This window comes from Orbicella franksi, chromosome 12, assembly GCF_964199315.1.
Source record: "Orbicella franksi chromosome 12, jaOrbFran1.1, whole genome shotgun sequence".
In the NCBI taxonomy this organism is placed as follows: Eukaryota; Metazoa; Cnidaria; class Anthozoa; order Scleractinia; family Merulinidae; genus Orbicella; species Orbicella franksi.
The window spans coordinates 6,688,762-6,892,366 of record NC_138156.1 but is presented as its reverse complement, the minus strand read 5'-3'; the positions used below and the strand labels follow the sequence as shown (position 1 = coordinate 6,892,366).

General features: G+C 39.7%; 16 protein-coding genes, 3 long non-coding RNA genes, 1 other non-coding gene and 1 pseudogene across 24 annotated transcripts in view; 6 read left to right on the top strand and 15 right to left on the bottom strand.

The window, feature by feature from the left end:
- Nucleotides 1–232: 232 nt before the first annotated feature.
- LOC145464092 (ATPase MORC2A-like) lies at nucleotides 233–31,298 on the bottom strand. Its single transcript, XM_081447907.1, has 40 exons — nucleotides 30,999–31,298; nucleotides 30,466–30,519; nucleotides 29,882–29,916; nucleotides 22,706–22,774; nucleotides 20,120–20,210; nucleotides 19,456–19,500; nucleotides 18,884–18,947; nucleotides 18,610–18,684; nucleotides 18,422–18,512; nucleotides 18,251–18,309; nucleotides 17,471–17,541; nucleotides 16,502–16,580; nucleotides 16,358–16,407; nucleotides 15,390–15,469; nucleotides 15,214–15,250; nucleotides 15,016–15,058; nucleotides 14,337–14,422; nucleotides 13,763–13,855; nucleotides 13,423–13,470; nucleotides 13,159–13,178; nucleotides 12,979–13,046; nucleotides 12,527–12,596; nucleotides 11,715–11,736; nucleotides 11,499–11,602; nucleotides 11,051–11,156; nucleotides 10,526–10,667; nucleotides 9,896–9,970; nucleotides 9,512–9,568; nucleotides 9,351–9,422; nucleotides 9,001–9,042; nucleotides 8,870–8,914; nucleotides 7,477–7,717; nucleotides 6,938–6,983; nucleotides 6,321–6,419; nucleotides 4,558–4,594; nucleotides 3,967–4,214; nucleotides 3,788–3,881; nucleotides 3,104–3,142; nucleotides 2,407–2,565; nucleotides 233–1,993 (listed from the first exon to the last, which is right to left on the bottom strand). The coding sequence occupies exons 1-40, from the start codon at nucleotides 31,064–31,066 to the stop codon at nucleotides 1,898–1,900; spliced, it is 3,120 nt and encodes a 1,039-aa protein (XP_081304033.1). The 5' UTR covers nucleotides 31,067–31,298; the 3' UTR covers nucleotides 233–1,897.
- A 293-nt stretch (nucleotides 31,299–31,591) lies between these two features.
- On the top strand, nucleotides 31,592–36,160 carry LOC145464093 (uncharacterized). Its single transcript, XR_014041389.1, has 2 exons — nucleotides 31,592–31,682; nucleotides 34,627–36,160. It is a non-coding gene; the product is annotated as an uncharacterized LOC145464093 (long non-coding RNA).
- A 3,043-nt stretch (nucleotides 36,161–39,203) lies between these two features.
- Nucleotides 39,204–39,276, bottom strand: Trnas-uga (transfer RNA serine (anticodon UGA)). Its single transcript has one exon. It is a non-coding gene; the product is annotated as a tRNA-Ser (tRNA).
- Nucleotides 39,277–44,293: 5,017 nt separating this feature from the next.
- Nucleotides 44,294–44,785, bottom strand: LOC145463826 (uncharacterized). Its single transcript, XM_081447620.1, has one exon. It carries the CDS (start codon nucleotides 44,783–44,785, stop codon nucleotides 44,294–44,296), a length of 492 nt encoding a protein of 163 aa, XP_081303746.1.
- A 71-nt stretch (nucleotides 44,786–44,856) lies between these two features.
- LOC145463822 (uncharacterized) lies at nucleotides 44,857–45,401 on the bottom strand. The gene is made up of 2 exons (XM_081447617.1): nucleotides 45,219–45,401; nucleotides 44,857–45,144 (listed from the first exon to the last, which is right to left on the bottom strand). The coding sequence occupies exons 1-2, from the start codon at nucleotides 45,399–45,401 to the stop codon at nucleotides 44,857–44,859; spliced, it is 471 nt and encodes a 156-aa protein (XP_081303743.1).
- Nucleotides 45,402–48,056: 2,655 nt separating this feature from the next.
- On the bottom strand, nucleotides 48,057–69,960 carry LOC145462532 (uncharacterized). The gene is made up of 5 exons (XM_081446066.1): nucleotides 69,759–69,960; nucleotides 69,548–69,632; nucleotides 69,415–69,456; nucleotides 68,968–69,079; nucleotides 48,057–54,060 (listed from the first exon to the last, which is right to left on the bottom strand). The coding sequence occupies exons 1-5, from the start codon at nucleotides 69,844–69,846 to the stop codon at nucleotides 53,437–53,439; spliced, it is 951 nt and encodes a 316-aa protein (XP_081302192.1). The 5' UTR covers nucleotides 69,847–69,960; the 3' UTR covers nucleotides 48,057–53,436.
- A 442-nt stretch (nucleotides 69,961–70,402) lies between these two features.
- LOC145463846 (transmembrane protein 248-like) lies at nucleotides 70,403–84,561 on the top strand. Its single transcript, XM_081447639.1, has 8 exons — nucleotides 70,403–70,777; nucleotides 70,901–71,108; nucleotides 73,091–73,337; nucleotides 74,265–74,324; nucleotides 75,788–75,872; nucleotides 76,565–76,742; nucleotides 78,013–78,138; nucleotides 83,080–84,561. Exons 2-8 carry the CDS (start codon nucleotides 70,944–70,946, stop codon nucleotides 83,095–83,097), a joined length of 879 nt encoding a protein of 292 aa, XP_081303765.1. The 5' UTR covers nucleotides 70,403–70,777; nucleotides 70,901–70,943; the 3' UTR covers nucleotides 83,098–84,561.
- Nucleotides 84,562–85,090: 529 nt separating this feature from the next.
- LOC145462932 (uncharacterized) lies at nucleotides 85,091–89,819 on the bottom strand (annotated as a pseudogene). Its single transcript, XR_014041271.1, has 3 exons — nucleotides 89,510–89,819; nucleotides 86,930–88,363; nucleotides 85,091–86,845 (listed from the first exon to the last, which is right to left on the bottom strand). The product of XR_014041271.1 is annotated as an uncharacterized LOC145462932 (transcript).
- On the bottom strand, nucleotides 89,820–94,822 carry LOC145462945 (uncharacterized). Of its 2 annotated transcripts, none has more exons than XM_081446624.1 (2): nucleotides 93,742–94,822; nucleotides 89,820–90,920 (listed from the first exon to the last, which is right to left on the bottom strand). In XM_081446624.1, the coding sequence occupies exon 1, from the start codon at nucleotides 94,820–94,822 to the stop codon at nucleotides 94,019–94,021; it is 804 nt and encodes a 267-aa protein (XP_081302750.1). In that variant the 3' UTR covers nucleotides 89,820–90,920; nucleotides 93,742–94,018. The 2 variants fall into 2 exon arrangements, with proteins under 2 accessions (XP_081302750.1, XP_081302749.1); XM_081446623.1 differs by lacking the exon at nucleotides 89,820–90,920 and adding an exon at nucleotides 92,207–93,702 and having other exon boundaries at nucleotides 93,738–94,822.
- Nucleotides 94,816–136,671, top strand: LOC145462937 (vacuolar protein sorting-associated protein 33A-like). 2 transcript variants are annotated; one of them, XM_081446611.1, is made up of 17 exons: nucleotides 94,816–95,025; nucleotides 95,366–95,431; nucleotides 97,352–97,479; nucleotides 100,623–100,707; nucleotides 101,599–101,697; nucleotides 103,220–103,336; nucleotides 104,057–104,231; nucleotides 105,095–105,300; nucleotides 106,998–107,088; nucleotides 107,887–107,961; nucleotides 126,256–126,335; nucleotides 130,132–130,218; nucleotides 131,008–131,142; nucleotides 131,746–131,847; nucleotides 132,171–132,237; nucleotides 133,104–133,226; nucleotides 134,694–136,671. In XM_081446611.1, exons 1-17 carry the CDS (start codon nucleotides 94,816–94,818, stop codon nucleotides 134,798–134,800), a joined length of 1,953 nt encoding a protein of 650 aa, XP_081302737.1. In that variant the 3' UTR covers nucleotides 134,801–136,671. The 2 variants fall into 2 exon arrangements, 1 of the variants encoding a protein (XP_081302737.1); XR_014041272.1 differs by lacking the exons at nucleotides 133,104–133,226; nucleotides 134,694–136,671 and having other exon boundaries at nucleotides 131,746–132,044; nucleotides 132,171–132,184.
- LOC145462933 (uncharacterized) lies at nucleotides 108,013–111,207 on the bottom strand. Its single transcript, XM_081446607.1, has one exon. It carries the CDS (start codon nucleotides 110,888–110,890, stop codon nucleotides 108,773–108,775), a length of 2,118 nt encoding a protein of 705 aa, XP_081302733.1. The 5' UTR covers nucleotides 110,891–111,207; the 3' UTR covers nucleotides 108,013–108,772.
- LOC145462936 (uncharacterized) lies at nucleotides 114,846–118,154 on the bottom strand. Its single transcript, XM_081446610.1, has one exon. It carries the CDS (start codon nucleotides 117,852–117,854, stop codon nucleotides 115,827–115,829), a length of 2,028 nt encoding a protein of 675 aa, XP_081302736.1. The 5' UTR covers nucleotides 117,855–118,154; the 3' UTR covers nucleotides 114,846–115,826.
- Nucleotides 119,679–124,042, bottom strand: LOC145462934 (uncharacterized). The gene has a single exon (XM_081446608.1). It carries the CDS (start codon nucleotides 123,529–123,531, stop codon nucleotides 121,465–121,467), a length of 2,067 nt encoding a protein of 688 aa, XP_081302734.1. The 5' UTR covers nucleotides 123,532–124,042; the 3' UTR covers nucleotides 119,679–121,464.
- A 4,191-nt stretch (nucleotides 136,672–140,862) lies between the features above and the next one.
- Nucleotides 140,863–144,736, bottom strand: LOC145464083 (uncharacterized). The gene has a single exon (XM_081447899.1). It carries the CDS (start codon nucleotides 144,556–144,558, stop codon nucleotides 142,492–142,494), a length of 2,067 nt encoding a protein of 688 aa, XP_081304025.1. The 5' UTR covers nucleotides 144,559–144,736; the 3' UTR covers nucleotides 140,863–142,491.
- A 2,292-nt stretch (nucleotides 144,737–147,028) lies between these two features.
- On the top strand, nucleotides 147,029–153,423 carry LOC145463940 (vacuolar protein sorting-associated protein 33A-like). The gene is made up of 7 exons (XM_081447733.1): nucleotides 147,029–147,160; nucleotides 147,879–147,965; nucleotides 148,758–148,892; nucleotides 149,495–149,596; nucleotides 149,920–149,986; nucleotides 150,798–150,920; nucleotides 152,387–153,423. Exons 2-7 carry the CDS (start codon nucleotides 147,933–147,935, stop codon nucleotides 152,491–152,493), a joined length of 567 nt encoding a protein of 188 aa, XP_081303859.1. The 5' UTR covers nucleotides 147,029–147,160; nucleotides 147,879–147,932; the 3' UTR covers nucleotides 152,494–153,423.
- Nucleotides 153,424–153,528: 105 nt separating this feature from the next.
- LOC145463346 (uncharacterized) lies at nucleotides 153,529–157,336 on the top strand. The gene is made up of 3 exons (XR_014041321.1): nucleotides 153,529–154,211; nucleotides 154,576–154,653; nucleotides 156,247–157,336. It is a non-coding gene; the product is annotated as an uncharacterized LOC145463346 (long non-coding RNA).
- Nucleotides 157,337–157,452: 116 nt separating this feature from the next.
- Nucleotides 157,453–160,116, bottom strand: LOC145463345 (uncharacterized). Of its 2 annotated transcripts, XR_014041320.1 has the most exons (4): nucleotides 160,101–160,116; nucleotides 159,870–160,009; nucleotides 158,428–158,504; nucleotides 157,453–157,995 (listed from the first exon to the last, which is right to left on the bottom strand). It is a non-coding gene; the product is annotated as an uncharacterized LOC145463345 (long non-coding RNA). The 2 variants fall into 2 exon arrangements; XR_014041319.1 differs by having other exon boundaries at nucleotides 159,870–160,108.
- Nucleotides 160,117–161,978: 1,862 nt separating this feature from the next.
- LOC145462939 (transcobalamin-1-like) lies at nucleotides 161,979–168,124 on the top strand. The gene is made up of 5 exons (XM_081446613.1): nucleotides 161,979–162,138; nucleotides 164,625–165,283; nucleotides 165,702–165,882; nucleotides 166,431–166,450; nucleotides 167,418–168,124. The coding sequence occupies exons 1-5, from the start codon at nucleotides 162,072–162,074 to the stop codon at nucleotides 167,754–167,756; spliced, it is 1,266 nt and encodes a 421-aa protein (XP_081302739.1). The 5' UTR covers nucleotides 161,979–162,071; the 3' UTR covers nucleotides 167,757–168,124.
- Nucleotides 168,125–168,214: 90 nt separating this feature from the next.
- LOC145462938 (trichoplein keratin filament-binding protein-like) lies at nucleotides 168,215–183,428 on the bottom strand. The gene is made up of 20 exons (XM_081446612.1): nucleotides 183,212–183,428; nucleotides 180,567–180,684; nucleotides 179,469–179,527; nucleotides 178,890–178,932; nucleotides 177,555–177,611; nucleotides 176,745–176,813; nucleotides 176,023–176,054; nucleotides 175,541–175,615; nucleotides 175,000–175,066; nucleotides 173,636–173,698; nucleotides 173,108–173,157; nucleotides 172,198–172,264; nucleotides 171,635–171,673; nucleotides 171,106–171,177; nucleotides 170,950–171,011; nucleotides 170,653–170,734; nucleotides 170,131–170,316; nucleotides 169,646–169,713; nucleotides 169,253–169,328; nucleotides 168,215–168,656 (listed from the first exon to the last, which is right to left on the bottom strand). The coding sequence occupies exons 1-20, from the start codon at nucleotides 183,403–183,405 to the stop codon at nucleotides 168,627–168,629; spliced, it is 1,509 nt and encodes a 502-aa protein (XP_081302738.1). The 5' UTR covers nucleotides 183,406–183,428; the 3' UTR covers nucleotides 168,215–168,626.
- A 900-nt stretch (nucleotides 183,429–184,328) lies between these two features.
- On the bottom strand, nucleotides 184,329–187,609 carry LOC145463404 (CD151 antigen-like). The gene is made up of 2 exons (XM_081447158.1): nucleotides 186,004–187,609; nucleotides 184,329–185,772 (listed from the first exon to the last, which is right to left on the bottom strand). The coding sequence occupies exons 1-2, from the start codon at nucleotides 186,487–186,489 to the stop codon at nucleotides 185,281–185,283; spliced, it is 978 nt and encodes a 325-aa protein (XP_081303284.1). The 5' UTR covers nucleotides 186,490–187,609; the 3' UTR covers nucleotides 184,329–185,280.
- Nucleotides 187,610–187,907: 298 nt separating this feature from the next.
- LOC145462935 (LIM domain kinase 1-like) overlaps nucleotides 187,908–203,605 on the bottom strand; it is a 22,241-nt gene continuing 6,543 nt past the window's right edge. The window contains exons 6-20 of the mRNA XM_081446609.1: nucleotides 202,761–202,872; nucleotides 201,116–201,417; nucleotides 200,374–200,454; nucleotides 198,871–198,940; nucleotides 198,339–198,425; nucleotides 197,616–197,703; nucleotides 197,293–197,336; nucleotides 196,418–196,477; nucleotides 195,497–195,568; nucleotides 194,741–194,904; nucleotides 193,824–193,873; nucleotides 193,191–193,246; nucleotides 191,981–192,028; nucleotides 191,328–191,434; nucleotides 187,908–190,417 (exon numbers count right to left, since the gene is read on the bottom strand). Coding sequence (XP_081302735.1) covers nucleotides 190,276–190,417; nucleotides 191,328–191,434; nucleotides 191,981–192,028; nucleotides 193,191–193,246; nucleotides 193,824–193,873; nucleotides 194,741–194,904; nucleotides 195,497–195,568; nucleotides 196,418–196,477; nucleotides 197,293–197,336; nucleotides 197,616–197,703; nucleotides 198,339–198,425; nucleotides 198,871–198,940; nucleotides 200,374–200,454; nucleotides 201,116–201,417; nucleotides 202,761–202,872 — 1,483 coding nt within the window. The 3' untranslated portion in view covers nucleotides 187,908–190,275. The remainder of the gene's footprint in view (nucleotides 190,418–191,327; nucleotides 191,435–191,980; nucleotides 192,029–193,190; nucleotides 193,247–193,823; nucleotides 193,874–194,740; nucleotides 194,905–195,496; nucleotides 195,569–196,417; nucleotides 196,478–197,292; nucleotides 197,337–197,615; nucleotides 197,704–198,338; nucleotides 198,426–198,870; nucleotides 198,941–200,373; nucleotides 200,455–201,115; nucleotides 201,418–202,760; nucleotides 202,873–203,605) is intronic.

The following is a 203,605-nucleotide window of genomic DNA, read 5'->3' as shown; positions in this document are numbered from 1 at the left end:
CATAAATAAACTTGAAGAGTATATTTCTTTATGTAGAAAAAATGACGACATTGAACCAATTTGACAAATTAAATTGTAAAGTTAATGAAGACTTCACCTGAAACAGGAAGTACTCCAGGTTGTTATTATTTCCAGAGCAATATTAACTAGAATTCATGCTGGATGTAAATGCAACCAGATAAAAAAAAAAATCGAAAGAAAAGATATCTTTTCATTTCTAAAGAATATTTGCATTGCATTCCGCTAGTGAAGAGAACTAATTTAATTACAAAATCGTCGGGAAATAGCATCTCTATATATGCATGTTGCCACCATTGATCGAATTTCTTTGGTTTTGACAATGAAAACCGCTTGTACCATTTGTATCGATTCCAATAAAACGTTTCAGCAAGAAGACAGTTAAACGTTAAGAACACTACTTGATCCTGCATTGGTGCTGAAATTAATTACAGCGTTTGCAGCAAGTTGAGAGTTTTTCTTCTCACAACCTCTCAAAAATGTTGGTTTGATCCTTTTTCAGTTTTCCATGAACTAACTATACGCACGAAAATCTCGTCAAATCCCAATAGTGCATTTCGCACACAAAACCCACCTGGATGACAGACTCATTTCATTCGGAGGTTCATGTAATGCTAAAAGCAAAGGCTAACACATGCTAGTACATGCCAAACACTGATTCCTTGGTAGATAATTGTAATCCACCCACAAAGTTGTCGTCCAAACTCTCAGAAGACGCAGAATTAGAAATGTCGAATTAAGACCAATACATAAGCAACTACTCCTGTATAAAGAAAAGAACAAAGATGGCTGTTTGATAATCAGAACGAAATGTTCTCACCGATTTACCTTTACAAGCGGCAATTTGATTGGTTGTTCATAGCAGCCCCGGTCTGATCGGTGTGGCATACATAGATGACTCACTCACTCTCACTCATCCACTCATCACATAGTCCAGACCCGACGAGTTCGAGCCATGGATTTTTTGTTTTTTTGTTTTCACACTCACAAAAAATAATACTCAACACAATCGCGCCACTTTGTCAACCAATCAGACGTGAAAACAGAACAAATCGTGACTCACTCACACTCGTTTTCCCGCGCTTTGCGTCGGCTACATGTATTGTGATTGGCCAGAGTGACTGTCTGCTTGGGTTTTGGTTTTGCGACTGGCTCAATAAGGCGTTTGACTCAACATTTGAAGCGTTAAAATGAGGCACAGTTCTAAATGAGATTTTCTGTAAAAATTATTTTTATAACTGCTGTCAAGACCGGGCAATAATATTGACGTAACTGAGAAAGTTACCTCTTGTTTGCGATAAATATCGTTTAACAATAACATAAACTCATATTTATATATAGATCTGTCTGAAGTTCAAAATGACTGAAATACTGTCATATACCCTTGAGGTATCTGCGTGAAACACTGAACTTGCACATTTGTATTGTCAATATCGGGCGAATGGAATTCGATTTCCGTCCACTTGCAACAGCCTTCTCACTTGCAACGGTCGAAACATTGCGTGACATTGACCGTTGCGTGACCGCTTCAAACATCACGGCCATTTGGGATCTACAGTTTATCTTCTAATAGCATGATTATCGAAAATTGTTTTAAAAAAGCAGCATTTAGCCATATAACGCTGTACAATCACAATTCACAGCCGATTGCTGCGTTAGTCTTAAATAGCTCAAGTAGAAAAGCATCACTGGTACTTTCACGCACAGCGCTAATAGCACATTTGTATAAAACTGTCATGGACGTCATAGTACAAGATCGAGCGTACGAAATCTTGGGTCTTCTGTAGCTTGTAAAAAGACGGTGCATGATGAAATAAAACAAATGAATGACACGTAAGGAATTCAAGAAACAAGCTTGGGGGAAAAAAATTCGTTGTGGCTATAATCGCTCAGCAGCCTGATGCGCGATGGTTTCCATCATTTCATCCACTGTATCCGAAACGTCATCTTCGCTTAGTAAGCACTCGTTAGGATCCTAAAAGAATAATAATAGTAATAAAAAAAACAATAAATGAGGATAACGCGATGACAACTGTAACAACAACAATAGCTAGTGCAGCAGCAGCACCAAAAGTAACAACAATAACGGTAAAACCACAATAACAGCAGCATTTATTTTACTTCTTACTATTATAAGAAACATTGTGAAGATTTTAACTAATTTATTTTTTCTTATATAGTAATGTAAGCGCATTGAGTTTTCTAAATGCGCCCAAAAAACTATTAAATAAAGTATTATTATCATTATTATTATTATTATTATTATTATTATTATTATGTAATTACATCAAGAACAACAAAGGCAACAATTTCATTACAGCAACATGAAGCAAAACAGTAAAGAGCATGTTGCTACGTGGTCCGAGTACATTGCGGTAATCAACTAACCTCTTGAATGACACGAAGCAGTTTTCCTGCATTCTTCCTTAGATTTAATAGTTTCGTTGTGGACTTTTCTTTTTCGTTTTCCGTTTCCTTCAAACGCCCCTCGACTTCCGCTACTTTTTGCAGGGCTTCCTCCTTCTCATCACGAAAACCATTGACCAACTGAAATCGCAGAATTGCCACAGGTCAGCTAACAAACTAAAACTTTATATTACTACATTTCTTCTGTTTCTAAGTTTGACACTTTCGCAGCACTGTCTGATCTTTCACTGATGGTATTCTGAAATCACAATGACTGTAGACGTTATCTCTTTATATATCGTTTTAACTACTCGTTCGAATGTCCCGTACATGCAGAGAAACGTTTTCAGACGCAAACTCCCACCTATATTTTAAGCCCAACCAGATGTAAAACGCAAAACCCATTATGGATGGATGTGTGTTCGGTGGTCCCGAACTCAATCCTTCACTCTTTGTAAAAAGCCAACTGGTCAGCCTGCAACTAGCTTTTCACAAAGTTCTGTTCAATTTACAATATTTGTTTCCTTATTTCAGTGTCACCATTAAGAACAATTTTAGACACTGATACAAATAAAGTGTTTATTTACTTATTAATCTCTAAACAAATTTATTTATCAATTTGTTTATTTATTTTAGTATTTGGAACAAATATATAAACACTTCAAGTATGAATATATACCTCCGTCAGGCCTTTCTCGTAGTAATCAAAGAAGGATTCCTGTAAAGAGGGAGAAATCAAAGCGTGATCACTTTTTACACAAGACATTCATGAACGACTAACACATACGTTTTTTTAAACAACAAAACAAGCTTGCCTAACAATGATCCTCGCAGACCTTTTACAATTGAACGAGGTAACAACAACATGGCGTTAGCTACTATTGCTTGAAGACCAGTTGTGTCACTGTACATCTGTATATATGCTTGTCTGTCTGTCTTTGCATATGTCTTGGTGTCAACTGCCTTAAAAAGCACTGATCTACTGTTTTCAAGGTTTGAAATGTGATCGCACTAGGACTAAAGGAGCTAAGTCACGTTATTTTGAGTTGTTTATTACCGTTAAATTGAAGAAAACTCTGAAAATAAAAGTTCACTTAGAAAAAAAAAAAGAGTTATATAATAATAAGCCTTAAAGGAACAAGGATGGTTAGGGAAGGAGAAGATAAACACGGATTGCAAACGACTAACTTCAAAAATTTAGGCTAAACTTTTCAAGATGCACAAACTGTGACGCAGCTTCTTTAAGGGCCGCTCGCACTACCGTCCAACGCTGTAACCTATCAACATGGGCTCACTTGAGCAACTAGACCAAGCACTCTACACTAATTAACTTAAGTTCATACTGAGTTGAAGTAACTCTTACCAGTGGGAATTCTCTCAATTCGGCAGTGCTCATCTCCTTTATTTCATCCTTTTTTATTCGAAACGATGGAGGTGCAAAATAGCAAAGACACCGTCTACAAGGAAAACAATTTGTTAAAATACATGTATAGTATAACAAATTACTCACATGATCTGTTATTTCTAGAGAGATTGCCAAACCTTAGCATGTCAGCGAATTCCTGAACAGCAGGCGGTTCTTGTTCTACCATAGAAGTTTCGTCTGACATGGACGACACTCGGTTGTCTTCCGGAGACTGCACCGCTTCTGTTGGCGGTTGCTGCGGTCGCTGCTTCTTCTGAGGCTGCTCCTCCTGTTGCTGCTGCTGATTAGGCGGCGTTTCAACAAACGTCGAGGTGGGAACCTCACGACTTGGGCTCGGTGATTTTGGAGCTGTTTCTTCGACGGGCTGAAAATAACGTGCAATAGCGTTAACATACCAACAAGGGGATATGATCGAGAGTTCTCTAACACTGTAGCAATAGTCTAGTCTAATTACAAATATTTTGCCAGTTCTTTTTTTAATTAAAGCGTACTTCTGTCAAAAGGTATCTGATGTAAAGGTATCTGCAAGTTTGTCCGCGCTTTTTGATGGCACATATTTAGTGTCCGGAGAATAAGCAAGACGGAAAGCTTAGAGAGGACTTCAGTATCAAGTGATTGTTGTCGCCAACACTACGAGATTGAGCCAAGCTTAACACTACATGACTGGCAAGAAAGGTTTGTTCAATTTTTATTATAACGAGACTTACTTGTAGAACTCTCAAGTCATCACTTGGATGGTCGAACCTGAAGACCAAAACGAGATTACATGAACGCCATGACTGCAGCTTATTATTTTAAACCATCGGACAGTCGCTTGTAAGTTTAATTTCTTTCGTTCTCTTTGTTTGTTGGTTTGTTCACTGCCAATATGCTTTAACGAATTCTTCGTCGGATGATGCGTGTCAACTGGTGTCGTGCTTTACACAGTCATTGTCTAGTTAAGGTTACAGTATACCTTCAGATCGGCAATTTTCTTCAAATTTGGATTTTTGGTTCAAAGTAATGGTCGAAGAGTAATCTCTAATTTCTGAAAACAAAATTGAAAAAAACTCAATATTGGCGGAGAAATGGAGGTTTTACGTTACGGCCGGAAGTAAAAGTTCCCTCTTGATTGACAGCCCTATAACGTGTACGCAATCAACCGAGACTACTTTCGCGGGAATATATGGATACCACGAATTGGCTGGCTACTCAGATCCAAGCATTTTTCGTATTAGATGTAATTCTATTAAGTTATAAGTAAACATGGACCACGGAAAACTCTGTTTACCAGTTCGAAAAAGCGAAGAACGAATGAAAACACATCAATGAGTGAAGAAGCGAAAGTTGGCCTCGCGGATGAAGCTGTAGCTATCGTATCAAGCGGGCAAAAAGATCGAGTCAAGAGTAGAGAAAGATTCTGTAAAAGTTTCGGAACTCGACAGCTATAACAGCGACGTGTACATTGACTCTTTTGTTGAGTCCGATACCGATGAATCGCCCAACTCATTGAGATCCATTGGAATATTATCCATGCACATTTGCTCCGCCACGCTTTCTTTTGTTCAGTTTGTTCTCGTCGCCCAGCCACTCTAGCGTTCGTATCCTTTTTCGTCTTCCCCATTTTGCCAGACCAGCTTCAAGAAAAACTGAGCTACAGAAAAATTATCTCTCCGCCTTGAGCGCATTGCGAAACACAAGGGTTTTTTCGAGATTCACGCGTAAATTTCCAGGCGAGTTAATGGTAGTAAATTTTCCAAGCGCTGATTGGCTCAGTGATCTGAGAACCCAGTTGAAGGCGTTTGTGGGCGGAGTTTGTTTGCGCAGCAAGAGATTTTTCTTAGCGCTGTTTTCTCGAATAAATTTTTTCGCTTGAAGCAGACACTTTAAAGAGTTACAACTCAAAGGGGATTTGTTTGATTGCCCTCAAATTTGAACAGTAGCTAGATTAACATATAAAAACCAAAAACGTGTCTGCGAATTGTTTATTTCGAAATATTTTTTCTCCGAGAGCAATTTTTGTACGATCACTTCACATTTTTTAAATCCTATTTTGAAAATGTTCTGTAACTTTTTACTGCAATTGAATATGGCAAAACGCAGACACGCTTTTTTAGCGTTTTTTGTCCTGAAACCGAGGAAAAAAATAAATTGGCGAAAAACAAAATTCGCTTTGACTTGTAGCTTCCAAAAGGTGATTAGGACGCTCGCATTTAGTGGCCGTGAAAAAATCGGCACTTCATTTTATTTCAAAATTTTTGGCATGGTTTGATAGCCAGCTCTATAAGCTTTAATTTGATATAGGGGTTTAGGTATCTACAGCTTAAACCGGACGCGCTACATCGCTTGGACGTGAGACACCCCTGAAGGTATACGGTAACCTTAAGGTGCTGTTATTCTCAAGTTCGTTAGTCAACAATTTAATCTAAATTACCAACAAATCACTTTTTTCTGATTTATAATTTACTCTTCAAACTTTCTGTACTCTTACCATTTATCGTATTTGTCCTTCGGATACATATCGAACTTAACTCGAACCCTACAAGTCGCTCCTTTTTTGGGCTTCACAGCCAAAACTGTTCCAATATACCTAGACACCACAAAACAAGTACAGTTAACATCGACAGGAAGTTCCCTCCACGTCCCAAAGAAACCCCAAATTTGACACCCCCACCACGTCCCCCCCGACCGTATGATATCCTCTTTCAATAACGTCGATGTGTTTATATTAAGATTTAGCTTTTAAATAACAACAATAACTATATATCATGTTTTGCACTTTCTCGTATGTTCAGAGACTACTGGTATTTATCTGAGGACAACAGAAGTTATTTGCGTTTGACATCGTTATGCTTAACAGTGTCTTTAGACGGTCGGTTAAATTACAGAATTCTTGTATGCACCTCAAACATTCAGCTTTTACTGTTAACCAACCATTCTTACAATAAACCTGGGCTTGAACAAAAACAACGCAAGTGTTTGTTATCTGACGTTTTACCGTATTTTACCACTTACATTACACCACGACTGCAGAAGACCCGCAGGCTTATAGCTGATCTTTTGATATTTTGTCGAACTTATTGTCGATCTCGATGAAAGAAAACTTACCATTTAGAGTTATCAACCCGCGCTTCCACTTTGGTTCCCTTTGGAACTAACAACAGAAAGAGAAAATTGTAAGCAGGCGTCCTAACAACACACTCGCAGTCACATGCTCGAGCTGTCATTTTCCCTCACAGAAAGCTTAACAGAAATTTCACTTCATGGAAGTTTGATGAACCGAACAAAGGTTCTGTACTTGCATTGTACATCTTGGTACATTTCGTAACTATACTCGGCGTAATCATAAATTGCAATTACCAACTGAGTTTTGTGACAACCACGACAGAATCTATATTGGTCTTTAAAAATGAATTCTATCGTTACACATTCAGCTTGGGAAAATTCTTACACCCACAGATAAACTAAATAGACATTGAGATTCATGAAGAATATGAGAATACGAGTTTATTTATCGATCTACGTAGTCGCGTAAACTCCCTTATATCTTATAGTTGATCATTTGAATTTATTCTCGTCAGTTGTCCACAGACAAAACACTACCATAGTAAAGTTTAATAAATAATTTCCAGAAATGCTGTCCTTACGCGTTGCTGTATCATTTTCTCCTTCACTGCTCCATTCCATTAGCTGTTCCAGTTCCAGTTGTTCTTGTTCCGTTCTGTCTTTTTTACTTTGTTCTTCTTGTCGTTGCACCTCAGGTGTCGGTTCCTCTCTGCTTGGTTTTTCCTGTCTTGGTTCTGCTGGTCTTGATTCTTCTGGCCTTGGTTTTTCTCGACTCTTTGTCGTCTTTTCTCGTTGTTCTTGACTTTCTTTCCTTTCGACAGTCTGTTGAAGTTCACAAGAGGATTCCATATCACAAGCCGAGACTATTCTATTAAGCAGTTATATATTAAATGAGCTAGAGATTTCTGTCGCGTGATACTTGTCATGGGCGCAGCCTCGTCAACTATCACCCTTAGAAATCGAGACTGAATAAGTATAAATCTACCAGTGAGTCGTTCAAAACTTTATCTAGATCCTCTTCACACAAACTTCGAAAACGCAAAGAAGCGGCCGTCATTTTGTTAACAACCGCACATTTCTAGGCTACCCACTATCTACAACAAAATAGAGAGTGAGGTGCGTACCCAATAAGAGTATGGCATTCGCGACAGAACGCTAGTAGATTAATACTTGTTACTCCGGAGAGACTACGGGTTGTAGCTTCCGCAGTTTACATAAACAAGCGGACCTAGCTCATACTCATATAAACAGAAACATTACACATAAAACACTACATGTGACGCCGGGAGAAGACAAAAAGTAAAACGTGATTTTCAGTTGATCTTGTGTTAAATTATAAATACTTATGTTATTAATATTGGGAGGCGCGGTGGCCTCATGGCTAGTGCGCTCGTCTCCGGATCGAGCGGTCCGGGTTCGAGCCCTGGCCGGGGACATTGTGTTGTGTTCTCGGGCAAGACACTTTACTCTCACAGTGCCTCTCTCCACCCAGGTGTATAAATGGGTACCGGCGAACTTAATGCTGGGGGTAACCCTGCGATGGACTAGCATCCCATCCAGGGGGGAGTAGAAATACTCCTAGTCGCTTCATGCTACAGAAACCGGGATAAGCTCCGGCCTGATGGGCCACTTGGCTCGCATGCAGACTTTACCTTACCTTTATGTTATTAATATATATTAATTAATTTATTAATAAAACTATTGTTAATAAATTAATAATAATTTACTTTGGTTTTGTGATGAAAACCCTCGCCCAATGTGATCTGTCCTATCAATGCAAGCATGCTCTTTTCAATAACCCTGGAGCAAAACGTAACCAACCACGAATACTCCATGCATTTTTTCACATGCATACTGCATGCTGTCCATTTTTTGTCGGATTTTGATTGGTTCATCGTTGTTGGCCACGTGATTGTTTCAGTCAAAGTTTCACAAGGTACAGAATGTCAAAAACCACTCTATTGGCAATCGTACCTTCGCTGGTTGTACGTCACTTTTCTTCCGTTTGGCCTGTACAGCCTGAAAGGAAAAAAGACATACTTATACCTAACAGAGTCCAATCATTAACGCCCGACACATTATCAGCAAAATTCATGAAAACTAACCTCAACAGCAGGCCGAGATTCTTCATTTCGTCGTTTCACTGGCTGAGAAGGAAAGATAATCATTCGTTTAACTTAAAAATCAACTGGATCCCTTTACAGATCACATATTTTTCTTTTGCTACTAGAGAGGTTTTCAATCGAGTGTCCAAAGTAATCAAGCAATTACTTTGGTTTTTTTCTCTCTTGGTTTTGGTTTTGCTACGGTTTGAGATTGGCAGAGTGGTCTAACTCGTACGTAACTGGTTTGATTTTGGTTTTACAACACTCAACTAAGAACCGCTCTATCTCAGAATACCAAGAACAATCAGGTCAAATCTTTCTAATATCTCCCAGTCTTTACTCAGACTGACCTCGTGAGAAGGTTTCGTCCTTCTACTTTCTCCTTCAGTGCTATCCGCCTCTGGTCTCTTGGGCAACCGCCTCTGTAAAAATAAATACAAAAGAAGATGTTGACCACAAACGTACGTTTTTCAGAATCCAAAGTGGAGTTCAGTCAGTAATTGTTTCCTACCTCTGCGCTATCGCTCTTGGAAGAGTTCGAGCTCTCAGCGGACGAGGTCCTTTCAATCTAAATAAGAAACAAATACCCCTAAAATAAGTAAAGGGAGACACTGCATTTAAGAATCGCAAAAGGGAGGTACAACATCGTTTCATCCAGTTTGCTATGAACAGCTTAACTAACCGACAAACAATCAACAACATGCTGTGGGTGTTAGGTCTACTTCACAGCGGTTACTGGGTTCGTCAAGAAACACTTTGCTGTTTGGTTGTCACGCGTCGCGTGAGGATCAAACAACAACTTCGAAGGAGATCATCGTTTGGCTTGCTTGGTTAATAATTAATCAAAAAAGTACAAAACTTGTAAATAGCTTGGCGAAAACTCCGAGGAAGGTACCTTCTTGTGTGCAGCAGCTTGTGGCTGAATTCTAACCCTGTCTTCTCTCTGTGCGCCCTGTGGTGTTCGTTGACGCTATAAAGGAACAAAGACAGGTGTAACATTCAATAAAACGTTAGAGGTCAAGTCTGTAATCGAGGCAACGTGGCCCACACCATTGAAGCTTATCCCTGCATTCATAGCACAAAGCCGAGACGAGTTTAGTTTGGAGAAAATGAATACCTCAGTCCTGCATGTTCCCCTGACATGATTGATGAAGCAGCTTCAGTTACACTTTCACGAGCCTCATTTTTTGTGGCTACTGTTGCTAGGCAACACTAGCCACTATGTTATTTGTAAACTGATTACATCACAATTATTATCTAACACAAAGAATGAGGTTCCCGAGCAGACAAAGTTGGGCATCATTATCATCATTTAGCTCCAGCGGAGGACCATGCGGGAAATCTTCTTAAACGATCTTCCCGTCCCTACCTAATCCTTGGATCAGCCACAACCGAGCTCCCCTCCCCCTCCAACCAACACTCGGCCACTCAATTAACCTCCAGTACAAATGGGACACACTAATAATTCCTAGCATAATAATTCCTAGCATATTCCTAGCATATAAAGGGTGTGGAAAACAACTACCTGCCGTTCCATTGACTTCTTGAGCGCTTCTTGTCTCTTTCGGATGTCCTCCTGCATCTCCATGTGCCTTTCTTCTGAAGTTTTGACTTGTTTCTGCAGAGTTCCAACAGCAATCGTAACTTTCTGCTCGGGCCGTTCGCAACTGTTTAAGAAAAACAACTTGCACTGAGTGTTGAATGGCACACGCATTTACCTTGCCCTAAAACACATCAACTTTATTTGAACACTGTAGCATACAACAATCTTACGAAATATAGACCCGTGGCCTCCGGATTTCCCATTCAGTTGGAATAGGCCATTTCCGAAATGCCTCTTACCTCTGTATCAAAGCGAGTCTACAGGTTCATTTTGAGGTAAATCAAATTCATTTTCATAATGAAACAGAGAAACAGAGGCACAAGGTAACTCGGGAATGGCCCATTTAGACATGTTTTTTTTGTGTGTGAAGGAAGGAAACATAAAGAACCCGGAGGAAAACGCCCGAAACACATGACGCTGGGTTAGGGCCATGACGGTGAAACAAACCTGTTGCATTTCGGGTCAGGATGCATGGCGCAGCACCAATCGTCAGGTAATTCACGACCGATGTTTTTCTGTGCAAACGGTAACTCTCGCCACTTAAGGCACACGTCTGAAGAAACAAGAAACAGTGTCAGCTTAAGCACCAGATGTTAAGAACTATCATTGTACCACACTTTGCTTACAAATTCTATATTCTCATCGATTGAAGGGATACGGCTAATTCACGCTGGCATGGAATTGTGATATCAAGAAAAACAAGAACAACCTAAAGCTGTATTTTTACCCTTCTATAAGCGGACCCCTATTTTACGGGGACACTTTATTTTTCTTTACGAGAGGTTCCACTGTGTTTAGCAATCAGTAAGTGAAGTACAGTTGATCTTTCGAGCTTGGGAAAGGAAATGATTGAATCTCCTTATATGCCAAGTTTAATCTGGTATCACGTACGTACCGCACTGTACTTTTACTGATATCTGCATTGCTCTTTTCCTAGCAAACTTCTGATCCATGGATGGCCCGTCTGTCCATTTACTACCTATGTAGCCGAACGTCTCCCTGAGGAAGAACAATCATTGTGAAACAGTCTCTCAGTAATAACTCCGTGATTCAAATGGTACAATGACATAACAGAGGTTCATATCGGTTGAATATTAAAGAGACAGCTTACCAGAACCTTGTCACACCTTGACCTGGTGAAGGAAATAAAACACATTAGAATGAATGAGCTTTTCTCAGTTTCAGAGCTTTATTGTCTTCTTTCCTTTACTAGGCAAAAGACGAAACTAAGAGATTCTCGACCAAGTGACCAACTATATATAAAAGACCTTTAGCCGGAGTACCAGATGTAAAACGCACGTTCATTTGGCGAGAAGAGCGTCATAGCCTTCGCCATTCGATGATTCACTTTAACTACAGTTGGACTTCCGCTGACGAACAACCCAGGTAGACTGTAACCTCCCGTGAGCGAGCACTTAGTGACGGTCCCAGCCACGTTTTAACCTCCCTTAGGTGGACCCTTTTCCTTTGTCCACCCCTCGACAAAGGAATTCGTTTCTAAAGAAACTGTCTGGTTGCGTCGGCGGACAAGTGAAACACTAAGCAATGTATGAACTAGAAGTTGATTAAAATAAATCTACCGCCGTAACAACTTTGTGAAGCTGACCTACGGAGCGTAACCCTTCGTCAGAGAACTTTGCTCGAACCAATTATGCTTGAGGCGACAGCTCCAGAAACTCGCTACGACGGTAAATTACTTGATTCAACTTCACGTTGATACATAGCTAGGTGCTTCCCGTAAGTGTTTGCAAGGGTGTCCACATACGGAAAGTTCCACTGTACCAGTCTCCTTCGTAGCCGTTATATGGAGAGTCACTAAACACTCCGCCCCTTCATCGTGACAACCTAAACAGCGACTGCAAAAAGACTACGGAGAACAAATTAAATGAAAGAATGAAGAAGAGAGTGAAACGACGATCTTACTTTCAATTTGAGAGTCTTTCCAGTACTGTTCTAAGTGCTCTCCTAGCGCCCTGTGTAAGTGCCGAAATTCCTATGGAAGGGAGGAGAGGGTAGTGTTAGCTAACAGGAAAAAAGAATAGCCGAGGAAAGATTGTTACTGTTTTTGTGTGAAAATCGAAGCGTTTCTTTTTAAAAAGAAAAAAGTCTTCATATCTGGAAGAAAACCAACGCAAAGGTATGGACAGGACCTAAGATGAACACTTTATAAAATGTGCCGTAATTTAACTCTAATAAGATACCTTATACCGGATGAACAACGTAGCACGTAACCGGTTAGGACAACGCTTTCAGTAAAATAGCCAGAGAAATCAAAGATCGGACATAAAAAATCTTCCGTTCAACCCGTCATTGTAAGTGGTATCGATTTTCAAGCACAGAAAGCAAGAAAGGGTGATCTTTGAAGAATTTTATACCTTTCCGTCTGCAAAATCTTGCTTGTTGTGAGTTGGTTCCAGTACGAGATAAGGTACATCTACGACACCTAAAGTAAATTAAAACAAAAGGGGATAACTGATACATGCGGAAGACACAGGCTTTGACAGAAGACATATGCTTTGTTGGTAGATCAGAACGATTTCATAAGAAAAGCTCACCTATGATTCCGTAACATTTCCTGCAATAGGGAAAGAAAAGTAAAAGTCAGAACGTGTTCTCAAGATAAAGAACGTCCAGAGATTACCGTCGAGAGTGGGTAAATTGGCACGTTTCCATTTAGAGAGATGCCTAAACAAATTTAACATAATTCAAGAAGTAAAAATATATAAAAGTATAATAGAAGTGCTGTAAGTAGTGTAAGTGTTAGTCCTGTAAATAAAATTGGAAACAAAGGAAACAAAGCTTATATCAGTCACACTTACACTCCTCCATCTTTCTGCGGTCCAACTTTTTCGTACATCCTTATTAACCTGTGGAATAAAAGCGATATCTGACGAATTTGTTGCAAGCAACGTCAAGAACATTTCAATAGTAGGTATTTGTAATCGTTCCTTGGGGCCGAAATGAGGGTTTATCACTTGGAAGGTTAGATACGGCCTGAAACTAGCTAACCAGAAAGGATTCGTTACAATTGAATTGACAAAATAATGTCTCATTGCCCCAGCACACCTTCATTTTAATTAATAAATGTCACTAAATACAACTTAAATTTACACACACGATCTAAAAGGCCAAACAAGAGAAATATTTCTGGTCACGTACCGACTGCAATTGTAGATGAACACGCCGTAACACTGACGATTTTCAATATTGAATCCAAACGTAAAGTTAAGTGTTTTAGGTTCCTTCATTGACCTACAGAAAAAAAACGCACAGTATGTGTGATACAACAGTATTTATAATAACAAATGCGAAACGTTATATTGGATCAGAAAGAACGCAAAATTAAGGCTTACGTTCAAGTACTTTAATGATTTCATCTCCCCGTCTTAATACTTATTCAAAGGATTTCACTCATGGTTTATATTCGAAAGTAAGGGGATGGGGGCGGTGGGGTGCGGGGTTGATCATTGAGTGATTTATGCGTCTGAGACTTTGGGAGTTAAGTTGTCTGTTTATTTACTTATTTGTTTGGTTATTTCTTTGTTATTATCATTGTTGCACATTTGCTATTGTTGCTGTTGTAATCGTTATCGTTTTAAGCCTGCCCTTCCCGTCGCCCCCGGTCGGTTTGCGTCAGCGGTGTGAGGCAGGCTATATCATTTTAGGAAGAGATTTTTTCTAACATAAAAAACAATTTAGAAAGAGATAGTTTCGGATGACAAGTGATACGTACTTCTTTTTAGCATCTGCAATCTTGGTCTTCATTTGTGCCTCTGCCCTGGCTTCTGACGCAAGCGCTTGTACCTTCCTCAGCTCCACCTTGTCCAGAAACGAATTGCAGTTAAAAGCAGGAAAAAACACCATGCTATCTACTCCTTCATTAAGACGGAGAAACCGGGACGCTGCCGATGGCTTTAGAACTTTGAAGTCGTTAAATATTTACCTGGTTTTAATTCAAGGGTTTGTTTCTGTTATGTTTCGCTTTGAAATTTCCAGCGCGCAGCCATGTTTGTTTTTGCAAAGTCTGCTAGGGGATTATCGCATCACTGCGCATTTGCTTTGGTCAAAAAGCGGTACTTATGCATGTAAGTCGCGCTAACCGTTTCTAATGCGTATACTGGCATAATAATATGTAGGATTCTTCGCAAAAGACTGTACTCAGATTTCCCACAGCGCAGTGACGTTACAAACTGCCACTAAGTCAACATGGCGGCAAGCAAGTATCAGAACCAGTGACGAAGAAATTGACTTCTCGGAAATCATTCAGTCAAAAGTTGCAAAGTTCTGTACTCTTGATAACTTCCAAATGAACCATTCCTGTCGCTGGGCCACAGGTGTTAATACACGTGCTTGTGTAATTTCAAGTATTCTTGTGATTCATGCGAAAAATACAAACGAAAGCAGTCTGATACCCTTTTATCTTTAGAAGTTTGTTCTGCCTGCTTCTGAAGTTCTCTGAAAAATAACATCGAAGAGTGATATTATTAAAACGCACTGAACATGAAATTAAAGGTTACATTGTGCAAACCCCCTGTTAGATCGTTTTGACACTCGGCAATTGACTTCCGCTCAAAGAAACTGGAAAAAGAAAACTCATTTGACTACATTACCTCGCTTGTGTTTCAAGCTCTCTTGCTTTCTCCTCAGCTGTAAAAGAAAATCGTAAATAAATACCAGGTAGCCAAAGATGCTACACAAACCAGTTTTAAACGTATGCTGCACAAGGCAATTTTCAAAACGAAACTACTTTCCGGTTACAAGGTAGGTTAGAACGCCCTGTGTCTACCTATTTTAGCCTCACGATCTGCCTTCTCACTCTCCTGCTCCGATCTTGTCTTGAACCGTTTAGACGTGAAGTGGTAACACCTTTAAAAATAATCATTCAAAAGTCCCCTTTAGCGTTTTGAGTCAGGTCAAGTTTACTACCTTTCAATACTACAATGGAATATAAAACCCTTCAATACTACTACGAAATAGTGATTGCAGTCAAAAAAGGGTCGCCAAAATCTTGGCGTTCTCGAGGAGACCACAGTATGGAGCTTCTAGCTTGTGGTGGAGAGGTTTCGCACAAAATGGCAGCTGTCAACCTCGCACCCTCTTGTTTCCCTTGACCGGCGGTCGGAAAACGATCGACCCGGGAAAGTTTGGACTGGAGGTCGGCAAATATCGGACTTCTGGTTGAATTGTGCACGCCTAGTTGACAACGGAACGTAACGGGAACGAACTCTCGAGAGTCGCTCGTTTCGTCAAGCTTCCCAATAAGAAACGAAGACTCGAGGAACGAGACAGGGTAGCTGTGCGATAGCAGGGAGTATTTACTATTAAAGAACTGGTCATGAGGGACTGGGAGTCGGCTGTACTTATCAAGGTTGAAACATAGAGCAGAGGAGATCTTTAGGAGTCACCGTGAGAATTCTACGTGAGACTAATTAAGCAATAGAGCACTTTGTCCGTGTCATCTAACCACGAGGAGGGTTGGGAGAATTCGAGGCAGTTATGCAAACCCGAGACTACGTCTCGGGTTTGCAAAACTTTCGAGAATTCTAACCCTCCGAGTGTTTAGATGAGGCTATGTTAACACGGAAAAAATGCTCTATTGCTTTTACAAAATAACTCTCAAAAATGTGCACGAATCTAAAACGTCACGACCGTGTTCACATGCTCTCATCTAAACACACCTATCGACCAATGAGCGCGCGCGTAGCAGCTCAGTTATTTCATAAAATGATAGCTATCGAATATAACGCTACTTACTTGGGTTTGTATAGGCAGCCCGTTAGTCTTTTGGTTCTGACCTTTTTGTTCTGAGTAAATAATAATAATGATGATGATAAAATAGCATTACTGTTACGAGGGAGGTAATTACATCTGACAAAAAAGAAACGTAATCATTTGTACCTGGATGTAAATTTTCATTCGCGGGTCCAGGTATAAAATGGCGGTGTATGCCCTGAAAGAATTGTGCTCAGGGAGATCCCTAACAAGAAACAATTGAAAAGTAAAGACTTATCAACAGTAATGTTGTTCACTTAAAAAACTAGTTCAGTTCTGAATTGCTACAAAACAAGACTACCTTTCGTGCGACACGAGTTGCAAGTTGTAACACACGAAGACTACTCGAAGACTTGTGAAGAGAGTCAGTGAATATGCAGAATACAGTTTACACTTGTAAACTTGAGTCGCTTTTTTGGTAGATGGTAAACTCTTAGACCCTCACCAGTTAAAAAAACGCTTGATGTTGTTACGCGTGGTTTGAATTAAGAAACCGTTGCACGACGTTTATGTGCGATTCCAAAGAGTTCCTTTAAGTTTTCTTAAAACCTAAACAAACGCTAAGAATTTGTACACCTCTGGGATGACTAAGTTGTCATTCACGGTGTTTGGATCTTTAAGAAACACTCAAGAGCTGGTGGCAACGAGGCTCAGAGATACCCTGAACATACGGAAGTACTACAAAGCCATTCGATATGGGTTTGGTAGTCAACGCAGTTTCGCAGCTATTAATATACAGTGGAATCGCGATTTCTCAGTCGAAAACTCAATTTTTCAAACATCCTGACAACTCCGGCGAATTAAAGGTCGTCCTCCCCCATCAGTCGAACACTGTAATTTAACCCCCGATTTTTGGAGCTATCCGATTTTACAAACTAAATTTCGTTTACCTTGGAGGTTCGAATAATCAGGATTCCACTGTATGACAAGGTGTAATCGTTTCCACCGCTTTGACTCGTCGAGGTTTCTCTCACTTTCCTTCATAATTAATTGTTGATGGCAGGTTGGGACGCATATTATGCGAAATCAGTTGGAAACAGTACAATAGAAAGAAAGAAGTTAAACGAGAGCCCGAGCTGTCAGGTAAACACATACTTGTCGTAATCTGCCACGCTCTCTCCGGCGCGAGGATCCCCCATCTTGATATCGTATGGGTCACTGATAACCTGTATATTCAATCGCATTGATAATATAAGTATACGAGCTGCAAGACCGCTATTACGCACGATGCTTGGGCCGCCTATGCTTGAACCAGTTTCCGTCACCATTTTGGTTGCACGATTGTTCACTTCAGAACTAAATTGCTATAGACTAACAACATTGATACCCTAATATATCATTTTTCTTGGTTGGGCTTTTCGATAATTGAATTAAGAAGAAAAAGATACTTACAGTATGCATAACTCATGTATCGCATATCGTCATTTATTTTTTTTAATTTTTTTTTTTCACAGCGACAGTTTAATGAGGCCATTTTGCAAACGTTTACCCTCGTTAAGACTCCGGAAAAAAATGTACTAGGGTTTGACTGTAAGCTTACTTTTGGTAAAATGTTTGCTGTTGTTAGGAAGACCACGCCCTGTACATCTCAACGTTTGGTTGTTTGGGATTTTGTTCTTTGTCGAATCTGAAGCTGATTCTGGTATATTCTTCAGTGAAAGGTTCTTCTCTTTCTCTTCCCAGATAGGCAGCGAAAAGTCTGGGGAAAGCTTGCTTTCACTAACACAATTATCACAAGTAACAATTAAGGGTAGACGCATCTTTATTAATTAAAATACATTAGGATTTAATCTTACTGTAAGACTTTATTGAATTATGTGTTGACCATAATTGAGTTCTCAACAAACGTCATTTAAACATTTCGATTCAACTTACATCAAGTTCTGGTTCGCCGTTGTCCATGAGCTTTAAATTATACACGACAACCAGTGTTCCTGAAAAAGAAAAGAAATCAAAACTCGCGCGAGTTAATATTAAGACTTGAAACCGAAAACATTGAAAACTGAAAGTTTAACAGGAAAAGCACGTTGTACTTCCCGTCTTTACCTTTGGGTCCAATTTTATTAAACTGCTCAAACAGCTGAGATTCTGTCTTGAAAGGCGAGTATTTTAAGATCAAGTTTGTTTCAATCTGGTGCTGTAAAAAGGAAAAAAACAGACGTTAAAAATTATCGGACTATTCATGGGACTGTGAAACTTCCCTGCAGATATGAAATAGGGAAAAAGAGGCTTACTTTATCCACTTCACGCTTTGATTTCGCAAGAGGTTTGTTGGTGGAAGCCTCCCAGGAAGGCATTGGAACTACAACCTTTTTAAAAAGATAAAACAGGTAAATTGGCTATGAACATAAGCAAGACTTGGATCAAAAGACAACATAATGTTTCGTAACTTAATCGCTCTTTTGAAACTAACAGTAGCTGCATTTTACAGTCAAGAAACTAAATGTTTTGAAAACATTGTAACAGAATAAACAAATCACAACTGGTTTCCTTTTCATGAAGACTTACTTCTTCAATCTTCTCGCGTTCGTGAAAAGTCCTTGAAAGGAAAAGGCAGCTCATGGTGTTACCCCTGGAATGAAAAACAAAATAAGAATTTCTGTGAATAACTGGCCTCTATTATTTAAGATTCCATGCAGAGGCGAAACATAACATTTGGAACATGTGCATCCGTTAATACGGTCACCAACGGGCCATCACGATTTGGCCGTAGTAGCGTCAAATTTCATGACTGATCTGTTTCGAGTGACGTCTTAACAGATATATCACAACATTGCATTTCTAATCAACTGCTCTTTAATAAGCACCCGGAATGCAAGTGTTTTCCTTTCAAAAAAATGTAATTATGGAACGATGAAAATAACTGGTTTTGAGTGACCGTCTCCACGGGGTAAACTTATGAAGGGTTATACAGGTTGGGAATTCAGAATGTGACCGTTGGCCGTATCAACGGAGTGGCCACATTAAGGGGGTTTTCTTGTAAGAACGTATGGGCGTTTCGCCGCGACAAAAAAGGGGCCGTAATAACGAGGTGACCGTAAGGCGGCATTAGACTGTACAATAATTTAAACCGCACTTACTTTTTCGTGAACAGTATCATGTCTTTCCCTATTCGCATCGTGCCTCTGAAACGCAGGAAAATGATTACATAAACAATAAAACTAAATACCTAACAAATTAAATAACCAAGTGACCAGTCGTGAAAGTGCATTCATGATTCTCAAACTCATTAATAATTCATCAAGCTTAAACAATGGTAAACATAACCGTGACGGTGTTTGGACATAATTCGTCTGGTGTGATCGTCTGGGTGAGTATGGTTCCGAGTTAAACTGTTGTTGGAGACTGAAGTTTCCACAACGCGAGGGGAAATCATCAAAACATATTTCATTTTGTCAGTCGAGGGTGATAGCCCTGATGAGTTGACATTGCCTGTAAAAGACTCGTGCAAAGTTTGTCAACAGCCTTTGGTTGTAGTTGTAGCAAGTTTCGATCCGTCATTCAATGCAAGTCAATTCAAGTCGTCCTGCTTGAGGTTTCGTCTATGTCGTGAAGGAGTTGTTTGTAAGGTGCAAGTGGTTATTGTTCTTAGCTGGTGTCCAGCGTTTTTAAAGACAGTCGTTGAGTGTTGGAAATCTGATATTAATTCGCACAGATTTTAACGATTTTATTTATCCGTTTTGTCCTTGGCTTTATTTTCGATTGAGAAGATATATAAATTTTAGCCCATTCTAAAACACTTACGATTTCAGCCCGTTGCCATATTGTCCTATCATTCTCGAGTCCACGGTACGTTTTACTGAGCGACCAAACTGCACGACATTTGCAACTTCCGCTGGAAAATGAGACAAAGTGACCCAGTTGTTAGTTACTGTGGCTGCATCTTGCCTCTGATTGACAGCTACAAAAGTTCCAAATTGCTTCTAGCGTTCCGGTGAAGCGGATTCCGCTGAAATTGTCTAAATACTACTGAAAAGTATCACTGAAAGTACCGTTTCTTGTTCCGGTCTATTCTATAGGCCTTTTAGGGCGCCCAAGGAAGTAGTCTAAGATAATCTTCAAATATAGATTTTGCTTTTTGACAGAAGTGAGTAACATGTGCACTGCCTCAAAACATCATAATATTTTCCAATTTCTTTTGTGGAGCAGAGAATCTCACCCTTAAGGATGGTCTCCATACGATTGATGCGATCGCCACAGAAAATGATCCTTACGACTACCGGTTTCCATTAGACTACTTCGATTGCCGAGATAGAACTAACGTCTATCTCAGCGGCTATTATCGCAGCGATCGCTACAAGCGCCGGAGAGTGGCTTCCATATGATCACAACGATCACTGAGCCTATTTTTGCAGTGATCTGAGCAATCATTTAGAAACCAGACTCTAAGCGTGTTTACATCAGCCAAATAACACAAAAGCGTGTATTATTTCAAATATTACGGAACTTAAGTAACAACCTCGTTCCCAGGCTCTCTCTGCTCTGCCTCCCTTGGTCGTTGGAAGAAAGTCCCTGGTTGCGGCTGGTCACGTGACCACCTGGGACACACACTTTTCAACGGGAGAGTCAACGGGAGTCAATGAATAATTTTTGGCCGATCTCAACTTAAGCGAAAGAAAGGCGATCGCTGGTCATCGCTATGACACGGCCTTCACACAGGTCAAACGAAATATATTTACATATATCCAGCGTATTGTAGTATCACTCTGATTTCAATTCCAGCCGGTCGAATTACTAAAAAGTAAAACTGTTTCGCTGTTTCATGTTGCCAGAATTAACCTCACGGCACATTGCTCGCTATATAAAGCGGAGGTTTTGGTTACCATTTTGCAAAATATAATTCTTGACTATGCCAAGGAACCGTGTTTAAACATCTGTCTAAATATATTTTGGAGACGGCAGAAATAATGTAGCATCCTTCATTGGCAAAATTCCACATCAAACCCCGGCAAAGCGGGTAGTTTCTAGTGACTGCTCGAGGTTTTGAAATCCACAAAGTTTGCCACAGCAACAATCAAAACACTCTGCCACCTCTCCCGCCCAACAGATTTTTTTACCATCCAGATTCTGGGAGGTGATGTGACCAGCCGCAACCAGGGTCTTTCTTCCAACGACCACGGGAGGCAGAGGAGAGAGAGCCTGGGAACGAGGTTGCTTAAGCAAACCACGACAACAACGGCAACGAAAACGTCACCAATCAATAGGTTCAATAGGCAGAACAATGGATATGTGTGACTAAGTCTTTGTATATTTGATTTAGTAGCCGTCCTCTGCACAACAACGTAAAATGACTACGTTCTACGTATTTTGGAGAACGTGAACCACGACGGCTAATTTTTTGTAATTCCTTTTGGAACTGAGAGCTGTCGTTGCATATTTAGACTATTTAGCTCTCAGAGACCAAGGCCCGTTCCAAACGCCGCTCCATTCACGCGCCGAACCTAGCTGATGAGTTAAGTACGGCAGAAGAGCGGCGTTTGAATCAGTTTGGTTCGGCAGGTTAGGTTTGGTGCGGCAAACAACATTAAATTCAGCAGAGTCTGTCGCACTATGCGACGGTGGAGCGGCCGCTGATTCATACGGCGTTCTCCTCATGTGTCGAACCTTATGCATATATAACTGTGATGTATTTTTCATATAACGGGACTCGTGATTAGCTAAAAATTGAGTGGCGTGACCAGTTATGCATGAAGCTCGAAGTCGTTGCTAAAAATAAAGACAACAAAATATGCCTTCGATTTATGAGAAATTGGACTGTATAAGAGAGTTTCTTTAGCGCAAAATTCATTTTTTGCTTTTTCTTCGTGATAAGAGCCCAGCATATGAGATTTCCCTTTAACAAGTCGAATTAACCGGCAAAAAATTTGCTCCCCTAAATATCGCTATAACAGCGAAATGTTAGTCACAGCTTGTCTATTTGGACAGAGTTCTTGAATTCAGAACGCATATTTTCTCGTCGAAAATTGTTACCACCGGCTTCCCGAATTAAGTTCGACACAAGTACGCCGTCTGAACCAGCCGTCGCTCCAAAGTCGCTCTAAACTTGAACTTAATCAAGTTGGTTTGGCACATGAGTGGAGCGGCGTTTGGACCGGGCCTAAAAGTGATAGATGTACTGGATAGATCTTGATAATAACGATATTCGAAAGTAAAACATCAATTAATTTTTTGCTAGGCGTCGTCCTCGGCGTTGCCATCGTCATCGCTCAAACTACCTATTGAAAACACTGCACACACAAGCGACATCTCGTTGAGAGTGCTATTTCACATGCGGCACTCGCAGACCGCGCTGTATAATTAAGTTTGCTCTATTTCTAAATAACCACTTACATGGCTCCATGCCATCTCCGTCATCGCGAAAGCATAAAAGAAACTTGCCTCGGCAGGATTCGCAAGGTTCTGTAAACATTATAAGAAATGATAAAACAAAGTTACTCCATACAATACACTCTACGTCCTGTTTCTTTGCGCTGCCGTTAGGTACAGTATTTAAGAGCTACTCGTGTTTCAAAATTGGTGTTATCTTATTTAAGCTCTAATCGCAGGCGGTGGTCGAGGCCCATTGATCGCGTTCAGCGGCAGTATTTTGTTCACAGTAGCGGAGTTCTCGGTCAAGTGTACTTGTTTTTCGTCTTCGTTTGGAGAGGGAAGGGGAAGGGCTGGCCTCCATTCACGTGGTTGTCGCGTGGTAATCTTCTCGCGCGGTCTCTTTATATAGTGGCAACCTACACAGCTTCATTGCCACGTCTTATTTTAAGAGAGTTGGCTCTATCTTCCAGCCGTTGAACAGCTCTTTCGCGCTTGGCATCTTTTCATATGGACCTCTTCAGTTTCGTATGTAAATTTCCCATTTCGGACCCTGTGATATCTTCTGTAGGATTTTCTTCTTTGTGTATGTGAAAATTTTTCATTCCTTTTCACATAGAATGATAGATAAGTTTGAATGAGGAAGAAATATTTCTCGCCTGTTACATCACATAGTCCGACATGGGACAAGTAAACGAAGCAGGAGATCTTTTGGCAGCATCTGTGTGGCCACATCACCTCGTTAGCACGATAAAGAGTGGTGGGAAGGAAAGTTGGATTTACTTCTCATACCGAAATCTTCAACCATACGAATACAGCAGCATAAATCAAGTGGGCTACGTTCTGAGAATGGATCAGGCTTGTATTCCTAAGGTTGTCCAGCGTCTAACACTTGACAAAAGGAAATCTGGCAGGTTAAAAACCACCTGGAGCCGAACTGTCATGGCTGAGCTCAGTGAGGTGGCACTCGCACGGAGCGAGGCACAACATGCTGCCAAAAATGAGGCTAAATGGAGAGAGATTGTTATTACTTTATGTCCCACAAGGGACGAAAACGAACGAGTAAGTAAATGGATAATTCGCCGAGATTTGGTCATTTCCAGTACACAATGTGTGGGGACTGGTTTACCAACTACAGTATGTTAGCAATACTAAGTTGACTTCAAGACGGCTTGTTCCTCGTATTGGAAGAACTCCCTGAGAAGTTAATTACACTTAACGGTAATTCAAAGTTCGTCTTGCCAACTGTACTTGTACCCTAACAAGTTGCGTGATTCAGTGACGCAGTGTGTTTTGCTCAGGCGTTTCAGAGATTATGAGTTAGAATTCTGTCTAAGCGTTACTTTCTTCCAGGCGTCCTTTATACCTTTCTTTGCTTGGCGTCTACGAAGGAGACTTTGTCTTCATTCCTTCGTCCAGTGTACACTTCTGATCCATTTCCTAAGTCAAAACTACGAAGTCTCATGCTCATCGTTTCAAGGATATAAATAAAACTCGGAATTGGCCTTTTCTTCGTGTCTTCACAGCATAGTCTGAGTGGTTAGGTAGAGGGTTTCATATATCCGAAGGCTGTAGGCTTGGTTTAACTCCTTGCACTTCATTGATTCCAAGTCATACAATGGTGTCAATACACTTTGCCAACGAGGATACTTGTAGGTCTTCACAGCTATATATGCTTGGACCAGGTTCAAGCATAAACAGTTTTGAGGTGGAACACTCTTTCATTACTGGTCAGATAATGCTCATTATTTTTTTCAAGCTTTGCCTTTATTATGTGCTGTCTTTTTACGTATCTTCACCAGTTTCAAATTCAGTATCGCTTCTTCCTTCGTGACGTTGCAGTGTCCCACTTTCTGGTGGCTACCTCTTCAATCCATCTCCGCACGTACGGGCTAATATTAAAAGTAACTCGAACAGGCACCGCTTACCTGCTACGAATGGTGCGTTAGCTTTGCCTTTTGTGTATATTTTGCCTTTTCTCATGCCCGTTTTTGATACCATTCTCCACCCATTTCATTGTTCGTTGTTATGAGCTAACTACAAACGTCATTTCGCACAGGTTCGACTTGGCTGCTAGCCTGCCACGATGGTGCGCTTATCTTGCTTTTGCGCCAGTTTTACGTATTACTGTGATGCCGCGTTCTTTTGCGCCAATTGTCTAACCTTCTTAGTCAACTTTGCTTTCTTCTGCGTCATATTGCCTTGTCCTGCATTACACGTTATTTCCCTTCTTCTGCTTCACTTTTTTCTTCATTCATACAGTGGCGGAAAATTCGTTGAAGGACCTCTGAAACTGGGTCATTGCTTGATAAGGTGGAAAGCAAAGCTTCGTTTCTTAGAAGGTGACCGTCTCTCGCTCCCGTGCCCACGTCACCAGGCCACAACAGTTATACATTGAGTCACGCAATTCTCTTGAAACGTGACAGCAAAAGCGGTTGGGATATTTTGCGTTACATTGCTTCGGTTGTTTACTCTGTAAAATACACCTACATTCGGCAAGTCTCTTTACGAGAGGTGTCTTGCAACAAAGGAGGTTTAGCATTCTGATCTTCTTTTTGTCGTCTGGCATTGTTCTATGGAGGCACCTTCAAGTATCCTTACTTTGACCGTTAACTCTGTAAAGTACGCCTACACATAGCGAGACTCTTCAGTGCGTCATCTTGTTTGGAATGTCACCTTGTTAGACAGGGTTTTGCATTCTAATCGTCTTTTTGTCGTTTGGCATTGTTTTATGGAGAAGCCGTAAAATAGATAGACATGGCCGTCGATTAAATCGATCTTGTTTTGCCATGAAACCAAGCTCTTGCGCTAAATATTTGTTTAACATTACGGTGCACGAACCACTCAATACAATCAGTCGACAAGATGGGTAAAGCACAGACTGAAAACATAAGCACAAACAACAGGACTTCTTTCTATCGTCATTTTCTGCCTGACCATCGCTTCGCGTCTCTGATTATTGTAACTCACTGGTATGTGACTAAACGAACTTTGGGTGGTAACGTCGTCCTTTGCGGTGACCAATGTTGTTAGAGAGAACTGTGGCTGCTCAGAAGGAAAATATTTCTTAACGGAAAGTCTTCTAAGGTTTGAGGTTTATACGTTCTCAATTAAACGTTGATTAGTGTTACCATCGCGTTAACCGGTGGTCCTAGATGGCGCTGGGACACTAGCTACAGCATCAGAGAACGTACATGAGGAGGAAGACACAAATCACAAATATTTGTTTTTCAACAGAGCCCACAGGAGAGGTAAAATAATAATCAAAATTGCTGAAAACACAATAAGGAAGACCAAAGCCAAATTCAACCGTTCTGGTCACGAATACACAATTGTCTTTTTAATACCAAATCAATGCCAAATCTTGACATGACAAGATTAATGAAAAAGAAAGAAAAGAAGCTCAAATTAAGGGTCATGCCTCATTGATAAGCTCTCCTAGCAACCACAAGGACAAGACGCCTGTAATTTATGTTAGGACTAAAGATCACACACTATTACAACGAGGAATAAAGTAGTACTAGAAGAACAAAACCACCTTGATCCCAGTCTACATTTTCACCTCCTCAGTTTCAACAACAAAAAGGTAACACTACCTGTCCAAAAACTACAATGGTCACAAAACGATACCATCTTGATTCAAGAATGAAAATTCTAATTCTCTACTTTCCAATTGCCCATACTTCACTGTGTTTGCCCTCCAACTTTTGCAAAAACTATTGACGTGGAATGCTCTTGGGAATATGCAGACCTTCCAAGAGCATTTCACAACAACAGTTTATGCAAAATTTTGGGGGAAAAGGTAGTAAATTATGGGCAATTGGAACATAGAGAAAGCAAATTTTATAAGTAGTGATGTGGCAAAATTGATTTCCCTGAGAAATCATCTACTGGTACAACTTCAGGTTGTAAACACAGTCAGGACACATTCACAGGGGGTCTGGGTACTTACTACCCAAAATGTGACATACACAAACAATGTCTGATGGGGGAGGGGAGTGAAGACCCCTGAAGCCCCCCCCCCCCCCCCCTTTGGATTAACTTATGGGTGTATGATAAATTGTACAAGGCAACATGAACTCAATAAATAGGCTGCTTAACCCTCAAGCATGATCAAGCTCCAAATTCTCTTTACTTTCTTGTATCAGAATCAAGAAGGCAGATTATGATAATTCAGAGCCTGATCACAGCAGGAAAATACTCATATCTGATGTTGACTGATAAACTAAAATCAAAAGGAGAAGTGGCCTCATTATCATTGTAAACTTAACTGAATCAAACAGCCTTACATAGGGGGCTCATTAGCACAGTAATGAAAAGTTAACATGGTCTCCCATTGAAGAGGATTTGCACCCCATACTGCGCAGTCCCAGTGCAGTCCCAGCCCCCAATGTTTTTGAGTCTGTACTTTATTTTTGAGGCACTTTGAATTCTTTTTCCAGCAGTTTCTTTGATTTTTACAACTATGAATTTGTTTCATCAAGTGCTGTCAGAAGGAATGAAGCATGAAGCTTCACATCCATAATGGCAGCTGACACTCTCAAGAGTGTGCAGTACAGACTGGAAATCATCTTTACGATAGCTGGGGCAGTTGTAGCCTGCACTGCAGATATCCATTTTGGTTTGTCAAGCAGTCCTCCCCAACGAACTGACAAGCCAAAAGAATGCCTGGATGAGAGGCTATGGCAGTTAGACAACTTCTAGCATGTTCTAAAGTATTTTCAGTAAAGATTAATTACATGGTGGGACAACACTAGAGGTTATGTGGCAAGGACATGTTACAACAACATTTAGTGGTATTAAAAGTTTGTTCTAAACCAAAATTTCCACACGCAATAAGCATTAAACAGTGAAAACACAATGTGAGTACACAAAAAAAGTAGTGCAGCATATCATAGTGTTTTGCTCAAAAAAAAAAAAACAAATGGTATAAAGGGTGATGCAGCAAAGTTATTCACATGAAGATACATTAGCATTTCTGTACATTTGTGCATGATATGCCTCATGTGACATGAGGGCTACAAAACCTGCTCTATAAAATGATTTAAATGTGTTAGTTCAAGCAATGGGAAGGGTACTTGTACATCAAGTCATGACATAAACATCATTATTGTAACATTGTCCTTGGAATTGTCTTTGAGATTATGCTGCCAAAGACATTCAAAATACATGTAGATCTTAAGATGGTTATTAACAGAGGGAAACTCTCTCCCTTACAAAAATTGACAATTTCATGATAGATATCACCACAAGAAAATAATTATTCATAAATTGAATAACAAAATATTAACATAATTATATGCTAGCTTATGTCAATAACAATCTAAAAATAACAATCAAAAAAAGACCCAGGCTCACAAACCATACTTATTTTCAACCCAAGACCAAAAAAAAGTTGAAAACCTTATGAACAAGCTGATCAACTTGTAGTAAGATACACCTCAAATATAATGACAGAAATAAAAACAGTACCTGGTCTATAAATAATTACCCAATAACGTTCTGTTAAATGCATAGACAAATAAGTGCAATGGCTAATTTCAATAACAATATTGTTTATATCCAGCAAGTGTAAGAGTGAAAGGATGAAACTAAGCAAATTCACTTTTTAAAGATCTGCTGAAACTAACTTACTGCAGTCGCGACTAAGACAAAGAATTACTGCAAAAATTGGATGGATGGTTTTATAGGAATACAAGTGAAAGACTCAAAGTCACATGATTAATTTACACAACAAAAAAACTTTACTGACAAAAGAAATAGGTTATAGATGTGCTTGTGACCAGCAGTTAGTTAATATTCAAACTATACATTCAAAGCCACTGAAAGAAAAACATCAACAGAAGCACACTTTCAAATGACTATGGTATATAAACCTTGAGCAAACTCTTGAGCATGCCAAAAATACTGTCTATATTATCATACAACATAAAACAAAGACACAGCTTGGGAACAAGGATGGTTAAATGATGTGAAATAAAATATTTCAACATAAATACACATCCTGCAGATAAGTGTATATAGTGGTCATCATTTAAAAGTAGTGTTATTAGTTGGATATTTTTAAATACAGTCGAATCTGGATTATCCGTACCTCAATTATCCGGATTTTTTCTCTAGTCCCAACTTTGTCATGAATATTTATTAGTCACAATCAAGATGCGAGCCTTAGTGTGGTTCCTAACGTGATAAAGTTTCTTGGCACAGAAGGCGACCTTGGTGATGACCAAGGAGTGGTCAGAATCACAGTCAGCACTGTGAAATACATGGGTTGTACAAATGGTGTGTAGATTGTCCGATAATGCCAATACATTTTTAAATACAGTCTAATCTGGATTATCCGTACCACAATTATCCGGATTTTTTCTCTAGTCCCAACTTTGTCATGAATATTTATTAGTCACAATCAAGATCCATAGCAACATATTTTTTTAAAACTATAGCATTGAAAGCTGCAGTCAAAAGCGAGTTTGTTTTGCTTTTAAAGAGCAAAAGCATCGTAACCGATGAAGAACACTCGAATGAGTTCTGATTGGCTCAGAGTTGAGTGGTTCAAGATGTGCAGTAGACCATATTGTTTTCCAAACGATTTGTAAAAGTGTTATTTTACGATTAAATGTTGCTTTATTTAAACAGTTTTGTTCTTCATTAATATTCACATTTTCGATTATCCGGACCCTGGATTATCCAGACTATTTAGTCTAGTCCCAATGAGTCCGAATAATTGAGGTTTGACTGTAAAACAAAAGTGAAACTTACATGTTGACACTTATGCGAGTCAAAGATCATTTACCACATAATAATAGGAAATGTTTTGTTTATGCTAAAATTATATTTGTAAAGTTTTGAGGTGGGGAGCAAACCACATAGTCAATGACTGGAAAGCTAATGATGAGGTTTCTTCAATCAGTAAAATTCCATGGCAACCACTACTTAGCTTCACCACTTGTAATAATTTATTAATTTATTCAGCTTTAAAAACCATTACAGGAAAGTTATCACCTTTCACACTGTTCAATAAAACTAAAATACAATCTGAATTTTATTGCTCTCTTTCATAAGGAAAGCAATCTACTGCCATGAAAGATACAAGCAATTATAACACTCAGGAAATTTAACATAACTATTCACATACGTTTACCTTTAGCTACTTACAGTGTTATTGTTTATGTTTACAACTCACGAAGCTTGTTTACCAACCTGTATAGATGTCTATTTTCTGTGAGGAAGCATCTCTAGAAAGAAAAAATAATTAAACAACAAAAATAAACTCTGAATAAACTGATGACACAGTCAATGAGCAAGCCTACTAAATTTGCAATAACAATGAAGTCAATACTATCATAAGGCAGGTGATATGTCCACTCTATTTATTTTGAGTCCTAGTCAATCATTTTACAATTCTTATCAACAGCCAGATACAGGATAATGGAACAGAAGTGGGCCAAATCACTGTTATAAGTTTGAACACTATCATCATAATATGAATCTAAACAACAAGGATTGTAATTTCCGTTCGTTTAGGACTCTCAACTCTATGCTTAATCATTCCGTCCTCCGTTTTAACGAAAATAGAACCGACATGACGTCGGTCAAAAAATGGCAAACCGCTAAAAGTAGGGGAAGTGTCAAGATATCAAATGTCAGTAAAGAAGCGCTTATAATCCTAGCCGATGAATATCTAGCAGTCTTAGCTCTCACATGTAAATACTCAATTCACCGTAAAGTGCTCTTACGATAAACTTGCTTGACTAAGCATTTTCAGATTTCATTCAATGGTTTACCTTGCGTTGTCGACCAACTCCGCCAAAGCGCCAAAGAGGAATTCATGAGTAGTACTGCAGTTGATAGAAGTAAAGAACGAGTTATAAATTCATACAATTAACACTTTATATACTCAAAACAAGTCTGGGTTACACGCTTCTAGCTAGAGGGCAAAAAATTTGCAAGTCCTACGCACCATTTTCATGCGTCGATGAAAGTTGCTGACTTGCGAGTTTAGTAACTTGATAGTCGTGTTGAACACATTCATCTGCTATCTACAACACCACAAAGCTTATTCCTTGCACGCGTCTGCTAACGTAGAAACGATTCGGAAACTCCATAGACGAATTGTCCACGTTTTGTGTATGTAAATATTAATCAATTCTCCCTTGGTGCGCATTAAATGGTCAAACATGTGCGTGCGTATGGGCTTACGAGCGATCCAAATACCCGTACACATGGTTTCAAAAACCTAGTCAAGGTGAATATTTCGCTCAACATTAAAGCGGCGGCAAATAGCGGGAAAGCGGCGGTAAACTTTTGTCGTGGCTACCTGTTGGTGTGCAGATAATCGTAGGTCAGCTGGGCCCTACGAAGAGAAGAATATACACCGCTTGTCATTTCGTCGTTGGACTTCACCTCGCGCCAGTCGACTGCTTCTGTCTCCTGATCCTTCACTTGAGAAATGGTGTCCCGTCCTAATTTGAGATTACCCCCAACCTCTCTAAAATGCAAAACAAACTCGTTGGTTTAGAGATAGGGGCGTCACTAACAGCATAAGCCGAGCTGGCAAGTTGCAGCCCTGAAGCACTCTCTAACAACAAGGAGGTCGCTCTGCAAAATATACATGAACATCGACATACGGGTGTCAAAACTATTACAATGTGACTCTCATGCGCGCGAAGGCAAAGAGTTGTCGCCATTTAATTGGCTAATATGCTCAGAATTGACAGGGCTATAGTCTTTTCTGAAATCTCATTGGCCTCTTTTAAATATGACGCAATCGCGTTGGGATACCGCGCCCGCCATTGTGACAAATATTTCGGTTTGAAGCCATTTCGTGGTCGCTCAAAGAGTGAATTGTGCGTGAAGATCGTCTCATTTTAACCTAATTTTTCTCTTCTGTACTAGTGTCAAGGAGTGTCCACATGAAACGCCCTTTGGTAAGTCGAAATTTTGGCTCGATAAGCAGAGGTAAAGGATTGTGTTTGTCCGGATTGAAATTCGAGATGAAACGGTAAGATTGTATTGTTCATGGATTCTTGTTTGCTTGACATGTCATGAGTGTGCTAGCTGCGTTTGAGATTGTTGTGTCGATATTTCTTTGCTAGACAATGCGAAAAATATCCCGAGTTTAGTTGTCTTTAGTGTGAGAAAGGGTTGGCAGTAAGGATGTGATGAACAGGACCGAATGGAAAATTTCCTTTGTTGTGTCTTTCTTAAGATATTGATTAAGCATATTAATGATCAGGAAAAGGTTGACAGAACACCTGGTACATGTAGTGAATGTCTTCATTATGTCCAATATCTCACAACATTTCGCTGATCCAACTCTAGCAAGTGTCTACTTTAGTGTCGACATTGCGGCAATCGACACTGTTTACTTTACTGCCACTAATTTCTCTCGAGAGAGTACGGTAATCTTTGAACCTTGATCATTCAATGGACCTAAGACATATTTTTCCACATATCATCTGCTAGAATGTTCGTTAGGCTTTACATAGTGTTGCTAAAGATCCAGCGTAGTTTTAAATATAACGAATTCATCACCAACCTTGTCATCACGATATGGTTGGCGGTGTTTATCAGACATATTGACTATATTTTAGTCGCAAAGTCGGGAGAATTTATAGCAGAGCTTTAAAACGCTTGCTTTTAGTTTTGGCGAGGTTTGCAAAGTTTTTGTAAAATATCTTGATCAAAGTAATCCAAACCACGACGCGTCTGCTCATTCAACCGTGTGTCAGTCACGCGCTATGAAAGATATGACGCATGAAAGTGAAAGGGGAGCTTGGTCTTTGTCTCTGCACAGAATCTATTCATAAACACTGAAAGATCCTTGGACGAAAGTGAAAGCACGAGACTTGACAGAAAGTGATGACAGATGCTTTTGCTTTCGACCAGGGGGCATACCACATGTCAAAGTATTTCCTGTCGGCACGACAAAGTAAGCGCAAAGTTCGCCTTTTGATAGTTAAAAATAGACATAGAACAAATGAAACATAAACAGCAAGCCCCTGTCATTCCACAGTCGACTGCCTATGGATAATGATAAGCTGTTATGATCTTTCTGAGAAGGAAATGTAACTTAGAATTCGTAGTTTGTCTTTTCTTTCCTATTATCTTTCTGATTTTGCCATTTTCATTTTCTTCTCTGTCACCTAAAGGCTGGTTTTTACTTGGGTATGTGAATAAGCATAAGCTGACATATTTTGTGCTCAACTTGTGAAAAACAGCCTTGATGCCACCGACAGTATGGTGCTGTTTTGAATTAAAGGTCCTAATGATTCGACTGCCGATTCCTTTAAAGAATCCAATTTGTATGTTGAATGGTTTAAGGTTTCTCAAATGAAAAGGAGAGAAACTCGACCTTTTTTACCATTTCGTCTTGGAATGAGTGTGAAAATGTGTATAACTGTAGCATTTTCCCGCGGTGCTGTGTGAGCTCATGGGCAGGCCACGTTCCACTTAGACCATTTTTCTTTCTCTCCTCTGATTCTTGTTTTGAATTTCCTTGCTGTGATGTTTTGTAGCTTTACTTGAGGTGGGAGGTCTTACCCTCGTGCAATGTTGTAAAATTCCCTTACATATTCTTTTATTCGGACAACTCTTCTGGTTGTTGTCTGTCGAAATGGAAAATAAATGAGATGGTGTTGTTTTCTTTCACCCGAAGAGAAACTCTGTCTGCCTGCTGTTACCTTTGCTCCCTGGGTGGCTTGAAAGAGTATTTTTTTGCAGATGATTGATACTCTACGTCAATGTGTTGTACTGTCATATGATGCCCACGAAACAAAAATACGTTATCCTTTTTTTCTAGGAGAATGAACAGGAACATTCTCATTTCCTAGCGCCGTGCAACGCAGTTACGTAATATGAAAAAAGTTTGCTGCAACAAGCAGATATTTTTCTTGGAAATGAAATAGCCATTCTGTGTTTTTTTTTTCTTTTTGTTTTTCAATAATAACCCTCCAACTCATAAAGACTGCAACCTTAGGGTGAGTGATGGCTTTATGATAGATATTATCCTCAAAGGTGCGTGCGATCGATAGTATTTCTTAAGCGGAAATTTTCAACGGTCTTCAAGGCTTCAGAAGTAGCTTAAAGTCAGTTTTGCGCATATGATTCAAAATCGAGACAAAATAGTCGGCCCCTTGAATTCACTCCCGACAAATTCAGTGTTATGTCTAGCTGAAGCCGGACTGCAGCGAATAATTTAGGAGCTTTAATCAAAGATAGTGAGCGCCTGTGTTGCCTCATTTACATACCAGATATGACATCTGGCAACACCTACTTTCAACTGAAACCTCTGTGTAGTGGCAAGCCGAAAATTTAAAGATGGTTCCTTGTTAAGTATTCTGATATATATATCTGATATGGCTGTTTAGGCCGCTTAAAAGTTGCCTTTTTATAAACGGACATGATTTTGAGGCGACTAATAACGTCTTTTTTGTTTGTTTATTTTTTCAATGGAAATTCATGCAACAGCGAATTATTTGTCATGGAAACTCGATTCTTCAGCTGTCTTGTCAGAAACTATTTCCTTTCGCCGTCTTCAAACCATTCTGTGTTGCGTTGCGTTTCTACCACGGTCTATATGTACTAAAGGGCTTTCACTGTGGCCGACTAATCGACTGGGGTCCCGGCAGACGAAAGAGCTTCATGGACGTTAGTCCTATAGAGACTGTTGAAGTAAATAAATTTTGATAATTTAAGTCATTAAACGCTTCCAGCAACCAGCTTCTAACGTGTAGTTCGTTGAAATTCAACCAAGGAGTAACTTATACATGATGCGTATGTTTGCATTTGATAGAAACGTTTTTGTCCTATAGTTGATTGATACTGCTGTGCTAATAGAAATGGTAATAAAAGGAATGAGTCGAGTTTCCAAGGTAATATGGAGTCATCATTATAAGAATGTGGTTCTAGCATCTTCCAACCGGAGTCTTTCTTTTTTGTCACAGCCGACTCCCGTGAGACAAACTTGAAAAGCATTAAAAGATGCTTTTTGTGAAAAGTTTTCACCCGAGACGATATTCAGGGCGCAAAGAAAAGAAGCGAAAAGTGTGAAAGCAGCTGAGCGGACAGAGTTGTAGCAAACACTAGGTTGCCAATTGTCAAGTGTGAAAGGGTTGAATTGGTAAGAACGATGCTGTTCTTCAATCAAACGGAGACAACCTGAGCCGCGTGGCAAGCAAGATTCTCGGGGCTGAGCCCTCGATGAACAAGGATTAGGCGATTAACGCAGACCAAGCAATTAACTATGCTATCAAGTTCAGGTTGTGCATCGGTGAACGAACGTCTTAAGACGTCAAACGTCACGTGTCAAGCAAGATTCGCCGGCTGAACCCTCGATGAGCAAGGATTAGGCGATTAACACAGACCAAAAAATTAACTATGCTATCAATTTGAGGTTGTGCATCGGTGAGCGAACGTCTTAAGACGTCAAAAGTCACGTGTCAAGCAAGATTCGCGCCGTTGAACCCTCAATGAGCAAGGATTAGGTAATTAACACAGACCAAGCAATTAACTATGCTATCGATTTTAGTTTGAGCATCGGTGCTTAACGGTGATCCTCAGGACAACGCGGGAAAAAATACGTTCACGTTGAATACGCTCGTTTCGGCTCTTTATTCCCATCAAATGATTTCCTCGTCTCGTTTTCTGTTTTCTCTGAATTTAGTTCTTTGTGATTAGACTTTGCTGGGTTTCCTGCAAGCGCTTTGCCAAACTTCTTCTTTACCTGTGTTCACCTTTCTTGAACTTTTGGCTGGACCAAGAAGGGACGGTCGTCGCAACCACAAGGCAGCTGCATCAGCTTTCCTACTTTCGAAACGTTGGTCACTAATTTGCACTAACTATGAGTAAAGTGTTTTACAGTTGATAAAGTAATGCTAACGAATTAATGCTCCCCTTACCAACATATTTCGACTGTGTGTTTAGATAATTATTCAAGATTACCTTACATCGACATTATAGTTACTATTGAAGCAATTCACTCCCTTGATGTGACCAGCCGGGCGATTTCTTTCTTCTAGTTTGTAGATATGCTAGTAGTTACTTTGTATGTAATAAGAAGCTGACTTACTTTTATGTCCCTTTCCACCTTATGTAGCAGAACACACTGGCTAAAAAGGTAGGCAGCGTTGCCGAAAGACTAGCACCAAACGACTGCTTATAACAAAAGTGGGATGCCGCGAGATCACGCGTCAGTGGGATATATCGCGTCTGTCATTGGGATATGTCATTCATACTAGTTAAAACAATGTCCCGGATGTGGCTGGATCTCCGTAAATGCTGTTAGTTATTTATCCACAAGATGGCTGATGTTCCCCTGCGAAAGGGCAACAGAGAGAGAGAGAGAAGATGGAATCTTCTCGTGTGTCCTACTGCATGTGAGATAAATGAAATAGAAGTTTATTTTTATTTTAATGTGTTATCTTATTGTGGGTGTCTCATTTTGTTTATTAAATGGAAAATAAAATCTTTTTTCTGGCATGCTGGTCGTCTGTTCTGTATGCTAATTACCTTTGTCAAAAAAGAGCTGTAAGTTTCGATTGCACTTCAGTTTTATTTTGCTGTTTTCTTTCTTTGGAATAAAACATTTCGATTTTCCTTTTACACCGTAAATATAGCGTTTTTCCAAGTTACAGTTTATGATTAATAATTTACCAGGCCCAAGTTGTTCGAAAGGTGGATCACGCTATCCACCGGATACTTATCCACTGGGTAGCGATTTATCCGGTGAATCGCGTTATCGAGCCTACGAACAACTGGGACCTGTAGTTTACACGATGTTCAGTTTGGAGCAAAGGTAGGTTGATAATGGTTTTCATACGTGCAATTTAAAGTTAATAATAACTTGAAGATGAACTGTAGAATATGGCGCTGTTAATTTGAGGTGACAGATATTGAGAAACAGCGCGCAATTAATTTCTTAATCAATCTCCGATCAAGAGAAAAAAATAAAGGCCGTTTAAAGTAGATTATAATCGTACACGAAAATAGCAAAGAGGGGAACCAAATTGCAAGGGGTTGAGATTTGGTGGTGATACGGACTTGTTTTGTAAATTTTTGTCACCGAAGTTTCTCAGAGCTTAAGGCGTATTAGTAACGTATTTGTCCACTAACAGATCACGTGTTACTGGCATGAAACAAAGCCATCTTCGTTTTCTGTTAAGGCAGGTGTCGTTCTAGCTTTCCTCCTCCCTTATAAGGACCAATTGCGTCATCACGTCAACTTGTCGAATCCTGATTGGTTCAAACTGGCGTCGTTTATGTTGGGTTGTGTGCGAAAGTAGACAACAATTCAACAGACGTTTCCCGCGTTAATTGCTTTTAAACACTGTGACGCAAGTCGAGCAACTCAAGACTTATGCACCTGTTTAGCTTTGTCATAACGGAGCTAATGGTCCGTGTTTTCATTCTTTTATAATAGTGATAATATCGGCCTGGGGAAAGATATGGTGTTGTAGTTAACTTATTAAATTCTTATTAAAAACAACTCCCGCAGCAAAACTTGTAATCGTTGTGTTGTTTTTCGTTCTCTTTCTCTGGGTATTTTTTTGGTTTTTTTGGAATAAATTCTACACTATTTTGTGAAATTTATACCACTGTTGTGTTGCAGATGTTCAGTGACTGATCAGCAATATTCTACTTTTTTTTAAATGATTGATTCGTGCACATAATGGGTTTTATTCGTGAACACTAAATTCACAATGAAAGCTCGCCCTAAAGGTTGTCTTTTGTTCCATTATACTTTACTTCAAACTCGGAAAATTGAGTCCGTTTAAATAAGTTAATGCTAGCCAATTGAACTCTTTAACCAACAAGAGTTCTACACATGACAGAAAGAGCTTAATTTGAAACATTTAGTCGAAACGATATCGACAATTGGAATTATTCTTGTGACGCACAAGTAAAATCGAGTAATACCTCGTTACTATACCTATAACCCTGTAATTACGTTTTGTAGCATCACATTTGAAGCGATTACTCGGTGGAATATGCATAAACATATTTATGCACGTAAATGTGTGTGGGTTTTTTCTTTGTAGTACAGAATCGCCTAAAGCTTGTAGTGCTTAAGCGAAAGATGGAACGAAACAAAGAGACCTGTGGATAGAGACGGACAAACAAATGAGGTGGATTTTCAGAAACGTACTTTTTCTATGTCCTTGTTGGCGCGGTGAATGTTAACTAGCTTTTCTATGCTTAATTAATACGTGCGCAAAATAAACGAGAAAATTAATATAGTCAGGTTAGACACAGACATCTTTACAGCTTGCGTCTGCGACATACAGCTCGGTTCCTCGTATGTCATAGTTAAGGTTGATCTCCAACGTTTGCCTTGATCACTCTTTTAACCTGATATACTTTCATCTTGTGAATGACAACTAAGCTTAAAGTATGGCAGTACAACGCCGATTAGAGAACCTAACATTCGTTATCATCTCGACATTAACAATTCGTTTATTTCGTGATAAATCGTCAGTTCTAGGAATCTGTTTCTTGGTTCCTTTTCCGTCGGTGAGAATTAGAGCCATATCATATACTTACTATTTTCAGGTCTAGTCTCAATCATAGCATTTTTTACGCTTGGTCGTTCGTTAAAATTACGTACTCATAATACCCTTAAGTGCCGTATAAATATAGGTAATCATACTGTTTTTCTCGTTCAATTTGGAATTAATTTGCACGAGTGAGTTTTTCAAAAAAATCTGAAATAGCACGAGCCGCTTCGGTTTTGAAAAACTCACAAGTGCAAATCAATTCCAAATTGAACGAGAAAAACCGTATGATTACTTATTAATAATATAAACATGAAAAAATTCTCGTGGAGGAAGTGCCTCTCATTCGAGAAAACTTTTTTCAAAGTTTCCGCGCTAAATACTCGTCATCATTTTACGTGATATCATTTTCTCTCATTCCTATTTTCTTTCAGCTAATCATAGTCTAGAATTACGATGTGTAATTTGCACTGGTGTTACACTTTTTGCACTGGTGTTACAGTTGAACTCCACTGCTCCACAGCCAATCAGAATCGAGTAATTTTTTCATGTATATTATTATGCGTTTAACAAGGTTTAGACTGGGGACATTAGGACATTTATGATTGAAGACTACACTGAATTCAACGTCTTGGCTGACTAGGTCTGTGGCACAATGTATATTGGATCTGGTTCGAGTACGAACGTTTTGGCCTGAACAGCGCAGCGACCTTAAAACGAAGAGCAAAACTTTAGCAGACAAAGCAAGCCTCCTGTGGCTAAAATGACATACAAGTCTAGGATACTGACCTACTGTTGTGTGGGATAAGGGATCTATAAGAAGAGAAAGTGAATGTTGTTGTTGTTTATAGTGGTCAATGCGCTTAGCTACACCTAGCTAGTTCACAGGCATGCCACTTAAACTAAAAGAAACAAATATATTAACTTAATAGACTTAAAACTTCCAACTGGCGCGAGACAGACCAGTTGGCTATTTACAAGCATGACTGAGGAGTTGAACTAGGGTCTACCGAGAAACAACTCCAGCTTAGTGGTCAGAGCGGGACTTGAACCCGCGACCTCCGGATTTCAAGTCCAGCGCCCTAACCACTCGGCCACGCTGCCTCCTAAAAGTACATAAACTAAGCCAGCCTAGTTACTTACCGTAAAATTTTGAAGGCGTGGCTTGAAATTTTTTTCTCCCCTTAGAGGAACTAATGCTTACATAACACATAATCTCCTTGTCATATTTTTTTCTGCTCAATACCCTAAAAGGTACCGCAAAGGCTCTCGCTGTGGACCTTTGGAGGCTAAACACCCTAAGAGGGAGCAAAACCGTGTTTTTAACCCCTGAGAGGTACGACGAGTACCCCCGTCATTTTTGTACGGGAGTCCCCCCGGGTCTGAGGGAGTTGTCTTGGGTTATTGATTCTGATGTGGTTCATCTCAAAAGAAAGTATCCTCTAGTGATACTTAACTTTAAGTCGTTTTGAAGGTATAAGCATGGGCGTGGAAAACAGAACCTTAATTTATGATTAAAACAAGCCAAACTACTAATAGAATTAAGGGAAACACTTGCTTGGAAGATCACAAATTAGCTTATATCATACGTTCAGCAATAATTAGTTGATCAATTCTTAGTCATTGGAACCTTTATCCATTATTATGAGCTAAATATTCGGTCAATTTGTATGAAATTTGGACACCAAAAAGATCTTTGAGAGATCTTCATATTGCATACCTTCCTTCCTACATCAGCCTTGATTAACCCCTTCCCTCCCCCCCCCCCCCAAGTTTTGCAACTTTTGCCTGTTTCACTTTTCATTTATGGTCATGTGAATATCTGATTCGAGCTGCAAATTAAGTTATTGTTTAGTGCTGTTCCCAATACAGACAAGGAATAGTCAAAAATAGGGTATTATTGAATGTTTTTATTAACTGTGTCCAGTTTGGACGTTCTTCAATTCAATCTGTGACATCCTGCATGTGATAATTTATGACATAACCCAAACAATACTTTTAAGTTGTTATATTGCTTGTGGTCTCTGGATCTCCATTTATCATTTTAAAAAAATTCAGTATCCCCACTGTGGGTTGAAGTTAACTGGCATGGGCTTCTGGTTTACGGGTACTCCCAATACATACATACATGGAATAAGGTATTTTTGAACGTTTTGGACGTTTTCTAATTTAATCCATGACATCCTGTTTGTATATTGTGGTAATTTATGTTAGTTCTGGTCACTGGGTATACAGTTACCATTTTAGAAGAATGCAGTATTCCTACCGGGGGCACAGTTAACTAGAACCGTAAAATCCATACAAAGTACGTCTCCAAAATATATACAAGTACTATCCAAACAGAATCATATCGACGACTTTTTTTATTGGCGAGGATACATTTCAACTTCCCCAATCCAAGACGTATTCTTGTTTTGCATGATTAAAGAAAAGACCCCTCTGTGTCTTTAGAGGCTTTTACATGTCTGGTTTCCCAGGCCAGGGGCCTTTTTCTTCGAAGAATCCGGTAAACAGCCACCTAAATTTTGGACAAGGGGACACTGAGCACGGAAGACGTCCCAGAATGTTATGTAACCACAAGTTTTTCGGCAAAAAAATTCGTCAGCGAGTGACCATTTCAAAGCAAAATTATCAGCAGTCTTTTTTTTTTTTTTTTCATCTGAGTTGAAACTCCCAGTGATGCAGCAGAATATGCCGTGCGGATCTTTTACATATCGGTTCTGTTGAGGGCTCTTGACGAACAAGTTAAATTGCACTTAAACGAATGAGTTCGAATCATCTCATTGCAGTTAAGAAGCTGGCTCGGGATCATGTCCAAATAAAAGAGAGCTTACGGCCGATTTACACGGTACAACTTTGTCGCATGCGACAAGCCTACGACAGGCCTACGACATCACTTAGGACCATTTACACGCGCACAACATTTTCACTTACAAAATTAAATATGCAAAACTGTTTGCACCGGGATTCTAGCAAGCGATAAACAAATATTTTAGCTGTCCTGCGCTTTGAAAACCTTCCTAACGAGATGTTTTTCGCTTTAATCCGTTCAGTACTTTACGAGAAACGACTTCATGTGAATCAGTCAACAACAACTTCGTCCGCCATTTTGAGGCAAGAAAACTTCACCCTCGTCCCCTACTCAGTAGAAATTTGTCACAAAATACGCCATTTTCTATCGATTTCGGCTACGATTGTAGCAGCGTTTTAAAGCATGTTTTAAAATCCTACGACATTTTTTTGACGTACACAACAGTCGCAAGCGAGTTGTAGGTTTGATTTACACGGAACAATTCACGTCGGAGGCCTGTCGTAAGCTTGACGCGTGCGACAAAGTCGTACCGTGTAAATCGCCCCTAAGCAAACCACAACGACGACGGCAACGAGACCACCACCTGTCAAAAGGTTTAATGAGGAGAACAATAGCTGCGCACGTGCGTTATAAATCTTTGTACATTTCTTTAATTGCCGTCCTCTACAAACCAAGATCGCGAAATGACGGAGTTCTGCGTAGTCTGACGAACGCCAACGACGACGGCTTATCTTTCGTATTTCCATTTGGAATTGAACGCTGGCATTGCATATTTAGCTTGAGCACGTTTTTAGAGCCATTGGCATATCGAACAGATCAAGACAATTGCGAATTTCGCTGGTAAAAAATTAATTCAGAGATCTAATATTTTCGGTGGGAGACGGGGCGGTTTCTCCTTATACGGTACAAAGGGGATGTTCCAATGCCCTTGTAAAAAGTGGTTTTCATTAGTGAAACAGGATAAACACAAGTGAAAGCAAGGCCGCCTAGGAGGTAAGAACAACAGTGATTGAAGTATGAGAGAAGTACAACTATACAAGAAACAAACAAAATAATTCATTCGTCTCCTGTTGTCCTCACTAGGAAACACAAACGTAAAGAAACATTATGAGAGCGCCCAGTTCTTTTTTTTTCTCTACTAGGACAACACAAAAGAGAATATATGTTTGTTCATGCTTGGGCTGGTGTTTATTAGGGGAAACGGGCGTTTGAGAGGCCTAACTGGCTGGACTACTGTACTTGACTCGGGAATTAGCTCTGAGCAACTCGCTTGCTGCGGGAAAGGAACTTGTGACGGGTTCTAAAGTACCGTCGGCGGATCTGCTACTGAAACCAGGACACTCAGAGAACTTGGATTTCACACGTTTATTCTTCTTACTTCGCTACACGTCTTCGATTTACAACTCTTTGATGTAAAAATCGTAAATCGTGAGATGTAAATCGTAAATCGTCGAGATGTAAATCGTGAATCGCCGAGATGTAAATTGTAAATCGTTGAGATGTAAATCGTAAATTGTCGAGGTGTACATCGTAAATCTTCGAGATGAAAATCGTAAGTCGTCGAGATGTAAATCGTCTTGCACTGAACAGAGTACTTTACTTATACTAACGCAATACACGATTGCATCATGTTAGGAACAAAATAAAGACGGCTAAATAAAGTCAGCTTGAAACTAATGACAACCTAAAAGGCATGAATAGACATCTGAATAGAGTCGGCTTCATTGAAATCGTCAACTAACTAAACTCAGTTTGCAAGATAAATGTGTCAACAAGACTTAACAAAAGTTATATGCGTAGGCTGTATATTCAGCGTAGAAAGCTGCATAAAGACACATTATTTTTCGGCTAAAGTAAAAGGAAACTTGAAACTAAAAGAAATTTACTTATATCATGTTTTTCTCATTTCACAATATTTTAACATGAACAGCAACGACCATTACGCGAGTGTATTGAAACTTATTTTCTTAAAACATAATATAGAGTGCCTATCGCAAGTCACTGTTTACGGCGGCAAATGCATATGCGATGTTCATTTCATCGTGTAACTTCAATATTATTTTGATGGGTTGATATTAGATCGACTTGTTAATCAAGTGACAATCGCTCATAGAAACTATATGAGTTTTTTTATAACTTAGTTTGTGCTAAGAAAGAAGCGCAAAATTGCCTTTTTCATTCGTTGATAGTACAGAGTCCCAAGTGAAATCAAATCATCACCACCACTGAACTTTTAATCAAATGGGAGCTTCACCCCTCGCCAAACTATCTAACAATAGGCCATATTCGTATTCTCGGTATTGGACTGGGACTAGCTTGCAACTGAGGTCAATGCGGGAAGTCTTTTCAAATGCAAATGATATTATTCTATGTTTAATGATTTTTCCCCGCATGAGCCTCTATTGCAAGCTAGTTCCAGTCCAGTACCGAGAATACGAATATGGCCTATTAGACTACAAGCCCGAGTTTTCTAAGAGCAGATAGTCAACGATCGAGGCGTAGTCGAGTTGACTATCGCTCGTAGAAAACTCAAGCTCCTAGTCTAATTGTTTTAGTATAAATTTACCTTGGTCTTACTGCAAAAAAGGTCAAGTAACGTGTAGAAAAGAACTATGTCATTGTGTTACATCAGGCAATTCAGAGGGTTTCGAGCGTTGCGCACGATGTGCACTGCTACGTGTAGAAAACAATTACGTGTACAAGAGAAAAATCACGTGTGCAACTGTTTTCCCTCAGCGGGGATAGTAAACGGTAATAGCGCCAACCAAATTCACGGATTCACAATAGACTAGGGTAAATTTATGCTGAATACCGAAAAAAATGAAAAATAAAACAAGATCGCACGCGCGAGGCTCTTCAAAGAGAACACTGTTCTTAACATTTGGCTTGAAAGGAGGAGGCGAAGCCTTATGGTTAGCGCGACTACTATTGCTCTGGACAGAGCGCGCCTCTCTCCGCCTAGGTGCATAAATGGATACCATAAGGCTGGTCGTGGTTATTACTTCATGTACGTCTTCAAGCTCAACAAAGTTATTGGAATCTGTCCATGGGGCTACCCGACGCGATAGATTTGCATATACCATTCGTGGAAGGAGGCTTACGGAGATAGATTCCAGATCATTTCAGTCTATCCGTTCTCGCGCGTTTATCATTTCTACCTGGAGCGGAGAAAGCAAGGGATGTTGCTCTCAAATCCCACATGCCTTTTCTTGTTAGTAAAAGAAACACCGGCTCTTTTAGGAGCCACCACATTTAATAAATGTTTTAAATAACCAACATATTTTCCCTGAGAGCTTTTAATTTTGTAACTCATCCCTCATCGTGACCCGCAGGACACCGAAAGCCATTCAGAACAGCCCTCCAACCATCTCGGTCTCTCGCAGACCCTGTTGCGGTCCCCCATGACTGCCATCCCATCTCCTTCCACTCCTCTACACTCCTCCTCCGGGTCGCTCGTGGCCTGCCCGGTCTTCTTTTGCCTTCTGGTGCCCAGGTCAGTGCAGTTCTGGGGATGTTATTGCCGTATCTTCGCACGATGTGTTCAACCCATCTACATCTCCGTATCCCTATCTTTACAGAGAGAGGCAGCGTATTGGTCCGTCTGTACAGTTCCTCATTTGAGATTTGGTTTGGCCAGAACACTCTCTGTATCTTTCTCGTGCATTTCCTGTGAAAAGAATCCAGTTTGTTCACGACTGCAGCTGTGATTCTCCACGTCATTGCCCCATACAGTAAGATGGCCACTACATTAGTGTTGAAAATGCGCAGCTTAGTCTTAGAGCTGTACTTAATGATCTCCATAGGGACCGTAATGTGGCAAAAGCACTCCTTGCGAGGGCCACTCCTTGTTTGATGTCCACCTCTGTGCCGTCTTACTTATCTAACACTGCATCGAGGTATGTGAATGCTTCGATGACTTCTAGGTCATTGCCGCCAACAGTGATCGGATCGTTCTTTTTGCAGTTCAGGCGCATGGTCTTGGTTTTGCCGGGGTTGGTGTTAAGACGTACTGCTTTAGCTATGTCGTGAAGGCGGGATGTCTTCTCCTGGATGTCACTGTGCCTGCTTGCTAAGAGTGCGATGTCATCCACATAGTCCAGGTCTTCTACTGAGGACAGTGGTGAGATTCCAACGCAGTCCTTTTCTTTTGTCGTGTGTTTCTCATGAGCCAGTCAATCAAGATGACGAAGATGTAGCCAAACATAACGCAATCCTGCTTCACGCCGCTTCTCACTTCGAACCAGTCTGACGTTCTTCTACCCTCAAGGATGTTGCTTAAGCTCTGATCATACAGGTCTCTGATGATGTTGACGTACTTACTAGGGATGCCGTAACCTTGTATGACGGCCCGTAACTTTTCGCTGATGACACTATCGAATACTTGTCTGAAGTCAACGAAGCCTGTCATTCCATACATTGCTCATGTGAATATCTGTTCCAAAGTTCCCCTCCCTCGTCTGAAGCCAGCCTGTTCCTGGCGCAGCCTCTCATCTATACCCTTATTCATTCCGTCAATCAGAATTCTACAGAGGATCTTCGATGACACTGATAGGAGAGATATACCACGGTAGTTGTGACACATGGTCAGATTCCCCCTCTTAGGGATTTTCGCGATGAGCGATCTTCTCCAGTCTGATGGAACTTTCTGCTTGGCCACAATCTTATTAAAGAGCTTCTTCACTGCGTCGTCTTGCCTACAACTGAGCATTTCAACGCTGATGAAATCCATTCATAAGCTTTTTCCATTCTTTAGTCTTGTAATGGTACCTTTTATCTCGGCCTCTGAGGTTTCTGATGTTGTTATCTTTTGTAGCTGCTGCGCAGCAACAGCACTAGTGCCATCTGGTAACTCAGTTCCTGCAGAACCTTCATCGAGCACTTCTTCAAAGTGCTCCTTCCATCTTTCAAGGATTTCCTCTTCATTCATTAACAGCTTCCCACACTTGTCTCTGACGGCTGTCACTGTTTGTCTTTTCCTTCGTTAATCAGTAGAGATAACCGATGTTATTGTCCCTTGCTGTGCTTTCCGCTTCTTCTGCAATGCTGTCTATCATTTTTCTCTTGCCTGCTCGTGCACTCGCTTCCACCTCCTCGTCCTTTTTCTGTACTCCTCTCTCTTCAGCTCTTTCAGTCGCTCAGATCTGACTCACCCAAGCTGATGTTTGATCTGCCTTCTCCCATCCATTCTCCTGTATGTTTGGGCTCTAATCCAGTTTGAACTGATCATTCTCCTTTCTCCGAGAACAGCATCTGCACTCTCACAGTATACCTTCTCCAATTGTAGCCAGTCTTCTTCGATGCTATCATCCTCATTGCTGGCCAATGCTTCAAATCTGTTTTTCTTCCAACTCCTTGCCATCCCATCACTCTCTCTCACCGAAGGTTGTCTTGGCCCACTTTGGCGTTCGCGTACCCCATAATAATCAGCACGTAATGCCTGGTTGCTCTTTCCACTTCTCTTTGCAGCTGTTCGTAAAATTCGTCCTTAACTCTCTCTTCTGGGTTGGTACGTAGAGCACTATTATTGTGAGCTTCGCATATCGAGAATTGAATCTGGCACTCGTAATCCTGTCGCTCACTGGGTTCCATCTGAACAATGCCATTCTTGCCTTTTTCTACAGGATGTATTCACCTGTGCTGGTCCTCAACTCCCTAAACCTAGTGCATCTCATTTCACTCAGTCCGAGTATGTCCAGTCTATATTTCCTGAACTCTTTCATCACATTGGCTGTTTTGGCCACCTGTAACAACGTTCTGATGTTCCAGCAGCCAACGCTGAGAGCTGACTCCGGAATTATCAGAGATGAAGATGACAAGGTGATCGGGCTCCTGGATTCTTCTTTCATGGCTTTCTCCACAAACCGTCATAAAAAATAATTGCAGCTCCGAGATTCCAACATAGGAAGTGTGCTGCACGTTGCCCGCTTGCATCCGTAGATGGATCTTGCATTTAATGTTCACAAAATCGATTATCGATACCATCCAGTTCGACAGCGTCAGTCAGGTTTGACAGCGTCCTCAAAATTTGACAGAGTCGTTTTTTACCTATAAATTTAGCAACTTGGTAGTTAGAAAGCGTCACTAGCAATCACAAAATAAGAAACACGATGACTTTCTCAGAAGGTAGTTGTTGACGTAAATGGATTTGACTGATGAACTTTTTTTGGCGGCTGTGCGTTCTGTATTGAGAACGCGAACCGAGACGGCGATTCTCAAGAGGTAATAAGTATAATTTTGAATGGAAGTATGTGCGAGTGATGATAATAAAGTAAGTGGATAGCGTGTCGGGCGGTCACCAATCCGTACAGATTTAATTTAGAAATCTCAACTTTTTTCTCAGTGTGATTTAGTATATTTTTTTGAAAACTTTTAAAAACGATTCTAAAACCAAACAAATGTTTAATTACGGTGGCTTTATTTAGCGTAGTACTACCCGAGCGGCACAAATAGTGTGCTATTAATGTGTTGTGGGTGGTAGCTCAGTAACGATGTTCTCATTATTTTTAGATATCTTGAGGACGATTCACTTTTGGCGGATGTCGCCGACATTAATTATTGAAAGGTCTTGAAAGACAACTCGAGCATCAACAAGAAATAGGTGGACGTTTGAGCGCTACAGAGCCTGGACGCTTCGAATTCACACTCAACCCGCACGTGGATCGTCCAAGTGAGAGAATGGGGGTCAGAGAACGCCATTATACCCCTGGTCTGCGTCAAGTTGGACAGTAATTTATTAGTAGCTCTGACCGATGGATTACACCGTACTGTCCGAAATTTGATTCTTCAGGACGGGATACCTGAGCAAGATCAACATGGCCAGCAACGGTTTAAACAACAGCTATGCTTATTGAGGGTTACCTGCCGGTGAATGGTTGAAGATGATTTCCAGTCCCTACTGCGCACTCTCGAGTGTTTGTTTACGTTTTTTGTTTTGTTCAATGTGAAACATCACAAAATGTAAACATTTCGCAACCACTTACATGAAGTACATTCCATGCTTCGTTCTTTCTCATATCACTTGATAAAACAACTTCGCAGCTGTAAAAATCAATGAAGCTGTTGGAAAAAAAAAAAATTGAAAGGCCTCAAGGGGCGGATGCAGGAGTTTTTAAGGGGAAGTGAGTGGCTAATACTTTGGGGTTGCAATTTGTAGAATTGAAACCTAATTTAACACTGTTACAACAGAAACACTAGTAATGCCACAAACTAGAAATTACGATGGAGTATCTCTCCAGAGTTTTTGCCTTTATTTCTGCCAAGATATCATATTCACAATCTTTCCTTTATGCGTAACCAACAAGGGGGTAACTAGCCACCCAGTCCACACCCCCCTAAATCCGCCCCTTGAATGACTTGTTTCAACTATCTTTCATCCACGTTTCGGTTCACGTCCTCGTGGTAGCAGTACCGAGTACTTACTTACTGCCCTTATGCCTGCTGGCATGTAGGGCAGCAACAAAGGTCCTCCACGGCTGTTTGCTATGGGCTGGCGGCCGGATGGTACCCCAGTTGTGCTTAAGGGTCTTGAACTCTCTTCCACCACTGACATTCATATGAGTATCGTCTTATGTCTCTGGAGGCCCGTCACACCCAGTAGTTATAGTTTCCTTTGCTGCTGTTTCCGTAACAAAAACCTTTTCATGGGACTGGGTTGTTAGTCCTGTGCCTAACCCCCAAACGTGGAGGGCCAATGGATCACTTTTTGTCAGGCCTCTACCCTTTGACCTTTCCGGCTTTTGATGTCCCTCTCAGGAGACGAAATCTCCCGTCGGCATAGCTCTCAGGGTCATTGAGACACACAAGCCCCTCGACCACGACAAGGTTGTGATCCCACGGGGTGTCGTGGTAGCAGTATAAAGAGAAAACTGAAACTTGGACAATCTGAATCAAACTGAATCAAACTAACTGCGATCATCATCAAGAACGAGGCTGAACAGTGCTGTGCTTGTGCCATTGCCACGGCTAAAGCTAACGTGGATGAAGCGATCAGGTTACATGAAGAGAGTAGAATATCATCAGCTCCGAGCGGCTATAAGCTCCATTGGCGCCATCGTTGTACCTAACTGTTTACAAAATTCGTTGTTGTTTCTCCCATCAATACAGTGTCACTCTTCAATTCAGGTAAACGAGCCATCGAGTGGAGCACTAGTATCTACTTCGGCGGGCGAATAATCGTCGTTTATAGTGTTATCTCAGGGTATCAAAATGAAGGGAGGAGAGAGCCGCCTTGTTGGGTAACCCAACTCGTAACAACTTAAGACTATTTTACTTCTTGTCAAAAATCTGTAGCTCGAATCAGCCTGCGAGCAGACTCACTTTTAAGTCACGCGCGCGAGCGGCGAACAGCAAAGCAATCCGGCATTTCGCGCTCGCGGGTACGCCACGCCCGCTTGTGCTCCAACGTGAGCCTGCTCGCAAGCCAAGCTCGAATATGCTGTCTAATTTTTTTGGTATTCATCTTATCACCGACACGTTTTTATTAAGGCTGGTTTTCACTAGAACATAAGCACAAGCACAAGCATAAGCATAAGCACAAGTGAAAACATCCGCGACATAAACATAAGCATAAGTAGAAACATAAGAAGAACGAACCCACTTATTTGTCTTGTGTAGTTTTCACTAGTAACGCGCTCGACATAAGCATAAGCATAAGCACAAGAAAAACGAACAGTTCCGTTTTTCTTGTGCTTATGCTTATGCTTATGTCGAGCGCGTTACTAGTGAAAACTACACAAGACAAATAAGTGGGTTCGTTCTTCTTATGTTTCTGCTTCTGCTTATGTTTATGTCGCGGATGTTTTCACTTGTGCTTATGCTTATGCTTGTGCTTATGCTCTAGTGAAAACCAGCCTTTATGCGTCTTCCTGGAAATATACGGCCAACTGAAAGACTGGTCCACGTTGAAAGAGAGACTTCTGATGGTTTGCAGAGCGGTCTGAATTTTGCGATACTTGTAGCTAACACGGAGTTAGTTTCGATTTGCTCTTTCAACACATTGCACAAAAAGTATAGGTCTACCTTTGGCTTGAACGCTTACGGAGAATGGATGCACTTACTTCTTAGCAGTGTGAAAGAGCCATAACTAAACATTGTTAACAGAGGGAAATAGTTAAGAAACCTGCAAAGTTCTTTGTTGTATGTTTTTGTTGGCTATTTTGAGGGTTGACCCTGCACAAACCCTAGCAAAATTAATGGTTATGTGTCTTCATACAACTAACCAATAGATGCATTGCGATTATGTAATTCATGCATAGTCTATGAGCCTGTTTGTTTGCCTCCTTGATGTTTTCCGGGTTTCTTAACCATTTCCCTCTAGAACTATGAACTAAACTAGTTCGGTCCGTTTTGGGGAATGCTGGCCTTTGGCCAAGTCCATAATCTGTCCAAAAAAAGAACTCGACAAATAACTCTCTACTGCAGACCTCACACTTGTTAACATCTAGTTACTCAAGTTTCCTAAGGAGAGTTACCCCTCTTCTCATTCGGAGTAATGAGACGAGATCGGCGCTCTCCCAACCCGGTTCCCACTATGTCCTCTTCGCACAAGAGAGATCCTGGGAACAAGAGAAGGTTGGGTTTGCACTTTGAGAAAGAGAGTAACGACACAAGATACAAGCGTAAGTATAATACACTGTCCTAAAATGGACAGATACGGCCTGTTTATTCACAACAATCAATCTGCTTTGTACAGACCCCGCTAAAGCTACACAGTAGCTACTACCACACGCTACTTCCTCCAGCAACCGTACACAGAAGTATACTATCGCATAAATACATCATTTCAGCTATCTAACGTCACTTAGAGCAATTTGCACTTGAGTGTCAAAAGTAATTCAAATAGGCTATTTTCTAGTTACTCTTTGCCTCTGTGTCAAAAGAGTCTCCGTGCAGGGCCATTCATACGAAGGTGTGTTTCGCCCGCATGTTCATTTTCATGAAAATCAAACTTATTTTCGTATGAAAGATCTTGCACGAAGACTAACTTTGAGAAAGAGGATAAAGGTAATTCGGAAATGGCCTGTTCTAATTTGCTTCGCTTTTTCCTTACGAATTTAACCGATTGGTTTGGAAAATTCACGCCACTTCGCTATCCAATCAAAAGTCACACCAAAACTAATCGCGACTCGCTCGAACTCGTTTTTCCGCGCGTCGCGCCAGCTACATGTATTTTGCTCCTAGTTTTAACTGGCCCATTGGTTTTACCTTCACGACACTCAACTGTAAACGCTCTTATCTATTCTAAAACCAACAGTCGGGATTAACCCCTCACTACTGGTAGTGCCCAAGGTTTTAGACACATAGATATAAGTTAGAACACCTTGTATAACAGTAACAAACAATAAACAATCTGAATGGTCACACACTAGGGTTCATGCATATAGAGAAAAGTTAGAACCTTGTTCAGCGCGATGAACAGTATTATAGGAATGCACTGCTCGATAGCTTTCGTTATGATGGTCACACACTAGGATTTCATCCACATACCCACTAGTTAGAACCAACTTTCACAACACAACAGACAATACCACTTTACTATGGATTAGATCCAGACCCAAAATTTAGAACACTTTTTATAGCGTAAAACACTGTAGTACATTTAACAAACTGACGGCAGTTTTTCATGCGTCTGTCCTGTTATGGATCATGAATTTCGTCATAACATTGTCAAAGATCCGCAGACTACTCTGACTATGTTATAACGAAATTCATTGTCAATAACAGGACAGACGCATGAAAAACTGACGTAATTTGTTTTTTACGATAACAAATTGTCAAATTGTCCGCCCTCGCTCGCTGACGCATCGCATAAATTAAAAATTTATGTGTCTGTCCGCATAATGACAATCAAAATTAGCCAGTGAGCGCGCGAGAATTTCTGCAGTTATCGTAAAAAAAAGGAATTGCTCAGAAGCGTTCATTCAAAAGTTCACACAGAGAGTGAAAAGAATATATATTTTACCACGCCATATGTAAAGACTTTTTTTTTTCATAGATTCTCTCTGAATTAAAATAGCCTAGTTATTATTTTTTTGTTTTGGATGGATGGATGGCAAACAAAATAAGCTGACAAGTCCAGTGATGTTTTTCACACCCTCGGAAAATGGAGTCAAAGGTTGGCATGACGACCGAATCTTAACCAACGAACTTTTTTCAGCAAGTATTACCAGCTATTTTGATATTTTCACTAAGAGTGTTCAATATGCTGTCAATACCCCTTAAGGCAATCGCATTGAAACGGCCAGATTTTCAAGGACGTAATCGCATGTTATCCCTCACAAGAGAGACGTACAGGAGTCCGAAATGATGCACCCTGATGACGTAATTCGAAATACTGGCTGTGATTGGTTAACACGAATTTCGGACATTCGTAATTCGTCAATACGTACACCGAGAAAACAGAAAATAAAATACAGGTCTGCTATCTGTAATCTCAACACTAACTCAGATCTCAGATAAGAGAACAATTGGGAAGTGCTTTGATTTCCACACTTGAGAAAGATCTAGAAAAAGACTACCCACGCTAGGGTGATCTGGAGGACGAATCAAAATCCTGTAAACCTGGGCGAAGAAAAAAAGGAATAGAAAATAGAATCACTCCGTTCCTGTCAATTTTCAAGTTAAAGCCTTTTTTGGTGACGTTTTGTGGTCGCTTTACCAATCATAAATGTTTACGAAAAGTTGTTTATATTCTAAAACAGAGGCAGTCACTTGTACATTGAAATGAATAAAAAACAAACCTTAACATACCCCGCAACTGTCTAACAGCGCACGGAAAAAATTATGTTTTTCAACGGCCAGGTCGGACGGGAATACAGAGACTAGTTTTGCCAGAAATATTTTCGTGTATTGTTGTTATCTTCGTAAAACGAACTCAGCACTTACCAAATATCGGACCGTCGTTTACGGCAAAGTGACGTCCACTGACTATGTTACGATACCTGGGAACTTCCCTGGTCTGAGCGCTGGCTAAGTAAATTGGTCTCGATTTTAAAGGTGCTTAGCCATATCCGCCAATGTTTCTCGAGTGCCTCACACTGGAACTTTAAACCTAGTGCACGGCGTTCTGCCAAGATGGTCAAGTAGACTAAACTAAAACCACATTTTTTTTCTCTAAGTTATTTGAAACAAACGACACGCAGTAATTCTTTTACCTATCATAGAGATAGCTCCTTCCTAGCCGTTGTTTGGCTTGTCTGTGTTGTGACAAGCGAAATGAACAGCGGAAAAGGAGCGAGGCTACAATAGAGCTAACACCGCTAGAAAGCGTATCCACACAGGTAGAGTTACCATGGTCACAGATAAAGCTTTATATTACACCCTTGCGACCTGCACTGCAGATCTAACCCATCACCGCGCAACCCCCTTACAGCCATACATGGTATGAAATACTTTATCACTGGCTAACAGTGAGATTGACCTTGAGCCCATCACAAGCCTAACACGTGTCACGCTTAACAGCTGACACGTGCACAGCACTGGATGTTAGACTTCTTGGCTTCTAATTTATTACCATCATCACCATTAGCTGCCTTCCTCTTGTTTGCGGAGGGCTTACCAGACGAGGCAACAGGCTCTGGGCTCTTCACCACTCTGGCCTTCATTGTTTTGTCATCCCTTATCAAAGAATCCACATCCTCCGTGTTATCATCGGTGATTTCGCCCTCCACGTCCACATCTTCGTCTTCATCATCGATGCATGCTTCCTCCTTCCCGTCATCACTGTGCTCCACTTCGCCGTTGCTCTCAACCTTGACTTGAACACTTTCCAATTTGGCAGTGGAGCCATCTGCGTCAAACTCCTCGCCTGAGGTGAATGACGTCTGCGTTGCCACAGAAACAGGCGAGGCTTGACTTTCAACGCTTCTCGACTTCTCAGCAGACTCGACGGAAGATGAATCACCTGGGGGTTGTGCAGTCCTGGTGGTGCCCGACTCTCGCGGTGATGACGCTTTGTACAGATCCTGTTGAATGTTTATCTCTTTCTTCAGTACCAACAGCCGCTGTTTGATAGAGTTGTTGCTGATCGTCAACAGGTCTCTTTCAGCTTCAAAATCGCGTTCACGCTTTTTCAGGGCCTTGAAAGTGATCACAAGAAGACAAACATCAATCTCCACTCAAACTACTTCTTAAATTTTCAGGCATCGAAGGATCTGTTACCCCGTTAGTATCTACAGTCGAACCCCTATTTAGTGGCCACCCTCACCATCGGGTTAACATGTATTCACGTCAAGACAATCGTAATACACGTGTGTTTGAGTTTTTTATCACTCAGTCGTCAAACTCTATTTCAGACTCTTATCTTCCACCGTCTTTTCTAAAACAAAGCCAATCTTAGTGTATTCAATTTTGATAGGCTGCTTAATAGGGGTAAAGATGATAGAAAGACCTTCATCAGAACGACCACCTACATCAGACTTGTTTTTAGCAAAAGCTAACAACAACACCAATGACAACATTTATTTGTACAGCACAAAGAAAGAAAAACATACAAAATTCAGTAGACACTATGAAATTGGGTACTACTTGCCTAAAAAAACATGTGGGGTTAGACAAATTGGGCAGCTAATTATTGCATACAGTAAGAGATGTAAGGAGTATTAGAGTACATCAATAAAATATCGTCTACCATATAGATAAGCTAGATGTTTAAGTTTGCAGTCAGTGCTTTGGAGGCGATTTTATAAAAATGTTAAAGTAACAACTCAAGACCTCTGCTAAACCTCATAACAGTTATTTGCAAGATGCTGTTGTCACGAAGGACATTGGGATGTTTTCAGAAATCACTAAATTCGTAACAATCCATAAGTTTAAAAATAAACTCCACCCATCACAAAGAAGTTTGGTCTTACTATACTACTAACATCAAATGAAAGCATATTAGAGTAAATTTTGACAAGTGACGTATATTTGTTGTGGCGTTGAAATGGAGAAGTGAAATGATGACAAAGAGAAATAATGAGCGCATAAAAGAAATACATTGTATGAAACCACACCTTATCTTGACTGTTGTTATATGCACAACACACAAATAAATAAGGTGTATTCACAAATACCCCACATCACCAAGAGAAGAGAACCACAAATATATCGGACAAATATAGAACTATCTCTAGAGTATGCACAGCTTTTTGTATGATTCTATAGGTTTCATAGCTGTAAGGCTTTCGTGTCAAAAAGAGGAAAAATACAAGCAGTCAACAACATTCATTGCTTAGTTCTTCTCCTTACCATTTTGTTATGTTAAGTTACAAAACTGTAGATCTTCATTTGTTAAGAAAGGAAATGTTTATTATGGCTGATTAACATTAAATCCAAAATAGTTAAAAGGAATCAGCTTGCATATGTCCTTTATTTAGGTCTTTTGAGGAATCTGCCAAGGACCTGAGGAGATATTCACTTTTATTAAATACCACTTCATTGGATAATGTTATTCAAGAGGTTTCACTGGCTTAGCCATAACGGCATATGAACAAACAATACCATGCTCTACAAATATGGGAGCAGTTTTATTTTTATTTCATTTTAGTTTTCTGTACATTGGGGAAGTTTTGAATAATAAAAACAATTATCCCACACATGCTTGTTGGATATGAGAAGGTTATAGCCAGTGAGCAAGTGTGCATTTCCGATGCACACTTGTGGAATAAAACTGTGAAATTTTTCCCGTTACAGGGATGTGATGGCCAAATAAGGTATGACTTTTGGCTTTGCCGCTACTTCACAGGGCAAGTCTGTCTTAAACATGGTCTGAACTTCTGAATGTGAAGTGCAATGAAGACAGGTCACAGGTAAAATGTAAATTGACTCGAGGACCAGGACATCAGAGCTGAGTACCAGCGTTTCCTCTGAAATAGATACATGTACCAACTGGAGACAAACTAACGTGCACCAGGAGAAAGTAGAACCCTAAAAGACCCACAAAGATAAAATGAACTCAAACAGTGGTTAACACATGGTAACAAATCAGGCACACCTAGGAAGTAAGGAAGAGACATGTATGGAAACACTAACCAAGAGAACATGGCACAAATAAACAAAAACAGAGAAGCATAGAGAAAGTGTTACACAAAAGCAAAACCCACTTGGTGTAGACAAAAGCATAATCTAGCTAGACGATGAAGCAGAAAAGCCTTTTTGAGGTGGAAAAAAGCATTGGACAGGACAAAGAAGAGACACTGATGACCTTGCCAAACAGGACGAGGAAGCAGCAGAAACATGAAAGAAAACCAAAGATGTCTGACAGACCAATAAAGGACAAGAATGGAACAATGCTCATAAATCAAGCTGACCAAATGAAACAATGGGCTCAGGAGCATTTCAGAGAGATGCTCCATCATCCACCACCAGTGACTCAGCTGAAGTCAAAATCCCACTTGATATGGATACAAGGAAACAAACAAGACTAGAGATCAAAAATGCCATCAAGCAGCTGAAAGCAAGAAAAGCTTCTGGACCTCCAGAATTCTTTGAAACAACAACAGAAATGTCAAATACTCTCTTTGGAAAATCTTCAAGACTGATGATAAACTCTTCACAGTCCTCTATTTTCTTAAATTTTTATTTGATCGTTGAATGCGCGGATAGAATCGTGAGAGAACTGGATGCCAGCACAAAACGGGAGACTTGACAGGGTAGGGGGTGGGGACCGAGAAAAATAGTGGGGCATAGACATCTTTGGAATAAAGAGAATTCCCGGAAAATTCTCATTGGTTAAAAGGCAACAAGTGTCATTGCCTTGACAATGGCTGCACATGACCGTGTCCAGGCGCATTGTGTGGTTTGCAGCGGTTGTCATCTTTGACACATGCCGTGATTAGAAATGCAATGGTTGTAAGAATTCTCTTAAGACAAATTTCCACATGTTTCTTCACTCAAACTAAGATGAACAGAAAGAGGTGGTTGTTCATCTTCTTTGGTTGAAGGACGTTGTTACAATTTTGCCGACCGGTTTTGGGAAATTAGTCTGATATATCAATAAACTCTACACAACGGCCAAAGATCTGCGAATGGTTGTGATTGTTGTTGTTCTTTTGTTTCGCCACTCAAAAGCATCATGTAAGAACAAATAATAGAGATGGAAGAGCATGGGATTCCTTCCATTGTTTTGTCAACAAAGGATGACACGCTTCTACTGATTGGAGAAGTGAAATACAAGCTTGTTTTTGGCGCAGCAGAGGACTCTTGGATGCAAAATTTCAAAACATGTTGAAGAACAAACATTCTGCGCAACACAGTTGTGTCACACTTAGTGTAACACCTTCACTTCTAGGCTCAACAAATACATTTTCCGTTGATATATGAGACGTCTTACCAAAATTCCTCAAGCAAATAGCAAAGAAACAAGCACATAGTCTCTTGATTTCAGCTTTCTCTCCCTTTCTGCAGTTTTTTAGGAACGGTTGTCTGAGATCACATCCTCAAACCTTCTCACATGCTCTGCTCGCTTTTTCTTTCGCATGCGTTGAAAAACAGAGAGGCTGTGAACAGTCTAGACTGATAACCAAGGCCATCATGATGGAAGCAAGGCCACCTAATGAAGTTACCAATGCAAGGGTATCTAAGTGAGTGTAAGAACTGGCTGGGAATTTTGTTCTTGTCATCACCTGGGAAGGTCCTGAATTAAGGATCAGAGACTGGAGTGAATGAAGAACAAGCTAGACTTAAAACTCCAGGAAAAACAGGCTGCAGGGTTCTGCAACATATTGCTAAACGGAGGATACAGTCGACCCTACACTAAAGGAGGTTACAATGCAATGGCCACTTTTTTAGTCGCAGCTGACAGTTCATACATTCACTCTTATTTTAACTTCTACAACAGCCACTTCTCAACAACGGCAACAGCCACAAAGACTCGTCCGAACTACCAAAATAGCCACTCAACCACGGCCAGTTGACCAATGACTGATGAACGGTGCACACAAAACCCCTTTTTTTTACTGAGAAAGGTCACCAAACTTGATCTGTACAGCACATCATTGGTCTCTACTTCTGCCAAGTTTCTGTTTTATTGACACATTCTAATTAATATAATATCCATAATAATATAATATATTAGCATATTATGCTAAAATAAGCATTTTTTGAAAAAAAGAATGTTGCATGCCCCCAAAATACAGGTGTCACCTCTCTACAACAGCCACTTTCCTGTCCCTAAGATCCCCATTGTGGAAAGGTTCAACTGTAACTATGAAGCAATTACTGGAATGAACACAATTAACATTCATAAACCATCACCATTTGACGGTGTAAACAGAGAGGGCTATGCATGGACGCTTCACAAGAACACTGTGAGATCCACGCCAAAGAAACTTGTTCATCAAAATCACCTAGAAGACCTACAAGTGTTTTACATGCATTAATGACTACTTTCATAATTATTTGGAAATGATGACAGGGGCCTCATACCATCTCGGATGGACAGCAAAAGGGCAAGAGAAAACGGAGCTGGGACACTCTCCATAACCCAAACACCAGCATCACCAAGCTAGCCTACTATGCAAACACTTTCTGGGCTCGTTACACAGTCTTCCTGCCCCACAAACGTCTGCTGAAACAAACAGCACATCCCCTTTCCCTTTGTTCGTAAAGATCAACCAGACATCACGTGGAAATTACTTTAGAGCCAATCGGTACCAGCTAATAATAAACTAAACAGGCTCCCTTGGGGCCGTAACTACAACGCGAACTGTTGCATGTCAGTCATCAACAGCAACTCTTCCAAAGTAAATATGCAGTTTTTCTAATCCATTCCATCTCTGTGGATTTATGAACACTTCATCTTTTTCACAGCAGAATAGAAAAGCGTTTCTCAAGGGGAATTAAACAGAGTATCTCAAATGTCTACCACACCCCATGAAAGTGTTGGCCACGCTGGTATTTTGGCGTCTTTTGACCATTTCCCAAGTTCCAAGCAGACTTCCCACAGGCTTGACTACATGTACCGAGTAGCACAGCCAAACAAATATCTACATGTGTTTTTCTTCAGGTAATACTCTATAGCTTTTTGCCAATATAAGGAACATAAATCAATATTGAAAGGCCATGCCTGTTAATCCACTGGAGTCCACTGCAAAATTTCTCTGGGTCCAAAGTACACTGCCTTGACTGGGAAGCTAGAAAGTGCGGTGTGATTGGGCTAGGTAAATAACCCTGTGTTTCAGCAGACGTTCGTGGGGCAGGAGGAGGCTATCACCAAGCAGGCTTTGAGTTTGGATCCACAGGGGAAGCAAGGTAGCAGGGAGGGGGAAAGAAAGGCATGGAACAGCTGGCAATGGAAGATGGACCCATTACAACAGAGAGAAACAGAAAACTTGAGGAAGGGATAAAGAGGTCACTAAATTAACCTGGAGGAACTCTGCCCCACGATAGAGGAAAATATTTTTTTCAATGTCTAAATACTACTCCTAAAAACTCTCCTGCTTTGAGAACTCCATTTAAATGCTGCCTCTCCGGAACAAGATTTTAGAAAAAGTGTTGACTTAATATTAACATACGTAAGAAACCTAAAGTCTGTGTGTTTAAGTTACACTGTGGTCACCTTGTTTTTATTGAACAAGAACATTAGTCAAAACAGTTTTTACAGCCTTATTAAAATAAATCAAACAATGAATCAATCAATCAATGCTTAAGAGACTCCTGCTCTGAACACCTTAGAGAAATCAAAACTTAACAGTTGGCTGCCTAATTGAGATTGATTGATCAGTCACTCAATCAACCAATTCAATCAACAAATCAATCAACTGATTAATCAACAAATACCTGTGAAACTCCTGCTCTGTAGTACTTAAGTCACGTTTTTGAATTGGCTGAAATTCTCTAAAATCAGTTTTAACTGCCTTATTGCAGAGTTAACTCCTATACTCTCAGTCATCAGTCAAAAAATAATGCTAAATATATGCATTCATTACCAGCTGTTTTGACTGCTTTTCTAAATTGCCTCAGAAACTCCTGCCCTGTTTATTTATTAATTTGCTAATTTAAGGCTAATTTGTGTTGAGGGTTTGAGATGAAACTTCAACAGTAGCATCTGCACCAAATATTGCATCATAACAAGCTTTAAAATGCATGCGAGCATTCAATGATCCCTCATAATAAAGAACAGTCTCACAAATGAAACAGAGGAATATAAATGATGTACAAACCTTTGACCCAAGAAAAAAACACAGTCATTAAGCACCAAGGAGATAGACGAGGCATGTGTATTTCGAAACTAGTATTCCTTGCTAATTTTTGAAAATGTTATCAATTAGGAAAGTCAGAATCTTTTGAAGATGTTCTGGCAATGTAATTATTAGCAATCACCTAAAGAAGATTGCATGAGATGATTTAAGCGCATTGTACACTTTTATTAGTTAATCATTAGGAACATGACAAGGCAATATTTATTTTGAATAATGCATGTTTATCAAAAAAATTTCTGCAAGTGTTTGGAATGTGTGGAATGTATTTGTAAGAATTTTTCTTTTACAAAGATTTTAATTGGAGTACAGCTCAGAATAAATTACTGGAAATGGAACTGCCCATCATCTTTCTTAGTCTCAGTGAACCTTGCGACATGATTAGACAACCTCACTCAAAAAAAACATGACTGTAAAATAATTTGTACAATTTGTTCAAAAAAGGTTTGTTTAAAATTAGTTATCTCCTTCAATTCCCCTATCACTCATCCTTAGCCTTATATACCAGTAATTATTAGAAGCACTCTGACAAGCAGCATACCATTATATTTTCCACAAGTAATGATGTCTGGGCATTCTACTGATTGGATGCTACATTAATGTCAGGCTTCAGACAAACTCCAGCTCACTCATCACAGGCAATGGAACAAGGAGTGCCTTCTAGAGGGGGCGAGTGCCATGTTCCCTTATAAAATGTTCCGCACTTTTTATCCCTAAAGTCCCCCTTCTGGGGCCAGGTAATTCTGAAAAATCTGACCGATTTCCATAAAATGGTGGAAACTGGTGCGGTCGATCCACACCAGCTGTATCAGTCTCCGTATGACAATTGGTTAATTCCTGTTCCAGCACTATGTTGACTAAGTGTTGTCTATGTGTTGTCTTCAACCCCTGATTTTAGTGCAGCTGCTAGTGGGTTTTCTGAGTCAAATAATCCTCATGAGATCTTTGAAAAAAAAATTACCCATCAGAGAATCAGCTTTTTTGTTGTTTATGCAATCTCGTTTCCATAGCCCACGTGTCTTAGCGCTGACCAAAAGACGCATGGGCTCTGGGAACAAGATTGTTCTTTATGTAAAAGCCATCAAATTCTAGCCGGGTTCAAGAAAGCATACTTATATTATTACAGTGGCTGACTTGTTTGAACAATTGCCATAACAACTCCAGCAGTGAAATAGTTTTAAGAACATTAGCTATCTTGGAATGGGGAGGCGGGGAATATAAAATACCGATCAGTGGAGTTAAGTTTACTGGTGACTTAGGAGCAAACATACTGCCTTGCATTATGACTCATCATATCACTCATCATGACTCATGAAGAGAAAAGAGTGTACAATGTGTAGTTCCAGAAAATATCCATACCTCCACGCGCATGCACCACAGAGGGAATTTCAAGCAAGCCCCACTCCTCCCTGGAATTTCTAATTTTTGAAAGCAAAAATACCCCCCACCACTCTGGAATTTCCATGAGTATTATGCACACCCCCCATACCCACTGGAAAAATAGTTTTGGCAAGAAAGTGTATTAAAAGTTAAAGTTAACACTCCAAACACTTGGCCGTCTGCATTGCACGTCAGTGCTGTTTATTCTCGATCAATCATAACATCTGAAGATACACAAAGAGAAAACATACAGCAATTCATTTAAACATGCCTTAAAAAAAGTAGATATAATTGCAACTTCCCATGAAAAATTTTTACCGAGATCTCGCCATGATCTTTGTGAGTTTCTGAATCTCAACCAGATTTCCTACATCTCGCCGAGATCCTCGCCATGTTTGTTGGTTTCTCAAATCTCAGCAAGATCACGGTGAGATTTTCTACATCTCGCGGAGATTGCCAAGATCTTTGCAAGATTGCTGAGATCTCACCATGACGTTTGAGTCTTTCTAGATCTCAGTAAGATCTTGCCGAGATTTTGAAAGACACGAACATCTTACCAAGATTGCCTACATCTCACCAAGATCATTAACCAAGCACTGTGATTGGATATCTCAAGTCACGTGGGGTAAAGTAGCCAAGCCAAATGAATTTCCTTCGATTCTTTCCAGCTGACAGACAGTACATCAGGTTAATTATTCTTGTTTGCTTGAGGTAAAGGACGTGACGACCCAAGGATAAAGGTTAGTTCTCCTGTATTTCTCATTTCAGTACAGAGTAATGACGATTTTCCTCTCATTAAAAGTAGCTAAATGTGAAGTAAAGGTGAAAGTGCCTGATACTGTTAAGCTTTTCTGAACTATATGTGATGGTCTTATCTGTCAATAAATCTGGTTGTTTTTGACATAGTGGAGTCGTATTTCAGTGTGTTTGTTTTCTCTGCTAGAAACTATTTCTCTCAATGAATTTATGATATCTGGATCTGCGTGTTTACATTTGATGTTGGCAAGATTGCCAAAAAACTTCCAGTTTCTCAGTGAGTCTTTTTGGCCTCCGAGATTTTGATATCTCGATGAGAATCTCAGTGAGATCTCAGTGAGATCTCGGCAAGTTTTTGGCCAGTGAGATTGCAGAGAATTGGTAAGATCTCCGTCAAAATTTTGCAAGGGTTGTCAAATTACCTAATTCCTATACGACTAATTAAGTCTCTTTGTAAATGTGGTACAATTTCAGTTGAAGGACTGATAAGATGACTGTGGATGAAATTGACACCATACTTTTATCGTGAATACATCACTCATGACAAAAGCCAATTTTACAGCAAAATTACATACAACTGCAAAGAGATAAACCTGAATAAGAAATTCTGAAGTTGGTGTAATAATCGTAACATCATTTCTACCTTTATAAAGAATCTCATTTTCACGAAAGAAATCGACTGCCACTCGACATCTTCCAAGACTGATGCGAAAACAAACTAGGCTAGTCACCAGTGCTCTAAGTCCACAAGGTGACTCCATGTAGACTGGTAACAAGTAATGGCGGCCATTTCCACTAATAGCACATTCTTCACACTTGTTAGCTTTGAAAGTGCTTTTTGAAGAAAGAAAATGTAGTTCAAATATAATGCAATTCAAATACAAGTAGTATTCAAGCTACTATTTTTCCATGTGAAAGATCTACTTAGTATGTAAGAGAGGATTTTTTAACAGCTAGATCGATACTTGAATCCGTATTGAGCCAAAGGATATCTGGAACTAAACTGACTGTCCAACCCCCTCCCCTCTGGAATTTCCAGGGTCTTTGACCCCCACCCTTTCGGAATTTCTGATTCCCTCCGTGGTGTGGTTATGGATATTTTCTGTAACCAGAAAATAGGTCTTTTTGGAAGTGAACTTAGGAGATGCAGCATTGAAAGATGCAGTTTGTTAGTTCTGGAGAAACAGCAATTTCCCCACACATATTAAACATGCTGGTATATACTTTACAGTGCTTGGAACTGGGCTTTTCACTATTTTCTATGGGAATTTAGGACCAAGATTTCTCACAAGCAAGGAAAAAATATTCTAGTTGCATGAAGTGCAATTTGTAAAATCTTTCAAAGTTATTTTTTCAGATTTGATCTGCTTGGTGGTTTTTACGAGAGGACAAATTTCTAGCATGTGATACCAGTTGCCAATTACATAAATTGTACCACTTGATGTTTGACAATCAGTCATGCAAAAATATAAAATCAGTTCATTAACATAAAATTCAAATGTGTTTCACCTCCACTATGCCATGATTGGCTGACCACGATTGGCAACTCGTACAACTGGAAAAGGCTTGAGGTTTCAGCCAGGCGCGGCATTTTAAAGACTGAGACATCCTGGCAAGCTCTCCTACCCAGGGTCCGAAATTAACTTTTTTAGGCAGGCGCCAACTGGCGACTGAAATTTTTTTTTCAGTTGCCATATGGAAAAGTGTGGTCGCCGAAAAGTGTCAATAAAATTTTTCCTTCGCAGTGAAAAATAAACCAAAATTTTTGGTTGCCAGATGGAAAATTCTGGGGTGCTTACCATTTACAAAAACCATCAGGTTGGAAATTTCGGGCATAAACATTAAACAATTAAATGTGACATTGCGGGAGAAGGAATCGCTATAAAGCATATCCACATCAGCTAAAGAGACTTGAAAGAGCAGAAAAATAGCATCTCCTCAAATCACAGCCCATATTTTCTGAAGCTTCCCAATTGGAATGGTGCGAGCCATTTGATTTTCCAACTGGAATTTCCGGTTTTCCCATATAAATGGTAAGTACCCCTGGTCGCAAATTTTTCTTTTAAGAATCAGAACGAAGAGAACGCGTTTGGGGCCGCAATGATGGTGATTTTTCCGCTAACAATAAGATTAAATACAAACACGCTGATTATTTATACACCTACCACTGAAAAACCACGACGAACGAATCAAATGCCGGCCACATACGCAGTCTCGTGCAACTGCCAAATATTTCAAGTCAACTTTATACCTTCTCTTGTCTCTACATTTTGGAGAAGAAATGTACCCGACTGAAAACTGCCGTTTGGTTCTTTGCTCTATGTTCAAAACAATATTTCCTTTTGCGTTCTGTCAAGACGATCGACGGATCGCAATGTTGAATATCGAAATCTTCCACTAATTTCTTCGCGGATATTCCGTCTCCACTTTGTAATAAATTATGGAAAGAGCTCAGAACAACTTTGGACACCACATCGCCTGAATAAATATTCATGGGAAAAGAACACACATGGCCTCTTGCACCCGCAATACATATGTTATGGGAAACCGCTGAAAAAACATGGCGGCGAAGCTTCGCACTAATCATAGCTGTGAAACGTTATGGTAGATTTATAATAACAGGAAAATCGGTTGTATACTTCAAAAGCAGCGGAAAGGTAAGAAGTAAGGACAATATATAGTAACATGGAACAATTTACCTATTTATGAAGATGTTGATATAAATAATTTTAAGACTATTGCTCTTGCAGCCATTAAATCTTTTTGTATAATGTATATCCAGACATCCTAACTTGTCTCGACGAGATTATACTTAATCTATTTTATCTTATCTTTTACTAACTTATAATTTTTATTGTATATATACATATTGTAATTATTTATTACATGCTTTTATATGTTATTTTAAACTCCTAGTATAGTTCCACTGTTTAAGGAGTATACTTATTAAAGATTTTTTAAAGAGTAAGTGACCAATTGGCGGGCGGCTTTGAATTTTATTTTAATCGATTTGGCTGAAAATCAAAGTTTGTGTAATTATCGTGGCTTGAAATGGTTAATCGCCCGCTGGCGACCAGTTGTGAAATTCTGGTCGCCAGAGCAAAATTTTTAGTCGCATTGGCGACCAGGGAACCGCAATTTCGGACCCTGCTACCCAGACCACCTACTCAGTGGGTTGCCAAGAGAGCTTGCTCAAAGCTAAGGCCAGTGGCCCAGTGAAAATATTTTCCATTTTTGCCATGTGATTGTCAAGCTGTTTAAATGCCATAAGCTGGCTTTGAAAGAGAAATATACAACAAGAACTGGCACTTCCCCAAAAAATTCAAGTTAAAGTATAACTACAACAATGTCTTCACCAGCTTGCAAGAGAAACAATTTCAGTCAAGTAGAATGAAGACGTAAGTCTTGATCTCCTGGAGAAATGACTTACTCAGCCAGCCAAGAAATCTCAACCAAAATTGTGCAGGTAGCAAGCCTTTAACCGCTTAAAAACAACAGTTTGAGAATGAGGAAAGTCTCTTCACGATATATAATAATTTCCATATATCGATGCATTTAAGCTATTGGGCATGATAATTGACAAGGACCTTAACTTTACGGAACATATATCGCAGGTTTGCTTGAAGACTAGCAAAATGATTGGCATCCTACGAAGGCTGAAAAATCTCATCCCTATACATGCAAAATTACGGATCTATAAGACTGCAATCTTACCTCATCTAACATACTGTAGCTTGGTGTGGCATTTCTGCCGTGCAAGCGACACAAGGAAACTGGAGAGGATCAATGAGAGAGGACTCCGTACAGTATTCTGCAATCGGGTCTCCTCCTATAGTGACCTCCTAATACGTGCGGGGATGACAAGCTTGTACAACAAACGATTGCAAGAGATTGCAATTTTCATGTTTAAAGTGAAACATAGATTACTGCCTAGCAACGTACTAGAGCTTTTTCCTAGATCACCCTCGAGCTACAGCTTAAGGAACTCAGATTTTTATGTACCAAGAGTAAGAACTGTTAAGTACGAGAAACATTCCCTTCGTTTCCTCTGGCCATTGATGTGGTCGAAGTTAGACAATAGGGACAAGAAAGAAATGTCTTTGCAGCAATTTAAGGCGAACATCAGGGAAAGGGACCTCAGTGGATTTGTCGGAGGCAACACATGCAAAGGGTGTCACCTTTGCAACTCTTGAGCCGTAAACACTAGTTATAAGTATTAGAAATATAGGTTCGATATTCCCTATTCTAAAGTAGTATCTTAACTGTAGGAATTACATGTAAATACAAAGAGTGTGCGAAAATGTAGTATAATTTAATGTAAATAGACCAGAATAGTTTTATACTTATATTATATTTTAATCTTAACAGTGTCCCCAATTAGTAAGCCTAAGGCTAGCTAGAAGACTAGACACTCAAATAAAGTTATTGTTGTTGTTGTTGTTGTTTATACAAGAATAAACCACAAAAAGGAAACAGTGTTCACTGTTAACTAAATTTCATTCTTATTTAGATCTGAATTAATTTTTATCTGTTGGAGTTATTGTTTTCTTTAATTCCGTATAACTTGTAATTACAGCAGGCACAGAGAGCATGTTCAGGCTCAGTTCTACTGCAACAAGAAGATCTTTTAGATCTTATAACTGCACTTTTAAAATTTAACTGTTTTCTTAGCACTACAGTTGCAACGTAGTGCATATTTCAAAGCAGTCCTTGATGATTCACTGATTACTGTAGACACCACATCACTTGATCAACACAATCTGTATTATTGCACCATCAGTTGTAGCGGTTGTGAAATCTCCGAGACGTAATGGTCTTAATCTGGAACTTTCTTTCGGATATGTATGGGCATTAACGGTACAAACACTTCAATAACAACACTATTAACAACAGCTTTCTTTCTTAAAAGTCATGATTAAATTTAATTGTTTTTTTCCATGAGTAAAGGGCTAGCAAAGTAGTCACACAACTCACATAATCCAAGAATTACGTTATCCATGGCTATCTTTAGTATGGTGGTTATTTTCCTACCAATGACGTAATCCTTGCACATTCTGACACGTTCTTTGCTTGGCTTGCAAATATTCAATTTTCCTTCCAATCTCTGAACTCGCTGCGATGAAACCGCCAAAGAATTCACTTCATTTGCCTTAGCAAACCCAAAAGAAATACTCGCAAAATTGCAAATAAATTAATGACCGGCACTTCTGGTGAAATCAACTTGCAAAGTAAACACGATCTTATTTGTCACCTAGCGAAAGTGAAAGCTGCAACATCAGCGCATTCCACGGCTGACACAATACCTTTTTAGCGTTTTTATTATTCCCTTCGAATCCAACGCTTGGATAAAACCAAAAGAAGATATATTTTGCACACAAATAAAGAAAATAGTATCTGTAACATTAACATTGTCTGTGTATTAATGTCTCAACAGCTTTTGGTGAATAAACATCACAGGTTGTGTGATTCAAAATTTAATTTGGCCAAGAGGAAGTTTGGGTCAGATCACCAACAAAAAAAAAAAAATAAATAAACCACGGGTAGAACATGAAGTGCGCTCGGCCCATGGCCACACGCTTAATAAAACAATGAGAGGCAACTGCATTGCAGAACAAAATATTTCAGTCAATCGTTGCCATGTACTGAAATTATGGACAATACCGTAAAACTTCAGATTTCTAAAGATTGGCTGCATGGACTTGCCTATGGTAAACTGAGTTTTAACTCTACCTTACAAACATTTCATTCTGTGGTTTCTGCCATTGCTTTCCAAGTTCATTTCAAAGGCAGATGAAGAGCTTTTGTCTAGTATCTCCTTGTGTCAGTGTAATAGGTAACCACCCTGCAGTTAGGTAATACAAATGTACAGCTCCATTCTGAGCGGTATACATAAAAATATCGATCAGTGCCAAAGTTGTACATTGGCTGTATTGGAATTTCCCATAAAGAAGCAAGGAATCACACTTCTTCCTTCAAAAATAAACCTTTTCAAGTTCTAGAATTTAAATGGCTTGAATTTTTGCCGTGAAATGGTTTTCATGGCAATCAAATGGGTTCTGGAGACCGAAATGTTTCGTTAAACAGAAAATGTGACGAATTTTCAGTCATCAATTAGTCACCACACCGAAAAAGGCAAAAATTACTCGACCGTGAAAATCAAAACACAAAAACAACTTAACTCGTGACTCGCGTGGGCCTGAAATTCCATGCCGACCACAACAAAACGAGATATTTACCTTCGGAACAAATCTGTTGAACCATTCACAAGAACAAAGAATCAATGCCTACGTAGGACATTTGATATTCTACTGAGTGGGTGTACGGCAGATTTGCAGTTCAATACAGCGTCCCTGTGCCGGTAGAAAGAGCAGTTCTAACTCAGTGCTATTGGGCAATTTCTAATGAGAACTTAAATGCTCGATTTCTGCCTGAGAATAGAATTTCTACTTTAGTTAGTCGTGCGCTTGAAGCCCAAATGCCCGCTTGCATTAACTTGTTGGTGTGAAATCACCTGAGACAAGCAGCTTGCTCTGCCTAAACTTGTTCAGTTAGCACAATAGGCTCAATAGCCTTTCAAATTCAAATTACCTAACATAACACCTATGGACACCTCCGAAATCCTGTACTACCAATCTTCGATTAAAAAGAAATACACGAACTCTCCCTCACCTGAATGTGCTTGAGCGCACTTCGCAAGATATTCAAGTTGGACGTTTTCTTGTCCTCTAGGGAAGGGACTTCTTTCTTCAGGACATCGAAGCATTCTTTCAAGTGCGCGCGTCTGGATGTGCAAATACAATAAGCAATTATAAATTCACCTTTGCGCTTGATTTTCGCATCTTCACATCGGTACTGCATGTACACAATTTCGCTAGATCACGCAGCATCTCGAATTAACGACAAATAATCACACAACCTAAGAGAAAACTACAGTTTTCAGCCCAAAGGAGACAACGAAAAAGGTTCAGTTCAACTGTCAAAGGACATCAGTTTTATGTGCAAGGCGCAAGCGAGATAACAGAACGGCCATGTTCCACAACAGAATATGCTTTGCGTGCATTTTATATCTTGAAATTTAGTTCTCGTAAAATCCCTTGTTTCTATGGTATCACTAACCTGTTCTTCTCTAGTTTGTTGTGCGTTTCTCTTGTTCCTGCCCTGTAGGACAAAACAGATGGATTCAGTGTCTACCAGAAGAACAAACACTGCAAGCAATTTTCTGTCCGAGGCGAAAGACAACGAAACATACCCTCCAGGTCTTCGCCGTCTTTCCAGAGGCTCGCATTCCGAAATGGCTCGCCTTCTCTCCGTATGAACAGACGTAGAATGGTTAACTAGAATGCGGAAAGAAAGAGTAAGCAAAGGGTCATCGGAAAATTGTCGTGATTGCGGAACCGATTTCAAAACAGGCGAGCGCCTTCGCACCAACAGAATATTTGCACATGGCTACTCGATCATACCACGTGCGATCGCCGAATCATCCTTAGTTGTTCCTTTAGAGGAAGATTCCAGGAACTTAGCGGCTTCTAGCAACGTGTCCAAACTCATCACGCAAACAAACGAGACTCGGCAATTTCTTCCAACGATCTGTGGTAGTAAAGCGTAACCCGCCCGACCGTCCGTCGCTCACTCCATGTGCACTCTTTCTACTAACAACAACATGAACTGAACAAAAGGTCTGAAAGTGCTGGAACGTAAAATTTCGTGCAATGATTGACAGTTGTTTGAAGATTATCCAATCGAAATCGAAGATGGGGAAACCACGTGGACAGGTCTGATGGCCATGTGGCTTGGCCTCGATCTCAAGTGTACACAAACACACCCAAATTATAATTTATTCTGCTTCTATCTCTTGCAAAATATTGAATTTCTCATATTTGTGCCTCCCAGTTCATGCAAGGAAGACAACCCAACGAACAGCAGTCCCTTACTCTTTTAGCATGATAGTCGCGTGATTGTCTTCTCAAGTTTCTTCTTCTAAAAATAGATTTGATAATTAAAAATTTGTAACCTCACGCCACGCCAGGCATAAAAGGTCTTTCCGGCTGTACAGTGTAGCATTTCGGGCGATCGGAAACTGATGGGCTTTGAACGCTTGGTGCGTTTAGCGAGTTCCCGGATGATAATAATAACAAACGGCGGGCAAAGCACACTGGTCGACATTTTTTTGACATTGTTGTTTTATTTTCTCGCTCACTTCACGCTCAAAAAAGCACAGCAAAATAGATTTGAATAATCTGGAGTGTACTGTAGGATGAAAAGTTTTGATTATTGTTATTATTTATAGTTCTAGTTCCCAGTTTCTTTTCCGTCTCTGAAGTAATTATAGAGGCGAGGATACCAAGGTCAGCTAGTTAACATGGCGCCTTGTGCTGATGTGTGCAGTGGGTTGAATCCGTAATTTTCCCTCAGAAATAAGTTTTCTTTGATGTAGAAACTCGCAAAAATCGTTAATACATTATCTCCTGTAGTGGCTTAGGTAATCGTAAGCGTTCCGTTTGTACGTGTAGCTCTTCATGCAGTTCAAACTTTAATGGTAGCTTACGTGTACAAAACTTCCTGTGACAAAATAACACCTGCAGGTTTTTTTGTTCTCTTGAAGGCTTTATTTTGAAGAAGACGGAACGACTTAATACTCCGAAAAGATGGTCGACTGCAAGTGCTGCAAGAATTTGTTTGGATTCGCTGCCTCCCGTCCTCCTTGTGTTGTTTTTACTGTCTGCCTAGCGGCTTTCGCCATTGGTTTGTTTTCTCTCGGCTACTTCGTTCAGATGTACGGCTGGTTTAACACAGACGATGTCCACAAGAAGGTAGCAATGGATGATTTTAAGTAGCAGTTGGTATTCGTTCTGTTAATATAAATTTGTACACTCCTCACCTGGCCGGCTGTAAGCTTATATGTCTTACATTCTAACTTACATTGACACTGGATTTTTAAAGAATTGATAGTGCCTTTGTGGGGAGTTTAAATATTGTCCAGTTCTTGAATTTATACGATATGGAAAAAAGTGCTTATTTTGCCTCGTATACTTGCCTCGTTATTTTCACTTCGCCTATTATATGGGAATTTTTATCATTCCATCCTTTGATGTGTTGGAGAATTTGAAAAATTAACAGGGACCATGAAAATTGAATCATCATTAATTTGTGTAAATAGGGAACATTGCAAGAGGTGGCAAAATGTTTTATTAATCAAAATACTAGAAATGAGACTCTCATGGCCTGTTACTTTTGATTGTCCTTCTGCAGTCTATTACCTCAAATTTATAAGAAACAAAAAACGTTCTGGGTTTCTGCCTGAGTTTACGTCAGTTGTAAAAACCTGAGCAGAAGTTTAGGAGAACAAAACCACAAGTTGCTGGCACATTTTCCACAGCTTTGTCAAGTTCTCTCAAGGTTAAAAAGTTTTTTATGGGTAATTACATGATTTCAAGTGCAATTTGGAGTACCGTAAATCCTCGAATTAGCGCCTGGGGCACTTATTTCAAATTTAGGAAAAGACGGGGGGGCGCTTATTCCAGGGGGGTGCTTGTTTAATATTTCCCAAACCGTGGCCTGACTATCATTTTTTTAATACATCCTCTGCGCATAAACACCAACATAAGCTGTTTATTGAAATAAAAAGCTAATCCTAAAGTTTACATCGCAGCACCATTGGTACTTAATGTGTTCAATGTTTTCACTAAACGTGTTCACAAACTGAAACAATGTACAAATCTAATACTACATGACAAAAACTATACATCCTTTGTTGTCTCATTATGAGGTGCGTATTTTCAATTTCGGCCGATAGGAGGGGCGCTTATTCGAAGGGGGCGCTTATTCGAGGGGGGTGCTAATTTGAGGATTTACGGTAAACAAGCACAAGTAAATTTTTCAAAGGCTAACAAAATTGCACAAGTGTATAGAGCAAGTGCAGTTTGTAGTCTTTGAAAAATTTACCAGTGCTTATTTATTCCAAATTGCACAAGAATAATTTTGTGATTACATGTTAATAATGCACTTGAAAACATACTATTTTAGGTCTTTTTCTACACATTGTTTCCTTAGGCAGGCTGGCAACTGTGTGTTTGGTATTCCAATAATCTTCAAACATTTCTTAGAACATTCAGAAAACTTCCAACAATCTTCAAAAGTCTTTGGCAAGCTTTAACTGATCATCAATCATCAGCAATCCTCGGAAAACTTTGGTAATCTTCGGAAGGGTTTTGGGTGATTATTGGAGTTGTTCAAAAAACAGTCTGGTGATATTCGCTGATCTTTGGAAGGGTTCGTGTGATTTTCAGAAGTGATTGGAAAACATGTAATTACCTTTGGCTCTCTTTGGAACGATTTGATGGCTGTTGGTAGTCTTTGAGTGTCTGTGCTGGTTTCGGAAGTATTCATTGTAACTTGCACTTGTGTTACACGAACAATGCAATTGTTTTTAGCCAATCAGAATCAAGTATTTTAATAATAGGAGTAATAATAAAAGTTATAATTAGAGTTAATAGATTTTTAAAAGAATCTAATAACTCTTACGAAAATAATAATGAAAAAAGAAAGAAGTCACTTGTTTATTGTGGTAATCAAAATGTGAATCCTCTTTGCTCACACAATCAACAGCTTGTGTTAGCTAAGTATTTCTTTAGAATAGAGTTCTAGAAACCCACTTCTTGAGCATGTGCATCCTTGGAGGGTATTTTCCTAGTAGATTTGACATGGCTTTTATATCACTCATTATTGTCACAGCCTATTGTGATTTTTTTTTCTTAGTTAAGGAATTTGTTAACATATTGCTTTGTTGTTATAGGAATGGCATTCTTTCTTAGATCACTTGGGTTCCTCTGAATTCTGTATCTTTGAAAATCAAACTTTTTTGTCCAATGTCACTGAAGTAAACTCAACCAACGTTACTGGCCCTACTCCTGTTGGGTTTACAACTGTGACTATACCAGTGCTTCATCTCTCTGTGTTTCCTTCGGATGATTCTACTGCAGTGGTCAACAATGTAACTCATGTTACAGCAGAAATGCCAGCAACGCAACTTGGTCTAAAAGGTCTGTAACTTTGTTTCTTTTGATACATGATGTTTCTTTAGTAACCAGGGATTTTCACACGACCAGATAAGGCTACACAGGGCCCAATGTGTTAATTCTACAGATCACCTTAAGTCCCGGCCAAACGATTTGCAACATTTCAATGCAACATGTAGCAACATTGCTGGGTGCAACATGTTGTGCATGTTTGACCACCCTTTTGCGACATGTTGGACATTGTTGGCTTGAGTTAAACTTGGTCAAATTTGAGCCACCAATACCCAACATTTTGCAACACATCACAACACATCTTAACGGGGTGGCCAAACTTGCACAATATGTTGCCCCCAACAATGTTGCACTGTGTTGTGTTGACATGTTGTGATCGTTTGGCTTGGGCTATAGAATTCTGAAAGAAAGAGGCAGATCTGTAGAAGCTACCACCTTGTAACTTCAACTTCAACTTCACTTTATTTTGCACTTACATTTTGAAATTACAATATTAGCATAAAAAGAAAATAAGATACATATATAACAATTAAAGGTGACAATGGTGTATATAGTTTGTGCATGGAGGCTAATTGAACTGCGAGGTTATCGAGTTAGCCTCCATCTTGTTTGAGTGAACATAAAAAAAACATGGGAGTAGAAGGACGGAGTACTGAAGGAAAGAGCTAGAAGAATGGACAGTATTGTTATAGGACAGTTCAAGCACTGCTATTAATGTATAAGTTTTAGTCCTTCCTGAAAGAAATCATTATGGGTACTTATATGGGAAAATGGTCAATTATTTTCGAGGTAGATACCTAATATAACCTGTGTTATATATTTTTCTTTGTTTCAAAATGAAGCTGATAAAGACAACAAACATCCTTATTTATTAATCTGCAATTATGCCAGTTGATTATTTAATCAATTTACAATAATTTATGTTGCTTCCTTAATCAGGTCTCCCGGAGAACTTTGTTGTCAACATCACATTGTTTTTTCTTCAACCATCATTCCTGGGTAGGTGTATGATTTTTGTCTAATAACATTAAGAAACTGGATCGTTATGCAATTCAAGCATTTTCACTGGCTTAGCCAAATATGGTTAAGCGTATGTGTGATTTTTTGGGGGTGTTTTTATTTTTATTTAAGTTTAATTTTCTATATTTTTGGGACATCTTAATAAAACAGTTATTCCACTTGTGCTTCTTGGACATGAGATGATTATAGCCAACTTGACGCAATGGGCCTCGTTGGCTATCTACAGTATCATCTCGCATCCAATGCATGCTTGTGGAATAATTGTTAAAATACTAGTAACTGGACCGAGTGGAGTACATTTTAGGCAGCAATCAGGTGAGTTATATTAATATCAGAAGAGTGTGCATCATAAGGATGATTTGATATTACAAGCATGAATACTCACTGAATTGTGTTGTACTCAGTCCAATTAGTAATAAGCATATCAAAATAAAAAAAATATCCTTCAGAACTTTTTTTGAGGGAAAAAGTCATAAGCACCTTCCAGAGGTTAAAAAAATTATTTATTAAGAAACAGTAAGAAGGAAGCAATCTACTGTAGGAAAAAAGATGGCGGCTGTACATTTTACCACAATGCCTCGCGAACCTAACACAGCCCAAAAGGCACGAAGACAGCCTTATAATTACAATATTTGTCCCTGTACTAAGGATATTAAGTAGCCTAGGTTCAAAGATTTTATAACCTTTCTACGTTTTTATGAACATTGTTTAGGTTTTCATGTGCTAAGAACTATGGGTAAATGTACCAGTCGCCATCTTTTTCCTACAGAGGATTAAAGCTCATTGATGTGCAAACGGCATAGGTATCAATTACAGGTATCCAATTACAAAAAGTTGCAAATTATCTGATAACTGTAATTGGACACCTACATGATTGTGGATCAATTACGTGACAAATAGACCCGTACACTCACACATCGTGCATAATCTCATACACAAAGATTCATTTCTCATGCACACCTTGCTTACAAGTTATTTCTTGATTAGTAAACCTGTATTTAACAGACTGACTAGACAATCTTCCCTAAGCTTCTGTTCCATGTTAAACTCAGGGTGTGGATTTCTTTAACTTTGGCAACTTAGGAATTCTTTGTATTGAAAAGTCATGTCTTCTTTCCGAGCAAAGTAGTTATTATTTAGGGTGATATGTTATTGCATGTTCACTTCTTGAATTAAGAAATTCATCTTAGTACTAGATACAAAGATTTACATGAACATGCATTTTGCCAGAACAGTAGTGTTCCTTCAGAGGAGGTGTGCCCAAAGTAGAGTTTCCTCCCTATTTCTTAATTTCTCAATCTAAAATGACAATTTTAATAAATGTGTACTAAGGTGGAGATTAAATAATGCCAATCGTCACTTGTTTTTCTCAAGAAGGGTCATCATTTCAAAATTATTGCAATCTTTTAAAATGTTAACATGTGAATGTGCTTATTCTACAGACTGCCATAAAAATAAATGCTTATCAAAGTACCTGGAGGCATGCGGATCAGTTACTGTACCGACTGATATCGTCCCAGATCACTTGTAAGTAAATCTTTTAAAGGAAACTGTAGTGTGTTATTGTCCGACTTCACACAAGAAAATTCCTCTCCCCCAAACCTCAGGCAGATAAACATTTGTGAACTGTAAAAGCCTCTTCCTCTGATAGGTCAGAGGGTACATGTAGATTACCTTGTACCACTCTGTCTCAAAACACCATTAAATTAATAATATTTAGTAGACTGGACAGTATTTGATTTCTACACTCATCAGTATCTGAGACTGTGTAACTTCTTTGGGTTCAACTGGATTGGCAAATGCTGAAGGTTTGAGCCTTGATTATCATTATGTCATCTCATGACGCCAGTGGATGCATGCTGTCTTTTGTGCCTTAACGCAACAGCAAATTTCTATGAAAGTGTGTTGGTCAGATAGACGGTATCTTTGACAAGGAGATTTGATGTTTTTTTAGTCCTGGGGTATAACAAAACACTTACCTTGCAAGAGAAATAATCTACAGTTTTTCTACCGCAGTACTCGGTCTTATGATGCTGGGAAATTTCAAGAGTATAGAGATATTTGATTTTATGCAAGGAAATTTGTTCAGAATTTAGACTGTTGTTTGAATAAATATTTGATCGTGTTTCTCTTGTTTCATGATATATTGGCAGAGATGCTTTGTGTTTTCAATTTTCATTGTTCTTACTCTTCCAAAATTTAAAATTGTCTGTCTTTAGGTCCAGAAGCACTTGCAACGCGACATCTGTTAGCAACATAAACATTGCACAAATGGTGGGCATTGAGACGCATGCAAGAACAGTGGAACAAGAAAGGAAACTGTGTTCCACCGGAATAAAGGTTGAAACAAGTGTGCCTGTGAACAACCAGCATACTACAACTGCGACAATGACCTTGGTAAGCCATGATATTACAATCTGTAAGTAAAGCTCCTGGCAGTTTAGAATCTGCAAGTTTTGGTAGAAATGAGCCAAGAGAGCAGTGACCTTTGAAGTGTCACAAAAAACTAGCAGTCCAGGTTTTTATGCCTTCAGTTTTTGAAAACACCACTGCTTGAACAGTTCTACATAAATAAAAGATTAAAACAAAAAGTCGCAAATGTTAAAGAAATAATACTTAAATACTATTAGTAATCAAAGATTATGAGAATGTGTTTGATGCCGCAACTTTAATATACATACCTTGAACAAATAGTTTCACTAGCTGACTTTCAACCTCAGTCTGTTGCTAAAATCAACATTTTTCATCAACAACGGAGGTTTTACAGTCAGATTTATCATTCAGTATAGTGTCTTGATACATGTACGTTGCGTGACGGCACCAGTTTCTGTTGACTCCCAAGTTTAAAAGAACTACAATATTTACAGTAACCTTCAAATTTCATGCTAAATATTCTCACATTAACTAGTAATGTTTGAGCTTAAAAGCTAATTTATAAAAGTATATTTTTTAGGTACATTATTCTAAGCTGGAAGCACAAAATATAAGCAAACACATTTTGCAATCACATGCTCGTTTCCATAAATCAGAAACAAACTCCATGTGACTGATTCAAGTGTGTTTCCCCCGGTGAACAAAGTAGACAGTAATTACATTGCCGTTCCTTGGTTCAGGCTCACTTTTATGGATCTTGCCCTCAGAGTACTTTTCCACCGATTCCAAGCAATATTCGACCAGATAAAGATTGAGCTATCTGTCGCGATTGGAACTAATCAAATGCAATCAAATTACAGGCAATGAAATATAGTTGTTACCCATGGTTAACATCCTAAAGCCAAGGTGATTCAAAGTTATGTTTGTGAAAATATAAAATTAACAAGGACAATTCTCTCAGATATCAATAAATGCTACCGTAGAACCGTTTGAATTCAACAAAATCCAATGCTGAGAGCACAAAATAGCAAAGCCTACGGCGACTGAATGGAAAGAAAGATCCAGTGCAAAGACGAGCTCTCATGGCCTGCTCAAATGCTCACATGTTCATCATCACATGAAACAGTAGCAATGGTACCAGTTTACTGGCAGTGACATGCCCCTACAAAAATCAAGCGGGGTGGCCATTTTAGTGTCCTTACAGGAATGTGGATTTTTTCTGCATATAACCGTACAAAGGAGAACCAACTCTAGAAAGCGACAGGTCAAAATTAATTGGACATTTTCTTTTCAGGTTGATGCTTCAGCGGTCAACTTAAGGCTTCAGTACTCCAGTTACTTCTTGTTTGTTATGGTGATCACTTGCGTGCTTTATGGAATGATCAAAGGGAGACCAGTGAAACAGAATTATAATAAAAAGGTACATGAGCCAGATTCTTGTGTTGAATGAGAATATTGTAGAGCTGCTTGTAATGGTTTTCAGAGATATGTGAACTTTTTGAGTTTCACTGTTGACTGGTTTCAATGTTGTGGAGTATCAAATCATGTTTTAAAAGCCGTCAACTCCCATAGCATTCTATGTTTAGAGTTGTACTTACTTACTTAATCCTCTTCGTTCCTAAGTGGAACATAGGTCCTCAACTAGCGCGCGCCACCTAACCCTATTTTGTGCAGTGCCTTTTGCCTCATTCCACGTAACATGCTTCGCCGCCAACTCTGCCATTCTCGTGCGCCTCCAGCTGTTTTGGGGTCTCCCTCTCTTTCGCTTCCCCTGTGGGTTCCACTCTAGTGCCCTCTTGACTACGTGTCCATCTGGTTTCCTCAGTGTGTGGCCGATCCAGCCCCAAGCTCTCTGCCTTATCTCTTCCTCTATCGGTCGTTGCCCTGTTTGACTCCAAAGGTCCTTGTTGCTGATTTTTCTAGGCCACCAAATCCGCAAGATGTTCCTCAGGCTCTTATTGATAAACACTTGCAACTTCTGCTCCAATCCCTTGGTCAGCCTCCAAGTTTCAGAACCATACAAGAGCACCGCCTTCACATTTGTCCCAAAGACTCTCAGCTTGGTCTTGGTTGTTAGTGCCGTGGATCGCCATATTGGTCTCAGCATCGCAAATGCCTGTCTTGCCTTTCCAATTCGTGCCTGAATGTCCTCGTCAGTGCCTCCCTTCTTGCTTACAATGCTCCCAAGGTATGTGAACTCATCCACTTCCTCAACCCGCTTCCCAGCTACCGACACAACATCACCACGTTTGGTACCAATACGCATCAGCTTTGTCTTGGTGGCATTGATCTTCAGGCCTACCTTCGCACTTTGTACCTCCAAGGCTCGTGTCTTATCCCTCATATCCTGTATTCTGTGCGACAGTAGGGCCAGATCATCGGCAAAGTCAAGATCTTCTAATGATGTCGTAAAGGTCCACTGAATACCTCTTTTCCTGTCAAAGGCTGTCCTCATCACCCAATCCAGGGCGACCAGAAACAGCAAGGGAGATAGCAGGCAGCCTTGTCTTACCCCGGTCCTCATATCCAATGGTTGAGTCTTCTGTCCATTGTGTACCACCTGTGCGGAGAAACCCTCATAGAGAACTCTGATGATGGTGACTATCTTGTCAGGCAACCCGTAGTGCCGCAACAACCTCCACAAAACATCTCTACTGATACTATCGAAGGCCTTCTCAAAATCGATAAAGTTGATGTACAAGGAGGACTGCCACTCGATACTCTGTTCTATAATAATCCGCAGTGTTGCTATTTGATCCGTGCAGCTTCGACCTGCTCGAAAGCCCGCCTGTTCCTCTCTCAGCTTTTCGTCCAACGCAATCTTGATGCGCTCCAGGATCACTCTGCAAAACACCTTACTTGCCATGTTCAGCAACATAATGCCACGCCAGTTTTTAGTGCAGAGTGCACTATTGGGATGGTTATGGGGGTTGCCTGCCGCTAAGGAACTAAGACGCTATGGCGCTATGGCGCTATGGCGCTATGGCACTACGGCGCTATGGCACTACGGCCCTATGGCGCTAAGGTGTAAACTTTAATGTTTGTTTAATTAATTAATTTCAATTAATTAATTAGTCTAGAGGCAGGGAAGTAGTGGGAGTAGGGTGGGAAAGGTACATGTGTACTCTACGTAAAACACATTCCATCGCCGTCGCTTAACTTTGAACATCGCAAAGCTATATATTTGTTTCAGGTAACCCCTTGCTCTCCTTGTGGTACCATTCTCCTTAGAACAAAACTAATTTGCCCTAAACGCATGCGTAGATTAGTTAGGGTTCGTGGCCTCTATATTAGGTGAAGGATACATTGCATACGGAATCACGCACAAATGTTGAGTGGTTTTCCTTATGGTAGAGCTCAACATGTAAGACGCATGCGTTCTAGCATTGTTAGTGTTATACACTATCTTTACACGCAGTATTTTATATATCGTGTCATGTGACCAAGGACGGCAGTTATTTTTCAGGTAGCGCCAGTTGTCCCTTTTTATTGCAAAAGTGAAACGTTACTGTGGCTGCGTAGCTTTTAGAATTACAAACAGGTCGGTTCAACAGATATCATCTGCTGTTTTCAATCTACAATAGTGTGCTTGTCCGAGTTCAAATATATTGCTTCTCCTTAGCGACTTGTTTATTTCTTGCCTTAATTGTGTCTGTAAGAGAGACCAAAAAGTTCTCAAGTTAGTGGCGTTAATACTCCTCAAATTGTGAATTTGTAACAAAAGAAACCAGAAAAATGCTCAAATATTGCTGCAGACGCCGTGGCACCTAATGAAAGCGCAAATTAATTTAATCAGTCTGTGAGGAGACTCATTCATATCGGCCAAGTAGCGCTGTTTATCTTCAATACTTTTCGTTGAAAAGCTTCTCAGCCATCAATATCGTTGTGTGTTAATTTTGAATTGTTTTATTGTTAACAACAAAGGTGGCAACAGAAAAAGAAAGTGGTATTTCGTGACTATCTGATAATTAAATTAGTTCTTGTTCATCGGTAAAAATTTGCATTTTTAGTAAAACATCGTCTCTGTTCCGTTTCTTCATCACTACATCAGATATTTAACTTTCTTTCATTTATCTCCAAAAAACAAGGACATCTTCCGTATGTTTTGGAGAAAACAGGGGTTTCATATTACATGGCTTTGCGAGGAAAACAAAAGTATCAAGTTACAAAGTTGGCGTGAAGAGCTAAATTGTCACGTTTGCTGCTTCAGCGTATTGTTGAATTTAAAATGAACGAAAATCAACTTAAAGCACCAGTAGTAATTAATTTGTGCGTAATGTTTGGACCTTGAATGAAAATACAACCTTGAAACATACACACTGCAAAGGGGAAAAGCCGTAGCAGACTACCAAGATAGACACAAACCGGAAGTGAATCGAGTAGGGGTGAGTACTTATGGGACTACTGTACCAGAGCTATCAATTGCGCTCTGCACTATCTGAGATTGTCTCACTAGTTACAGTAGCTCAAATCACCTTTCTTGGGCAGCTTGATTAGCAGACCTTTTCTCCACTCCTCTGGTATCTTCTCCTCATTCCATATCCTGTTGCAGAGGCCCAGGAGAACCTCCTCTGATGTGTCCCCTCCCGCCTTAATTGCCTCTGGTGGAACTTCTTTATAGCATTCTTGATTTCAATACGTGTAACGTGACCTGTCCTGATGTTAAGTTCGTCATTTGGCTCCACCTCTGGCGGGTTGATCGGCTCCTCATGGTTAAGCACTGTTTGAAAGTGCTCCCTCCACCGGTGCATCTCCTCCTCTGCTGTCCTGAGCAACACGCCTGCCTCATTTCTCACTGGCTTACAAGTATTCTGGATCCTCCCACTTAGCTTTCTAGTGATCTCGTACAAAGTCCTTGCATCACCTCTCTTTCCAGCCTCCTCAGCTCTCTCAGCTTCTGCTTCCACATACGCCCTCTTGTCTCTCCTACACCTCCTCTTCACCTCCCTATTTAACTCTTGATGTCTTTTACTTGCCTCTCTCTTCTGGTTTCTTGTTCTGGCCATGTTTATGGTGTTTTTTGCCATCTTTCGCTGCTCGATTAAATCCCAAGTCTCCTTGCTGATCCACTCCTTCCTGTTTGCCTTTGCCCTACCCAGCACCTGCTCGCAGGTCTCCACATAACCTTGTTCAATCTGCCTCCATTCATCATCCACTGACAGTTCCTTCTCCTCCATCAACTGCTGCAGACCCTCAAATCTGTTATGCAGTGCTAGCTTGAATGCGTTCCTAACCTCCAGATCTTTCAGCTTGCTGACCTCAAAACGCACTCGGCCACTATCCCCCTTTCTCACTTTGGCAATCCTTAGCCTAACTTTTGCCATCAACAGGTGGTGGTCTGACCCAACGTCTGCTCCACGCATCGCGCGAACGTCCTGCAGTGAGCTCCTCCATCTCTTGCTAAATGCCAGGTGGTCGATCTGATTCACAATACCACCATCAGGAGACCTCCATGTCCGCTTGTGACACTCCTTATGGGGGAACAGCGTTCCACCGATTACCAGTTCATTTGCCTGACAGAAGTCCGCCCATCTCTCACCATTTTCATTCATCTCAGCTCTTGCTCCATGTTTACCCATCACCTCCTCTCTGCCTGTGTTATCCATTCCCATCTTAGCATTCATATCTCCCATGACGATCTTCACATCTCTACATGGCACCTGCTCCAAAACCATCTGTAGCTGGTCGTAGAAATCATCCTTCACCTCCTCCGTTGCCTCATTTGTTGGGGCATAGCATTGCAAGATGGTAACCTTCTGCCACCTCGAGTTGAACCAGGCTCTGATTATCCTCTCAGACACTGGCTCCCATTCCAGCAGACATTGTGCAGCTTCTTTGGACAGAATAAAGCCAACTCCTCTCTCATGATTTTCACCTTCATCCATTCCTGAGTATAGCACAGTTTCGCCTGTAGCTACCCTCAACTTCCCACAAGAGTTCCATCTCATTTCACTTACTCCTAGAATACTAATACCATACCTCTGCATCTCCTTGATCACCTGTGCGCACTTACCAGTCTCAAACATTGTCCTAACATTCCATTGCCCGATCTTCACACACGCTTTTGGCGACAGCAATTTCGTCGGCGGTTTATGCGTCATTCGCTGCTTCGCACGTTGTTCCAACCGGGTGATAACATCTTTTACCCCTGCTTCCCGATAGGGTGCAGTGGTAGTTCTAGCTTCGGTTTCTGTTTAGAGTTGTAGGCAAGTTTTTTTCATGATGGCATTAGCTGTATGTGCGTTAATTATTATTAAAATCAATAATATGATATACATTATGTAGTGGCATGCGACAAAGGTGAATTGTCTAAATCGGCCATAGAGGTCAACACAATTTATATTTTGCTTTATTTTTGCAGGCAAACCTTCCACTGTGATGTACATATAAGATGAGCAGACCATTCAATTTGACGTCAAATCATCACACATTCATTGTTTGCATGTTCATGGTGATGCAGTCCTATACATACTGTATAGATATTCCACACCTGTAAATAGTTTTGCACTGTGTTATTGTGGACATTCAGATTGTTTACTACAGTTGCTAAATAATATTCCTGTTGTAAACAATATTTGCATGTTTCCCCATGAGCGAGTCAGTGGCAATTTGCTAACCCAGGATTAATTTCTTTTTATCGACATTAACATGGCAGGGGAAGCATAAAAAGGTTGCTAGCTTCCTAATTAGATTCTAATAAGCCTGGAAGAAAAAGGCACTTTTTTCTGCTCTTGAAGCAGTAATAATTGTTTTAGGCCTGCTTTAACTGTTGCACTTTTCTTGAACTTATTGCTATCAGAGGCTGTTGTACACAAATTATGATTAACTATGTCTGTATCAGCATCATGCTAGAGTTACATGGTATGATTGTTCCTCTGTAGATTTTAGATGGCTCTGGTTTGACACATACACTTCAGCTGAATTTGGTGACATACCAGAATTATTTTTCAGCTTTGTACTTGGATTTTTCAAAGATCTAAAATTTAGATAACAAGTATTGGCATTCACATGACTGATTTCAATTTGATTTTGGTTCAGCTGCTCATAGGGTTACAGTGGAGATTTTTTTAACTATATACTTGTATTACTGTTGACATTTCTATGAAGTAAATATATCAATTTCCGTATTTAATTTAATATTTTAGCTGTTGTTTAATCTGAGTGAATAAATGCAAATAAAGATTTTCAGGATTGACCTTCCCCTAGAATTCCTTAAAATACAAAGTAATTTATTTGACTAGATTTTGTGTTATCCATAATAAGCCTATAATTTACAGGAAAACGATTTTTCCTCAAATTAGCCATAGCACTTACATGTAGTACGTAGTCGTTTTAGGGGATATAATATTTGATTATTTACTCATATTTCTTTAATTTCCCCTTTTCTCTTATTCTCTCTGTTAATTAAAGTAGATCATATTCTTAGAGTAATAGTAATCTGTCCAGAATAGCTTTGCTAGCTGCGAGCTACTAAGGCTTATAAACCTTTTATGTACCAGTAAAGGTTACTGTTCTGTTCTGTTCTGTTCACCAAAATCAAAGTATATTCACCATTTTGAGATGATTGTCCCTTGTAAGAGCAGACTTGCGAGAAATATTTTTCTTAATAAACTAAGCTTCTCGCAAGGGTAATTTCTGTTTTACCACATTTGGTTGATGTTATTTCAGGGTTTTTTGTGATGCAAAAAACGTTGCTCTTATTAACCTATTGGTGGCAATTTTGCGCTTATACGGGTTTTGTTTCATCAAAACTTATTTCAGTATTTAACACTATTAATAAATTAAATGAAAGAGGGGAAAGTAGTCAATAAATTATATATTAAAAGATAAAGTTAAATAAGAATTTATATCATTATGCATTTTTGCATCGATCGGGGAGCACGACCCGAGTGGTCAATCACTTCACATGTATGATGGGGTGGGCATGCTGGGCACTATTTAGCCATATTTTTAATAATGTAAATTGTACAGAAACATGTGTAAAGACTTGTGTTCAGAAAAGCTCTTGGCAAGTTACCATATTTTCTCCATGAAACGCTCTCTTTGCCGGTTTGTTTCAAACTTACCCCGGTGTACCTGTCGTTTATTTGTCTCCTGCAGTTTTTCTTGAACCTAGCCTGCAGAACAGACGAGAGAATGAAACGCGATACACGAGCCTGTAGCGCAACCATTTGCACGAAGCGCGAGCGAGCTCGTGGTCGCGCATCGCTGTCTGCTCCGCTAATCCGCCTGTACAGCAGGCTATCATGAACCCAGTGTTTCCTGAGCAAGGATTTTTGATCATTACTTTCACAGCCGTGTATTTTGCCATTATACCTAAAACCAGAAGCATATCACCTAGCTAAGTGATATGCTCCTGCTAAAACTAAAAGTGTATTACACTTCATGATTTACGGGTTACTTAAAAAAAACGTCACCCTGGATACCCGACGTATATCTGGAACCCGGCGTTTAATCGTGAAAGCTACCTTCCAGCATGCATCTACAACACGCATCCTGTGATGCTGATTGTGATCTGACGGCATACAGGCATTGTGGCATACTATTTAGGTGGATCTAGATCAAAGTCATTTCTCTTTTCAGCTTTTAAAATTCTATGACTTTCCATAACCTTTTAATGACCTTCCATAGTTTTCCATCATCAATGTTACTGCGCCTTTCGATAACACGCAGACTCTAAAATTCAAAGCTCAACCGACAAATGCGTTGTTCGCTACCGTCAATCAAATGTTCGGCGGCTCCCCCAAGCTTCCGACTACTGCCGAGCGCTGTTTCGTTGTCTGGACTGTGCTCAACGATTTGATTACCGCGTGCTCGGCAGTAGTCGGAAGCTGGGATGAGCCGCCGAACATTTGATTGACGGGTAGCGAAAAACGCATTTGTCGGTTGAGCTTTGAATTTTAGAGTCCGCATGTTATTGAAAGGCGCAGTAAGCAGGTGTTCTCACAGTACTGTCAGCGATCTTTTATGACACAAAATGCGAACTAGTGATTATTTCTACTGAATTTAAATCTGTTTTCTGACTTTTCTGACTTGTTTCATTGGGTAAACTGATAGGACTTTTAACAACAACAACAATAACAACAAGTTTTATTACCTAATAGAAAAAAAGTTAAACCTTACAATATAATATATTAATACAAAAAAGAGGTAATGTTTACTCAGGATAACTATAAAGCTAATCGAGCTGAGTAAAACTAAGTAATGTTTAAGTACAGGAGGTAGGTTGGCACTAAAGCTGTTGCTAAACGCCTTGTTACATTGTGTACACTGATATGGCTTTTCACCTGTGTTAGTACCGAGATGTGTGGTCAGATGACTAGAGTTGTTAAACCCCTTGTTACATTGTGTACACTGATATGGCTTTTCACCTGTGTGAGTACGGAGATGTGTGGTCAGATGACTAGAGTTGTTAAACCCCTTGTTACATTGTGTACACTGATATGGCTTTTCACCTGTGTGAGTACGGAGATGTGTGGTCAGATGACTAGAGTTGTTAAACCCCTTGTTACATTGTGTACACTGATATGGCTTTTCACCTGTGTGAGTACCGAGATGCGTGGTCAGATCACTAGAGTCGTTAAACCCCCTGTTACAGAGTGTACACTGATATGGCTTTTCACCTGTGTGAGTACGGAGATGCGTGGCCAGATGACTAGAGTTGTTAAACCCCTTGTTACATTGTGTACACTGATATGGCTTTTCACCTGTGTGAGTACGGAGATGCGTGGCCAGATGACTAGAGTTGTTAAACCCCTTGTTACATTGTGTACACTGATATGGCTTTTCACCTGTGTGAGTACCGAGATGCGTGGTCAGATCACTAGAGTCGTTAAACCCCCTGTTACAGAGTGTACACTGATATGGCTTTTCACCTGTGTGAGTACGGAGATGTGTGGTCAGATGACTAGAGTTGTTAAACCCCTTGTTACATTGTGTACACTGATATGGCTTTTCACCTGTGTGAGTACGGAGATGTGTGGTCAGATGACTAGAGTTGTTAAACCCCTTGTTACATTGTGTACACTGATATGGCTTTTCACCTGTGTGAGTACCGAGATGCGTGGTCAGATCACTAGAGTCGTTAAACCCCCTGTTACAGAGTGTACACTGATATGGCTTTTCACCTGTGTGAGTACGGAGATGTGTGGTCAGATGACTAGAGTTGTTAAACCCCTTGTTACATTGTGTACACTGATATGGCTTTTCACCTGTGTGAGTACCGAGATGCGTGGTCAGATCACTAGAGTCGTTAAACCCCCTGTTACAGAGTGTACACTGATATGGCTTTTCACCTGTGTGAGTACGGAGATGCGTGGTCAGATCACTAGAGTTGTTAAACCCCCTGTTACAGAGTGTACACTGATATGGCTTTTCACCTGTGTGAGTACGGAGATGCGTGGTCAGATCACTAGAGTTGTTAAACCCCTTGTTACATTGTGTACACTGATATGGCTTTTCACCTGTGTGAGTACGGAGATGCTTGGTCAGATCACTAGAGTTGTTAACCGCCTTGTTACATTGTGTACACTGATATGGCTTTTCACCTGTGTGAGTACGGAGATGTGTGGTCAGATGACTAGAGTTGTTAAACCCCTTGTTACATTGTGTACACTGATATGGCTTTTCACCTGTGTGAGTACGGAGATGCGTGGTCAGATCACTAGAGTTGTTAAACCCCTTGTTACATTGTGTACACTGATATGGCTTTTCACCTGTGTAAGTACGGAGATGCGTGGTCAGATGACTAGAGTTGTTAAACCCCTTGTTACATTGTGTACACTGATATGGCTTTTCACCTGTGTGAATACCGAGATGCGTGGTCAGATCACTAGAGTTGTTAAACCCCTTGTTACATTGTGTACACTGATATGGCTTTTCACCTGTGTGAGTACGGAAATGCATGGTCAGATCACTAGAGTCGTTAAACCCCCTGTTACAGAGTGTACACTGATATGGCTTTTCACCTGTGTGAGTACGGAGATGCGTGGTCAGATCACTAGAGTTGTTAAACCCCCTGTTACAGAGTGTACACTGATATGGCTTTTCACCTGTGTGAGTACGGAGATGCGTGGTCAGATGACTAGAGTTGTTAAACGCCTTGTTATATTGTGTACACTGATATGGCTTTTAACCTGTGTGAGTACGGAGATGCGTGGTCAGATGACTAGAGTTGTTAAACGCCTTGTTACATTGTGCACACTGATATGGCTTTTCACCTGTGTAAGTACGGAGATGCGTGGCCAGATGACTAGAGCTGTTAAACCCCTTGTTACATTGTGTAAAATGATATGGCTTTTCACCTGTGTGAGTACGGAGATGCATGGTCAGATGACTAGAGTCGTTAAACGCCTTGTTACATTGTGTACACTGATATGACTTTTCACCTGTGTGAGTACGGAGATACGTGGTCAGAGCATTACATCGAATAAACGCCTTGTCACATTGAGTACTCTGCGTACGCTTTTCATCTGCGTGAGCCTGGCGGATGTGCATGTTAAGACTACTAACTGACGTAAATTGCTTCTTACATTTTCTGCATTCCCAGTTTAAAGTCCTAGGTGAACAGTAATGGTTCTTGTGTCTTTGTAGAAAGTTCATGGAAGTGTACATCCTTTCACAGCCGTGGCATGTGTATCCATTACCTAAGAAGAAAGATAAATAAACTTTTAAACAAATTAAAACTTTGAAAATGTCCCGTTATTTGCAGTGTCAATAAATTAGCATTTTTAAAAAGAACCTATACGGCCAGTGACGGGTGACATCAAGGCCTCGTCCACACTACACCGGAGGAATTTGAAAACGGAGGTTCCACTCTGAAAACGCATCAAATGTTTTCCGTCCACACTACGTCAGAGAAATTCTACTACGTGGCAATAACCGGTCATTTCGTATTTGTGGTTGAGGAAAACTCTGACAGGGAAAATCACACAATTATGGTGATGCCATCGTTTACCAAAAGCTCCGTTTTCAGAATTTTTTCCGTTTTCACTAAAACACAAAGCCGGCGTTTTCAAAGACCTCCGATTTAAAGAGCGTTTTCGAAAAGCTCCGTTTTCGTGACGGACAGTTTGGACGCGTGGGTTTGGATGGTAGGCCTACGCCCGTAGAATCAAAGCTGCGTTTTCGTAGTGTGGACAGGGCTTAAATTACGTTTGATAGCCGAAGCCATCAACTTCAAATCACCCACATTTTAGGGCAATACTCAATACCGATTTGAATTACTATATTTATGTTGTCCCAAGGTTAAAACTTATTTTCTAATGCGCTTCTCTGTTTGGGTTCACGACACGCGGAAACTAAATGCTGAAGTCAACGGAAGTCGAGTCAATCTCATGAAGTCTCACCAAGAACACTTTGGAGACCTTATGAACAATTACTGAATGAGGACCCATCGAGTATAAGTAACAGTATTGTTGATCAATTCAAATTTGCCTTGACTTTGTGGGTGAAATAAAAGCGAGTTATGTGATGAGCTAAACGATTGACGTAATAGGAGAGTCTTGCCTTACAGAGCTTACGAAAGTCCCCTCTTTAGCGCAGCCACTATCGTGTCATGAACTCCTCTCCCTCCCCCCCCCTGCAAAAAAAAGAAACTTCCCTCGACCTGCAAATGAATCAGTCCCACGTAGACCCACCCAAGTTTGATCAAGATTGGATCCCCATTGACGTATTTGAGTTTGAAAGTGAAGTGCTCAGCTTCCTGTGAAATGGTTGAGTTTTCGTCAAATCTAAAAGAAAATTTGAAGTGATCGAAGAACTGAACAGCCTATCGAGAAGAAAGAATTTACCTTTTTTTCTGTTTACTTGGCCTTCACAGACAGATATCCCCAAATCTTTAGCGTAGCTTTCTCCATACCATACCAATAGTTCTTCTCCTGGGTTTACATATTTGTAAGTTCGATAGCAGATCTCGCCTCTAAACTGATGGGCTACCAAGTTCTGCTCGTCCTCGCAGCGAGAGCAATTTACAAAGCGCATCCAGTTACTATGGCTTTCATCTCGGCCATCTAAGAAATGACTGAACTTGCCTTCTTTCACAATCCAATAAATAAAATTGACAAAGCGTTTTTAAATTTTTGGATTAAAACAAAAAAAATCTTATTTCTAAACCCGGTGTACGAAAGGCGGACGAGTCACCATCCGTCTAGATTATTGTATTAAAATGAAATTTTTAGGTGAAGTTTAGTATTTTCATCAGTTACTTTTAATTGAGTAACACTGAGTAAAGGAAAAAAAAAGTCAGATGTATTATGTTCGTAGCCGAAACATTTTAACTACGATCTACAATTGGCAACATAATTAGTTGAGATAAAGACACATTGTCTTTCAATAGTACTTTTTACTGCACCAAAATACCACGACTCTTTTTATCGCGTAATAAACTGTGGAAAAGACCCCGCTTCCCCATTCAATGTTGCTGCTTTGTACCTCAGGATCCCAGCAATTGCCGCACAACATTGTTTGGAGAGACGGGGCTGAAATGACGAGCTAGGAGGGCAAAAAGGGATCATAGTGACGAAATATGGGGTTAAAAGGTGAATGTGTCAACAATTTTGTCGCCGATTATAGTCAGTGCATTTTACTACACATAAATAAAATTGGTACCGGCAACCATAAAAAAAGCTAAGCCAGCTAATTCGTGCAGGAGGGAGAAGTTGGATGGGGGAAATGTAATGTGCAACGGCCTGGCATCCATCAGGGAGGGTAACAAATGCGATACTCTGGTCGCTCGGCTTAATAACCTCTTGCACGTATTTTTTATCGGTGTTAGAAATTTACTGACACCACTGATTTCGTTTGTCGCTTTTGTAACAAAAAAAATCTGCGTGGGAATATTATTGTAACTACAAAGGTGACAGGTGTGCGATCGACATAAAGACATAACTATGCTAGACATAAGCTTTGTATAATACAGTACCTCCCACATGTAACTCGTATTTGTTTCATCTGTAATATGCTGCCCCCCTATCTTTTTTCCTTTATATGGACCAAATCGTACTCCCTTCGGAATCTCAGTCGTGCTAAAAACACCTCGGCCTACTCCAGGCAGTGACGAGTTGTTTATCATAAGTCCTGTAGGCAATGAAGCCGCTGCAGATGTCATGTTTGAATTTTCCTCCTCAGTTCTGTCCTCTATGATTTGCAAAGGCCCGTGAACTGGACAATCACCATAATGGAGGTCTTGACATTGTTCGCAAACTTAAAGAGAGTAATTGAAATGAGACATTTTATTAAAACCAAAGGAATTTTACGAGACAAAAATTACAAGAAAAAACGTCAATTAGTTTTCTTCCTCTAGCAAATCGTTCTTTTATACATTACGGAAACTGTGGCTGTGCAAACCACGATATTATGTCAATATGAGAAGAGGATGAATTCCTCTCTTGTGCAAACACTGACTGTTGCGACATCGGTGTGCCACTAAGGTGGACCAAATCGTACTCCCTAAGGTCGTATGTATATGTAGGGAGGTTCCTTCTTTGTAGTTACAGAAATGTTCAATATATTCCAACATTATTTTCCGGAGTTTTTACGTCAGGGTTGCACGGAATAAGGAGAACAAAAATTAAGTCATGTAGTGATGTAGTGTTCGTCATCTGGAACCTCAGCCTCGCAGTAGGAATGTTTTTTCCCTCGGGTGGCATACTGTATACGTGGCTGGGTAGACTGTTTCTTTTCACCCTTTGTCCCTTTGGACTCTGTATGCTTATATATGCTCACTCAAGAATGACCACTACATACATGCAACTGAACTCAGTAAATATACATGGGACTTGAAAATGACTTCCTGGTAATAAGAAAAATTACTTTTTCCTCCTAGTCATTGTGTCACTACATTCCTACTATGTTCTTATTAAAATAATCAAATCTTGGCAAAATTCCCTATTCTGATAGGTCCACAACTGTTCATAAAGTGCTTAAATAAATCAAGTGCTTAAATACAACACTTTAATGCCCCCAAAATGCATGAGGTCACATCTTTGGCAACCTACAATTTCAAACTTTTCTGGGGGGAGGTATGTCTCCAGAACCCCCTAGGTTGGCGCGACCTTTCAGGCCGTGCTTTAGGCCACCTGTTGTGTTATTGGCTGCTTGTTATGCATTATTGGCCATCTGTGAAAAATTCTACTGAGAACCCTGAAATGGTTCCTGTAATTGGACACCTATGCCATTTGCAAATCAATTATGTGCCCTTTAATGGCTTCATTCTGAATGTTTCTCTATTGTTTGGAAAACTTAAGGAGAATACTACTGACTTCTCAGCTCAAAAGTTCTTAAAGACTTCAAATCTTGAAATATAATTTGTCACTGATATAATACTTGCATCATACAATTCAGAGTGTAATATAATTGTGCATGTAATTTCATTTCTCGACTCCCTCTTAATGTTTCCTACGGTTTTGAAAATTTATTTGAAGCGCTACTGACTTTTTCGCTCAAAAGAAGTTCCCCAAAGACTTTTTCAACTTCGAAATTTGTTATAAATATGATTAATTAGTAACTGGACCTTGTGTTAAACAATTCAGGGAGTAGTGCTCATAATTTCAAATCGCCCTCGCGCTTGTCCAATTTTGAAATTACTTGCGCCATTACCCCATTTATTGTACTCCACTCAGTTCAATTACTATTACTTATCAGTTGAGTAAGGCACAATGGAAATTTGGTCACAAAATTTTGGATTTAAGATAATTTACCATGTTGCAATGAGCAACTTTCCTCGTTTCCAATGGTAACAATGTCTTGCCTGCAATTTCGCACGCTTTGCTACCAATGATGTCAAAGCCAACAAGTTGCCACTGGAAACAGAGTCAGTTGCCTGTGACAACAACACAATTTGAACGTTGAAACTTGGTCAACAAACTTTCATTGCGCCTTACTCAACTGATAATCGTAGTATTTACCAAATTGCACTCTACTCAGTCCTACAAACCATGCAAATTGTATGTTATTTAGTCCAATTACTGTTACTAATTGCATAATGGTGAGTTACTAATTAACGATTAGATTACGAGCTTGAGATTTCTGAGGTGATAGTTGATGAGGCCAAAGGCCGAATCAACTATCAACTCATAGAAATCAAAAGCAAATAATCTAATTGTTTTAGTATAATTTTTACTTACATTTTCTTCAACTAACCATTTCCAATTTTTTTTTTGTACATCATATTTAACTTTACACTTTAGAAAATCCCCGCAGACTGAATTGTCGTATGGAATTTCCTGTTGTGTATGCACTCATCAGTTTCTTTAACATTTTCTAGTTTTTTTAAAGTCACGAAACTGTGAATGCCCTTCAGTTTAGTCTTCTCAGGAATTAAAGGACATATGTGCGAAAATTTTCTGGTTGATAGATTTTTTAAAATGTTTTACTGGAGTCAGAAATGCAAAAAAAAATTGGGGGTCACCGACTTCGTTTCAGAGATAAAGTGTGTGGAAAACTACCCTGAATTGGAAAAATTGGCACACATAATTCAGCATAGTCTACAGGGGTTTATGGTTAAAAATACCGAAGGTAAGTCAATGGAGACAAACAATCTTAGTCATATTTTGTAGAAGTGGGTCTGTTGCATAAATAATTCCAATGTTACCAACATTTTCACAAAACATAACCTTCAAGAGGCATTTGGAGCCACCAAAGGTGCATTTTGCAAAAAATTCAAACATCTAGTCAATAGATTTTCTTCATTTTTTTGCTAAATGTAGAAAATCAGTAGAGAAAATGATCCATCAAAGAAATATAGGGGTCACCGAACGTCCGAGATCGTTAAATCCAGGTAAAGCTATAGCAATGGCCATCTGCCCTGTCATTGTTCATTTTATTACTTAGCGTGCGCGCTCATGCATGATGTGGCATGTGAATTTGCGTGCCAATCAGAGAACGGAATTCGTGATGGAACGCTAGTAGATTTATACTAATGGCCGATAGTATACGAGTAGCTCAGCCAATCAGATAATGTGATTGCAGCATTTGTATTAGTATACTATGCGTATACTAGTAGAATTCTACTAATAACACTTACAAGATATGGCATTTGCCTTTTTAGAAACGAGAAGAAACCTGGGACAAGTCTCATATCACAGTAGCTTATGGAACTATTGCTAAGAACAGAAAAAGAGAGGAAAAACGATTTTGTCCCCAGTAATGATTCCATAAGCCACTGCGAGATGAGACACCCCCAGAATTTATTTTTGTTTCTGAAGTGTTGAATTGATGTAAAAAGTTTTTATTTCTTTGACCTTGATGCTGTTGTTGAGGTGCTGCTGTGCACCTGGCTAATTGAGAACTAACAGCGGTGATTAATCATCATTAAACAGTCGAGTGAACTTTGAAATACCATTGGGGAGTGGTGCAGAGATATTGCTGATCTTGACACCTGAGTTTGGAAGAGTTTCTATTAAAAGGGAAACTGGGATCCATTTTATGTTGTCTGTATTTACTTTGTGGAACACCATAGTAACAAGACCAGACGAATTGGAGCCATCAACGTAAAGACACACTTTCCATCTGTCACTGTTTCTCTCTTTGTAATCTGTGAATAGCTCTGGAGAATCAACTCCAGGGGGGTCTGTTTGATTAACTTTGTAGCCACAAATTAACACATTTTCTCCAAATTTTCGCCGGAAAGCCTCATCGTTCCTGAGTCTATCCCATACTGTCCCTATAGCAAAACGTTTTAGTGTCATTTCCTCAATTACTTCTTTCATTGCGCTTCCACCTTGAGCGAAGTCCTTGGAATCTACCTGGAAAACAGCGGCATAAATTGGCGCCAGTTGCGGGTTATTAATTTCTAGCCCTCCAGTCGCATATAACGCAGTTCTAAAGCCAATCGAAGCCCAAAAAACCAAACCAGTTGCCAAGCACAAGAACTTCAAAATTTTTAAAATTCTAGATCCCCCTGAAGCCTTTGAAGAAAGCTTTCTCGTCCGCACTGATACAAACGTACTGCCCGGCCATCTTGAAATCTGTAGTCTTGAATTTGCTTTCGTCACGATCGCTCTAGCAAGAGCACATTTTAGAATCAGAGTAGGACAGAATCTAGGTCTAATGCTGGTTGGTGCACTTAAGCTTATTACTCTCGGATGAAACAAGAAGCATGCCATCTAATACGCGCAAAAGCTGGGCTGGTAAAAGGCTGACAGGCTCAACATTCGAAAACATTCAGCGGCATTACATCTTTAAGAAAAACAATATGGCGGCCGCGGGAGGGAATCACTTGTCCAGTGGCCGGGTCAATGTTGGATTGTTACGGGAATGTGCGAGGAGAGAGCTGCTTCAATGTTTAAATAAACAACCAGGATCTAAGGTGACACGAACATTTCTTTATCTTCACGTAACTTGTATGCTCCAGTGCTTCAAATTTCGTTTTATGTATGGGGTTCAGGTGGTCTCCTGGATGAAGTATTGACCTAAATAATATATTAAACTTCCTTTTGTTCTATGGTGCGTTTTCTGGCAAGGGGAAATTGAAAATCCTTGCCCCTGTAAACATGGGATTTTTTTCTCCAAGCTTATATTCTTAACTTGATACTAGTTAAGATGTCAAATTTATTTTGGTCTAATTCGAATTCAAAGCCCCAGTGGGGAGGCTCATAAGTTTTATATGTAAGCTTAAGTTTATGAATAAATTTGGTTGTTTTTAACAGGCCCTAGTTTGGGATGACAAGCTGACCGGACCATTTGGTTTGATTGCTGAGTACAAGTTGCTGAGGGTATGAATTGTTTTTCTTGAAAATAAATAGAAAATTACAGTACAGCCTATCTACAGACCCTTTAGTTTTATGTTGAGTTTGTTGAGAATGCAATTGGCAAAAGTATTAACCACAGCGGATTTGAAAAAAGCTTGAACTCAAGGGGGTGGCCCTGAGGAAAGACAAAAATAGAGGGTCTGTTGACTTCTTTCGAGAAGTTGAATTCCCCATAACTTTCTCCAGAAACGGAAAATTCTAATTGGCTTAGTGGCGAAATCCTCACTTTGCCAAGGATCCATCACTTGCGCGGCATGCGATTTGAAGCAGCTGTTGTCACTTCATAGAGTCGCTTACTGTCAAATTTGCATAATATGACTATAATGTGTTAAATGGTCAATCTTCACCCCAGGAGGTACTCCCTTATATGGGCAGGTATGTCCAAAGGGTATTATTATTGATCAGTTTTGGTCTGAAAAAGGGTATAGATTTGGATCTTTTTTTGGGTCTGAGAAAGGGTATATTTTTCTTTCTGGCTTGGCATTGGCTATCTTCTTTACAAGGAACTATAATTCTTTTCTACATTAACACTGACAAATTCAAAGTCCTACTCAAATTTTTACACAAACAGAAGCCATTTCTGGTTAGCTATGTTCACATATCAAAGCTGTGTACTAATTTTAGAGGTCTGGCCCCAATTGTTTGAAGACTGGATAATGCTATCCACCAGATAAATCACTATCCAGTGGATAAGGGTTAACAAAACAAACCACACTATCCGCTGGATAGTGATTTATCTGGTGGATAACATTATCCACCTTTTGAACAACCCAGGCCTGAAATATTAATGGGGTATCAATTTTTTGTTCAGGTCTGAAATAGAGTATGCAAAATCACAAATTTTGGTCAGAAGTACATGTAGAGTACAGGTTTCAAGGTTTGGGTTGCACACCCCCAACAAAAACTTTGGGAGCACCTCCCCCCCCCCCCCAACTCCCTGCTGAAATCTTTACACAAAATCAAAATGAAAGCGAGTGACTTCTTCAATGGAATCTTTGGACTTGAAGCAGTAATACCTGTAGTCGTGTTATTTACTCAAATGACCTTTTCCAAAATCTACTTGATTGCCAGAAACAGTATAAAATGTAAGATCGCACGAGAAGTCTGTCTTGTGTGACAAGTTCAGGGCTTCTTTTACTGCAAATCAATTTTCTGTTGGGATATAAGGTGCTGATAAGAGATATAAGGGACTACAAAGCATGTTTTTTTCCAAAGAAGTCCACAGGCATTTAACTTTTTTGTGTCTGCTTTGCAGCTGCTCTGACTCAGGCTCGTAGAAAAGTAACTCACAGCAAAAAAGTTATAATCATTTGTGGAGAGACTCAGTGTACAGTGTGAATGATATTTCGCATATTTCTTAAATTTTAGTTAGTGGATGTATCGCGACAGAAGAACTGATTTTAGTGAAACTGCAAGCAAACATGTCTTGAGTGAAACTAGCCGCAAGCAATTTAAACATTGCATTTGGTGTTCGGCGTGCTTCATTCGACATTCAACATCGCGCAAAATACTCCCTCCATCTGTGAAGAGACAGACAGCTGAATATGTATGACTATTTTACTGACTGTCAAACAAAGAAGAAAAGACTCTCTACTGATTTTCCATTGTTCATTCTCAAACAACAGAGAGCATTTAGTTTACTTGTCATTGCTATGCAGAAAACGTTTCATCCACTAGCAAATTCTTTACTAATGTTGTGGCGTTCGGGTCAAGTGAAGGCTTACAAGACAAAGTGTCATGTAGCATGGCCCATGTGGTTAAGAATATATTTAAAAGACACAGAATTCAAACCTTTCTGCTGACTACTTAAAATATTATAAGAATCGTTTTCATGAGCTTTTCCATAAGTTAAAAAGGTTATTTTGTTTTTTATGTCAATTGCAGGAACATGAAGTTGAAGTCATGTTTCCTCTTCGTCCTGGACGCTTACCTCCTTCTCAGGTTCATAACATTATTTTCATAACAAGACCTAAACCCTCATTGATGGATATAATTGCTGACAATGTTCTCAGGTAACATCATGTTCAAATGTAGATAAGAGTTTGACCAGAGGTTCTTATTATACAGTCACCATGATGGTACAAAATATTTATTGGTTTTCATCTCACATTGCGTAAACTGGTCTGTTTCTTGTTTCAATTCTGGATAACCTGCATGCAGACATCCCCTATTTCCAGGGCTCGAAATTTCGACTCACTGGTCGCCAATGCGACCAAAAATTGAGCACTAGCGACTAAATTTTCAGAACTGGTTGCCAGCTGGCGACTCTCGTTTTCTCTGATAACTAAAGAAAACCATGACACAACTTTTGTTTTTGAATCGTTATATATAGTTAAATGAAATTTAACATAGTTAACATAGTGCCTTGGCCATCTGTTAGCGTTTGTTTAGCGTTTGGTGCATTCTGTAGCGTTTGCAGCAGTCATATGGTCGTGAGAGCCCTGGGGCTGACATTGTCCAGCGGTATTTTTGGTTAGTATGTGTGTTGTCGTCCCATGTGCTCGCAGTGTGTTCATCGCTCTGTTAGTGTGGCATTGTGGATTGAATTATAGTTTAGTGGTTCTCGGCGTTCCCTCCCTATCCCCCCCTTTTTTCAGCATTTTTTTTTTTCCCACCAATGCCATCTGGCTTGAGTGTGACGGGTGCCTGTAGGGGCTTGGGGCATGGGGGCTCGTGGCTTGGTTGCGGGTTGGGCAGGCCAGTCGGGTGTTCTAGCGCCTTGGGGATGTGACTGCAGTTGCAACCCCCAGGCTTCATAGGCACCTTCCCTCCACTAGCGACTTGGGAGTTAAATTAGGAAATCAATCGGATGTGGTGGCTAGTATACAACTCACCTTTCCGTCCCCAGTAAAATAATGTCTGAATATTACAAGATAATCGAAAAAAATTGAATGTATTTCGACACGTCGATACTGCGTTCATGGCGCACCATATTGTTTCAACGGCTTCTTCTGAAACTGGGATTGCAGGCGTACTTCAACACCATGTGCTTTTCATTTGCCACAAAAATGGCGGCAGATACCAATCACTTGAAGGAATTACGTGAGTGTTTACGTGCGGGGAATGAAGATTTGGCCAAATCCAAAAGCAAGTCAAAAATAAAGAACAGCATTTTGAAGAAGTAGCAAAGTGAAAATACGCAAGGACCCGTGTTTGTCTCACAATGAAAACCACGGACTTAAAACGTTTTATGCTTCACTTCATTTAAAAGGACTATGGAAACAACCATCACCTTTGGACCAGAGACATATCACCTGAGAACAACGGTAGCTTTATAACTAAGTGTTACTTGTGTTGTTTCTAATTGTTTTTGCTCTTCAATTGTGACTTTTCTTGCATGCAAAGTAATGTATAAAATCATGTTCTTGTGTAAGTTACGATCTGGCGACCAAAACTTTTCCGTTAGTCGCCAGCTGGCTCCCAAACGAAAAAGTTAATTTCGAGCCCTGATTTCCCTTACTTTGTGTGGAAAAGGGACGTCTGCGAATTGTTGTTGCTAATTACATTCCAGTGTCCTGCTGTTTCTCCAGAATTTGGGAACTACATTTCTATTGGTTTATTGGCAATAGCTGTTGTTTAAGTCAGCTCTGATTGGCTATCAACGTAACATACTTGAAATAATTTATCAGGTATTAAGTGGTACACATTAGGTGGGCTTGTTATTGTCAGATCAAATCAAAATACATGTAGGCATGTCAACTAAAGGTGTCCCATTGTGTGGTATGTTTTACATCATTCAAGAAGTACAGTGACTGAAATCTAGTTGGAAGTTGTAGAGATTAACAAAAAGCTATTTTTTTGCTTGATGGAATCTATACAAGTTCGTTGTATGGAAATGGAAAAATTATTGGATTTTGTTGTTTCTTCAGGCACACACTGCACAAGGTGAAGGTCTGGGACTAGTCAGGCCACAATGTCAAAACAAGAATGTACTAGTTCACATCCTTTCAAACCTAACAGATAGCAATGAAATAAGTAACTGAATTACACTAGGAATTAAACACTCTCCTGTAGTTTTGGCTCAAAATTGTACAAATTTACTAAAGAGATTTAGTATCACCCAACTAGTGGACTAATGCAAATCCTGCATTTTGACCCTTCGCTCTCAAGGGCCACGGGTCAATAGCCCATTTGGCTTCACCTCATGGGCTATTGACCCGTAGCCCGCAAGGGCTACGGGTCTAATTGTTAAATAGACCTATGTTGTGTTTTGATGTTACAGCCTGACTAGTCCCAGGTCTAAACAGTTCTCCTTTGTTTTCTGACCAAACCAGAAGTGAAATTTCATGTTTTTCTCACTGCACATAAAGTGCAGTGAGGAAAAACGATATCCATTTTTTTATTTTGATATCATGATCTCATGTACATATAGATTTCATCAAGCAAATCAAAAATATCTTTCATGAACTTAAAAGGATCCAGATCCTTATTCTTCACGATCTATGGTAGGCCTTTGAAGGTCTTTGAAGATCAAAATCCTGTAGGATTCCTCAGTTCTCAATAACATCATTCTCCTGACTAAGTAAGTTAAGAGAGCCAAAATTATAACTAAAATCAACCAATCAGATTGCTCCTTTGCTGGTCCCATATTCTCTAAGCATAGGACTGGGCACTGTCCCGAATGATCCTGTCATATACTTTAAAGGATCCAGATCCTTATTCTTCACGATCTATGACAGACCTTTGAAGGTCTTTGAAGATCAAAATCCCGTAGGGTTCCTCAGTTCTCAATAACATCATTCACCTGACTGAGTTAGTTAAGAGGGCCAAAATTATATCTAAAATCAACCTATCAGATTGCTCCTTTGCTGGTCCAATATTCTCTAGGCATTAGACTGGGCACTGTCCTGAATGATCCCGCACAATCACTCTTGAATATTTTTGGGTAGTTTAATCAGTCGTGTAAAATTATTCTCTAATTAACCAAGCTTGCTTGGAACTGTACTGGGAAAATATCAGCCCTCAGTCATTTTTGTATGGACCGAGTGCAGTGAGGTCTGTATTGTCAAGACCTCAGGCCAATATTCTCCTGGTATATACGACCCTCGCACTTGGTTAATAATAATAATAATGATGATGAAATGACAACTCACCCATTGTATGGTGAAGAAGTTAACTGAAGAACATTTTCTGTTATTTCATTTTGAATTCTCAGTGAAGAAGGTAGAGAAAGCAAGAAAAAAGATTTTACTATCCTGTTTGTTCCAAGAAAAACTATGTTATGTGAAAGAAAGCTTGCGGTAAGTAACAAAATATAGAAGAAATAATTTACAGTTGAATATGTACCTGGGACTGTAGATTTACTCTCTGTATATGTATACATGTACAGTCATGTATCTGATGTGTTTACAGTTATAATATATAGATTTGTGTAATCTTTCAAATATTTTTTGGGACAACAGAAAGCTGTGTGAGTTGTTGCTGGAAAAAAATAATTTTTCTGCGCTAACAGCATTTACATGACCAGATGTTTACAGCTCATCAAAATGTTGAAATAAGTGGTTGTTGTAAATTCAATGATGCGCATGCATGGCATAAGAAAAGTTAACTCCATTGGCAATGTTATAAAACAACTGATTCATGCTTTTAACTCTGCATCATTGAGATGCATGTATGGTGCATTAGCGAAGTGGTCCATACTGTCAGATCTTATCTCAGTTTCCATAGCATTAAGCAACTAGGAGTATTTCTACTCCCCCAGGTTTGGATGTTAGCCCATCGCAAGGTTACCCCCAGCATTGCTGTTTACATTCATCGCTACCCATAATACAGCAGGGTGGAGAGGGGCACTGTGCAAGTAAAGTGTTGCACCCAAGAACACAACACAATGACCTCAGCTAGGGGTCCATCCAGAATACAGTGCACAAATCATTATGCCCTGTGCCTCCCTGAGTTAGCTTCTTGAGTGCTCGCCAAACCTCCAAAGGATGAATCAATTGTTTTATAACCTTACCTACAGAGGTAACTCTTCTGACACAATGAGCATGCTTCATAGGCTAGGATTACGATGCACTCTTAATACTGATTTTTGACAGTGGAGGTTTCAATTGTTAATTTTGTTATAAATTAAGCGGTTACTGTAGTACAAACACTGGATACCTAATGAAAGTTTTTGTTGTTGTTGTTTAAAGGAGCGGAATGTATCATTTGTTAATATTGATGAATATCCACTGGAACTGATACCCCTGGATAGTGACGTTTTGTCACTAGAAATGGACTCAAGCTTCAAGGTATCATTGTCCACTGTTATTCCTTAGTTTTTATCAGAAATGCGAGTGGCTTTTTGAATTCGACTTGTTTCTATCAAGATGGTAAAACATGCACAGGGATCTCCCACCTTAAAGAGGTTGGACTGCTTTTTTGGAAAAGATAAATGTGACTAATCTCGGTGTAAACTCAAAGTTTTATTTTACCCTTATTAAAAGATACCATTCATAAATGGATAGTCAAATGTGAGGTGTGGCGACTTAACTCAATGAATGGCAATAAACATATCATCTTCAAATTCTGTCATCTGTGAAGAAACTTGTCCATTGGGTCTGATCAAAACCGCCAACTAGTTGACATTGTTAAATTTACTTTTGCTTGCAACCAGGGCTAATAAATACCTTGTTGGTAAAAATAATGGTGATATTGAACACCGTTGGCAATACAAAATCTACGATTTACAGTGTGACTACTCAAACTGGGCCACTTGGAGAAAGAGTGTTTACTTAACCAATCAGAATATTACTTGAGAACAAAGGATAGCAATCTTTTTTCTCAAATGAACCAATGACATTGAAGAATATGAACAATAGTCCTTAACAAAATTGAAAACCCAACAAAGTGCAAAGTCTTGCAAACTTCTCGGGAAACTTTGCCATTTGTTGATTGGTTAGTTTCAATACTAAATTTTGTACCCATTTCAATGCTTTTGGTTTAGTTGTAGCAAAATCAGTTGTAGAACTAAATTTTTTCATTGGAATTTATACTTACGTTAATTCACCGTCAGGGACTGAATCTTTTAGAGTGTCTGTAACACATAGGAGTCGAAAACTGTATGTATTTGTGTCATCCAAACAGACCCTTATCACTTGCTGACATGAGAAAGGTACCAAATTGCTCTCAGTTTATATGTTGATTGGTTGGTTTTCTTCTAAGTGGCTGGTTCGAGGAATCACACTGTAAACCTCTAAAAGAGGTGACAAACATCCCCACCCATTTTGCCTGGAGCAAAGGTTTCAGTCAGTGTTGTTACAGGCCAGGAAATGGTGAGGGAAAAATTAAATTCTTCAAGGTCAGGGAAAAGTCAAGGAATTTTGTTTTGAGTCAGGGAAATCTGACATTTTGAAGAAAAATCACGGAAAATTAAAATTTTAACACTGCTGATTAATTAATGTCATTGAAGGCTGGAAGAAACATTTTGGGGTATTGCGATGTCAGCAATGTTTTTTCTTATTGAAGAAGGTGAATTTGTTGAAACTTGTCAGTCCAAAATGAATGGTTGATAAGGATGGCTGTAATGGGAGGCTGGAGGCCACTACTTCATTTGACATTTTCTGTATTTTTTATTAGGGAAAAGTCAGTTAAAAGTCATGAAAAGTGATGTCTGTGGCAACCATGTTGTTTGGCTCTTGAAACACAAAACCTGAAGTAGTCATTAATTTATGTAGTTGGATTTTAGGCTCTGTGGCGGTGATAAGTATTTTTTAAATTTTAATTAGCTCTCTTTCAAGAACTCTAACTTACGGTTTTGTTTGCCTTTTGCAGGAATGTTACTTGGAAAATGACTTCACATCCTTGTTCTATGTTGCAAACTCCTTGATGACACTTCAGACATTGTATGGCACAATTCCCAAGATTTATGCAAAAGGAACCATGTCAAAGGTGTGAAGTGAATTGCTTCAATGGTGGCAAGATGCATTTTTGGATTAAACTTTGTCCGGAAATTTTACAGCTAGAACATCATAACTGGTCAAACAGAATATTATTCTTTAAATTTCGAAAGTATCTCTTGGTTTTTTTTTTTTTTAAATTTTTGGGAGGGCTTATTTTCCTATTAGTATGAAGTTTGCTTGTAGAAAATGAGTTGGCATATTGGTTGATATAAAATGACCTGTAAGAATACTGCATGATAAATCTTTCTTAATAATTATGATACTGTGAGATAGAAAATCAGCATTACTATAAGGGGCTAAAAATCAGAAGAGTTAATTAGTCAATCATATTTTCAGGGGTTTCAATAAGGGTCAGGCACTGGCCAAACTGACCAGCTGCGACAATAATTTTGCCTGCCTGGTTTGACCATTTAGAGGAAAGTTTTTCTTAGAAAGAAGTCCAGTTCAGAACTTTTTGCCTGCATGTGAAAAACAGTTGCCTTTCTGCTGAAAACCCCTTGATGAAACCCATGATTCTTTATGTATATAGTTAATCACAGGCTTTTTTTTCTTGCTGTCAGGAGCATGATCAAAATAAAAACCATGGGGAATTAAATGAGCACAAACACATGAGGGTAAAGTGGGGGGTTCTGTCTTGCTTTGATTCCCTAATTTCCCCCATCACCGTGTGTAACCACACTGATGGTAAAATGGATGTTTTTTTCCTCAGAGAGTCTTAGACATGATGATGCGCAAGAAACGAGAAGCAGCTGATTCAGAAAACCAAGTCTCCCCAGAGATTGACACGTTACTGTTGATAGACCGTAATGTGGACTTGCTTACCCCATTATTCACCCAACTTACTTATGAAGGGCTGATAGATGAACTTTATGGAATACACCACAGTAAGTGGTATTTGAAGTAAAATGAACTTAATGAAAAAAAAAAAATCCTCTTCCCAGTAGACCGTGACACCCACCAATTTTTTTGGTCACCTTCAGAGCAACGTTTTTGATACCACAAGTTTGTTTCAAACCAGTCACGTGGTACATTTGAACTGACATGATTGGTTTGAATCAAAATTGTGGTGTGAAAAGTATCAGTCTGAAGGCGACAAAAAAAGTTGTGGGTGTTGTGGTCTACTGGGAAGAGGAGTACCGCAGTAGGTCATACATGAAGGCTAGATACATGCACTAGATGAATGTTGATGCACCAAGGGCTAGGGTATACAGTGAACTCTGTCAAAGGTGGACCCTCTAGGGAGGGGCTTCAGCTGTCTGCATTTGAGAGTTCAGTTTTAGAGGAATGACAGAACAGACAAGATAACTGTATATGTTTAAGGGAGGTGTCCACCTTACAGTAGAGTCCCAACTTGTGAGAGTTTACCATACCACATTTAATAATGACCAAGATGCCTAGTGTATACACTCTATTGCAGGCAATGTCTGAACAGCACCTTGTAATCTACGCCTGAATTTCTTGTGCGCAATAACCACAGTGTTTTTCTACCCTCTGCTGCATTATGTTTGATAGGGTGGGTACAACTATCAGCCATTTTCTGTCCTCTGGTTTTCCATTAAGGCCCTCTTTCCATCATTCCGTGTTAGTTTCTAACCTTGCCACATTGAATCACTGCAAAGGTCAGGGCTGTCAATAAGGGCTGTAACACATGCACCTGTTATGGGGTAACAGCGTAGAAGGATTCAAATTTGCTAAATATTGTCGGCAAAGAACTCCAGCAAGTAATTGATTCTTTTCCCTTTTAAAGCCACTGCTAAGTTTCCACCCGAGAGATTCCCTCAAACCGAGGAGAAAGGCCCAGGCGGAATGCAACAGCAGCAGCAACAAACTGGACCAAAGAAAGTTGTTTTGAATTCTAGTGATGAGCTGTTTTATGACATAAGGGATCTGAACTTCTCGGCTGTGGGAATACATCTGAGTAGGAGAGCCAAGCAGATCAGTGCTGCTTTTGAGGTCAGTATCGAAATTAGAACTCTCCATATTCGTTTTTGTACATTTTCGATCCTTTCCTGTGGGAGAATAAGGTTTAAGTTAAGTATATCAAGTGTTTAACACAACCTGCGTATTTGAATTTGTAACAAGGTGGTTAACAAAACTTAGTATCACACAACTAGTGGACTAATGCAAATCCTGCATTTTGATTGGCTACGCTACTAGAGGACTATTAGTAATAGTCCTCGAGTAGCGAAATTGGCGCAATCGAGCGTGACGCTTTCTTTCGTTTTATTCCCAAATAAATATTTCTTCAACTTGCATTTGCTAACTTTATTATTGCCTTTTCTGTCCGACTAGTTGGGTGATATTAAAACAATTAGACCCTTCGCCCTCAAGGGCCACGGGTCAATAGCCCATTCGGCTTCGCCTCATGGGCTATTAACCCGTAGCCCTTGCGGGCTGCGGGTCTAACTGTTAATGAGAACTTAATCAAAATAACGTGTGGAGGTTAAAAGGCTTATTCCACACTGCTCAGATGTTAGTCTCTAAAGCAACTGTTATTTTGGTCATACAGTTGCTATTTCCTAACGAGGGAAAAGAGATTACAAGACAAAGCAAACTAGTATCTGCTTTAATGATGTAGAATACCCAATTCTTTGACACTTTATGCTGTTACCTACAATCTTGGTCAATTTAAATGAAAAGCTAAGACCACCCCTCCCCCCATTTCAACGATTGAGATAATGGCGCATTTTGGATTCGGGGGGGAGGGGGTGGTTTTGTTTCTTAGTTTATTTTGATCAAGAGTGTATTAACCTAACTGACTAAGGGGTTCCGGAAAGTCGCTTGGAGGATATTTCATTGAAGTTGTGTTGTCTTTCCTTCCACTGCGAGAGGAAATGATCTGCCCTGTAATCATTGTCAGATGAAAGCATGTAACCTAGTAAAAATACCAAATTTTGTAGTTTTTCAGCTGTGAGAAATCCCCCTTCCTCCACCTTCTAAGTCGCCAACGTAGATCTAGGAGACACAAGATGTGCAAATTCAGATTTTCGTATAATCTTTGTTCATGGGTGGCGAAGCCTTGAGAGCGTTCGCTTCTCCCTTTCATTTTAGAGCAGTTTCACTTGAGTGTCTAAAGTAATTCGCGTTTACGTTGGTTGTGCATTTCTACGCTCAGTGATTTGTTCAAGAAACTTCCTCGACCATTCAGAAGTTAACCCAAAATATCGTGACATGCTTGCAGGCGTTTTCCCGTGCTTCGCACCTGCAACACGATTTTTCTTTGAGTTTTGATTGGTTAACTGGACTGTTCGCGTCCTTTGTGATTGGCCAAAGTGATCACTTTGGTTTTCTGGAACTCGGTGTGAGCGGTCGATCGTTTTACAAACCTATGAGATTTGGTCCCCCAAAATTCCATATGTCAACTTAGTTCTACGGAGATCACGGAAGATCAACGTTCCTTGGTTTTGAATTTTCGCTTTCAACTAGCAACCAACCCGAGACACTACTCGGATCTTCATATTAGCGTAGTTACCTCATCTGTACAAACATTTAGAATCAAAACTCGGATGACTATAAGCGAAGACAAACAGGTGAAGGAATGAATTTTGTCACTCAGTCTGCGTAGAACTGAGCTTTTCTTGCCTTACTTGATTGCTAAGTGCTTTCAGAATCAAGCTCTGTCTGACTGCTTTGCATGTGTTTTTTTCCAGGAACACAAAAGCGCTAAGACAGTAGGAGAAATGAAACAATATGTACAGAGGATTCCTTTCATGCAAAGAGCGAAAGCTTCTCTTGCCACACGTGAGTAAACTGGCTTTCAGTTAAATTGTGTTTCTGTGTGATGGAGCATGTTCATGTTCTGGCCATCTTGGTGTTTTCAAAGAAAAGAAGAACTTTTTGTTCCAACTAGAATTCTGTCCGGTCAAAATAGTAAGAAAAGTCATTTTCCAAAGGACGGAAATTTCATAGTGTCAGCACCGAAATGTCCGCCGTGAGGTCATGTGAGAACGACAGAGATTCCTTCAAGCTTAACCTGAGTATTTCCTCTCCTCTCCCCCTCTCCCTCTCACCTCTCTCTCACCTCCCTCTCACCTCCCTCTCACCTCCCTCTCACCTCCCTCTCACCTCCCTCTCCCCCTCCACCTCCTCTCTCCCTCTCCCCCCTCTACCACCCTCTCGCCTCGCGTTAGAAAGGTCTGATAATAGACCTTTTCGGTGATACGGCGGCCATTTTGAATTCTATTGTTTCAAGTAGCTATTATGGGATGCTCAGGGGGCAAATTAGTATGTATCTGCCCCCTAAGTATCCCATAATAGTTATTTAAAAACAATAGAATTCAAAATGGCCGCCGAGTCGCCGAAAAGGTCCATTACTTAGCAACATAGGAATGCACAGCGTGTAATTTCTTTATGGCTTTATTTCTTTTGCACCTCTCGGACGTCTGTAGAATCTAGGCAGCTTTCGTTTTTTTATGCCAGTTTTAATTTACCATGAAATGTATTGTTAAGTGGAGAATATTAAAACTCCACGACGTCTTCTTAACTTGAAGGCGAGAGCGTTAAAAGTTTGCTTAGAAGACGCTCTTCTTTGCTTTATAGATACAACAATAGCCGAGATGGTCAAGGAACAAACAGATCCTGAAGAGTTTAGGGAGCGAATACAAGTTGAACAAGGTTTGTGTATAAAAACGACTTTACTGTAGACTGGAAGTCAAATCACGATTACTGAATTTTATTTATTAAACTGGGAACTCGAAATAACAAGTAAAAAACTGCCATCTTTCTCTGTCTGTTCATAATTAAGAAGATAGCAAATATAACACAATATGAGTTTGACAATGCCTACACAAAAATAACTAGTTCTGTTAAATTTTGAGATTTAAAAATTGTTTTATGAAATTTGATATTGTTTTTCAGGGGAGAGGTGGGTGTGAGTGCTCTTTGGCCGTTAGCTTTTGACTTCGCTCTCACCCTCCCGTCTCTTTTTTCCCGCAGTGTACCCCCCCCCCCCCAGGGGTATTATGTAGGGTTTTTATGCGTTTTTGATAGCGAACGATATAACCGGGAATACTGCCAGAATTCACAAACGGCGTAGATATGCGTTATATCAAACCCATATTATTCGAATACATAAGATAAATGTAAGTTGCTACTGGTACAAATCTAAGGACACGTTTATGTTCGTAGCTAACTGATCAACGTTTCACCATTTGCGACTCTCAACAAGTTTATGTTCAGTTTGCTATGATGCAGTCTTCATTCTAAATTATGTTCAAGTGACTCAGCAGTGGTACAAGACGAAACCACTCAATTATCTTCGCAACAACTAATTCTGGAAATTAGATACTACTCCGCGTTGTTTGAATCGTCTGTAACGCTCCTCTTCACTGGTCACGCAACGTTGCGTTACACTTCAAACAAAGGTTGCAAAAGATACAAGCAAGGATACTAGCAATCTATCGACCCGCCAAGCAGTTAATCTTAGTTAATGACTTAGAAGTTTGTCGAGCTCTTTCCTGAACTTGAATAGATTAAACATGTTCTTCAAGTTTAGAGTGTGTTCTAGACACTTGTAGAAATACTCCGGACATTCTCCGCGGAGCTCGTGAAGATCAATCAGTGTTTGACCATTGAACTCGGAAATATCCTCTTTGCACACTTGTTCCAGTCCAATCTCCGTCAGCCATTTTTTGACGTCTTGATTTGTCCATGTGGACACATTGGTCACTGACTGTGGGGCTGGTGCTGTGACAACACTTGCTTCAGTTAGTCGAATCAGTGCTTCTCCAGGCCCATCTGTCGTGTCAAGATCTTTTCCTCTCCCTCCTAACTCTTTGATAAGTTTTCCTACACCTGAATCAATAATCTGCTTACTCTGAAAGTCAATCCACAGCTTTGTTCCCACAAGCATTCCCAACCAGCCATCTGTCGTGTAATTGCGTTGCATCTTCAAAGGAATGATATCTTTTCTCAGCTGATAAGCGTATTCAGCTTCTGATCGACAGTTAGGACTTTCTTTGTAGTGCTGTGACACGCAGACCAGTACAACAGCAGCGTTCTCGACAGCTTTGGCCATCGCTTCCAGTGTGGAGCCACCCATTTGCTCCAAATCCATCCATACTCGGTATCCACTCTTCTGAAGCTTGTTCTTCACTTCCACTAACACTTGCTGAGCATCCCATTGGTAGCTGATCATCACGTGATTTCTAGTGATCCCTTCAGTCTTGTCGGCGTTGTTTCTTGCCTTTTTTCCTTCAATCTCCCATAATGCCCCTGCGGCTGCCTTTTGTACTTCAGGGTTTGTGCTGTGGTGTAACGCGCGTAATGTATCCAACGTTCCTTCCTGTTGTCTTATTACATCTTTGTTGGTGTCGTCGAAAGCTAACATCCAGAGAGCCCTTGCCCCGCTCGCTGTTTCCTCGTCATCGTTTGAAGTTTGTAGAATTGCAGTTAATACACGAATCGCTTCATTTTGGCCCAGAATCTTCTTATTGTTATCGTTGATGGCAAGGTGACTCAGACCTTCTGCAAGTTCTTTTGCGGAATATCCATCGCATCTGCGGTCCTCAGACTGATACGCTTCGTTTAACATTGTGATAATGAAGCAAAGCAAGTTTTCATCTGCTGAAATTAGATGGTTGGTGTCTTCATTTACCAGGTAAGCAAGGCAAAGTAGGGCTGTAGCAGCAACTCCTGTGTTCTTAACCTTGGCAAAATAAAGCAATGTTTCTTCGCTGTCAGCAAACAACTCACGATCTCTCAGCCGTTGCGAAATGTTATACAAAATTCCAAGGCAGCTATCAATAAGCTGAAGCGGCTCCGATTCATCGTCTCCACTTTGCCAATTGTCATTTTCGCGATTGAGTCTTACGATGTTTTCAAGGCACATTGGGACTACTCCTGCTTGGCCACTTGCCGAACAAAAGCCGTCGTGAAAGTCTGCAAAGTTTTGTATCGTTGCTAGCACTTGTTGAAGACAATCAAAACAAGTAAATTCCCACGATTCATCTTCCGAGGAGCTGTTATCATCGTCCAATTCACCGCCCATCTCGTAGAAATCGTTCAAGCAATTCTGAGCGAACCTTTGCAACAGCTCTGCTCCCTCGATTTCCACCGCAAAGTCCACGATTCTGTTGTAGACGCTGTAGCTTGTATTGCGTAAGCTATGAACCGTCTTGGTCACCAACTTGGAATACAGATCTCGTCCTTTTGAATTGTTGTTGATAGTGTTTCGTAACACATGTATGTTCTCAAACATTGTTTGAAAATCTTCTGCTTGCTCTGGGTAGGTCATCTTGTATTTCCTAAGCGTGCCTGTGTGTGACACATCCCAATCAACGTCTTCCTGAGAAGAACTCTCCTCGCTACTCTCGTCTTCCCTGTCGTGACTTAACCGCTGCTCTTGAAGCATCTTTGGTGACACATCCCATTCAACATCTTCCTGAGAAGAACTCTCCTCGCTTCTCTCGTTCTCCCTGCCGTGACTTAACCACTGTTCTTGGAGCATCTTTGGTTGAGTTGGATATTCTGGATGGCTGAAAAATGGCGTCACGTTAACTTGCGGCTGTACGATTTGGAGGTGTCTCGATCCGCCAGAACCCATAGTGATGGTGCTACCAGGATCACTGATCGACCACACGAACGGTATGACAAAACTAAACTAACACTGCAGCACGGCGTTGGCAGTAGCCTAAACTGGTGTGAGTACAGTGCGAGACGCTTTACCCTAAAAGGGAATGGGACGAGACATGTGATTCAAGCAGACTGTTTCTATTTTACGCCAGATGCATTTGAGTCACCCTTTCCAAGAATAATTAAGCCCGACCATTTTTTAGGTATCAATATACCCCAAAATTGACCATAAAAAAAATTGTTCGCTTTTTCAAATGGATCTTATTGCGATCTTTCATTTAAAAACATTTCTACGGGAAAAGATTGATTCGAAACAAAGTTCTAAACGAAAAAGGTTTCTTTGCATTAATTACCTGTCATTGATAGCTGTCAACGGATTGTCATGAGAAGTAAATATACTGGTAAGTGCCACTATGATCAAATTCTCGATATCCAGTTTTTTACATTTTCGTACACAATAGGTCTCTCCTCATTAAATATCTTGCCAAATTTCAATCTATAACGAATATTAGAACGCATGTTTTTTGGACGTTTATTTCCGAGAATTTATGGCCGCCATTAATTTTCCTTGTTCCAAGTCAGGCGGAATCAAACAATTCACTATGTAAATTTGTAGACGCTGATTCTTTTTGTAGACAAGAGCCCGCAGACAGCCTTCTGTGTTGTTTATGTTTCGTGGCTTTCTTTCAAATGCATGTTGACTGCCAATTTTTCGATAACACACCAAGTTAAAGTACCGCTGTAGATCAAGTATTCCATATGGCTGTAATTTCGACGTTACTTTGAGGTAGAGTACAGAAGTTCCGGTCACTGATGGGGAAGACCACCACTGGTTTCTTTATAATGAAATATAAAATTAGACAAAGGTTACGTTCCTGTTAGGTTCCCACGCAGACGCTCTTACGGCCGGTGACGCGTTAAGAGCGCCTGCGTGGAATTCTACGTTCCTGTAGGATAATTGTGATTCTCAGAGTATAATGCATAGCAGCAGGGATTCAGATTGCATTGTTTCACGGCGTAGTCACTAGGTTATTACGGTTTAAAGATCTTTGTTAAGAGATCCTAATGTATAACACTATGTGGTCTTTACATGTCGCCTTTTGAGCAGGCAATGTCTGAAATCAACGATGCACGAGGGGCACCCTAAAGGGTGGACTGTAAATAAATGGAGGGATCTGAATCCCTGGTGCTATGCATTATGTGCAAAGAAACACAATTATCGTTGTTCATGTCATTACGTTCCTGGTGGAACAAAGGGCGGTACAGTTATCGCACAGGTAGGTAAACTTTTAAATTAATTTGCGTATAATGCTCCGGCTTGCAGGATTCAGACTGCACAATTCAAAGCAGACTCTCTCTAAGCGAAATAAAAGCACCGTCCAGACAATGGAATACTTTCACAGTGAGCGTCTTATAGCATCCGTCCTAACGTAATTATGTTATGACTATTGCAAAGTTGCAATATGGATTTCCGTTTTAGTAACGTTTTTCGTTAGGAGCCATGAAAAAAGTCATTTCTTGCATTAAAATGAATAAGTAAATAAATAAATAAAATAAATGGATAAATTAATAAATTAACAAATGAACATATTCATGCAGGATGACCATTTTAATTATAAAAACTGCCATCAACATGGGTACTGCGTAGAATAAATAAATAAATAAATAAATAATAATATAAAATATGCAAAAATTTGAAAAGCTATCTAAAAATCTAAAAATATACGTATAAAGAGAGATTAAAAAACTTGATCTAGATTCACATACAATTATTTAAAATACCTGCCCCTTTATAAAAAAAATGTCGGAGCCGTTCAGCAAAATAGACTTTGATCTTACAATATAATCTATATTTTTAAAATAGTCGAATTCTTAGAATAGAGAATTCTTTATATTGTTTCATAATGTGAAAAGATTGTGGAGGAATTAAAGAATTCTCTACAAGCGCACTTAACCAGCTTTTCCTTCAGAAATGTTCTGTACAGCAGTAAAATAGAAATAGCTGAATCCAGAGTTTTAAACTTTTCTTAAGGAGGCTTAAGAAGGTTCAGAGCCACCTTAAATTTTTGAAAATTTAAGGTCGTTTTTGAACCCACTGAGCAGAATTTTTTAGAACTTTGCCTAAAGTTGCATCCTGCAAATCAAAATTCTACAAAAATTGGGGTCACTGAGCTCGTTTCTGAGTTATTAACATTTAAGCTAAAAGTGAGGGTGTTTTTAGAAGGTGATACTGTTGCCATGGTAACTTATTGTATCACGAAAATGATATTAAATTGTTCAGCAATGACTGGGCAGTATTTTAAAACCATGATTGTAGCATCAACTGATAAAAAGCGGTTAGAATGACCTATCAAAATCTAAGTCTTAGGAAGTGCTGGAAACTGTTGCAAGCCACCTTAAATCAAAAATATTTCATTCAAATTTATGTATTAAAAAGTGAGGGTCACCGTACTCGTTTAACCCTTTGACGCCCAAGGAGCCATATACGGATACTTAACCCTTTGAATACCAACTACGCATATATGCGTAATTAATGGTCGTGCTCTTTGTACCACTTGTGACGTCATCAATTTAAATGTCATCAGATATCCTTGATAAGCAGATAGTAGTGCTAGGGTAGCCCTTTCCGCACAATGGTCAGGTTTAGATATCGACGACATTCCGACGTCGAAAATCGAAAAACAACGTTATCAGTTTTTGTGGAAAAACGGTGGTAAAATGGTCCACAACGCCTATGATTGATCAAGGTCCATTTCTAGGCTTCGCCCGTAATTAACATCCAACTTTTCACTGCAGCCAGAAAGAACATACTATGGAAAAGGTAGCCAGTGTAAAAGGGCCGAAAAAAAACAGAAAGGAAAGGGCCAACACACAAAATTGAGAACGGTTAATGGCAAAAAAAAAAAAAGTCCAAATTTTGGCTTATGCGCATGCCCGGAATTGATGTTTTGCTCGATTTTGTACTTAATCCTCGAAAAATCTCTCCTTTTAGTAACAAAAAGCTTTTTTTTTAGCAAACCTTAAGCTTATTTAGCGTCATGGCAGCTAAAAAACATGACTAAACGGTTAAAAACGGTATTTTTTGGCGAAAGTTTGGTATTCAAAGGGTTAATGGTCGTGCTCTTTGTACCACTTGTGATGTCATCAATTTAAATGTCACCAGATATTCTTGATAAACAGATGGCAGAGCTAGGATAGATCTGTCCGCACAACAGTCGGTTTGAGATATCGACGGCATTCTGACGCAGCAAATTGAATAAGAACGTTATCAATTTTGGTGCAAAAATGGTGGTAAAATGGCCCATTATACCTATAATTGATCAAGGTCCCATCTCCAGGGTTTGTCCGTAATTAACACCCAACTTTTTACGGCAGCCAGAAAGAATATGAAACGCAAAAGGTAGCGACAGTAACAGGGCCGAGAAAAAGGAAAGGAAAGGGGCAGGAAAAAAATTCGGAACAGGCAATCGCAAAAAAAAAAAAACGAAAAGTCCAAATTTTGGCTTATGCGCATGCGCCAAATTAAAATGATATGCATTTTTATACCTAATCTTGTAGAAATCTGCCTGTTTGGTAAAAAAGATAGTCTTTTTTAAGAAAACTAAGGTACAGTTAGCGTAATTTCAACCAAAAAACTGATTGAACTGAGCTAAAAACGGCACTTATTTTGTGACACTTTGGTAGTCAAAGGGTTGAGAGAAAACGAACATATATTCTGCTGTCACTTGCTCTTCTACAGTACAGGGAAAGCTGTAGATGGTGTGTATGTGCACGTGCTTGTACGCGCGTGCTAATGACGCAAAAATCGTACACAGCAAGGATGTGAAATGCAATTCAGTGGAATCACTTTAAGCAAGAGTGCACTGAGCAAACTGGCCTTTTTTTAACCAATGTAACGAAATATAGTTTTAATAATGTTGGTTTATCATCAACTTATACAAGCCTAATTACAGCTGCACAACGATTGTTTTGATTGTCAGCTTTCGTTGGTAAATTTTAGGGCCAAGTCAAACATCTAACTTCACCCGAGACGGACTAAATTGCCGATCCAAACGGGTGAAGCTGGACCGTTGGGTCAAACGTTGAACTTAATTCGAATTTAGATCGACCAACACGTTCTATCCGTCTGCTTCAGACGAATAGAACTTGTTGGGCGATCTAAATTCAGTGGGACGAACTCAGTTGGGTCAAACGTCGAACTTATCATGAGCTTAATTCGCTCAGTTTAGGTCGTCTCAAGTGAAGTTGGACGTTTGACGTGGGCCTCATTAGAGTCAGTTGTACCTTGATATGTATTTTGTTGAGTTAAATTATGAGATAACAATATTATATTACATTTGATATGTCTTTTTGGTGGGATGGGGTGAGTGCTTTGAAAAACTTGAGGTATACTTGGGGTTGGTAGCTTACAGCTGTTTCTCCCCCTCCGGTTTCTCTTTGCCCCAGAGTACCCCCACTGGCACGGGTGTTGATTGTATACTATTTTAACGGCGGTTTCTTTGGGTTATGATAGCGACCAATATGATACGGAAGACTGCTAGAATTTACAAACGACATAGATATGCGTGATCAAATCCATATTATTCGAATAGCTAAGAGAAATGTAAGTTGCTCGTTGGACACGTCAATGTTCATAGCTAATTGGTCAGAGTAAAAACCATTTGCGACTCAACGTTAACCTACAGTTTGCTATGTCGCTGTCCTTTTTATACATTGTTTGCGAGTGACTCCGCGGTGGTAGAAGAAACAACAAGTAATACTTGAAATCCTCATATTCTACTCCGCGTTTCTTGCATAGTCTCCAACGCTCCTCGTCACGGGTCACGCAACGTTACGGTACACCCCAAAGAGAGCCGGGCTGCGAAAGATACTAACAAACTATCGACCCACCAAGCAGTTAGTCTCAGTTAATGACTTAGAAGTTTGTCGAGCTCTGTCCTGAACTTGAATAGATGAAACATGTTCTTCAAGTTTAGAGTGTGTTCTATACACTTGTAGAAATAGTCCGGATATTCTCCGCGGAGCTCTTGAAGATCAATCAGTGTTTGACCATTGAACTCGGAAATATCCTCTTTGCACACTTGTTGCAATCCAATCTCCGTCAGCCATTTTTTGACGTCTTGATTTGTCCATGTGGACACATTGGTCACTGACTGTGGGGCTGGTGCTGTGACAACGCTTGCTTCAGTTAGTCGAATCAGTGCTTCTCCAGGCCCATCTGTCGTGTCAAGATCTTTCCCTCTCCCTCCTAACTCTTTGATAAGTTTTCCTATACCTGAATCAATAATCTGCTTACTCTGAAAGCCAATCCACAGCTTTGTCCCCACAAGCATTCCCAACCAGCCATCTGCCGTGTAATTGCGTTGCATCTTCAAAGGAATGATATCTTTTCTCAGCTGGTAAGCGTATTCAGCTTCTGATCGACAGTTAGGACTTTCTTTGTAGCGCTGTGACACGCAGACTAGTACAACAGCAGCGTTCTCGACAGCTTTGGCCATCGCTTCCAGTGTGGAGCCACCCATTTGCTCCAAATCCATCCATACTCGGTATCCACTCTTCTGAAGCTTGTTCTTCACTTCCACTAACAGCTCCTGAGCATCCCATTGGTAGCTGATCATCACGTGATTTCCAGTGATCCCTTCAGTCTTGTCGGCGTTGTTCCTTGCCTTCTTTCCTTCAATCTCCCATAATGCCCCCGCGGCTGCCTTTTGTACTTCAGAGTTTGCACTGTGGTGTAACGCGCGTAATGTATCCAACGTTCCTTCCTGTTGTCTTATTTTATCTTTATTGGTGTCGTCGAAAGCTAACATCCAGAGAGCCCTTGCCCCGCTCGCTGTTTCCTCGTCATCGTTTGAAGTTTGAAGAATCACAGTTAACACACCAATCGCTCCATTTTGGCCCAGAATCTTCTTATTGTTATCGTTGATGGCAAGGTGACTCAGACCTTCTACAAGTTCCTTTGCGGAATAACCAATGCATGTCCGGTTCTCAGACTGATACGCTTCGTTTAACACTATTATAATAAAGCAAAGCAAGTTTTCATCTGCTGAAATTAGATGGTTGGTGTCTTCATTTACCAGGTAAGCAAGGCAAAGCAGGGCCGGAGCAGCAATTTTTGTCTTCTTAACGTTGGCAAAATAAAGTAATGTTTCTTCGCTGTCAGCAAACAACTCACGATCTCTCAGCCGGTGCGAAATGTTATACAAAATTCCAAGGCAAATATCAATAAGTTGAAGCGGCTCCGATTGATCGTCTCCACTTTGCCAATTGTCATTTTCGCGATCGAGTCTTACGATGTTTTCAAGGCACATTGGGACTACTCCCGCTTGGGCACTTGCCGAACAGAAGCTGTCGTGAAAGTCTGCAAAATTTTGTATCGTTACTAGGAATCGTTGGAGACAAGAAAAACAAATTTCCCTGTTATCATCTTCCTGTTCACCGCTCATCTTGTAGAAATCTTTGAAATAATTTTCAGCGAACCTTTGCAACAGCTCTGCTGCTTCGATTTCCACCATTAAGTCCACGACTCTCATTTTTTCACTAGCCACAGTCCCAGTTGAAGTTACGATGTCCCTGTGTATGGCTAGTAAGTTACGAATTGCCTTCGTCACATCCTTCGAATACCGATCACTTCTCGTTGAACTGTTGTTCATAGTGTTTTGTAGCACTTGGATGTTCTCAAACATTTTTTGAAAATCTTCTGCTTGCTCCGGGTAGTTCATCTTGTATTTCCTAAGCGTGCCTGTGTGTGACACATTCCATTGAACGTCTTCCTGCGAAGAAGTCTCCTCGCTTCTCTCGTTCTCCCTGCCGTGACTTAATCGCTGCTCTTGGAGCATCTTTGGTTGAGTTGGATATTCTGGATGGCTGAAAAATGGCGTCACGTTAACTTGCGTCTTTACAATTTGGAGGTGTCTCGATCCGCCAGAACCCATAGTGATGGTGCTACCAGGATCACTGATCGACCACACGAACGGTATGACAAACTAAACTAACACTGCAGCACGACGTTGGCAGTAGCTTAAACTGGTGTGAGTACAGTGCGAGACGCTTTACCCTGAAAGGGAATGAGAGGAGACGTAATTCGAGCAGACTGTTTCTATTTTACGCGAGAATAATTAAGCCCGACCAGTTTTTAAGGTATCAATATACCCCAAAATTGACCATTTTTCGAAAAAAAAATTGTTCTTCGCTTTTTCAAATAGGTCTTATTCCGATCTTTCATTAAAAACATTTCTACGGAAAAAGATTGATTCTAAGCAAATATACAAACGAAAAATTTTCTTTGCATTAATTACCTGTTATTGATAGCTGTCAACGGATTGTCACGAGAAGTAAATATACAGGTAAGTGCCACTATGATCAAATTCTCGATATCCATTTTTTTACATTTTCTTACACAATAGGTCTTTCCTCATTAGATATCTTGCCAAATTTCAGTTTGTAACGAATATTAGAAAGGACGTTTTTTGGACCTTTACTTCCGAGAATTTACGGCCGCCATGAATTTTCCTTGTTCCAAGTTGGGCGGAGTCAAACAATTCACTATGTAAATTTTGTAGGCGCTGGTTCTTTTTGTGGACAAAAGAGCACACAGGCAGCCATCTGAATTTGTTTATGTTTCATGGCTTTCTTTCAAATGCGTATTGACGGTCAATTTTTCGATAACACACCAAGTTAAAGCACCGTCTGTAGATCAAGTATTCTATATGGCTGTAACTTCGACGTTACTTTGAGGCAGATTACGGAAATTCCGGTCACTGTTGGGGAAGACCACGACTGGTTGTGTTTCTATCTTTCGAGAAGAATTAATTCGTTAATAAAATATAAAATTAAACAAAGGTTACATTCCTGTTAGGCTCCCACGTAGACGCTCTTACGGCCGGTGACGCGTTAAGAGCGTCTGCTTGGGAGGCTTCTTTCCTTTAGGATAATTGTGATTCTTAGAGTATAATGCGAAACAGGTAAGTAAACATTGACTTACTTTAAATTAATTTCCGTATAATGCTCCGGCATGCAGAATTCAGACTCTATAATTTAAAGCAGACTCCCTCAACATGACAAAAGCACCGTCCAGACAATGGAATGCTTTCACAGTTAGCGCCTTATATCATCCGTCTTAACGTAATTATGTTATGAATATTGCAAAATTGTAATATGGATTACTGTTTTAGTAACGTTTTTCGTTAGGAAGCATCAAAAAAGTCATTTCTTCCATTAAAATAAATAAATAAATAAATCAATCAATCAATAAATAGACAAACAAACAAGCATATTTATGCAGGATGACCATTTCAGGTATAAAAACTGCTATCAAAATGGGTCCTGCGTAAAATAAATGAATAAATAAATAAATAGATAGATAGATAGATAGATAGATAGATAGATAGATCACTAGAGATAGAACTAGATTCATATACAATTATTGAAAATATCTGCCCCTCTATAAAAAAATGTCGGAGCTGTTCACCAAAATAGACTTTGATCTTACAATATAACCTATTGTTTAAAATAGTCAAATTCTTAGAATAGATAATTGTATAGAGAATAAAGATTGTAAAGGAATTTAAAGAATTCTCTATAAGGGCACTTAACCAGTTTTTCCAACGGATATCTGTACAGCATTAAAAATGAAATATCTGAAACCACAGTTTTAAACTTTTCTTTAAGAGGCTGGCAACAGTTTCCAGCACTTTTCCAACCGCTACTCTTTTATGGATGAATATTGCGTCTGTTTATCAAGTGATACTATATGAACCAATAATGGTAATTGTTATTGCATAATTGGTTACCATAGTAATATTACAACGTGTTAGAAACACCCTTACTTTTAGCATTAACTGCTAATAACTCAAAAACGAGCTCGGTGACCCCAATTTTTTATTATCGAATTTTGATTTGCAGGATAAGATGCAACTTTTGGCAAAGTTTGTTTTAAAAAAATTTTGTGTAGGTGCTTCAGAGCCACCTTTAATTTTCACCGAGCTCGTTTTTGAGTTATAACAGTTAAAGCTAAAAGTAAGGGTGCTTTGTATCACGAAAATATTGTATCACGAAAATGATAACAACGTGTTCACCAATGAATGGACAGTCTTTTGATACCATGATTGTAGCATCAACTGATAAAAAGCGGTTATAATGACCCATCAAAATCTAAAGTCTTGGGAAGTCCTGGAAACTGTTGCAAGGCACCTTAAATCAAAAATATGTCATTCAAATTTATGTATTAATAGCTTTTTCAGCCAAACTGAGACACATTTAGCGTCATGGAAGCCAAAAAACGGATTCAACTGAGTTAAAAACGGCATTTATTTTGTGACACTAGTCAAATGGTTAAGAGAAAACGAAAATATATTCTGCTGTCAAGCTCTGCTACAGGGAAAGCTCTAGATGGTGTGTATGTGCACGGGCTTGTAGGTGCACGCTAATGACGCAAAAATCGTATACAGCAAGGATGTGAAATGCAATTCAGTGGAATCACCTTAAGACTAAATTGCACGAGTGCACTGAGCAAACTGGCCTTTTATAACCAATGTAACGAAATATAGTTTTAATAGTTCTGGTTATCATCAACCTATACAAGCCTGATTATAACTGCGCAACGATTGTTTTGATCGCCAGCTTTCGTTGGTAAATTTTAGGGCCAAGTCAAACATCTAACTTCACCCGAGACGGACTAAATTGCCGATCCAAACGGGTGAAGCTGGACCGTTGGGTCAAACGTTGAACTTAATTCGAATTTAGATCGACCAACACGTTCTATCCGTCTGCTTCAGACGAATAGAACTTGTTGGGCGATCTAAATTCAGTGGGACGAACTCAGTTGGGTCAAACGTCGAACTTATCATGAGCTTAATTCGCTCAGTTTAGGTCGTCTCAAGTGAAGTTGGACGTTTGACCTGGGCCTCATTAGAGTCAGTTGTGCCTTGAAATGTATTTTGCTGAGTTAAATTATGAGATAAAAATATTATATGATATTTGATATGTCTTTTTGGTGGGATGGGGTGAGTGCTTTGAAAAACTTGAGGTATACTTGGGGTTGTTAGCTTACAGCTGTTTCTCCCCCTCCGGTTTCTCTTTGCCCCAGAGTACCCCCACTGGCATGGGTGTTGATTGTATGCTTTTTTAACGGCGGTTTCTTTGGGTTATGATACGGAAGACTGCTAGAATTTACAAACGACATAGATATGCGTGATCAAATCCATATTATTCGAATAGCTAAGAGAAATGTAAGTTGTTCCTAGTGCAAATCGTTGGACACGTCAATGTTCATAACTAATTGGTCAGAGTAAAAACCATTTGCCACTCAACGTTAACCTACAGTTTGCTACGTCGCTGTCCTCTTTATACATTGTTTGCGAGTGACTCCGCGGTGGTAGAAGAAACAACAAGTAATACTTGAAATCCTCATATTCTACTCCGCGTTTCTTGCATAGTCTCCAACGCTCCTCGTCACGGGTCACGCAACGTTACGGTACACCCCAAAGAAAGCCGGGCTGCGAAAGATACTAACAAACTATCGACCCACCAAGCAGTTAGTCTCAGTTAATGACTTAGAAGTTTGTCGAGCTCTTTCCTGAACTTGAGAAGATGAAACATGTTCTTCAAGTTTAGAGTGTGTTCTATACACTTGTAGAAATAGTCCGGACATTCTCCGCGGAGCTCTTGAAGATCAATCAGTGTTTGACCATTGAACTCGGAAATATCCTCTTTGCACACTTGTTCCAATCCAATCTCCGCCAGCCATTTTTTGACGTCTTGATTTGTCCATGTGGACACATTGGTCACTGACTGTGGGGCTGGTGCTGTGACAACACTTGCTTCAGTTGGTCGAATCAGTGCTTCTCCAGGCCCATCTGTCGTGTCAAGATCTTTTCCTCTCCCTCCTAACTCTTTGATAAGTTTTCCTATACCTGAATCAATCATCTGCTTACTCTGAAAGCCAATCCACAGCTTTGTTCCCACAAGCATTCCCAACCAGCCATCTGCCTTGTAATTGCGTTGCATCATCAAAGGAATGACATCTTTTCTCAGCTGGTAAGCGTATTCAGCTTCTGATCGACAGTTAGGACTTTCTTTGTAGCGCTGTGACACGCAGACCAGTACAACAGCAGCGTTCTCGACAGCTTTGGCCATCGCTTCCAGTGTGGAGCCACCCATTTGCTCCAAATCCATCCATACTCGGTATCCACTCTTCTGAAGCTTGTTCTTCACTTCCACTAACAGCTCCTGAGCATCCCATTGGTAGCTGATCATCACGTGATTTCCAGTGGGCTCTTCAGTCTTGTCGGCATTGTTCCTTGCCTTCTTTCCTTCAATCTCCCATAATGCCCCCGCGGCTGCCTTTTGTACTTCAGGGTTTGCACTGTGGTGTAACGCGCGTAATGTATCCAACGTTCCTTCCTGTTGTCTTATTTCATCTTTATTGGTGTCGTCGAAAGCTAACATCCACAGAGCCCTTGCCCCGCTCGCTGTTTCCTCGTCATCGTTTGAAGTTTGGAGAATCGCAGTTAATACACGAATCGCTCCATTTTGGCCCAGAGTCTTCTTATTGTTATCGTTGATGGCAAGGTGACTCAGACCTTCTGCAAGTTCTTTTGCGGAATATCCATCGCATCTGCGGTCCTCAGACTGATACGCTTCGTTTAACATTGTGATAATAAAGCAAAGCAAGTTTTCATCTGCTGAAATTAGATGGTTGGTGTCTTCATTTACCAGGTAAGCAAGGCAAAGTAGGGCTGTAGCAGCAACTCCTGTGTTCTTAACCTTGGCAAAATAAAGCAATGTTTTTTCGCTGTCAGCAAACAACTCGCGATCTCTCAGCCGTCGCGAAATGTTATGCAAAATTCCAAGGCAGGTATCAATAAGCTGAAGCGGCTCCGATTCATCGTCTCCACTTTGCCAATTGTCATTTTCGCGATCGAGTCTTACGATGTTTTCAAGGCACATTAGGACTACTCCCGCTTGGCCACTTGCCGAACAAAAGCCGTCGTGAAAGTCTGCAAAGTTTTGTATCGTTGCTAGCACTTGTTGTAGACAATCAAAACAAGTAAATTCCCACGATTCATCTTCTGGGGAGCTGTTATCATCGTCCAATTCACCGCCCATCTCGTAGAAATCGTTGAAGCAATTGTGAGCGAACCTTTGCAACAGCTCTGCTCCTTCGATTTCCACCGCAAAGTCCACGATTCTGTTGTAGTCGGTGGCCACGTGTGACCCTGCTGAGGTATAGGTGCTGTAGCTTGTTGTGCCTAAGCTATCAACCGTCTCGCCCACCGACTTGGAATACAGATCTCGTCCTTTTGAATTGTTGTTAATAGTGTTTCGTAACACTTGCATGTTCTCAAACATTGTTTGAAAATCATCTGCTTGCTTTGGGTAGTTCATCTTGTATCTGGTAAGCGTGTCTGTGTGTGACACATCCCATTCAACGTTTCCTTGATATGAACTCTCCTTGTTTCTCTCGTGTTCCCTGTCGTGATTCAACCACTGTTCTTGCGGCATCCTTGGTTGAGGAGTAATGTGTACTGGAGATTCTTGATGGCTGGAAAATGGCGTCACGTCAGCTTGCGGCTCTACGATTATGAGTTTTTTCGATGCGCCAGAACCCATAGTGATGGTGCTCCCAAGTTCACTGATCGGCCATACGAACGATATGAACTGAGACCTCAACTGAATTGTCGCTCGTCGTTCGCCGTTTCTGTGATGCGAACTGGATAAGGTCAAATTATCAAAGACATCGCCTCGTGTTGAATAGGAAATCAGCGGAGACTGTCCCGCAAATGTTAAGTTCCGGATAGAGGTAATTAAATGTGATATTTGTCGAGATTGCTGTCGTTTCGTCGCGTACTCGTGGTAACAAACCTTTTATTTCACGTTTCTAGGTGGAATCAAACAAATCAGTATGCAAATTTGTAGGCGCTTACCTAATGACGTCAATGTGTAAACCCACGCATTTCTTTCTCGGTGGAGTGCGTGACGAGTCAAAAGAATGTCTGCGTACGAGGCTATGATGTCAATACTGCACACCTGTCACGCAGTCCTTGTTTGTAACGTAATTAACACTTTATCAGAAGCTTTTAATTTTTTTCCGGTAATGAATGAATTACGGTATATTTTGTTCTCAGTTGTGAGACACAATCAGTCTGAGAATGTTATTGTTCGTTCATTCTTTTTGTCGATGAAAGCCATTTGCTTTCAGTTTAAATGCATGTAGAGATATTCTATTGTGCGTGAAAAAAATGAGTAATTGATTAGTTAGAAAATGTCCGCTCGTACGTACAATCTGAAGAAAGAAAAAGGCGGTTGCTAGCTCAAAAAAACCGCTATCTTTCTCAGTCTGCTCATAAATGAGAAGAAAACAAATACAATATAACGAATACAACAAAATATAATTATAGTAACATAGGTTTACCGTCATCTTATACAAGCGTACCTGCAATTACACGACAATTGTTTTATTCGTTATCTTTCGTTTCTTTCAAGTAACCAGGACCCTTTGGAAAACTTCAGTCAAAAAATGAATTTATATTTTATCGGCGAATCTCGCGGTAATCTTAAACCGTTTAGTTTGTTTCTCTTTGTCAAGACTATGGCACCGTCCACAGTACGCCGGAGGAATTTGAAACCTGAGGTTTATTTCTACTGTTAGGCCTGGCGTCCACACTCGTCCATCACGAAAACGGAGAAAACGGAGGAATTTGAAACTGCCGGCTTTTCGTTTTCATGTGGACGGAAAACATTTTGAAAACGGAACTTTTCGAAATCGATGGCGTCACGGTAACCATGTGATGACCCTGTCCGGCTTGGTGTGGACGGGGCCCATCTTGAAACCTGAATGTGAAACACATTGTTATATTGGAAATAGAAATTTGAAAAATTAGTCCTCTTGGTTCACGTTCTCCAGACAACGCAATTTGGTGGCTGTTTTGCAGAGGACGGTGGTACCCCACATGTTATTTGCACAGGATCTGAGTCAAAATTGTTTAGAGAAATAAATTGCTGTCTGTTAGTAATCTTGTAAATTCAAAAAAAAAAAAAAAAAAATGTACCAAGGATTACACCGCAGCCATTGTACTGCTTTTTAATCCTTTTGTTTCGCGACCATGGTCGTTGTGGTTTTCTGAAAGTCGCTAATAGCTAGCAAGCACTCTTTTGTGTTCGTTTATGTTTTGTGGTTTTGTCTTAAATGCATATTCACGTCCTATCGATCGTGTGGGAAAAAAGTGATTAATAGAAAAATTTCCGCTCGTGCCGACGATCTGAGGAAAAAACCGCGGACGTCATTTGCACGAGTAGGGACCTTACGTAAAAACACACGGTAATGGCAACGAAACGTCGCCAACCAAAAGGCTTAATGACCAGAACAATGGATCTTTAAAGTGCATTATGTACCATTTTTACACTTCGCAGCCGTCTTTTGCAAATCAACAAAGTGAAATGACCAATAATTATTTGCAAGTTTTGTTTAGGGAACATGAACCTCTTCGACTTGTTTTTCGTATTTCTTTATGGTACAGAAGACATTCGCAGCATATTCAGCAAGGAATTTTTTGATGTAAACAGACAGACTGAATAGATCTAGATAACTGTGAATTTCCGAAGAAAACTGTACATAGAGTCACTATAGAGTCGAATGCCGCTATTTCAACTCTCAGGGGAAAAAGAAAACAGTTCGAAATAGCGGGAGTTCGAAATAGCTGATAGTAAATGAATGAAGGGCATATCTAAGGGAAATGGTTTTGAGTTCCAAGTAACGGAGAATTCGAAAAAACCGACACTAATTGGCGGGTCCAACTGTAAATACATTTTCTAATACGCGTCGTCCTCGCCGTCGACGTTGTATATGCGTAACGTCCCTAATGACGCATGAAGAAGGTTATTAGAAACTTCTGAAACTTCTGATTTGTGAGCCCGCGTTCCTTGCCCCTCCCGGATGAGGATATCAACTGGACCTGGCCCCACGGACTCCCCAAACAGCCCGCTCTGAACCCCATTAACCGAATGGCGTGTGATTAAAAATGCCTTATAGGTTTAAGCTATACACCCTTTATCTGCATTATCGGGAATAGGTGGTTTAAAACCAATCCTGACAGACTGAAATGGCAACGCACATGTGGGGACCATGTTGGTGTTACAAAGAAAAAAAAAGCTAATTAGGATACTTTTTTCACTGATCACCTACATGGCGACTATGACGTCACGTGAAAACCTCGGATGCTATAGAGATGATGGTGTCAGTGACTGTAAAACATTAATTCTCAAGCCCCGTTCCCTTGCTAATGTATTGATATAACAAGGAGAAAATCAATGTTGGTCACATTCATGTCTCCTCAGAACTCGCGCAGGGACTGGACACGGACAAAATCAGCCCATACATAGAGAAATGCTTCGGAATAAAGAAGCCGCTTTTAACGGTAAGCAAAAGAAGCCTACAAGTGCAGTTGAACCCCACTATTTCGAACTCTCAATGGAAACGAAAAACAGTTCGAATTAGCCGACAGTAAACGACTGAAGGGCAAATACAAGAGAAACGGTTTTAAATTCCAAATAACGGAGAATTCGAAATAACCGAGTGTGAGTGAGCGGGGTCCAACTGTATTAACTGATTATTATTAACTTGAAGTTAATAGAGATGGGTAAACCACCGTCCGTGGCAAATTGAAAAAGCTGACGTTTTGAGCGTCAGTGATACGTTGGAAATCCGACCTATAGCTGGTTCACCTTGATTAACTTTAAGTTGACAAAAAATCATGGTTATTGAACAAACTGGCTGGGTATTGACCAAGTTTTTTTGTGTGTGTTTTATTTATTGGACCGAGACGTAAACAAGCGTAGAAGCTTGGTCAAAAAGGATTTGCCATAATTGGGACCGTTCGTTTTTTATAAGGTAGGGGGGGCTGGTGGGATTTGGGGGGGGGGCATGCGAAAAAAATGGCTTTCGAGGGGGGCCATCCCAAAAAAATAAGGGAAAAAGGGGGGGTCACGTGAAATATTTTAGTAAAGCTTTAAAATGGCATAATGTTTGAATATCAAAAAAATTGCTATAGAATAAACATAGAAGGCAGGATACAAATTTATTACAAACTTTCCTTCTGCTTTAAAAAATCGTTTGGCGATAAAAAGCATTTGTAGCTACTGAAAAGAAGTATTTAACACTGTTATTTTCGAATGCAACTTTCACTGGCACTCATCTTCATCTTCGCTGTCGTCGAGTTCTTCGTCGCCGCTTGTGCTGCCATGGAAGTCTGTTTCACCAATGCTGCAAGAAGCAGCAATGCTTTCCGTCAGAGTGTACTCTTCAGGGTACATGAAGGTGTAAACATAATCTCTGACTTCCTGCTCAAGGTTTGTGGTGAAATAATTCCCTTCCAAGAGCTGTGCAATGTATGGCCCATCTCTTCTAAATAACGACGTGGCAACATCCTCAACTTTAATACACTCTTCCGGGACGGCCGTTCTAGGAGGGTACACAAGGCATTGTGGAAGATCATTTCCTTGCGGGTTTCCAACACAGATTCCATAAACTCGTTGGACGTTGTTTTCAGCCCGCTTCCTCTTTCTTTGATTTGACTTTCTGCGGTTTTCTTTTTTCCTTCTCCTTTTGTTGATGTGCTGTTTGAGTGTGCCCTTGAATATGCTGTTATAATTGCTCTTCTTATTTTCTAGTGCTTCCATGTCCTGCGTGACCTTCGTCAACTTAGCTTCTAAACATTTGATCTGTTTTACATTAAAACTGTGGGCAAATTCTTCGCCCTGCTTTAAAGCAAGCCCATTGGACTGAAAGAGTGTGGAATCGTGTTCCTTTACATCTTTCAATATGACATTCAACTTTTCCACAATTGCTCTGAGCTCTTTGATGGAAAAGTTCAGTTTTCTTCCATCACTGGGCTTCAACTGGTACCCTGGCACGGAAAACTCACCCGCCCTTTCTGAATAGCCATCCGCACTTAGAAAGATTGCTTCTTTTGCTTGTAAGATGTCAAACTGCCTGGATCGTGCAGCTGTAAACCTTTTCTTAAACGACTCGTCGCTTTCGCCATTATTGCGCATTTTGGAATTTTGCGCATTTAAAAAGCAGCAAGAGTGAGAAAGTAAAGGCAATTGTAAGACATTCATGCTTGCAGCAGAAGAGGCCTCTCAGAGCTGGCCAACCAACACTGAGAAATGCCAGGACATTGACACAAAATGACAACAGGGCAAGTGCTGACAGCAGTGAAACGGATGAAAGTGACAATGATGAGTATGACAGTGATGCCATTGACTCTGGGGGAGAAGATGACTCAAATGACGTCATTCTTGCATTCATCAATTCAGATGAGGAAGATGCCAATGAGAGACCAAATGCCACACGCTCAGGGCGAGCCATAACTAGGAGATTCGAAATTGACTTCTCTTTCTTTTGATTTGTTTTTTAAACAACAGCTCTCTGTCGTATAGGGATTGTAAATATTGTCTTCATAGTGAGCACAATAACGTGAAGTAGGGGCATAATAGGGAAATATTAAAAAAGTTGAAATCTAAATATTGTTTGTTCAATTTTTTTTTTTGGGGGGGGGTCATCCCAAAAAATGACCGCTATAAGGGGGGGGGCATGTGAAAAAATTGGCAAGCTGAGGGGGGTCATGCGATTTTTTTTTTTTTTGATTTTTTTTTTTTTGATTTTTTTTTTTTTGATTTTCTATTTTTTATTTTTTTCTGTGTCTCCTTCTACCATATTTTATTTTAACTAATAAGCACTTGGAAATTCACACTTAAGTATACGTTGGGTTCAACCTATAAGCTCTACTATGCTTCGGGCCCCTTATTTTTTTTTTTTTTTTTTTTTTTTTTTTTTTACTTACAACACTAACTCTATTTACATTATATTGCTCTAATTATTTACACTATTTAAATTACAATAACTAAACGACTTACATTACTAACAAATACAGTTACACGACTTACACAATTAAGAAATACAGTGACGACAAGGGGCAAAGAAAAAAAAAAAAAAAACTGAGAAGAAAAATAGCTAGTTATCATTACAGCTTGAGGTTGTAGTACAGAAACATAAAAAAACAGACCAAAGGCATGTGGTACATTAAAAGTAAAATGAGTTATGCATCTGACAGGAGATTAGAAATAGATTAATGGGTAGGAGATAGATAACCCTACAGAAAATATAATCTAAAATATTAATTAAATCCTCATGTATCCTGTAAGAGGTTTCCATTTCTTCGTGTCCCCACTTTTTGTTTCTATCTCACATTGTAATTTTAGTGTGCATATGAAAAGCGTAAGATTTGGATGATCATTTTTTGTTTTAGCGAGCCATATGTGATATCGTGCTAAGAGAAAGCAGTAATTTATAAGAAGCGCAAATTGAGAGATATCTGGCCTCAGACCGAAAGCAGTAATATTTGTCAAAGCATAATCTCTAGGAAGTAAATTTAAGTTTTTCAGCCATTCAGTAAGTTTATTCCAAAAGTGAGATGTTTGACGGCATGACCAAAAAAGATGAATTATTGACTCAGAGGAGGTGTGACAAAAACTGCACTTTTCATCGCCCTGTAGACCTATTCTAAATAAAAAGTTATTGGTTGGTACACGTCTATGTAAGAATTTAAACTGAAACTCTATCAGCTTAGTGCTCTTTGTGCATTTTTTAGCTAAAAGATAGGCAGCATTCCAATTTATGTTGTCATTTATTGGAAGGCCACAATCCTCTAGCCACTTCTTTTGACTTGACTCTGGGGTTAAACTCTTGTTACTAATCAGTTTTTTATATATTATTGTAGTTGCTTTTTTGACCTGCAAAATTCTTGTTGTAAGTGGCTCATATTCGTGGTCGGTGTTCTGTAAATCTTGAAAATTAGAATCAGTCCGATCATCCGATTTTTAAATGGTGCTTCCCAAATCCCACCAGCCCCCCCTCCCTCATAAAAAATGAACGGTCCCTATGGCATAAAAAACATTTCTTGCGGAAAACAACGGGTAATTCAGAGAAGGGATGATAACGCAGTCTTGCCCTCTCGAAGAGCTAGAATAGTCCGGGTATCATGGTTCAGGATTTGGTTTATTTTGCCCGCTCTTGGACAGAATAAAGTAGCATTTGGTTGCAAAATAAAGTAGCGCTTGTTTACCCCACCATCCCCTCCCTCCCGCACCTCACACGTGCTGTACCAATCGCCCGCTAATTTTCTTTTTTTGTTTTCTTGTACTTTTGACAAGGTCCTTCGTTTGTTGTGTGCTCAGTGTTTGACAAATAATGGCTTCAAACCCAAGATGCTGGAGTTCTATTGTCGTGAAATATTACAGGTTAGTGCCTGGCCTGTGTCACAGCCACCATCCCCGAAAAGAAAAACTCGGAGAGATGATTTTTTTTCTTTCGAGGAGGGCGGCTGTAAACACAGGATAGCTAGTGCCGTCTCTGTTGCCTTTCAGCCTGTGAAACACCTATCTTTTTCCGATGAAAATCCTGTTTCCGTGACTTGCCTGAGCGCGTGACTTTCGTGAGTTGTGTTATTAAATGTCACGGTGTATTCCGAAGACGACAAGCTGACGTGGCAAGATTTGAATTGTTCCGTTCGAGTTCTTCCTGATATGGTCATTATTAAAGAATCGGATACTCTTCGTTTGACCCCACGAGAAACTGCCGACGGTGGCAGTGTGTCTGCATAGTGCTAAGTTAGAAGAAAAAAAGCTTGAAAGCATAATAAAAAGAGAAAAACTAGAAAATTTCGGTTTCACTGTGCATGAGTTCCGATGTCCTAGCTACGCTATCACTCGTTCATTTCTCGCTGACAGAATAAAACAACACTAACTTAAGGGTGGTGACCGGCCCCTCATTTGCATATCATTTGAATAATCTGATCACCCACTACAACACACAACTTGCTAACGTAATCACGAGTTAAAAAAGAAAAAAGAACTTAAACACATTACGCTAAATAGTTCATATTCTTTACAGATTAGTTGAATTTCTGAGGGCCACACTACTGTAAAGCGTATGGAAGGCTCTGTGGTTGGGATTGAAAATCCATGCTGTAATGTGAGAAATACTGTAACTGGAGGATCCACTGTGACTACTTTTTCATGTTCTTCTAGACATATGGTTTTGAGCATGCGTACAGGACGCTTTCTCCGCTGGAGTCAGCTGGCCTGCTTAGATTGCAGACGTCTCGATCTTACAATGTACTGCGCAAGTCATTAAAGCTTGTCGTTGAAGACGTACAGGAACAGGTAAACAGTGAATTGTTGTACATGCTAGCCTACTGAGATGATTTTAAAAGGCGGGATTGGGTGAAGAAGGATAGGGCGAAAACTTTTTTGTGAATCTATAGTTTTATGTTGTTCAGGTTGTAGTGATCATCCGAAAGTTAGAACAGTCGTTGTTTTTGTTATTATATGCACTCGCCCCGCCCTCCTCCCCCCCCCCGCCCTTCCCCGTTCGGAAAACAGAGGGACTCGCTAATGTTGAGTTTGCTCCGGGCAGGTTTGGAAATCTCGACAATAATGATCCTTGTAAAGTATATCCCCTCTTCGTTTGTAAAAAATTTTCCTGCGGTACGCAAAGGTTTGTGGCCCGTGTTTTGAACAATGATCTGCTGGTTTCAGGTACATCTGAGGTCTCAAAAAAAACACATTTATTGTGACAAATTCGCCTAGGTGTTTAAGGCTACGGAAGGCGCTTATTACTCTACTCTTACGCTCATGCGTCAGTGAAAACCAATTTTTGCACAGGGTGTGGCAATTACGAAACGTTCTATTCCAAAAGTTAGCGTGGGAATTTATATTAGTAGGATCACGTGTTTTCTGTTCGTAATTTGTGCTCTCACTTTGCAGAATCCAAACGACATCGCCTACGTGTTTTCAGGATACGCGCCGCTGACAGTACGACTGGCTCAGTTTTTGGCTCGGCCTCAGGGCTGGCGAGGACTGGAAGAGGTAAAAATCCACCAACGAACAAACAAGAAGTCGTCATAGAGCGCCAGTCAATATCAACTCAAAACAAGAACCCAATTAATTAGTGAAAACATTCAACTGGTAGTAGACGCGGGTAAATATTTGAAAGCTGCGGGAAAACTTGTAACCAGGAGAAAGCGACAGAAAGCGTGTAAGAGGTGGAAAGGGCGGGAAAACAGGTAATATTTGGAAAGTGCGGGAAAAAATGTAAAATGTGGAAAGCGCAGGAAAACATTTAACTGGTGTAACGGTTAACAAATGTCTCGCCAAAATGTGATATTCTTTATTTTGTTAATTTTCTTCAGGTTCTTCGGTTACTGCCGGGGCCTGCAGTTGAAGAAATCCAGCGACTACCTCCTGGACTTCAGAAAAGTGAGAAGGAGCTTGCTCTAACAACCCTTTTGTTTTTCTTTTGCCGTAATTTGCAAGTAGCTAATCAAAAGTGCCTGTTGTCTTGATATCTTGTAATATCAAGTCACTGACCTGATATTGCCGGATTTGTGGCCGAATTAAGGTACGGTATATACCTAATCGTGCCTTTTTTTGGCACGCCTCGGCGGTATATCAGGCGAGTTTGGTCGAGCCAAGGTTCGTACTTTGTGAGACGTAGTCGAGCCAAAATACCCATGGAGAGACCGAACGAGCCTGATATGCAGCCGAAGCGTGCAAATAAAGGCACGATTAGGTATTTACCAGACCCAAATTTGGCCAAGTGACCATGATATCCTAACCATATCAGACCATTGAGTTGATATCGCAGGATATCAAGACGGTAGACACGGTTTCTGATTGGCTTATTGCGAATCGGGGTACGGTAAGGTCTTATAATTTACTCTAGGACCGGGGCGGGGGGCGGGGGGGGGGGGGGTTAGGGGAAGGAACTTCTGTTAACAGTGTTAACATGATTTTGACGCTGTGACGTGTCAATGGACGATGGTTCTTCACCAGCTCTCTAACGTTCAGAGCAATTTTAGTGTTGTGCTTATATAAACGCGGGACACAATTTCTTCGTCACGGATTGCGCATCTTGAAACGTTTAGCCTAAATTTGTCAAGTTCGTGGTTTGTAATCCGTGTTAATCTTCCCCATCTTTAACCATCCTTGCTCCTTTATAGTTTATTATTATCCCTTTGGTGTTTTCCTATCTTTGTAAACTATTATTTTTAGGTTTCCTTCAATTTAAAGTAGTTTTGTACGTGGCCAAAATAACTCAAGAGTTCTGTTAATAATCTTTTTAGGGCCGTCCACCAGTGGAGAGAGTTCTGTTGATGGTCCACCTAAAGTAACTTTAGTTTATTTCATTGGTGGCTGTACACACGCTGAAATATCCGCTCTGAGGTTTTTAGCACAACAGGAAAATAGTGAGTAATCATGTTTCTGTTTCTAAATCTATTTCATTACAGTAAAACCCGCATGTTATATATGTGGTTTACAGCTAAATTATGATAAACATTTTAACCAAGGAGTATGACTTTGAGATTACATTAGTATGCACAATACAGCTGTGAATATATGCTGTATATTCAAGGACCAAACCCAAGTTTATTTATTTTTCTGGTAATCAACGACTATATCTTCTTCATAGAGATTATGAACCTAATTTGAAAGAACCTACTTAGCCTAAATTGCCAATATTTTCGCCAAAATACAACAACCTATTTTGCCAGACTTCAAAAAAGTAGGTTCTTATACGCGGGTTTTACTCTTTTAGGTTATTGATTGATTGTTTTGATGAGAACTAATTCGATCGACAGCTTTAGTGTTTGGTCATGGTTTCTTTGTGTCTAAATGTTTAGTGGTTTTCAAAAGGAAATCACTGCTTCTAAAAGCGTTGTCGTTATCTGATTTTTCATCAGCGGAAAATTGTTTTCCTTCTACTTTCAGTAGTACCTACTCAGTAACTGTTAACTGCAACCTTTGTTCACTGTGTTTTCTTTCTAAGGCCCTGTCCACACTACGCAGAAGGAATTTGAAAACGCAGCTTTATTTCTACGGTTAGGCCTTCTGTCCACACTAATCCGCCACGAAAACACGTTCTTCAAACTAGAGGAATTTGAAAACGGAGCTTTATTTCTACGGTTAGGCCTTCCGTCCACACTAATCCGCCACGAAAACACGCTCTTCAAACTAGAGGAATTTGAAAACATAGCTTTATTTCTACGGTTAGGCCTTCCGTCCACACTAATCCGCCACGAAAACACGCTCTTCAAACTAGAGGAATTTGAAAACATAGCTTTATTTCTACGGTTAGGCCTTCCGTCCACACTAATCCGCCACGAAAACACGCTCTTCAAACTAGAGGAATTTGAAAACATAGCTTTACTTCTACGGTTAGGCCTTCCGTCCACACTAATCCGTCACCAACACGGAGCTTTTTGAAAACGCTCTTCAAACCGGAGGAATTTGGAAACGCCGGCTTTACGTTTTCTCATGGACGGAAAACATTTTCAAAACGAAGCTTTTCGAAAACGATATAGTCACGATAGTCACGCGATTTCCCTGACGGAGTTTTCCTCAAACGAAAATCCAAAATGACCGGTGATTGTTGCGTTTTTAACTTCCTCGGCGTTGTGTGGTCCGAAAACATTTGATACGTTTTCAGAGTGAATCCTCCGTTTTCAAATTGCTCCGGCGTGGTGTGGACGGGGCTCAAAGGGAACGAATGTTATTAATCAAGTTACAGGGATCTTGTTTAATAGACAGTTGTTTAAATTAACAGCAAGCAATTATTTCTTGATGCTTAAAAGTGCTAGTGGAAGAGGTAGTATTGACCTATGTTTACTTCTAAAAAAGACAGCGGCAAAATTCTTTGTTTTGTTCTGTCCCAGGCCCCACAGACTATCTAGTGGCCACAACCAAGATAATCAATGGCAAGACTCTAATTGAGTCTATTATGGAGGAAGGCGTGACAGACGAGGCCAACCCTTTTACGTAACACAGCTCATCGCTGCTTCAATTGAAATCTTCAGGACTATTGGTCTCTTCATGGTCTTCATACGAGATTGTTCCTGAATCCGCGAATGCACTCATTCCCAGAGCCTGTGTGTTTTTGGTCAGTGGTGCTGATCTAATGAAACGCAGGCTCAGGACTTTTTTACGGCTCTGAAGTAACAGTCCATTTCCGAGTTGCCTTTTGCCTCTGTTTCAAAACGAGTCTTCGTGCGAAACCATTCATATGAAAATGTGTTCCGCCTTCATATGAAGGGTTTTGCATGAGGACTCGTATTGAAACCGAGGCCCAAGGCAATTCAGAAATGACCTTTTCGTTAGTAAGGATCAGGGGCACCCAACGGATCGTTTCGATAAATTATCTGTTCGGAAGGCCTTTAATCCCCACTGATTTTCTGAAGAGAATTGTCACCTCGAACTTTCGTGATATGAGAAATTTAATGTCTGTTGTTTTCGAATTATAAAAAATGTCGTTTTGGGTACCGAAAAAAGGTCAGCTATCATTTTCGGAAAGGCGATAAGACCTAAGGTTTTCGGGGAATGGACAAAAAAGCCCTAATAAATTCGAGAATACTCAAGTTTCCCTAGAATAACCGAAAAGATAAAATTTTTTTAGCGCAATCTAAAATTAACACACAGAGCTTTAAAAGTATTCCAGATAGCCTAAAACAGCGTTTAAAAGCATTTGAGAGAAAACGGTCGTTGGGTACCCCTGAAGGATTAGAAACCGTCGTTTATTGTCTAACAGGTCGAAAGGTCAGTTAAAACATTCAATATGTGTGTGAATTGGCAAACTTTCAGTCATGAAAATAGGAATTTGTATTTCTGTATTAGCTCTTTTGATGAGCTTTGCTTGTTATGAATGCAAAATGTATGAATGTGAATGTAAAATAGAAATATTTTAAGACATGAAAATTAAAATTATTATAGCAATTCCAACTTAATGTTTCGTAGATTCCTTTTAGCGAAATAGATTAATTTCCTTTGACAAAAAAGTTAACTCACCAATATATATGATGTAGGGTGGAGTGCTGTAACCAGCCATGATTACATTATAACTTATTCAGTAAGGTAATTTTCTTTTCTCGTTTCAGTTTTTTTAAAAGAAACAAACTGATATTGACGTTTATGTGGTTTGATGAAAGCACTTGTGTGACTTTCTGAGAACTTCAAATCCGGTGTAAACCCGAGGCTCGCTCTTTGAAGCGTTCCAGAATGGGGGGAAAACTGCGCGCTACCAATTGTTTCACCGTCACAATGTTTCTATGCCATCTGCCCGCTTTTTCCCTGGAACCGCCAGGTCGTTCCCAGTCTTCGCTCTGATTCGATTCGAAAACAGATCGCGCGATAAATGCAGATCTAATTTGCGGTGATTGTCCGAAAATAAACGGGCGAGAAACGAAATTAAAAAAAGAAACAAAAAGCGGGAAAATTTAATAAATTCAGCCCAACAATAAACAGAGCAGCCTAGCTATGTAATTTGCACGTGCAAACTGTTAATGCGGCGCGATTTTTTTTGTCGATTCTCATTCGCATTTTATTCATCAGTTCCTCGTGGTCGGAGATGTTTGACTTTTTGGGCTAAAGAACCAGAAAACTTGCGGACAAATCAAGGTTAATAGTTCATAGAGCCCGCAAATTGGACATAGAGACGAGTTTGAAGATCGGTTATCGGAACCAACATCTAACCACCGACTCAATCAAAACTAGGTAAGAAATTGTGAGCCTGACGGAAAATTATGGATTGCAGGCGAGACGAATTGGTTTCATCAAGAAACCATTGCCAACTCTCGTAGAACTAGTTTAAGAACTGACTGGCTCTAAAACCGTTCGCAGTAAATCAAGTTGATCTAGACTATAGTAGACAAAAATAAAGACAGAATTCTTCTTGACTTGTTAGTGAAGGCCAAAAGTTATCTAGTGTACGTTACAGTTGTCCTCAGAGCCTTTATCATGGCTGCTCGAGTTAACCGTTCAACTTTACCGAACCTGTTGACTCGCAGAGATTCAGGACTGGACTTGTTATTCACTGGATGACGTTTGCTTATTTCGCTCATGTTTTTCTCATTTTCAGATGAAGAACCGTGTGGGACATGTCTTGGTGGATTGTAGGAATGGCAGAAACATGGAAACTGAAGAGAATTACATAAAGGTAAGCTATAGAAAGTTCACTTAATTGCATTCTTCAATGTGTGGCTACTGTACCAATGTATTGACATCCAGCGAAAAATCTCATTTTGGCTAATTTGGGTATCAAAGAAAAGTTTTCATGTTGAAGATTGTTGACTTTTTCTCAAAACATTTCGAATTCATGGGCATTGCACATGTGGCGAGAATTTAATGACATATTAGGACAACATCTCACAATTGATGGCCCTCGAGAGCATTTAGTTTCTTCGGTTCTTTGTTTCCTTCCAACTTAAAAGCTGCTTTATAAAGGAGCTACAAATTATCAGAGTGACTGTTCTTTATGACAGCTATTGATAACATGCCGAGATAAATTTGTAAATAAATCTGTAAAATTGAAAATAATTATATGCTGACCTCCAAAGAGATTTGCTACGTGCGGCAAGTGTAAATTAAGCAACCTGGAGAAGAGACTTTGTTGTAGTTCTATTTTTTTTTTTTTTGTTAGTCGGCACAAAACCGCATCTCGCAGATTTTGTGACTTGTGCGAGTTGAATCAATCATGACATTTTAGCTAGCGCTGTGTCTCCATCAAAAATATGATCGGAATGTAAGCAATAAATTTTGGAGTTGTGAAAAAAGTTTGATCGTAAAGGTTTACAAAAGGATTCTTTTTCTTCTCCTGGTTTAGGCTGATGAAAGTTTTTAGTAGAAATTTGATAAACTCTCCACAAGTTTCCATCCTCATTTTTTTTTTAATAGAAGCGGAGTGTGAGATCGATTCGAAGGGGCGCATGTTGCAAAACAACATCTACTTGTGGAGTTGTGTTCTTAGATTATACAATTAACTTCCGAGGTTAAAATCCAACAGGACATAAATCAAAATTTACCTGAGATTTTACTCCAAGTTTTCATGGTCAACAAACTGAAACTCACTTTGATTTCTAAAACCTTTTTCGTTCTCTTGGGCCAGTAATGCAATGAAGTTGCGTATTTTTATTTGTTAGCGCGAACAATGAGGATTCTGGTTTGCTCTTAAGCTTGCCACAAGCTCATGAAACTCTCGGTTGATAACCAAATGGTTGCTTCTACAGATATTTTTCTCTGAAATTCTCGTGCCTTTTCGTGAATAACATCGTCGAGAACTGACTAGAACTCATAATGTTTTACATCTCTTGAAGCCCTCAACCGATGGAAAATTGTCTTGATGTCGCTGTGACAAAATTATTATAAGACATTTTAAGATATGCCCAGAAGTTTTCGCCCTTCTTTGTTTGGCTGTTTGTTAATGAGATCAACATCAATTATCAATACATTGTGATGAGAAGATGAAGAGAGCATGCAGGAAAATCATCGGAGCATGTTGTGCTGATGTACTACTAAATTGTCAGAGCTAACATTAAACGTAATGTATGGCAATTGATAAGGAGAATGCACATTTTAATCTTGGCCCTGAATGCGCAAAAAAAACCCGTTTCTTCCTCCTTGTTAATGTACAGTTATCGTGCTGATTCCCGACACCTGATTCAGAAAGTCAAAACAACAACCCAAATTGAAATGTCTTGTGTTTTTATCTCTGCTTGTAATCCGATGGAATCTCGTCATTATTTTAAGGCTTTTATTTGTGTTTTTTTTTTCAGTGCCTTCATTGCTTGTTCATTTGGTGGGGATGACAATGAAGAAGGAAGACTGACGGCAAGAAGTGTCAGCGTGCTCCGTTAGCATGCGGGCAACACGGAGATAGAGTGTAAGATTTATTACATGTAGTTTAGCCGTCGGCAACGTCCTTTTTCTGTATTTTCATAAGGCTTTAATTTGTTCTTCGTAGACAAGAAAAAGCAGTTTAAGTGATTATAAAATGTGAGAGAAATTTTACAACCAGAAGACATCGCTACTAAAGAACTCAAACAAATTCGAATAGCCTCAAGTTTGTTGCCAAATGTAAACAGAAGAAAGCAATAATTAAGATTCAGTGGAATTAATTGTGTGGTTTTGAGAAAATCTCTATTGCACATATCCAGAATTTTTTGCCTTCGAAGAGAAGAGACCGCAATTATGTCGTTTCAACTGAAGAAAAACCTTTACAAAACAATTTCGTAATTCGTAGATATATCTTGTTTCAAAAAGTCTCGTAACTTTAAGTTAACATCAACAACATTAAGATTCTAATACAACATTCTGATCAGGCGTTTTACGCGCACTTTTCCAACGACTGTAAAAATAAATTTATAAATATTTTTCGGTAAAATTAGACTAAAATTGATTGATAACTGGGACATCTTACGGAAAATTTTCAATTTACTAACAGAGCGAATTACTGCTGCTGCAAACTAGCGTAATAGAATATGCGATCAAGACTTGTAAACACTTATTAGATGTATGACGACATTCGCTCTACGAATACTTCGTTTTAGTTTCATGATAGTTGTTGGAAAAGTGTTCTTGTAAGTTAGCTAAATCGTTAGTCTTTGCTTCTACTACAAGGCGAACTGAATTTTTCTGTTCCAAGTTCAGTTTTCAAAACAAACGTAAATTTTCTTTGACTTGGAATTTCATCCTTGTATGGTCTTATTGTCTCACGAATTAAGTGTTGTAAAAAACTTTGTTTTATGTTAAAAGGATTGTAATTAGTTAATTGTATTAAAAATGAAATAAAAACGTTTACAAGTAGTATTGTTTCCTTCCTTTATTGTCTTGTTTTGAGCGTATGAATAAACAAAAAAATGCGCTTTTAAAAGGGCCTGGAAACTAGTCGGAATGTAGGCTATCTCTTTTACAATTTTTTGACTATGTAGGGTTGCCGCGAAGAAAAAAAATTCTGCACTTTTCAACAGGGTCTAGTTAGAAATCAAACATAAACTCTGAATAGAGAATTCTTTATATTGTTTCATAATCTGAAAAGATTGTGGAGGAATTAAAGAATTCTCTACAAGCGCACTTAACCAGCTTTTCCTTCAGATATGTTCTGTACAGCAGTAAAATAGAAATAGCTGAATCCAGAGTTTTAAACTTTTCTTAAGGAGGCTTAAGGAGGTTCAGAGCCACCTTAAATTTTTGAAAATTTAAGGTCGTTTTGAACCCACTGAGCAGAATTTTTTAGAACTTTGCCTAAAGTTGCATCCTGCAAATCAAAATTCTACAAAAAATAGGGTCACCGAGCTCGTTTCTGAGTTATTAACATTTAAGCTAAAAGTGAGGGTGTTTTTAGAAGGTGATACTGTTGCCATGGTAACTTATTGTATCACGAAAATGATATTAAATTGTTCAGCAATGACTGGGCAGTATTTTAAAACCATGATTGTAGCAACTGATAAAAAGCGGTTAGAATGACCTATCAAAATCTAAGTCTTAGGAAGTGCTGGAAACTGTTGCAAGCCACCTTAAATCAAAAATATTTCATTCAAATTTATGTATTAAAAAGTGAGGGTCACCGTACTCGTTTAACCCTTTGACGCCCAAGGAGCCATATACGGATACTTAACCCTTTGAATACCAACTACGCATATATGCGTAGTTAATGGTCGTGCTCTTTGTACCACTTGTGACGTCATCAATTTAAATGGCATCAGATATCCTTGATAAGCAGATAGTAGTGCTAGGGTAGCCCTTTCCGCACAATGGTCAGGTTTAGATATCGACGACATTCCGACGTCGAAAATCGAAAAACAACGTTATCGCGTCATGGCAGCTAAAAAACATAACTAAACGGTTAAAAACGGTATTTTTTGGCGAAAGTTTGGTATTCAAAGGGTTAATGGTCGTGCTCTTTGTACCACTTGTGATGTCATCAATTTAAATGGCACCAGATATTCTTGATAAACAGATGGCAGAGCTAGGATAGATCTGTCCGCACAACAGTCGGTTTGAGATATCGACGGCATTCTGACGCAGCAACTTGAATAAGAACGTTATCAATTTTGGTGCAAAAATGGTGGTAAAATGGCGCATTATACCTATAATTGATCAAAGTCCCATTTCCAGGGTTTGTCCGTAATTAACACCCAACTTTTTACGGCAGCCAGAAAGAATATGAAACGCAAAAGGTAGCGACAGTAACAGGGCCGAGAAAAAGGAAAGGAAAGGGGCAGGAAAAAAATTCGGAACAGGCAATCGCAAAAAAAAAAAAACGAAAAGTCCAAATTTTGGCTTATGCGCATGCGCCAAATTAAAATGATATGCATTTTTGTACCTAATCTTGTGGAAATCTGCCTGTTTGGTAAAAAAGATAGTCTTTTTTAAGAAAACTAAGGCACAGCTAGCGTAATTTCAGCCAAAAAACTGATTGAACTGAGTTAAAAACGGCACTTATTTTGTGACACTTTGGTAGTCAAAGGGTTGAGAGAAAACGAAAATATATTCTGCTGTCACCTGCTCTGCTACAGTACAGGGAAACCTGTAGATGGTGTGTATGTGCACGTACTTGTACGCGCGTGCTAATGACGCAAAAATCGTACACAGCAAGGATGTGAAATGCAATTCAGTGGAATCACTTTAAGCAAGAGTGCACTGAGCAAACTGGCCTTTTTTTAACCAATGTAACGAAATATAGTTTTAATAATGCTGGTTTATCATCAACTTATACAAGCCTAATTACAGCTGCACAACGATTGTTTTGATTGTCAGCTTTCGTTGGTAAATTTTAGGGCCAAGTCAAACATCTAACTTCACCCGAGACGGACTAAATTGCCGATCCAAACGGGTGAAGCTGGACCGTTGGGTCAAACGTTGAACTTAATTCGAATTTAGATCGACCAACACGTTCTATCCGTCTGCTTCAGACGAATAGAACTTGTTGGGCGATCTAAATTCAGTGGGACGAACTCAGTTGGGTCAAACGTCGAACTTATCATGAGCTTAATTCGCTCAGTTTAGGTCGTCTCAAGTGAAGTTGGACGTTTGACGTGGGCCTCATTAGAGTCAGTTGTACCTTGATACGTATTTTGTTGAGTTAAATTATGAGATAAAAATATTATATGATATTTGATATGTCTTTTTGGTGGGATGGGGTGAGTGCTTTGAAAAACTTGAGGTATACTTGGGGTTGTTAGCTTACAGCTGTTTCTCCCCCTCCGGTTTCTCTTTGCCCCAGAGTACCCCCACTGGCACGGGTGTTGATTGTATACTATTTTAACGGCGGTTTCTTTGGGTTATGATAGCGACCAATATGATACGGAAGACTGCTAGAAATTACGAACGACATAGATATGCGTGATCAAATCCATATTATTCGAATAGCTAAGATAAATGTAAGTTGCTCGTTGGACACGTCAATGTTCATAGCTAATTGGTCAGAGTAAAAACCATTTGCGACTCAACGTTAACCTACAGTTTGCTATGTCGCGGTCCTTTTTATACATTGTTTGCGAGTGACTCCGCGGTGGTAGAAGAAACAACAAGTAATACTTGAAATGCTCATATTCTACTCCGCGTTTCTTGCATCGTCTCCAACGCTCGTCGTCACGGGTCACGCAACGTTACGTTACACCCCAAAGAAAGCCGGGCTGCGAAAGATACTAACAAACTATCGACCCACCAAGCAGTTAGTCTCAGTTAATGACTTAGAAGTTTGTCGAGCTCTTTCCTGAACTTGAGAAGATGAAACATGTTCTTCAAGTTTAGAGTGTGTTCTATACACTTGTAGAAATAGTCCGGACATTCTCCACGGAGCTCTTGAAGATCAATCAGTGTTTGACCATTGAACTCGGAAATATCCTCTTTGCAGACTTGTTCCAATCCAATCTCCGTCAGCCATTTTTTGACGTCTTGATTTGTCCATGTGGACACATTGGTCACTGACTGTGGGGGTGGTGCTGTGACAACGCTTGCTTCAGTTAGTCGAATCAGTGCTTCTCCAGGCCCATCTGTCGTGTCAAGATCTTTTCCTCTCCCTCCTAACTCTTTGATAAGTTTTCCTACACCTGAATCAATAATCTGCTTACTCTGAAAGCCAATCCACAGCTTTGTCCCCACAAGCATTCCCAACCAGCCATCTGCCTTGTAATTGCGTTGCATCATCAAAGGAATGATATCTTTTCTCAGCTGATAAGCGTATTCAGCTTCTGATCGACAGTTAGGACTTTCTTTGTAGCGCTGTGACACGCAGACCAGTACAACAGCAGCGTTCTCGACAGCTTTGGCCATCGCTTCCAGTGTGGAGCCACCCATTTGCTCCAAATCCATCCATACTTGGTATCCACTCTTCTGAAGCTTGTTCTTCACTTCCACTAACAGCTCCTGAGCATCCCATTGGTAGCTGATCATCACGTGATTTCCAGTGATCCCTTCAGTCTTGTCGGCGTTGTTCCTTGCCTTCTTTCCTCCAATCTCCCATAATGCCCCCGCGGCTGCCTTTTGTACTTCAGGGTTTGCACTGTGGTGTAACGCGCGTAATGTATCCAACGTTCCTTCCTGTTGTCTTATTACATCTTTATTGGTGTCGTCGAAAGCTAACATCCACAGAGCCCTTGCCCCGCTCGCTGTTTCCTCGTCATCGTTTGAAGTTTGTAGAATTGCAGTTAATACACGAATCGCTCCATTTTGGCCCAGAGTCTTCTTATTGTTATCGTTGATGGCAAGGTGACTCAAACCTTCTGCAAGTTCTTTTGCGGAATATCCATCGCATCTGCGGTCCTCAGACTGATACGCTTCGTTTAACATTGTGATAATGAAGCAAAGCAAGTTTTCATCTGCTGAAATTAGATGGTTGGTGTCTTCATTTACCAGGTAAGCAAGGCAAAGTAGGGCTGTAGCAGCAACTCCTGTGTTCTTAACCTTGGCAAAATAAAGCAATGTTTTTTCGCTGTCAGCAAACAACTCGCGATCTCTCAGCCGTCGCGAAATGTTGTGCAAAATTCCAAGGCAGGTATCAATAAGCTGAAGCGGCTCCGATTCATCGTCTCCACTTTGCCAATTGTCATTTTCGCGATCGAGTCTTACGATGTTTTCAAGGCACATTGGGACTACTCCCGCTTGGCCACTTGCCGAACAAAAGCCGTCGTGAAAGTCTGCAAAGTTTTGTATCGTTGCTAGCACTTGTTGTAGACAATCAAAACAAGTAAATTCCCACGATTTATCTTCCGAGGAGCTGTTATCATCGTCCAATTCACCGCCCATCTCGTAGAAATCGTTGAAGCAATTGTGAGCGAACCTTTGCAACAGCTCTGCTCCCTCGATTTCCACCGCAAAGTCCACGATTCTGTTGTAGTCGGTGGCCACGTGTGACCCTGCTGAGGTATAGGTGCTGTAGCTTGTTGTGCCTAAGCTATCAACCGTCTCGCCCACCGACTTGGAATACAGATCTCGTCCTTTTGAATTGTTGTTAATAGTGTTTCGTAACACTTGCATGTTCTCAAACATTGTTTGAAAATCATCTGCTTGCTTTGGGTAGTTCATCTTGTATCTGGTAAGCGTGTCTGTGTGTGACACATCCCATTCAACGTTTCCTTGATATGAACTCTCCTTGTTTCTCTCGTGTTCCCTGTCGTGATTCAACCACTGTTCTTGCGGCATCCTTGGTTGAGGAGTAATGTGTACTGGATATTCTTGATGGCTGGAAAATGGCGTCACGTCAGCTTGCGGCTCTACGATTAGGAGTTTTTTCGATGCGCCAGAACCCATAGTGATGGTGCTCCGAAGTTCACTGATCGGCCATGTGAACGATATGAACTGAAACCTCAACTGAATTGTCGCTCGTCGTTCGCAGTTTCTGTGATGCGATCTGGATAAGGTCAAATTATCAAAGACATCGCCTCGCGTTGAACAGGAAATCAGCGGAGACTGTCTCGCAAATGTTAAGTTCCGGATAGAGGTAATTAAATGTGATATGTTGTCGAGATTGCTGTCGTTTCGTCGCGTACCCGTGTAACAAACCTTTTATTTCACGTTTCTAGGTGGAATCAAACAAATCAGTATGCAAATTTGTAGGCGCTTACCTAGTGACGTCATTGTGTAAATCCACGCATTTCTTTCTCGGTGGAGTGCGTGACGAGTCAAAAGAATGTCTGCGTACGAGGCTATGACGTCAATACTGCAACCAACCACGCAATCCTTGTTTGTAACGTAATTAACACTTTATCTGAAGCTTTTAATTTTTTTTCGGTAATGAATGAATTACGGTATATTTTGTTCTCAGTCGTGAGACACAATCAGTCTGAGAATGTTATTGTTCGTTCATTCTTTTTGTCGATAAAAGCCATTTGCTTTCAATTCAAATGCATATAGAGATATGAAATGAGTAATAAATGCGTGAAAAAAATGAGTAATTGATTAGTTAGAAAATGTCCGCTCGTACGTGCAATCTGAAGAAAGAAAAAGGCGGTTGCTAGCTCAAAAAAACCGCTATCTTTCTCAGTCTGCTCATAAATGAGAAGAAAACAAATACAATATAACAAATGCAACAAAATATAATTATAGTAACGTAGGTTTACCATCATCTTATGCAAGCGTACCTACAATTACACGACAATTGTTTTATTCGTTATCTTTCGTTTCTTTCAAGTAGCCAGGACCCTTTGGACAACTTCAATCAGAAAATGAACACTAAATCCGTTTAGTTTGTTTCTCTTTGTCAAGAGTATGGCGCCGTCCACATTACGCCGGAGAAATTTGAAACTTGAGGTTTATTTCTACGGTTGGGCCTGGCGTCCACACTAATCCGTCACGGAAACGGAGAAAACTCAGGAATTTCAAAAAACCGGCTTTTCGTTTTCATGTGGACGGAAAACATTTTGAGAACGGAGCTTTTCGAAATCGATGGTGTCACGATAACCATGTGATGTCCCTTACCGTTGTCTTGGTTCACTTTCTCCAGACAACGCAATTTGGTGGCTGTTTTGCAGAGGACGGTAAAGAAATGTGTCAAGGATTACTCCGTAGCCACTGTACTGCTTTTTAATCCTTTTGTTTCGCGACCATGGCCGTTGTGGTTTTCTGAAAGTCGCTAATAGCTAGCAAGCACTCTTTTGTGTTCGTTTATGTTTTGTGGTTTTGTCTTAAATGCATATTCACGTCCTATTGATCGTGTGAGAAAAAAGTGATTAATAGGAAAATTTCCGCTCGTGCCGACGATCTGAGGAAAAAACCGCGGACGTCATTTGCACGAGTAGGGACCTTACGTAAAAACACACGGTAATGGCAACGAAACGTCGCCAACCAAAAGGCTTAATGACCAGAACAATGGATCTTTAAAGTGCATTATGTCCCATTTTTTCATTTCGCAGCCGTCTTTTGCAAATCAACAACGTGAAATGACTAATTTGCAAGTTTTGTTTAGGGAACATGAACCTCTTCGGCTTGTTTTTCGTATTTCTTTATGGTACAGAAGACATTCGCAGCATATTCAGCAGGGAATTTTTTGATGTAAACAGACAGACTGAATAGATCTAGATAACTGTGAATTTCCGAAGAAAACTGTACATAGAGTCACTATAGAGTCGAACGCCGCTATTTCAACTCTCAGGGTAAAAAGAAAACAGTTCGAAATAGCGGGAGTTCGAAATAGCTGATAGTAAATGAATGAAGGGCATATCTAAGGGAATTGGTTTTGAGTTCCAAATAACGGAGAATTTGAAAAAACCGACACTAATTGGCGGGTCCAACTGTAAATACATTTTCTAATACGCGTCGTCCTCGCCGTCGACGTTGTATATGCGTAACGTCCCTAATGACGCATGAAGAAGGTTATTAGAAACTTCTGAAACCGGGCTTGATTTGTGAGCCCGCGTTCCTTGCCTCTCCCGGATGAGGATATCAACCGGACCTGGCCCCACGGACTCCCCAAACAGCCCGCTCTGAACCCCATTAACCGAATGGCGTGTGATTAAAAATACCTTATAGGTTTAAGCTATACACCCTTTATCTGCATTATCGGGAATAGGTGGTTTAAAACCAATCCTGACAGACTGAAATGGCAACGTACATGTGGGGACCGTGTTGGTGTTACAAAGAAAAAAAAAGCTAATTAGGATACTTTTTTCACTGATCACCTACATGGCGACTATGACGTCACGTGAAAACCTCGGATGCTATAGAGATGATGGTGTCAGTGACTGTGAAACATTAATTCTCAAGCCCCGTTCCCTTGCTAATATATTGATATAACAAGGAGAAAATCGATGTTGGTCACATTCATGTCTCCTCAGAACTCGCGCAGGGACTGGACACGGACAAAATCAACCCATACATAGAGAAATGCTTCGGAATAAAGAAGCCGCTTTTAACGGTAAGCAAAAGAAGCCTACAAGTGCAGTTGAACCCCGCTATTTCGAACTCTCAGTGGAAACGGAAAACAGTTCGAATTAGCCGACAGTAAACGACTGAAGGGCAAATCCAAGAGAAACGGTTTTAAATTCCAAATAACGGAGAATTCGAAATAACCGAGTTTGAGTGAGCGGGGTCCAACTGTATTAACTGATTATTATTAACTTGAAGTTAATAGAGATGGGTAAACCACCGTCTGTGGCAAATTGAAAAAGCTGACGTTTTCAGCGTCAGTGATACGTTGGAAATCCGACCTATAGCTGGTTCACCTTGATTAACTCCAAGTTGACAAAAAATCATGGTTATTGAACAAACTGGCTGGGTATTGACCAAGTTTTTTTGTGTGTGTTTTATTTCTTGGATCGAGACGTAAACAAGCGTAGAAGCTTGGTCAAAAAGGATTTGCCATATGGCATAAAGAACATTTCTTGCGGAAAACAACGGGTAATTCAGAGAAGGGATGATAACGCAGTCTTGCCTCTCGAAGAGCTAGAAAAGTCCGGGTATCATGGTTCAGGATTTGGTTTATTTTGCCTGCTCTTGGACAGAATAAAGTAGCATTTGGTTGCAAAATAAAGTAGCGCTTGTTTACCCCACCATCCCCTCCCTCCCGTACCTCACACGTGCTCTACCAATCGCCCGCTAATTTTCATTTTTTGTTTTCTTGTACTTTTGACAAGGTCCTTCGTTTGTTGTGTGCTCAGTGTTTGACAAATAATGGCTTCAAACCCAAGATGCTGGAGTTCTATTGTCGTGAAATATTACAGGTTAGTGCCTGGCCTGTGTCACAGCCACCATCCCCGAAAAGAAAAACTCGGAGAGATGACTTTTTTTCTTTCGAGGAGGGCGGCTGTAAACACAGGATAGCTAGTGCCGTCTCTGTTGCCTTTCAGCCTGTGAAACACCTATCTTTTTCCGATGAAAATCCTGTTTCCGTGACTTGCCTGAGCGCGTGACTTTCGTGAGTTGTGTTATTAAGTGTCACGGTGTATTCCGAAGACGACAAGCTAACGTGGCAAGATTTGAATTGTTCCGTTCGAGTTCTTCCTGATATGGTCATTATTAAAGAATCGGATACTTTTCGTTTGACCCCACGAGAAACTGCCGACGGTGGCAGTGTGTCTGCATAGTGCTAAGTTAGAAGAAAAAAACGCTTGAAAGCATAATAAAAAGAGAAAAAACTAGAAGATTTTGGTTTCACTGTGGATGAGTTCTGATGTCCTAGCTACGCTATCACTCGTTCATTTCCCGCTGACAGAATAAAACAACACCAAACTTAAGGGTGGTGACCGGCCCCTCATTTGCATATCATTTGAATAATCTGATCACCCACTACAACACACAACTTGCTAACGCAATCACGAGTTAAAAAAGAAAAAAGAACTTGCACACATTACGCTAAATAGTTCATATTCTTTATAGATTAGTTGAATTTCCGAGGGCCACACTACTCTAAAGCGTATGGAAGGCTCTGTGGTTGGGATTGAAAATCCATGCTGTAATGTGAGAAATACTGTAACTGGAGGATCCACTGTGACTACTTTTTCATGTTCTTCTAGACATATGGTTTTGAGCATGCGTACAGGACGCTTTCTCCGCTGGAGTCAGCTGGCCTGCTTAGATTGCAGACGTCTCGATCTTACAATGTACTGCGCAAGTCATTAAAGCTTGTCGTTGAAGACGTACAGGAACAGGTAAACAGTGAATTGTTGTACATGCTAGCCTACTGAGATGATTTTAAAAGGCGGGATTGGGTGAAGAAGGATAGGGCGAAAACCTTTTTGTGAATCTATAGTTTTATGTTGTTCAGGTTGTAGTGATCATCCGAAAGTTAGAACAGTCGTTGTTTTTGTTATTATATGCACTCGCCCCGCCCTCCTCCCCCCCCCCCCCTCCCCCGTTCGGAAAACAGAGGGACTCGCTAATGTTGAGTTTGCTCCGGGCAGGTTTGGAAATCTCGACAATAATGATCCTTGTAAAGTATATCCCCTCTTCGTTTGTAAAAAATTTTCCTGCGGTACGCAAAGGTTTGTGGCCCGTGTTTTGAACAATGATCTGCTGGTTTCAGGTACATCTGAGGTCTCAAAAAAAACACATTTATTGTGACAAATTCGCCTAGGTGTTTAAGGCTACGGAAGGCGCTTATTACTCTACTCTTACGCTCATGCGTCAGTGAAAACCAATTTTTGCACAGGGTGTGGCAATTACGAAACGTTCTATTCCAAAAGTTAGCGTGGGAATTTATATTAGTAGGATCACGTGTTTTCTGTTCGTAATTTGTGCTCTCACTTTGCAGAATCCAAACGACATCGCCTACGTGTTTTCAGGATACGCGCCGCTGACAGTACGACTGGCTCAGTTTTTGGCTCGGCCTCAGGGCTGGCGAGGACTGGAAGAGGTAAAAATCCACCAACGAACAAACAAGAAGTCGTCATAGAGCGCCAGTCAATATCAACTCAAAACAAGAACCCAATTAATTAGTGAAAACATTCAGCTGGTAGTAGACACGGGTAAATATTTGAAAGCTGCGGGAAAACTTGCAACCAGGAGAAAGCGACAGAAAACGTGTAAGAGGTGGAAAGGGCGGGAAAACAGGTAATATTTGGAAAGTGCGGGAAAAAATGTAAAATGTGGAAAGCGCAGGAAAACATTTAACTGGTGTAACGGTTAACAAATGTCTCGCCAAAATGTGATATTCTTTATTTTGTTAATTTTCTTCAGGTTCTTCGGTTACTGCCGGGGCCTGCAGTTGAAGAAATCCAGCGACTACCTCCTGGACTTCAGAAAAGTGAGAAGGAGCTTGCTCTAACAACCCTTTTGTTTTTCTTTTGCCGTAATTTGCAAGTAGCTAATCAAAAGTGCCTGTTGTCTTGAACTTAGGTACGGTATATACCTAATCGTGCCTTTTTTTGGCACGCCTCGGCGGTATATCAGGCGAGTTTGGTCGAGCCAAGGTTCGTACTTTGTGAGACGTAGTCGAGCCAAAATACCCATGGAGAGACCGAACGAGCCTGATATGCAGCCGAAGCGTGCAAATAAAGGCACGATTAGGTATTTACCAGACCCAAATTTGGCCAAGTGACCATGATATCCAAACCATATCAGACCATTGAGTTGATATCGCAGGATATCAAGACAGTAGACACGGTTTCTGATTGGCTTATTGCGAATCGGGGTACGGTAAGGTCTTATAATTTACTCTAGGAAGGGGGCGGGGGCGGGGGGGGGGTTAGGGGAAGGAACTTCTGTTAACAGCGTTAACATGATTTTGTCGTTGTGACGTGTCAGTGGACGATGGTTCTTCACCAGCTCTCTAACGTTCAGAGCAATTTTAGTGTTGTGCTTATATAAACGCGGGACACAATTTCTTCGTCACGGATTGCGCATCTTGAAACGTTTAGCCTAAATTTGTCAAGTTCGTGGTTTGTAATCCGTGTTAATCTTCCCCATCTTTAACCATCCTTGCTCCTTTATAGTTTATTATTATCCCTTTGGTGTTTTCCTATCTTTGTAAACTATTATTTTTAGGTTTCCTTCAATTTAAGGTAGTTTTGTACGTGGCCAAAATAACTCAAGAGTTCTGTTAATAATCTTTTTAGGGCCGTCCACCAGTGGAGAGAGTTCTGTTGATGGTCCACCTAAAGTAACTTTAGTTTATTTCATTGGTGGCTGTACACACGCTGAAATATCCGCTCTGAGGTTTTTAGCACAACAGGAAAATAGTGAGTAATCATGTTTCTGTTTCTAAATCTATTTCATTACAGTAAAACCCGCATGTTATATATGTGGTTTACAGCTAAATTATGATAAACATTTTAACCAAGGAGTATGACTTTGAGATTACATTAGTATGCACAATACAGCTGTGAATATATGCTGTATATTCAAGGACCAAACCCAAGTTTATTTATTTTTCTGGTAATCAACGACTATATCTTCTTCATAGAGATTATGAACCTAATTTGAAAGAACCTACTTAGCCTAAATTGCCAATATTTTCGCCAAAATACAACAACCTATTTTGCCAGACTTCAAAAAAGTAGGTTCTTATACGCGGGTTTTACTCTTTTAGGTTATTGATTGATTGTTTTGATGAGAACTAATTCGATCGACAGCTTTAGTGTTTGGTCATGGTTTCTTTGTGTCTAAATGTTTAGTGGTTTTCAAAAGGAAATCACTGCTTCTAAAAGCGTTGCCATTATCTGATTTTTCATCAGCGGAAAATTGTTTTCCTTCTACTTTCAGTAGTACCTACTCAGTAACTGTTAACTGCAACCTTTGTTCACTGTGTTTTCTTTCTAAGGCCCTGTCCACACTACGCAGAAGGAATTTGAAAACGCAGCTTTATTTCTACGGTTAGGCCTTCCGTCCAACTAATCCGCCACGAAAACACGCTCTTCAAACTAGAGGAATTTGAAAACGGAGCTTTATTTCTACGGTTAGGCCTTCCGTCCACACTAATCCGCCACGAAAACACGCTCTTCAAACTAGAGGAATTTGAAAACATAGCTTTATTTCTACGGTTAGGCCTTCCGTCCACACTAATCCGCCACGAAAGCACGCTCTTCAAACTAGAGGAATTTGAAAACATAGCTTTATTTCTACGGTTAGGCCTACCGTCCACACTAATCCGCCACGAAAACACGCTCTTCAAACTAGAGGAATATGAAAACATAGCTTTATTTCTACGGTTAGGCCTTCCGTCCACACTAATCCGTCACCAAAACGGAGCTTTTTGAAAACGCTCTTCAAACCGGAGGAATTTGGAAACGCCGGCTTTACGTTTTCTCATGGACGGAAAACATTTTCAAAACGAAGCTTTTCGAAAACGATGTAGTCACGATAGTCACTCGATTTCCCTGACGGAGTTTTCCTCAAACGAAAATCCAAAATGACCGGTGATTGTTGCGTTTTTAAATTCCTCGGCGTTGTGTGGTCCGAAAACATTTGATACGTTTTCAGAGTGAATCCTCCGTTTTCAAATTCCTTCGGCGTGGTGTGGACGAGGCTCAAAGGGAACGAATGTTATTAATCAAGTTACAGGGATCTTGTTTAATAGACAGTTGTTTAAATTAACAGCGAGCAATTATTTCTTGATGCTTAAAAGTGCTAGTGGAAGAGGTTCTATTGACCTATGTTTACTTCTAAAAAAGACAGCGGCAAAATTCTTTGTTTTGTTCTGTCCCAGGCCCCACAGACTATCTAGTGGCCACAACCAAGATAATCAATGGCAAGACTCTAATTGAGTCTATTATGGAGGAAGGCGTGACAGACGAGGCCAACCCTTTTACGTAACACAGCTCATCGCTGCTTCAATTGAAATCTTCAGGACTATTGGTCTCTTCATGGTCTTCATACGAGATTGTTCCTGAATCCGCGAATGCACTCATTCCCAGAGCCTGTGTGTTTTTGGTCAGTGGTGCTGATCTAATGAAACGCAGGCTCAGGACTTTTTTACGGCTTTGAAGTAACAGTCCATTTCCGAGTTGCCTTTTGCCTCTGTTTCAAAACGAGTCTTCGTGCGAAACCATATGAAAATGTGTTCCGCCTTCATATGACGGGTTTTGCATGAGGACTCGTATTGAAACCGAGGCCCAAGGCAATTCAGAAATGACCTTTTCGTTAGTAAGGATCAGGGACACCCAACGGATCGTTTCGGTAAATTATCTGTTCGGAAGGCCTTTAATCCCCTCTGATTTTCTGAAGAGAATTGTCACCTCGAACTTTCGTGATATGAGAAATTTAATGTCTGTTGTTTTCGAATTATAAAAAATGTCGTTTTGGGTACCGGAAAAAGGTCAGCTATCATTTTCGGAAAGGCGATAAGACCTAAGGTTTTCGGGGAATGGACAAAAAAGCCCTAATAAATTCGAGAATACTCAAGTTCCCCTAGAATAACCGAAAAGATAAAATTTTTTTAGCGCAATCTAAAATTAACGCACAGAGCTTTAAAAGTACTCCAGATAGCCTAAAACAGCGTTTAAAAGCATTTGAGAGAAAACGGTCGTTGGGTACCCCTGAAGGATTAGAAACCGTCGTTTATTGTCTAACAGGTCGAAAGGTCAGTTAAAACATTCAATATGTGTGTGAATTGGCAAACTTTCAGTCATGAAAATAGGAATTTGTATTTCTGTATCAGCTCTTTTGATGAGCTTTGCTTGTTATGAATGCAAAATGTATGAATGTGAATGTAAAATAGAAATATTTTAAGACGTGAAAATTAAAATTATTATAGCAATTCCAACTTAATGTTTCGTAGATTCCTTTTAGCGAAATAGATTTATTTCCTTTGACAAAAAAGTTAATTCACCAATATATATTATGTAGGGTGGAGTGCTGTAACCAGCCATGATTACATTATAACTTATTCAGTAAGGTAATTTTCTTTTCTCGTTTCAGTTTTTTAAAAGAAACAGATGGATAATGACGTTTACGTGGTTTGATGAAAGCACTTGTGTGACTTTCTAAGAACGTCAAATCCGGTGTAAACCCGAGGCTCGCTCTTTGAAGCGTTCCAGAATGGGGGAAAACTGCGCGCTACCAATAGTTTCACCGTCACAATGTTTCTATGCCATCTGCCCACTTTTTCCCTGGAACCGCCAGGTCGTTCCCAGTCTTCCCTCTGATTCGATTCGAAAACAGAGCGCGCGATAAATGCAGATCTAATTTGCGGTGATTGTCCGAAAATAAGCGGGCGAGAAACGAAATTAAAAAAAGAAACAAAAAGCGGGAAAATTTAATAAATTCAGCCCAACAATAAACAGAGCAGCCTTGCTATGTAATTTGCACGTGCAAAATGTTAATGCGGCGCGATTTTTTTTGTCGATTCTCATTTGCATTTTATTCATCAGTTCCTCGTGGTCGGAGATGTTTGACTTTTTGGGCTGAAGAACCAGAAAACTTGCGGACAAATCAAGGTTAATAGTTCATAGAGCCCGCAAATTTGACATAGAGACGAGTTTGAAGATCGGTTATCGGAACCAACATCTAACCACCGACTTAATCGAAACAAGGTAAGAAATTGTGAGCCTGACGGAAAATTATGGATTGCAGGCGAGACGAATTGGTTCCATCAAGAAACCATTGCCAACTCTCGTAGAACTAGTTTAAGAACTGACTGGCTCTAAAACCGTTCGCAGTAAATCAAGTTGATCTAGACTATAGTAGACAAAAATAAAGACAAAAGTCTTCTTGACTTGTTAGTGAAGGCCAAAAGTTATCTAGTGTACGTTACAGTTGTCCTCGGAGCCTTTATCGTGGCTGCTCGAGTTAACCGTTCAACTTTACCGAACCTGTTGACTCGCAGAGATTCAGAACTGGAATTTTTATTCACTGGATGACGTTTGCTTATTTCGCTCATGTTTTTCTCATTTTCAGATGAAGAACCGTGTGGGACATGTCTTGGTGGATTGTAGGAATGGCAGAAACATGGAAACTAAAGAGAATTACGTAAAGGTAAGCTATAGAAAGTTCACTTAATTACATTCTTCAATGCGTGGCCACTGTACCAATGTATTGACATCTAGCAAAAAATCTCATTTTGGCTAATTTGGGTATCAAAGATAAGTTTTCATGTTGTAGATTGTTGACTTTTTCTCAAAACATTTCGAATTCATGGGCATTGTACATGTGGCGAGAATTTAATGACGTATTAGGACAACATCTCACAATTGATGGCCCTCGAGAGCATTTAGTTTCTTCGGTTCTTTGTTTCCTTCCAACTTAAAAGCTGCTTTATAAAGGAGCTACAAATTATCAGAGTGACTGTTCTTTATGACAGCTATTGATAACATGCCGAGATAAATTTGTAAATAAATCTGTAAAATTGAAAATAATTATATGCTGACCTCCAAAGAGATTTGCTACGTGCGGCAAGTGTAAATTAAGCAACCTGGAGAGGAGATTTTGTTGTAGTTCTATTTTTTTTTTTTTTTTTTTCGGTAGTCGGCACAAAACCGCGTCTCGCAGATTTTGTGACTTGTGCGAGTTGAATCAATCATGACATTTCAGTTAGCGGTGTGTGTCTCCATCAAAAATATGATCGGAATGTAAGCAATAAATTTTGGAGTTCTGAAAAAAGTTTGATCATAAAGGTTTACAAAAGGATTCTTTTTCGTCTCCTGGTTTAGGCTGATGAAAGTTTTTAGTAGAAATTTGATAAACTCTCCACAAGTTTCCATCCTAATTTTTTTTTTAAATAGAAGCGGAGTGTGAGATCGATTCGAAGGTGCGCATGTTACAAAACAACATCTACTTGTGGAGTTGTGTTCGTAGATTATACAATTAACTTCCGAGGTTAAAATCCAACAAGACATAAATCAAAATTTACCTGAGATTTTACTCCGAGTTTTCGTTCACCTTTTTCGTTCTCTTGGGCCAGTAATGCAATGAAGTTGCGTATTTTTATTTGTTAGCGCGAACAATGAGGATTCTGTTTTGCTCTTAAGCTCGCCACAAGCTCATGAAACTCTCGGTTGATAACCAAATGGTTGCCTCTACAGATATTTTTCTCTGAAATTCTCGTGCCTTTTCGTGAATAACATCGTCGAGAACTGACTAGAACTCATAATGTTTTACATCTCTTGAAGCCCCGGCCCAATCGATGGAAAATTGTCTTGACTTCGCTGTGACAAAATTATTATAAGACATTTTAAGATATGCACAGAACTTTTCGCCCTTCTTTGTTTGGCTGTTTGTTAATGAGATCATCATCAATTATCAATACATTGTGATGAGAAGATGAAGAGAGCGTGCAGGAAAATCATCGGAGCATGTTGTGCTGATGTACTACTAAATTCTCAGAGCTAACATTAAACGTAATGTATGGCAATTGATAAGGAGAATGCACATTTTAATCTTGGCCCTGAATGCGCAAAAATAACCGTTTCTTCCTCCTTGTTAATGTACATTTATCGCGCTGATTCCCGACACCTGATTCAGAAAGACGAAACAAAAACCCAAATTGAAATGTCTTGTGTTTATATCTCTGCTTGTAATCCGATGGAATCTCGTCATTATTTTAAGGCGTTTATTTGTGTTTTTTTTCAGTGCCTTCATTGCTTGTTCATTTGGTGGGGATGACAATGAAATAGGAAGACTGAAGGCAAGAAGTGTCAGCGTGCTCCGTTAGCATGCGGGCAACACGGAGATAGAGTGTAAGATTTATTACATGTAGTTTAGCCGTCGGCAACGTCCTTTTTCTGTATTTTCATAAAGCTTTAATTTGCTCTTCGTAGACAAGAAAAAGCAGTTTAAGTGATTATAAAATGTGAAAGAAATTTGACAACCAGAAGACATCGCTACTAAAGAACTCAAACAAATTCGAATAGTTTCAAGTTTGTTGCCAAATGTAAACAGAAGAAAGCAATAATTAAGATTCAGTGGAATTAATTGTCTGGTTTTGAGAAAATCTCTATTGCACGTATCCAGAATTTTTTGCCTTCGAAGAGTAGAGACTGCAATTATGTCATTTCAACTGAAGAAGAACCTTTGCAAAATAATTTCATAATTCGTAGATATATCTTGTCTCAAAAAGTCTCGTAACTTTAAGTTAACATCAACAACATTAAGATTCTAATACAACATTCTGATCAGGCGTTTTACGCGCACTTTTCCAACGACTGTAAGAATAAATTTATAAATATTTTTCGGTAAAATTAGACCAAAATTGATCGACAACTGGGACATCTTACGGAAAATTTTCAATTTAATAACAGAGCGAATTACTGCTGCTACAAAATAGCGTAATAGAATATGCGATCAAGACTTGTAAACACTTATTAGTTGTATGATCTGTAGGATGTTTTGGACGACATTCGCTCTACGAATACTTCGTTTTAGTTTCATGATAGTTGTTGGAAAAGTGTTCTTGTAAGTTAGCTAAATCGTTAGTCTTTGCTTCTACAACAAGGTGAACTGAATTTTTCTGTTCCAAGTTCAGTTTTCAAAACAATCGTAAATTTTCTTTGACTTGGAATTTCATCCTTGTATAGTCTTTGTCTTCGGATATTTGCTATTGGTTTTTAATAGGGCAGTCTTATTGTCTCACGAATTAAGTGTTGTAAATAACTTTGTTTAATGTTAAAAGGATTGTAATTAGTTAAATGTATTAAAAATGAAATAAAAACGTTTACAAGTAGTATCGTTTCCTTCCTTTATTGTCTTGTTTTGAGCGTATGAATAAACAAAAAAATGCGCTTTTAAAAGGGCCTGGAAACTAGTCGGAATGTAGGCTATCTCTTTTACTATTTTTTGACTATGTAAGGTTGCCGCGAAGAAAAAAAATTCTGCACTTTTGAACAGGGTCTAGTTAGAAATCAAACATAAACTCTGACTTTTGATGGGCAAAAACCGTTTGCAAAACTGTACGATTTTTTCCCGCCAAAAGACTTAGTATATTTTTGACTCAAAACCAGACACTATCCAAAAGTGCAGACTTTTTTTCTAAGGACAATTTTCCCGCCAAAAGACTTAGTTTTTTTTTTCCCGAAATTTTTTACAACTCCTTTTAAAAGCGCATTGATCCTTTTTACCGCAGAAAATATTTCCCACCAAAAGACTTTTTTTCGAACTTTTTATTCAGTCACGTTAACAAGCGAGTCTCTTTAAGTTTTAACACAGAATTTTCTTCCCGCCAACACTTTTTTCCGGGCTCCAGTTTTCATTAACCAAACATTAACCGCCAAAAGACATGAAAACTTGGTCTTAATCACGAAAGCCTTAACCATCAACATACATGCTAGACATTTTATTTTAATCAACGTGAGTCTCTTGAAAGCTCTGAGCTCCTCTCTTAACCTGCAAGAAAATTAAAGAAGATTAAGTTACTTTGAGATTAATGGCAGCTCAGAGGAGTAAATTTGTGCCGTCACAGTTTCGCCGCGGAGACTGTCATTAAACTTTGTAAACATTGTGCATCGAGATATTAAGCTATTCACTAAATCACACATGATTCGGAAGTTTTTCTCTTGAAAAACACTACTATAATTTGTAAAATGTTGTAGCAACTGATAATAATAACTTTATGGTAAACACGAAAATACAAGCACTATTTGTTCTGAGCAATCATTGTAACGTCCGAATTTCGGCCAAAATATTAGAAAAGTCTGTCCTTGTGAATTTACCCGTACGCTTAAACCTTTCATTCCCAGATTTAAAATATCAGTTCTCCCAACGTACTTCTATACATTTCTAGTAATAAAAGTTGTAAGAAATTGGAATTCATCTTACTTTGCTTCGTTGTCCAAGTTCCCATGCAGTGCTTTGGAATTGCCATTTTGTTCCTTTCCTGTTTTTTTGAGCTAAACCTAGAAGAAATAATAGTAATAATAAATACAATGATGCAAGAGACCGCAAACGAAAATGCTGTCAGTGTACGTAGGATCTGTAAAAGATCTGATCAGCCAAAACTAGAAATATAACAATGAAGCAAGGCTGATTACTACGTAGAAAGTTTAACGGGACAACGACAGGATAGAGTCCAAACTGAAAGCCAAGAATTCCAACCGTGGACAACTGTGTCGTTCTGATTGGGTCTTGTCAGCACGGTGTAGCAGCAAGAAGTAAAGCAATCGGCTGGCTGACAGTTTATGTACTAAATACACATGGTAGTGACCTCAGATGAAACTCAAATCCCATGCATGTCGTTGCTCCGTTAAGCTTTCTACGTAGCATTCAGCCTTGCTTCCTTGTTATAATAGTGAAAATATAGTATTAAATTATCGCATTTTGTTCTAGATAAGACCACCTGAGGATTTCCGAGCGTGTGCTTCTTGGAAATGTATATCCATTTCTTGATAACAATTATAAGGAACAGCTCCTTCATAATCGTACTGCAATACTCAATATTAATGGTAAACTGAGGACTTCAATAGAATTCAAAGCTTCAAATAGAGAAGCTAGGCATCGTCCTGGGAATCTGGGCCGGGTTGTTCGAAAGCCGCTAACACTACTAACCCAGGATTAAAAGTTAACCGAATAATTAATTTTTCTTGTGTAAAAATGTATTTCACTGATTATGTTTTGGGTCCGGTTTGAGATTATCCAGACTCTAAACAGAAGGACAAACAATATAAACAGAAAACCCGACCGAAAAGTTATAGAACTGAAGTAGAAAAGAAGTATCAAAATTCTCGCTACTCATGGACATCAGTGGGTAGCATCAGTAGTTCGATCGCGTGACTGTTAAGAGGCTTATGGAAGCTGACATTTTTGTATCCATGAGATCGGTTGGTACAATACACTGTGAATATTCTCTCATAATTTTCAGGTTCAGTCGACTGGACAAGTACGCGAACGCGCGCGAGAATTGCGTCGCGCTAGGAAACGAGACGCGCAAGGAAGGGCTTCTCGATTTTCATCCTCGCTATTGTTTCTCACTTTTTATACCACAACAACTGAATCAAGAGTTCTATCAGAAAAAAATAGCTAAGAGACGATTTAATTAATAACTGGAAGAAAGTGATCCGGCGGCATCCACACAGGTTTACGCTAAATGTTAAAGGGGAGCGTTCTCTGAAAAAATATGCTCAAGTTGATTGGAACGCCACTCGAAAACATAAACTAATTTCAGCGTAACGCTGTTTCAGGGTCTTTCAGATACCAGATATTATGCAACCATTCGCTTTCAAAGACTATAGTTAAGGAGAAGACAATACCATTTGATAACATACCGGAGCATGAAGAAGTCTTTGTTTCGCTTCTCATGTTAACTCTCTTCCCATTGCAAGCTTAGTTCCAATGTTCCACTTAGTTTGTGAGGCGAAATTCACTCCAGAGTCCCATACGTAAGAAGAAGCCGAGAGTCGTTCGTCTGGAAGATGCTAAATAACAATTATTCGTATCTAAACTGCATTTCTACAGCAAAGTTTGAACGGAGCAACCAGAAGCGAACTTCCAACTACCTCGTGGGAAGGTGATAATACAGAGTAAATGCTAAATGAATGTAAAACACTGATTTGCAATGCAAATGTATTCCTCAACAGCTCAAGGATATTATTTCTGGCTAGTCAACTTTTTCTACGGCAGATTCAAGATATGATGCAAAATTAATGATTTAGAATAAAAGAAGAAGCATTCAGTGAAGCATTAAGTAACATTTAAAAATCCGCAACGTTCTGTGGATGTGTGAACGAGAAAGTTAGGGCGCTTTCCATTCCGGACCTAAAATTAATTTCGTGGAACAGTTTCTTGGATTTCCAAGAATTAAATTTCTACAATTCGCAAAACATTCAACTGAAAAATTTGGATACTCTGGGAACAAATTTGATTTCATGGTTCCTAAAGACCCAACAATCACTCCAAACGATGAAGAGAAAAGAACAGAGAAGGGCTAAAAAAAGGATAAGAGAGTGCAGCTGGTGGAAAAAAAAAGAAAACATCAGATTCCTTTGAATCCTTTTAACATCTATTTTCTCTAGTGAGGACAAAAAAAACAAACTTGAGTGGGCGAGACGTTCTTTAACACTGTTTTCATAGCCCAGATATGTGAAATGCTCCTGATACCGTATAATATCTAGCAAAAGGTGCCTGGTAATTTATCGAGGAAACAGTAACTTTTGCTAACATTCATCAAGGTGAGTGATCTCACGCTTTACTTCTGAGAGGGAACGCTCCTCACGATGGTTTTTTCATTGGCCTAATTAGCCTGGTGCCTTTTAGTGTATTCAAGGGGAGATATTCTAATCGGCTCGTGTCGCGGGTCGAGGGCAAATTGTCGCGGGTCGCGGGTAAATTGTCGCGGGTCCGAAATAACAGTTACAATAACAATAGCTATAAAAATATTTCAAAAAATATATTTCTTATTTTCAATAGCTTGGAAATAGGCGGATTATAAATTTTAGTTTATGCGCCTCCTTTTCTCCTTACCTGTGCAGGGTACCTTACAGGCACCGCGCAGTGGGTTTTTGAGTGGGGGGCTTGACTGCGAAAATTGATTTGAAGTCCTCTGAAATGGCTGGAAATGAATCTAAGAGTTATCAAACGTAATAAGTATTTTAACAGCTGACACTTAATTGTCTCCGCGCCAATGTCAGGTTTGTTGTAAAATCCGAAAAAATCTTCATGGGCTGCTAAGAGTCTGTCACGCTCCTTGTTTCTGATATCTATGTATTCGTCAGATGATAGAAAAGCAACCACCACGAATATCTGAGACTAAATCGCGAATGACATAATTTGCTATAATGTCAATTATCTCATTTTGAATCTCTTGAAAAGTGGGGACAAAAGCCCCCCCAGCCCCTCCCCTTCGCGTTGCCTGCCTTGTACCTTGTACATGCGTCACTCTGTTACTCTGCGACAGATTCCATTGATACCTTTCAGTGTCGAAGAGTTTCATTTTTAGAACTCTGTTCCCTCGTCTTTTTAAGCTGAATACAGTTGTCCTGCTATTTCGTGGTATCGGTCAGTCTAATTTTACGGTGATAACCTGAGTTAAGGAAATTTTTCGGACCCGCGACAATTCACCCGCGACCTGCGACACGCACCGATTAGAATATCACCTCTCTGAAGCTGAGCACAGCTCAGAGAAGTCGAATTTTTCGGGCGTCGACCGCCGGAAAACCCAATGTAAAAAACTTTTCCTCTTCGGGGGCGCGCATTCGTGCTCTCGGAAAGACCGCACAGCCTACGGGACTAGTGGGAAAAAAAAATCTTATACGACAGATTTAAAAGTGAGAGTTCTACCTTAATTCTGCCTCGTTTGAGGTTCTGGTCGTAGTACTAGAAAAGACTGGGACTGAGTAGTAACGCGATAGCGTGATGTCCTGTAACCTCGACCTTTCTTTCGTTCACGTGATTTCCTATTCTTCAGGTCACTTGGACTCGACTCAGCAAAAAAAGCTTTATTTCACCAGTTCCAACAACGAAACATCGCCATGAACCCTCAGCTGTTGAAGTTTTTGGTGATTCTCGCCCTGTTTTCGCAAGCCAGAGGATTTTGCGGTGAGGAAAGGGATTTCTCAACCGATTTAATGAGTTTACATAATAGCGCTAGTGTGATTTAGCTAGTAGAGTCAGTAGACGATACACAACGCGAAAAAGTGTTGTCTGAAAAGCATTCATTTCGAGAGCAATCCACACTTACTTTCCATTCACCTATTTTGTCATTGAAAGAATGTATTTCGTTTACAAGTTCGCCCTTAATTCTCGATTGCCTAATAAGCTGGATATCTGGAGGTCCTGGAGTAGTTATTTTCCAACTCTGCGTGAGCTCTTGCTGGGTTCTATCATCACCTTACTCATTTTATCTGAGCACGCTCGTCCCGGAAAAAAAGATGATATAGGGAACATTTATTGTTCATACGTATGACGACAAAGTCGAAATCTAAACAACATAGCTTAAAGCAAAATTATTTTCTACAACAATAACTATATATAAACGTTTTAGAGTTTTTTGTTTCATTTGTGTCTTTGTGCACTGTGTGTGGTGTTCATTTTCCTGAAGATGGTTTTCCTTTACATTTGTAAGGCCGGAAGTGCGCTATTTGTTCCAGTTCATATCTTCACCCGCGGGCCTTCGGGGCTACTCGAGTTTCAAATAAGCAAGTTTACTATTAGATTACTTTCATATCAAGTGAATTTAGCTTTTCCAGTGATAACCACTTTCTAGAAAAAAAATGCGAGGGAAAGAAACTAGTGATTTGCCTTTCATTTACTCCCAGAGTGGTCCGAATAGAAAACACAGATTCACAATAGAGATGTTCAGATCGTTTGTTTTTTTTACGGTCACCTTTCAACGCTGTCTATTTTATATTTCTTATTCCAAACGAAAATATTAGTCGAGACGAATTCGGTATGCTTGAAATGGTAGTTTTCATCTTATATAATATCAAATAAGGAAGCGCATGTGAAACTTCAAGACGCAAAACAAAGTCAGTAGCATTTCGCCTCGAATTGTTTTTTCTTTGGGCTTTTTTATGTTCAATGCGTAAATGTTAAGATATATTTACGAAATAAACGACACAATAGGCTGACAGTGATTACTTGAAACCCGCATGTACCATCATTCTATAGAAACACCGAAAAATTATATTTCGGACGTTCATTTCATTAAAAAAAAAAATTTCACGGAGTTGTACACAGTCGTGAAAGGCAAGGAAAACTCGAGACAACAGCTGTAGAAACATGTTTTTCCAGAACTTGCTAGTCATCTCAAAAGTTCCACTAGTGTTTACATAAGTGCATGAAAACACGAAATATCCGATTTTCATTTTTTTATTGCTGGAACAAACAAGATTATACAGGCATAATCGCAATTACGTGAAATTGCGAAACTAATATTTTTGACGTTTTCTTGTATGGACGAAATGGCAATCTTTATATCTTTGTTGAAACATTCTTGGAGAGTTTGGAGAACACAAAAAGCTGTAGAAACACAACCCGTCCCAGAGTTCCACCGGTGTTTTCGTAGCTCCCTGGAAACAAGAAAACCGTTAAGTATTTCTTTGAAATTATAAACTAAAATCATGCACTGCAATTGTTTAGAAAACAATTTACAATAACTGCTGAAGACAAGGGTATTATTTCGAGCGTTAATCAGAAAGAAAACCGAAAACTTCTTTCTGTGTTCCACCAACCAGACAGTACTAGACGATTTTGAAGTTTTGGAGAACTTAAACAAATGATAAAATGCTCGTCTGCGACTGGTGTTTTCACAGCTTTTCGTGGTTTTCACAGCTTTTCACACCTTTTTCGTGGTCTAGTTGTGATAAAAATTACTATTACTAGGGTACTGAAGCTATTAGGGGTGTTATAATGGATCACACGAGTAGGAGATTTTGATCTCAAATTGAAAAAGTCTGCCCGACTTTTTCAAATTCTGCTTAAGTTACATGTTGCTCTTCTTTTAACAGTTCACTTATACCCTGTTCCAGCAACAACAACCGTTATTAACCAATTACAAATGCCTTCATAAAACGAAATAAATATTCTTGTTCCCACAAGTATTTTTGAGCGCGTTTAGTACTTATCAATCATAATTTCAGCACTGTTTCAACCAAAAATGCTGAATAAGCCGTGTGATTGCGCTCCTTTGAACTCTCTTGCACTTGGGCTAGGGCCATCATTAAAACAAAAGAAAACGGTTTATAACCGTTATCTGCCTTGGAATCAACTTCTCTGTTGGGTTGTCACGCGAAAGCTATCGTTGCGTGACAAAAAACGTGCGTTGGGTGACAGTCCAATTGATCGTTACCCCGAAAAGTCAAATCGTAAACGTTGTTTTATACGATCAATTATTGTACATTTTTAGTTTTAATTTTTAGAATATGCTAGGGCCATGGATTACCTGTAAAATAGCGGATTAACTAAGCGTAACTCCACGTTAAATACAGTATCGTATCTTATCGTATCGTGTCGCTGCAAGCTTATATAGCAAGTGAAGTACTGTGTGTGTAACTCATTGCATAAACTTGAATTTTTTTTTTTAGGTCCAAGAAGTCTTCAGACTAGCCTTACACGTTCAGCTGTCAGAGGTGCAGAATGGCTAAAAAACCAGCGAGATGAAAATGGTACTTACGGGGAGGGGCACGTGAGTGCTTTTGCATTCCACTCCCTGAGGCTTATCGGTCTCTCCGTGGAGACTGGAGCCGAGCACCTCAACGCTGAGATCATCAACGCGAACATCAGTTCCCTGTCCGGGGGTAGGGTCGCGCTCTATATTCTCGGCGCCTTGGCCTCTTGTCAAGACCCGAAAAACTTCTACGATTTCGATTTGGTTAGCAGTTTGAAGACCAAACTGAACAAATATCCTGAAGTGGGCTTTAATCACCCCTTTCAGTACAGCTTGGCTGTCCTGGCTCTCTGTAGCAGTAGGCATAACCTCGGAAGGATAAAGTTCGGTTACGTGGACAAAATCCTACACAGTATACCAGCGCAGTTACCTTCAGTTATCGCCAGCGGAGACACGCTCGCTTTGCAAATTATGGCGCTGACTTGTATCAAGAAGTCAATCAAAAGGAAAGGATCAGAGGCGATTCTGCAGAAGATTAAAGATGGCATTAACATAACGAGTTCTGGGCTTGTCAATCGTCAGTTGAACGACAGTACATTTGGAGAAAACGAGGTCACTGCGGCTCTGGCTTCGCAGGTGAAAAAAAGATCACTTTCGTTCCCCTCTCTTCCCTTCCCCCACCTTCTAGGCCTTCATAATTTTGGCTCGTCACGCCATCTATCTCCTGCGTGACGGACCAGAGAATATCCTGGACCTTGTTTTTGCCTTGTTATTTTAGGCACTCAGTCAATGTTCGCTCGCGTCGACGAACCGCGAACTCCCAGGATAGCCGTGGGATTACAAGCTAGAGGACGTTGGAGTATAATACGGAAATTAATTTTCATGCTTCGATTTGCAACCCTTGCATAAAGGCTGATTTTCCCTTGAAATTTGCGGCGGTGTTTTAAAGGGCGTTTTATGTTTTGTTTTGTTCCCCCTTGGTTGTAGGCTTTGAAATATACCCTTAATAATTTATCGCTTGTTTGAGATTTGTTTTCTGTTTCTTAATATCGAGGCTCTCTTAGCGGCCGGAGTGAAGAAAACCAAGTGTACCCAGACTATGCGCTGGCTCAAGTCTCGTCAAAATCCTGATGGATCATTCATTAACCTGATGAGCACGATCTACGTGACACCAGCCTTGATCGGAGCGCTTCCGTACGACTTGCGAGATATACGCTGCCCCAAGAATACTACAGGTATAGTAAACCACAATGTACACTGCTTGCGGTCTGTTTCTCCCTTGAAAACTAGAAGAGATTGAGACGAGAGAAGGGTGTTTCTCGTCTCACGCCCAACACCTCTCTCTGTCCCATCTCCCTTCTCTCCGTCCAGCGTTTGCGCTCGCCGTCGTGTCGGACCTACTGAAAAGATCGGCTGACCACTCCCTAGCCACACCCACAGGGATGGCTTCCTCACAGGGAAGGCTGCGGACTGCTGTCGTCCGATTTTTGTTCAACTGTCTATGGCAAATTCAGGAAATCTTAATCATCGTCAAATTGAACTTCTAAGCGCAAGGATTCCATTTCTGTTTGGGTTTGAGCGTATTGCAATCCATTTCATCGCCAGCTACCCTCACTAATTCATGTTATATGACACGTGACCTGATCATTTGAAGTCAAATTGGCGTCAAAACGATTTATTATCTTCCCACTAACTTTCACCGTCAATATTAATTGTTACTTTTTTGAAGCTTGCTTTGTATTTAAAATGGCTTCCACCACTTATTACTCGTATTTTTTTGCAGATGTTGACGAAGAAAACGGGGTAAGACTTAAACATAACAATTTAATACTTACACATCAAAGATTAACATTTAATCTTTATTTTCACTTTCACCTTAAATTACAAGTAACAGTAAATAGATCCATATATGGTGTGAATTGAGTGGAGTGCAAAAAAAGCATGGCTAATAATATGAATCCCACAATCAATGCAAAACTTAAAGGTGACTCCAAAAAGCTTACTTTTGTTATCTGCACCTAAGTTTTTCCACTCACCAAAGTTTCAGCCTCCAAAGTGCCTGCTATCCTGAAGAAATTCGTCTCGAAAGAAGCTCAAAATTCGACTGTACTTAGCAGCCAGGCCGTGTATATGTGGACGTCATTCCGTCCAACTCGAAGTTGGCGGAAAGCAGAAAACCTGCAACCGACTTGGCATGACCTTAAAAAAAACAACGGAGTAATGGAAGGATTAATGGAACTGTTCTCTTTTCGCGCTCCAACCTTGTTTCCGGTCACCCTAGTCTCCTTCTCAGCCGTTATTAGTCACGTAACGCTTCTCTCCATTAGTGGTGAAGCGTTGCGTGACTACCTTAATAGACTACAGTCACGTAAGGTTTTTTTCGCGTGACTAAGTTGTTACATCTTTTGTTCCGACAAGATAAGACGCAGCCAGAAAATTATCGTTCCCAGTTTCATTATGCATCTGCGTTCAACTTCAATAATGGTTTCTGATCATGCGAAAAAACGATTAACCGCTGTTACTAGCTAGTGCGACTAATGCAGGCTCATTGCTTCTTCGTGCTAGGCGAAAGGAACGCTCCTCGGGGAATGAGATTGCAGAAGACCCGACCAATCGAAAGACTGCCATGATATAATGGCTCATAACCCACGATGTCTAAGCCAATGAAAACCCTTGAATTGCATTATTCAGTGATCCAGTTTTTCAATAACACGAAATTCAAAACAGCGCAAACTGGGTCTTGTAAACTATTCTATCATTACTTTTACAGATGATAGAAGTTTGCGTTGAGCTGCAATTCAATGTCAGTTACCACTCCAATGGGGAAAGCCCCCCTCCTGAAGCGTGTGTGATAGTCGTGGAAGGAACAAACGCCCACGACATCCTGGTAGAGGGATCGAATCAACATCCGTGCTACAAGTTCACCACGAAGGACACCTCCTATGGCCGTATGATCGAGTCTATTTGCGATATTCATAAAAGACCCAACGAAATGTTCTACTGGTTGATTTACATTGATGGCCAGTCAGCTCAAGTTGGCATTGATGATCTCAAGCCAGGGCAAGGATCCAAATTGGATTTTCAATACCAAAAAGTGAATTGGGGCTAGTGAGGTCTTGGCAAAATTACAAAGAAATTTTCGCCCTCTCAAGTTTTAGTGAGCCAATGACTTGTTTAGTAATAGTTTAAATGCAATTTTGTTGTAAACGCGGCAGTCTTAAGCGTTTTGCAAACAGAACCACTTGATTTAAACGCGAACTTAAGGATCTAGGAATACAGTTTTTGGGAGTTTGAACAGAATCGGGAATTTTTTAAAGGGGATTTGTTCATTGGGAATCAGTCAGCTAGTGTGAAAATTTGGATCTGTACCGGATACGACTAAAAACTCAATAAAGGTGTTAAAACAGAGGGCAGGTTTATAAACGTATTCTTAAGGGAAAAACAGACAAACAAATAATAAAGCAAACCAACAAACAAACAACACAAAAACAAACAAACACACAACAAACAAGTAAACAGAGAAAGCAATACTTTTGAGCATTGGAGAATGAGAAATCTCGAAAAAAGTCACTTTCAATTATTTATTGAATATTTACACTTAAACATAATAACTAAATGCACGAAAACTCGCATAGTTTTAGCGAGTCCGATACAAATTTAGTCTTGTTTAGAGTCCTGCTTAATTTATAAATTAATCCCTTCTTGAGAAATATTGGATAACTCTAGTGAGAACCGTACAAAATGCGTTTCAGTTTGAAAGTTCCTTTCCAATTAATAATCCTCGCACATCTTGCTTTGCACTCGTTTTTTGCTTGACGACTGCGTCACAGTGGATTGCGTGATGAGCAAAACGGTTGGGTGACAAGGCATCACTGTTTGTCCGCCTGTTGTTTCCCTGGAGTTCGTGTAGCCATTACATAGTCACCCTAGTAAGATGAAGTTAAAAATTCTCTACCCGCTTAATCCATTGAAAGTAATTCTATTCAAAGGCTGTCCTCCTCGGAACAAACTAGGAAGAAAGTAGGGAAACGTGGAATTAGTATGTTATACCAGCGCCCGTTCCACCATCTTTCTTCAATCCCTGCATTCAAATTAGGACGAGTAACGCTGTCGTCGTTCCGCAGTCACGCCAGACGTACCAAAGTCGTTCCATAGTCGTACTAAAATCTAGTCACACCACATCGTTGGTAATCGTATCACATCGTACGTGGTCGCATCATGGTCGTACCACATCGTTCGTAATCGTATCACATCGTACGTACTTCAATACCGGTGCAGTGCTCTAACAATACTGAGCTTTTAAGCAACACTGGCAGCCGCGATTGACTACCCGAATCCGCAAGAAAGTTGCGTTCTTTACGCCATATAATAAATCTTGTAATTATTAACCAAGTTTGTTCGGTCAAGATGGCTGAATATTTGCCTCGTCACTTAGTGTTTTCTACATGTTTGCGGACCTCGACGTCGCGATCCACAACGACGCAAAAATAATAAATAAATAATAAACTTGGCTAATATCAGGCCACCTCGACTACACGCTTGGTCAATAACTCATACATAACATCTATAACGATTGGTCAAAGTAGAACAGCATAGTGTACCCACCCTCGCATGTGCTCCTCTTGCTCTCATGTGATCTGCTTCGTGTCTTAGCATTTGATTATACGCTTCTTTCTCTCGCCTGAAACGAAAGAGCAGAGGCAGTTTTAAAAATTGTTAGCTTCTACATATTTATACTTAAAACAATGACAGCCGGTCTTTTCTCTTCAGGTCTGACGAGTGTCCGCGAGTGCATAAGGGCGGTATGGACGAAAAGGGGTTTTGGGCGAGCGGGCCCATGTCTCGTCCCATTCCCCTTTAGGCTAAAACGTCTGGCCTCCCTGCCCCTGCCGAATTTCGAGAGAAAAACTGACTGACAGCAGTCTAGCATTGGACTAGAAATTTTAATCGCAACTATGTTATGAATTGAAGTTCATCCTCGATGCACAACAGCCTTACCTCTCCCGTTCTAGCTCTTCTCTCTCAATTTGCCGCATTTCGTTTGCCTTTTCTCTCCGTGAAGTTATCTGTTGAATGAGGTATAAATTCAAATAACCAATAACTCAAGTTTTCATATTATCTGAAACCCTTTTTCGTTATGTCGTTCTCCTACACACAGACCAACGACGTTTACTCTACATTCAAGTCTTTCTATCTGTCTGCCTGTCTGTCTAACAGTCAGTCAGTCAGTCAGTCACTCAGTCAGTCAGAGAGTCAGTCAGTCAGTCAGTCAGTCAGAAAGTCAGTCAGTCATCAGTCAGTCAGTCAGTCATCAGTCAATCAGTTAGTCAGTCAGTCAGTCAGTCAGTCAGAGAGTCAGTCAGTCAGTCAGACAGACAGTCAGTCAGTCAGTCAGTCACTCATCAGTCAGTCAGTCAGTCAGTCAGATAGGCAAAGAAAAGGTTAATGACAAAAGGGGGCAAGGCAGTTACAGTCATTCTTACCTGTGCTTGAATCTCTTCTTCTCTTTCTCTCCGTTGCCTCTCCTCCTCCACTTTCTCTCTTGCCGTCATCCGCTGAACTTCTTCTAGTTCTCTGAGTAGTTCCTCTCGACTCTCAATTGATTCCTGTTGTCGGCGTTTATTTTCCTCCATTTTATCATCCAGCTGTTTCTTGCGAACATCCAGCACCTGACAAAGTTAACTAAAATGTCAGGCTCTATGGTCCAAAATAATCCTGTTAAGGTGGCTGGCAACAGTTTCCAGCACTTTCCAAGACTTAGATTTTGATGGGTCATTATAACCAGTCTATCAGTTGATGCTACAATCATGGCATCAAAAACTGCTCAATCATTCAGCTAAGGCTAAAATTAAAAGTGTTTTTAACAGGTTGCACTGTTGCTATGGTAACCTGTGAGGCCACAAAGATTACCATTATTGGCTCACCAATGGCTGGACATTTAATGATACCAATATTGTAAAAGTGACTGTGAAAGCAGTGACGGTGTATGCAAAAGCATTCCTTACTTCAGCCATGAGCCTTTCTCTCGCCAATCTTTCTCGTTCCCATTCTGCTTCTCTCTTCGTCCACATTCGAGATGCTTCATCTCTGCAAATGATAAGTTTAAACAACACATTTAAAAACTTCAGGCTGGTGAGCGAGTGCCGTCAACAAATGCGATAACTATTCTCCGACAACAAGGTCTATCTTCGAACAAAGGAATTATTCCCTTAAATTTGAAAATTTCTATTTTGAGAGAGGATAAATCGGTGACGAGCAAAAAGACAGTCCCAAGCAGGAAGCAAATGTTTTACAACTTTTACCTGTAAAGCATGTCCAACTCTGCTTCCCTTTGTTGTTCTAACTTAAGCTGTTGAGCGACCACCTTTGAAAAAAAGGAAAATTTCATTTAACTTCTGATCCACAAGGATGAAAAACATTTAGACACGTAGTGCATATTTTTGAAAATAAATTTTCACCTGTCTCATGTACTCTGCATCAGCTCGTGCTTTCTCTCGTCTTGAAGTCTCAAGTATTTTATCTTCATCTTTCTGTTGATAATATTAAAGGGGTAGAAATAATTAGATAATACATTTTCCGCTGGTGTTTTAGCGTCACATTCCTCACTGGATTTTCTGTGTTAGGTGTCGGAGGACGCTTGTTGCGACCCACCCATGCTTTGCTGTACCTGTTTTGCGGATATTTTAGTGGTAAATAATTTACGTTCGTTTTTTGAACGTAGTGAATTAGAACGTCAAAGCTCTTTCCAGTGGATAGTCTAAAAAGAAAAAAATGCTACAGATTGTGATTCAAAACAGTCCATTTAGGAGAAGCTCAAAAGTACAGCCATTCCTTGCAACACTGGTTCAGATAAACATTCAAAATTTCTCTAAACTGACTACTGTGTTTGCAACCTAGCAATACAAGCATGTGCGTAAATGCTCAGTTCAGAAATCAGACGACAGTAAGGTACAAAATGAACGCTTGATAGACATACAACAGAATTACCTTCTTAGCCAATGCTTCTAAAATCTTCAAATCAAGTTCCTAATTGAAAGAAATAAAAACTATTACATTGTGATGTTAAACAAATTTATGACTGTGTGCAACAATGTTACATGTACCTTGCCTATAAGTGACGTGATTTGCTGGTTTGAATTGTTTTACATTACCAGAATTTAACTTTATTTTTGGTAATTACGAGCTCCGAACTTCAAATTGACAGAATAAGTCTTCTATTTTCCGCAAATTCGCGGCTAAATGAAAAATGAGCCACGATAATTTCCGACCGTCATAAATAACACTTTAAGACAAATTGATATAAACTTGAAAAATGTCGGACCGATGCTTTCAAGTTTTCCTAAATGTTTTGGCTTTTCTGTGTTTCTTTTGAGTTCTTCTACAACTCAGAATGTTACATATCGTACTAATGACCAGTTGGTCAGTGCAAAAATTGCATAAAATTGTATGACCTAGTGTAACCTATGGACAGATCATAGTATAGTTATAGGACCAGTATCATGCACGCATTGCGGACCTATGAACACAGGCATTTTACAGTCACTCCTTACCAATGCCTCTTGTATCTCTTTACTCTTTCTTTTCATCTGAGCCTTGTGTTGACGGATCAAGACACGCCTGAAACGTTTACATGAGCATGTGTCATTGTGCACCTTTGGAGTTTTGGCCTGGTTTGTTTAGTTGCAAGCAGCACGAAAAACAGCGAGAAAGAAATCAGGGACAGGCTGGGGAAAAGTCAACTTTGTTTTACAAAGTTTAACATGTTTCATGGTTGCCACAGACATCCTTTTCAAAATTCCCTGACTTTTCCCTGATAAAAATAAGATTTCTCCGACAAAAGAAATGCAAAATGTCAGGTCTAGTAGTGGCTTCTTCTTCCAATGGTTCATTAGGAGTGATAATTTTCAACACATTTTCCTTCTTCATTGAGGAAAAATATCATTGAGATCACAGTGACCCCAAATGTTTCTTCCTGCCTTCAATGGTATTAAATCAGCCGTATCAAATCATTTTAATTTTACATGACTTTTCTTCAAAACATCAATTTTCCCTGACTGTAAATAAAATTCCCTGGCCTTTCCCCGACCTTGAGAATTTTTTTTCCTGATCATTTCCTGACCTGCAGCAACCCTGGGTTTACTTTCAGTCCTAAAGAAAGCAGTTTCCCTCAAATCCAAGGGAAAAACCCCATGAGGGAGTCACCTAAAATTCCAGCCCAAAAACCGATGAAGGAGTTGTAATTCTCAAATATTTTTCTTCTTGGGGATGGACAGTGTCTTAGTCAGAGTAAATTATTTGTTAGTTGTATTCAGCTGAGTGAAGTTTGATAATAAATCATAAAAACATTGACACAGCTCTAGACAGACTGCAGCAGACCTAGGATTTATGGAGAAGGGGTCTGGAGAATCATAAGTACTTAAGTATACACTGTATGACATAATCCCTTTTGTACTGTCTTACCCAAATTCCCGTTTTCTCCTCGCTTCATCTAGCAGTCTTCGGTCCTCCTCCTAAATCAAAGCATGCATGAAGGTTGTAATATGTCAAACATGAAAGACTGTGTTTGACGACATTTCCAAACAATGTGAAGGGAGTTGAAAATATGATGCGAGCGGAATACTTTTGACAAACTTTGAGGTGTTTGGAAAATTATGTGGTTAAACACTGTCTTGAGTGTTTCTTCTCAATTGAAACTAAAACTAAGGAGAAAATTGAGAAATAAAATCGTAAAAATCTATGCTAATTAAGATCAGATATCCAAACAACATCAAGGGCATGATTTTCTTTGTTTAAACTTGATGAATTTGAGAAGTACAAGGACAAACTAGGGCGAGATCTGTCTCATGAATCCAAAACATTTGTTTGTCCAAAACAGGATTACAGCATTTCAAGAGCGAGGTAGACTGCAAGTTAACGGTACCATATCACTGTCACTTCAAAGTGAATACAGTGTGCTCTGACAGAAAAAAATTACAATAAAAAACTCACTGCTTGTTCAAGCTTCCTTTGTTCTTTAAGCAAATCTTCTTGTTCTTGTTTCAACATAAGAGCCTGCCAATAAACACATCATTCAATAACAACACTTGAGATAAATAAAACATGATTTCATTAGCAAAACAATGTGGTTGACTGTAGGCCCGATTTTGGCCGCTTTCTCAGGTCTGGCCGCATTCCTCCATGAGACTAGATTGACTGCGGCTACTTGGGCATTTGTTGAAGGAGCTGCAGTATCTTGATTTGTTGAGTATTTCTTGTAGCCTGTTTCAAGTGTTCGGCTAGTTGGGGAGGAAGAGAAAAATTATTGCACCACACCCCTCTTCGATTGTTCTCTTGCCGCTTTTCAAGTTGCTCTCAGCTAACCGCACACCTACATTGTGTAGAATATGCTATGTTTTGTGTGATATTTATACCTAATCATACCTTCTTGGTACGTTTAAGTGGCATATATTAGACGAGTTTGGTCGAGCCATCATTCGTATTTTGGTATGACTTAGTTGAGCCAAAATACCTATGGTAAGACCAAATGAGCCTCATATGCCACTGAAGCATACTATAAAGGTATGATTAGGTATTTACCGTACCCAAATTTGGCCAAGTGACCATAATATTGAAGCCACATCAGGTCAGTGACTTGATATCGCAGGATATCAGAACAGTAGACATGGTTTCTGATTGGCTAATTGTAAATTTGGGTATGGTAAAAAAAGTTATCATGAAGTTTAAATTGAGAGACACCACAAATGAAAGTTTACTGGGGTAAAGGAAAATATTCTAAGGTAGTAAGAAATTATATAAATACATGGAAGACCGATTATCAAGACTGGGGATGAATCAGACGCATTAGACACACCACGACGTGTGAAACTTCTACCATGACAGTCAGACCAGTTTGATACAATGATATAGAGTAAACTGAAGTACCTTAAGTTAACTATCTAATCAGGTCATTTTCTTACAAAACAGGTGGACATTTATTATTATTATCATTATCATTATCATTCCTATTTTAATTTACAAACAATTTACAACATGCAATAAATATCTACTTACTTAACAATATATATATTTTTTGCTAACCTAATTACTTCACAACTTCACATAAATCTATGGGTTAGTAAACATAAAAAAAAGAGAAGACAAGAAAAGTAAAGCAAAAAAGACGAAAAATAACAAAGTTACAAAAGAAATCAGTCAGACATGGACACGCTGTATGTAGCACAGATTTTATTTATCCATTAGGATTTCCTTTACCTCCTTTAGAGCAAAACGAGAATGAGTTCTGTATCTCAGTGGTATCACAACATTAATACCTGCCCAACATTTTGTACCCTTGTAAAGAAAATGCACCATACCTCTTCTTCTCTCATTTTCAGTTCTTCCATTTGTTGTTTCAGATCCTCAGCAAGGTTTTCTTGCTCCCTGGTAAAACAGAATTACAGTTAATAATAACCTAGAATTCCACTGAAGTACGTTTATTTAATGTGATATCATGCACATTTGGTTTCAGTTGCAGATTACAAATTAGAAAGAGATCAAATGATGACAAAGTTTTTTTAGGTTTAAAAAAGGTTCCATCTATCAGATGATCACTAAATAAAATTTATTCACCAAATAATCAATCACATTTTTTTATCTGCTGCAACCATTGCCACAAAAGAAACTGAAAAGAAATTTAGTCATTTCATCAGATGCCTAAGAACAACAGTTGTCCAATTTCTAGTCAGAGTAATTCACATTTTTGACAAGTATAAATTTATGTGGCTATGAAATTCATAACTTGTTAAAAGCATGAGATTGCTTTATTTTGGACCTTAAGTTTGAAAAACCGATTTTCCCCCAAAACTGTTTTTCGGAAAACAAAGAGAATGGTATTGGATTATACTAAAAACATACCTCTTCTTTGCTTCTTCTTTAGCTTTTTCTTTTTCAAGTGCCAGCAGTCTTTCTCTTTCCATGGCAGCATCCAATCTGTTAAAAAGAAAAACAAACATGGTTAAAGGAGCTATGCCACGGTTTGCGCATCTTGAACAGTTTAGCCTAAACTTTTCAAGTTTGCAGTTGTAATCTGTGTTAATTGTCTCCGTCTTCCATCCATTTGGTGGTTTTTTATCTTAGTAGACTACTATTTTCAGATTTCCTTCAATTAAAAGATTATTTTGCACAGGGCCAAACTACCGTGGCTGCTCAGCTCCTTTAACAGTAATCTGTTACTCACTATCATCAACTTACCCAACAATTTTGCTGAGGTTCTACACAGACAAAATCAAGACAGGTCATTGATTTATTGGTAGCCAAATTTGTGTCATTACCAATCGATACAACAAATCATAATATGATATATTATAATTCCAAATGGCCTATTGTTAAGAACATACCTTCTGTCTTCTTGTCGTGCTGATTTCAGGTTCTAAGATTAAAGAAAAGAACCATTTCTAATCACTAACTGGAACAAAGTAATTCCATGATTCCTCACAGTAACTCCTTTTTTTCCACGCAACAACCAATTCCCACAGTTCTAATCAAATATAAAATCTGCTTAAGGAACCCAAAAAATACAGAACACTCTTAAAAGGCCCCATTGAATTTAGGATTACTATCTTTTATTCTATGGCTTGTGTAGTGGCTGATATAAAGCACGCTCTGATTGGCTAATTCTAGGGAATTATTTTACCATAATGACCACAGGCCAATTACATGTATGGGTCTCAATACCAAAGCAAAAAAGCCATATACATGTAATAAACAACTTCTTAACCTCAAACGTTGGGTCTCAAACATTGACTTTTCCATATTGACCTCACAATAGAGCAAGGTCACGGTTTGAGACCTTCCCACAAAGACCTCACTTGAGGTTCATAAGTAGCTAATATTAACAATCAATAATATGAGTCATCAATATCACTTTGTTATCGTTTAGTCTAAAGTATGACGAGGACTGCTGGTAATAAAATTAATTGAAGGACTTTTCAAGGAGAAAACCTAACGCTTTCAGGAATTTTCAAGGATATGGCAACCTTTCAAGGACTTTTCAAGGGCTGTGCAAGCCATGAATTTAACAACAGTTTAATTAATGATAATCACTTCACACAGGGTCTACCTCTTCTCTGTCAGAAACTTGATCAGCCCAGCTGTTCACTACATGTTCCCTCAGCTGGTCTGCTTCTATCTACAGTTGTTAAGATCAAAAGAGAAGCAACATGTTAAGAAACATGTAAAATGTAACAACTCCCATGTTCAACCAAAACATGCTAGCTAGCTTTCCAGTTGAATTGAAAACAATACACAAAACAGTTTTTCAAGTTATGTACATCTTTGATGTAAGGATTGCGACTACAAGTTAATTTCAAGCAAAGACGCAGCTTTTTTGTGTTTTTGTCTCTTTTTGTAGAACAGTACTGATCAACTTTTAATTAATGAGTAAAATTTAAATTTACCAAAGACTCAACCAACAAATTTAGTTTATATATCTTCCATACAAATAACTTTTTAGTAATTATCTCACTGACACTAAAAAAATTATAATAGTCAGATTTTTCATGTAAAGGTATGGGATATAATCATCATGACTGTCTATTAAATACATACACGTACAGTTTGCAATATTTATTAACAAAAATATTATGTCTCACTCTACAATCATTCAAAAGTGAAAGTCATGTGAAAGCGCTGATACAGTAGTATTCATTTGGTAAATGGATAACAGAAGAACAGGCCCCAGTTGTTTGAAGACCGGATAACGCCATCCACTGGATAAATCACTATCCAGTGGATAAGTGATAACAAAACAAACCATGCTATTCACCGGTTACTGATTTATCCAGTTTGAAAAACCAGGGCCAGGAATATTATCTAATGACTTGTATATTTCTGTAAATGTTCAACTTTCTGTTTTTTATGCTTTTCTTACCTCTCTAAGTTCTGGAGCATTTTGTTTCCAATGTTCATACATTTTTTGTTCGGCAATCTGTAGAGCAAGCGCAATGTACAAATTCCCAAGCTTAGTTCGTGATGATGTAATGCTAAATGCCCATTTAAACTAGGCAGGAATTTTGGCACGGCTCAGATAAAACTGCCATACCCAGGGCTTTCACTAAGGGCCCGGTACCGGGCAAATTGAACGGTTTTTAGGTAGAATTTGCCTGCCTGGTTTGATCATCTAGCCAAAAGTATTTCTTTTAAAGAAGTTCAGTTCAAATAATTTTGCCCGCCAGTGAAAGCCACTTGCCATCCTGCTGAAAGCATAAATGAAGACCCTGCACACCCATGTCTGTTTTCATCTGCATTCAGGCAATTATCTACATAGTATGAGCGCAGATAAAAGTTGACTACAGTAGCAATGTCAATATAATCTGAATTCCATGTACTGCACACCCACATACACAGCATGTCTGAAGTGCAAATCAAATATTGCATTTTAGTTCTGATCAGGCTATTTCCATGTATATTGAGTTCATGTGTTTAAAAATTGAGTATATGTATCTAGTCAGGAGATGACATAATAGATAAAAGTGCTGTTTTTTGTCACTGACTTGTATATTTTAGCAAGACGTTTCGGCTAACTCTCAAGCCTTCAACTGATGAAGGCTTAAGAGTTAGCCAAAACATCTTGCTAAAATATATAAGTCAGTGACAAAAAATGGCACTTTTATTGATTATACTGAGTTCATTATCAATACTAAATAAAGAAATGTGGTTTACATCATTATTGAGTTATAACAGGTGGCCCTGTAATTTCTTGAACCTTAAATTACTTCAGGAAATAGCAAACTTGTTAATGTTTTTAAAGTTGTCAAAAGTGGCTGGCTTTGTCTGATTCTTTAGATTAAAAAGATGGCAAAATCAGCCACCCACTTCAACAATAAAGCTGGTCTACTTCAAAACATTGGATGGCAGCCCCAGCAACGCTTTTAACTCTACAATACCCTCACCTACATTTACTGTTTCCTACTTAAGGTAAAGGTAAAGGTAAAATCTGTATATGAGCTAGGTGGCCCATCAAGCCAGCACTGATTATCAGTTTCAGTAGCATGAAGTAAGAGTAAGAGTATTTCTACTCCCCCCTGGATGGGATGCTAGTCCACAACAGGGTTACCCCCCCCCCCCTAGCAATAAATGTGCTGGTACCCATTTTTGCACCTGGGTGAAGTGGCAAATGACATGTAAGGTATAAACTTAAGACATTTACTTTTATTAATATCTCAAACATAATACATAGCTGTGATGTTGAATCAGTAGACTATACCTCCTTCCTTCTAGTCTCTTTGTCAGCTTTAAGCTCATCAGCTCTGGAAAACATGGTACATTTTGTAAATTCAGTTAAAAATAACTAAGTATGATTACTCAGGCCATGAAGTCTTTGTGAAACTTTTTAGATTTACGAGATGCTGCTAATCAAAGAAAAAAGACTAAACTTAACACAAGAGTGGACTCTATTTGGACAAAAGTGCTTAATTAGCTGACATTTTTCTTCACATTTTTTCAAGTGACTCCTTAACACCAAGGCTAGTAAATATCCGAGCTGAATGACTTAAATTTGTATTTGATAATGGCCACAAGATTATGCTGTTATAGCGTTTATTTTTCTTTCAAAATGTTTTTCCATATCGTCTTTAATAGGACAAACTGTCTTAAAATAACATAATCTTAGAACAGATTTTTCACTGCCTTCTGGATCTACAGCTGTAAGGTATAACAAGTGACCTGGCTTGGCTTCATTATCCAGAATCATAAAGCAGATCATGACTGTGTAAACTTCTATAACTGAATACAAAGTCATGGAGAACGGAACACAATAATTAAAGAGTATCCTTCATTCACAAACCTCTCTTTCATTTGTAGGAGTCTACCAGCTCCACCAAGCCTTTTTGCTTTAAGCTCTTCCTGAAAGTTACAGAAAATCTTGCTCTAGATGTTGAGAAAACAGTAATTGCAGTAATCTATTCGAATCAGATTTCTTACACCACAATTTTTTGAGGGATGTTGACAAAACCTGGATTGAACTGGGTCAGATTAGATTAAAAAAAAACCTTGTCCTGACTTTGGTCAGATTGACAAAAACTGAGCTGTCATCTGGGAGAGTGGAGGAAGGGTGGGGGGGAGGTTAAAAACTTCAACAACACAAGATAAGAGTTACTTCCTGAAAACCACATGTGAAATGTTTTGATTTAAAACGAAGTTAATTCCTTGAGAGCAAGTTCAAATCAAAGGAGAAGATGTCAAAAGCATTGATATTCTGGTAGCCAACACTCAACTTTTAGTTGCCTCAGACTCTGGACATTCCTCAGTTATGTGACTGTACAACTTCAGAGTTAATAAATAAATGCTGAATGAACTGATTCATGAACAACCAGTGGTTTAAATGACAGTTCAGATTAAAAAGTCTATTTTGCTAAAGCATGATACATCTACAACTGCAAATATAGAGATCTAAATAATATTATTATTAACTGGACATAATTATTTGAAGGAAATTTAGTTAGAATTAAACTTATTTAATAATAAATTGTAGATTTCCATGGATGTGATAAGTCAATATTGGGATCTGTTCGATGCTGATTAGTCAACTTTTGAAAAACATTAAAATATTGATTTCCTTGGATGGCATGCAATCTTCTCTGTTGAGATTTCCAAGAGTCGACCAATCAGTGTTCAGTGGTTCCTGGTGTTGACCAATCCCATCCATGGAAATTTCCAAATGTTTCTACATCTATACACGTAGGTTCCAGAGTCTGTTTATAACTTGTGGGTTGCCTGTGAAAAATTCAGGAAGTTCAACAATTCTAGAATTCTACTACAGTGTACAGGTACTTGAAACAATAATTATTGATTATTAATTGATTATTTCCTCTCAAATTTCCATGACATGAAATCTTGAGTTCATAATCCCTTGGTTAATAGTAATTTACTTCACTCAAGTTACCTCAAATTTCTTGGTTTCCTTGAGCAACATTTCAGAAAGTCTCTTTTTCCTATCTTCTAATCTCTTTTGCTTCTCATGCTTCATGTCTTCCTTGAACAAACCATCCAGAGCTTGCATACTGGTAAAACAACATTTGTGTGTTGTTGTTGTTGTTAAATTCTTATAAGATTAAATTTGGAAATACAGTTAACAATAAAGATTAGCGAAAAAACTGAGCAACGATGTTTCGGTGTCATCTTGGCACCATTTTCAAGTTAAAAAATATTTGTGCGAAAAGTAAACTAATTTATACCAATGGTAGAGGTGCGAAATTGAATAAATTAAGATTAAGATAGCTGTTCAATGTTCATGTTCATTCCAATGAGGTGTCAAACACTGGTAATGAGTTCAGTGTCTGTTCAAAGCCTAAACAAATACTTTTGCGCGAATGGAGTCTGACTGTGTGTTAAGGCTCGGTTTCTTCTTGCGAATCCACAACATTTCGTGGATCAAGCAATCGAACTTTCCCTGACATTTCTTTAGGATCTTAAAGTTGTTAGTCAGGTCACCAACTGTATCAACTCGGTGTTCATTTTGAAGGTGTTTTCCGATGGCGGTAAATCGGTGTTCCTCAATGCGCTTGTAAAGATGACGGCTAGTGTAACCGACGTATTCTGCATCACACAGATCACATATATAGTTATAAACAACACACTGTTGATTGATCAAAGGTGATTTTGGCTCTTGTACTTTGAGATCATCGCCAATTTTACGGCTTCTGAACACCGGCTGTAGTTTGTGATCAAGTTTATTACTCAAGTCCGAGAGATGTTTCTTTACTATGTCCGCTGATTTCTGGTCTTTAAAAGGCAGGACCATTTGCGCAAAAGTATTTGTTTAGGCTTTGAACAGACACTGAACTCATTACCAGTGTTTGACACCTCATTGGAATGAACATGAACATTGAACAGCTATCTTAATCTTAATTTATTCAATTTCGCACCTCTACCATTGGTATAAATTAGTTTACTTTTCGCACAAATATTTTTTAACTTGAAAATGGTGCCAGGATGACACCGAAACGTCGTTGCTCAGTTTTTTCGCTAATCTTTATTGTTAACTGTTGTTGTTGTTGTTGTTATTATTATTATTATTATTACTATTACTATTATTATTATTGTTATTAATTTGGTTAATTCTAAATACAGTAAGAGATATGAATTAAAAGTAGAGTTTTTTTTCTTTTTAGGCTTTAGTTCAAGTACGTGCTATAGGACAGAAGACAATATTTAATACTCTGTGTAGTGCCTCATGCAAAGTTGTATGATCTTACTGTTGCCCTCCCAAGAACCAATCAGAACTTACCTTTTGATTAACAGCTTTGCTAAGTTTTGTCAAGCACACAGTGCAAGTTTTGAGAGGAGTATGATGTTATTCTTGGGTCGTTGGCAATGTACTGTTATTAGTTCGTGAACAAATTAAAACCATTTTGGGCTCATCCATTCCTATATATTCTCTCTAATATTAGAGTTATGGTAGCAGTAATCACCTTGCCCAGAATTTGTCAAGATCTTGGCCAAATTTTGCAAAAATCAACTTGTTCATGATAACAGATCTTGTCAAGACCTCATTAAAAATGTGAAAAATGAAATGTAAAAGGAGATGTGGAAATGAAGTACAAGTAGATAAAGCACACATAAATAGATAAAGCAACTATAGGTTAAGTAAATTATCTGACCCACATGGGTCAAGTAACCTGGAGCCCATGACCTCCCAGATACCAATTAGGTGCTCTCTCATTAAATTACAGAGAGACTTATCATGAGCATTAACTCATTTACTACATGTGATTCACGTGCATGTGATTCACATGTGACCATCCAGTATACTGCTGGGATCAGTAGTCTCAAAAGTGTCCTATATTGTAGAGATAAATAATGATCACACCAAGATCAGCTTCCAGCAAGATGTCCCAAGATCAAACAAGATTCACGAGGAAGATAAACATTCTGTTGTCATGAGCATTTGACAATGAAAACATCCATGTCCCTGACAGGAATCTAACTCATGCCCTTCTACACACTTAGCAGGATGTTCTATGTTCTGTCTCCTGTTTACGTGTATTTTCAAACCCCATCTTAATTTCAGCACAAGTCATATTGAAGCATCAATATCCTGCCCCTGACCCTAACTACAGGGCCTCACTGAGTACTGAGCTACAGGGAGACTTGTAGTAAGCTAAGTCATTTACTAGGTTCAATGAAGATGAAATCATAAAAGATCTTGACAAGACTACAGATCCTTATTAAGCAGGGAAATGGTTTAGTTTATACATCAACTGTAACGCATCAGAATTCAAATCACTTCTCTACTCCAAATGCCAATAAATTTTCTATATAAAAAAGCAGATCCTTCTTGCTACAAAAAGAAATTCCGTAATTACCTGTAATAAGAAATAATAATTTGTAACGGTATGAAGTTGTAACCAAGGAGATTGGTTTATAAAGTTTACAAGCCATCTTTCAGATCTCTTGGTAAAAAGGAATATAAGAGGTTGGCGTGAAAAAGGTTTACGAACAATATGTTTAGATACGAACTTGCGTATAACAGTAGGATCAATGAGTATTACACCTTATGTAGCTTATTCCTTGTAGCTGTCGGCTCACCTCTCTTGGTATGACTCCCTTGATCCCCAAACCCTTTGCTTCGTAGTTTCCACATTAGATCTATCAAAATATCTTGCGTTCTTGTCCCACGCTTCCCTTCTTTCCGCTTCATATTGTGTTCTACGAACCATAAGCCCTTCGTTTCTGTTTTTGTAGTTTTTCAACCAGTACGGTTGTAATGTCGGAAGCGCCATTTTTGTTTTGTGTTCGTTTCACCAAAGAGTGGCAGTACTCTGCGCAAACTCAATATATGCTAATTATTTTAGTACGGTATAAAATTGTAAAGATTTTCGTTATAATTTCAACAGCCGAGATAGCTCAGTTGGGAGAGCGTCAGACTGAAGATCTGAAGGTCCCTGGTTCAAATCCGGAGAACTCGCATGAGTTCTGAATAATCCCGGGTCTCGGCAAAGATTTTCTTTTTCAATTGCATCTCAATTTTTCTTTCTTCAAATTGTCTCTTTTTTATAAATCAGTTCAAAAATTTGGAAATATATATTTTTCGTCCAAATTGCAAAATTTAACGCAAGCTCAAGATGCACAGGTATACCAGTTACAATTTGAATGGATTCCTCTGCTGCAAGAAAGAGTCCTTTGTAAGAAAAACGTTTTTCTTGCAAGTTCTTCTTGTAACTTGCTTGTCGCAATGTTGAACGCGTACTGTTACCACCTCATGGCCTTAGCCAAATTAAAACAACATGTTGCGCGAAGTACAAATTTTAAACATGCTACTAAAACTTTAATAAGATATGCCCTTTCTGCAATGACACATTGTTGGGCGACATGTTGGAAGGATATAGGAAAATGTTACTCGCATTACTCGGTCTTAAGGCAGAAAATATAATGTACCTTCATGTAAACTCTCTTTCATGTTCTTTCAAGGCATTTTGTTTGGCTTCTACACTAAATTATCGCTACCATATTGCTTCTTTCTCGCGCTTATTGTACCACTCACCGCATTTTGCTCAGCAAAACGGCAGACATGGCAGGAAATTCAATTTTACTGCTCGCTGTTAGTTTATGGTTATAACAATTATGGAAAGTCACGTTTCCCGCAGATCATGTTTTACGAGAAAAAAACCCAGCCATTTCAAGTTTCACGCCTAAACATATGGCATTTGCTAAATAAGGGAAAATGCCCAATCGGCTCGGCATTGCAGAGGGCGGGAAAGGGACGATACATAAACAATGAGATTTTATATTAAAAAAAAATTATTATGCTTTTAATTCGTCTTTAGCCATTACATGGCGCAACTTACGAATAAAATGCCGTTTTTAATTGCTATATATACATCGAAGCGATCCATTAACCTGTAACACGACACGAATTTTAACGCAACAACCGTGCCGTTCGTGCATGTACAGTGTTCAAACGCCCTCGCGGCGAACATGATGACAATCCCTGTTTCACCGCCAGTATTCCTGGCAACCCTTTACTAAATACAGCTAGTTATAAATATTGCTTTCTCTCGTCTTTTTAATCCCACGGTACGCACTTGTTATCTTTATATGACTGCTCGTTGGAAATTAAATGTTTTATTATATACCTTAAAATCGCGAGGTGGTAAGAGTGAGTGGGGAATAGAATGGGGACAGAGTCACCTTGTCACTTCACTCAGGATCCAGGACCTCGTCCAAAAGTCACTCTCAACTTGTCTAACTTGGTCCAATGTTTGTTTTTTTCAATTGGATCCAATCAAGACACGATGATCTAGCGTTTCTTGATACAATCCTGGTACGATATTTGTTACATTTTTCTTCAAGGCCATAACGTCATTGCCCTTTGCTATAATGACAACTGCTTTATTTATAGGTTTAGTGTAGTATAAGCCAGTAAATACAAGCCCCTTAAGCTCCTGCTTTTGATGATGAGCATTTCTCTTTGATATAGACGTAACGGTCTTACAAACTGATCGAGATTTTCCGCCCATACCCAGTGTCGATGGCATGGAATATGTGCCATCGTAGTAGGCCCGCCCTAAATCTTGGCATGTACACCATTTTGAATTTGGGACGTGTGAAGTCGGGCTGGGGGCTGAGGAAATCGCCAGTTTCCCACACTTTTTTTTTCAGTTTTGGGATTCACGCTGGGATTGTGATTTATCAAGTAAATCTTTATAAGCATTAGGAGGTAGGTCGTCATCATCATCATCGTCTGCGTTAAGATTTTCCATTGACGCTCGTGGAGCCTTTTTCGAGCGCTGGCGCCGCGAGGACCCTGGCGTGCTTTGCGCAGAGGGGCGTCGACGGCCCTTATTCGGTGAGCTCGAAGACGGCTCGTCATTAGGTTCCTCTCCCTTGAGAGCGTCCACTGAACTCAGTCCCCGCGCGGCGTTGAAGCAGAAACAGAATATGATTGTATACAACAAAGCAAACAGGTTGAGGAAGCCGAGAGCAAGACCCACCCCTCCCACCACTTTCATTTTGTCATCGTAAGAGAAATTGAGACCCGTGCAGCCTAATATATTGATAAAGTCCATGGGGTTCTTTGTGTCCATGTCTTTACCACAATTCTCGTTCGGGTACTTACAGCAAGAAGTTGGTACCATGTTATTTTTTCCCTGAGGAAACAATAGAACAACCAGTTAACAAAACGCCCCTCCCCGGAAGGAGAAGGAATATCGTTTCAAAGCATCTCAAGTTAGAGAGAAAGGATGACAGATAAGGTGGAGTTCAGAGGAGGTACCCTTGGGGTGGAAGGGGTAAATTGCACAAAGCTTAAGTTATAATTAAAAGTGAGGAAGGACTTATAAGCCCTTTACAGCATTTTTTAAAACTATTTTTTCACAAACCTGACTAGCCGCCCATTTTGAAGTGAACCAATCTCGATAGTCGACAATTCCACAGCAAGCATATGTCCGCTGAATTTGATCCATGGCCTTTGTGACTTTCTCGTCCACTCCATACTCAGCCATCATTTGCTGTCCATTGCTAAATTTCTTTTTATAGAGCTTCACTTCACTTTTCATCGTGAAATACACGATTCCCATAATAAACTCGACCAGAAATAAAATGATGGATAAAATCGCCAGTAGAGTTAAAAGTCTGTTGTTTTCCCTCAATATGGCAAAGAAGCTCAGCGCTGCTATGAAAAGAAGAAGTAGCAAAAGACCGACTCTGAGTCCGTAGTTGACGGGGAAGGCGGCTCCCTTCATAGTTAGATAGTCTCCGAAGGGTGTGGGAACCGTGATTGCAAAAATAATCAACGAGAGGCCAGTAAGAAGGAAAAGGGTGAAAAATCCGAGGATCGACCATTTTATAATATCTTTTGCTTCCATGTTGCCTTATTAACGTGTTCCTTGAAATCTAGATGGGGAAAAGAAAAACGAAAAAACGTTAAAGATACTGAAATTGTTGGTGAGATTGTAAGCTTGGTTAGGAAGACCTAGCACAGGAGATTATGAACTAAAAAGGCAGGGTATATTCAAAGATCTCAAAGGTACTATTCGTGGTAACAAGACCTTGCAACACTCAAACAACGTCAAGTTTCTAAAAATACTTATAACCACGATTCAAAGACTAAAATACAGGTTAATCTGAAAAAGGAAAAACGCGCGGGTTTATTTAGTAACAGAGGGTTTTGTTAGGGGAGCTGGATTTCCATTTATCAATTAAAGTTCTGGCTTTTTCGCTCAGCTGACAGTTAAAGCTCTGACCAATTCTCAGCTCTCAATTAAATCCCATATACACCCTTGTAACAATTCAGTCTAATCTTCGCTAGTGTCGTATCAATGTGGTAAAATATAAGGTTTTAGAAAAAACCTGAAACCAAAGTCATTGGTTCACACAAGTCGATATATGCAGATCTGACAGCTGAAAATTCTTTTCACTTTGCCACTTTTTCCGAGCACAATCTATTTCCTATCAGCGCACTTTATAATTACTGCTCTGATCCCCGCTAGATCAAGAGCTCCAGTATTCGCTCGATCAAGTATTCCAGAACACCACGCCCGCCCGCTTAGCTGCTTTAATCGAAGACTGGGGATCGCGTACAAGCTATTTGTACAAGGAGTGCGTCATTGAGTTAAACAGACGAGCATAGGAGTGTACTATCAAAAGGATACAGTAAACACTACATGAATGGACACCTGTCAAGAGCCTCTCTCTTACTCATGTCTGACAGGGGCCGAGCAAAGGCAAATAAATCGCCACAACCTTAAAAATGTCTTTTGAAGAATTATTCAAATTTAAATCTCCTCTAATCATGCAGAGAATTAATGAACAATCAGTTCGCCTGTCTGATTCTTTGACAAATAAAAAGACCACGTCCTTGTAAGATGTTAAAAGTATGCTATCGTGAAACAACTTTACCCTCGATCGTACCTTAATTTGTAGTCCAGCTCTTTCATCCTTGAACTCCGATCTCAAATCGTTAACCCATTAGCAGAAAAGGTCTATCCATCCACTGCGGCCGGAAGATATTTCAATATCTATTTTAAAAGCTACAACAAAATGAACATTCGTGTCTCTAATCGAATGTGATCTCAATCCGCCATATTTGTTGTAGAAGATCATTCAATTTTAATGACGGATGGAGGTTTCGGCGGGGGGCAGGTTCTAGAAATGTTCATGTTTACTCGTGCGTAACAAATGTTCACATACAATCAGTTAAATAAACATTTTATGACTATATTAGCAGAGTTCATGTTTGTGAAGAACTAACAGCAACAGGCAGCTGGTACCTGTTGACTGTTTGACAAAAAGTCAAGAACATTCTAGGCTGCAAGCTTGGTAAGACGAACAGTTATAAATTTTTAGTTTTCCAAACATTCCCGATAGAGACTTTTGGCTTCTGACATGCCATGAAGCATTAGCCGTTGTAAGAGTGGAATTCCCGTTTGCGAATGGTATACGTCGTTCAGCAAATTTTGGGCAGCATATAAATTGAGGCGATTGCGCGCGGTATACTTCGGTTATTCAACCTCGTTTCCAGAGTCTCTCATCTTCCCGCCCTCTTCCTCTCTCGCTCCAGGAGGGCAGGAAGATAAGAGATCCTGGGAACGAGGTTGTCGGGTATTATACTTCCAGCGGTATATACTCTAGGGCAATATATTTTGGGCGGTATACTTGGGGGTTGTATACTTGGAGTGATATATTGAGGGGCAGTATACTTCGGGCACCATACTTCGGGTGATATACTTCGGGTGGTATACTTCGGGTGGTATACTTCGGGTGGTATACTTCGGGTGGTATACTTCGGGTGGTATACTTAGGTAGGTATCCTTCGGGTGATACCGTAAACTTCCGAAAGTAGCACCTCCCGGAAGTAGCGTGAAGAGACTGCGGCCGCTAAGAAATCCCGAAAGTAGAGAGCCTACTCCCAATCTCATGTTTTAAGAACTGTTTTAACGATTTTTTTGTCTTTATTTCGTAAAAAGGGTTCAGCCCTACACACTTTGTATCACGTTTTTTGCTCCCCGAAAGCAACGACCCCTCGAAAGTAACGCTCCCAAAGGTAACGACCCCCAAAGGCTGCTAATTCCGAAAGTAACGAGGGTCGTTACTTTTGGAGGTTTACGGTATACTTCGGGCCGTACACTTCTTACGATATACTTCTGGCTCAATCTTGTGCTGACCTAGCCTATGGTAACGCTCCCTTTACGGTTTTAGTACAGTTAAATGAATTTTTCAACACAACTAGACCATGATCAGGTTTCCGTCAATAAAAATGTCTTTTGGTGACATTCATGGCAGTGGCTCTCTAATCGTTCTTCTAACGTCCACTATGAGGAGTATCTCTTCCTGACGGGACCTTGAATTACAGGACGGGAAGTATTCGCTCAAGAGTGTTTCTAAATCGAGTGTTCTAGTTATGAAATCACCGGGGCCTCAGTCGAGTATGAACGGTTGGCTTTCCGTCCAAACAGGTCATATTCGTATTCTCGGCATTGGACTGGAACTGCTTTCAATGGAGGCTCATGCGCGTGAATGTCATCAAAAAGAGATCGTCATTTACATTTGAAACGTTTTCCCCGCATTAGCCTCAGTTGCTAGCTAGTTCCTGTCAGAATACGAAGATGGCCTATTTCCACTCATAAGTATTAACGTTACTTTTACCCTCTCTCCCCCCGCTAAGGTTCGAAACGTTCGTTATAGAAAACCGCTGTGCGAGGTGAGTGCAGGCGCAGAGCCGAACCCTGCGCGTGCACTGCTATCTAGCGGATTCTCCCCACCCAAGTGACTGGGAACGATTTTACCTAACAAAGAGGTGATTAATTCCATTTTAAAAAATTATTCTCGCGGTTTTCGGTTTTGCGCTCTCCGTAACGGGCATAAACAGAGTTAACTTCGGAGTTCATTTTATTGACTTACGGTATTTCATAACCGGTCATCCAAGAACGTGGAGTATCAACAATAAAAATATTGTACAAAGTTGTCATATGACCTAGTACTTTCATTTTTTTAAAAAAATTCTCTCTCACGCAATCGAAAGTGCAAGAGACCTGCTGTTCTTGTTACTTCGATTGATCCTCAGCGTGTGTGCTTGTGCGAAATGCATACGTATGAATTAATCTACCTACCTTGTGACTCAATATTTATCTTGAATTCTTTTATGATACAGTGTGTACAAATTTAGAGCAGGTGAGCGCACACTACAACTGCAGTTGCGTGTAAATGTTCGTTATTTCTACCAGTACATTTACGTGTAAGAGGCAAATTATATTTTGTATTGTAAGAACACACGAACTGTCTGCAAGGTGCTTCCCATTTCGACGGTATTTCCGCAACAGAGAAAATGTTTATATTTTACAAGAGCTACGCCATCTACGCCATAATAAAATGACCCAAAGGAAATGGAGTTCAGCCATGAGAGGGGGTCTGGAACAGAGTTTGCTGTACGCTGGGAAGCTGTTTTGGTCCCAGACTCCCAAAATATCATCGAGAACAAAATTGCTTGCGAAGACTGCTATAGCATGGACTGGAACCAGGTTGTAGACGTTATTTGAACGAAAAACCGCTCAAAAGTAAGATTTTTCTGAATTTTTGCGTCCTTCAAGGACTGCTGGTGCCTGGGCAGGCTTGCATGTGCTTATCTGAAGCTTATGTCCCCGCCCTCGGTACGTCTAGCCATCACTGGTCTCGCTAATTTTCCTCATAAGAGTGCCAGGTAGAAGGGTAAACGTCATGTCAGATAGCAATGGCAGACCAACTTCAAGGTGAAGCAGAAGCGACTCCAGCCATTTCTCCAGGTCGCAAAATTCGGGTCTGTTTGAAACGAGAATACATACTTCATTAGAAAAGCGTTACAAGAATTTCGACAAAAAATTTGATTGTTAATCTTCGAGGTTTCAAAGTGCGGTTTTCTGTTGACTCTCAATAGTGAACCAATCAGAATTTAGAACAAAAACGGGAGACCAGTGCCAAGCGCAGGAAAGCCCGTAACCCAGGTCATAATTGCTGGTGGAGAAAATGGCTCGCGAACTCTAATTTGTTAATAAAACAGCGCGTGAACTCTGATTGTTTAAAAGAAGCACGTAAGCCCTGATTGGTTAAAACACAGTGCTTGAACTCTGGTTGGTTAAAAAACACTTCGTGAACTCTGGTTGGTTAAAACACTTTGCACACACTTCTGTATAACCATACAGCGGAGATCAACTGACGCTGAACAGCACGTTTAATCACCTAATATGGAGTTGAATTCGAAGAGAATACCACGAGAAGAGATCCACAACAACTAGAATTGTCTGACCCTAAGGATTTTCTCAGTGGAATTTCTAAACATCAAGACAATTAGGCGATTTGAAGACATTGATCATCGCAATTCAATTATACACACAACTTAAGCAGTTGTAAAATTATTTTTTTCAGGCTTTAATTTCACAACTGCTTAAGTTGTGTGTATAATTGAACTGCGATGATCACGTCTTCATATCTTTCTCCGCAGTTCAAATATATGATATTTCATATATTCATTTGCAAGACAATATTATCTCCTCAGAGCTTTATTATCTAGCTCTCTGCACGCACTGCAGGCCTATGATGCTCCCTCATCATAGGCCTGCAGTGCGTGCAGAGAGCTAGATAATAAACCTCTGAGGAGATAATTATTAGGCGAGAAACAATTTTCGTGTGCAGTGTCATCATACGTAAACAGTAAAGCGGCATTCATCTGCACCTCTTATCAGAGTCCAAATCACAGCAAAGAAATGCTATTCTGTAAAATAACTCAGGACATCCATCGCAAAACTCTTTGCGGAATTTCTCCTCATCTAAACCAAAATTCTGTGAACAGATAAGAGGTGACAAAACATTTAGTCAAAGTCAGCCAATGTGGAATATAAGTCCTGTCCAAACGGGAAATGTTTGGCGACCAAACAAGATCCAGACTGTTTGGTAAACAAACAATATCATGTTGTGTTGTACTGAGCGGTCAAACGGTTCCAAACACGTTTAATTGCCGTCTAAACGAGCAAAACGGTTTATAGTGTATGTTTCTCGACGTTCAAATTTTATCCAACATGATTAAACAAGGTGTCCAAACGGTAAAACGTTTGGAAACCAAACATTTCCCGTTTTGCTATGCCTTTAGAGGTAAACAAGAAAGAACATCAAAGGAGCTACGTCACGGTTTCTGCATCTTGATAAGTTTAGCCAAATTTTTTTAAGTTCGTCGTTTGTAATCCGTGTAAATCTTCTCCTTCTTCAACCATCCCTGTTCCTTCATGGTTTATCATCATCTTTTTGGTGTTTTTCTATCTTAGTAAACTATTATTTTTAAGTACATTCTTACGTGTTGTGTTTGATACCAGAACATAAATAACTACTCACTGACAGGCGAGGAAGAAAATCCGGATCAGCCTTTACCCGGCCAATAATCTGCAAACCGACACAAGCCAGATTAGTAAACAGAGAGTTTTCCAATAATGAAACCAGAAGCTCAAGACCAAACCTTTCCGGCAACAAGTAGTGGTCAGAAATCAAGGCAAAAACGTGCACACCAGCCGTACTTGGAAAAAGGCGGGCCGCGTTCGCGACATCAGTAATATGAACCAGCTTCACAAAAATTGTAGGTATACTCTGTCAACGCAGCACTGTGAAAAGACAGTGTGTGGAAGATATACTTACCTCAGTGGGAGGGAGGGAAAACCAACCAAGCAAGCGAAGTACATGGTATTGCCCCTGGATCTCCTCCCGGTACCCCCACATATAAGATAGACCGCTGGCCATGTTTATCACAGCGTCAACACAAGCAAGTCAAAACTCGTCGCAAAACATGTACGTAAAAACACATGCACGGTAAGCGCTAGAAAACAAGTGACTTGCAAAGCGCGGAAAACATGTAGCCACTGGCAAGCGCTGAGGAAAATACAATCGGTAGCAAGCGCGTAGCGTGGCCGGTGAAAAGCGCGGGAAAACGTGACAGTGGCGGCGCCAAGAGTGGGAAGATACAACCCACTAGAAGCCCGGGGTGGAACTCCCTTATATGGCTATATGGGTATGAGCGGCCCCAATGGTTTTTTAGCCGTTTTGGTCACAAATAGGGTATGGCTTTTGTACTGTAGTCTTGAATTAGGTATGGAGTTTTTGTTTTTAGAAGTAGTTACTTTTTTCATCGTTATCGATAAGACCAACAACAAAAGCCATTCCTTTAACATATATCTGAACTAGGGAGCTAATTATAGGGCAGGTCTGAAAAAGGTTATTGATTTAAGGGTCAGGTCTGAAATTGGGTAACAAATTTTTGGTCAGGTCATAAACAGGGTAGGGAAAATCATAGATTTTGGTCTTAAATAGGGTAAGGGTTTTGGGACGCGGGCTGCACACCCTTACCGATTTTTCTGGGTGTACCTCCACTGCGCGTTTAGCACTGAGAAGACAGCGGGGCCTTGATTAGAGCATTTGCACGAGTTTATTGAGGCTATCACAAAATTCTGCGCAAGCAAACACACACAACATACCAAACTCTAGTTTTCCAGTCACGCCTTTGCAAAGACACAACGATTTTGGTATATAATTGTGTAAAAAATAACCACCCTACCTCACACATGACAATCCCAAAGGAAAACACATCAACCTTTTCGTTGTAGGTCATACCTGAAAAAAATAACCACAATAAACAATCACAATATTACAGTTGAAGTTTCTGATTAACTAAGGTAATGACTTGACTACAGTAACACTGATAACAGTGTAATAAACATTAAAATATTCTCCAGATTTCCACGAGTTTTGTGTTGACAAAAGCTGATGTTTGGTAGAATACAGTGTAAAAATGAAAACGGGAATTGCCACAAAAAAAAATTTGAATTGTGAGAAAACGTGTGATTGTGCAAAAGAACGGTTGTTTCGTTTTTCCAGTTCCATATGGTTATTTCAAGAAATCAGTATTCTTCTTCATGTTTCTTTATTGTTAGTTGAACTGATGTGTAAATGTTGGGTACAAAGAAGGTCGTTGTTATTGTTACTGTTCTTGTTTTTGTTGTTGTTAATATTGTTATTGTTGACGTTGTTACTGTTGTTGTTAATATTGCTATTGTTGTTGTTAGAATTGTTATTGGTATTGTTATTGTTGTTGTTATTGTTGATGTTGTTATCGTTATTGTTGTTGCTGTTGTCATTGATGTTGTTGTTATTGTTGTAACCATTGATAATATCAAAAGACATGGATTACCATTCAACATCTCCGGGGCCATCCAGTAAGGCGATCCTACAACTGTATATCTGTAAAATAGAGTAACAAATTCAATTACGGAAGATGTTAAAAATAAAACAATCTTCTTTCAAGAATCTTTCATAAACCTCTTTGCGTTAATAAGGAGAAACTCTATTCTGAGCCACCGAAAGCGAAAGAACTTTTCACACATTACTTCATAACTAGCAGGGAAAAGTTTACACGAGAAATCACAACGTTAACAAGGAGGTTATGCGGTAGGGGGAGGGCAACCCTAGGGGCAGAAAGTCTGTCGCTTTGAAGGTAGGTGACCCTCGTGAGGAATGCCAGGCAGTTTTTCTTTTATGTTAACACTCTGGATATTTCTAGGCTGATTTAGCAAGAGAACGGGAACGTCACTTGACGACGGCGCGCGCAGAACAAACACCCAAATATGGTCAAATTAGAACAGAATCCAGGTTATTCCGCGCGCCCTGCAGTCGTCATCTGACCGTATTTGGGTATTTGTACTGCGCGCGCCGTCGTCAAGTGACGTTCCCGTTCTCTTGCTAAATCAGCCTTCTGCCTGATGTGCGAAACCGTTGTGCTCGTCACTGAGGGCCAAATATAGGTTTAGCGGGATGCAGGACGAGAGTAAAAATGAAGGCGGGATACGGGATGACAGGACTTTTGAAGGCAGGATGCGGGAAAAAAAAATATCTCGGTGGGAGCAGGATTTGATCATTTTGACAGGCGGGATGCGGGATGAAAAACGAAAAATCACACGTTACAGAAGTTACGCGGAGAAGTGCGACTCTTGCCAGGCGGGATCAGTATAAAATTCTGAGTACGGCGGGATGGTGGGATGGCGGGATGGCGGGATGGAGCCAAAAAATAGTGGCGGGATGCGGGATGGGACCCTCGTCACTGAGTATTACCTTTTCTTGGGAGGAGGTAGCCTGTTACCGGTAAAGTAAAGTGGTTTACGACCAGGAGAAGGCGGCAGTGTTGCTGAAATGCGATTCATAGGTGACATTGGTCTGTCCCTCACTACACGGGCCAAACCAAAGTCTGCTACCACAACCGACATCTCACCTGACTCCTGTACAAAGTGAAAGAAAGGTAACAAAAGAATAAAAAGCTCTTAATTTAAAAGTCATGGTATTTAACACTGCTGTGCTAAAATTGGTACACCCCAAACGACGAAACAAATGTGTCAAATAGAACTGAAAACTTGTTAAAACTTCCAACTGGTTGGAGGTGATCAGTTGGTTATTTACAAGAGGTGGAGGAGTTTAATTCGGGAACACCGAACACATATCCATCCAGTCAGGGATTTCATTAGCGTTTCCAGCAGCTGGGCAACTGGTTTTCACAAGCGGAAAGATTTTTTGAACTGGACTTCTGTATAAGAAAAACTTTCCCTAAATGATCAAATCAGGCGGGCAAAATCGTCCTCACAGACGGTCAATTTTCCCGGTGCCTGGCCCTTAATGAAACCCTTGTAGTCTGGTGGCAGAACCGGGAGGAGAATTTGAATCGGATTGCAAATCCAGCACCCTAACTACTAGGTCACACCGCCTCCAAAAGAATTAAATGCACTAGACAGCCACTCCAACTTTTTAATAACAGTCGGTTCTATGCAGGAGTCTTCTGTGGCTATAAGTAATGCAACAAAAAAGGTCAAAATTTACCTTATCGGGCTCGACCAAGCAGTTCTTGGAATTCAGATCTCTGTGCATTACATTCATAGAATGAAGATAAGCCTGAGAAACAATTGAACGAATCATCAGCATTAATAAAACTAACACTTGTTATTGCTAAATACAGGGAAGGGGGATAGTCCCATACATGAGCTGTATGGGCATGTACCATTGTGAAGGGTATGGTTTTCAAATTTAAGAACACCTCAAATATAATAGGCTGATTTAGCAAGAGAACGGGAACGTCACTTGACGACGGCGCGCGCAGTACAAATGCCCAAATATGGTCAGATGACGACTGCAGGGCGCGCGGAATAACCTGGATTCTGTTCTAATTTGACCATATTTGGGTGTTTGTTCTGCGCGCGCCGTCGTCAAGTGACGTTCCCGTTCTCTTGCTAAATCAGCCTATTAGCTTCCCGAGACGTGAAAACACTGAAGCAACATACCAAAACATAGACAAAGATGCTTTAGTATCACTATGTAAAATTAAAATGCATAAATTACCAAAAACAAGCTTGACAAAAATGGGCAATTATTTAATTAGTTGTGTCATTCGTAACGATTTGCTAAAGCTGAGACGTGCCAAAATTACTGAAAGATTTAAAACTCGACGTTTTGGAGTCATCATGATGCCATTATCAACAGAAAATAACTATGAGAAAGTGATTATTTAAGTAGACTAGGGCTTAAAATTAACATACGAATTAGATGGCTAAACAAACACTTTAGCGCAAATTGAGTCAGTTTGCACGTTCAGCTCTGGTTTAGGTTTGGATAACATATAGTTCCTTTACAAGAAGCGGCTGATTGCTTCAGGCCTACGATTTTGAACTAGTCAAAATCATACCCTTTGTCCAAATTAGGTAGGGTTTTTGAATGAATACATCTGCAAAACAAAAAACCACTTACCATCCCTGCTGCAATATCTTTTGCAAACCTGATCCTCTGTAACCATGACAACTGCTTACCCTGAAGAAAACAAGAAAATAGATAGTGAATGAAATCTAGTGAACTGTTTCATACTGAACTGTAGTGTACTGCATTGCACCTGCACTATGCCGTATCCATATCATCTGATGGTCAAATCATTGGCATATTTCTCACAATTCGAAAGGTCTCCTTCACAGCCGTGGGAGGTGTGGTGGTCTCATGGTTAGTGAGCTCGACCCCAGCACGAGCGGTCCGGGTTTGAGCCCTCGCTGTTGACATTGTTTTGTGTTCTTGAGCAAGACACTTTACTCTCACAGTGCCTCTCTCCACCCAGCTGTGTAAATGGGTTCCAGCGAATTTAATGCTGGGGGTAACCCTGCGATGGACTAGCATCCCATCCAGGGAGGGGAGTAGAAATACTCCTAGTCGCTTCATGCTACTGAAACCAGGATAAGCTTCGGCCTGATGGGCCACTTGGCAAGGTGCCAATTGTAAGCCATACAGGCAATAAGTGAATGTAGGCAAAATGCAAATAAAGGAGGTAACCAACAACTTGTAATGGGTCACCTCCCCGCGGCACTTGTCTCACTGATCTCTCTGTGAAGAATAGAGAAGACAAAGAGAACTTACTTGAGTACAAGCCTTCAGGGAACCAAAAGGCTAACGGGAGTAAACAAACTGAAGCCAAACTGGCAAAGCTACTCAAAGCAAAACCATGAGGGAAAGTCTACGTGACAACCACGCATTCACAATGCACCTGCTGACTGATGATAAATCCCCAAGTTAACTAGTACGATTATTGATAACCTCATTTAGCTTTTTGTAGGGACTGGACAAGCAGAGTCTTTTCTCACCTTATCCTTCAAAACTTGACGTAATGTTCCACCAGAGATGTATTCTGCAAAAGAATGTAATTTTTAATTACATTGTTGTTGTTGCCAAATATGCTTCTTTACTTACAAAATTTAATTCACCCATAAGATGACAATTAACCAACTTACTTACAGACATTTGAGAAACACCTATCACAAACAAGGCAAAAATTCGTTTAATTTACTTTATTTGTTTGAATTACTGTAACCAATTATCTAGTAAAGATTCACAAGTCAGCAATCATTGAAGGGAGAGCATCGTAGAGAAATGTGTAGCTAACGGTATATATTACAAGGTAGCTTACCAGTAATCAGGTTTAGAGTCTGGTCTCTGTACAGAACGCCAATGAATCTCAATACATTAGGGTGGTCCAAGCTCTTCAGCAAGGCAACCTAAAAAAGATTTCAATTAAGTTATTCTTATCAATTTACATGACCATTGAATTACCATGGATGCCAATGGAACATGAAAAAGGTTAAAGCAAATGGAAGTGGGGGTTGTTCACCTCCAGCTTTTTGATTTTTTTTTTTTTTTTTTTTGCTAGTGATATAATCCAAAAGAAAACAACACTGCAAGCTAATGTGAGCAGGGCAAGCGTGGTTTATGTGGGCCAGTTCAGAAGTAGGGTATGCAAATGTGAATGAATTGTGAATGTAATGTTGTGCCACACAGCAATGATATTGAAAGCTGGAAAGAAAAGAATTACTCCTAACTTTCCAGTCTAGAATTAATGTCCTCTGGCCCTACACATGTTCACAATTAATTTAGGATGTGCACCACTCTAAGACATTTTCACAACTTTCAACAAAATCAAACTCCATAAAGGTATGGGACAAAATACTTATTGCCTGAGTTAGCTGGTACCAGACATGACAACGTTTGGTTCTCGTTTTGTCCAGTGGGGTGGGGTAGTGGTGAGCGGGACATTTCTCGAAACCCTACCTAATCAATTACCTAAACAAAAAAAACACACTGCTATAGATCCTGTGTAGTTTCATTTGCGAAATCCTATTTACAATTAACTCACTTCTTTTAAGAAGCTTGTGTTTGCCTCCTCATCATAATGTAGGAGTTCCTTTAACACCATTACCTCTCCTGTCTGCCTCTGTGTGACCTGAATGCACAGTTAAGACTTTTTGTGAGAGCAGTTTTCAATACTGAGTACTGTAAAACAAAAACCGAAGTAATTACATAACTCCAGTCAATCCCAAGGGGCAAAGCCAATCAAAAGTAAACTTAATATTGAAAGTAACTGACACAAAGAACGGGAAAACCTGTACCAGTGAGTCACAATTGGCTTTGCTTCTGAAATGAAAAAGAAATAAAGTGCCGAGGGTTTTTAAGCCAATCATGTTGCATAGTAATGGTAAATGTGAAACCAATTACTTTTCAACACTCATGTGAAAACCGCTCTAGGATTCAATGTAGCAATTCAATTTTTATCTGAATCTGAACATCTAGCTGTGGCTCTTTGTATGCTTTAAGAATACATTTAATAATGTTTAATTTTGATCCCTTAGGGAGTATTTGATTTACTGAAAGAAAATAACACATAATACCTTTCTAACTTGTCCAAAGAAGCCTTTCCCAATCACATCTCCTATCGCCAGATCACAAGGCCTGAAAACTCTGCATGGGGAGTATATGACGTTATTAATAATTAATAATGGCTAATCTGGGGGGTACAGCTTGCTCATTACCAATTACTCAAGCTCTACCCTAAGGAAGGAAATTTAGGGGAAAATCTGGAAACTTCAGCAAAGCATTGGAAAGTTGAGAAGTGCCCGCCAGTTAAAAGTTTTGGTTTTAAGCCCGAAAAAAAGAGGCTCAATTAGAATATGAGATTCCCCAATAGCTTTTTTGGGATCTGGGATTTAACTTATTTTAAGGCCAGGATTTGGGATTTTTTACAGAAAAGGGGGACAAGATTTGGGGTTGTAATTCTGACTGGGACACAGGATTAGCCGATTTTACAAGGCAGGAATGGGGAAATGCCACTTTAAAAGAAACAGAGATTCGGGAATTCCAGAGACAAAAATGTACAAAGAAAATCACACTACCATACAGGGTTTTCAAAATAAGCTGGCAGCTGATGCAAGTCACCAGCTACTTCAAGCATTTGCACTGGGTACTTTTTGTACAAAGTTTGTTAATAGGCCATTTTGTTTCACCAACGTAATCTTTCCGAGGAAATAAATGAACAGAATGCACCTCAAGGCACACAGATTTCAAAAATTTCCAGGGCCAGCTTCCATCACCCTCCTCCCTTGCAGACGGGGGAACCCACTTTGGCACTCTTGATTCCCCACATGACAATTGCCGTCTTCAACATGACCCAACTGTGCTCTGCCTACTTTAGGATTTCCTTCTGTTAGTTTATTTCAAATTGAAAACCCTGCCATAATAAGTAATGTTGGAAATAGCCTAACAATGACCTAATCAAATTATACAACTTTACATCCACGTTTTGCACAATACAATACTTTGTGCGTTCTCTTTAGTATGGTTTCAAAACTTTATCGTAGCTTTTCAAAGGAAAGCAGAAATAGTTTTCATTCAGTTTGATGCAAGTAAAAATTACTTAACTTGAAAGTAACTGTGATATCGTGGCCATATCAGATCAGTGATTTACAAATTTGGGTACAGTAACATGGTAAACCACATTTGTGTCATGGAAAATAGTCTGCATTCATGAACAAATGGAATACAAAAAGGCATCAAATTACCAGGTAATAAGAAAAAAAAGTCTTTTCTAAATTTGGGCTCAACGTCATTCCCAAAATTTCCCAAGTCACACTAATGCTTCTGAGCTCATAAATTCTACATCATTGAGGTAACTATAATTAATTGGTGACCTCCACACAGGTTATTTAAAGCTAAGATACTTATACTAACATGCTTCGATCCTCTTCTCAGGTACCATCTTCAGAATATTAGATAGAATGATTTACAACAACCTCCAATATTGTTTACGATATCAGTATATATTCTATACTATAGGGAAAGGTATAAGATATATGTGTATACATGTATAAGTGCAGCAAATAAGAGCAATATCATACCTGTTTGAAACAGTCTCTACTTTGAATGACTGAGCTCTGTGAATAGGGGATCTCACTTTGAATGAATCAGACATTGAATTGCTGTTTGCACAAAACAAAACAAAAATTGATATTAAGTGAATAAAGATGGTGAATTTTTCAGCTTGGTAATGAAAATTGAAAGGTGAATTGATCAACATGACACAAGTGTGAGACATAGAGAGCCTACCCGGTGTTCATGGAGGTCATGGGCTCGATTCCTTTCGATTTTTTCTTTGTCTCATGCTCATGTCATGTTGATCAATTCACCTTTCACAACACAAAAATTACAAAATATTCAGTAGTTCTAGTTTCAGGACAAGACAGCAAGAAAACATTACCTGACAATACAGTTTAAGAGGACCATGAGAGTTTGACAGTCTAATGTTTGTCTGAAGTCCTTCAATTCTGAACTGGCGGCATGCGCCAGGTTGACAAGTACATTATGAGAGAAGCGCTTGTATAATACTGTAATGATACTAATGATTGATATAATGTTGTAATTAAAAGTTATTTTAATTGATTTTTATTTCCTTTTGCCTTTTGTCTCATATTATGATTATCATAATGAAAATGTGGTGATGGAGAATAAAGATTCATACCAAAGATAAAATAATGAAAAAACCATAACTTATATTTATTGATGATTACATTCTTGCAAAATTTGACTTTTTTTTTTCCACGACCTACCAGAAGCCCTGTATATATGCAGGTATGAGCCTACCTTCGAGGAAGTGAATTGGATCGCATTGCAGGTTTCGTGCTCTTCTTTGAAGCGAGTTCTTTCTGAGACTCTACTTCCCCATTCACTACAGAGTTGTTTTCTGTTGATGTACAACAGCGCCGTAGTTCTCTTCGAGAGAAGAGGGAAATTGACCTGTTGCGGAAGCTTTTCTCTTCAGAATCACTATCGGAATCAACACTGGGTAGCCTGCATAGTCTGGGCTTGACTTGGAGTCTACTCTGATTTCGTTCAATTGTGATTTGTGTGATCTCGTCTGGTCGAGCTGTTAGAAGAGCAGCAACCTAATGTAAAATAGATCATAGTTTGTATCAAGTAATTTACATACCTTAGACATACTAAAAGCCACCAACTATAGTCAGAATAATGTATCATGTATAAAGGTCTGTGATGAACAATTATGTTTTTGCATCAGTCTCATCTGAAGGAATGAAATTTCAGTTTTGCTTAAAACTACCATGTGCCACTAAATTCTTGTGAGAGTTTATTCTTGCGAATCAGTGACTTTTTGCATTAATTTTTACGGGAACTAATTTTTGCAATCGTAAAAGACTGGTTTTTCATGCTGGGTACTAATTTTGCGATTTGCAGAGAAAATTTTTGCGAGAACTTTTTTAGAGGATTGTGGAAAAAAAAAGCAAAAATTGAAAAATTAGAACCCGCAAACATTTAGTGCATATGAGAGGGCAAATCAGCAACCTAAATTTTGGTAATCTTAGGCTACAAGTTGACTTTTAGGTCAACAACAATGTTTTAGGAGCAGGGCACATCCTGTACCTTAACTGCTTACCATAGAAAACCTGATACTGGACACCCAAAGTATATTAAGCAATTAGATTATGAACTCTAAATTTCTATCATGCAAAGAAATTGAGAGCGAATAATCTAATTGCTTTGGCATAAATCTACTAGCCGTTCAAAAATTTATCCAAATAATCTTTACTGACACCTCAAAAATGCAAAGAAGCGGCTGTCATTCTGTTAACAAGCACACACTGCTACACCACTCTCTATCTATCACAGAATACATAGTGAGTAGTGTAGCCAATCAGAGAACGGCATTCGTGATAGAACGCTAGTAGATTTATACTAAACATGTAGAAGACCATAAAGTTGAAATAAAATTACTGTAGGTAGAGTCTACATCAGGCGAATAATTCCATACCACCAGAGCTAATCCTGGTTGCCATGGCATTAAGTGACTAGGAGTATTTCAACTCCCTCCAGGATAGGATGTTAGTCACTGTAATGACAGGGTGAAGCCTCATGACTTCACAAAGAAAAATAGTGTTCTGATTGGTTTGCGCGATATATCGACAACATCCAGCTACATCCTAATATGGCCAAAAAAATATCACTGATGGAACCCGATTACGTGAAAATCGAGCTGAAAGATGTGAGATTTTTTCTGCACAGCCATCAAACTATGCATGGCTCTATATCCTGCCGCCTCGACAGGCTCGCGTTTTTGCTCGCCTACCTCGTTGGCAATAAATTCAATCTCTAAGAGATCAATGGTTTTTAGTGATTTTCCTCCAAGTAGGGGGGGAGGAAGATTTACTACCATCAAGGCTGGCTCTAGGTTAATTTGATTATTTTAAACCTTAGTATCAGGGCATGTGCTTACCTTGTCCACCGTAGTAGTTGACACAACAACTCTATTGACTTCCAACACCAGATCTCCAGCTTGGACTGCTAACACATCATGTGTCTGCCGCTTAAAACCTTTATTATTGAACCTCGTGAAGCAAAAAGTGAAGCAATATTATAGCCCTTGTTAAAGCTGCCCCCTTGAAAAATGTAAATTAACATTACTGACAAATAAATACATACACCTGTGGTGCCATTTCTTACATGTAGGGCATATTACTTGATTAAAATTTATAATTAATAGATAAATTTCTATAGTGCCTTTATTCATTGATTCAGTGGGTAGTAATTGCAGATAAAACTTTAAAAGTCATTGCTAAAAGTATCAAGCTTAACAATAAAAGTAATAGCCCATTTTGCAGTTACATTTAGAATATAAAATCCAGCATAATTATTATGTGGAGAGCAATTTTGGGAAACTTTGTAGTTTCTGCCTGAAATTGCTTTGCATGCATGTCACTGATTATACTGTAATGCAAATGAGAAAAGTTAACAGTGAAAAGGGCTATTACAAACTTGTTGGGTATCCTAAAAGCTTAAAACTACAGATAAAAAGAGCTTGTTTCAGATTAAAATTAAAGAAAGTTGTTCAGTTCAGATTTAAAAAGTGTCACTGGACTTCAGAACCTCTGGTAATTAAAATGGCTCCAAATAAAGGGTGCCGCAACAGGAAAGGTATGTTGAACATATGATTTCAGATAATAATAATTATTATTATTTAATCAACTCAATTCAATTCAGTTCAGTTCTTTTTTATTTACACTATATAGGGCATTTAGATACATTTTATAGGTAAAGTACTGGAAATAGTAAAAAAAGTTA

Bases quoted from the DNA above. Each gene is read 5' to 3' on its own strand.
- LOC145463826 (XM_081447620.1), bottom strand. From the start codon at position 44,785: ATGGAGATCATTAAGTACAGCTCTAAGACTAAGCTGCGCATTTTCAAC.
- LOC145462945 (XM_081446624.1), bottom strand. From the start codon at position 94,822: ATGGCATGCTTCTTGTTTCATCCGAGAGTAATAAGCTTAAGTGCACCA.
- LOC145462532 (XM_081446066.1), bottom strand. From the start codon at position 69,846: ATGAGTTTGGACACGTTGCTAGAAGCCGCTAAGTTCCTGGAATCTTCC. The intron at 69,457-69,547 runs GTATGTTTCGTT...TTTGTCCTACAG, and splicing joins AGACGGCGAAGACCTGGAGG to GGCAGGAACAAGAGAAACGC. The intron at 54,061-68,967 runs GTGAGGGAGAGT...ATCACTTTCAAG, and splicing joins GTGCGCTCAAGCACATTCAG to GCCCTGAAAAAGCGTGAACG.
- LOC145462934 (XM_081446608.1), bottom strand. From the start codon at position 123,531: ATGGGTTCTGGCGCATCGAAAAAACTCATAATCGTAGAGCCGCAAGCT.
- LOC145463404 (XM_081447158.1), bottom strand. From the start codon at position 186,489: ATGGAAGCAAAAGATATTATAAAATGGTCGATCCTCGGATTTTTCACC. The intron at 185,773-186,003 runs GTTTGTGAAAAA...TTGTTTCCTCAG, and splicing joins CAAAATGGGCGGCTAGTCAG to GGAAAAAATAACATGGTACC.
- LOC145462936 (XM_081446610.1), bottom strand. From the start codon at position 117,854: ATGGGTTCTGGCGGATCGAGACACCTCCAAATTGTAAAGACGCAAGTT.
- LOC145463846 (XM_081447639.1), top strand. From the start codon at position 70,944: ATGGTCGACTGCAAGTGCTGCAAGAATTTGTTTGGATTCGCTGCCTCC. The intron at 73,338-74,264 runs GTCTGTAACTTT...TTCCTTAATCAG, and splicing joins AACGCAACTTGGTCTAAAAG to GTCTCCCGGAGAACTTTGTT. The intron at 76,743-78,012 runs GTAAGCCATGAT...TTTTCTTTTCAG, and splicing joins CAACTGCGACAATGACCTTG to GTTGATGCTTCAGCGGTCAA.
- LOC145462939 (XM_081446613.1), top strand. From the start codon at position 162,072: ATGAACCCTCAGCTGTTGAAGTTTTTGGTGATTCTCGCCCTGTTTTCG. The intron at 165,284-165,701 runs GTGAAAAAAAGA...CTTAATATCGAG, and splicing joins CTGCGGCTCTGGCTTCGCAG to GCTCTCTTAGCGGCCGGAGT. The intron at 166,451-167,417 runs GTAAGACTTAAA...TTACTTTTACAG, and splicing joins ATGTTGACGAAGAAAACGGG to ATGATAGAAGTTTGCGTTGA.
- LOC145463822 (XM_081447617.1), bottom strand. From the start codon at position 45,401: ATGTATGGAATGACAGGCTTCGTTGACTTCAGACAAGTATTCGATAGT. The intron at 45,145-45,218 runs GTGAGAAGCGGC...CTGGCTCATGAG, and splicing joins GAACGTCAGACTGGTTCGAA to AAACACACGACAAAAGAAAA.
- LOC145463940 (XM_081447733.1), top strand. From the start codon at position 147,933: ATGCTGGAGTTCTATTGTCGTGAAATATTACAG. The intron at 148,893-149,494 runs GTAAACAGTGAA...CTCACTTTGCAG, and splicing joins TTGAAGACGTACAGGAACAG to AATCCAAACGACATCGCCTA. The intron at 150,921-152,386 runs GTGAGTAATCAT...GTTCTGTCCCAG, and splicing joins TTTAGCACAACAGGAAAATA to GCCCCACAGACTATCTAGTG.
- LOC145464083 (XM_081447899.1), bottom strand. From the start codon at position 144,558: ATGGGTTCTGGCGCATCGAAAAAACTCCTAATCGTAGAGCCGCAAGCT.
- LOC145464092 (XM_081447907.1), bottom strand. From the start codon at position 31,066: ATGACAAGCGGTGTATATTCTTCTCTTCGTAGGGCCCAGCTGACCTAC. The intron at 18,685-18,883 runs GTAAGTCTTCAT...CTTTTTAAAAAG, and splicing joins AACGCGAGAAGATTGAAGAA to GTTGTAGTTCCAATGCCTTC. The intron at 11,603-11,714 runs GTAAGCTGTCTC...GTTCTTCCTCAG, and splicing joins CAAGGTGTGACAAGGTTCTG to GGAGACGTTCGGCTACATAG.
- LOC145462938 (XM_081446612.1), bottom strand. From the start codon at position 183,405: ATGGCGCTTCCGACATTACAACCGTACTGGTTGAAAAACTACAAAAAC. The intron at 176,055-176,744 runs GTAGACCCTGTG...CTTTAATCTTAG, and splicing joins AAGTTTCTGACAGAGAAGAG to AACCTGAAATCAGCACGACA. The intron at 169,714-170,130 runs GTAAGAATGACT...CTCATTCAACAG, and splicing joins AAGAAGAGATTCAAGCACAG to ATAACTTCACGGAGAGAAAA.
- LOC145462933 (XM_081446607.1), bottom strand. From the start codon at position 110,890: ATGGGTTCTGGCGGATCGAGACACCTCCAAATCGTACAGCCGCAAGTT.
- LOC145462937 (XM_081446611.1), top strand. From the start codon at position 94,816: ATGCCATCTAATACGCGCAAAAGCTGGGCTGGTAAAAGGCTGACAGGC. The intron at 95,026-95,365 runs GTGACACGAACA...TGTTTTTAACAG, and splicing joins ATAAACAACCAGGATCTAAG to GCCCTAGTTTGGGATGACAA. The intron at 131,848-132,170 runs GTAAAAATCCAC...AATTTTCTTCAG, and splicing joins GCTGGCGAGGACTGGAAGAG to GTTCTTCGGTTACTGCCGGG.